Source organism: Leucoraja erinacea, chromosome 6 (assembly GCF_028641065.1).
Source record: "Leucoraja erinacea ecotype New England chromosome 6, Leri_hhj_1, whole genome shotgun sequence".
Taxonomy (NCBI): Eukaryota; Metazoa; Chordata; class Chondrichthyes; order Rajiformes; family Rajidae; genus Leucoraja; species Leucoraja erinaceus.
The window spans coordinates 55,959,534-56,247,891 of NC_073382.1; the positions used below are offsets into that span (position 1 = coordinate 55,959,534).

At 41.9% G+C, this 288,358-nt stretch overlaps 3 protein-coding genes, 1 long non-coding RNA gene and 1 pseudogene across 16 annotated transcripts; 1 reads left to right on the forward strand and 4 right to left on the reverse strand.

Moving 5' to 3' along the window:
- Positions 1-11,812: 11,812 nt before the first annotated feature.
- On the reverse strand, positions 11,813-42,558 carry gpr45 (G protein-coupled receptor 45). 6 transcript variants are annotated; one of them, XM_055637124.1, is made up of 5 exons: positions 42,206-42,558; positions 22,785-22,869; positions 19,120-19,205; positions 16,016-16,167; positions 11,813-13,389 (listed from the first exon to the last, which is right to left on the reverse strand). In XM_055637124.1, the coding sequence occupies exon 5, from the start codon at positions 13,177-13,179 to the stop codon at positions 12,037-12,039; it is 1,143 nt and encodes a 380-aa protein (XP_055493099.1). In that variant the 5' UTR covers positions 13,180-13,389; positions 16,016-16,167; positions 19,120-19,205; positions 22,785-22,869; positions 42,206-42,558; the 3' UTR covers positions 11,813-12,036. The 6 variants fall into 6 exon arrangements, with proteins under 6 accessions (XP_055493099.1, XP_055493097.1, XP_055493101.1 ...); XM_055637122.1 differs by lacking the exon at positions 22,785-22,869; XM_055637126.1 differs by lacking the exon at positions 16,016-16,167.
- Positions 42,559-56,274: 13,716 nt separating this feature from the next.
- On the reverse strand, positions 56,275-129,348 carry mrps9 (mitochondrial ribosomal protein S9). Its single transcript, XM_055637129.1, has 11 exons — positions 129,078-129,348; positions 123,824-124,003; positions 107,547-107,609; positions 107,424-107,454; positions 99,725-99,804; positions 83,500-83,585; positions 72,404-72,479; positions 66,463-66,631; positions 62,501-62,609; positions 58,133-58,302; positions 56,275-56,931 (listed from the first exon to the last, which is right to left on the reverse strand). Exons 1-11 carry the CDS (start codon positions 129,180-129,182, stop codon positions 56,840-56,842), a joined length of 1,161 nt encoding a protein of 386 aa, XP_055493104.1. The 5' UTR covers positions 129,183-129,348; the 3' UTR covers positions 56,275-56,839.
- Positions 129,349-225,131: 95,783 nt separating this feature from the next.
- LOC129698176 (uncharacterized) lies at positions 225,132-229,784 on the forward strand. 4 transcript variants are annotated; one of them, XR_008723634.1, is made up of 3 exons: positions 225,132-225,320; positions 226,531-226,630; positions 229,371-229,784. It is a non-coding gene; the product is annotated as an uncharacterized LOC129698176 (long non-coding RNA). The 4 variants fall into 4 exon arrangements; XR_008723631.1 differs by lacking the exon at positions 225,132-225,320 and adding an exon at positions 225,350-225,579; XR_008723633.1 differs by lacking the exon at positions 225,132-225,320 and adding an exon at positions 225,971-226,128.
- A 6,902-nt stretch (positions 229,785-236,686) lies between these two features.
- On the reverse strand, positions 236,687-256,627 carry LOC129698177 (POU domain, class 3, transcription factor 3-like). Of its 5 annotated transcripts, XR_008723636.1 has the most exons (5): positions 256,316-256,627; positions 255,605-255,723; positions 239,123-239,212; positions 238,639-238,736; positions 236,687-237,023 (listed from the first exon to the last, which is right to left on the reverse strand). XR_008723636.1 is itself a non-coding variant. In XM_055637130.1 (4 exons), exon 1 carries the CDS (start codon positions 252,852-252,854, stop codon positions 251,661-251,663), a length of 1,194 nt encoding a protein of 397 aa, XP_055493105.1. In that variant the 5' UTR covers positions 252,855-253,202; the 3' UTR covers positions 236,687-237,023; positions 238,639-238,736; positions 239,123-239,212; positions 250,629-251,660. The 5 variants fall into 5 exon arrangements, 1 of the variants encoding a protein (XP_055493105.1); XR_008723635.1 differs by lacking the exon at positions 256,316-256,627 and having other exon boundaries at positions 255,605-256,170; XR_008723637.1 differs by lacking the exons at positions 255,605-255,723; positions 256,316-256,627 and adding an exon at positions 243,458-244,073.
- A 23,292-nt stretch (positions 256,628-279,919) lies between these two features.
- Positions 279,920-280,025, reverse strand: LOC129698464 (U2 spliceosomal RNA; annotated as a pseudogene).
- Between the last annotated feature and the right edge of the window lie 8,333 nt (positions 280,026-288,358).

A 288,358-nucleotide genomic window follows, 5' to 3' on the forward strand; every position in this document is an offset into this window, starting at 1 on the left:
TTACTGTGTATACATTCGCAATTGATTTTTCTATGGTTGAACATACATGAACATGAAGTTGGTGCAGATGAGAGCCGCATTGTCTTTCAATACTGCAATACTGATCTAATACTGCAATACTGATCTAATGCTAACATCAATTCTACATTCCTTCTTTTGCCCACTTGCTTATCAAGATTTAATCTGCCCCTGCCTTAAAAATACACAAAGTTTGGCTCTAATATCCTTTCCAAAGTCTCATGATCCATTGAGTGAAAATATTTTACATCTGTCTTAAAAACCTCTCACGAGGAAAGATTTTCTTCCATGCGAGGAAACATTCTACATCGACCCTGTCAAAACCCCTCAGGAATTTGAATGATTCAATCCAATTCACTCGCATTCTTCAAACCCCAACAAATATAAGATTGTCTGATCTTGCCTTATAATACACCCAAGCATCGCAGGTAATAGTCTAGTAAACATCCCTTGAACTAATTACTGCGCATTAACACCATCCTTAAATAAAGAAGCCAAGGCTGTACACAGTACTCTAAATGTCCTAAGTAACTGAATCATAACCTTCATCTTTATAATAAATATTATCTCACCGTTTGCTTTGTTAATTACATGTAGTGCTTCCATTTTAACCTTTTACAAATCATCCATTAGGTCATTCGGATCCCTCTGCATCTCAGCTCTGCAGTCTCCCAACCATTGAGATAATTTTTAGAGTTACTATTTTGTTCTTGCCAAATGATAATGTTTACATGTCATCTCATTAAACTCAATTTGCCAGTTCTTTGTCAATTCACTTAATAAAACTACAAAAGGATATAGTTGGGTTATGTCCTTTTCACAGCTTAATTTCCTACCTATTTGTGGTGTCACCAACTCTTTTTAAGCCTTCATCCATATCATTTTTAGGAATTATTGATAAAGTTGAGGCTATAACACTGATCTCTGAAATGCACCACTCATTACAACTTGCCAACTGGGAAAGGACTGTTTTAATCCTAGATACAAGGAACTGCAGATGCTGGTTAATGCACACAAGGACACAAAGTGCTGGAGTAACTCAGCAGGTCAGGCATCGTCTCGAGAAACATGGATAAGTGATGTTTCGGGTCAAGACCCTTCTTCTGCAGGGTCGTGACCAGAAACGTCACCTATCTATGTTCTTCAAAGATGCTACCTGATCTGCTTGGTTATTCCAGCAATTTGTGTCCTTTAACCATTAAATCCTGTTCATTGAGCTGTTCAGTCTTCTATATGCCTTCATGTTACCTCCTGCACCGTAATCCTTGACTTGATGTGATGTCTTATAAAATGTCTTCTAAGCATGATGCATACTTCATCCATTGCAGTTGTAATTCCTTCAAATAAATTCCATTCAACTAGTCAAACAAGATTTCAAGTCAAGTCAAGTCAAGTTTATTTGTCACATACACATACGAGATGTGCAGTGAAATGAAAGTGGCAATGCTCGCGGGCTTTTGTGCAAAAGACAAACAACAAACCAACCAAACAAATTATAAACACAATCATAACACACATTTTTTACATAATAAATAATGGAAGGAAAAACGTGCAGTAGAGTTAGTCCCTGGTGAGATAGGCGTTTACAGTCCGAATTGCCTCTGGGAAGAAACTCCTTCTCAACCTCCCCGTTCTCACCGCATGGCAACGGAGGCGTTTGCCTGACCGTAGCAGCTGGAACAGTCCGTTGCAGGGGTGGAAGGGGTCTCCCATGATTTTATTTGCTCTGGAGTTGCACCTCCTGTTGTATAATGCATTTCGTTGTCTCTGTACTGTACACTGACAATGACAATTAAAATTGAATCTGAATCTGAATAGTTCCTGCAGGGGGGCGAGTGAAGTTCCCATGGTGCGTTCAGCCGAACGCACTACTTTCTGCAGAGCCTTCTTGTCCTCGGCAGAGCAATTCCCAAACCAGATGGTAATGTTCCCGGACAAGATGCTTTCCACCGCCGCTGCGTAGAAGCACTGGAGGATCCTCGGAGACACTCTGAATTTCCTCAATTGCCTGAGGTGGTAAAGGCGCTGCCTTGCCTTACTCACGAGTGCTGAGGCGTGTGATGCTCATGTCATATCCTCGGAGATGTGGACTCCCAGATATTTAAAACAGTTCACCCTATCCACAGGATCCCCATTTATCCTCAATGGAGTGTACGTCCTCGGATGATGTGCCCTCCTAAAGTCCATGATCAGCTCCTTCTTTTTTTTGATGTTCAAGAGGAGGCTGTTATCCTGGCACCAGAGTGCTAGATCAGCCACCTCCTCCCGGTAGGCCTTCTCGTCGTTGTCTGAGATCAGGCCCACCACCACAGTGTCATCAGCAAACTTAATTATTGAGTTGGAGCTGAACCTAGCCACACAGTCATGTGTGTACAGGGAGTACAATAGGGGGCTGAGGGCGCAACCCTTGGGCGATCCTGTGCTCAGGGTGAGGGACTTCGATGTATTCCCTCCCATCTTGACTACCTGGGGCCTGGCGGTGAGAAAGTCCAGGACCCAGGCACACAGGGAGGTGTTGAGCCCCAATTCCATTAGCTTCCCGGCCAGTCTGGTGGGGACTATCGTGTTGAAGGCTGAACTGTAGTCTATGAACAGCATCCTCACGTAGCCCCCCTTCTGGCTGTCCAGATGGGAGAGAGCGGTGTGCAAGACCTGGGAGACCGCATCGTCCGTGGACCTGTTCGGACGATATGCGAACTGCAACGGGTCCATGTTCCGAGGGAGGAAGGCGCAGATGTGATTCTTCATCAGCCTCTCAAAGCATTTCATGACTACCGAGGTAAGGGCCACCGGACGGTAGTCATTCAGACAGGCTGGGGAGGCATTTTTTGGTACCGGTACAATGATGGATTTTTTGAAGCAGGCAGGGACCACGGACTTGTCCAGGGAGAGGTTGAATAATGTAGTGAGCACTGGAAAGATTTCTCTTTCTCACAACCACATCAACTTTTCCTGATAACCTTGATGTTAATAAGTGTCCTGCTAAAATATCTTTAATAAACAATTAGTCTGAAGAAGGGTTTCGGCCCGAAACGTTGCCTATTTCCTTCGCTCCATAGATGCTGCTGCACCCACTGAGTTTCTCCAGGTTTTTTGTGTACCTTCGATTTTCCAGCATCTGCAGTTCCTTCTTAAACAAAATATCTTTAATAATAGCTTCTGACATGTTCTCAACGGTTTCATGCTCTTAGTATAGTTTCCTGATTTCTGGTTCCATTTTTGAATAAAGGAGTTACATTTGTTTTTTCTAATTTTGGAAATAATGAAACAAATGTGCTTACTATTCAACTTGCCACCTTTAAAAGGATAAAGGCCATCAGTACTTAGACTTGTTAGCCTGCTGCTCCAACAATTTGCTTCATATCACTTTCCTGCTGATGGTAATCAAAAATTATTTTGAGTTTCTTCCCCTTCTCCCCCTTTCACTTTACAATTTAGCGCAATATCTGTGATGTTGTCCTATATTGCAGACTGAGTATAGAAGTTCGGAGGTCATGTTATAGTTACGTAATACATTGGTGAGGTCACATTTAGGTATTGTATTAGGTTTTGGTCACAATGTTATAGGAAAGATGTTGTCAAGCTGGAAAGGGTTTAGAGACGATTTACCAAGATGTTGCCAGGAGTCGAGGGACTGAGCTATAGGGGATGGTTTAGCGGGCTAGGGCACTATTCCTTGGAGCACACGAGGATGGGGGGCAATCTTATAGAAGTGTACAACATCATGAGAGGAATAGATTGGGTAAACACACAGTCTTTTGCCTAGAATATGAGAGTCAGGAACCAGGAGACATAGGTTTAAGGTGATGGGGAAAGATTTAACGGGATCCTGAGGTGTAACATTATTGTACAAAGTGTGGTGGATGTATGGAACAAGCTGCTGGAGGGGGTAGTTGAGGCAGGTATTATCGCAATGTTTAAGAAACATTTAGACGGGTACATGGATAGGACAGGTTTGGAGGGATGTGGGCCAAACCGCAAGCAGCTGGGACTGGAGTAGGTGGGGATTTTTGGTCAGTGTGGGTGGTGGGTTGAAGAGTCTGTTTCCATGCTATATGACTGGCTATTTCAAAATGCCAGTTCAATTAATCGTCAATCTCCTTATTTCCCATTATTAATTCCCCATATTCACTTGCTATAAGATGAATATTCACTTTTTGAAATATTATTGAAATTTGTATTATTTATTTACTTGGCTTGCTTTAATTTGTACTCCATGTTTTCCCTCAATTGTTTTTGGTTATTCTTTTCTGCTTTTTATATTCTGCCTAATCTTTTGTGCAATAATAATTATTTTCTTTAAATTTGATATCTTTAAATTTTGTTGTTAACTGTGGAAGGGGATTCCTAACCTTGGAATTTTTCTATTCCATTCAAACATATCTGTTTTGTATATTTTGAAAGATCCTCTTAAATATTTACCACTTTATCTGGTATGAGCAATCCCTTGATCTAATTTGCAAATTAAACTTGGCTAGCTTTGTTTTCATGCCCTCAGAATTGTCCTTAATTTTAAAGCACCAGTATTGGACCGATTCTTTCCTCACTTGTAAAATGTGCTTTTTATTTTGCTGCTGCCTTAGAGATTTAGTTTAGTTTAGAGATACAGCGCGAAACAGGCCTTTCGGCCCACTGAATCTGCACCGACCAGCGATCCCCGCACGTTAACACTATCCTACATGCACGCCAAGCCAATTAACCTACATACCGGTACGTCTTTGGAGTTCAGGTTATTAATTAGTTTTGTCGCACAATAAAAAAATTAGTAAATTTTGCTGTGTGGTTGCCTTCAAAATATACTATACTAAAAACTACCCTGAAAACACCATGAATTATTCAGCTACGCTACCATTACCTATCTGATTTTTTTCACCATGTAGATAAAAACCTTGTGTAATCATAACTGTACCTTACCGACAAGCTCCCATTATTTCTTCCTTTGTACCCTATCGTACACTGTAATTGCAGATAGGGAGCCTGTACATCACAAGTGATTTCTTGCCTTTGTTTCTTATCTCCAACTAAGCCATTTCTTCATTATGGTTTCCTGAATTTGCATCACCCCTCTCTATTGTGCAAAGACCATCATTAGTTAACAGAGTCGCTCCTCCACCTTACTGCCTTTTTAAAATGTAACTAGACCAAGTGCAGACCCGTTGGGTCTGTTCCCCCAACGTGTGGTTGCGGGGGAGGGGGGGTTGGGCGGCATGTGGCGTCACACACACGAACTACCCCCCCGCACACACGCTAACTACCCCCCTTGATATTATATTAATATTATTAATTTGCTCCTTTTAACCCATAACCGCCCGATCCACTGACGCATAGCCCCCAGCTCGCAGGCGCGTCTAGAGAGGGAAGGGGGGTAGAGAGTGAGAGCAGAGAGAGAGTGGGGAGAGACAGAGAGAAAGGGGCTGGGACAGAAGGGCAAGAGACAGAGGGAGAGGGGGGAGGAGGAGAGGGAGGGTGGGGTAGGGTGGGTGAGAGAGATGGGAGGAGAGAGAGGGGAGGAGAGAGAGAGGGAGGAGAGCGGGGGGCTGAGAGGGAGGGGAGGGAGGGGAGGAGGGAGGGAAGGAAGGAGATGGGGTGGGGAGAGAGGCGGAAGAGTGTGGAGGAAGGGGGGAGGGAGGGGTAGAGGGGAGAGGGTGGAGAGGGGGGGGGGGAGATGGGGTAGGAAAGAGGGGAGGGGAAGGGGAGAGAGGGGGGGAGTGGGGAGGGGGAGGGGCAGTCCATCTATTCCCCACTCCCTATCACCCCCACTCCTCTCCCTCTATTCCCACACTCTCCCTCCTCACATCTCCCATTCCCCCCGCTCCCTCCCTACTCCCTCCTCTCCGTCAATCCCCCCACTCCCCCTCTTCACCTCCCCAGGATCTCGCCTGTCCTCCGGATCTGCAAAACTTGCTCGTTCACAGAGAGGAACACAGAACAGGGAGGAGTCAGAGAGCCAAATGCCAGTGAGCGTCGGTGGGGGGGGTGTTGACGTAACTTGGCCTTGTGACGCCCGCAGCTGTTGATAACTGCCAGCTGACTACAGCCCTTTAAAGCCGCTAAGGCAAGACGCGTTAGCCCAGGAGCGAGCGTTCACAGTAAAGCACCGGCTTCTGACTCTCTGGAAACCCACAGCTGGAATGAGCGCGCAGGGGATGGGAGGTGCGCGCAGGCGGGCGGGGCTTTGCGAGCTGCTCCGGCTGTGAGGAGAAAGTTCAGCGGAACTTATGAGGAGAAGTTCAGCGTGTGAGGAGTCGCTGCCCCGAGATCTGTAGAACAAAGAAGCTACAGCGGAACGCAGCTATAGCGGAACGCAGCTGTAGAATCTTTGTTCTGCAGAACCTTCTCGATATCTCTGCGCCTTTAATCCACAGCAGCGGGGGGCGGGGGCAGGACGCAGGTAGGCCTGGATTGATGGGCATTGTGACGTCAGCAGCTGGTGAGTGGCGTTTATATTTTAAAAATTAACTTTTGAGAACAATTTTATTCAAAATCTGGGGAAATAATTGACCAAGGAGTGGATTTCTGAACTCATGTTAAATCCCTACCATAATTGTAAAAATGTTTGTGTTTTTGCGTCTGGTTTTCGAGGAGATACGTTTCAAATGCAAAATACCTGCGAACTTTGGCCATCGATGCTCATGGAAAATGAATTATGTATTCACCACATAGTGAATATATCTTGAACTGCAGGTGATGATTTGATAATACAAGGAATCAATTTGTTTAATCAGATTCTTGAACAATAGCAGAACTATATTTCTATGTTATTCTGTTCTATGTTATTTCTATATTTCTTCTGTTCAAGATTACTCACCTCAACTAGACATTTCTGCATTTATTTAGTGAAATGGTTGCTGTCAATCTTGTTCACTTGGTCAAAAGAAAGCTGTGGACTCATTTTAATAGTGATCTGCGAGTGTAATAGAAAATGTTCTATCGCATGTAATAAAGTATTATCAAGAGTGTAATAACATTAATGCTGATAATATGAGTGTATTATATATAAAGTATTATGACATGAGTAATGTCTGGAATTACTGGATAGATCACTTCTGCCTGGGAGCCAGAACAATGATGGGTCTGAAGTTTGAAGGAGAGTCCCGGCCTGAAAGGCCAGCTCACCATGTTTCCAGGAATGCTGCCTCACCTGCTGAGTTACTCCAGCATTTTTTCGTTCTTTAGCAAGAAAGAAGAGTTTGTAATCGGGTAAGGTAACAATGGTTTAAACTGAACATGTGGGTCATTGGATTCAGATTGGGAAAGGAATAGAATAATGAATCTTGTTCAGAGGTGATTGAATTTAATTATCTAACTGTTTGCCGGTTTATTGCAAACTTTTGATTTTCACAGATGGTGACGAATGGTTCCAACCCGAAACATCACCTATTCCTTTCCTCTGGAAATGCTGCATGACCTGCTGAGTTACTACAGCGTTTTGTTTCTATCTTCGGTATAAACCAACGTCAGCAGTTCCTTACTACACATTGGGTTAGTCACAGATCTTGTGTAGCTCAGAGCTAGCTCAAAATACTTTGGTTGAAATGATGACATTTTTGCCCACCTATAAATCGGAAAGGTTCAAACCTCATGAAATAAATGCTGAGAGAACTCAGCAGATCAGGCAGCAGGTACACAAAATTGCTGGAGAAACTCAGCGGGTGCAGCAGCGTCTATGGAGCGAAGGAAAGCATCTGTGCAAAAAGATAATTTATTTTTAAAAGTACCTGTTTGCACCAGCTGGAACATTGGTCTTCAACATAAAATTCAACAATTGAGATAACCAGGCCGTCCAGCCTCGTGCCCCAGATTTTCAGCAGTCAGTATTGCTTTCCCCTCTCTTCTAGGTATTTAGATTTCATTCACCTCCTCCTTCTCCAGACACAACTTTACAGTAATCCTTCACCCAACATCATTCAATCTCTGTAATTCCACCCTGTCAGTAACACTGCAAATTAAAACTAGTTTCATTTATTACTTTAACCTGTTCTGATAAAAAAGATAATGGATCAGAAACGTTAATTCCATTCCTGTCTCTGAAACTGCTTCATTATCTGCTATTTCCTCATTTTCTGTCTTTATTTTAAAAATAACGAGAATTTCAGTTTATTCCACCCAAATCCTGTACCACCTGTTTCACCATTAAAATGTCTGATTTTAAACAACTATTTTAGGCACCATGGCGCAGCAGTAGAGTTGCTGCTTTACAGCGCTAGAGACACGGGTTCGATCCTGACCACAGTTTCCCGAGTTTCCTCCCACACTCCAAAGACGTACAGGTCTGCAGCTTAATTGGCTTTCATAAAACTTGTAAATTGTCCCTGGAGTGTAAGATAGTGCTGGTGTAAATGACGATCGCTGATTAGCATGATCTCGGTGGGCTGAAGGGCCTGTTTCTACGCTGTATCTCTAAAGTCTAAAATTGAAATGTTTACTGAAGTATACATGATTGTTGTAAAAACAGCAGTCCTATGGGGCAGTTCTTTGAATTCTGAACGGCACAGTAGAAAAATTCCCCTTGAAGACAAATGCATCCCATTCATCTAATCCACTTCCAATATATTTCCCCAGAGGACCTTTAAATTAAAACCATATCAGAAACCATTAAATTACCTGGAATTGTATCTGTTCTGTCGTCAATGCTTCTTAGTTTTAGCATCTGCTTCATTGTCTGTCTACTGTCACATCAATTTCCTGAGTTGTCATTCGACTCTATTATGTTCTCTAAAGGGCATGGGCTCAATTTTGTGCGTCATCACTTTATGTCGAAGGACTACCAATTCCCTGAGCTGTTTCTCTGCTATTTCTGATGTGTTTCGTCAATGCTTTGACCGACCATTCTTGGAGTTTTAGCATCTGCTTTAAAGAATGTCTGTCTACTGTCCCACATCAATTTTATACCTGAGTTTGTCATTCGACTCTCTTTGACAGTTTATCTCTTTAAAGGGCATGGGCTTTCAAGAATTTTGTGCAATCATCACTTTATTGTCGAAGAAAAGACTACCAATTCCCTGAGCTGTCACTCATCTTTTCCACCCAAAATACTTTGCTATCACTCACAACCTCCCTTCTCTGCTATTTCCCAATTGAAACATGTGGGTGCAGGAGTTTCGGCCCTTCGAGCCTGACTTTCATTTGATCATGGCTGACCATTCTTATCCCGTACCGCCTGCAGTTCTGATCCCCTTGGCCCATCACAAAACATCTAACTCCTCTTAAATATAAATATAGCAATGAATTGGCCTCAACTACACTCTGTGGCAGAGAGTTCCAGAGATTCACCACTCTCTGTGTGAAAAAAAAGTTCTCCTCCTCATTTAAAGATTTCCCCCTTATCCTTAACTTTGACCCCTTGTACCATGCACTAAAGCAATCTTCCTGCATCTATGTCAACCCCTTTTTTAAGTTTCTATAAGATCCCCTCTCAATCTCCTTTCAGAGAGTTGAACCAAGTTATCCAGGTCCTGATATCCCAGGAATCAGTCTGGTGAACCTTAACATCATCTTTGACAAAACTGCACTATTACTCCAGGTTTTCACCAAGACCCTGTAATCAGTAGAACTCCCTGCTCCTATACTCAAATCGTTATCAAAGCCAATACCATTCGCTTTCTTTACTGCCTGCTGCACCTGCATGCCTAACACCATCACCCAGGTGTCTCTCCCCCTTTCCCATGTACCAGTTAGATAATAATCTGCTTTCCCGTTTTTGACCAAAATGGATAACCTCAATTTATCCACATTTACTGCATCTGCCAAACATTGCCCACTCACCCAGCCTATCCAAGTCACCTTGCAGTCTCCTAGCATCCTCCTCACAGCTAACACTGCCCCCCAGCTTAGTGTCATCCGCAAACATGGAGATATTGCCTTAAATTCCCTCATCCAGATCATCCATATATTCAGTACAAAGCTGAACGAGGGGATAGTCACGACAAGAGGCTAAATGGTTTAAGTTTGTATTCCTCAAAGTTTCGAAGGATTGATCTTATTCAACTATACAGGATTGTAATGCCCCTGTCCCACTTAGGAAACCTGAACGGAAACCTTTGGAGACTTTGCGCCCCACCCAAGGTTTCCGTGCGTTTCCCAGAGGTTGCAGGTCGGAGGTTGCAGGTAGTGGAAGCAGGTAGGGAGACTGACAAAAACCTCCGGGAACCACACGGAAACCTTGGGTGGGGCACAAAGACTCCAGAGGTTTCCTAAGTGGGACAGGGGCATTATGGGGAGGGGTTGATAGGATAGCGGGAGAGTCATGGACATAGCTACAAAATAAGAGATAGTTTAAATCTGAGGTGCAAAGGAAATTTCTTCTCTCAGATAGCATTGGATATCTAGAATGATTAGGCCCTAAGGGTGATGAAGGCTAGATATATATTGTTTAGTTTATTGTCATGTGTACCAAGGTACAGTAAAAGTTTTTTTGTTGTGTGCTAACCAGTCAGCGGAAAGACTATTCATGATTACAATCGAGCAAACTACAGTGCACAGATATTGTAGATGACAAAGGAAATAACATTTAGTGCAAGATAAATTCCAGTAAAAGTCTGATTAAAGATAGTCTGAGAGTCTCCAGAGAGGTAGATAACAGCTCAGAACTGCTCTCTTCTAACATGTGTATATAATATTTGAATTAAAACATTGAGGGTCACGCGGAACTGCACAGAAGAGTTGAGGCCAGCATAAATCATCCCTGATCATATTGATTGGTAGGGCAGGCGTGAGGAGCCAGCGGTAGCCAACTCCTGTTCCTATTAGAAACAAGGAACTGCAGATGCTGGTTTACAAAAAATGACACAAATTGCTGGAGTAGCTCAGCGGGTCAGGCAGCATCTCAGTCTGAAGAAGGGTCCTGATCTGAGACGTCACTTGTATATGTTCTTCAGAAATGCTGCCTGACCCGCTGAGTCACTCCAGCACTGTGTGTTTTTTAAGAGGAACAATGCCGACAGGCTGATGAAGTCGAGTTAAATTGGGTAGAGCAAGGGAAATAAAAATGGAGTGTTTGGATTAGAAACTAAATTGTTTTGAATATTTTTTTTTAATTCTGTGAAATAAGATAGCATAGTTTCAATTCATGTCTCTCTGGGACGGAGTATTCAGGAGTCAGGGTAGGAATAAAAACTTGTCTTTAAAAAGATACCTCTCCACAGTGTGCAGCTTGATGACATATAACAGCTGCCCATTAAAAATAAATTGTTTGGCGATACATGAAAATGGTCCTTCTGTCTATTCTGACTCGTTCACATTATTTCTTACCTTATTCCACTTTCTCATCCACTACTGACAGGTTAGGGGGAATTTTACAGAGAACAATTAGCCTACAAACCAGAACAGAACAGCGCAGGAGCGGGATCTTCAGCTGACAATGCCTGTGCTGAACATGCTCCATTCCCTGTGTGTCTGTGTGTCTGCATGCCTGCATATCTACATGCAATAGTTTCAAACCATCATCTCACCAGCTGGAGAGTGGTCCTGACCTCCCATCTACCTCATTGGAGACATTTGAACCATCATTAATCAGACTTTATTAGACTTTATCTAGCACGTTGTGCCCTTTATCCTGTATCTGTGCACTGTGAAGGACTTTATTGTAATCATGTATATGCTTTTTGCTGACTGGACTGCATACAACAAAAAGCTTTTCACTGTACCTTGGTACACATGATAATAAATAACAAACTAGATAAACTAAGCAAGTTAAAATCACGTACATTCTGGAGGAGGAGCCTGATCCATAATGCTATTTTACATTATGAAAGATTCTGAAAACCTCAGTTCCATTTCATGAAAGTGCAGAGAATTGCTTTCAATGAGTCTTTGTAATGTAACTAGAAGAATAATTGTACAGGTAACACATTTATGTAAACACTGATAAAGAGTCCAGCAATATTAATAAATTGCAATAATGGTAGCAACTAGTCCTGAGAAGAGCAGATCAGTTTTGTACAATGAATGGCAAGTGCACATCACAGGAAAATATTCTACTTTCTAATGTTTTCTAAAGACATTGTACAAAAGTTTAATTTATACGGCTGACTGAAGATCATTACAAATATAATTTGTACTGGGACGGATTCTCCGTTTTGTCCTCCCAGGCAGCTTTGGTAGGATTTTGAACGTTTTCGGCATAAATTCCACACAAGACTCCCTGAATTTCTTGATCCGCCAACAGTAGATAATGGGGTTGAAGACCGACTTCAGGTAAGTCAGCCACAAGAACCAGGCGCTAATGGCGTAGAAGGATTGACTGTGGTAAAAGTTTTTGTTGAATACAGAAAGGAGACCGTACACCGTGTAGGGCATCCAGCAAAATGAAAAGCCGATGAAGAGGATTAAAATCGTCGAGAAGGCTCGGGTTTTGAAGCTCATGTCAACATTTATTCGATGAGGACGTTGCACGCCCATCAGTCCCAGCTTGCTGACTTGATTTAAGCAGAGGTTGTCCGTGTGGTTGTGGATCTGTACTGCGTTTCTTCGCACTGTGTTCAGAATGCAGAGGTAGGCGTACAGCATCACGCTGAAAGGAACAAAGAAAATGGTCACCAGCAAGAACACTGCGTAAACACGGTCGGCCCATGTCTCTGAATAGCCCAGGACACACTGGGGTGCCCGAGTAGGTACCTCCACCACAGTCCAGCCAACCACCGATGGAAAGGAGATACAGAAGGAGACTGCCCATGAAATGGCAATCATCACTTTGGTACGATGAGGGTTCAGCTTGTCTTGTCGCTGCACAATGATTAGGTAACGGTCAACACTGATGATCAGAAGTATCGCCACGCCTTCCAGGACAAAGAACCAGTAAAACATCGCAGATATCCGGCAAAAGTAACCTCCAAACATCCATTCGACTGTAATGATGGTGATTGTGGTGAAAGGCATGCACAGCAACGATAACATAATGTCAGAAAATGCAAGGGTGGCCAAGAGCAGGTTGATAGCTGAGCGCATTGCAGGTTTCTGGTACACAATTAAACACACTATTGCATTGCCAAAGAAACCAATTGCAATCATTGACATCATCACTACTGCTAATATTATCCTTATAAAGATGTGAAGATTTGTCTTGCTTGAATTCACAAGTGGATTGGTCGCATTTAAAATCTCTGGGATACATCTCTCTAAAAGAGTGCTATTACATCCAATCATTGTGAAAATGTCACTCATTCCCTTCTGGGCAAAAACTTAATGCTATTACATTCATACACTAACATTAAATTTACAGATGCAAAATATTCCATATTGTAAGGAAATAACTATTTTTTGCCATTGGATGTTACAGACTGCAGGGAAATCTTGATATGATTCGTCTTCTTTATATGTTGCTGTTCATATCATAATTGTTGCTTGTATCATATTTTCCAGAGTATTCTTTATCTAGGATCAATAAACAAAAATAGAATTAAGAAAGGTCTTAGTTTTATTTTTAGGTTTGCAATCTGGGGACGCACAGTGGTGCAGCAGAGAGCTGCTGCCTTACAGCGCCAGAGACCGGGGTTCATTCCTGACTATGGCTGCTGTCTATAAGGAGTCTGTACGTTCCAGTCAAGTCAATTCCAGTCAAGTTTATTCGTCACATACACATACGAGATGTGCAGTGATATGGAAAGTGGCAATGCTCGCGAACTTTGTGCAAAAAGACAAACAAACAAACAACCAAACAAACTACAAACAGAATCACATATTCTTTTACATATTAAATATTGTGGGCAGAAGGAAAAGGGTTCAGTAAAGTTAGTCCCTGGTGATATAGGCGTTTACAGTCCGAATGGCCTCTGGGAAGAAACTCCTTCTCAACCTCTCCGTTCTCACAACATGGCAACGGAGGCATTTGCCTGACTGTAACAGCCGGAACAGTTCGTTGCAGGGGTGGAAGGGGTCTCCCATGATTTTATTGGCTCTGGAGTTGCACCTCCTGACGTATAGTTCCTGCAGGGGGGCGAGTGAAGTTCCCATAGTGCGTTCTCCCTGTGACCGCGTGGATATACTCCAGGGTGCTCCGGTTTTATCCCACACTTCAAAGACGCACAGGTTTGTAGGTTAATTAGGTTCTGTAGATTGTCCCGAACGTGTAGGATAGAATTGGTGTGTGGGTGATTGGTGGTCGGTGCGGATTCCGTGTGCCGAAGAACCTGCTTCCACACTGTATCTCTAAACGAAACTAATTAGCAGTTAGAGACAATTTTTAGATTTACAATTAGCAGTTAGCGTCCATAATCTTTCAAAGTCTCCCCTACAACCAGGCTTCTTTCATCCCATTTCGACACTTCTAGACTACAATTTTCAGTACAAAGCCCAGAACTTGGATCAATTAGCAAACTGCACCTATCTGCAAACTGCAGACAATTTGGAAATAGGCACTTCGGCCCAACTTGCCCACACCGACCAACATGTCCCATCTACACTAGCCCTACCTCCCTGCGTTTTGGCCCATATCTCTCCAAACCTATCCTATCCATGTACCTGTCTAAATGTTTCTTAAACATTATGATAGTACCTGGCTCAACCACCTCCTACAACAGCTCATTGCATTTACCTACCACCCTCAGTATAAAAAATTTGCCCCTCAGATTCCTATTAAATCTCACCCCTCACCTTAACCCTATGTCCTCTGGTTTTTGATTGCCCTACTCTGGGTAAAAGCCTCTTTGCATTTACCCTGCCTATTTCTCATGTTCTGGAAAACCTCTATAAGATCACCCCTCAACCTCCTGCGCTGCAAGGAATAATGTCCTAGCCTGCTCAACCTCTCCCTATAGCTCAGGCGCTCAAGTCCTGGCAACATCCTCCTAAATCTTTTCTGCACCCTTTCTGGCACGACAGCATCCCGTGAACATACCTGACAAATGGCACATCTCTATGGTGGTCTTAAGCTTGTTGGCCCCTCTATCCTTTAGCTGCAGTGGTCTCCTCTACTGCATTCGGGAACTGCATCCAACTGTAGGTAGCCTCCCTCTTATTCCAAGCTGCCTTTGCATAAAAGGAGGAGATGTAGCCCTTTCATTATCGTCCCCTTTTAAAGCTCAACCTCTGGGTGGGCAGTGGAGGAGGAGGCAGAACAACTGTAGTTATGTGTGTGCATGCTTCATCCTGATACATCTAGTGAGGCTATGAGATTTATTGCAACACTAGGGAGTCTCAGTCTTGGCCACCACCACCACACCCCTGCTGAGCTCTTCAATTGGCAGTAGCTGATCCATGCTCTGCTCTAAAGGAGATACACTTCAAGTTTCCCCTTTTGAAGGTGTCTTTAACAAACAGCATCCATTAATGATAAATGAATGATCCAGGAATCCTGACTCATCTCTCTGTGGTTCAAACACATTTCTGGCTCAATTGGCTTTTGATGTGATAGTTCACACAGTTAGCAGCAAGAGGAATTCCTGCAGTGCTGATTAACCCTGCAAAGGGCTGAAATGAAACAAACAAGGGGAGGCTTTGCCTTTGGGAAGACTGATAGCAACATGCAAAATCAGTTTATATGTTTGCCTTGTAGCGCCAGAGACCCAAGTTCAATCCTGACTATCCTGGTGCTGATAATCCAGGTGCTGTCTGTGTGGAGTTTGCCTGCGACCGCATGGGTTTTCTCTGGGTGCTCCGGTTATATTACCACATCCCAAAAGCTTCGGTAAATTGTTCCTAGTGTGTAGGATAGAACTAGTGTAGGGGTGAGTGTTGGGCTGTGGGAACTTGGTGGGCCAAAGGGCCTGTTTCCACACTGTATCTCTAAAATGTATATGAAGGGATGGGAGCGAGCGAGGCTGTGGATACTTATTTTCCATAGTGCAAGAGGATACTGATCTCCTGTTTCGTGCATTTGGAAGCAGTAATTTTCCATTCCGGTGAAGAAATCACCACCAAGGTGTCAGAGAGAGAAAATGGAGTTCCAGCAATGCAGTGAAAAAGCCGAACAGTGGTGAAAACAAAGCCGGCAGATGCAGGTCCCTGATAGGGACAGGGTGGAAAATATTTAAGTATTTGTAAAGCCCCTGTCCAACTGTACCAGGTAATTCACGGGTTCTCCCGAATTTTCCCGATTCGACCTCGGAGAATGTCCGTAGCGGGTCCGTAGGAGTTCGTGGATGTCTCGTAGTGGCTCGTAATGCTAACAGTAGGTACTCGGGACATCCGGTAACTCATGACGTTTTTTCATCCCTGCAAAAAATGTCCACGAGTAAAAAAATAGTTGTGATGAAAAATATTGTTACTTTTTATACCTATCGTGAGCATTACGAACCGCTACGAGACATCCACGAACTCCTACAGACCCGCTATGGACATTCTCCGAGTTGAATTACCTCGTACAGTGGGACAGGGGCTTAAGGAAGTGCTGAAGACACGGAGACGTTGCGGGAAATGAATTGCATTGTCGCCTCTGATGAAATATGATCACTTCTTGTTTCCTTTTGCCAGAATGCAAGAGACACCAATAAAGAGATTTGAAGAGAATGATGAATGTGCATCATAAATTCTACGAAGGAGTTAGAATAATAATGGACTTATCTTGCCCGCAGCGTGGAATGTTTGATGTTTCCAGATGAAAGCAATATTTTATCCTCTGACCACGAGAAATAACAAAATAGCCCAGGGTGTCGTCATAGATTCAAGCAATTGCATTGCAATGGAGTTGTATCAGAATAGACTTGATGCATCCCATGACCGACTATCCCGATAAAATTAAGTGGTGCTTGTAGATGCAAAGCCTGGACCGAAGTGAGGGGGGGGGGGGGGGGGGGGGGGGGGGGGGGGATTTGCATTGGAGTTTTAAACAACTTTGAAGATAAACACAAAAAGTTGGAGAGTAACTCAGTGGGTCAGGCAGCATCTCTGGAGCAAAGGAATAGGTGATGTTTCGGGTCTTGACCCTTCTTTGGACTGTCAGAGGAGAGGGAAACTAAAGGTATGAAAAGGTACAGAGCAAAACAAATCAAGGACGGCTCAGGCAAGGTGGAGCCCACAATGGTCCATTGTTGGCTGTGGATGAGGTGGTAATGAAGGGATACGAACAGTGAAACCAGCAAAACAACTAGGGTGGGGAGGGATGGAGAGAGGGGGAATGCACGGTTACTTTGAAATTAGAGAAATCAATATCAATATTCATACTGCTGGGTTGTAAGCTGCCCAAGCAAAATATGCCCAAGTCATTTGGGGTATTGTACGCAGTTCCGGTCCATCCATTACAGGAAAGACGTGGAAGCTTTAGAGAGGATGCAGAAGAGTTTTATCAGGGTGCAGCCTGGATTAGAGTGTATTAGCCACAAGGAGAGCGAGGTTGGACAGACCGGGATTGTTTCTTCTGGAGCGTTGGAGGCTGAGGGGAGATCTGATGGAAGTTTCTAACATTCTGAGAGGCAAAGATAGTGTGGACAGTCAGAACCTTTTTTCCCCCCAGGGTGCAAACGATAAATACTAGAGAGCACAGTTTAAAGGTTAGAGGGATATCATTTAAAAGAGATGTGTGGGTGGTGGGTGTCTGGAAGAAGTTACGAAAGGGCCATTTATGAGTCTATGAGACAGACCGATGAATATGCAGGGCATGGAGGGGTACTGGTCACATGCAGGTAGAAGGGATTAGTTTAAATTAGGCTCCATGTTTGGCACAGTTATTGTGGGCAGAAGAGTCTGTACCTGTGCTCTATGGAAGAGCGAGAGAATGTGTACGAGAGGGTGAAGATTCATGACAACAGCCACAGAACAGCAGCAACACACTCTCATAACATTCTCTCTTCTTCGTAGGTTGGTAGAAGGGAAGATAATTAAAGCTGCAATTCTTCCCCTGTCCCCTCCCCCTCTCTCTTCATAACTCCCTTAGTTTTAATGTGAGCAAAGACAAATAATAAATGTTGAGCCCAATGAAGCTATTAAACTCCCAACTGACAGCAATGTGTGCTGCAATATCAAAATTCATTCCACACATAACATAGAACAGTACAGCACAGGGACAGCCCTTCGGCCCACAATGTTAGCAACATGATGCCTAGTTAAATGATCTCATTTGCCTGTACATGATCCATAGCCCTCTATTCCCTGCACTTCCGTGAGCCTATATAAAAATATCTTAAACACCACTATCGTATCTGCCTCCATCTGCAATGCATTCCAGCCCCCACCCCCCAATATTCTCAATGTAAAGAAGCTTGCCCCACATATCTCCATTAACTTTTCCCCTCTCACCTTATAACTCTGCCCGCTAGCATTGGACATTTCCACCCTGGGAAAAAGGTTCTGACTGTCTACCCTATCTATGTCTCTCATAATGTTACATACTTCTCTCAAGACTCTCCTGATGGTATAATCATACCTACATATCCAAAATTAACAGCTCTAAAGCTGCAATTGAAAGGTGGTTTCTGCAAAGTATTTGGATTCCATATGTAAAGACCCACTACATTTGTTGGGAGTGATGAACTACTAATGAATAATCAGAAACAACAGTGGCGAAGTGGTAGAGTTGCTGCCTTACAGCGCCAGAGACCCAGGCTCAGTCCTGACCTGGGGTGCTGTCTGTGCAGAGTTTGTACGTTCTTCCTGTGACCTGCGTGGATTTTCCCCGTTTGCTCCAGTTTCCTCCCACACTCCAAAGACATACAGGTTTTTAGGTTAATTGGCTTCTGTAAATTGTCCTTATGGCCTTATCGTTGGTCAGCGCGGGCTCAGTGGGCCGAACGGCTTGTCTCCACGCTGTATCTCTAAACTAAACTAAACTAAACAAATGTCCAGCTTCAGACTCTGCATATTTCTATCATGAACACAGAAATCAAAGTAGAGATGTACTGTAAAACATATCTGTGTATGAAATGCAAGTAACAGCTTGGAAAATGTCAACCTTGTAATTGCAGACAAACCCCATGCCAGACCTCTTAATCTGCTGATGGAAAGAAACAATAGAAGAGTGGCTGGCTCCTTGATAAAAGTGCAGAATGCATTTTAGATGTGCACCATAATCAGGTCAGTCCATTAGCAGCAGAATAGCAATTAAACTGCCACACTGGCAATTTACTATATTTAACTATGTGATCACCCAACCTCCAGCACTTTCCAACAGTCAGATAATTATCGATCCAACTGATTAAAAAGTGAATGACTAAGAACGAGATGATAACTTACCTTTCTTCATAAGTGTCCCATTTGTGCTGCACTTTAAAGTTGGACTGTGGTCTTGAATGTGTCAGTATCTATATCCTGAGTATAATCTAGGAATACAAAGTAATTCACTCATCAACCATTCACTTTCACACCCTTTCATTTCTAATATGAGGACAATTTTTTCTATCATTTTAAAATTAGCTATAAACCATAGAAGTTGGATCAAAAGAAGTTCCACACAAATCAAATAAATGAGATTCAATTAGTAGCTCACAATGATAGTTTGCGTAAAATTGTAGTACATCGCCTTTATAGATACATACTACTTCAGTAGCATTTTACCTCCAATGTAATAAATCAAGCAAGTGTATGCATTTGTGGGTTACTGTTATCCAGTTTTACTGATAATTATGCAGAGAAGGAGATATTAAGAAGAAATTATATGACAGCAGTGAGCTTAATTGCTTCAGAAAGTAGTCTTCACCTTGAGCAACTGGGTTATAGATTTAAAGTCAAAAATATAAATCTTTGCCCAATAAATAAAGTATGAGAAGAAGCACTATATTCTGAGGTTAACTAAATAATCAAAAGCAACACATTTTCTGGAAGTGGAGCCAAGTCACGTTGGCTGTATTACTGGAGTTATTAAATGATGTTCTTTCCTATGCTGTACTGTTCTCTGATCTATGGAAGTAACAAATGTTTTGGATAAAGGGGAAATGGTGGATGTACTGAGATTTGCGGGAGAGTTGAGAGCTGATGGTATTGGAAGTTATGTATTGGTGTGAATGGAAAATAAGGTGGCTAACGGGACATTAATAGGCATAAATTAGTATTTTACCAGTTGGTAAAATTTAACAAATGGTTTACAGTTTATATTAATGTCTTGAAAGAAGGTACTAAATTTGCTGATGACATCAAGATATGTTGTAATGTAATTGTGAAGGAAGAAACTGCAGATGCTGATTTATACCAAAGATAAACACAAAGTGTTGGAGTAACTCAACGGGTCAGGCAGCATCTCTGGGGAAAAGGAATAGGTGACGTTTCGGATCGGAACCCTTCTTCAGAATGGTAGGAAAGTAAGCTGTAAGGAGGACACAAAGAGATTATAAAGGGATATAGATAAGTTTAACAAGTGAGCAACAATCTAGCAAATGGAGTAGCTAGCGGGAAGTGTAAATTGTCCATTTAGTCAAGAACATTCAAACATAAATTCTAACTGGTAAGAGATTGCAGAGTTGTTTGATGCATAAGGTTTGAGAAACTCATTTGTATCTTTAAATAGATGAAGTGAAATATTCTGTAAGAACTAATATTTCTTTAATTACCAGCCCAAAATGTTCAGAAGGTCAGGAGAAATCTATGCTATGTAGTTCGTGTAGCTTCATAGGAAGCAGCCGATAGTAGGTTACAAGGCCAATACATTATTTAGCTAAGGTGAGAAGAGCAAAGTTTAAAGGAGATGTGCAGGATAAGTTTTTTTTTTTAACACAGTGTGGTGGGTGTGTGGAACATGCTGCCAAGGGTGGTGGTGGAGGCAGATATGATAGTGGTGTTTAAGAAACCTTTAGATTGCAAGGAAAGGAGGGACATGGATCATGTGCAAGCAGATGAGCTTAGTTTGTCTTGGCATTATGTTCAGCACATACACTGTGGGCTGAAGGGCCTGTTGCCATGCTGTACCTATTCTATGTTCTATATTTTATTATTCTATATTTCATTCTCTGGATATTCTTAGATGAAAGTAATCTCCCCTTCAGTTCCCCTGGTTAAGCAATCACATCTTTCTTAATTCTGCCATGTGACCTTAATGTTTATCTTAAGATTGTGCCAAATTCAGAATGTTAGTGCATGGTTTCCAGAATAAAATGCACTTCAATGTACAGAAGACATTAAAATGGGGACACAAATCTGGTACAATATCTCAAACCTCTCCTAAAGAACAATTAAGAAAGTTAAAGAACAGACTATTTAACTAATCCAGTGTGTTGAAACAGTTTTCGTTCACACAGCAACCTCCACAATCAATTCTGACACTTCAATTTGTTGAACCAAATCAATGAACATTTCAGTTTATGACCTGCTTTTAGTTTCCACGGTAACACAAATAGCCCAGTAGACAATTCAAGTGTGTGAGATTTGTGTGTGATTCAATGGGTACTTTAGAATAGTTCAATGGTGAAAAAGGTAATTCACCTTTCTCCACATTCAAAATGCACATTAAATATAAACTAGTAATAAAAACTAGTAAAAAGGTAGAAATGGCTGCTGCAAGTGTTGCACAAAAGCACACTGTCTTTAATGGGACTGGCAAGAATATGGGACTAAGCTAAATGCTCCACATTGAAGATGACACAGAGGGAGCACAGAAGGAAAATTGTGGCCAAAAAAGATAGTTCCTATGAAATTTTCTGTTGATCAATTTTATGTCTCCCTTTTTGTCATAAAGTCGAATGTATAGCACAGAAACAGGTCCTTCAGGTCTGAAGAAAGGTCTCAACCCAAAACGGCACCCATTCCTTCTCTCCAGAGATGCTGCTGAGTTACTCCAGCATTTTGTGTCCACCTTCAGGTACCTAGTGTGCACCAACTTGCACCAATCTAATATTGAGCCCATTATTCTTTTCACCTAACAATCTCATGAATCAAATCCCACCATCCAAAAAAACATGTAGACCATATATCATAGGAGCAGAAATGATCCAATCATGGCGGGAAGGCAGGAGAATGTGGTTGAAAGGGAAAAATGGATCAGCCATGATCGAATGATGGAGTAGACTCGATGGACCAAATGGCATCATTCTGCTCCTATATCAAGGTTCAAGTGCGTTTTTTGCACGGTGGAATCCGATTCATGAGGTTGTGGGCAGAAAGTAAACAAAGGGCACAATACAAGATTAGTGAATTGGGCCGGAGAAGCAATTTTAGAAAATGGAAGACTAAAGTAGAATCGAGTTGATTGGAAGCCTTCACAAGGATTTAGATGCATTGCTTATTTGCCTCATTGGAATCTGCATCCATTTATTTAGCTGTATGGAAAATAACCTGCTTTGTATGCTAACATTTTGTCTCAATTGTTAACTGACAATCCAAAATCAAAGTGAACATTTTCTTTGGGATGACTGATGTTACTTGTGCAGACACCTGATCTGTGTGCATTTGGATTTAATCATGTCGATATCAATACATCAAACACTACTAGATTGCTGTATTAAATCTGGCATTGAGCAGTTCAGATGTCCATTCTTCCGCTACACCCAACAACATCCAGATAATGCAGTCATTTCATGATCAGTATTCAGGAAATACTTGCATTGCATCTAAGGTGCTTATGTATAGTAATACGTACTGAACTGCGTGCAAAAATGAATTTCACTGCAGCTCAGTACATGTGACAATAAAGTACCATTGTTCACAACAGCTTGTGACTTTGCTGATGACATTTGTCTGAAGGTAATTGCACCATTTTTCTTCCTTCCAACCATACTCAATAGAAAATCAACTTTCTAAATGTTTGTAACAATTATTTTGAGGCTTTTTGCAGCACATTTGTTGCCCCACACATCTTCACGTTGACTCTCATTCGTGTTTCTCTCCCCCTCTATCTTCACCATGAGAGGCACAGTGGCACAGCAGGTAGAGCAACTGTCCCCCAGCATCAGACACCCAGGTTCGATTCTCACCTCAGGTGCTGTCCAGGTTGCTGGTTGCATGTTCTCCTTGGGATCACATAGGTATTCTCCCGGTGCTCCGGTTTCCCCCCACTTTCTGAAAACATGCAGTTTTGTAGGTTAATTGACCTCTGTAAATTACTCCCAGTGTTTCGACAATGGATTGGAAAGTAGAATAACATGGAACCAGTGTTAACTTTAGTTTAGAGATCCAGTGCAGATATAGCCCTTTGTCCCAATGAATCCACGCCGACCATTCATCATCTGTTCACATTAGTTCTATGTTATCTCACTCTCTTGTCCATTCCCCATACACGGGGTCATGTGAAGAAGCCAATTAACCTACAAACCCGCACATCTTTGGGATGTGGGAGGAAACCGGAGCACCTGGAGGCCACACACACACACACGCACACACACACACACACACACACACACACACACACACACACACACACACACACACACACACACACACACACACACACACACACACACACACACACACACACACACACACACACACACACACACACACACACACACACACACACACACACACACACACACACACACACACACACACACACACACACACACACACACACAGAACCCCTGCAAGCTCCCTACAGACACGACCTGAGGTCACGATCAAACCCAGGTCTCTGGCTCTGTAAGACAACAGCTCCACCAGCTATGCCACTGTGTCGCCCAGCTTTAGTGATCAATGGTCGGAGTGGACTTGGTTGGCTGAAGAACCTGTTTCCATACTGTATCTTTCAATCAAAATGTTCCTCTGGCTCCTGGTCACCTCACATCCACATGTCTTTGTGCAGTTTCTATCATCAATCTCATTCTCATGCACAGCCGCAGAATAAAAGGATGTACCATTAGAAAGGAGATGAGGAGGAATTTCTTTAGTCAGAGGATATTGAATCTGGCGAATTCATTGTCACAGTTGCGGAGGCCAAGTCAATGGGTATTTTTAAAGCAGAAATTGACAAATTCTTGATTACTAAGGTTAAGGGGAGAAGGCAGGAGATTGGGGTTGAGATGGAAAGATAGATCAGCCATGATCGAAAGGCAGAGTAGACTCAATGGGCTGAATGACTCCCTGCTGCTCCTATGAGTTATGAACCTATGAACAACAGGCATGCCTTCCTGAACACATCCACATCTCCACCAAGTGCTGGGCTCTGATGCCCTCTTTCCCCATCTGCCAGGGTGACTTCCTAAGCCACACCTAGAGATTTGAATACTGGGCAGAGCAATTCCAAATGCAAAAACGATGCAATGCACTCTGTGTTTAGTTTAGTGTACTTAGTTTAGAGACACAGCAGGAAAACAGGCCCTACGGCCCACCGAGTCACTGATCACCTCTAAGCTAGTTCTGTGTTACCCCAGTTTTGCATCCTACATGCTAGGGACAATTTACAGAGGCCAATTAACCTACAAACTTACACGTCTTTGGGATGTGGGAGGAAACCAGAACACCCGGAGAAAACTCGTGTTGTCACGGGGAGAAAGTTTAAAAACTCCACACAAACGGCACCCATAACCAGGATCGAACCCGGGCCATGGCACTGTGAGACAGCAACTCTACTGCTGCGACACTATGTCGCACCATAGTCACATGAGAATTTTATTATGGTGTAAAAAAGATGAAACATTGTCTATTGACACAAAATTTGCTTTGCAGTGGAACTTGAGGACAAATGTTAGGAATCGTGATGCAATGTGAGGTACCTTGAAAACTGTGGATGTGAAGGGAAAATAATGACAGAAGCTGCAAATCCAAGATAAGCAAATGTCAGCAACTGAATAAATTGGATGGATTTAAACAGTCCCTTTGTTTCCCTCCTGATTTTCATTTCAGGCGTTGGCCTACACTCTCTATACACCTCAAGGGATTCACAATCCCATCTGCCTTTGCCTGGCATATGACTCCTTCTTTTCAATAGCTCATGTTATCCAGGGTTCTCTGCTCTGTGTTCTCAATATCCTCTGCAACTCACATTTTTAATTAGCTTAGTGGATTCTCATGAATTGGATCTTTGAAATTGTGTTTTTTTTACAGATTTCTCCTGGAGTTCTTATCTGCATTATATAAAACCATGCACAATTACAAAGGTGAATATCCAAGACTTTGGCACCTCACCCACTTGCAGAAATTAAGCATGGATGGCCAGTGATTCATTCCTAACTAATGACTTTTGGATATGACAGACTGCTCTTAGCTCGAAATGAAGTTGAAAATAGAAATATCATTGATCAGGTATGCAATATTTTTTATCACTGTTATGTGTAAACCAATAACGCAACAAATCAAAGCAGGAATTGGAATAACATAGAAACATGAAATGAAAATTAAAAATAAGCAGAGGGAAAAAATTTCAAGCATGTGTTTCCTTTTTTATATTACTGCATTGGAATGTCATGCAACAGACAAGATGGTGTAGCATTATATTAACACTAATATATACATTGTTGAGAAAAATCAGCTTGAGGCAACGTGAAGCCTCTCTTGTTCACTCGTATGCTGTTGCTAGGCAGGATTTGACCACGGTGCTCTTCATTGTTAGTTTTAAATGTCAATAAAAGGCCATGTACTCTTCGCTCATGTTGCTAAGGCAGGGAATGTTAAACTGACCCTGCGGCGAGTTTCGTCATTAACTACATTAACCTATGTTTGCAGACACTTTCAAATGCTATTCCTTTCTCCATTTTCACATGCAGGCCGATTGTTGTGGACATTCAGTATTTTCTGACTTTGCCCTTCAGTGTAAGTGAGTACAATGTGCTTCACAAATAGAATACTGGTCACCAAAGTATTGTCATTTCTGATGTTCCTGATGTGGCCTCCTTTACATCTGCGAAACCAAGTAGAAACTAGGCGACCCTTCACCAAACACTTGCGCTTGGTCAGTCAAAGCCTGCCGGATCTCCCGATTGCTAGCTATTTTAACTCCCCTTCCCATTCCCATACTGACCTCTCTGTCCTTGGCCTCCTCCATTGCCAGAATGAAGCCACACACACAAACTGGAGGAACAGCACCTCATACTCCGATTGAGTAGCTTACATCCTAATTTTACTGAAGACGAGTCTGAAGAAGGGTTTCAACCCAAAATGTCACCTATCCCTTTTCCCCAGAGACGCTGCCTGACCCACTGAGTTACTCCAGCATTTTGCGCCTATCTTCAGTATGGAACACGGAATTCTCCAATTTTACAAACATCCCATTTCTCTTCCCCTTCTTTTACTCTGTGCCCCACCTGGATTTGCACCCATTTCTCAGGCTTTGTCCTGCCCCCACCTCCCTTCTAGCTTTCTCCCACCCAACTCGGGCAGCATGATGGCACAGCGGTAGAGTTGCTGCCTTACAGCGCCAGAGACCCAGGTTCGATCCCGACTACGGGTGCTGTCTGTACGGAATTTGTATGTTCTCCCTGTGAGTTTTCTCCTGGTGCTCCGGTTTCCTCTCACACTCCAAAGATGTTCAGGTTTGTAGATTAAATGGCTTGGGTGAATGTAATATTATCCCAAGTGTGTAGCATAGTGTTAGTGTACATGGTGGTCGTTGGTCGGCATCGACTCCGTGGGCCGAATGGCCTGTTTCCGCACTGTATCTCTAGTGTCTAAAGTGGTGAATGGAAGTCCACCAGAGGCTCGTCACTTCCTTCATTCCACTCCGTCTTTACGGCAACTGAAGTATCGTCAAATATACCTGTCACACTGGTAACTCTGTTTTCTCACTTCTATGTACTGGGGATGTCCAGACTTAAAAACGGCACTGCCATTCCCCACTGCCTCTGACTTGTGAACACATCACCTCTTTCACACTCCATTCCCAGAGTTGCTGCCTCATATTCTTACTCATTAATCTACTTCATTTCACTTAGGGTTTTTTGTAAGCGCCACAATCTTGGCACCATTCTGCTGGCTTGCACTCATCCCTGGGTTTATTGTTGCATTTATCACAGTTACAGTTTACTCTGAGCTTCACACAAACAAGTAATTTCAATGCACGCTTCTAATGACACCTTTTATCCTCTTTTGGCTCCTCCGTTTAATTTGCTCGCACTTCTCGCACTTCTTGGGAGTATTTGCAAAAGCTAAACGTGTAATAGAAGTGCAAGGTTTAGGTTTTATTTAGGCAGAACCAGTGCACCTACCTAAAGTAAATCCAAAAGGACTGATAGCGATTTGATAATGGATGTTCAAAATTGTTTCTTTAACTGCAACATATTGGGCCAATCAGCAAAATTGTAACAGATGGGATAAATGTATCAGTTACAGCACAAGTTCAAAGTTGGCTAACAAATAGAAAACAGAGCTGGAGGGAATTTTAGAGTGGCGTTGCCCCCGGATTCAGTACCAGCACCTTTGTTGGTGATTTGTGATTTGCACAGGAATGACTTGTACATGATATAACTTTGCAAGTGGAACAAACAACAAGAGCACTCTTTCGGGATGTCCTAATTCTTTAGGGCACGGGGGTTCCCCTCTTCCATTATAGATGAGGCTCTCATTAGGGTCTCCTCGATATCCCACAGCTCTGCTCCCCCCATTCACAAGGCCAGAGTCCCCCTTGTCCTCACCTTCAACCCCATCAGCCGTCGCATACAACATATAATCCTCCGACACTTTTGCCACGTCCAACGGGATCCCGCTACCGACCACATCTTCCCATCTCCACCCCTTTCTGCTTTCCGCAGAGACCATTCCCTACGCAACACCCTGGACAACTCGTCCCTTTCCATCTAAACCACCCCCTCCCCAGGTACTTTCCCTTGCAACTGTAGGAGATGCAACACCAAGGACATCCAAGGACCCAGACAGTCCTTTCAGGTGAGGCAGAGGTTCACTTGCACCTCCTCCAATCTCATACTGTATCCGCTGTTCCAGGTGTCAACTTCTGTACATCGGCGAAAACAAGCGCAGGCTTGGCCCAACCCACTCCCTTTATATCAGTCTGAAAAAGGGTCTCGACCTGAAACGTCACCCATTCCTTCTCAGATTCAGATTCAGATTCAATTTAATTGTCATTGTCAGTGTACTCTCCAGAGATGCTGCCTGTCACGCTGAGTTACTTCAGCATTTTGCGTCTACTTTCGATTTAAACCAGCATCTGCAGTTCTTTCCTTCACACCAAGAGCATTCTTATGGTCTGCGAGAACATAGAACACAGAACAGTTACAGTACTTCAGCCCACAATATCCGTGTCGCACATGATGCCAGTGTAGACTAATCTCCCCTGCCTGCATGTGGTCCATTTCTTTCCATCTCCTTCTTATGCATGTGTTTGCCTAAAAGACTCTTGAATGCCACTATCATATCTGCCTCCACCATCACCTTTGGTGAATGGCAGCACATTCCAGGCAACCACTACCTTCTGTGTAAACACAAATCTTGCCCCGCACATCTCCTTTAAATTTGTCCCCTCTCACCTTAAAGCCACTGTATGTACTCTAGTCTTTGCCATTTTCAGCTTGGGAAAAAAGGTTCTGACATTCTAATATATTTTTATGTCTCTCATAATTTTATATAATTGTATCAGGTCTCATCTCAGCTTCCAATGCTCCAGAGAAAACAATCCAAGTTTGTTCAATCTAATAGCTAGTACCCTGTAGTCCAGGCAGCACTCAAGTAAACTGCTTCTGCGTTCCTTTCAAAGCCTCCATATCCTTCCTGTAATGGGGGTGACCAGAACTGCACACAATACTCCAAACGTAGTCTAATCAAAATCCTACCAAGCTGCAATATGATGTCCTGACACTTATATTCAAAGCCCTGACCAATGAAGGCAATCATACCATATGCCTTCTTTACCCTCTATCTACTTGTGTTGCCACTTTCAGAGTCGACAGGTAGGCTGTTAAAAATGTGGACACATGACAGGTCATTTTTGATGCAGAGAAGTGTAAGGTATTTCAGTATCAAGCATTCTAGTACAATTCTTTTAGTCATAAAGTGTGGAAATAGGCTCTTCGACCCAACTTGCCCACAACAACCAACATGTGTCATCTACACTCATCCCACCTGCCCACAGGTTTGGCCCATGTCCCTCTAAACCCATCCTATCCATGTACCTGTCTAAATGTTTCTTAAACGTTGCGATAGTACCTGTCTCAACTACCTCCTCTGGCAGCACGTTCTGTACACCCACCACCCTTGGTGTAAAATAGTTATCCCTGAGATTCCTACTGGATCTTTTCCTCTCTCACCTTAAACCTATGTCCCCTGGTTCTTGATTCCCCTACTCTGGGCGTTTGCCTGATTTATGGAGCCAAAAGAGAAAGTGTGTACAAACCTTTTGAAGTGACAAGACAATTTATCAAAGCATAGAATCCTTGGCGTTATAATTAAAGGTTTATAGTACAAAAAACAGTAAGTTGTGCAGTATAAGTTACATAAATACTTCTGTCCTAGATGGCTGGAAGTCAGGAAGTCGGTATCACTTCCTGATAGGCCAATGGTTACAGGGTTAATGGTAGCTTTCATAAAGGAAATGGAATAACTACTTGAATATCTGTCAGGGCTGCTAGTTTAAATAAAACACGCAGTCCATAATGGGTCCTTCTATGCTACACTATTTTATGATTGTGACAGTTTACCTGTCTAATTCTGGGATTATTGGAAATAGCGATTACTGCCTGCGCCAACATAACTGCTTCCAATGGGCAGGAGGAGTAGGTGACTTGAGGGGGTTAATCTGGCAGAACCCGCAGAAACTGGGATTAGCATTCAGGAAGCATTCTTCACCGTGATGCAATTACGTAACATTGAAAAATGGAGAAGTGTCTGAAGAAGGGTATCGACGCGAAACGTCACCCATTCCTTGGGTGCTGCCTATCCCATTGAGTTACTCCAGCATTTTTTGTCTATCTTCGGTTTAAACCGGCATCTGCAGTTCCTACCTACACATTGAGAAATGGATGTCTACCTGAGCAAATTGGCAGTAAATGCCGATGGATATCCCATTCCAAATCAGCACGGCTGATCCCAACAGTCTGAAGAAGAGTCTCAACCAGGAACGTCACCTATCCCTTTTCTCCAGAGATGCTGCCTGACCCGCTGATTTACTCCAGCATTTTGTGTCTATCTTCGTGTAAACCGGCAACTGCAGTTCTAAACACAATGCGATAAATGCGATGGCTCTGCATTTTCCAGAGGAGCATGGAGGCACACCAAAAAAATGACTGGCGGATGCATTTTCCTGTCACTAACCTGCAAATACAAAAGCTGACATGTGTGGGCAGTCCTGTCCTTTTTGGAGAGTTGCGTGTTCAAAAATGAAACTGCAACTTGCCATTTACAAAAGAACTCAACATGTGAAAATTGTCTTGCCTTTATTAGAGAAATGGGGACAAAAAGTGACCAAAGAACAGGGTCGGATGCTGTAGGAAGGATTTGCTGATGCTGGTTTACCCCACCCCGTGGTCCATTATAACAAGGGTTTATGGTATACTGTCGGCTCTATTACGTTGCTTTTAACTCTAAAACATTCATCCAGCCCTCAGTAATACTTATACATAGTGATGACTTAAGACTCACATTCATCCAATGTACAGTGATCTTCCAGGGTCCCCCACGCTACAATGGACTGGTTTTCAAAATCTTCAGCTTTGACTGCAAATCTTTCCACACTCACCATTCACCTCACCAACTTCTACTGGTCTTGAAGCTCAACTAATGCATCAGATTCAGGCCTTTTGGTGGTGAGTCACCTTAGATCCCTCTTACCACTTCCCCATCCACATTTTAAAAAATCTGATTGTGCTTTTAATTACTTTATCTGTTGGCATGGCCTGTTGGGTGTTTTACTCTATTAGAGTAAAAGATGGAAATTGATATTGCCACATTGAGGACATTGGACTTTGTCTATGGAACATGCGCTGCAATGCTGAGAACTATATTCTGCACTCTGTCTCTTCCGCTTTGCTCTATCTCTTGCACATGAGTTTGCTGATCGTATTTATCTGATCTGATCTGCTTAGATAGCAAGCAAAACAAAGCTTTTCACTGTACCTCAGTACACATACACATGATAATAATACTTAAACCTAAAAAACTTCTTATCGAATCAGTCATACAGCGTGGAAACAGGCCTTTTGGCCCAACTTGCCCACACTGACCAACATGCCCCATCTACACTAGTCCCACCTGCCTATGCTTGGCCCATATCCCTCTAAACCTATCCTATCCATGTACCTGTCTAACCTTCCAGAGCAGCCTACCATGCCGAACCTGTTGAACCATTCTCAGAAAAGGACCATGACATTTTTATTACAGTAGTTTCCATTGAATAAAAATGGGATAAAAACAAGCCACTGTTTTTACAAAGTGTCGGGGGCTTTGGGGAGAAGGCAGGAGACTGGGGTGAGAGGGAAAGATAGAACAGCCATGATTGAATAGCGTAGTAGACTCTATGGGACGAATGGGTTAGTTCAAGCTCCTATAACATTAACTGGGGATGAAATGGAGAAAAAGAACATTTAATGTAAAGTAAAAATGTTTACCCTGACACCACAGAACCATCTGTGGTACAAAATCAATATTTATTACAAAAAGGTCTGACTCAGATTTTAACGCAAAGTGTAGGAAGTATGTTAATTGCTTAATCACACAGATTCACTGTCACTAGCTGTTCAACCTGTGTGTGGCTAATGTCTAACAACTGGATTCAGTGTGGGAGTCAGAGCCACTTACGTAGGTGATAATTTGTGCACTTAGGTCACTGCTGAAAACGGAAACACAGCCACCTTCTCCTAGCATCAGACAGTTTCAAATGGCCAAAAGAAAATCAAACAAAAATCATAAAAAATTTAAACAAAATGCTAGAAATGCCATTTGACCATGTGAAAGGTTCAATTAAAAAAAAAAACATCATCAACATTATCAGTTTGTCATAAACAAAAGATAAAACTGATCCTCTGGAACACTGCAATCCAGGAACCCCAACCATTACGAATTAAGTCATTTGATAACTCAAGTCATTCCAAAATGGACAACTTGCAATCGCCACTATTGTTTCATTAAATGACCTCCTATCTACAAACATCCCACTGGCTAACATCTCCATTGGTCTAAGCACATGGCCGTGACAAAATATGTTGTAAAAGTGGATGCTAAAAATCTGGTGATGGCTGGTGAAAGGATGCTAGTTGGAAGATAACATTGGGAAATATGACATTTTCCACTTTGGTTCAATGGTTTGATGGCTCAATGGTTCTTTATTTGTCCCAGGAAGGCAGAGCAGAAGTACAGTGTGGGAAGCACAGGGGACAACCAAGCACGGAGAAAGACCACGTCAACTACGGGATGACCAGTTGGAGCATCTCATTGTGTCCCTGGATGTTGAGTTCCGTGGCTCTAGTGTAATCGCTTCCCTGGTTTAACCACTTTCACCCACAGTATGGTGAATCTGTGGAGTTCCTTCCCACTGACGGTGGTGGAGGTCAAGTCATCGGCTATTTATAATGTGGAGATTGATAGGTTTTAGATTAGTAAGGGTGTCATAGGTTATGGGGAGAAGGCAGGAGAATGGGGTCAAGAAGGAAAGATAGATCAGCCATGATCGAACGGCAGAGCAGATTCGATGGGCTGAATTCTGCTCTTATGACTTATAGTCTATGGTTTTATGTAATGTGTAGCTCCACACTTCAACTCAACATTTACATCACCTTTCCTTCCCCTGCCACCCCCATCGCCACAGGGCTTGAGATGGGCGAAGCAACAAATAGCACAGTCTTTAAGTATATTTAATGTTGAAATGGAAGGTAGACACAAACTGCTGGAGTAACTCAGTGGGACAGGCAGCATCTCTGGAGAGTAGGAATGGGTGATGTTTTGGGTCGAGACCTTTCTTCAGACTGACCCAAAATGTCACCCATTCCTTCTCTCCAGTGATGCTGCCTGTCCCGCTGAGTTACTCAAGCTGTTGATGTCTACCTTTGATTTAAACCAGCATCTGCAGTTCTTTCCTACACATTTAATGTAGAAATACTTAATATTTTTGGAGTAAGGGAATTAAAGGTCACAGAACCTGATGTGAAAGCACTGAATCCAAACTTTGCTCAGCGATGTGTAGGAAAGAACTGCACTGAAGATAGACACAAAATGCTGGAGGAACTTTGCAGGACTGGCAGCATCTCTGGAGAGAAGAAATGGGTGACGTTTCAGGTCGAGACCCTTCATCAGACTGATCAATATGATCAGCTATGATCTTATTGAACGGTGGAGGCGGCTCAAGTGTCTGTACCACCTACTGATTCTGCTAAAAGACTCAAAGATATACATCAATAGAAGAGCCAGGTGATTCTTCATTAGTCAAAGTCCCTGCTTTGAGTTCTGTCTCCGAGGCTTAAATAAAAAAATGAGAAATAAATACAATTTTTTAATGTTTAATTGACATTTTGTCTAAGTTGTTTACTGCATAACCTTACTTAATTCCTGGAGACGTTAGTACATTCTCGAGCATAAATAATTAATAGCAGCTAACATTAAATCACACACAAAATACTGAGTCTAATGGAGAAACCAAGAAAGGGAAAACCATTAGAGAACCTACCATTGAGGCACGAGAGACTGCTAATGTTCATAAGTGCATATGTTATAGGAGCAGAATTAGGTCATTTGGCCCATCAAGTCTACACTGCCATTCAATCATGGCTGTTCTTTCACTCTCAACCCCATTTTCCTGCCATCTCCCGATAACCCCTGACACTCTTACCCAAGAATGCCGGGAAAAAAGGAAAAATCTGGAGGAACTCACGAAGATCAGGCATGATCTGTGGAGGGAAAAGGACAGCCGGGATGAAGGGGTGCCAACTGTAACATTAATTAATTATTTCCCTCCGCAGATGCTGTCTGGCCTGTCAAGTTCCTTCAGCTGCTCTCTTTTTTGCTCCAGTTTTCAGCATCTGCATTCTTTAGTGCCTCCATTTTATTGTTCCATCACAAAGGCTCTTCAAGGTATGATTTTATAAGCAGAAGATTTCCTCCACTGTTCGACAAGAGTTCCGTGAGACAACCCTTCCCACTGCTTCCCTGCTGTCACTTCCACTGCAAAGATGGGGACACAGATTGACATGTTTGTGGACTCCAACAATGTCCAATGTTCCAGCATGGGGCGTATTATAGGGGGAAAGAATTACACAGGCATCTCAAACCATGCGCAAACTGTTTAATTTTGTACGCTTTTTCATTTTTATAATGCTAGCTCAAATATTTTTTAATTGTTTTAAACATTTCTGATTATTTATTAATCTTAGAAAGATAGAAATGTATTTGACTGTTGGCCAAGCTGTTGTGCGGGTGTGCCTTGTTGTGCTTGCTCCCTCCTCAATGGAGGTTCAATGGTACTTTATTGTCACATGTACCTAGGTACAGTGAATTTTATTTTTTGCATACAGTCCAGTAAAAATCTATACATAGGCACAACCATACTTAAGTACGGGAATGCAAGGATTTATGTTCATAGATTCATAGGTTCTTGGAACAGAATTAAGCCATTTGGCCCATCAATTCTACTCCGCCATTCAATCATGGCTGATCTAGCTTCCCCTCTCAACCCCATTCCCCTGCCTTCTCCCCATAACCCCTGACACCCCTACTAATCAAATTGTAGATTACAATGAGACAGTACATAAGGTTTGAATGTAGTATATGAGACTACGTAAGTGCAAGTATTTACTTCACCTCACATCTCACTTCTATGCAAGGCCTGTCGGTGACTGATTGAGCCAGTTTCACTCTGCAAGTTCCCACTGGGGAAGAGAGCAAGATTAGTAGTGAACACGGGCAACTGGGTTTCAACAACTAAGTTACAGAAATAGGTTGAATAAGTTAGGTCTTTATTCTCCGGAGCGCAGAAGGTTGAGGGGGGACTTGATAGAGGTCTTTAAAATGATGAGAGGGATAGACAGAGTTGATGTGGACAAGCTTTTCCCTTTGAGAATAGGGAGGATTCAAACAAGAGGACATGACTTCAGAATTAAGGGACAGAAGTTTAGGGGTAATATGAGGGGGAACTTCTTTACTCAGAGAGTGGGAGCGGTGGGGAATGAGCTTCCAGTGGAAGTGGTGGAGGCAGGTTCATTGGTATCATTTAAAAATAAATTGGATAGGCATATGGATGAGAAGGGAATGGAGGGTTATGGTATGAGTGCAGGCAGGTGGGACTAAGGGGAAAAAAAATTTGTTCGGCACGGACTTGTAGGGCCGAGATGGCCTGTTTCCGTGCTGTAATTGTTATATGGTTATATTATAACTGTTCTCCAGTGGCAAATCCCATCCCAGGTTTCCAATTATCAGGGAATGTTAATATTTCTATATTTGAATTATTGCAAATGGAAAGAAAGACACATTTTAATGTGAGTACACGTACTGGGAGCTGTTCTTACAGGCAGGAAAGTTGGAGTGCGAGCCTTGCTATTTACACATATGGCAATATGATTTGAACTGATGGATGTGAAAATGCAACAGCTCAGGTTCCTGTCACTGGTGGAGATCACAATTAGCATCTGAATATTTGTGCAGTAGTTACGCAGGAAGAACAACCTAACCATATTTCCCCATGACATGTGGTTCAATCATTTAATTTATTACTTTCAAATCAGGAATGAGTGATGAATCTTCTCGACAGACCGGTGGTTGCGATGTCATGCCACTAAACAGAAATGAGTCTTTTTTAATTTAATGTGAAGTTATGACAAGTCCAAATGAGATTTCGTAAGCATAGGAGGCACAGTGATAGAGTTGCGGCCTTAAACCCCTGTCCCACGGTACGAGTTCATTCCAAGAGCTCTCCCGAGTTTGCCCTGATTCGAACTTGGAGGTTTACGGTAATGGCCGCCCGTTGGTACTCGGGGCTCTTGTGGACATTGTTCAACATGTTGAAAAATCGCCATGAGTCTTCCCTGCCATTACCTGCCATTAGCAAGTCTTCCTGAGTACCTGCCGTTAGTGTTACGAACCGCTAAGAGACGTCCCCAAGCTCTGACGTACCTGCTACGTTCATTCTCCATGCTTACCCCGAGTTTGATTTTTTTTTTTAAACTCGGGAGAGCTCTTGGAATGAACTCGTACCGTGGGACAGGGCAATAAGTGCCAGGGAACTGGGTTTGATCCTGACTACAGGTGCTGTCTGTACGGAGTTTGTACGTTCTCCCTGTGAGCATTGGGTTTTCTCTGGGTGCTCTGGTTTCCTCCGACACTCCAAAGATGTACAGGTTTATAGGCTGTGTAGCAAGGAACTGCAGATGCTGGTTTACACACATGCACAAGATAGACACAAAATGTTGGAGTAACTCAGCGGGTCAGGCGGCCTCTCTGGAGAAAAGGAATAGGTGACATTTTGGGTCTATCATCAGGTTTGTAGGTTAATTGGTTTAGGAAAAACGTAAATGGGCCTCGTATGTAGGATAGTGTTGATCTACGGGTTGGTTAGTGGTCAGGAAGGACCTGGTGAGCCGAAGGGCCTGTTTCTGAGCTGTTTCTATAAACTAAACTAAACTAAAATTACAAATATGGGTAGGATGTTTTGTCTTAAACCCTGTTGAAACCATATTGATCACACATCAGTCAATGCTGCAGTCACCACAATGAACTGTGGCTTTCTATTGCCTGCAACTTGCATCTTCCTCACAATATACGGTCTGAAAATAGACCAATTACATGGGTGCATAAATAAATCCGGATATATTTATTGATCATTAGACGTTTACTGTATATGATACATGTACATGAATAGTTGCTCTTTATGGAACCATTTATTTCCAAGTGATCAGCTTTAGCCTCAACAACCTCTCTCTGTTTCACTCTGCCAGATAAAACATCTGGAATAATATTCAGAGGATTATCAGAAATGCATTCAGAGGATTCAGAGGATTATCAGAAATGCACCACACTGCTCAGCCATCCATATTCAGAATACATTTGGGCACAGTGGCACAGTGGTGGCACAGCGATAGAGTTGCTGCCTTATGCCCCTGTCCCACTTAGGAAACCTGAACGGAAACCTCTGGAGACTTTGGACCCCATCCAAGGTTTCCGTGCGGTTCCCGGAGGTTTTTGTCAGTCACCCTACCTGCTTCCACTACCTGCAACCTCCGACAACCACCTGCAATCTCCGGGAACCGCACGGAAACCTTAGGTGGGGTGCAAAGTCTCCAGAGGTTTCCGTTCAGGTTTCCTAAGTGGGACAGGGGCATTATAGTGCCAGAGACCTGAGTTCGATCCTGTGTGTAGGGAGTTTTTATGTTCTCCCTGCAAACCACGTAGGTTTTCACCGGGTTGTCCGGTTTCCTCCCATGTTCCCCATCCAGGTAACCCCCAATAGATTATCAACAATGGCTATGAATGGTCAAAAGAGCTTGCTGTTGGAAGCCCTGCGATGTGTTGAGTTTCTACAGGGATAGCAAACAAATTCCGTTTAACAACCAGACCAAATGCCTGGGAATATCAAGGTAAAGCATTACCCTGATAACATATAATGTGATGTTCGGTTACAGTTACAGTTCAGCGGCACAATGGCGCAGCGGTAGAGTTGCTGCCTTACAGCGACAGAGACCCATTTTTGATTTTGACTATGGGTGCTGTCTGTATGGAGTTTGTATGTTTTCCCTGTGACCACATGGGTTTTAGTTTAGTCTAGTTTTGTTTATTATTATGTGTGCCGAGGTGCAGAAAAGCATTTTGTCGCGTGCTATCTAGTCAGTGGAACGTCTGTACTGTACATGATTACAATCAAGCTCCTCACTGTGTATAGATACAGGATAAAGAAAATAATATTTAGTGCAGTATAAAGTCCAGAGAAGTCTCTGAGTGCTTTGGTTTCCTCCCACATTCCAAAGACGTGCGGTTTGTAGGTTACTTGGCTTATACAAATTGTCCCTAGTGTGTAGGATAGAACTGGTCACATCGCTGGTCCAAAGAGCCTGTTTCCATGCTGTATCTCTAAACTAATCTAAACTAAATTAAACAAAACAAACAGATGTATAGTTCTGTCTCCAAACTAAATAGGAGACTGGATGGTGTAGGAGAGAAGGTGTAGAGGCAGGCAGTGAATGAAGTGTTATTGCTAATATCACCAGTGAATAACTGGAAGCTGCAGCGGAGGAGAACAGAAGCTGCTTTAATGAGTGATAGATAATAAAAAAAACAATTTTAACCCCAGTCATTTCCTCTACTATCTACCTCATCGGAGACCCTCAGACTATCTTTGATGGGACTTTACTAGACTTTATCATGTGTTAAATGTTATTGATGTTATTCCTTTTATCGTGTACCTGTACACTGTGGATGGCTCGATTGTAATCATGTATTGTCTTTCCACTGACTGGTAAAAGCTTTTCACTGTACCTCGGTACACATGACAATAAACTAAACTCAACTTCGCCATTCTCCTGTCAGGCACAAGACATTGAAAGCTTGAGAGCACAAAGCATTGAATTCAGGAACAAGAATTTGTGCAGGTATCATTGCACTATTAGTTTATTGCCAAAGTATCTCTTTGAAGGGCACAAAGTATTTCAAGATGCCAGTATATTCTTCATAAAGCATGTTGAGAGTAATTTACTACAAGAACAGCTTGCAATGCTTGCATCTCATCAAATGAATTAATCAATTTAAAGATGCCTTAAATACATGTGGTTAAAATAACTGAATGATTTTCATTTTGTCAATTTTTCCAAATACAGATGATTTTTATTTGTGGGTTGCATAAATATTCACCATATTACCATTTTACGGGCACTAGATTCAATTTAGTTTAGAGGTACAGCGTGGACACAAGCCCTTCGGCTCATCGAGTCCACACCGACCAATGTTCACCCGTACACTATTTCTATGCTACACAATTGTGACAATTTATAAAAGTCAAATAACCTACAAACCTGCATGTCTTTGGGATGCGGGAGAAAATTGGAGCATTCGGAGAAAACCCATGTAGTCACAGAGAGAACATACGAACTCTGCAGCACCTGTAGTCAGGATCTAATCCGGGTCTCAGTCAGCACCCATAGTTAGGATCTAATCCTGGTCTCTGGTACTCTAATATCCCTGTCCCACATAGGAAACCTGAATGGAAACCTCTGGAGACTTTGTGCCCCACCCAAGGTTTCCGAGCGGTTCCCGGAGGTTTTTGTCAGTCTCCCTACCTGCTTCCACTACCTGCAACCTCCGGCAACCACCTGCAACCTCTGGGAACCGCACGGAAACCTTGGGTGGGGCGCAAAGTCTCCAGAGGTCCGTTCAGGTTTCCTGAGTGGGTCAGGGGCATAACGCTGCTACTCTACTGCTGCGTCACTGTGCCACTTGGTTGTAACTTCCTTGTGGACTTTACACTTGATCAGTATGATCATTTGATTGAACAACAGTGGCACAGCTGGTAGGGCTGCTGTCTCACAGCACCAGAGAAACAGGTTTAATCCCGATTTCGGAAGCTCTTTGTGTGGAGTTTGCACTTTCTCTTTGTTACCATGTGCATTTCTTCCAGGTGTTCCAGTTTCCTCCCACATCCCAAAGATGTGCGTGTTGGTAGGTTCATTGGCCTATTTAAAAAAAAACTTTTCCTAATGTGCAGGGAGTGGATGAGAAGGTGGGATAACATTCAACTACCGTGAATATGTGATCGATAGTTGGACTCTATGGGCGAAAGGGTCTGTTTCTATGCTGCATCTCTAAACTAAACTAAACCAGCTAAAAATCAGTGGAACCTTCATTGTATGTCTTCCCAAGGAAATTATTATGGTGTGTAGGCTGGGCCAGAGTGATGGTTATTCTGAGTTGATTAATTTAATCACCTTGAAAGCATTTGATGGGTTGGCAGCTTATTTTTCATGCTGAAGAACATAGGTACAAATTAACTTAGATTTAAGTAATTGGTTAAATGATATATCAGTTTTGGCTTAGGAATGAGATTGGGTTGGAGATATATTTCATCTCAAGTTCAATACACAAAATGCCATACTACAATTACACATTTCCATGCTGCATTGACATGGTTAGCATTTGCCCAACTGTACCTTGAGAAGGTTCCGTTTAGCCATTTTTTTCCACCAAACTGTCCACCAATTTGAATCAAACCGCTGGTCTACTCCAAACATGTTTAGGCATTACACTCAAATGAGTCTGCTCCACCATTCAGTCATGGCTGATCTATTTTTCCCTCTCAACCCTATTCTCCTGTCTCCTCTCCATAACCTTTGATGCCCTTACTAATCAAGAACCTATCAATCTCCGCTTTAAAAATATCCAATGACGGTCTCCACAGCTGTATGCGGCAATGAATTCCCCAAATTCACCACCCTCTGACCAAAGAAATTCCTCCTTATCTCCTTTCTGAAGGTACATCCAAATAGTTCAAGAGTTTCATTTAAGTAAGAGTAAGTAAGAAGAGCAGATTTTCTTGTTTATAAAGACATGAGTGGAGAATTTATGCTTTAAAAAAAAAACTCTAATAGCTTTTCATATGTAGATTTTTCTTATTGCTTAACTAACATTTTCAAACTAATGTCATCTTGACATTGATGCCCAAATATTCTGTAATAATAGTCAAGACCATTGTGTTCCCATCCAATGTTTGTACCATTATTATTTGATAAGATAGGCACAGGCTGATCCTCTTCAGATAAGGTCTTTTATATCCACCACAGACTGTTCATGATTATTAGTCAAATATAATATAATTGAGTAAATATAATATAATTAAATAAGCATTTTACTTTAAATACAGCACCGATAACAGTCTATATTCCTTCGCAATCTACTAAATTAACCAGCCTCAAGTAATTCCCACACCATCTGATGTCATACTTCTGTCTCAGCTGAAAATGCTTCCACCAAGCGCCATTGAGAAAATTGAACAGAAAGACAAAATGTTGGAGTAACAATAAACAATAGGTGCAGGAGTAGGCCATTCGGTCCTTCGAGCCAGCACCGCCATTCAATGTGATCATGGCTGATCATCCCCAATCAGTACCCCGTTCCTGCCTTTTCCCCATATCCCCTGACTCCGCTATCTTTAAGAGCCCTATCGAGCTCCCTCTTGAAAGCATCCAGAGAACCTACCTCCACCGCCCTTTGAGGCCGAGAATTCCACACACTCACAGCTCTCTGTGAGAAAAAGTGTTTCCTCGTCGCCGTTCTAAATGGCTTACCCCTTATTCTTAAACTGTGGCCCCTGGTTCTGGACTCCCCCAACATCGGGAACATGTTTCCTGCCTCCAGCGTGTCCAAACCTTTAACAATCTTATATGTTTCAATAATATACCCTCTCACCTCCTAAACTCCAAAGTGTACAAGCCCAGCCGCTTTATTCTCTCAGTAACTCAGCGGGTCAAGCAACATCTCCGGAGGAAAGGGATTCTCTCCCTCCAGAGTTACTCCAGCACTTTGTGTCAATCTTTGGTATAAACCAGCATCTGCAGTTCTTTGTTTCGACTCATCCAGCTAGTTTGGATTCACTCCGAATGTACTTTCTCTTGAACAAATGTTGCTCAATATTTTTATTCCAAGTGGAGGCCTCTCTAAATAATCCAATTTGCTGCCCAATCTCTTTAATAGCTAACTTATCTAAAAAGTTTAGTTTGATTGGTGTTAGATTTCCAAATGTTAAGCTTTCATTAACAGGAAGAAGATTTTCCTCAAATATAAGCACTAAAGGTTACCGTGTAAAAATAAATCTGACGTTTAACAATCGTTTGATATATATTATAAACGACAAAGCTCTGAATTCCTTTCTGAAACTTGAGATCATTTTGGCCTGTTTTAAAAAATAATTCCAGATTTATACCCGAAGCAGTTAAAAACCGCTAGGAATGACCAGCACAATAGGAAGATGTACTATCTACCAATTCGTTTTGGTTTGAGAACGTTTCAAAGGAATCTTAACATACTCCATTTATGCAGATTATTGATAACGCAGATCTTGTTAATACCCAGATTGTTACAGCAAGAGTCGCAAATATTTCTCAGCACAGACAATACTGATAATCAGATAATCTTCAGTAGTGTAGGAAGGAACTGCAGATGCTGCTGTGTCTAGGTTTTGGGTAGAGACCCTTCTTCAGTGACTCAGACCCTCTCAGTCTGAAGAAGGATCTCGACCCGAAATGTTACCTATTCCTTTTCTCCAGAGTTGCTGCCCAATCTCAGCGCGGTATTGTTTTGATAAATGTTGCTCCGGGTAATAATTGTTCCGTTCGCTCTTGTTTTCCTGAAACGACTCCCCCACAATAGTACAGAATGTGTGAGGCAGGAACTGCAGATGCTGGTTTACACCGAAGATAGACACAAAATGCTGGAGTAACTCAGCAGGTCAGGCAGCATCCCTGGAGAAAGGGGCTATTCAGAGATGCTGCCTGACCTGCTGAGTTACTCCAGCATATTGTGCCTTCTTCCACAATAGTTCAGTGTTTTCAATGCTTACCCGTGCAAGCTGCAAGTGGGCGCCAGATATTATCAGCTTCAACTGTCTTTCATCTCATTTGGAAGCAGTGCCCATTCTCTCTCGGCCGCTGTGCAGTAATAACTCGGGAGAGCGCTGAGCTTTATACTGCGAGAAGGTCCAACGCGCCTGGCTTGTTAATCATCTGAAAATAAAACATTGCCATACCTTCCCCCTTCCCCCTTTCCCTGCCGCTCACCAGATCAAAGAGCTGCATCAGAGGGCTGGTGCGAAACAGAGAGAGTGGATGAAGCCCCCGAGGTGGCAGAGGCTGAGACGGACAAGTGTGGCTGCGGGGAAACGCTCTCAGCTGCCGGAGGGGGAGGAGGAGGGTGGGAGGGGGGAGAGAGTTGGAGGGAGAGGGAGTGAGAGAGTGGGTGGAAGAGGGAGTGAGAGAGGGGGGAGGGAGAGAGAGAGAGAGGGAGGGAGGTGGGAGGGAGGGAGGGCGGCCGCCGCATTCGTTTCGTCTGAATGAGAACAAGAGGCCGGGCTCTCCCTCCCGCCCACTCCCCACTCCCCACTCTAAGATCTTTACTCCCCACTCCCCACTCCCCACTCGGGGAGAGACAGGCGGTCGCTGCCGGAGAGCGGTCCGCATGGCCAAGAGGGGGAGAAAGGAAGGAGGGAGCGCAGCCCCAGGGAGAGTGAGGGAGCGCAGCCCGGGTGGGAGTGAGGGAGTGTAGGCTCGGGGTGTGGGGGTGTTGAGGTGAGGGAGCGCATCCAGGCCCGGGGGAGGTGGGGAAACGTGATGAAGCAATGTCTGCATCAGCCCAAAGGCAGCACCTGTGGACACGGTGTGGATTTTTCTAGGTAAACACTGGATTATTGTACATTTAGTGTACATTTCAAACTCCTGAATCTCTCATCAAAGATCACTCAGTTCACGGCGAGTAAAACACAGTTCCATTGCTTTAAGTTTAGCTTTTTATTGTCACGAGTTGGGAGATACAGTGAAAACCTTTGTATTACATGCTATCTAAACAGATCAGATATCCTACATAAATACTATAGTTCAAGTTCAAGTTCACATTTATTGTCACATGCACCAGTTTAGGTACAATTCAGGTATCGTCCAGTCACATTTATTTATATAGCACATTTTAAAAAACAACTCTCGTTGGCCAAAGTGCTTTACATTTCTAAAAGGATTGGACAGGCTAGATGCTGAAAAAATGTTCCCGATGTCGGGGGAGTCCAGAACCAGGGGTCGCAGTTTAAGAATAAGGGGTAGGCCATTTAGGACTGAGATGAAAAATCTGTTCACCCAGTGTGTTGTGAATCTGTGGAATTCTCTGCCACAGCATGGAAACAGGCCCTTCAGTCTACTGAGTTGGCACCAACTACTGATCACTCCATACACTAGCACTATCCTACACACTAGGGACAATTTACAGAAGCCAATTAACCTACAAACCTGCACGTATTTGGAGTGTGGGAGGAAACCGGAGCGCTCAGGGAAAACGCACGCCGTCGCAGGGAGAAGTCTATACAGACAGCACCCTTCACCAAGATTGAACCCAGGTCTCTGATGCTGTGAGGTAGCAATTCTATATCACTGTGGCACTGTGTCGCCCTCGTAGTGGAGAGATAAATATTGGCCGTGAACAGTTTGCTGCTTCCAGGAAATCCGGGTCAAAATCTTTAATATATGACAAATGCTTTCCATTTTTCTGCTGCCATTCATTCCTCACCCTTTAATTCTATCCCCTGTTATACATTACCCTTCATTCTATCTCACTATTATGGTCCTGCAACTACATCAGATGAGCTTCAGTTCAGGGCAACTTTCCCCTCATCTCACTGCTCATGCGAATGGAAAGGATTCTAATTCTGCACACCACAGGTTGGAATTCCTTCTCACTGCCAGCAAAGCCCAGGCATCTTTAATTTTGATTTGGGCAGCCAACCTGAAGAAGAGAGGTTCTGAGCTGGTGGCTATCGCAGCTGGATTAGATTAGACATTGATATTTTCCAGTTCCAAAAAAATTTACAATACCCTTGGTCAGCCTTCACCTGCAGAAATGGCTTTTATAGATCCCATTTTTTAAAATTCAATGTTTATCTTATAAAATTACTTCTGATTTATATAATTCAGCAGTGGTTTTGATCCTCAGTGCTCTAGCACTAAGGGGAAAATTTGGGTAATTCTTAATGTCATATAAAACTTTAGCACCGTCCACAATCCTGGGGGACCTGATCGATTCTCATAGCTTTTGCACCCTGCGCATGCTGCAGGAATCCATAGGTCCCGTGAATTACAAATCAAAAAAACGATGTGCTCTAACTTTGACCCAATAATAAAATCAAACAAAGGACACAAAGCGCTGGAGTAACTCAGCGGCTTGGGCAACATCTCTGGAGAAGATGGATAGGGGACGTCTTGGATTGGGACCTCTGAAGAAGAGTCCCAAACCGAAACATCATCTCCCCATATTCTCCAGTGATGCTGCTTGACCGCTGAGGTATTCTCGAACTTTGTGTTAACCATATAACATATAACAATTACAGCACGGAAACAGGCCATCTCTGGAGAAGATGGATAGGGGACTCGGTCCTACAAGTCCGTGCCGTGTCCGTGTCCGTGTTCATTTGTGCAATCCAACATCAGCAGTTCCTTGTTGTTACAATAAAATCAAACATTTTTCTTTAGACAATTTCAGTGACAATGAATAGGTGATTGGAAGTGGGGATTGTTGGAGGTTGATGCATTATGTTGGGATGTAAGTTCATCCTGGGATCATTTTATTGGAACATAGAAAAAACATTCCTTCTGCTGATGTTGAAAATAATTTCACGCTACTCAGGTGGATTTTGCCAAGTACTAATCCTCACTGTCATAATATCTAATAGAGTGGATTAGCAGCTATTATACTCCAACCAAAATTCTATTAATTCATATAACGACACAGAATTCTAATTTTAATAACAATATCTATTTGATGATGCAATGACTACATGGCTCATCATGTGTCCTTAACATATGGGCGGCACAGTGGTGCAGGGGTAGATTTGATCCTGACCACAGATGCTGTCTGAACAGAGTTTGTGCTTTCTCTGTCTGACTGTATGGGTTTTCTCCGGGTGCTCCAGTTTCCTCCCACATCCCAAAGAGATGCAGGTTTGTAGGTTAATTGGCTTCTGTAAATTGTCCCGAGTGTGTAGGATAGAACAAGTGTGAATGGGTGATCGCTGGTTGCGCAGTCTCAGTGGGCTATGGGGCCTGTTTGCACGCTGTATCTCTAAAGTCTAAAGTCAAAAACATACATTTCAGGATTATTCCAACTGATTACAAATTGGATAGGAAAAGGACAAACTAAATCAGTCAATGCTTAGGCATTAGTTAGGCATTAGTTTTTAATTCCTCCTGCTTTGGGAGAAAACATAGTTGCGGTGTGGCGTGTGAATAAATGCCATTCTCAATTTTGATTCTAATGAAGTTAGTTGAAAGACAAGTTGGCTCAGGAGTCTGAATCCATAACATTTGAAGGTGAAAATGAGCGAGTGTTATTTGCTGACAAACATTATGCCTTAACTATTGTGCTCAGTCAGGTTCAGAAACAACGTGAGGTTGAGGGGAAATGAGATATCTCCAGGAAGTCTGCTTCTGATGGAAGGGGGGTTTCTTTATAAGTAAAAAATATGATTTCCGTTGCACTTCTGGCAAACTAGGTCTTGTGCAGATGTCAGGTTGGTGTTTGGTGCAGGCAGCAACGGGAATTACACCGGGAAATCTGCAAAGCATAATGAATTATGATCCGCATTCGAGTAAGAACAGAGTAAGTTGTTATTTTTTTCAAACTTCTTTTATTGAATATTGATTTTTTAAATTATTTGTTAGAATTTTTAAATGTTTTGACAATAATTTGTACTTCATTAATTCCCATCATAGACAGAGTCCTCGTCTCCTTTCTAAAGGTAAGTCCTTTTATTCTGAGGCTGAGTCCTTCGGTCCTAGACTCTCCAACTACTGAAAAAATCCTCTCCTCATCCACTCTATCCGGGCCTTTCATTATGCAGTAGGTTTTAATGAGATCCCCCTCTTCCTAAACACCAGCGAGTAGAGGCCCAGCGCCGTCATATGCTCTTCATACATGAACTCAATCAAAAGCGAATGCTTGCAATTTACTCATACACAGAATTATCTGCAGCGACAATAAAGTCAGCAAACACATCGTGTAGTTGGCATCATTATAGAAATTGGCAAATATTTGTAGAATAGTGCCAAAATCTGGAAAATAAACAGCAAATAGGTTCCAGGTAATGTGCTAAGGAGGGATTCCCAATCTCCCAACCTAACTTGTTGTGGTTCATGTGTAGGAAGGAACTGCAGATGCAGGGTTATACTAAAGATAGATACAAAATGCTGGAGTAACTCAGTGGGTCAGGCAGCATCTCTGGAGAAAAGGAATAGGTGACGTTTCTGGTCAGTAAGTCTGAAGAAGGTTCCAACCTGGAGCGTCACCTATTCCTTTTCTCCAGAGATGCTGCCTGACCAGCTGAGTTACTCCACGACTATGTGCCTATCCTTGCTGTGGCTCTTGTTTTATTTATTGTATTTTATTTGCAGCCATAATACTATATCCTGTATTCTGTTTTTAGTTGCACTACCTGGTGGTATTTGCATGGATAGCAAGTAAAACAAAATGTATGTAGAAACAAAGAGTCTGAAGAAGGGTCTCGACCTGAAACATCACATAGAAACATAGAAATTAGGTGCAGGAGTAGGCCATTCGGCCCTTTGAGCCTGCACCGCCATTCAATATGATCATGGCTGATCATCCAACTCAGTCCCGTACCTGCCTTCTCTCCATACCCTATGATCCCCTTAGCCGCATCTAACTCCCTCTTAAATATAGCCAATGAACTGGCCTCAACTACCCTCTGTGGCAGAGAGTTCCAGAGATTCACCATTCTCTGTGTGAAAAAAGTTTTTCTCATCTCGGTTTTAAAGGATTTCCCCCTTATCCTTAAGCTGTGACCTCTTGTCCTGGACTTCCCCAACATCGGGAACACCTATCACCTTTTCCTTTTCTCCAGAGATGCTGTCTGACCCACTAAGTTACTCCAGTTTGTTGTGTTATTTTTGGTGTAAACTAGCACCTACAGTTCCTTCCTACACATGAAATGTTGCCTATCCATGTGCTGCAGTGATGCTGCCTGACCTGTTGAGTTACTCCAGCACATTGTGCCTTTTGAAGTATATCATGCATCTCGGAACACTTGAGAATGAAACGGTACAAATAATTTTATGATCCCTTTAACGGGCAATGGTGGTAGGGGCAATGAGGATGTATTTAAGAAGGAACTGCAGATGCTGGAAAATTGAAGGTAGACGAAAGCTGTCTCCTCCCCTTCTCAACTCTCCCTCAGCCCTCGGGCTCCTCTTTCTTTCTCCTTTCTTCTCCCCCGAAGGAAATAGGCAACGCTTCAGGCCGAAACTCTTGGGTTTCGGCCCGAAACTTTGCCTATTTCCTTCACTCCATAGATACTGCTGCACCCGCTGAGTTGCTCCAGCACTTTTGTCTACCAGGAACAATGAGGATAATTGGTGTGGCTTTTCATACAAGATTAATTGAGTGAGTTGGCTGGAATGTTAAGCTTCAAAATGCTGGTATGGTCCTCAGATTAGCATGATCCGCATATTCTGATGGGCATTTGCATTTACAAAACTCCATTGTAAAATTGAATCAGATACTTTGGTGCATGAATCATCTTTGAGATTGTCTTTTATGCTCTGATATTGGGGATGGAGAAGGTTCATTAAGGCCGAGACCTGCTGCCCATGACTCCAAGTGACAAAGACATGGCTGCTGTGACCTCTGTAAGTATCCAGTGCTGGGGACAGCAGAAGTCTCGTTCTATCACTCTTTATTTAAAAGGTAAATTTTTCCAATTGAGTTATTTTTTTATTCCATTGGTTGAGCTCAGTAGTGCTGATTGTAAGAACATTTGCACTAAAGAATTAAGGACATTTTTTTGAACAATAATGTATATAAAATGGGTAGGGGTAGGTCCAATTTCTTACTGGATATGTTGGAGTGGTGAGTATCCATGGGCTGAATAACCATTCCTTGTTCTTAGACTGTATTAGTCTCTCCCCTCTTCCATCGGGCTAAAGGTATAGAAGTGTGAAAATGTGCACCTCCAGATTCAGGGACAATTTCTTCCCAGCTGTTATCAGGCAACTGAACCATCTTACCACAACCAGAGAGAGGTCCTTGACTACTATATCTCATTGGAGACCCTCGGACTATCTTTGATCAGACTTTACTGGCTTTATCTTGTACTAAATGTTATTTAGTTATTTACATTACTCCCTCTAACATGTATCTGTATGCTGTGGATAGCTTGGTTGTAATCAGGTATTGTCCTTTCGTTGACTGGTTAGAACGCAACAAAACCTTTTCACTGTACCTCAATACACATGACAATAAGCAAAACTATTAATTAAATAATTCAAATAAATGTATTATTTCATTTACTTTGGACTTTAAAGATAGTTTTGAAACAGGCCCTTCAGCCCACCGAGTCTATACCGACCAGCGATTACCTCGTACACTAGCACTATCTTACAAATTAGGGACAATTTACAATTTTAACCTACAAACTTGCATGTCTTTAGAGTGTGGGAGGAAACTGGAGCACCTTATGAAACCCCATGTGGTGACAGGGAGAACATACAAACTGTAGACAGCACCCATACTCAGGATCGAACCCTGTTCTCTGGCACCGTGAGGCAGCAACGCTCCTGCTGAACCACCTTTTGTTGCACAGAGGCTCACAATTACCTGATGTACCTTCCAGATGGGATATTTGGTTGTATGCGCTGCCACCTAGTGGGAAACTATCAATGTAGCAGCCAACCATACAATTCAATGTTCCATTGTTTAAAAGTGTAATGTTGTTATTTAAAGGAGGCAAGCACACCAAAGGGATAATTTTGCTTTCTTTTGGGAAAAACTAGCTCTCCTGGTCATTAGAATAAATTATATAGAGTATAATTCTCCCTTAAATTGTGGATAAAAAGTTAAATCTTGAAGGTTTTTGAAAGGTCATTGAATGAGCTAAATTAGTGACAATTTGGGGACCTGTAGGTTATTCATCATAATTTTCAACTAATCTATCCTTATCTCACACTGTCTTTTCAGCTCCAGCCTTTGTTGAACCATCTGCCTCTCAAACCCACTCTCTTCCGTATCTACCCATTACTCACCAGGGTTGTTCCTGCCTCTCCTCTTTTCCAGCTTTCCCCCCCCCCCCCCCACCTACACCAGGATCCGTCTGAAGAGGGATCCCGATCCGAAATGTCACCTACCCATAGGTACACAAAATTGCTGGAGAAACTCAGCGGGTGCAGCAGCATCTATGGAGTGAAGAAAATAGGCGACGTTTCGGGCCGAAACCCTTCTTCAAACTGTTGTGGGTGGGAGAGGAGAAGGAAGGAAAAAGGGGAGGAGGAGGAGCCCCAGGGCGGGGGGATGGGAGGAGACAGCTCGAGGGTTAAGGAAGGGGAGGAGGAGACAGCAAGGGCTAGCAAAATTGGGAGAATTCAACATTCATGCCATCAGGATGCAAGCTGCCCAGGCGGAATATGAGGTGCTGTTCCTCCAATTTCCGGCATTTCGGCATTACGGCATTTCGTTTGGACCTCCAGGGGTCCAAATGACAATTAAATTGACTCTCTTGACTCTTCCGGTGTTGCTCACTCTGGCAATGGAGGAGACCCAGGACAGAGAGGTCGGATTGGGAATGAGAGGGGGAGTTGAAGTGCTGAGCCACCGGGAGTTCAGGTAGGTTATTGCGCACTGAGCGGAGGTGTTCAACCCAACCGCCGCTTAGTCTCCCCGATGTAAATCATCTGACATCTAGAGCAGCGGATGCAGTAGATGAGGTTGGAGGAGATACAGGTGAACCTTTGTCGCACCTGGAACGACTGCTTGGGACCTTGAATGGAGTCGAGGGGGGAGGTGAAGGGACAGGTGTTGCATTTCTTGCGGTTGCAACGGAAAGTGCCCAGGGAGGGGGTGGTACGGGAGGGAAGGGAAGAATTGACAAGGGAGTTGCGGAGGGAGCAGTCTTTGCGGAAGGCAGACATGGGGGGAGATGGGAAAATGTGGCAAGTGGTGGGGTCACGTTGGAGGTGGCGGAAATGGCGGAGGATTATGCGTTGTATTTGCCGGCTGGTGGGGTGAAAGGCAAGGACCAGGGGGACTCTGCCTTTGTTGCGAGTGCGGGGATGGGGAGAGAGAGCAGTGTTGCGGGGTATGGATGAGACCCTGGTGTGAGCCTCATCTATGGTGGCGGAGGGGAATCCCCGTTCCCCGAAGAACGAGGACATTTCCGATGTCCTGGTATGGAATGTCTCATCCTGGGAACAGATGCGGCGTAGGCGGAGGAATTGGGAGTAGGGGATGGAGTCTTTACAGGGGGCAGGGTGGGAAGACGTGTAGTCCAGATAGCCATGTGAGTCAGTTGGTTTGTAGTGTATGTCGGTCAGAAGTCTGTCCCCTGCGATGGAGATGGTGAGGTCAAGGAATGGTAGGGAAGTTCTCCTACCCATGTCACCTACCCATGTTCTCCAGAGTTGCTGCCTAACCTGCTGATTGACTCCAACACGATAGTCTTTTTTTGCTATGTAGTCCTAAACATTTTGAACTATTTCTCTTTTTTCATGCATAGAGCTGGGATAATGGAAGTACAATGTTTATTGTGGGAGGATAAATAAGGCAGGAAATGCTGTGACGGTGGAATTTTTTTTATTTGTGACAAAACGTCAGTTTTTCAATAAGGACAGGATTCTAAGTTTTTAATCAAACTAGTTCAAAATGAAAACATGTCTTTGGAGAAGGAAGGATCCAGAGACTAATCGTAAAAGTTTTGTACTAAATTAAAATACAATGGTTTGCTAATGTTACAGGCCTGTCCCACTTAGGCGATTTTTCGGGTGACCACTGGCGACTGTCAAGTTGCCGGCAGTCGCTTGAAAAACCGGCAACACGCACACACACACACACACACACACCGCTTTCTTCACCAGCTCGTTATGCAGACGGGGAACAGAGCAAAGGGGGATGGGAGCGCTGTCTGAGTGAAATTCACACGGTACAAAGCCAATGTCATACAGACACACACCACGATGAACAGGAAGGTTGCCGCTGTAATTAAGTTGGATGAAGCACAGTGTACGGTAAGTCCTTTAAAAAGAGGGGGTGTGAGGGGGGAGCGGAGGAGAGGGGGAAGAAGGGGGGAGAAGGAGGGGAGAAGGAGTGAAGATAACTTTTAAGAGGCCAGACAACTTTTAAGCAGCCAGAGATACACGGCTGTGAAGCTCGGCGGACATTTAACATTACTGGTCGGTTATCCTTGTTTCTGAAAACTACTGCTTATGTTTTTTTCCCAATGAGCCAATGAACTTCACCAGTCAGCACTGGCTACAACCTACAAGAACCTATAGACACTGTCAAGAGGGCTATCAAGAGCTACCCAGCTGGGGGCTGGCGAGAACAAAGCAGGGACCCATCTGTGGCCACGTGCATAGACAGGCCTGGATCACCACTGCGAGCAGAAGATAAAACTAGGCGGTCAACCTTTGAAACTATGTCAGTGCCAGAAGTATGGCGACTCTTGTGTACTGCCTAAGTGAGTTCTGCTGTATGATTTTTAACACTGTCCCTTGGTACACGTGCCAATAAAGTATATTTGAATCATTGAATATTGTCAGGAAATAGTAGCTGTACACCAAATTGACTTTAACAACATTTCCTAGCCCTATTATCTGTGCTACAAAGAAGAACTAAATCAGCAGCATCTTCCAAATAAGGGAGGGTACAGTGGTGTAGCTGCTGCCTCACATTGCCAGTTTGATCCTGACCTCGGGTGCTGCCTGGAGTTTGCACATTCTCCCTACGACCGTGTGGATTTCCTCCCACATCCGAAAGATGGACGAGTTTGTAGGTTGATTGGGTTCTGCAAATTGGCCTTAGTGTGTCGGGAATGGATGCCAGGGAGTGTAGGGATAACATAGAACCAGTGAATGGGTGTTTGATGGTCAGCATGGACAGTGGGCTGAAGGGCCCTTTCAATACTGCATTTCTAAACAAAACATCATTGTAATCTCAACAATCGTGCGAAATTAGTGAATTAAAGTCCTAGAGTAGCTTGCCTCACTTAATCATCAGATGGCAGATGCATAAGAACTGTAAGGAGGTCCACCATTCCTAGTCATATCTCAAGCCTACAAAATGTGACAATAGGAGCAGACAAGCCAACATCATGCACATAGTTGGTTCATTGAAAATTTATTTCAGACTGCACACAATAGGTTTTATTGTAAATCTTCTTCACCTGATTTAATTGCCTGTGAAATAAATTTTCAGACTTGCTCACAACTTAAAGTAAAAGAACGAAACTCAAGCGTATCTCTCTGATTTAATTTACTGTTTTTAAGAAGGTAAATAGGCCCTTCAGCTTAGCGAGTCAACAGCGACCATCGATCACCCATTCATATTAGTTCTTTGTTGCATCAACTCCCTACCCATTACAGGTAATTTAAAGGCCAATTGATATACAAACCCACAATTCTTAAGGATGCGAGGAAACCACAAACTCAGGCAGTCACAGGGAGTACGTGCAAACTCCACAAACACAGCAGCCGAGGTCAGGATCAAACGTGATCTCTGGTGCTGTGAGGCAGCAGCTGTACCAGCTCCAACACTGTGGTGCTACTGTTATTTGAACCATGTATTATTATTTATCCTGGTCCAGATGTTGAAGATAAGTTTGAAAATAAAGTTAATTAATCACATTGTTTGTCACCTGGAGCAGACATAAAGTGGACAGGATTGAAAAAGTGTAATATATCTCCCTGTGTTAAAGTTCTAACAAATACACATTCAGCTGTGGAATGAAATTACCTTTCCCTTTGGAATTCTGCTCAATTGCAGAAATTTCACTCACCTACTATTGCAAATCTTTGAGCTAAAACATGGGATTTCAAATGGTTGTAAAGCAGATCATTCTGAAATGTAGTAAAAGTAAGCGGCCATAAGAATGAATATTTGCAGGCTAATATAACAGATTATTAAAAACAATCAATAAACTGTTACCAATTATCCTGTCATACCAGGGAAAAGCATTACTTTACCATTTAAACGAGGGTGGCACAGCTGGTAGAGCTGCTGACTCACAACACCAGAGATCCTATCCGTATTTCCTCTGGGTCATCCGTTTTTTTTCTAACATCCCAAAGATATGTGGTGTTTGTAGGTTCTTTGTCTTCTGTAAATTGCCCCCCCCCCCCCACCCCGTGTATGCCGAGAGTGGATGTGAAAGTGAGATAATATAGAATTAGTGTGAACGGATGATCAGTATAAACTTGGTGGGCCGAAGAGCCTGTTTCCATGTATCTTTCCAGCAATTCCACCAAAGAGGAAATATTTGTGTAAACAGAATGACATAATGTTTAAACTAAGTGTGTAAAATATAGTAATAAAAATAAACTGCAGATGCTGGTTTATACCACAGATACAGAATGTTGGAGTTACTCAATGGGTCAGGCAGCATCTCTGGAGAAAATTGATAGGTGACATTTCAGGTCGGGACCCTTCTACTGAAGAAAGGATCCAACCCAAATTGTCACCTATTTTCTCCAGAGATGCTGCCTGACCCACTGAATTACTCCAGCATTTTGTGTAAAATATATAGATTTGAAAAAAGTTATATATCCCTTGGCTTCCAATGTATACTTTTGAAATTATAAAAATCCACAACCACACAGCATCAAAGGGAGAAATGAACAATGTGGCACAGTAGGGCAGCAAATAGTGCTGTTGTCACACAACTCAGTGACCCAGGTTCGACCCTGACCGTGGGACCTGTTTGTGTGGAGTTTGTACATTTTTCCATGGGATTCCCATGTGTTCAAGTTTCCTCCCATCTCTATCATATCATGTATCTATTAAAACTGTGTGTGTGTGTGTGTGTGTGTGTGTGTGTGTGTGTGTGTGTGTGTGTGTGTGTGTGTGTGTGTGTGTGTGTGAGTGTGTGGGGAGTGTGTGGGGATGTGTGGATGTGTGTGTCATTTTGCATGTGAAACGTACCTCCTCGAAAACCAGATGCAAAAATACGGAGATTCTTACAATTTCGGTAGGGATTTAACTTATGAGTTCACAAATCCACTCCCATCTAGATTTGGTCAATTATTTCCCCAGATTTTGAATAAAATCGTCAATTAAAAAAAAAATCAAACTGCTGCATGAGTCACAGTGCCACCTCACAGATCCAATCACAATGGATCTCATTTACATATATGACATCACAATGGGACAGGTGTGGGAGATCTCTCCCCCTTCCACCCCGTACCATTCCCCCACTCCCCCCTTCTCTCTCCCCTGCCCTCTCTACCCACCTCACCCACCCTTACCCCCCTACCCCCCTTCATCCCCCACACTCTTCTCCCCACCCCCCATCCCCTCTCCTCTCACTCTCTCCCCATCTTACCCTCCCCACTCTCTCCCCATCTCCCCCCCCCCCTCACCCACACATCCTCTCCTCCTGCCCTCCACCCCTTCTCCCTCTTGCCCTTCTGTCTTTGCCCCTCTCTCTCTGTCTCTCCCCATTCTCTCTCTGCCCTCTCTCTACCCCCCCCCCCTAGACGTGCCGCCGGTTTGGGGGTTTTCCGCCCGTGGATCGGGCGGTTTTGGGGTAAAAGGAGCAAATTAATGATATTAATATATCAAGGGGGGTAGTTAGCGTGTGTGCGGGGTGGTAGTTAGTGTGTATGACGGCACATGCCACCACCTCCCCTTCCCTCCCCCCGCAACTGCACGTTGGGGGAACAGACCCAACGGGTCTGCACTTGGTCTAGTAACCTATAAAAGTCTCATCCTGTGTGTATGTGTGTGTTTTTATATTTTCGCCAAAATGCTACGCAATTACGCTTACATTTTTCAATATTCTGACACATTTCCCCCCTACACAGTGATCAGGTTCACAAGATTTGATGCTATATTTCACAACTTATTGGTGATTAAAGTTTAAAAAAAGACAAAACTGCATTTTAAACCAACTTTCACAGATTCTTCAACCATCTTCGACTGATGACATCACAATGAGGTGGGCGGGCACAATGGCTCGGGTCGGCGCCCGTTGCACATAGAATATTCTACGTGCTTCAAGTGACGTCAGGGGAAGGGTCGCATTTCCAGAACATTCCTCAAACGCTTCACCACCTCCTCAACGGTCGAGTGAAGATCCAGTTTTGCACTGCTTGATTCTGACTTTGCGATCTTTAAAGATAAGATTTTGCAATTTTTGTACTAATTCTTTGAATAATACCGCCATTTTTTATTTACTTTCCCGGCCCCGCCCCGCTCGCTGGCCTCGGCTCCGCCCGCTGTCCTTGGCCCCGCCCGCTGTCCTTGGCCCCGCCCACTGGCCTCGGCCCCACTTGGGAAAGTGAAGAGTCTAAAAAAGTAACATTGCTTTTATTCCGTATGGGAGCAAGAGACACAACAAAAAAGAACTTAACTGAATAAATCTCATCTTTAACGTTTTAATTATTGTTAAATTTTTAGAATTATTCACATTAAGCTTTAATAAATCACTTTTCCACTTGCCGTGCCCGTCAGCCACGCCTGCGCAGTAATGCCTCCATCTTCTATGTCACAAAGGGAACCCATCAGCCACACCTGCGCATTTGGGAGCTATGGGTTAGTGGTGGAATATTGCGTTCGGGGACCAGCCCTCCCATGTGACGTCGCCCCCCCCCCCCCCCCCCCCCCACCCCCCCCCCCCCCCCCCCCCCCTATAAACCAGGGTTCAGCCTGATTTCAGTCACCCGCTTACAAATAGCTTTCCTGTTGCAGACACAAATGTAAATGTAGGTGTAAAATCATTTTTTTAAATTAAATACTTCAATTTATCAAATGTTATAGTGTAGCAACAGAAAAAAAATCTGAGATAAGCAGAAAGAAGACAGTGCCAGAACAAATACAAGCAAACCAAATTATGTAAAAGCAATGATGCAAATAATGGAATTAAAAAGAAACATGTTTCTTGTGTAAAACTTTATTGGATCTACTTGCAAAATGAGATCCAGGTTCTGGATGAAAACATTTCAGTATTAGATATCTTTGCGAATTTACTTAATCATTCCATTGGGTAGAAATGAGGAGAAAGAGGTAGTTTGAGAATAGTTTATGATGTTCATCAAATCATTATAATAGGATAATTTCCAATTGGCAGTGGCACTGTGAGTCCAGCACATAAATTTCTACCCACAGTGCATAGACCGATAGAGAAAATGCATTATAAAACACATATAGCTAACAACTTAAGATAGTGAATTAGTTGCAAGACTCCTCAGCACACATAGAAAAAAAATTCAGCCTAATAATAAAGATACACATTTTATTTTAAACAATGAAAATACTAATTTCTAGATAAATAAAACCACGATAGATTTGTTCTCAAAGGCAGGAAATTGAGATCTGAGACAATAACGATCTTGCAAGTCCTCAAAATCTGTTTGAGCAGGTGTTCAAACTACAGGTCTTGTTGAGGTTCTGCTTCTGATTTCAAACCACCTCAGGGTTGCTTCACAGGAAAAGCCACTGATTAACGTTTCTTCCAAGTGAACTTCCTGCGCGCTCCCTCCTGACCAGGCTTCTTCCGCTCTCTCACACGAGGATCAGGAGTCAACAAGCCAGCTGCAAAAGGTTGAAATGAAAGGGAATTCATGAGGTTACCTTTTTAGGCTTACAAAGTGCACTCATAAAACGATGGAGCTGGGAGTAAAACTAGAATGTGCATTGGTTTAATCACTACTGTACAAGCAGAATTGTATGATTAAATCAGTTGCAGATTTGAAATTGTTTTCTGGCAAAATAATTCTCTAAGAAATGAATACAATTATGAATTGATTAATACCTCTGCCAGGAATAAAACAGTCTCACATAAAATAAATTCATTACTTTGTTTAAAAAGTGTACAAGCCATACTGGTGGCAAATTATTTATCTCCAGGTGTGTATAAGGCAGGGATATGATTTTGTACTTTTGTTTAAATGGATCTTGCAACAATGCAGTTTATTAAGTGCTTACGATATAAATTAATTGGGCAGTTCAATAACAACGTTCTTGAAATGGGTAACCATTAGTTGCAATGTTAATGCCACATGGCTCCAAACGTTAAACTTTAACACTGATCTTAATGGCAAGGAGAAAATAGGATGCTGCCTGCGGTTATACATTACTTTTGAATTTAAACTGACATTCTAGTACCTTGTAGAAACAAGGAACTGTACGTGCTAGTTAATGCACAAAAAGACACATAGTGCTGGAGTAACTCAGCAGGTCACACTGCATCTCTGGAGGGACAAAATGCTGGAGTAACACAGCGATTCAAGCAGCATCCCTTGAGAAAAGTAATGTGACGTTTCAGGTTGAGGCCTTTCTTTAGACTGAGAGTCAGGTGAGAGGGAAACTAGAGGTATGAAATGGTACAGAACAAATCAGAGCCGGCACCGATGGCGAAAGAGCACACACTAGTCCATTGTTGGCTGTGGAGGAGGTGTCCCCTTATCACCTCCTCTACAGCCACCAATGGGCCATTGTGTGCTGTTTGGCCATCAGTTCTGACTCTGATTTGTTCTGTACCTTTTCATTCCAAGTTTGCCTCTCCCCTGACTCTCAATCTGAAGAAGGTTCTCGACCCGATACATCACCGATTCCTTTTCTCCAGTGATGCTGCCTGACCCGCTGAGTTACTCCAGCATTTTGCGTCTATCTTTGGTGTAAACCAGCATCTGCAGTTCCTTCCTAAGCATCTCTGGAGGACATGGATAGGTGACAATTCGGGTCCAGACCCTTCTTCAGGCTGATTGAACTGACAGATTGTTGAGACTAGTACCTTGTCTCATCGATTCCACTTCTCTTTCTGTGACGAAGCTAAGCAGAGCCCTCGATGTTGCCAAACGAATTGCTCCTGCTTGTGCAGATACCCCGCCTGCTTGTACAGTACAATCCAGATCATGCATTCCTAGTCGGTCCAGGAATTGGAAGGGGAACATCAGTTGCTCTCTGGAATTCAAAGAGGAAAAACTATTGTTTGTATTGATGCTGTAGCTTTCTTATAATGCTGCCCTTGTTGATTCAGAGGTAACAGTAAAGGTTGGAGAATCGCGAACCAGGGGACATGGGTTTAAGGTTAGAGGGGGAAAGATTTAATAGGAACTCGAGGTGTCATTTTGTTTTTACACAAAGGGTGGTAGGTATATGGAACGAGCTGCTGGAGGAGGTGGTTAAGCCAGGTACTATCATAGCATTCATACCATAGCATATCAAGAAACATTTGGACAAACACATGAATGGGATAGATTTAGTGGGTAAAGGCCAAACGCAGGCAGGCGGGACTAGTGTAGATGGGGCATGTTGGTCGGCACGTGCAAGTTGAGCCAAACGGTCTGTTTCCACGTTGTATGATTCTATGCTGATTTACACAACAGGACACAAAGTTCTGGACTAACTCAGCAGGTCAAGTAACATCTGTGGAGAACATGAATAGATGATGTTTCGGGTTGGGACCCTTCTTTAGATTAAAGAAGTGTCCTGACCCGAAACGTCACTAATCCAGGTTTTTCAGAGAAGCTGCCTGAACTGCTGAGTTACTCCAGCACTTTGTGTCTTTTGGTGGAAAAGGTTACTATTTGACATTTCATACAACTGTGTTCTTTTGATTGATTCATACAAAATATGAAAATATTTAGTGACACTTCATGTCTGAAAGATTGATGGCAATACTAAAGGAATAATAAGAAAATTATCTTCTGAAATGGAAATATATTGTTTTTTCCATCATCTTTAAGAAGAAAGCCAGAGAAATAAACTTGCTTTCTTCATATTCCGGTTACTAAAATAAATCTTTGTTGGTCAAATGCTTTAGGTTTAATTAAAAAACCAAAGATTATCTGGCTATGCCATTATCCTGTCAGTAGAAATTCTTCAAAGATTCATGTTAGCTATTAGACACTTCCAGAAAACGAAAAATAGCTTGTTATAGGATAGAAAGAATCCGTAGAAATGGCACAATGTGAATGGCCAGCCTGGTAGATGTATCAAGGAAAAATAATACATCTTAATGTATGATCAACAAAGTAGTGCTAATTTGATTGAGAAGGCCTTCATCCACGCTCTGAGATATACATACATATATATACATACATATACACACACACACATACACACAAATATATATTACTGAAACTCTCATCTTGTTTGTTATTATGTCTGTCTGTGTGTCTGTCCGAGCTGTGATCCTGAAATTACGCCAAAACGGTACACGATAGCACTACAATTTTTGGCCCACCTTACACACTATTGTCCTGGTGTGTGGTGAATCAAGTTTCGTTCAGATTGATGGTATATTTTACAAGTTATTCTGGTTTCAATGTTTTTATTGGAAGCATTTGTACAAAAAAAACTTGACAATTTTACAGCCTTGTGAACAGCTTCAATTTTAACACTTTCCAAAAAGGACATTAAATTAAAAAGAGAGAGAAAGAAGAGAGAGAGAAAAGAAAAAAGAGGGGAGATATACCCGTCGACCCACCCATACGCCTGCTCACCCAGCTCTACGAGTAATTTCGAATTTGGGTTTAAATATTGTGTTGTTTGAGAAAATCAATAAAAGGTGACATATTTTTAAAAATTGCTTCAGTCTATCATTCAAGATAAACCTAATTCTCTCTAGATGTAATGTGTCCGTCATTTCTGTAATCCACATCTTCACTGGAGGAACTTCAACATTTTTCCAGAATTTAAGTATTCGTTTTTTTGCTGATATTAGTCCATAGCCGACAAAGTCTCGCTGAAAAAACAGTCAATTTACTACATGCCTCTGATATTCCCAGTATCATCAGTTTTGAGTCTGGCTTTAATGGGATTTTCAGTATATTGGAGAGGATGCTGAATACTTCGGTCCTAAAAATTTCTATTTTTGTACAGAGTACAAAACTGTGGGTTAAAGTGGCTTCTTGGAACTGACACGTATTGCAAAGAGGGGAAACACTGGGGAAAATTTTGTTCAGTTTGTTTTTTGAGTGGTATAACCTGTGCAGCACTTTGAACTGTATCAGGAATGTCTGGCATTTATGGAGCAAGTATGGATATATTGTAAGCTTTCGTCCCATATATCATTTGAAAATTGTTGATCCATCTCAACTTCCCATGCATGCCTGTAAACCTCAGATGATGGGGTGTTGATGTTTTGAAGAACATTGTAAATGTAGGATATCAACTTATCTGTATCTACATGTCTATTCAAACATTCATTGAGTTTATCTGGACTTGCAGTGTTGTAGTCTTGCATGTATGTTTTCACATAGTCCCTAACCTGAAGATAACTGAAGAAAATTATTAGTATTCAAATTGTATTTCTCCCACAACTCTTGGAAGGAGGAAAAAGTTCCCTTCCAATATAGGTTTCTTCCATTGGGTGAAAACACCATCTAAAGTAGAGGGTTTAAAAGAGGGGTTGTTTGCAATAGGAAGGAGAGACCACATTTTAAACGTTACAAAATCCAGTTTGACAAAAATCACCTGAACTTGCACTGGCAGTTAGTAGCTATGATGTCACAATGGGATCTCATTTACATAAACTGCACGTCTGCAGTGTTCCACCCCACAATGACATCACAATGGGATCTGATTTACATTTTAAAAAGTCTGTTTTAAAAAACACAGCAGCTTTCCATTCAGATTGATTTTATATTTTACGATATTCACATTTTAAACTTAAAAAAATTTACTTTTCACTTTTCACTACAAATCAAAATGTTCACTTTAAAACTTGCCCTGCCTGTTAAGATTTTACCAAATGACAGAACGCCCAGTGTAATGAAAGATTTGTTACATTGTTGTAAGGAGAGAGAGGGAGTGGGGGAGGGGAGACAGGACTCCCAGTGCAATGAGAGATTTGTTACATTGTTGTAAGGAGAGTGAGGGAGTGGGGAGAGGAGGTGGAGAAATGTTATTTAAACGTGTTTAGTGGGGGAGTGGGGCGAGGTGAGGAGTGGGGGAGCAAGGAGATAGAGAGGAGGGGGTAGGGGTGTTATGGAGGGAAGGAGTGACTGAGGGTAGGAGAAAGGAGAGGGAGGGAGAGGTGAGGCAGGGAGTGGGGAGGGGAGGAGCAGAGGGGAAAGAAGAAGGAGGGTGAAGAGGAGGGGAAGGGAGTGCTGGGGATGAGGGGAAATGAGCCTTGCCTGCGCAATTGGGGGCTATGGGTGAGTGGTGGAATATTGCATTGGGGAAACGGGGCTCAACTGGTCCCATTTAGTCTAGTATGACAATAAAACACTCTTGACTCTCTTGTCTATAGTATGGAGAGATGATAGGTTCAGGACTGGCTTGCTTTTCAGATGAGCTTTCCAACGCAGCAGCTTCTAGGAAACACCAAACTTCTCCAGAGAAATAGACTATTGTAAGGATTTCCCACATATCCAAAGGGAAGAATTCACTAGGAAACCCTTTTTTTAAACCTTACAATGCCATTTTTATGTTTTAAGCCTTATTTTTTGTTAATAATCCTCAGCACTGTGGTGGTGAAGGATTCAAAATTATTCTGGTGTTATTTCTATGGTTGCCTTCTTTGGTTAAATTGATAGTTTGATGACTGGCAGTTTTTAATATAATTCGCATTTTTGCATTGGAGATATAGGATGGTAATTTCTAGAATGTCAGTGACTTGCAGATTAGATGTACAGAGAGTACGAGGTCTCTTGTAGCATCATAAGTGGTAAGTTGGTTAGTGCATTGCCTTGAGAATAATCAGAGTAGAGGGAGAGGACAGACAACGTCTTGATCTGGTGTACAGTTTTTGTGCGGTATTCTCCATGTGAACACATGAGTTTCTTTCAAGTGCTCTGGTTTCTTCTCACTTCACAAAGACTTGTGGGTTGGTGGGTTAATTGTTCCTCGTGTGGAGATGAGTGGGAGAACCTGCGGGGAATTGATGGGAATATTAGGAGAACAAAAAACATGAGATTGATAAATGGTTAACCAAAAAATAGGTGGTTGATTGTCAGTGTGAATAGGTCAAGAGCATATTGTTTCCGTGCTGTGTCTCTCTGGTTCTAAAACAGATGCTTTAAAAAAATTTCAAATTTAATTTCTCAATCTTATCCATTATAAAGAATACACAATTCTGAAACATGTTTTCTGAACTGCAAAGCTTTGCCGGAGGAAGTATTTGCACCATGCCATTTCAAATCAATAGGGTTACCTTTCCTGAAGTGATGGAAAGTACAGCAAATAGTCCACCCCATTCACTGTTATTTTGCCATTTCCTTGATCTCGAATTGTGACCGATGCTTTTGCTGTTTTTCTTCGACCTAGTGTTAAGAATAATAATGATTATTAAGAATTCTACCAATTTTCTTTTGTTTTAAAAATTAAAATGTCTTTGTTCTAAAGATGCTTCTGAAGCAGCTACAAAGTAATCACCAGATTTGGGAACAGCTTCATCTCCTTGTTATCTTGCTTCTGAACAACTAGGGTTCAGTCTAATTCCCTTCCATCTCATTGTGAACATTGCACTTTGTCTCTGAAACTATTGCGCCACATTGCTGAGAACTATATTCTGCACCCTGTATCATTACAAGTGACAATAATCAACATAAAAGTAAACATAAGTGGCTGAACTAACTGACATGCATCTGCTTACATCTTCTGAAAAAACAAAGATTTAGGGGCCTCAACATTATCTCAGAAAACAGTATGCAATATGCAATTACATTTTAAAAGGTACTATGATTTAATTGAGAGTTAATATTCAGGTCTCACTAATGTAACTACTTTAGCTGGTTTTTAACAACAATTTCTACTAGCTTCTTTCAGCTTCGGATGATAGCTAAAATAAAACAATTCCTCCACTTTGATGACCTCGAAAAGATCACCCACACATTTATCTCCTCCCGCCTAGATTACTGCAACTCTCTTTACACTGGCATCAGCCAATCTTCCCTGTCCCGCCTGCAACTGGTCCAAAACGCCGCAGCGAGACTCCTGACGGGCACCCGAAAAAGGGACCACATCACCCCGATCCTGGCCTCTCTCCACTGGCTCCCTGTGCGGTTCCGTATACATTTCAAGACCCTCTTCTATGTCTACAAAGCCCTCAATCGGCTTTCCCCCTCCTACATTAAAAGCCTTCTCACCCACCACTCCACCTCCAGGTCCCTCAGATCGGCCGACTTGGGGCTGCTGAATATCCCGCGGTCTAGGCATAAGCTTAGGGGCGACCGCACCTTTGCGGTTGCAGCTCCTAGACTGTGGAACAGCATCCCCCTTCCCATCAGAACTGCCCCCTCCATCGACTCCTTTAAGTCAAGACTAAAATCTTATCTATACTCCCAAGCCTTTCCTGACGTCCACTGAGCGAGGGCTATATGTATATATGTATGTAGTTTGTTTGTTTATACTATTCTTATAACAAATGTAAAGCACTTTGGCCAACGAGAGTTGTTTTTTTCAATGTGCTATATAAATAAATGTGACTTGTGACTTGAAGTGTCAGGTCTGGAGATAACATGAAGCCCGAATGAGAGTTTCAGCAGTAGATACGATGGGGCAGCTGTGAAGCCTTTATGGATGTGGCAAAATGAAATCTAATGGGAGATATGTACTGGCGGTAGAACGTCTTAAATTCAAACAGGACGTTAAGATTGTAAGTATTCTAGTTCAACCTCAGAGAGCTGCCAAAGATAAGGCTGAGATTGGCAATCAATTGCTTTAGTTTCCATAATATTCAGTTGGGAAAACTTTGTCATCATCTACTAATGCAGATTGGACAAACTGATGCTGGAGGATTAAGAGAGGCAATAAAGAGATAGAGTTGTGTGGCACAGGCATACATGTGGAAGGTGATGCTATGTTTTCAGATGCCACCAAGACTAAGATAGGTTCAAAAAAAAGATTTATAGGACAACATTATTCTGGGACAGTAATTGAATTTGGGGAGTGCAGACCCAAGGCCAGTCAGTTGGATGAAAATGGAAAGGCAATGGAAGAGAGTGGAGAAGAGAAAGGCAACCTCAGTCCCACTGACTCCATCTACATTTCACACGACCTCGGCAAGGCCACTAACAAAATCAAGACTTGACTCCATCTACATTTCACACGACCTCGGCAAGGCCACTAACAAAATCAAGGACTAGCCGCACCCCGGTCACTCTCTCTCCCATCAGGCAGGAGGTACAAAAGTTTGAAAACACCTACCTCCAGATACATGGACAGTTTTTTCCCAGCTGTTATCAGGCAACTGAACAGTCCTCTCACTAGCTAGAGTGCAATCCCAACCTCGCATCTACCTCATTGGAGATCTATGAACAATCTTTAATCTGACTTTATCTTGCACTTAATGTTGGGATAGGTCGGTGGGAGCGCTGCGAGTCGGCTGCCCTGCCAGCAGCATGTCCGTTATTTCGCCTTTTTTGGGTTTTTTTTTTAGTGTGTCCAAATGTCTCTTTTAGTGTCTCTCGGTGTGTCTTGTGTGGGGGTGGTGGGGAGGGGAAAGGGGGGAACCGCTTTTGGTCGTCTCCTCGAAGGAGAGGCGACTTTTTCCATGTCACCTCCCTCGCGGCCTAACACCATGGATTGGAGCGACTTTTCTCGGCGTCGGGGCGGAGCTTCAGCAGCGGGCGCAGTGCGAACTTTCCATCGCGGGGCCAGGCGATCCCTTGCCGGGAATCGCCAGAGAGGAGTGCTCCGATCGCTGGCCCGTGGACTGTTACATCCTGAAGCCGCGGTCTGCAGAGCTTCTAGCCGCGAGCTTGGCGTGGACTTTCCATCCGGAGCCTGGGATCCATCGCTGGGGAACGCCAGAGAAGAGCTCCGACCGCAGGCCTATAACATCCTGACGCCTCGGTCTGTGGTAAGAAAGCGCCGATTCGGGACCTCCAAGCCGCGGAGTGTGTTATGGCCCCGACCACGGGTGAACAAGGAGGAGGACTGGCTGAACTATGTGCCTTCCACCACAGTGAAGAATGCTGTGGTGGATGTTTGTGTTAAATCTTATGGGGTATTGTGTGTTCTTTTTAATTGTATCGCTGCTGGCAAATTCATTTCACTGCACCTTCGAGTGCATGTGACGAATAAAATTGACTTTGACTTTACCCGTACATTGTTGACGGCTTGATTGTAATCATGTAGTCTTTTATTTGACTCGATAGCATGCAACAAAAAGCTTTTCACTGTACCTTGATATACATGATATTAATAAACTAAACTATTCAACCATATTAAACCAAAAGATTGTGAAAGAACAGTTTACACCTATCACAGTTACATAATGTGTCTCCATTAAACAAAAGATATTCCCTGAGCATATGGAGCTGGGTAACGTACCTTCATGGTTAAAGCTACTGCTAAATTGGCTTCCGAGTGTGACACCCAGTGTGCTTCAAAGATAAAACCTACTGCAAACTAATTTACATTGTACATGTTGAACATATCAGCATGCCATACTCATGGTGATGCAGCTGTGACCTGAAACCAATAACCTCAGTTATCATTTATCCAGTTTTCATCACATTGCAAGGTTGTGAGATTTTAGACAGTATGATTTAATTTACATTACTGAGATGTCCAGAATCTGTGAACCATATGTACAACTGGAATATATAACATGGCAAACTCTATGTTTGAGATGAGGCATGTCATATAAATAGCTGGAATTCAGCCAACTCCTTTCTCACACAATCGTTCTTTCATTAGGTGCCGTCTGTTGACCAGAAAAATTCACATTCCTTAAGTATGTAACAATATAAGTAACACACATTTCAAATCTGTTTTCTGCTTAGCTGAAGAACATGATCCATAGTTTGATTGAAAAGTAGTTTTTCTGGTAAGGTGCCAGCAATTGAGAACACTAGAATGGCATTTACACCTAAATAATGATTTTAACAAAACAAAAATAAAAATTGCAGCATCAAGTTGGAAACTCATAAACACTACACAATGATCTAAAGAATAAAGAATTTATAAAATATTACACCCAAATGATTTTCTGTGAACAGAAAAAAAAAGATCTCTACTATGAACAAGTTAAAACAAAAAGATTGGACTTAATCATGTTCCAAGAAACAGATATTAATTAAACATGCAGCTCCATGCTAGTAAAAAGATCTTGAACACAAATCCGTAAACAGCTAAACGGTACAACTTTCATGGTAGGATATGTTTTACCTTCTCCTTTGCAGAAAGCTACTCCGTTCTCATCAAGTTGTAAAGGTTCAACTTTCTGTTTCTTGGACTGATCCTCCATCTTTCTACGAAATTTCAACACATATTCTTCCTTTATACTGCAGTAAGGTAAGGTCAACATACGCTCCAGTAACTGAAGAAAGTGCATGTACTGTTTAAAGCATAAAAGGAAAGACTAATGTTACTTAATGGAAGTCAGACATTTATTAAACTGGACAATTGACAATTAAACACATTATCTTCTGCACAGTCCAGCACTTAACATGTCATTTTAAAATTTGAAGTGGGTTGTGAATAGATTCTGCTTGGTTTGGGAGAATAATTGCAAATAAATGATTGAACAATTTACATTAATACCTGGTTGGACCCATTCTCTAGTAGGAGAATAATGAAGCATTCACTAGGCAAGCTTTGATTACCCACCATGGTTGGAATAAAACTGTTTCGTAGTTGAAAAACATCTCCTTCCATTGAGAGTTGAAAATCTCGTCTTAAATTGCATGGGAAGTAAATAAAAATTGGTCGTTTGGCACCAGCTATTGTACATCAACAACCCACTTGATAGGAATGTAATGGATCCCTGAACCAACAATTAGAGGGATAGTAATAGAATTGGGATTTTTACTGCATTGTACACTGGATTTAAAATGTCTTATGGGCCGTTCTCAAGAGTAAAATCTTAATGCTTAGAAAATATTTCCACTACTTAAGCAAGTCCTTCCAAGAATAGTTTAGTCTGTGGACAAATTTAAAGATATTGTACATGTTTGAATTCACCAATGGCAAAGTTTCCAAAAAAAACATATAAGATCTGCTGTTACCATCAAATTATTGATATATATATATATTTAATATAATAGAAAGAAACAGCATGGAAACAGACCCTTTGGTCCACAAAGTCCATGTCCTATTAAACCGATTCACAATATTTCTTTGCTTTCCCTGTTACATAATTATATTTTAAAGTAAGAGAGGTAAGGTACAATGAATGCAATTTGGTCAGGTAAGACCTTTGTAACAAAAACAATTCAAGCTTTAACATTGTCATTCATCAATAATTAAAATATTGTCAATTTTACAATCTAATAAATTCTGTGTCTATAGCTACCCAACAGAAAAAAGGAACACAAACACATGCAAACCATATAATCAGCTACACGGCAATAAACATGTATTTATTTTATAAAAAGCGGCCAGTTCGTCGAGTTCAACACTCCACTAGCAAACCCCTGAATGGTTGTAATGTGACAGCAAAGGAATGAAAAAGACTATGCTTAATTCTTTATTCAACATTTTGTGTATCAAGTGTAAAATGGAATTAATCTAATTACAGGCCAGAGTTCTATTTATGTGGAATTTTTAACATACTTGATTAACCAGTATACATGTATCTTGTAGACAGACACAAAAATATGCAGTAACTCAATGGGACGGGAGAGAAGGAATAGGAGATGTTTTCTTCAGACTCATGTATCTTGTAATGGCAAAGAACTGTGTGTAAACATTCCATTCAAGTATTGACAAATGTTACTCTTTCACTACAGTGAAATCTTTATATAAAAGCAGATTATTATTTCACAAAAAGCCATCTTCAGATTCTAGGTTTGATTTGTCTCTGAAAGGACAGAATTTTTGAAGAGCCTTTGCCATTATATAATATAATTTTAGTTCCATTTAATTCTTGTAAGTTTTGATGAGGCAAGTTGGAAATGCAACATTTATGAAATAAACACATTGCAACCAATTCATAATTTATCTTCTTATTGCACAATTTGATTTATTCAAAGGAAAATAAGTACATATATCATCCAAAAATCGATGATCACAACAGTTTAACCCAATAATTATTTTGAATAACATTCTTTACTTGAATTTAAATTATAACACTATTTTAAATGATACCACGCATAAATGAAAGTCAGTAAATTTTGTGAATGGCTATGCCAATAATCTCTTTTAATGTAAGTTGAAGGATGCGTGAAAGCATCAGTCTGCATACAAGTATGAATTTAGGGTTCTTCTCCAAGAAAATAATTTCTAACCATTATTTTACCCTACATACAGTGCCCTCCATAATGTTAGGGACAAAGACCCATCATTTATTTATTTGCCTCTGTACTCCACAATTTGAGATTTGTAATAGAAAGAATCATGTGGTTAAAGTGCACATTGTCAGAGTTTAATAAAGGCCATTATTATACATTGTGGTTTCACCATGTCTAAATTACAGCAGTGTTTATACATAGTCTGCCCATTTCAGAGCACCATAATGTTTGGGACACACCAATATCATGTAAATGAAAGTAGTCATGTTTAGTATTTTGTTGCATATCCTTTGCTTGCATTGACTGCTTGAAGTCTGCAATTCATGGACATCACCAGTTGCTGGGTGTCTTCTCTGGTGATGCTCTGCCAGGCCTGTTTTTCAGCCATCTTTAACTTATGCTTGTTTTGGGGGATAGCCCCCTTCAGTTTTCTCTTCAGCATGTAAAAGGCATGCTCAATTGGGTTTAGATCAGGTAATTGACGGCCACTTAAGAATTTACCATTTTTTAGTTTTGAAAAACTCCTTTGTTGCTTTAGCAGTAGGTTTCAGATTCAGATTCAATTTTAATTGTCATTGTCAGTGTACAGTACAGAGACAGCGAAATGCATTTAGCATCTCCCTGGAAGAGCGACATAGCAAACGATTTGAATAAATAATAATAAGTGTCCGGGGGGGGTGGTGGTGATTGGCAGTCACCGAGGTACGTTGTTGAGTAGAGTGACAGCCGCCGGAAAGAAGCTGTTCCTCGACCTGCTGGTTCGGCAACGGAGAGACCTGTAGCGCCTCGCGGATGGTAGGAGGGTAAACAGTCCATGGTTGGGGTGAGAGCAGTCCTTGGCGATGCTGAGCGCCCTCCGCAGACAGCGCTTGCTTTGGACAGACTCAATGGAGGGGAGCGAGGAACCGGTGATGCGTTGGGCAATTTTCACCACCCTCTGCAATGCCTTCCGGTCGGAGACAGAGCAGTTGCCATACCATACTGTGATGCAGTTGGTAAGGATGCTCTTGATGGTGCAGCGGTAGAAGTTCACCAGGATCTGATCCCAATGTTTGGGATCATTGCCCTGCTATAGAATGAACCGTCGGCCAATGCGTTTTGAGGCATTTGTTTCAACTTGAGCAGATAGGATGTGTCTATACACTTCAGAATACATTATGCTACTACCATCAGCAATTGTATCATCAATGAAGATAGGTGAGCCAGTATCTTCAGCAGCCATACATGCCCAGGCCATAACACCCCCACCACCGTATTTCACAGATGAGGTGGTATGCTTTGAATCTTGGGCAGTTCCTTCTCTCCTCCATACTTTGCCATCACTCTGATATAAGTAAATCTTCGTCTCATCTGTCCACAATAGCTTTTTTTCAGATCTGTGGTTGCTTTTAAGTAGTTGGCAAACTGTAACCTGGCCATCCTATTTTTGCGGCTAATTAGTAAGCTCACCAGTGCTCTCTTTCCTCTTAATGATGTTCCAAACAGTTGATTTTGGTAAGCCTGTTTGGCTAATGTCTCCAACAATTTTATTCTTGTTTCTCAGTCTCATAATGGCTTCTTTGACTTTCATTGGCACAACTTTGGTCCTCATGTTGATAAACAGCAATCAAAGTTTCCAAAAGTGATGGAAAGACTAGGTGCTGAGAGCTCTCTTATACCTGCATTAAGGAGGCAATTAAATGCATCTGAGCAATTACAAAAGCATGTGAAGCCATGTGTCCCAAACATTATGGTGCCCTGAAATGGGGAGACTATGTATAAACACAGCTGCAATTTCTACATGGTGAAACCAAAATGTTTGAAAATACCCTTTAATAAAATCTGACAATGTGCATTTTAACCACATGGGATTTTTTCTATTACAAATCACAAATTGTGGAGTACAGAGGCAAATAAATAAAGATGGGTCTTTGTCCCAAACATTATGGAGGGCACTGGAAGTAACTTAACATTTTAAATAAAGAATCTGTCAAAAAGTCTGAAATTTTGTATTAACTCTGATATGCTAACTTCTTGCTTTAGTTGTGGCTTATTCTGTCTCATCTGGAATCAAGGTTCACTCTTCTAAATTTGTAATTTTGTTAGCCTTTGTATCTCCAAACACTTTGCTGTCCTCCACTTCCACAGGTACAAACTTGAGCAGAATTCAGCTGAGCCTACCTGGCTTTGTTTACTCATTTGACTACAGTGCGCTGGATTTTAAGCTCCCAGACTTGCACTACAAATGCTGCTAAATCCACTTTCAACTTACTCTTTCTTTTCCTTCTACTCTTTATTTCTTCCTAGGTTATCGAAACATTCCATCCCTATATATTTGAATCACTGCCACCAAACCAATACACTTCTTTCCTTATTCTTGTTTAAAACCCAAACTAAATGGTAATCGAGATTTCTCAACACATTTTTGGATTTGTACTAAAAAGGACACAAAGTGCTGGGGTAACTCGGGAGGGTCTTGAGAACACGGACTGTTGACGTTTCAGATCAGGACCTTTCTTCAGATATTTACTTCTTGTCAACAGCTTATTTATCAGGTCTCTGCGAAACAACTTTAGTTTTTCTTTAGACTGAATTGTTCTACATCTACATCATATATCACACAATAGAGTATACCTGTCCCCAAAGTTACATCCCTGTGATGTGTCAGTAATTCTATGTTTAGCAGCACTTCATAATTCTTATCCTGATTATTTATCATGAAGGGGTTCTGCTGAATTTAATCAGTGGTTATTGGAGGAATAGAATATCTATGTAATTCACCATAAGGCCAGATGAGGAAGCAGTGATTTAGATGGATTAACTACTATAGGTATAGAGAAAACTAAAAAGCTTGTGAAAATGGAATGTGGAATACAGTAGGGAAGACCAATTTCAACTCGACGAGGCTCCACCTCAAACAAAAAAAGGATAATGCAACAGATTGAGCTTCGTTTACATCAAGTTTTAAAGTGAATCTAAATAATCCTATAAAAACAGATTAAAAACAGAGAAATCTGAATAATTAAATTAAATCAACAGAGTACTGTGATTTGTTCCGAGTGAATTTTCGGCATCATCCACTAAGAAAATTAACTAGGAGCAATCATTAAAAGTTAACACTTTCACACAGATAGAGTTCCCGAGAAGATTAATGTGCTATGTCACCACATTTTATAAATACACAATATTTCTTAGTATTTAAGAGAAATGATGCAAAAGTCTGGCTCGTATTCTGTTGTGAAGTTGTCAATTATGGACGGGCTCAATGAGGATAACTTTGTTTTGTTTTAACTACCCAAACTCGATCATTGCCTACACTTTGGAATCTGAAGCTTTGAATATTTTTAGCTGGAGGCAAAAGTGTTGTTTCAAGGTCTGATTCTAACAAAAGTTCAAGCAAATCTTCCAGTAAAGTTCACTGCAAAGTAAGAGAATTGTGGTTTTATGTAACAATGCCAAAACTCACTTTATTAGTTATATTGCTCTAAAATGCAGCCCTTGAAAAAGAAACTAAATAACCTCATTAAACCTTTGTGAATTAGATTATAGTAGGCATACAAGTCCTTAAATGTTTCAAGTAAACATTTGAAATGCTATGGATTGCTTCATCAGCTGTTAGCAATTAGGGATAACAGAAAGCTCAAGGCATGCACATAAATTCTGTAAATTTGTCTACACGAGATGGTTAGAAATCCTCCCAGGTTGTCTAAAGTGGATACATTCCATTTACTTTACTCAAACTGCTCACCTAAAACATAATTGATATTGGTTTGCAAGTTAACACCCTATCACACTTACAAAATTTGCACTTATTGCAAGCTCTAGTGCCAACCTTAAAAAATCTTTAGTTAAAAAAAATTCTGCTTAATGCTGGCAACACGTAAAATATTGTTACTTACATCATAGTCAGAAATTTGTTCAACCAACATCTCCGCCACTTCTTCCTTTGTCAACCATCTGCTTCCAACTAAGTTTCTACATGTAGGGAATAAAATGAAGTAACTCTGAAATCTGAAACCAATCTTGTTCAGGTTTGCTGTTACATTTCTCTATATATGAACATTGATATTAGTGAGTTGTTACATGATGATACTGCAAGATTTTAATCAGAAGGAATTACTCCAGTTCCACTGTTGATGAAAAGAAAATCATATATAGCTTAGTCAACTTAATGAAATGAGATAAACACAAAGCACTGCAAGCGCTCAGCAAAACAAGTGACATCCGAGGAGAGTGAAGCAGTTAATATTTCAGACTAATCACCAGTACTGGGAATTGTTACAGATAAAACGTGATCCAGGTTGCAGAAAAATGTTGAGGATGTAAGCTAGTGGGAAGCAGATTACAAAAAGGCAGGAGAGGTTAAACAGGTGAAAAGAGTGGGTGAAAGAGAACACAATCCTGGAGGAGATGCAAAATGTAGATTAATTATTTGAAATTACCAAAGTGAAAACTGAAAAAGAGAGAATTATTTAATACTGCCAAGTCCAATGTTGAAAAATATGTACTATGCCTTGCAATGGACTATGATTTAACTAAGTGTATACAATAACTTAAAAGGTAACTGAATTTTTAATTGCCTTTAATACATAATTGGTTAAAAATATACAACTTTAGTTATTATTTGCTTTTGTAGCGTTGGTTAAATCAGACCTCCATGGAGGTAAATATATAGTGAGGCACGTAACAATCTTGCAGATTTCAGCACAAAAATTTTTCAAACAAGTGAAATTAATTTGCAAATGTTGAGCAGCTTTGGATTGCCTACATTTCTTTTGTTACTTCTGAACACATAATTTTTATTGTAATTCCCATTTCCAGGAAAACAGCAGATGGCATTGTTGTGCAGTATAGAATCAATGTTGCAGCAAATTAAATTACAACGTCAGCGTCAATGATTCATTACTAGGCACAGCAGGCAAGACATTCGCCTGGATGGGATAAATAACAATAGAACCCTAACATTCATGGGAGGATAGGTACTTAGAAGTATGGTCAATTTCTCAGCAAACCTTTCTTTAACAGGCATCTTCAATTAAATGAAACACAAAAATCCACTGTTTGATTATAAACTGATAAAGCACTGTATTACAAACCAGATGTAGAAAGGTTTATATAAATTGCTTTTACAAGAAAATCATGAATCTGTTAAAATGGTGATTTAAAGCTTCCCAAATATAAAATAATGCAGATGCTAAAAATGTGAAATAAAAGTTTAAAAAAGTAGAAAACAGGTCAGGCAGCATGTGAGAAGAGAAAAAAAAACAGAATTAATGTGTTAATGAGTTAACAATTATATAGTTTCTGGAGAAAATCAAATTTGAAACTACAAAACTGCTAACATATGGTAGGACAAAGTCTTCACAGTTGCAAGGAAGAGTGCTTAAACAAATAGTCTGAATTATCAGGATTGGCAAAAATCCAAAAGGTTGTTTGAAAGTTACTGTAGTGATAAATATTTTTGTCCCTTAACAGCTATACGTGTAGGTGACTAACTAGCCCTGACTTACAAAAGGAGTCTGTACAAAGCAATTTAACAAATCTGGAGCCAATCTATCAGGGCAATAAATGTTCACGAAGATGCATCTAAACTTTCTCATGCAGCAAATCTATATTAAAAGACTAAGCAACCAGAAAGGTAAAGCTATGTGCTAGAAGATTAGAATATTTACAAAAATGCATAATTCAGTTCTTGCACAAGGATAACAGCACCGATTGAGGAAATGGGCAGGTAACCAGCTACATAATGTGAAGAATAGGATTATTTGCTGATATTTGCTACGTGGTGCAAAATAATTAGAAGAGGATTTAGGTGTGAATTAAAAGTTGCACCAATCACGAAACTTAAGACCCTTTCCTTCGTGCACCAGAGAAAGCAGTGAACTTTCTCCAATACAAAACTATTCCAGAATAGTTGAAAAGTCGAACTGGTTATTTTAATACAAGCTGATGAAAATCCATGGAAAATTATTCAAATTAAAGGGATGATTTGATCTGACATAATTAATGGCTATAAATCAGTAAAGCTTAAATTACATTAAGCATCATTAAGCATATGTTTCTCATAATGTCTTAGCCACCACATTATATTGTCATAAAAACAGTAGACGTTTCAGTTCTCAAGATGTACTTGCAGCCAAATAATTGCCATTCTAGTGGATGCCTGTTAATGAGAATACTGGATTGCAAAGTTTACTTATTGTTTTATATTATGGGACCCAGCTGTAGGGCTTGTTTCTGAAGGGACAGAATTCAAAGCAGAGAATTCTGCTGAATCTGTATCAAAGTTTGAGCCACTTTATTACCTATGTAAAGAAGAGAGTATAAAATAGATTTGCAAGGATGATATTAAAACTGCAAAGATATAATCACTAGTACGATAACATAAATTTGTTTTTTTTCCCCCGTTTGAAGAATATGGTCTAAGAACATGATCTAAGTGAGGTCTTTAACATTAAAAAATAACGAGTAAAGCTTCCATTCATGGGAAGATCGAAATTAGAAGCTGCCAATATAGGATAGCCATTGAGAAAACAAACAAGAAATTCACGAGCAAAAAAGTTCTAAACCTAAAGAATGGTGAAAATGGAGAGTTTTCTATCACAATAAATGGTTGGAATCAAATAACAAAGACATTATTAAGAGAAAGCTCATAAAAAATTAAAGCAAGATATGTTTAATCGTAAAGAGTGTGAAAAAAGAACAGGGAAACTTGGGGTTTATGTGCATAAATCTTAAAAGGTTGCAGAAAAGTAGTAAAAGTAGAAAAGTAGTGCAGGAGTAAGCCATTCGGCCCTTCGAGCCAGCACCACCTTTCAATGTGATCATGGCTGATCATCCCCAATCAGTACCCCGTTCTTGCCTTCTCGCCATATCCCCTGACTCCGCTATTTTTAAGAGCCCCATCTAGCTCTCTCTTGAAAGTATCCAGAGAACCGGCAGAGAATTCCAGACTCACAACTCTCTGTGAGAAAAAGTGTTTCCTCGTATCCGTTCTAAATGGCTTACCCCTTATTCTTAAACTGTGGCCCCTGGTTCTGGACTCCCCCAACATCACAAGGACGTTTCCTTGGTAGTAGTTTCCTGGTGTGTTCAAGGTGAAACTGCACCCAGTGGTAATTTGGAACAATTTAACCTCAATTTGCATAAGAACCAGAAACCTAAGGGGAACTTAAGCAATATGAAAATGGTCCAGTGATTTGGTAAGATCAGGAAAACATTACTAGAAAAGGTGAGAGTACATTAATAATGATCTCCAAAAGAGAATTGTGTACCTAAATACCTAAAAAAAAGCTTTAACTTTAGGTAAACAGGACTGGTGGGAAAGAGTAAACACACAAACATTTCTACCAAATAAATGCTGCAAATGACCTTCTAAGTAGAATATTTATTCTTTAACTTGATCATACACTATGCAATTGTTAATTGTAAAAACAACCTAATAATTCACACCCACTGGAAATATGATGTTTGTTCAACCAAATATAGGTCATTTTCTTTTGTTGATAAATTGCACGTCCTTGACGTCTCATATTGGATTCAAACTTGGTTGACAAGTTGATAACAAATCATATTACTTTACATCTGTTGGAATTATCCAATTAACATATGAAAACAAATTCACCAAGTAAAGTTTTATTTCAGTGCTCATCATCATATCTCCTGGAAGAGAAAAAGCAATGAAAAAATGTTCTGTGCGAAAAGGAACTAGTAAACCAACCAAAACAAAGACACAGAGTGCTGGAGTAACTCAGTAGGTCAGGCAGCACCTCTAGCGAACATGGACATGCGACATTTTGGGTTAGGAGAGGGGAAGGGTCTCGACCCAAATCGTTACCCATTCCTTCTCTCCAGAGATGCTGCCTGTCCCGCTAAATTACTCCAGATTATTGTGTCGATCTTCATTTTGGGTTAGGACCCTTGTTCAGATGTGAAGTGGGGGCAGGACGAAGCTAGGCAAGTGATAGGTGGATACAGGTGAAGGGGGAAGTTGATACGTAGATGGTTGGACAAAGGCCAGACATGAAGATACAAATAGAATGAGACAAGGATGGAAGTGTGAATTGTGAAGCCAGAGGAAGTAATATACGTGGAAGTGGACAGGGAGAGAGGGAAGGGGAGAAATGGGTGGGAATCCAGGTGGGCCACAGGGAAGGGGGTGAGGGGGGAACGGAGAAAAGCGAGTGGGTTGTTAGAAGGTTAGTTATCCAAAATTGAAGAATTCAATGTTCATACTGATGCTTCCAGGAGGCCGCGGCCCTTAAGAAGTTGAGCAGCGGGTCCCTGCAGCTGGACTCAGGGCTGTCGAGGACGGGTGGTCAATGATGAGGTCAGGCTCCGGCTGTTGAGACCGGGCGCTTGGGGTTGGGGTTGAGGAGGACACCGGCAGTCAAGGAAGGGCCAGAGGAGGGGGCTGGAGGTCGGACAGGACTGCAGTGGGTGCTGGAGGTCGGAAGAGGCCGCGATGGGTACCGGAGGTCAGAAGGGGCCGTGGCTTTGTGCCGGAGGCGCTGTCGGTAACAAAGGGGGACAATTGGGAACAAAATGGAATACTTTGTAACTTTGTCAGCGCCCTATATGCGCTGACTCTTTGTAGGTACTTGTGCATGTAAAACACAGAATCTCACTGTCATGTAACATGTCATGTAACATAATTCATTCCTCCAGCAGGGCTTTGTGTTCCGTGCCACCTAGTCTGTGTTTGGTCTTGCAGCTGTAAAGGTGGCCACTTTGCGAACATCAATGTCTCCAAACATCGTGTCTCCAAACCAACTAAACATTGAGGGTAGCAACAGGCATGGTCATAAAACTGACAATTGGCACTGTGCTACATCGTTGAAATATTATATTTATCTCCAGGGCATGTCCAAAGGTTTGAATATTGTCTATATCCTTCTGGGACAGGACTATTGAAGCTAAACCAAACTTCCAACAGCCCTTTCCAAATTGACTTTGTCAAATTGCAGTTAACTATCAGCAATTTAGCATGCCTTGTTTTCATTTTATTTGGTCATTTCCCATGAAAAGGATTTGGTGCTTGTGAGTGGGATGAGAATAAAAAGTAATTTTAAATGTTGGATGCTGATCTAATGGATGACAGGGGGGTAGCAGTTAAGATGCCAGTGAACTAGCTTTGATTTTGTTATCCTCAAAGCCTGCAAATGATCACTCTCAGCTTATGATGAGGAGTTGCTGTTTTAGATGTTTGCCATAAGCACTGGGTGGCTGAATGTTGCTTTTTGTCTGAACAGTGAAAAATGCATCAGGCAGCAAAAATACATGGACTGATGGAGCTTAGGAGATCACAATCAAAACATTTAAATCAGAAGAACCACCAATGCAGCTCAATTAGACTTTGGTTAGACCGCATTTGGCATATTATGTGCAGTTCTGGTCGCCTCATTACAGGAAGATTGTGGAAGCTTTGGAGAGGGCACAGAGGTGGTTTACTACTTCTTCTTCTTGCGAATGACGTGCACAGCCTAAAGTTGTAGGACAACTTGTTCTATTTGACCTTATTTGATTGTGCACACCAGGTTGATTACATTCGTCGAAACAGGGCGGACCACTTGAAGGTTGCAATCTCCCACCCCAGAGTTGGTTTACCATAATGCTGAAACTAAGAACTGCAGATGTTGGTTTATACCAAAGATAGACAAAGTGCTGGAGTAACTCAGTGGGTCAGGCAGCATTTCTGGAGAAAAAGGATGGGTGACGTTTTGGGTTGGGACCCTTCTTCAGACTGAAAGTAGGAGGTTGGGGGGAGGGAAAGGGGAGATGAAGAGCTGGAGGTGAGAAAAGACCAGGACCAATCAGGGGCAGACACAATTGACCTCAATGCTGCCTGGATTAGAGGGTTTCAGCAACAGGGAAAGGTTGGATAGACTTGCATTGTTTTTTTCTGGAATGTGAGGAGGTTGAGGGGAGACTTGATAGAAGTATATAAAATGATGAGAGGCATAGATAGGGTAGATAGTCAGAACATTTCTACCCGAGATGGAAATATCTGACACTAGAAGGCAGAGCAATAAAGTGGTAGGGGGAAAGTTTAATGGAGTTGTGCCGGGCAAGTTCGTTTATTTACACAGAGGGTGGTGGGAGCCTGGAACGCATTGCTAAGGGCAGTGGTGGAGGCAGATATGATAGAGGCGTTTAAGAGGCTTTTGGATAGGCACATAGACATGCAGGGATTGGAGGAATGCGAAACATGTTCAGGCAGAAGAGATCAGTTCAGTTATATTTCATGTTTGGCAAACACAGTGGGCTGAATGGCCCGTTCTTGTGTTGTACTGCTCTGTGTTCTATGTTCTAATACAGGGTAGATTGTAAATTGCATCTTATGCTACAGCATACATTTTATTGCAAATTAATAAATTATTAATCAACTTTTTTGTATTTTCAATGGTTGGGCTTTATTTCACTAATTCCACCTTTGGCGATACTGGAATAAAACAAATGACAGACACCTTTACTGCCTGAATTAGGGGTATTAACTACAAGGAGAAATTGGATAGATTTGGATGGCTTTCTCTAGAGTGCCAGGGGTTGAAGGGAGACCCGAGAGAAGTATATAAAATTATGAGAGGCATAGATAGAGTCAAAGGGCCCATCAGCGACTGCACTTCCTGACGAAACTCAAACAGGCCTCACTCCCCACCAACATCCTCAGGACTTTTTACAGGAGCACAGTGGAGTCTGTACTCATGTACTGCATGAACACGTGGTACTCCAACTGTAACTGCTCAGACAGGAAGGCTCTGCAGAGGGTAGTGAGGGGAGCAGAGAGGATCATTGGCATCTCCCTACCCTCGGTACAAGAACTGTTCCAGAGCCGCTGTCTGAAAAAGGCTCTGAGATTAGCTAAGGACAAACTGCACCCCCTCCACACACACCTGGATCTCCTGCCATCAGGCAAAAAATACCGTAGCATCAAAGCCCGGACTACCAGACTGCTAAACAGCTTCCTGCCACAGGCTGTGAGGCTGCTAAACAGTCACTCCACCTGATTCTGCGGCTTTGCACTGACATTTTAATAACTCTGGCACTGGCCACTCAAATCAGCTGCCCTGGACATTTTAATGACTGTTTTGACTGTATTTTAATGGTGCTGTTTTACCTGCTTTTAACTATTTATACTGTTTCATCAGGGACTGGATTGTTTTTACTGTTATTATGTGTGAAATGTTTTAAGTTTCATGTGCGATGCCCCGGTATTCCCTGGGAAACGTCTTCTCATTTTGCACTGTACAACTGTTGCTTTGCAAGATGACAATAAAGGTTGATTGATTGATTGAGCCAAGTCAGAATCTTTCTCCCCAGGGTGGAAAGGTCAAAAACTAAAGGCCAGAAATGTCAAAGACCAGTGGGCAAAGTTTAAAGGAGGTGTACGGGGCAAGTTTTCTTACACAGAAGATAGTGGGTTCCTGGAACCTGATGCCAGGGGTGGTGGAGGCATACAATAGTGACGTTTCAGAGGCTTTTAGAAAGGCACATGCATATGCAGGGAATTGTGGGATATGAATCATGTAAGGCAGATGAGATTAGATTATTTTGGCATCATGTTCGGCACAGACATCGTGCGCCGAAGGGCCTGTTCCTGTGCTGTATTGTGTGCTGTAAAGCTGGTTCAGGTCACAAGGATGTACGACTGTTGGAACCCAAATTATAGCCATCATCCAAACAACTATGGCAAAATACAAGTTTTAAATTGCATTAATTGTTGATAAAGATCATTTGCATAATCAAATAACTAAAGCAGACCAATGAGCAGCTTAACGGAACACTTTTATTCCCTTCTAGTAAAAACTAATTCTTTACGTATGCAATTTGCATTTAATAATGGGTGCAGTTTTATTCCTCAGTTTCTCCTCAAATTATCATTGCACGTGGCCAAACTCAAAATTTGCCACAAGTCTTCACAAATAGTGATTTCAAAGTAATAACAAGTTCACGTTAAAAATATTTTCTCAATTTAATTACTAAAATGATTTAAAAAATACTGCAATCAGATTTATCAACAAGAAGCATTTGGAAAAAGAAATAGCTGATCTGCTTCCGAGTAACAAGATTTTAAATGGTTGGAAATTGGTTAAATAAAATATATAAAAACAATTTTCAAGCTAGCCATTTCTAGCTTAACTTCTGGATTTCTTCAAACTGGTATCACCAGTAATGATTTATTCCTTCCTGATTGTGGCCAGGTCTTTCTTCTGGCACAGTGTTTTTAAAACCACGCAAGTTGTTGGTCATAAACCAGTGTGGATTGAGAGTTGATTAATGGGTTCTCCCCAGATTGACTGGCTGTGACTCATGTTGTACTAAGGGATTGGTGCCCGTGCCCCAATTAATTATAATCAGTATCAATGGCTGATGGGACCAAATGAGGAGGAATTTCTTTAGCCAGAGGGTGTTGAAATCTGTGGGATTCATTGCCACATCTGGCTGTGGAGGTATTCGGTATTTTTAAAGCAAAGTTTGAAATTGAGGGGATCTTATTGAAACATATAAGATTAAGGGATTGGACACGCTAACACGGGGAGGATATTTTCCTGGCTAAGGCAGGAAACATGTTCCCGATGTTGGGGGAGTCCAGAAACAGGGGCCACAGTTTAAGAATAAGGGGTAGGCCATTTAGAACGGAGATGAGGAAAAACTTTTTCACCCAGAGAGTTTTGAATCTATGGAATTCTCTGCCTCAGAAGGCAGTGGAGGCCAATTCTCTGGATGCTTTCAAGAGAGAATTAGATAGAGCTCTTAAAGATAGCGGAGTCAGAGGATATGGAGAGAAGGCTGGAACGGGGTACTGAATGTGGATGATCAGCCATGATCACATTGAATGGCTGGCTGGCTCGAAGGGCCGAATGGCTTACTCCTGCACCTATTGTCAATTATCTATTGATAGGTTCTTTATTAGTAAGGGCGTCAAAGGTTAAAGATTGAGAAGGACAAATAATCAATTTGTCCTTCAATAATCCTAATCAATAATCCTAATCGGCCATGATCAAATGGTGGAGCTGACCAGATGGGCCAAATGACCTAATTCTGTTCCTATGTTTTATGACGTTTGATGATGACATTGGGAATGAGAGGAGTGATGAGGATGCAAAAGGGATTATAGATGCGAGTGGGCAACAACAAGGCAGAATGTGAATAAAATTAAATTTTCCACCAGTAGAATCTGATTTTTTTTTTTTATGTCAAAGGTCTGGGGAATAATCTTGTTCAACAGGACCTGCGTGCACAAATCATTGTAAGTTAGCATGGCTGATTAGGAAAGCCAATGGTATGTTAGTCTTTGTTGCAACAGGAGTTGGAATGACAGGTCCATCACAGCTACAGGGATTGAGTAGACCAGGCTTCTGTTCTCTAAAGTGTAGAAGTAAATTAGTATGGGATCTACTGAAATGTACTAAGTTCTTCAGAAGTTTGACAGGGTAGACATGGGGAGGATATTTTCCTGGCTAATGAGTTTAGAATTAGTGGGGGGGGGGGGGGGGGGGGGGGGGGGTCTTAAAAAAAGGGTAAAGTCATATAGGACAAAATGGAGGAGAAATGTTTCATCTAGTGATTTATTTTTTGAATTCTCTACCCTGAAGAGCTGTGGAAGCTCACTCATTAATTGCATTCACAATAAATATCTGGATATTGAAGGAATGAAGGTTGAAGGTTGGGGGATACACCAGGAAAACGATGTTTCAGATAGAAACCATGCCCTGATCTTATTGGACAGCCAAGGGGGCTTAAGCGTGTGAATGGCTCACTTCTGCCCCTGCTTCTAATGTTCATATTTAATCACAAAATATAGATTTACAAAGATTTACACTTAAAATTCCATGAACATCATTGTGTTTTCAATTATATAGGGGAAATTGCAACAAAAGAAATAGAAAATTCAGCGGCTACTTCAAGCCCTTTTCAGAATCTCTAATTACTTTTATTTCCTCTCCAGAGACTAAAGGCTAAACCAGAGATTGATTATGGTACTTTATATTAGAGTTTGATATCTACTATGTCTATTGACACTGGTATTTCCCTCTCACATTGAAAAACATTATATCCACCAATGTTATTTGAACTAATCTGTGTGCATAATTTCCACAAATCACTGGTATTAAATTACCACAAAGGGAAATGTAATATAAATTTACCTCTACATTATGTGCTCTTTCACAAGGAACATTATACTCCACTGCAAGCTGGAGGGGTATATGTGCATCATCCTTATCATCCTGCTAACTCTCAGTCAAGTTTCAATTTAAAAAGGGAATATTAAAAGTTTCAAATCTTCAATTGTAAAGTTCAATAAACAATAATCACAAAGGAACAAGCAGGTGAAACATCTGATGAATATATAAGTGATTTAGATAGACGGAAAGATTTATATTTTTCATGGCAAATAGATCCAAATGACAATGTTTATAAAAAAACTATTTTAATACACAGGACTGCACATAATTCATTGCACCATTAAAAAGCTAAAATAATTTTTAACTTAAAAGTGTTGAAAAACAAAAAGTATATCAAAAATGCTTTCTAGGCTTTTAGATTGCTTGGTCTTTTAAAATTACTATGTTTACTGAATGTTCAATGAACTCAACTACAGTTATCAACAATCTATCAATACAAAATTGCTGCTGAAACCAGACTTCAGTTTAAGATTGTTGAGAAAGGATTTGAATTATATAGGCTCTTTCCCAATCTCAACAATTCTTAAAGGACAGGACAACAAATGTAATATCATAAATATGGACTTAAAAACACAGCAGCCAAATACCAAGAGTTAATTCTTACAGACAACATGGTAATGGCAACATTATTTGCTTTAGGCATTAACACAGCATGAATACCATATTTCTTCCCATTATTCTTCAAAATATTGTTTTAGAATCGATTTCCCATTCACTCAAGACAATGCGGCATTCCATCAGTTTACTGGAGTGTCAGCCAACATTTATTTAACATTCCTCTCCAGTTTACATTTACCCATGCAACTTACACTGGCTTGGTATCCAGGGAGAAGAGACCCTTTTCCCTTAGTTTGTCTTCATATATTTGTATATTTAGGAATTGATCATAGGTATCCTGGAAAAGATTAAATGAACATACTTTTATGAATTGCTGAATTTATATTCCAATAAAAAGGTAAAATTCTATTTCACGTGTTTAGTAGCAGGCATGAAGTAGCGCATTTATACAGCAAGGCATTATACCCGTCAGGAAGTAGAACTGCATGGAGTGGTATTACTTCAAACTTGGGTTTAGTACTTTAAGATCTAAACATTTAAGGATTTAATCAATGTATCAAAATGTAGAATGCACATATGCAAGACAAGAATACACAACAAAGCTTTAAAAAATATTTAGAATCAACACAACAGATACAAATGATGCAAGAATGCTGCAAAATTGCTGTTGCTCAGCACCCAATACATTTGTCTTCCTCAAAATTGCAGGTAGGAATAATGTGATGGAGCTCATTCAAGATGAAGTTTGTGATGGGAAAGGTGTCCCTCAGGACAGAATTTTGTAACATACCAATAGCTCTCAATTAGTTCTGTTCTCAGCTACTATGTTAGATTAAATTAAAATAATATTTTTAAGTTAGTGCCAGATTGAGTTATGCTATAGTGTCCCACACAACTATTTTCTGTTCTTATTCAGATTTGGTCGCCATAACTGCATCCATCTGCTAACTTATTGATGAATGTTACAATGGGTGTGCTTTTGAGAAACTACCATAAATAAACAATTTCTAAAACTGGTCAATGATTTCACAAAATTCTGTCCTTCATCTGTGTTGCCAATGACATTTCATCAGTTAATAGTGTAGAGTGACCCATGTGTCTAGAAGCAGGGAGAGGATAAAATCAAAATCAGTTGCAATCTACCTCTGCTAGACAATTTGATAGCACTCACTTAGGGATGCACTGTGGTAGAGTTGCAGCCTTACAGCACCAGACACCCGAATTCGATCATGACTATGGATGCTGTCTGTACAGAGTTTGTACGTTATACCTGTGACCGCGTGTTTCCTCTGGGTGTTCCGGTATCATCCCATATTCCAAAGATGTGCAGGTGTGTAGGTTAATTGGCTTTGGTAAAAAATTGTAGATTGTCCCTGGTGTGTAAGATTGGGCTAGTGATCGCTGGTCGGCATGGCCCCTTAATACTCCTACTGAATTGTGCCTCATCTAAGCCTCAAGAGTGTTTTATTATCATATGTCCAAGATAGAACAATGAAATTCTTACTTGCTGCAGCACAACAGGATATGCAAACATAGTATGATATGACAAACAAGAGAAAAGAAAAGCTCAGTGTGTATTTATACTGCTTATCCTACTTCTCAGGAAGTAGAGACGCTTATGTGCTTTCCTTATAATTGCACCAGCGTGCTGGGTCCAGGAACGATCTTTGGAAATATACACGCCCAGGAATGTGAAGTTTTTGACTCTCCAGCATCTTCCCTTTGATATAAACAGGATTGTGGGTCCTCATCCTGCCTCTTCGAAATTCCACAATCAGTTTTACTGATATTGAGAACCAGGTTAATGTGCTGGCACCATTTAGTCAATTGGTCGATCTCACTTCTATATTCTGATTCAGTGCCATCTGTAATTCATCCCATAACAGTGGTGTCATCGGCGAATGACGATGGAGTTTGCACTATGTCTGGCTACAGTCATGAGTATAGAGTGAGTATAGAACGGGTAGAGCAGGGGGCTGAGCACGCAGCCTTGAGCTGCTCCCGTACTGATTGTTAATGAGGGTGGTATTTCTGCCAATTCGAACAGATTGTGGTCTGTGGATGAGGAAGTTGAGGATCCAATTGCAGAGGGATGCGTAGAGACCCAGTTCCGTGAGCTTGGTAACTAGCTTGGGGGGGGAAGGGGTTATAGTGATGGTATTGAACGCCGAGCTGTAGTCAATAAACAACAGCCTGACGCAAGTGTATTTATTGTCCAAGTGGTCCGGTGCGGAGTGGATAGCCAGTGAGATCGCATCCTTCATTGACCTGTTGTGAAGGTAGGCAAACTGTAGTTGGTCAAGGTTCTTGTTGAGGTAGGAGTTGATATGTGCCATAATCAACCTCTCAAAGCACTTAATCACCTCAGATGTTAGTGTCTCTGGTCGATAGTCGTCGAGGCACATCACCTTACTCTTCTTGGGCACCGGTATTATTGATGCCCTCTTAAAGCAGGTAGGAACCGCAGACCTCAGTAGTGAGAGGTTGAAAATGTCTGCAAAAACTCCAGCCAGTTGGTCTGCACAGGTTTTGAGAACTCGACCGGGTATACCATCAGGTCCAAGCGCTTTCCGAGGGTTCACCCCCTTGAAGGATCTTCTGACATTAGACTCTGTGACTGTGATACCATCATTGGTATGGGGGCTCGGGAAGGCCCATCAGTGTTCTCCCTATCAAAGCGTGCGTAGAAAGCATTGAGCTCTTCAGGGAGTGATGCTTTGCTGTCGCTGAGCTGCCTGCTGATTTCGCTTTGTAGGTGATAGCATTCAAACCCTGCCACAGTTGCCGAACATCCGGCCCATCCACCAGCTTTGAGTGGAAGTCCCTTTTGGCCTTTTTGATGGCCTTGTCAAGGTCGTATCTGGACTTCTTACAGACCTTTGAGTCACCAGACCTGAATGCCTGGGATCTGGTCTTCAGAAGAATGCGGATCTCCTGATTCATCCAAGGCTTCTGGTTAGGAAACACTCGGAAGGTTTTTGTAGGACACAGTCCCACACACCTTTCATTTTGAAGTCTGTAACGACTGTGGCAAATTCATTTGGGTCTGTTGCCGAGTCCTTGAACATTGCCCAATCAATTGACTCCAAGCAGTCCTGTAGGGCTGCACTAAGGAAGTCCCAGTCAATACTGGGGAAGTTAAAAAGTCATCCTCAACAACAATCTGGTTGCTTTTACATCTACCCATACTCTGTCCACAAAGAAGGTTTCTTTATCTCCTCCTTCCATTTGGGAGGCATATAGTATTATCTCAGAGTGATTGCACCTTTCTTATAGAAACATAGACATAGAAACATAAACATTAGGTGCAGGAGTAGGCCATTCGGCCCTTCGAGCTTGCACCGCCATTCAATATGATCATTGCTGATCATCCAACTCAGTATCCTGTTCCTGCCTTCTCTCCATACCCCCTGATCCCTTTAGCCACAAGGGCCACATCTAACTCCCTCTTAAATATAGCCAATGAACTGGCCTCAACTACCTTCTGCGGCAGAGAATTCCAGAGATTCACCAGTCTCTGTGTGAAAAAAGTTTTCCTCATCTCGGTCCTAAAAGATTTTCCCCTTATCCTTAAACTATGACCCTTCTTGAGCTCTGCCCATATTGCCTCAGTGGATGAACAGTCCAGTATGTGCAAGTAGCAACAGCTGTGACATTCCCTCTGATTAGTAAATTAAATTCCTCTACGTCTTAACTCCTCCTCCATCATATCTGGGGCTTAAGATAATGAAAGAATAAGACAAAAAAAAATCCAAATCAGGATGATTCCCTTTTGGAGGGAAACCTGCTAGATAGTAGAGACTTTAAGATTGTAATATGTTGTCAAATAAGCTGTGATGAGTTGCTGCAGTGTATTTTGTAGATTGTACACTATACAGAATGGCAATAGACAATAGGTGCAGGAGCAGGCCATTTGGCCCTTCTAGCCAGCACCGCCATTCAATGTGATAATGGCTGATCATCCCCAATAAGTACCCCGTTCCTGCCTTCTCCCCATACCCCCCGACTCCGCCAATTTTAAGAGCCCTATCTAGCTCTCGCTTGAAAGCATCCAGAGAACCGGCCTCCACCTGTCCTTCATCTTCAGCAGAGAATTCCACAAACTCACCACTCTCTGCGTTTCCTTCCTCATCTCTGTTCTAAATGGCTTACTTCTTATTCTTAAACTGTGGCCCCTGGTTCCGGACTCCCCCAACATCAGGAACATGTTTCCTGCCTCTAGCGTGTCCAAGCCCTTAACAATCTTATACGTTTCAATGAGATCCCCTCTCATCATTCTAAACTCCATAGTGTACAAGCCCAGCTGCTCCATTCTCTCGGCATATGACAGTCCCGCCATCCTGGGAATTAACCTTGTAAACCTATGCTGCACTCCCTCAATAGCAAGAATGTCCTTCCTCAAATTAGGGAACGAAAACTGCACACAATACTCTAGGTGTGGCCTCACTAGGGCTCTGTACAACTGCAGAAGGACCTCTTTGCTCCCTATATTCGATTCCTCTTGTATAAAGGCCCCAACATGCCATTTGTTTTCTTCACTGCCTGCTGTACCTGCTTGCTTACTTTCATAGACTGATGTACAAGGACTCCCAGATCCTGTTGTACTTCCCCTTTTCCCAACTTGACGCCATTTAGATAGTAATCTGCCTTCCTGTTTTTGCTACCAAAGTGGATAACCTCACATTTTTCCACATTAAACTTCATCTGTCATGCATCTGCCTATTCCCCCAACCTGTCCAAGTCAACCTGCATTCTCATATCATCCTCCTCACAGTTCACACTGCCACACAGCTTTGTGTCATCTGCAAATTTGCTAATGTTACTTTGAATCCCTTCATCCAAATCATTGATGTATATTGTAAATAGCTGCGGTCCCAGCACCGAGCCTTGCGATACCCCACTAGTCACTGCCTGCCATTCTGAAAGGGACCCATTAATCCCTACTCTGTTTCCTGTCTGCCAACCACTTCCCTATCCATGTCAGCCCCCAATACCATGTGCCCTAATTTTTCCCACAAATCTCCTATGTGGGACCTTATCAAATGCTTTCTGAAAGTCCAGGTACACTACATCCATTGGCTTTCCCTTGTCCATTTTCCTAGTTACATCTTCAAAAAATTCCAGAAGATTAGTCAAGCATGATTTCCCCTTCGTAAATCCATGCTGACTCGAACCGATCCTGTTACTGTTATCCAAATGTTCGGCTATCTCATCTTTTATAATTGACTCCAGCATCTTCCCCACCACCGATGTCAGGCTAACTCGTTTATAGTTCCCCGTTTTCTCTCTCCCGCCTTTCTTAAAAAGTGGGATAACATTAGCTACCCTCCAATCCCCAGGAACTGATCCTGAGTCTATAGAACTTTGGAAAATTATCACCAATGCATCCACAATTTCTAGAGCCACTTCCTTAAGTACCCTGGGATGCAGACCATCAGGCCCTGGGGATTTATCAGCCTTCAGTCCCATCAGTCTATCCAACACCATTTCTTGCCTAAAGTGGATTTCCTTCAGTTCCTCTGTCACCCCAGATCCTGGCCACTACTATATCAGGAAGATTGTTTGTGTCCTCCTTAGTGACGACAGATCCAAAGTACCTGTTCAACTCATCTGCCATTTCCTTGTTCCCCATAATAAATTCACCTTTTTCGGTCTTCAAGGGTCCAACTTTGGTCTTAACTAATTTTTTCCTCTTCACATACCTAAAGAAGCTTTTACTATCCTGCTTTATATTCATGGCCAGCTTACCTTCGTACCTCATCTTTTCTCCCCGTATTGTCTTTTTGGTTATCTTCTGTTGTTCTTTAAACATTACCCAATCCTCTTGCTTCCCGCTCATCTTTGTTACGTTGTACTTCTTCCCTTTAATTTTTAAACTGTCCCTGACGTCCCTTGTCAGCCATGGTCATCCCTTTCTCCCCTTGGAATCTTTCTTCCTCCTAGGAATGAACTGATCCTGCACCTTCTGTTTTATTCCTAGAAACAGCTGCCATTTTTGTTCCACTGTCATCCCTGTTAGTATATCTTTCCAGTCAACTTTGGCTAGCTCCTCCCTCATGGCCCCATAGTCCCCTTTATTCAACTGCAACAATGACACCTCCGATCTACTCTTCTCCCTCTCCAATTGTAGATTAAACGTGACCATGTTATGGTCACTGCCTCCTAATGGCGCATTAACCTCGCGGTCCATTATCAAATCCGGTTCTTTACATAACACTAAATCCAGAAATGCCTTCTCCCTGATAGCCTCCAATCTGTTCAAAGAATCATCACAAGGGCACTCTACAAAGTCCCTTTCTTGGGGTCCAGTACATAGTGCTTAAGAAATAAGTATTATTTTTAAGATAGAAGATGGAGTGACAGCTTTGCTGCTCTGGCACAAAGATGATAACATTCTGAAACATTGGTGAAATTGCTTACATCCAAACGATAACAACTTTGGGGAGTCATATGCTGCAGATTATTTAGCCTCTGACTGACTACAATGCCACAGTCCGAGCCCACATGTCTCGTTAAATGTTATGTCAACAGTCACACACAAGAATTTATTTAAGGGTGTATAAATGTATAAATGCTATATAATAGTTCATGCCAGAATGCTATTTCTGTAGGGTTATACTGCATTGTCTAAGCAAATGTGAATGAAACAATCATTTGTAATAATCAAGCATCAGCATTTCTGAAATAAACATAGAAAAGATTGGAGGTACTAAGCATCTGTGAAAAGATGAACAGTTAATGTCTCAAAATTGCAAAATGTTAACTGTTTCCCTTTCCACAGATGCTGCCCAAGCTGCTGAATGTTGACATTGCTCTGGGAAACACAATGATCATCCTTTGTTGAGAAGTATGTTTTGTATTTGACTTAGAAACATAGAAAATAGGTGCAGGAGTAGGCCATTCGGCCCTTCGAGCCTGCACCACCATTCAATATGATCATGGCTGATCATCCAAATCAGTATCCTGCACCTGCCTTCTCTCCATACGCCCTGATCCCTTTAGCCACATCTAACTCCCTCTTAAATATAGCCAATGAACTGGCCTCAACTACCTTCTGTGGCAGAGAATTCCACAGATTCACCACTCTCTGTGTGAAAAATGTTTTTCTCATCTCGGTCCTAAAGGATTTCCCCTTTATCCTTAAACTGTGACCCCTTGTCCTGGACTTCCCCAACATCGGGAACAATCTTCCTGCATCTAGCCTGTCCAACCCCTTAAGAATTTTGTAAGTTTCTATAAGATCCCCCCTCAATCTTCTAAATTCTAGCGAGTACAAGCCGAGTCTATCCAGTCTTTCTTCATATGAAAGTCCTGACATCCCAGGAATCAGTCTGGTGAACCTTCTCTGTACTCCCTCTATGGCAAGAATATCTTTCCTCAGATTTGGAGACCAAAGCTGTACGCAATACTCCAGGTGTGGTCTCACCAAGACCCTGTACAACTGCAGTAGAACCTCCCTCCTCCTATACTCAAATCCTTTTGCTATGAAAGCTAACAAACCATTCGCTTTCTTCACTGCCTGCTGCACCTGCAGCCTACTTTCAATGAACCTCCCTCCGTCCTCTACCCTTTTCCTAATCGGCTTTTAGATAATAGTCTACTTGCTATTTTTGCCAATGGATAACTAACATATACTGCATTCGCTTTGTCCACTCACCCAGCCTATCCAAGTCACTGCATCCTCCTCACAGCTAACACCCCCCAGCTTAGTGACATCCGCAAACTTGGAAATGTTGCATTCAATCCCTTGTCCAAATCATTACTGGTAAATAGCTGGGGTCCATGAGCCTTGCGGTACCCCACTAGGTCACTGCCTGCCATTCTGAAAAGGACCCGTTTGCATCTCCCTGTTTTTCTCTATCCTCAATCGGCCACCCGTGTGCTTTAAGTTGTATACTAGTATTCTTGTATTCTTGTATTCAAATGCCGTTTTTTGAGACAACGAAATGAATTTCCGTACAGCAGTATCGTTAAGTATCGTTTAAAAAAAAAAATCACAAATCAATATTAAATAAATAATAAATAAATATAAAAAACATATTAAAAAATAAAAATTGAAATTGAATTAAAAATTTAACAAAAGCATCTGCCACAACACAACATGCATTTGGCACCCAGGTGAGGACGGCACCATAGTCCAGCCAGCCTATCCGTGTCCACCTTGTCGGGCCTTCTAGCATCCCGCAGTCGCCGCCACAGCCCTCAACAAGCTGGTGGAACCCGACGCCGAGCCCCGACGGTGAGCAGCATCAGCGCAAACTGGGAGATCAGTTCCCGCATTCGGAGTCTGCAGCTCCCGAGTCCGCAGGTCGAGCCGGGCATTCACAGGACCCCGCGTATTAGTCAGTAAATAGCGTGGGAGCTCTGCAAACCGCAGCTCCGTGCCTTGGTGCAGCAGGTCCAGCACTCCGGGCTCCAAAGGGCGACCCCCGGTAAGGCATCACCAGGCCCGCGATGTTTTCAGCGCTGTCCCGCCGCTGCTGGAGCTCCGGTCGATCCCGGCAGGAAAGGCCGCCCCAATCCAGGTAGCTAGGCCGCTGTGGGGGGGGGGGAGGACGCGACTCGAATAATAGTCGCGTCCTCACCAGGAAGCGGCTGAAGTACGGTATCCCCCGCACCGCGCCCTCTTCCCCCACATAAAAACACAAAAAAAACACAAAAAAATACACTTTTAACATAACAAAATAAACAAAAAAACAAAAAGATACCAGGCTGTAGGTGGAGGCTGCTGGCACCAGCGCCACCGGAAGTACAAGTACTAATCTCTAATGTGGGACATGTCGACTTGATAGATGAATTAACAATGAGGAGATGCATTTCGTATAAGAGTCTATAAACTTATCTTTTTACATTTGAGAAGGGAAGTGTATGCTGGGAATCTGAAAGACTCAATAACTGTGTGGTCAACTTCAAGAGAAAAGACAAGTCCAATTGCAGTAACTACACAGAGGGATCTCCCTCTGAAGGCCACAGGGAAAAAGTAATTGCAAGGATCCCCACCCTGTAGCTTCCTCCTGGAAGATGAAAAGCTTCTCGCTGAATTACAACATGAATTCCACCCATAAAGGAATGTAAATCGTAAACATTGAAAAAATAATTCTGCATCGAGGCACATTTCATTTAATTTACAAATACAGCATGGAAACAGGCCCTTTGGCCCACACCGACCAGCAATCATCTTATCACTAGTTCTATCCTACTCACTAGGGACATTTTACAGAAGCCAATTAACCTACAAACCTGTACATCTTTGGAATGTGGGAGGAAACTGGAGCACCCGGAGAAAAACCACATGGACACAGGGAGAACGTACAAACTCCGTATGGACAGCACCTGTAATCAGGATTGAAGTTGGGTCTCTAGTACTGTAATGCAGCAACTCTACTGCTGCACCACTGCGCTGCCATATGTAAATAAAATACAGTCAAACAATTAGTGATTAATCCGGAATGGTTTTCTTTTCCATTCGGAAATGAAGTGAGGGATTTAATGCAGAAGAATTGGGAGCCAGGAATTTAAATTAGTATAACTCAGTTTCTTTCAAGTATATTTGGTTTCAGATATTTCATTTTGCACACCGAGTACTTGTTTAATTTTTTTTTGAATGTATACATTTACAGAAAACTGTGAAAAAAGATCATTTAAGATGCTGTTTGAAAGTTTAAATGATGATTGAATGGAAAGTTAAGCATAATTTTCCAGATATGCACTGTGTTCTGCCTATCCATGCGAAGAGCTGACAGTGCCACATTTCAGCTACATCATCCTCTCCGACAGCTAAAATGTGGTGTTGCATCCTCTTCAGAGAAAATTTGTGTCTGCACTATGAAGCATTGTACATTATTTCTTGCCACTGCAGGGGTTCAAGTCCATATGGAACCTTCACAAATATTACCACAGATCAAATAGGCAGCATTTCAAGGCAGATTTGACATACCTATTTAAATGAACAGCAGGGGACCTTGAGCTGCCTCAGGCTGTAGAGGAATAAAACTCTGCAGAGAAGCCTTCACTGCAGTCCCATTACTCAGCAAAGGCACTTTCTGCATTTATCATTCATTTCATTTCAGCTAGGGCAATAAGCTCATTTGCCCAAGGTCAATGAAGAGTGAAAGGGTTTCAAGAAATTAATGCGCCTGACAAGCCAAGATTTTGTCTTGAAGCTCTCCTTGGAAACTACAGAAGACCCAAAGTGAATTCCTACTGTGCCTAAAGGTTCAAAACCTATGTTATAATACAATCTACAGACAGTTTCTGTAAGATTTTGAATGTTAATACGTTAAATGGAAATGTCATCAAACAATGTAATGCTGCAGATCATAACCACCAATGAACTTAAACTAATTTTTATTATACGCTTTCTAATGATGTAATTCAGAGTTACTAACCCTTACAAAAACATCTTAAAATAAATGTATGGATGGGATATAATTATTGTGGCTAAGGTTTACCAAACAAAAATAAAAGCTCCACAGGTTTACAGTCTACATTTGCAGCACAAGATAGCTTTGATTTTGAAGCAGCTCGAACAGCAAGAAATATGAAAATCATGTCAAATTTTTAAACACAGGGACTGAAATGATTTTTAGGATGTTGCAATCATGATCACACAAACCTTATGATATACATTAAAAATTGCAGAAGAATTATACAGTCTAGAGCTGTCTAACATTCTTGCTATATTCTGGCAAGCCATAATATTCTTGGTACTAATTCGGTAAGGATTATCTATAAAACAAGCAAATCAGTACTTGATCCTTTTCAGTCCTTGTGCAATATTAAAAATATCTTAGGCATTTATTTTCCCCCAAAGAACACTTCGTTGATTTGTATTAACCAATGATAAAATCATTCTTGTAACATGAAGCTAAGTGTGCATAATAACATTTAGAAATAAAATACAAGACAAAATAAAATAATCAATTCTGTGGTTCCTTATTTTGCAGTATATATATTTCTTGCCATCATATGTTAGATCATGAACAGTGCTGTGAGGAGGGGTGATGAATCAATAAATATTATGTAACATGATATATCATGGCACACGTCAGGTATGGTGAAATTAAAAGATATCTTACAAATAGTAAATGGCAGATGGAACGGATTTTTAACAGAATCATGAGAGGTAGCTCAAGTAGCTTATAAAAATCATCTTTACTTCGGTCCACAATAATATTCTTGGCAATAGACCATTATATTTGTTTAATAAATATCTGTTTTAGCTGAGGAGTAACTATCACATGCATGGAGAGAAAATTAGTTTAACTTGGCTTCATGTTCAGCATGGATATTGTGGGCTAAAGGGCCTTCTTCAGTTCTATATTCTATCTATGTATAAATTCATTTTAGTTTAGTTTATTGTCATGTGTACCGGGGCACAGTGAAAAACTTTTGTTGTGTGCTATCCAGTCAGCGGAAAGACAATACATGATTACAATTGAGCCATTTACAGTGTATAGATACATAAGGGAATAACGTTAAGGTAAAGCTAGCAAAATCTGAATAAGGATAGTCCAAGGGTCACCAATGAGGTAGATAGTAGTTCAGGACTGCTCTCTGGATGTGGTAGGATGATTCACTTGCCTGATAAATGCTGGGAACAAACAGTCCCCGATTCTGAAAACAGCACGGAAGAATGGAGAGCGAGCAAAGGCGTAACACATTAAGAATGGGATAGTAAAGGAACAAGGAAAAATGCTTCTATATATTGTATCAGTGTTGCTGTTGTAGGTAACAAAACCGAAGGGGGAAATTAGTTAGGTCGCAAGTTGATAGCTGTCTAATCACAACTGCGTGAAGGAGTATTAGTGATCACTGTATCATGACTTATTATTAAATAACTGAATGATTCATACCAATGTATTACATTTAACAGCTCTCAGTGAATTCTAAGCGGTTAACAACTTTGCGTTCACACTTTTAGACATCAGAAACTTTAAAAGAAAACAGATGTTAATCACTGCAGATTCTCTCATTTATACTTAAGACAAATGGAAATGTTTTGATGCAAAGCTAACAGTATTGCTACTTTGGTAATGTACCAGGATTATACTGTGATTCAGTTTGATATCCCCATGCAATAGCGTATCATGAATGTGGGGAATTTAATTTAGCCTATATTATTCATCATTAATAATGAATTTACACGTTAATTAAACATCTTTTTAAACTAAAGTAAAATATGTTTAAGTAGCCTGTAATTTTATTAATGATAAATAATATGACTAAACTAGTGATATAGTATGGAAACAGGCCCTTCGGCCCACCAATGCTGACCATTGATCTCCTGTTCACACTAATTAACTCCACTCGTCTTTGGGATGTGGGAGGAAACTGGAGCACCCGGTGGAAATCCATGTGGTTTCAGGGAAAATGTGCAAACTCACAGATAGCACCCGAGATCAGGATTAAATCCAGGTCTCTGGCACTATGGCGCAGCAGTTCCACCAGCAGCGCCACTGTGCCACCCAATTACTTGCATAATTTTATACCACTGAGCTGCAACTGAAAGGAAGTGAATGTGTAAAAGATGTACCGCGTTGAAGCCTGTCAATCTTCTTGGGAATAACAGATAAATGGTGCATAGTACATTAGATTGCACAATGGGGCGAGAGGGAGCGGGTATTTCGAGGAGGTGGTACAGTGGCAGGTGAAGGAAAAACAAGAATAGTAAGAATGCCACATGGGAATAATAAGCCAGCATGAAATGTTTTGACACATTACTGCCCTTGAGAGAAATGAGCTCCATCTTACAAAAGTAAATGCACAGACAATAACTACAGTGATCAACTCTTACAAATCTGGACATGGAAAGTTGTGGTAAAAGAGGTACTAACTTTGCGTTAAATATTAACTCATAACAAGCACATCAGCAGTACATATACCAAGGTGAATGGCAACAAACTGCATTCCTAATACAACAACAATCTACATACACTGCTTTATTCTCCGCCAAAAAATATAGGTTAAATTGTTATTATTTTATCATACCCTTCCAAGTTATAACCAACAAAAATGTTTATGTGAGCAAGAAATTTGAAGAAAAACAATCATTTTCACAAGGATCGAAAATGAATTAATATTTTACAATCAGCTTGTGTGATTTTAGTGAATCTAGGTGATTCCAAATATGCCACATACATCAGATTGGTTAGCATTTGGTTGCATAGTTAATCGAGTAAATGTATAACTCGAGTCTCCCCCTAAAAATACAGACATAGATCATTTCTGAAAGTATTGCTATGAAAATAACAGTAACAATAATGGAAGAAAAAAATGCTCCAAATCTTCACAGACAACCGATTAAGCTAGTCTCTCAAGCACAGAAATGCGCTGCAAAATGACATTGGGGTTTTCAGTGTACTTCATATTGCAGATTACTTCCCCAGTGGAGGATTTGAGGGGGGCTGTCTTGCTCTGGGCTGGTCCTAATGCCTTCTTAATGCCATCGTACATTCCCCTGATGTTCCCTGTTATGGCGGCCGTCTGGATGTCCTCGCTAAGCTGCGTCCAGTAGTGGGGAACTAATCACAGACGAATGGCAGCAGATGGAGAGATGGGTGGAACACTACTCCGACCTCTACTCGAGAGAGAACACTGTGTCCCCCTCAGCCCTTAATGCCATCGAGTGCCTGCCGACCATGAATGAGTTAGACGCAGAGCCGACGGTGGAAGAGCTCAGCAAGGCCGTTGACAGCCTGGCATTAGGCAAGGCCCCAGGCAGTGATGGGATTCCCCCTGACCTGATCAAGCATTGCAAGACTACCTTACTGCTTCCTTTGTATGAAGTCCCCTGCCAGTGCTGGCAAGGAGCTGTACCACAGGCCATGAGGGATGCCACGATCATTACCCTCTACAAGAACAAGGGCTAGAGAAGCGACTGCAACAACGACAGAGGCATCTCCCTCCTCAACATCATCAGCAAGGTCTTTGCTCGGGTCATCTTGATCCGCATGCAGAAGCTGGCAGAACGTGTCTACCCAGAGTCACAGTGCGGTTTCCGAGCTTGAAGATCAACAGTAGACATGGTCTTCTCCCTTCACCAGCTCCAGGAGAAGTGTAGAGAACAGCGGAAGCCACTGTATGTTGCTTTCATTGACCTCACCAAGGCGTTCAACCTCGTCAGCAGAGATGGCCTATTTAAGGCTCTGCCAAAGATTGGCTGCCCAACAAAACTGCAGAGCATGATAGAATCCTCCACATCAACACGAAGGGGACAGTGCAGTTCAATAGCAGCTTCTCCGAGCCCTTCGACATCCAGTGACATCAAACAAGGCTGCGTCCTCGCTCCCACACACTTTGGGATTTTCTTCGCTATGCTCCCGAAACATGCCTTCGGCACTGCAACAGAGGGGATCTACTGAGTACTAGATCAGATGGCAGGCTCTTCAACCTCACCCGCCTCAGAGCAAAGACAAAAGTTTGTGAAGCTCTCACCAGAGACATGTTGTTTGCCGATGACGCCATAGTTGTATCCCACACCCAGCAGGAACTACAGTCACTGATGGACCGCTTTTATCGGGCATGCAAGGACTTCGGGCTGACCATCAGCCTGAAGAAGACGAACGTCTTGGGGCAGGATACAGAGGCGCCGCCTGTCATCACTACCGACGACTACGAACTTGATGCCGTCCATCAGTTCACGTACCTCGGCTCCACCATCACCGACAACCTCTCCTTGGACACAGGGAATGATAAAAGGATCGGGAAGGCACCTACAACTCTCACTTGCCTCACAACTCGAGTGTGGACAAACCCAAATCTGACAGTGAAGACAAAGATAGCAGTCTACAACGCCTGTGTCATCAGCATGCTGCTGTACAGCAGTGAGACATGGACTACATATGCCAGGCAGGAGAGAAGACTCAACACCTTTCACCTGAGAACATCCGCCGTATCCTGGGCATATCCTGGCAAGACAGAGTGTCCAACATCGAGATCCTGTCTCGCGCTGGCTTTCCCAGTATGTACACTCTACTCAGGCAGCGCAGACTGCAGTGGTTGGGCCATGTCCATCGCATGGTGGATCGCCGTATTCCAAAAGACATCCTCTATGGAGCGCTGACATCTGGGAGGTTAGCCATCGGCTGCCCCCAGCTACATTACAAGGATGTCGGCAAGAGAGATATGAAGGAGCTCGACATCGATGTGGAGTCCTGGGAGAGCCTTGCAGCTGACCGCACGAGGTGGAGAGATACCCTGAACCAACATCTCAAACCGGGGGAAGAGAAACTGTTGAACGCAGCGGCAAACAAGCAGAAAGGAGCGCAGCAACTTCAACAAACCAGAGACCACACACAAATGTGACCTTTGACACAGAGACTGTCACTTCCGCATTGGTCTCTTCAACCACAAGCCACGCTGCTCCAGCCGAGGCTTGGAGCAAGCAGCCAACAACTAGGATGCATCACCCATGGTCAGTCATGACCGAGGGAGGCCTACTTTGCATATTGCAGATGCAGACAATGTATTTAGTGAAAAAAATGGTACGGTGATATTGTGTTTTCATTAGACAAGGGGAAATATCTTTAACCAAGTTTTGAAATAACAAGAAACCTTTGAAATAAACTAGAGAAAATTGAAGCAATGCCAGGTACGTTCATGTCATGCTGACATGATGCTACTGGTGCTGTCATTTGGGGGGAATGCAGTTGGGAAAAAAGGAGGAGACATGCGAGATGGAAAGAATTCGGAAGGAAAATGATGCCAATGACTCAGAAAAGTAAAATGCACGAATGATTAAAACTATAATTTTGCAACATAAAGGTGCACTGCCGATTTTCCGGCACCCTTGGTTCCAGAGCCTTGCCGGATTATCCATTTTGCTGAGCCAATGGAGGTCATGTAATAATGATTGAATAACACACCCCTGACCCACTAATTATACCCCTCCCATCTCTCTAAAGCACCATGGAGTGCTAGAAATGTACATAATTATAATAACAAATAGAATCAACTCTTTCGAGACGTAGGACACATCCCAAAAGAGCGTGCGCCATGCAATGGCATTTGTAGCTTCCCATTGACCTATTCAGGCAGTCGCAGGAATTCAAGTGCACTCTTGTAATTTTGTCTGGAACAAAGGTGGTTTCGGACCATTAGTTGTCGGAAAAATCAGTGTTGTGCCTGTATTATATTAAGATTTGCATTTTGTAGCTACACAAATGATAAATGCTTCTAAAGCCAGACCTTTGTCACACCAAGTGGGTCTTGATTCAGGGTACGAGTAGGTGAGTATTAAATCAATTCAAACTGTAGTGGAAGTGCTTTAGAATGGTCTTAATTAACTGATGACAAAGGTAAATCAGGTTCAAACGCTTTCAAAGTGGTCATTTTGTATATGCACCTGATTGTAAATTTCATTTAGTTTTGCCAATGGAAATTAAGCTTAGAAACATAAATTTCATTTAAACTTTAAAGTTAATTTTCACAGCAGCAGCAAGTTATTTCCTTTGCACATATTATTTAAACACTTACATGCATTAGTGAATAGTAGGATTGCTTTCCAGTGTAAAAAAGGAAATTGAAAGGACGGCCATCTTCTCCCCATTGGACAGCTGTAAAACAGGGGGAAAAAAGGAAAATCATATTTTGGTTTACCCAAGGCATAAGTAAATGCTCTAATGATGTTAGCACAGTAAACTTGTAAGTACCAAAATAAACGGAAGGTGAAATGCAAAACGCTGCAGCAACTAAAGATTTGAATTACATTTCCAGGGCATTGAACAGACGGACCATCTAATCGATTCTGGCCAATACACTAAAAGAGATATGGATTGCGCTAAAGATAAGCCTAAACAAGATCACTGCTCACTTCATGTTGCTTCTAAAATAGAAAGTGAAGATAATCAAACAAATTTGAACCTTGCCAATGCCAGCATTCAGTAATATTTTATGTTAGAATTTTGAGAGAGCTATGTGATCAAATGATTTATTCTGAAGAATTTCACAAGTTACTTGGCTATTCACTGTATACACTCTTAACAGTTCACTGCATGGTCCGTGCAACTTGCAAATCTATTTAACAATATTTTTAACCATTGAGATAAGCCCTGCTGCTTTCCAACTGGAAGATCATAAGCAATCAGCAGCAAACACAATGCAAACTATAGCTGCATTTTAACTGAGAAAGCCCCTTCACGGAAAGGCTCTTTTTTGAGTCAAGTGGACATTCACACCTGATGAGTCCAGCAAGGTTATATTCATGCAGCTGTTAGGAAATTCAATCCACAAATCAGGACTTAGCGTATTTAGTACTCCCAAAAGGGCAGTAATAAAGCCACAATAGATAACCTGTCATACAAATCATAAGTTCTCTCACAGATCTTCTGTTAAGCACATTGAGCATTTTCATTGCAGCCATCACATTAGGACCTTTAGAAAGATGTGCTACACATCCCTCCTCAAGTCTGTCTTGCCATTCAGTATGATCATAACTGATCTGCCCATAGCCTCATCTTTTCTGTGCTAGTTCCAAGTAGCCCTTCATTTACTAATCTTTCAAATATATATCTATTTCCTCTTTAAAACACAATGCATTAGCCATCACCACCATAAGGTGGTACAGAACTCCAGCGATTCACCTCCATATGAAACTTTACAATTTATAGTTTTTCAAATTTGAGACTTAGAATCTTAGAATCTCTGAGCAAGGGGAATGGGAGAAAAAAAACAACAGTTCGTCCAACTGACATGGTAACTAATGTCACTTTTGGAAATGGATGCACGATTAAAGAATCAGACTCCATGCTATATTCCATACTTATCATCAAACTCAAGGAAAGGTCTCTGTTCATCCCTAGGCAATTGGATCCTCTATTTCCTCACACGCAGACCTCCATCAGTAGGAATTGGCAACAAGACTTTCACCCTGGAGACCATCAGCACAGGAGCATCTCAAGGATGTGTGCCCAGTCCTCTTCTCTACTCCGTCTATACCCATGACTGTGTTGCCAGACACAATTGCAACTGTCTTTAAGGTCCCACACAAGGAATTAGTGGGCAAAATTAGAGCACATGGTGTTGGGGGTAGGGTATTGCCACGGATAGAGAATTGGTTGGCAGACAGGAAACAAAGAGTAGGAATAAACGGGGCCCTGGCAGAATGGCAGGCAGTAGCAAGTGGAGTGCCGCAAGACTCAGTGCTGGGGTCGCAACTATTTACAATATATATTAATGATTTAGATGATGGAATTAAAAGTAACACAAGCAATTTTGCAGATGACACAAAGCTGGGTGGCAGTGTGAACTGCGAAGAGGATGCTAGGAAGTTGCAGGGTGACTTGGACAGGTTGAGTGAGTGAGCAGATGCATGGCAGATGCTGTATAATGTAGATAAATGTGAGGTTATCCACTTTGGCGGCAAGAACAAGTAGGCAGATTATTATCTCAATGGTATCAGATTAGGAAAAAGGGAAGTGCAACGAGACCTGGGTGTCCTTGTACACCAGTCACTGAAAATAAACATGCACGTACAGCAGGCAGTGAAGAAAGCTAATTGCACGGTGGCCTTCATAACGAGAGGATTTGACTATAGGAGTAAAGAAGTCCTTCTGCAGTTGTACAGGGCCCTGGTGAGACCACATCTGGAGTATTGTGTGCAGTTTTGGTCTCCTAATTTGAGGAAGGACATCATTGCTATTGAGGGAGTGCAGCGTAGGTTCACGAGGTTAATTCCCGGAATGGCGCGACTGTCATACGAGGAAAGATTGGAAAGACTGGGCTTGTATTCACTGGAATTTAGAAGAATGAGAAGGAATCTTATAAAACATATAACATTTTAAAAGGACTGGACAAGCTAAATGGCAGGAAAAAATTTCCCAATGTTGGGGGAGTTCAGAACCAGGAGCCACAGTCTAAGAATAAAGGGGAGGCTATTTAAAACTGAGATGGGAAAAAACGTTTTCACCCAGAGAGTTGTGAATTTGTGGAATTCCCTCCCACAGAAGGCAGTGGAGGCTAATTTACTGGATGAATTTAAAAGATAGTTAAGATAGAGCTCTTGGGGCTGGCGGAATCAAGGGATATGGGGAGAAGGCAGGCACGGGTTACTGATTGTGGATGATCAGTCATGATCACAATGGCGGTGCTGGCTCGAAGGGCCGAATGGCCTCCACCTGCACCTATTTTCTATGTTTCTATGTAACACATGGACCAGACAGTTAGTGTTGGAGGCGAGAATGACTGATCCTGACAGTATAACAGCTTTTGACCAAATGTAGGATCAAGGAGCCCTTGTAAATTGAAGGTAATGTAAATCAGAAAGAAGTCACTCCACTAGCCAGAGCCATAACCCTGCACAGAGAAAGAGGATTGTAACCATAGCTGACGTAATGTATTTTTTTCGCTCCATTGTTTCATTAATGGCTTTGCTTCAAGCAAAAATGTCAGAAATGTGGTAAATTGCCAATAACATGAACATGTTTTGAGAAAGCAATCTGCACCCACACACTGCAAGACCTTAACTTGATCAGATGTTGGCAACTCATATTTCCAATATATAAACACTAACCAACAACAATTCCCAACGCGAGTTTAATTGCACCCTCGATAATTTGCAGCATTTCCACAACTAAATCCCAATGTTTCCAACCTGAATAAATCTATACTTCTATGATATTAATGGTGGGGATGGAAGCAGTCACCAATGGTCAGAAACTTAACATCAATTTATAAAGGCTGAAGCTTCACAGTATTTAGAATCTGAGGTCAATGGCTACGTTTTTGTAGTAAGCGACTCCTGAAAGTTGTCTACCACGTCATTTGTAAAATATGGAGACACTACTACCTAGAAGTCCAAAGGAGCACCACTACCTCCAATATCCCTTCCTAATTATTCTACGATTTATATTTATAAAAATTATCTTCTTTAATTCTGATTTTGTCATACTTCTAAATCTTCTTGTCTAGAAAATTCACGTAGACTACAACAGTCCAAAGTGATCAACTATGCAGCATCTTAATTAAGAAATTGCAGTGGATACTGATCTGTCAGCCACACCCGCATTGCACATTGGATTATTGGTAAGGCACAATCAGTAGGTTTGCAGATGACATTAAAATAACTGGTATCGTAGACAGTGAAGATGATAAGTGGGGACATTGCATTTTGGGGAGACAAATCAGGGTAGGGCCTTCACAGTGAACTGCAGAGCTCAAGGGAGTGTGATAGAGATCTCAAAGAACATAGTTCCCTGAAAGGGCATCACAGGTAGAGAGGGTTCAAGAGTCAGGGACTTGAGTATAGAAGTTGGAACTTTGTGTTACAGTTGTTCAAGGCGAGAGTGAGACCGCATTTGGAATAGTGTGATCAGTTTTGGTCACCCTCCATAGGAAAGATCCCATTAAGCTGTAAAGAATGCAGAGAGGCTATTGCCAGAACTAGAGCCTAAGCCACAGGGAGAGGTTGGGCAGATTAGCACTTTATTTCCTGGAGCACAGGAGACCGAAGGGTGATCTTATAGTCGTGTATAAAATCATTAGTAGAATAGAGTAAATCTTTTACACAGAGTAGAGGAATCAAGGACTAGAGGACATATGTTTAAGGTGAGGGGTAATGGAATCCAAGGGGCAACTTTTTCCACAGACGGTGGCGGGTATATGGAACAAGCTGCCCAAGGAAGTAGTTGATGCAGGTACAATAACACTTATTAGGAAACATTTGGACAGCTACATGAATAGAAAAGGTTTAGCGTGATATGGGCCGGGCATTGAAAAATGGGACTAGTTTGATTGGGGCATCTGGATTGGCATTGGCAAGTTGGGTCAAAGGGCCTGCTTCTGTGCTGCACGAGTCTATAATAAACAAAACATTCCCAACTCTGACCATGACAATGTAAACTGTGATCATCAAGCTCATCTCCTGTTGGAAGAACAAAAATTCAGTCAATTTGCCCCAATCCAGGTACCATATGGATGATCATAAATCGTTAATGATTTTGATAACTACACATCTTTTCCATTGTTTCCATTTTCTTTTAGAGCTGGCAACATAGGATTAACGCATTGCCTAATGGGCGCTGCTGCTTGGTAGTTATAGTGAATTTGTACAAAACATAGTTAGGTCACAACTTAAACAATTCTGGCTGCTACACTTTAGGAAGTGCTGGATGGAGATTTAATTTAAAGTAACTAACCCACAACAGTCTCCTTCCTCCTCCCTTTTCTCCCCACGAATCAGCCCACTTTCTTTCCAAACATCCCCCACCACCCCCCGAAAACTGGCTGAGCTCTTTACCTTTTGTTTCACTGTAGTACTGAGGATACAAAAACACTTGACATTTAAAATGGCAGTGAAAAAAACTTAAACAGTAAAGGGTCTCAGATGGCTTATTATGCAATATTTTTAATTCAATTAGTGTGTGAATTGAATTATTTTCTTCTAATAGATTCCTTCTGTGATCAAAAGAAGAGTTAAAGACTAGAAATTCTTACACCACCATTTACCTTGTGGAGACATTTATCTACTGCTACTCTGCCATGGTTTAAAATCAATTCCTTTCCTTAGGAGATGGGGAACTTTACAATTCCCTTTAAAAAAATTGAAATTATTGAGTAATTTGCAACTAGGCACTCATTATTTTGTATTAAATTAGATATACTTTATTTTGTGACCATAACTTTGGGTAATGTTATAGTTGTGCATGGGACTACAATGTACATACATGTCTGAAGAGGGCCACAATTAAAGGATTCAAAGGCCCCTCACGTGAACTAAACATTATGCATTCAAGGAACGTGACGTGCTTAAGCATTCTCAACAATAGTAAACCTTCTTTACCAACCTATCTACTTGGGGAAGTTCAAGAAGGAACTGCAGATGCTGGAAAATCGAAGGTAGACAAAAATGCTGGAGAAACTCAGCAGGCGAGGCAGCATCTAGGGAGCGAAGGAAATAGGCGACGTTTCGGGGTGAAGTCTTCTTCAGTATGAAGAAGTCTTGACCCGAAACGTTGCATATTTTCTTCGCTCCACAGATGCTGCCTCACCCGCTGAGTTTCTCCCCATTTTTGTCTATCTACTTGGGTAGCTACTTTCTGGGGTAAATGGGTTTAACTTCAAGATCTGCTGGACATCAGTGCCGATAAGGTATTAAATGTATACTTATGCAATACTGCATAGTTACTCATTTTAATACCACCAGGTATCTACTGCATATCCTACCATTGTGAGACAGGTAGCAAAATGGAAGTTAAATCTAAAAATGTCTTTAGGATTACCGATGAGAAGAAATTTGGAGACAGGAAGTTTGTAGATGGTTCTCCATATGCAACACCTGGAATTGGAAAGGCAGTCTGGAAATCATTTCCATTCTTGTAATGAAAAACAATATCAACAGTGATTGCTCAGAGGTTGTCTTTATCGGCAGAGATGGAGCAAAAGGACAACAACAACAAACAATAGATGCATGATAAATCTTGACTCTTGTTTACAATCTTGTTGAAAAATAGAAACATAGAAATTAGGTGCAGGAGTAGCCCATTCGGCCCCTGGAGCCTGCACCGCCATTCAATATGATCATGGCTGATCATCTTACTCAGTATCCCGTACCTGCCTTCTCTCCATACCCTCTGATCCCCTTAGCCACAAGGGTCACATCTAACTCCCTCTTAAATATAGCCAATGAACTGGCCTCGACTACCCTCTGTGGCAGAGTTCCAGAGATTCACCACTCTCTGTGTGAAAATCGGTTTTAAAGGATTTCCCCCTTATCCTTAAGCTGTGACCCCTTGTCCTGGACTTCCCCAACATCGGGAGCAATCTTCCTGCATCTAGCCTGTCCAACCCCTTAAGAATTTTGTAAGTTTCTATAAGATCCCCTCTCAATCTTCTAAATTCTAGAGAGTATAAACCAAGTCTATCCAGTCTTTCTTCATAAGACAGTCCTGACATCCCAGGAAGCAGTCTGGTGAACCTTCTCTGCACTCCCTCTATGGCAATAATGTCCTTCCTCAGATTTGGAGACCAAAACTGTACACAATACTCCAGGTGTGGTCTCACCAAGACCCTGTACAACTGCAGTAGAACCTCCCTGCTCCTATACTCAAATCCTTTTGCTATGAAAGCTAAAATACCATTCGCTTTCTTCACTGCCTGCTGCACCTGCATGCCTACTTTCAATGACTCGCTGCATCTCCCCTTTTCCCAATCGGCCACCATTTAGATAATAGTCTGTTTTCCTGTTTTTGCCACCAAAATGGATAACCTCACATTTATCCATATTATACTGCATCTGCCAAACATTTGCCCACTCACCCAGCCTATCCAAGTCACCTTGCAGTCTCCTAGCATCCTCCTCACAGCTAACACTGCCCCCCAGCTTCGTGTCATCCGCAAACTTGGGAGATATTGCCTTCAATTCCCTCATCCAGATCATTAATATATATTGTAAATAGCTGGGGTCCCAGCACTGAGCCTTGCGGTACCCCACTAGTCACTGCCTGCCATTGTGAAAAGGACCCGTTTACTCCTACTTCCTGTTTGTCAGCCAGTTCTCTATCCACATCAATACTGAACCCCCAATGCCGTGTACTTTAAGTTTGTATACTAATCTCTTATGTGGGACCTTGTCGAAAGCCTTCTGGAAGTCCAGATACACCACATCCACTGGTTCTCCCCTATCCACGCTACTAGTTACATCCTCAAAAAATTCTATAAGATTCGTCAGACATGATTTACCTTTCGTAAATCCATGCTGACTTTGTCCAATGATTTCACCACTTTCCAAATGTGCTGCTATCCCATCTTTAATAACTGACTCTATTAGTTTCCCCACTACCGATGTTAGACTAACTGGTCTGTAATTCCCCGTTTTCTCTCTCCCTCCCTTCTTAAAAAGTGGGGTTACGTTTGCTACCCGCCAATCCTCAGGAACTACTCCAGAATCTAAAGAGTTTTGAAAGATTATTACTAATGCATCCACTATTTCTGGAGCTACTTCCTTAAGTACTCTGGGGTGCAGCCTATCTGGCCCTGGGGATTTATCGGCCTTTAAGATTGTGGAATGATTCCGTGAAAACTATAGCACACAATTGATACAGCAGAGCACACCAATGAACAGATGATAACTGAGTTTCTAATTTAAAGCAATTGGCAAATACACTAAATGTATATATACTCATTATAAAGTGACCAAAAATGCTTCCACTTTTCACAACACTAGGAAATGGCATCTTACCTCTCTGTTTTGGAAAAACTTCCAAAGGATGCTGAAATAAATCAGACATACTAGAATCAGCAAAGATAAATGAATAAATAGTGAATTGAAGTAGAAACTTGAGATGCAAAACATTTTCAATACCTTCATGATAGGTCTAGCCTTCTTTTCAAATAAACCAGATGGAAAGAGGTACCTAATGGATCTCTGGAATAAAAATGATAAATAAGTCAATGCCTTTAACAACAAAATCTTTGTGAAATTATTAGTCATTTTTTGCTTGAACTGATAAATGAAGCACCTTTTCCCTGAGGGTAGAGATTTTTACTATTTAGCAGCTGATTGATGTGTTCAGGGTCAACATAACAGTATTACATGTTCAACAAATCTTAAGTTTTTACATCTTAAAGAAATAATAATGATACAAGGAGAATGGGTAATAACACTACAATAAAAATATTTTTGAAACAATCACTTGGCAATGCATCGGTAGCCACAAGTAATATTATATATATTCCAATATAACTTGCTTTCAGGAGAATAAAAATTAGCAGTTAAAAATTATAGTAAATATTGCTTATTTATACATAATATTTCTGCAACATGAGGCGCCCTAAAATGAATGGGACGTACACTGGAGCTGCACAGAATTTAGTAAGATGTGTAAAGAAACCATGGATTCTGAGATGCTGGACTATTTTCATTAATGCAAGAAAGATTAAGAGGAGATTTAATGGGCTTTTGTAATTAAGGAGTATCTTAGTTACACAAAATGAAATTTTATTTCCTGTGGTTGGAGAAACTGTGACAAGGACAACAGTTTAAAATTGACAGAGTCAGGAGTGGCGAGAGAAATTTCTTTCAACAGAATTGTCAGAGCATAAAATGCTTTTCCACAGATAATGGCCAAGGCAGACACCATAATGATTTGTAAGGGAAGTGCAGACAAAAAAAATTGAAGTAGACAATGATATTGTGCTAAGGAGAATGTAAAGCAGTGGATATTTTTGGTTACTTCAGCAAAGTTAGAGGGCCAAATGACAACCATCTGTTCAGTAAATGTGAATGTATGGTTCACTGATTAGTTATTAATGTAATGATTCATATGATATGGAACTGGTGTGTCATATACAATTTACAAACACAAGCTAGAGTCACAAATTAAAAAGATCCAAGATAGCTTCACATACAAGAAAATAAACTGGCATTGCTTTGGCACGGTGCTTCGCATTTTGACTGATCTGTTCAGATTCCATCGCTTCATTTAATTAAGCTTAGCATTGTGACAATTTACAAATGTTTGTGCATTTTTGAAAGGGACAAACGATAAAAGCATCAAAAAAGGTGGAAAAAAAAATCTAACCTTGTCTAGTCCCTTCACACCCACATCCGGGATGCCTTTCTGTATTCCATCACCTGGACAACTTCCGATTCCCTGGCCCCCCACTGCCTCATTTATTAGTGCATACTGGTAGCATCGGTGGCGAGGAGCAGGTATTGAGCGAGGTAGTTCTGAGATGCCAGAACTGTTGAGCCCTCCTGAGCTGTCATGGGCCTAACTCAATGAAGGGAGGTGCCCACTTGATAACTCCAAAATATACTGGCATCTACATAACTATTTTTTGTTGTCCCATAGTTTAACTGTGTAAAGGCATTTTAGATTCTCATGTGGCAATGGATTTCTTGGTTAAACATTTAGCTTGTGTATTTGTTAACATGTAGATAGCGTATTACTGAATATGAAACATAGAAACATAGAAAAATAGGTGCAGGAATAGCTTTCGAGCCTGCACCGCCATTCAATATGATCATGGCTGATCATCCAACTCAGTATCCTGTACCTGCCTTCTCCACATACACCCTGATCCCTTTAGCCACAAGGGCCACATCTAACTCCCTCTTAAATATAGCCAATGAACTGGCCTCAACTACCTTCTGTGGCAGAGAGTTCCAGAGATTCACCACTCTCTGCATGAAAAATGCTTTTCTCATCTCGGTCCCAAAGGATTTCCCCTTTATCCTTAAACTGTGACCCCTTGTCCTGGACTTCCTCAACATCAGGAACAATCTTCCTGCATTTAGCCTGTCCAACCCCTTAAGAATTTTGTAAGTTTCTATAAGATTCCCCCCTCAATCTCCTAAATTCTAGCGAGTACAAGCCGAGTCTATCCAGTCTTTCTTCATATGGAAGTCCTGACATCCCAGGAATCAGTCTGGTGAACCTTCTCTGTACTCCCTCTATGGCAAGAATGTCTTTCCTCAGATTTGAAGTTGGTTATTGTCCTACAACATGCGTGTAAAGATAGTTCAGACACTACTTTGGCATTGGTTTTCTTGGTTGAGCTCTTATCCTGGTGTTATAGCACAAGTACATTGTTTTAATAGTAATTTGACATCCAGTCTTTATACTACCCCCCCCCCCCCCCCCCCCCCCAACAACTGCCCCTTTAAGATCACCTTAATTACAAATTTACAAACGCAGGAAGCCATAGTCACAAATTAAATAGAAAAATGATCAGGTAGCTCCACGAAACAAGAAAAGAAATGAGCATAGCTTGGCAGGTAGACAAAAATGCTGGAGAAACTCAGCGGGTGAGGCAGCGTCTATGGAGCGAAGGAATAGGCGACGTTTCGGGTCGAGACCCTTCTTCAGATTGATGTGGGGCCGTGCGGGAAAAGAAAGGATGAGGCGGAGACAGTAGGCTGTGGGAGAGCTGGGAAGGGGAGGGGAAGGAGGGAGAAAGCAAGGACTACCTGAAATTGGAGAAGTCAATGTTCATACCGCTGGGGTGTAAACTACCCAAGCGAAATATGAGGTGCTGCTCCTCCAATTTGCGGTGGGACTCACTCTGGCCATGGAGGAGGCCCAGGACAGAAAGGTCGGACTCGGAATGTGAGGGGGAGTTGAAGTGCTGAGCGACCGGGAGATCATTTGGCTATTGCGAACTGAGCGGAGGTGTTGGGCGAAGCGATCGCCAAGCCTGCGCTTGGTTTCATGGATGTAGAGCAGTTGACACCTGGAACAGCGGATGCAAAAGATGAGGGTGGAGGTGGTGCAGGTGAACCTCTGCTACACCTGGAAAGACTGCTTGGGTCCTTGGATGGAGTTGAGGGGGGAGGTAAAGCAACACATGTAGCATTTCCTGCGGTTGCAAGGGAAGGTACCAGGGGAGGGGGTGGTTTGGGTGGGAAGGGATGAATTAACCAGGGAGTTACGGAGGGAACAGTCTCTGCGGAAAGCCGAAAGGGGAGGAAATGGGAAGATTTGGCCCGTGGTAGGATCCCGTTGGAGGTGGCGAAAAAGTCGGAGGATTATCTGTTGTGATGGCTGGTAGGGTGGAAGGTCCTAGACAATTTTCCATTCCCAGGCCGCCTCATTTTCACTATGGACGTCCACTCTTTATACATGTCCACCCTCCTCTTCAGGAGTTTCTTAAAGCCTTCTGCTTCTTACTGCAATTAAAATCTAACCAGTTTCCCTCCACCAACATACAGCTAGCAGAATTTGTTCTTATCCTGTACAACTTAATCAATTCCGCTCAACGCCTTTGTTAAGGTGTAGCTTTGAATATTCACATGGGCTCCAGCTGCATCTGAATTTTAATTGTCTCTCTGAAACAGTCTTTATTCTAAATCTTCTCTGATATCACTCCTCGTGTCTTTCTCCCCGAATCGATATCTGTAAATCCTTTGATACTGCTATCTGGACCTGTGCGTAACTTGTCAATTGTGTCATCTGTGTTACTAACTTAAATTCACGGACCATTTCTGACACTTCTCTTCTTTCTTTGGATTTTTCTCTATGATCTCAGGTGACAAATTACATACTGACATTTACTATAAACCCACCGCCTCACACAGCTATCCATATTTTACCTCTTCCCATCATCTTTAATTATTGCTATGATTAAGATTGTCTGTGTGTAGGCATACAAATTTAACAATTTAAACTATTTCTCCGTTCTCATTAACACAACATGAAATGTGGAAGAGTAAATTTATGTTGCAATACACTGCTGCACTATTCTACACTATTCTGATAATTACAAACAGAATTACTTCTATTAACTTGAGAAACATGTGATATGTACTATGAATAGGCCATCATGCAACTGATCTAATCATTCAGTTTTACACCAGCCACACAATACCTTTTATTTGGAATGGGTTCACCTACCTTCATTAGAAAGGTAAATGAAGGGAAGTGATTTTTTCCATTAAACTTTCTTGTCAATCAATTAATGATCAGAGACATGTAGTGACATATGAATAGGGCATAGGGCGTCATGGTGGAGCAGCGGTAGAGTTGCTGCCTTACAGCAAATGTAGCACTGGAGATCCGGGTTCGATCCCGACTACGGGTGCTGTCTGTATGGAGTTTGTACGTTCTCCCCATGACCTGTGTCGGTTTTCTCCAAAATCTTCAGTTTCCTCCCAAACTCCAAAGACGTACAGGTTTGTAGTTTAATTGGCTTGGTTAATGTAAAAAATGTCCTTAGTGTGTGTGCGCAGGAAAGCGTTAATGTGCGGGGATCGCTGGTTGGCAAGGACCTGGTGGGCCGAAGGGCCTGTTTCCGCGCTGTATCTTTAAAAACTCAAAAAAAATAGGCCTCTGTCAGCATAAGTAATTGCGGAATCACCAGGGCAGACTGTGGGAAAGGTCTTAAATTTGCACTGCCTAAGGATCTACTTGTCATTTCCAAATGATACGCTCTCAACTTCTAGAGAGATGCTGGGTCCAAGCTTGAATTCAAGTTTCAATTACATGTTAACACACTACAAAGGGACTTCTGAAACTCCAAATATGCTGCAAAAATAGCACTCAACAAGAAACATAATTTATATATTTGTTTTGCAAAATAAACAATGTTTTTTTTAATCTCAAATTTAATATTTTAAAGCAACAAATCTCAAAATCTTCTTGAAATGGCATTTTTTTTTCATGAATGCCATCTTGGAACTGATAGTCCACAACATTAATGTTTTTTGTATTAGACAACTTACAAATTGCGTCCTTGAGAACAATAGAAAATAAATAAATGGGGGGAAAAAACATTACTATTCAGCAATAATCTGATTTTGACCTAATTTCTAAACAGAATTTCTCAAGTTTATTTAGCTATCAATATCCTGGCATCCTGCCAGATCAATAATTCACAAGTAGGGTTTGTTTCACCTGTTCCAGTGACAGAGAATTGAATATGACTATACCACTGACATGGGAAAAGCACGTTGGCCGTTTCTATCAATTAGTTACCCTGCCTCGGCAGCGAAAATGAAGCTATTTACTTAATCAATGATTCTACCAAGTGTCATTTCTACTGATTCGCTTCTAAATTAATAGCAAGACCAGCTAATGTGCAGGTGCTAATTTATTTAAACTGTTCTCAGCAGATTCTTGGAGCTCCATAATCAACATCTGGCTCTTCATGTTAGTTGTCAATTTCACTTAGACACGCTTGTCTTAACAACTCTATTTATTATAAATGAGTAAAAATCATAATGCATCATGAATAATTGTATAATGGTGAAAATAGGCAAAGTAAATCAATTAGATAAAAGCAACACAAATATATTTAAAGTTCAATGGAGTGTTCTATTAAGCATCTTCAGATTCTTCTCATTTTGATATTGATTAGTAGGACTGGATGTTGCAATCTCTAAGGTTCTTCACCACAAATGACACCCGGTATTCTTGGGGGTGACCACTAGGTGATTTTGCTACCAATCAGGCACATCTTCAGTTGTGTACCGCAACATCACTGGGTGTTTCGGCCTTTTATCGCAAGACACCCTCAGTTGAGGCAGGCCCACCGCAGGGTGATCAGACCTGGGTGTGTGTCTTATGGTTAGCCTCTTGATGGTCACATGGCAGCCCAGACAGCATCTTTTCTCTTCAGCCACAGCCAGTGACTGCTCCATGCTGCTTTTTTCCTTCCATCTTCCTCTACCGCTGACTGTGGCTGGTCGGGCTCTGGACTCGTGTCCGTTGGTGGGGCAGTACTTGGTTGAGCTTCGCCTGGGGTGCTGATACCCTGTGGACTGTGGTGGTTAACCTGCCACTGGGCTTCACTCGACTGATTTGGCCTACCTCTTAGAAGGTAATGGTCAATGCGAGGCCCCACACCAAGGTCTCCCAGGCACTTTTCCCTGCCCTGGTGGATCTTGAGACCCTTCTCTGATGTTATCTTTGTTTAAAATATCTTCTTCTGCAGCACATCATATTTGAAGGTATCCCACATTAAAACAAGATTTCTAAATTTTACTTCGGAGTCACGTGAGTGACTACGTGAAGAAACCCGCCACATATCGCTTTCACGCTTGCGAAACGACAGGCTGGGTGGAGCGTTCCCCCGCAGCGGTAAGTTTGAAACCGCGACCTGCAGGTAAGTGATTTACTCTGCGGTAGTGTTTGTCCCCGCGCTGTTTTACACAGGGGGGGGGGGGGGGGGGGGAGCTGGACAAAATAGTGTCCACAAGTGCTGCTAGTGAAGCTGGCTGGGGAGGACTGCGAAGTTGCGGGAGCCAGCAGCAGCTGAAGGCACAAGCCCCGTAAGGGGATCAGCTGTGCCGATTTCTGATCCCGCGCCGGCCAGAACACCACGGCCGGGCGGGAGACTATTCAGAATGGGGCCGTCGACTTTTGACAAGTCGAAAACGGCAGGAGGCGGGGTGGAACGACGTTCCCCCGTAGCGACAATTTAAACCAGGAGCTGCAGGTAAGAACTGCAGTCTTTTTGTGTTTTCCCATGCTGATTACAGGTGGAGAAGACAAGGTCTGCGACAAAGCTGGTGAGGGAGGACCGCGGAGCAGCAGGCAGCCAGAAGCAGCCAGCGGCACTCGGATCACCGATAGTGGGATCAGCTGTGCCCGATGTCGCCTCCGCACCGGCCAGATCCACGCGGCCGGGCGGTAAGGCTAGACACAAAAACAAACAAGGTCGTGGACTCAGAGGAGTCCGACTTTGAACAACCGCGGGTGGCCAGCGACCGAGAGCGCTGGAGCCGGATGGAGCGGTGTATGGAGCATTTGCTCCAACGTGACAGACTCCGGGAGATGGAGTCGGGTCACTGTGGGCCCTATGATAAATCCACAGCAGTTCTGGGCTGACCTGGAAGAGGGGTCCGCAGAAGGAAAGACAAGTGTGCAAGGGGTGCAGGAACGAGAGAACCTACTGGACTAATAAAAGGGACTCCAACAAAAACCCACTACAGCCAAAAACAGCACCCCTACACACCCACCAGCAGAACTGGTGAAAGTACTCAAAACATGAGTCTTTTTTAGGCCATGGCCCAGGCCGGCCTTCTTGGAAGATGCGGGGACCTCCAATGCCAACCAAACCGAAAATCCAGACACCAGCGCAACAACAGCAAGGAAGAACCTACAAAAAGAAGTAAACCTGCCACTGGTAACTATGGAGGTAGGTGGGTCTGGTTCCCTACAAAATACAGGGAGCATGGAGGTTGGGGGGAGATTACACTCTTTTCTGAATGCATGGAGCATGTTAACAACCGATACTTACATCTTAAGCAGTATCCAGGGATATACAACAGAGTTTATACACAAGTACAGCCCTCCAGTTCAACATATACCTAACCGAATGTTCGTGCTTTGTGATAAAGAAAAATCAAAAGCGCAAGCTGAACTGGAGCGGCTTTACATAAAAGGTGTAATTGAGAAAACTCAACACGAACCATTAGAATTCGTGTCCAATATATTTACCAAAAACAAAAAAGATGGTGGTTGTCGCATCATCATAGATCTGACAAAATTGAATACATTTGTACAATATATTCACTTCAAAATGGAAACCTTTGTTACTGCTAAACAATTAATTTCCAAAGGTTACTTCATGGCCAGCATCGATTTAAAAGATGCTTACTATTCAGTGCCTATACGAGGTGACCACAGATGTTACTTAAAATTCAACTGGATGGGACAACTCTGGCAGTATAAAGCACTGCCAAATGGGTTATCATCAGCCCCAGGCTGTTCACAAAAATTTTGAAACCAGCCCTAGCGTTTCTACGGAAACGTAAACACATGGTCATGGCATATTTAGATGACATACTCATTGTGGGCAAAACTTTGGAATTGGCCAAACAAACTGTAACAGCCACAAAACAGTTATTTGAAAAACTGGGATTTATTATCCATCCAGTTAAATCTAAACTAACGCCTTCCACTACTATGGACTATTTGGGGTTCACCATTGACTCAGTTCACATGTCGGTGACTCTGCCCAAGAGAAAGGCTGGAGATTTAATTCCAATCCAATCATTGTCAGAAACCCTTCCATGGTACTACAAACTGATGCCAGTGCACTTGGGTGGGGAGCCACCAATACCATCACCAGCTGTGGAGGTAGATGGACTGCTCAGGAGGCATCATTATTACTCACACTGGGCATAAACTACCTGGAAATATTGGGTGCATTCCATGGCCTAAAGTCATATTGTACTGGGTCATATCACCAGCATGTTAGACTACAGATAGACAATACCACCGTGGTAGCATACATTAACCACATGGGTGGAAACAAATCGACATAATGTGACAATCGGGCTAATACAATTTGGCAATGGTGTATCCAGAGAGATATTTGGATATCAGCCACTTACCTAACAGGACGACAAAATTTAGTGGCAGACACCAGGTCACGCAAATTTAATGAAAACACCGAATGGATGTTGAATAAAAAAGTATTTGCTGTTATTACAGCAAAATATGGAACACCAGATATCGATCTATTCGCATCCAGACTTAACCACCAGTTATCAAATTATGTTTCATGGGAACCACACCCCGGGGCAGCAGCGACAGATGTATTTTCGCTGCATTGGGGGAAATTGTTTATTTACGCATTCCCTCCTTTCTGCCTCATCAGTCGGGTATTAAGGAAAATACAACAAGACTCTGCGTCTGGTATTTTGGTAGTACCCGATTGGCCTACTCAACCATGGTTCCCAGTGGTATTAAACATGGTATTAGAACCATGTATCACCATCCCACATAGACCAGATTTATTGCTACATCCCATAACAAGGGATAGCCACCCATGCCATAAACATTTGAATTTATTAATTTGTAGAGTTTAAAAACACCTCTACTACAACTGGGACTGACGGACCGAACAGTGAACATGATCTCGGCGGCCCAAAGACAGTCAACCAAAAAACAGTATCTGGTCTATAACAGGAAGTGGGAGATGTACTGCCATAAAAACAATATCACCTACAGACACATGAACATCCCGTCTGTTCTGGAATATCTGGCAGGCCTCCACTATGATGAGGGGCTCAGTTACAGTGCCATCAACTGCGCCAGAAGTGCCCTATCGACTTACCTATGGCAGGGGACAGAGCGTTACACTGTTTCAAGATTCAAGATTCAATTTATTTGTCATTTGGACCCCTTGAGGACCAAACGAAATGACGTTTCTGCAGCCATACATTAGAAACAGATAGACCCAAGACACAACATAATTTACATAAACATCCATCACATTGCTGTGATGGAAGGCCAAAAAGACTCTCCACTGCCCCCCCCCCCCCCCGATGTCAGAGTCAAAGTCAAAGCCCCCGGCTGGCGACGGCGATTGTCCTGCGGCCATTAAAGCCACGCAAGGTCGCACACCGGGTTCTTGATGTTAGAGCCCCCGGCGTGCGCTCGCAGAGTCCCGCGGCCATTCCAAGCCGCGCGGGGCGGTGCTGTAAGGCCCCGCTCCAGGAGCTCTTCAACCCCACAACTCGGGCGGGAGAAGTCGTCGTTGCGGGAGCCCTGAAAAGCGGTCTCCCTCCAGGGACCCGCGGGCTCCCGGTGCCGCCGTCCGCCAGACCCACAGTTGCAGCCTCCGAAGCTCCGGAGGTCGGGCCGCAGCAGCGCTCCACCACCGCTCCACCCGCTCTGGACTCGGCCAGCTCCGCGACGGTGAGGTGAATAGTTGGCACCAGAGCCCCCGGTCTTTCTGTTGGAGGCCGCTCCTCGTTGCAGCCCCAACGACAACGGAGACCCGACAAAGAAAAGGTCGGGTCTCCCGTGCAGGGAGAGATTTAAAAGTTACCCCCTCCCTCCCACACACATACCCCAACAAAAAATAACAAAAACTACATAAAAACATAGACAAAAAATAATAAAAACGCAGACGGGCTGCAGAGGCCGCTGCTGACGAGAGTCGCGCCGCCTACCGTTCAACCATCAAGCTATTAAACACTTTGGGACTCACCCACTGGTAACAAAACTTATGAGGGGAATTTTTAATACTAATCCCCCAAGAACCAGGTACTCCCAAATATGGGATGTAAGTATTGTCCTGAAGATGCTCAGGAATTGGTACCCAGCAACAGCTCTGTCCCTACACAGACTGACATTAAAAACAGTCATGCTAATGGCATTGTTCACGGCACAGAGGGTACAGTCACTGCATAAACTAAGACTGGACAACATGACTTCCTCAACCGAAAATATTACTTTTCATATCTATGAGTTAGTAAAGCAGAACAGACAGGGATCAGCAGGCCTCAATATACAATTTAGGTCATACCCAACAGATGACCGTCCGTGTATAATAAGACATCTGTCGTTATACATGGAGAAAACGAAAATCCTAAGAGGCAATGAGAAGGCACTTTTTGGTCAGCCACAAGCAACCACACAAAAGTGTGAAGGTCCAGACCATCTCAAGATGGCTGAAACAGGTGCTAACACAGGCTGGGGTGGATACTAATATTTTTAAATCTCATTCCACCAGGGCTTCAGCTACATCGGCAGCGATACAGTTGGGTGTACCAATGGACCAAATCCTCAAGGCAACAGGATGGTCTGGGGGAAAAAACATTCCAATTATTTTACAACAAACCAGTAATGAAACCTGGAACGTTTGCAGAAACAATTTTAAGTTCTGTAAATTAATTTAAACCCATAAAAAGGGGTTATAATTTTGTGTTAATAAATTTTATGATTTCAATGTTGAATTCATGTCCAAATTATGTTAACACAATTCCTCCTACAGTCATCAAGGCAGACGTGATGCATGGACTCGTTTCCACGGCATGAAATCACAGAGCTTTACAATCTTCACGTAGTCACTCACGTGACTCCGAAGTAAAATAGTAAGATTAAACAAGAACTTACCAGTTTGAAGTTTGATCTGTATTTTATGAGGAGTTACGATGAGGGATTACGTGCCCTCCGCTCCCACCCTTGATCATATACTTAACTGGTATCTCTTCTCTAATCTTACTATGTTTAGTCATTACAGTTATCTGTGATTTCACACCGCTGCTTTGAAGAATGACACGCATGCGTCGTGGCGGGCTTCTTCACGTAATCCCTCATCGTAACTCCTCATAAAATACAGATCAAACTTCAAACTGGTAAGTTCTCATTTAATCTTACTATTTATTGTTTCAAATTAAAGAGCAGCTATGGGCCAGAAGGAAGAAACTTACTTTAAATAGGAGCAGATTTGCTACATCAGTTAATAATGTGCTAAGGATTCTTAGGTATGCGATATACTACAGGAATCACGGAGGTAGCAGCTATTAAAACAAACGAGAATCATCCTTCATAAACTATTTCAAAATGTTAACAAGCAGGGATCAGTTTTGAGATTAAGAGGAAATAAACACTACAGTCTGCAGGAGGCAAGCTACTGGCCCAAAGAAGGAGGATGCTCAAGAGATATGATTTATTAAGCGACATGACTGTAAGATATTCTCATACATATAGGCTAAATGCAAGATCATAGGCACATTATTTTCCATTTGGGCAATATATATATATATATGGCTCATGGTCTTCTCAACCAGCCATCACATATTTTTCAACTAAGTTATTTTGCACCAAGGTGACACAGATCCATGTGTAGGAAATTCAATAAATGGGGGCATTAGTACAGCCTCCCACTCCATTCTAACATTAATTTTGAGTGTTGGGTTTTAGAAGCTTTATTGATCATTGATATTAATTACTTAGTCTCAAAAAAGGTGTTAGATGGTCTTCTCAATTAAGAATGCTCACAAATGGTTCCAACTATTGAAATTATATTTAATCACCTGCTGTTATTTTTGTTCTTAAGAGCATTCTGAGATCAGGGAGGTTCCACTGAAAGATTCTCCCAAGGTAGAGTCTGTCTGCTTGTTCTGAATAAAGATTCTTTACATCTAAAGCTCCAGTCTCCATGTGGCTCAGTCATAGGCATTGTGGAAGCTGGAGACTAGACTGGCACGCATGACATTTGAAACTTTCTGGTAGAAAGCACCCTTTACAAAAGTTACATGAGACTTATTTTCCTTCCCAAAAGCACTAGACCGGTAAATAAACTACTTGGTAGTTCATAAATGTGCAGGAATAACTGCAGATGCTGGTTTAAACCGAAGATAGACACAAAAAGCTGGAGTAACTCAGCAGGACAGGCAGCATCACTGGAGAGAAGGAATGAGTGACCATGAGGAATGGGAAACGTCACCTATTCCTTCTCTCCAGAGATGCTGCCTGTCCCACTGAGTTACTCCAGATTTTTGTGTCTATCGTTGATAGATCATAAATCTACATATGATTGTTGCAGATTTTAAGAGCAAATACAAACAATTATTACCATGAGATTAAATATTCTAAATCTAAATAATTCAGAGATTCTATCTTTGCTGGCATTTGAACAAATACATTTCATCTACCCAACACCAACCCCAATGTAGGCCATTTGTAATTGGGATTTAGCATGTTGTATTGACCCAAATTCATTCAGATGCTTGTTTTAAAGATGGAAGATTAAAATATATTCCATCTCTTCTTGCTAATTTCACATATGCTGTGGAGTGAACACTCCTTTATTGAGTTCAGTACTTGCTACTGAATTTCTAAAGCATTGATTAAACCGATGCTCCTTAGATGTGGCAAGTGTACACACCCAGGTTCAGCCATAGCATTATTGCACATATTGATACATAGACTCAAGAGTGTTTTATTGTTGTATGTGCCAAAATGGAACAATGAAATTCTTAGGATCCATTCCACCCTGGCCACACTACCAGTTCACCTCTGCAATCTGGAAGAAGGTATAGGAGACTGAAAACTGTAACACCAAAATTCAGGAGCAGCTTTTTTCCACTGACCAACAGGCGATTGAATGCTATGAACTCCAACTAAATTCCGAACATTAAACTGCCTTGATTGCACTTGGGATTTTGTTTAATTTTATTTGCACAATATTGAGCTTATTATTTATTGAACTTTTTTTACGTTTATTTATTATATTATGTATTGAGTACTGTTTACAAATCTGTTGTGCTGCTGCCAGTAATAATTTCATTGTTCGATTTTGGTACTTATGACAATAAAACACTCTTGACACTTGAATGATATTCCAGATCCTAGAAACTACTTGGGAAATTTAATGAGTCACAGAACAATATCTCAGGAAAGAAGAAATCAGTTAGTATGAATTTCTGTCAGTGCTCAGTTTTCTCCGTGATTAGTATTTCGTACAACTGACAAATACAATTCTGGGAAGAATTCTCAAATTGTATTTCTTGTATATTTCTTGCTGTAACTGAATAGTAATAACAGCTGCCTAAGAAATGCCTAGAATCAGTATTGCTCAATGTTTTTTCCCGATCAATCATTGCATAAATTTACATTATCAACACGAATGGAACAAAAAAAAGCAGCAATTTATCGGTGCCACTACTAGCTGTAGTCGCTTAAAACATCGTTCAATTGATTCTGTGGTTGCCAGTTTCCAAACTGACATTAACTGGATGCGTACGGACACCTGTACTGTTTAATTTTACTCATGGAATCACATTTTCTTTGTATGACTGATTTGCAGTCAATTATAAATCAACCTCAGGGTTAGTTAACCAAGCTAATGCTTGATAGAGCAAAGTATGACACTACAGTCAAGTTTAACTAAAGATCAGGGTGTTTGTGTGTGGTCCATAGTTTAGACAGTGATGTGCAGTCACATTCTGCAAAACTTCTAATGCTCAATGATGTATCAAGTAACCACAGAAGTTATGATTACTGAGCAAGGTATTATCATTATATGTAGTTAAAAACAAAGATCTGCAGATGATGGTTAATACACACAAAATGCAGGAATAACTCAACAGATCAAGCAGCATCCCTAGAGAACATGGATAGGTTACGTCAGGACCCTTCTTCAGATTCATTCAGTCTGTTGAGTTACTCCAGCACTTTGTGTTGTTTCACCTTAAAACTAGGCACCGATGCCACTGGTCTGCACCAGCGAGCCCATCTTCACCAGCTACTGCAGTTCACCTTGTAGCCCCTGTCGTCCAAGCTTTCATCGGACCCCAGACACCCAACAGGATGCGTTCAGTGGTCGCTTTGTCTGCTATCCCGCCACCTCCACCTCTTCCCCTACAGTCACCAGCATCTTCCAGGATGGAGTATTTTGGCGACTGGGGGAAAGAGGGAGGAGGAAGTGGAGAGTGGGCGAGGATGAATGAACAGAGTGATGGGAGGAGGAGGAGGGAGGGGGCAGTAATGGAGGGGATGAAAAGACGCCATGGACAGTGCAACAGGAGAAGAGGAGGCCACGGCAGTTGAGCAGAGAGCGGATAAAGCAATGGCCAACAGGAAGAAGCGGCAGCAGGTGAGAGGGGTGGGAGCCCGATGATGACCGATCCAGTCTTGTCGTTGGCAGTGGCCTGAAGAAAGCGCTGTCCCCAGGTTTACAGCGTGAGCTGCAACAACAGCCGTATCAACCGAATTGTTGGGTTGATGAAGAAGGGCTCGCTGGCACACCTAACGAGCCAGGGAGGCAGGGTGAGCCAGGACGGCGTTAACAGATCTGTCTACTATAACCAAAATCTGCTACCAAGGGATCTATTAAAACAAGGGTTTAATATAGGGCAGAAATTATCCAGATATCTACTCATTTGGTCTGAGTGTTTGCTGTCTAGTTGCTTCTAAAATAAAATCCAAAACCCCAGGCATGCAATACCATTTTTATCTCATTCTCAGACATTGCAATCTTCAATTACCTCTTGCCTACAAACAAATATTTTTATTCATAGCTAATCTTCTCTTCAAGTAAATGCTTCAAGATATAAATGCAGCCAATGTTTTGACCACATCATATTCCATGTCCTCAATTAATTGAATTGTCTTGCTGGAACAACTTTATCTTAAACTTCAGCACTCATACAGCTCAAGTCCTTCCAAATCCACCTTATTTACCCTGGTAAAGCTTGTTCCTCTAAATCAGGAGCCTCCAAACTTTTCAGTTTGAGGGCCACGTTAAATATTTGGCACATTTTTGCGGGCCGTAGGAAAAAGCAAAGAAATGTCAGTTTTATAAATTTAACATCTCTGTCTCTCTCTGTGTCTGTCTATCTCTGTCTCTCTGTCTGTCTCTGTCCTGTCTCTGTCTCTCTCTGTCTGTCTCCGTCTCTCTCCCTTTGTCTCTCTCCCCGTCTCTGCCTCTGCCTCTCTCTGCCTCGATGTAAACTACCTTGGGCCCCATCTTCTCCAGCAGGGTGACGATGATGCTGGGGTGGGGGGGGGGGGGACCAAACGTTCCTGGAGCCGAGGGAGCGGGAGGGAGAGGTCGAGGGTACCTGGCGCAGTGTCTCCCCCCCACCGGGTAGCAGCCGGTGCCGGGAAGGGCCGCGCCGGGTAGGTCCAGGAGCAGGGAGACACCACGCCGGGTACCCTGGGCCTATCCCTCCTGCTCACTCAGCGCCAGGGACACGCGGTGGAGTTATCGGGTCCCTGAGGGGGAAAAAAAAATTTTGACGGTGGGGGGGGGGGGGGCAGTTAGCTGCAAGTGGGGTGCAGTTTTCTCTCGCTAGCACAGAACCCGCTACCACTGAACCCGCTAAATAGCCCGCTGCACGGAATGTGGCAAGAGCTTGCTGCGGGCCGGATAAAATCTCGTGGCGGATGGATGTGGCCCACGGGTCATAGTTTGGAGACCCCTGCTCTACATCTCAATTATAATTATACTTCTGAACTTCTAATATATAGATTTTGGCCCACTTAACACCAGTAATTTTGTTTTATCCTAGCATCTCGACCCTTCATCCCATGCACCCAACAAAACCTCTATTCTTCCACCCAATTTATTTCCTGCAGTTTGGTCCATAATTTTGCCCTTTCCGACCAAAGATATGAGGGTATCCAGTGCACATTTAGCTTCCCATCCCCATGCTGCATGTACTATATCAGCTGCCATTAGACTTTAATCCCATCTTCCAAAATAATCCTTCAGGGCCGGAGAAGAAACAGATTATTTTAAAATACTAATTAATGCAGACACCTCAGCAGCTGTAGTGCTAAACAAGGTTAGAATCTGATCATTAGCTGCAAGTATTTAAGAGTCAGACATAGAGCTAGTAAATAATGAAAATGTATAATATTGATAACAAAAAGTGGAAGAGACCTAACTTACATCAATATCCCCTTGACTGATTGTTTCTGGATCTTCGCCCATCATGTTAGCTAGATGTCTCTTTCCAATATTGAACTCTTCAATTTGCTGCTTAATAAATTCTTCGGTATAATTCACATGGAATGTAGCAGCCATACTTTTCTTCTGCAAGGAGTTGCTGCTGCAGATGAATCGTACCAGCTGAAATAAAACAAGAAACGCCATTATCTTTTAACTTACTGATGCATTACCTTTTCATGCAAATTATTTTGAAATCCATCCAAATGCAGCCATAATACTTGACTCTAAGAAGAATTAACTTGTCAGCTCTCCTCTCATCACATATTGCCAAACTGCAAAGGGTGCACACAAAATGGCTGTAAACATTCTTAATAAAAAGCTGTAGAATAATACTTTTCATAATTTAACAAGGAAACTGTTATTATGATTGAATTTATTTCCTTATTAAATTGTGGAGTTGGTCTGAAGGGACCAGAACATTTTGTTATTCATTGGCACTTGTTGTTTTTAAGCACAACCATCTACAAAGGAATGATCCCACTGCTTATTTTTCACTATTTCCCAGCATCCAGAAGTTGTTTCCCAACTAGCCTATTATGAAATTGATTGTGTGATGTTAAAACATTTTTTGGATTCTTATTCTGAATGAACCCGGCATACCTTGGTATGAAAATTGTTTAAAACCAACTAATCTGTTAAATCCTTTACAACAAGCATTTCTACAAAATAAGGTAACTAAAAGAGCATGGTTTCTCACACAGACTTATAGAAATATAACACGTCTAAGACTAAACTTTCAATTAAAAAAATTCAAAACAAATTTAATTTAGAAAGCAAAGAAACTGTAGGTGTTAGAAATCAGAAATCAAACCATAAAATGTTGGATATATTCATCGTGAGATAACATATGTAGAAAGAGAAGCAGAATTAAATTTTGACAGAAATAAATGTTCACATTAATGATCTTTAACCTGAAAGTTATTGACGAGAATTTTCCTTCTCCAATATGTTGCCAGTATTTTTGGAACTTTTTACAAATTTTATTCATTAGTTTAAAACAATGTATCTTGACTTGTTTCACCCCACTCACATAATAGGTGAGTTAGATGAAAAGCGTGACAAAATTGGCTGAAAGTCTGAATGTCTTTGCCTATTGTTGACTACCAATTTTCTCCAGAGATGCAGCCTGACCTACTGAATTACTCCAGCATTTTGTGTGTTTTATGACAAACAGATTATTTGAATGGACTCAAGCAATTTTGCAACATTGTTGCATTTAGATATGATAGTTGCTTCGGTGTACCTGTACCTCATTCTGTGTTTAGTGTTACTGCTTCAGGTAAATGAATATAATTGGTAAACTGGTCACTCTCGGCCTCCCCACTGTCACATGTGCCTGGATAAAGGATTTCCTCACCAACCGGCCCCAGACTGTGAGACTCGGCCCCCACCTCTCCTCCACTCGCAGGTTGAGTACCGGTTCCCCACAGTGCTAAGCCCCCTCTTATACTGTCTCTACACCTACGACTGTAGTCCGGCCCACAACAACAACCGCATCGTCAAATTTGCTGACGACACTACTGTGGTCGGACTTATTTCGAAGGGAGACGAGGCAGCCTACAGAGAGGAAGTCCTGAAGTTGACAACCTGGTGCTCAGAAAACAATCTGGCTCTGAACACAAGGAAAACAAAAGATCTCATCGTCGACTTCAGGAGGCACAGCACCGACATAGTCCCCATACACATCAACGGCGAGTGTGTGGAGAGGGTCAACACCTTCCGGTTTCTCTGCGTCCATATCGCTGCTGACATCTCCTGGACGGACAACACGACAGCGGTCATCAAGAAGGCTCAGCAGCGGCTGCACTTCCTGAGGGTCCTCAGGAAGCACAACCTGGACTCTAACCTGCTGCTGACCTTCTACCGCTCGTCCATCGAGAGCCTGCTGACATACTGCATTACAGCATGGTATGGCAGCTGCACCATGGCAGACAGGGAGAGGCTTCAGAGGGTAACCAGGACAGCGCAGAGGATCATTGGCTGCCCTCTCCCCCCCCTGATGGACATCTACACCTCCCGCTGCCTTAGCAGGGCAAAGAAGATCATCAAAGACAGCTCCCATCCTACGTTTGGACTGTTCGACCTGCTGCCCTCTGGAAGGCGCTATAGGTGCATCAAATCCAGGACAAACAGACTCAGGAATAGTTGCTTTCCGAGAATTATAACTACTATAAATTCAAATTCACACATGCACTGACTACACCGCCCAACACGGACTTCCATCTGTATATATGTATATATGCATGTAGCGCCGCAGAATTTGTGCACCTATTCCCCCCCCCCCCCCCCCATCTCCCTTCTGTTTTTTGTTTTTTTTCTGTTTCTTGTTTTTTGTGCTAAATTGTATGTATGCACTGAGTACGAGCAGCATTCAGTTTCACTGTACATGTATAGTGACAATAAATGGCATATCTATATCTATCTATCTATCTATATCTATCTATATCTATCTATATCTATCTATCTATAACCTGAAATTACATATTCTACCATTATTTCAGAGTTTTATTTGATTGCCTTTTTTAAAAATAAATTTTTGGTATCTTTCTCCAAACACGCACTATTAATGTCATCACATTATAAGTATCATGCCATCTCCTAAACATTAATGTGGAGAAATTCAAGTTTTTCCCCCCCGGACAAATAGGTCAGCCAGGAAAATTTTCAAATGAATTATCAACACCTATTAACATTATCTGTCATTTAAAATTAATTCATTATTGGGGGTTGGGGATAAGTGAGAGATATCCAGAGTTGATAAAAAACACAAATAGTAGTTTCAAGGAAGATAAGGCAGGGATGGGGATTGGTTTTATGTCAGATGAAAATGATGTTGTTTGAAGATGAACTGAGGCTTTGACAAAAAACAAGTACAATGTGAAGGGCACACAATGAATTAAGAAGTGAAAGGTTGCCTAGTTCATTGATGACAATGTTGCGTTGAGTCACAATCATGTAATCATGAGGTAGTCGTGTCAAAGCTTTTGCAAAATATAAAAAATATATTAAACCTATTACTATATTGAACCCAAGAAGCTACATTTTGATGACAAATGGCAGAGTTGCCATTTAACTACACAATACTCAGATCGTAATTATTTTTTACTATTATGTTATGGTTGGCTTCTGGGGGTGGGGAGATGGGATCATGCGACATTTCTAGTAGTGTAATTTAGAAATGCACAGGAAATTGATTGAGAAGCACTTAAATGGGACATATTTAGGTGGTGGACAAGCACATGGTGATGATGCAGCATTCTAGAAATTTAGAGAAAGGGTAGGTTAGCTCTTGAGCAGTAGACAATGTAAACATGTGAAACATTTGTTATCTTTCAAAATAAATGGCAGCCCTATACATATGGAAGATCAGAGATGGAGTTGGCTTCACCATTCAACGTATTCAGCAGCTCATTGGGAATTGCACATGTTCATCATTCTCTGAGCGAAGACATTTCTTTCAATCTTAAAATGCGGAATCAAAAGAACTGCAGATGTTGGCTAATAAAAGGACACAAAGTACTGGAGTAACTCAGCAGTCGAGGCAGCATCTCTGGATAACATACATAGGTGACATTTTGGGACGAGACCCTTCTTCAGTGATCTGGATCTTAGTTCTGGATGTCCTACTTGATCACTTGAGAATGCAGCTAATTGCTCCAATCTCTCAAGTTAGGGAAAATATCCTCCTAGAATTGAAACTGTCGAACCCTGTCGTAATTTTGCACATTTCATTGAGATCCCTTTTCATTTTTCTAAACACCAATGAACACAGGTTCATTCAAGAAACAAGTAGGTTCAATTTATTCTACCACCTTTTATTCAAGTTTTCATATATTGGCTTCTGCTCATGCAGCTCAAATTGTACATTCACCCATCATTTTATATTCTTGAATTCAATTGCCAGAGTATGCATATAAGAAACCTTACACTTTTAGTTTTTCAAAAACAATAAAATACTACTTGGATGCGAAAATAATCTGCATATGGCAAAATCCATAAATAATAAATATATGCAATCATGATTAAACTTAGTAAAGTGGTCAAAAGACTTGGCAAATTCCAGTACTCTTTTTAGAAATGGCATGCAAGATATTTTGAGCTCAGATGGAACTTACTATAAAAAAAACCACAATTTAACAGTGGAGTCACAGTACAAAACTGCCAATGCTGGAATCTTGAGTAAACAACAAACAGCTGGTGAAACGGACAGGCATCACATGTGTGGGAATGGACAGACTGAAGAAGGATCCTGATGATATAAAACATCACCTGTCCATTCTCTCCACAGATGCTGGCCTGACCCACTGGGTTACTCCAGCACATTGTGTTTTTCATTGTAAACCAGCATCTGCAGTAACTTGTGTCTGCGGGCTACTCCAGTGATTTTGTGTTTGCACAACTTAACAGTGTACCATTTCTTGTCTGAAATAGGGTCAGTCTGAAGAAGGGTCTCGACCCGAAACATCACCCATTCCTTCTCTCCAGAGATGCTGCCTGTCCTACTGAGTTACTCCAGCATTTTGTGTCTCCCATTCCTTGTACGCTGTTCTAAAGTGTTAACGCCACGGCTTTAAGGCTTCTTAATTCATGTCATAAGAACAAAATTAGGCCACTCGGCTCATCAAGTCTACTCCACCGTTCAATCAAGGTAAATCTATATCTACCTCTCAACCACATTCTCCTACCTTCTCCCCATAACACCCTTATTAAATCAAGAATCTGTCAATCTCCAGTATAAAAATACCCAATTACTTGGCCTCCACAGCCATCTATGGCAACGAATTTAACATACACCACCCTCTGACTAAATAAATTCTTCCTCACCTCCGTTCTAAAGGTCAGAACACACAGGTCACCTTCTGTCATATATTACACTTAAATCAAGACTGCAGGGCCATGTGAGGCTGCTGCTGGAGCTGGGAGTGATTGGATGAATGAGATTAGGTAGAAGGTTTCATTAAAGGACGTAAATGTTGTAGTAACTCAGCGGGTCAGGCACGCATAGGTGACGTTTCGGGTCGGGACCCATCGTCAGACTCCGGCACTTTGTGAACCAGCACCTGCAGTTAGTTCCTTGTTTCTACAGAAGGCTCCAATGTCGGGCCTCAGCGTATATTTCTCTCCCTTAACGTCTAATCTGCGTCGACACGTCCACGAGAAGAAGCCGGATGATGCAGTAAAGACTGGCACTCACAGATGGCATCCAGCCCGCCGTGGGTGAAGTCTGCAGCGGCAGCAGCACCGCGCAGCGCCGACATCGCCGCAGCAACGCACTGAACGTCCCACCGCCCGCCGCCATGTCCCTGTCCGCCGCCGCCGCCGGCTCTGCGCAGGCCCGCTGGGTGACCTCTCACCCGCCGCTTCACACTGCGGCCGCAAACAGGTCGCAGAGCGCCGACGGTTCAATGCCGAGGTTGAACTTGGTCGGAGTGAGCTACTCGGTGACGGGAAGGACGATGACGGCAGGGGAAGGGACGAGGCCGTGTTTGGAGATGAGCGATGCAGGAGCCGGAGGAGGTGCGCACGCGTAATTGGGCCTGGAGAGTAACTATGGCGACGGGCGCTGGGCGACGCCAGGTGAGCATCCAGTCAAGAGTGGAAATCAAGTCAACCTTAAGTTAGCAATGTTACAAAATTTTGAGATTTTAAAAATCAAGTCTGCAATTTATCCCATCAGATAAAGCATAACAATAAGTTTAATTTGACACCAAATTCACTTTCATATCTCAAATATTAAAAAAGTTATGGCCATTTTCATACTCGGAAATTAGCATCTTGGTCCCTATTGATTTTCAATGGACATTACAAAAAAGCTGTAATCTTGGATAATCAAAGGCCTCATTTCTTAAGGAAAGATTAACATTTTTAAATAGCCTAAGTGTCCAAAGATTATTCACAAATAATCCACAATATAACCATGTTTTTTATATCTAATTTACATTAATTTATAGGCCAAATGGAAGGAATTTAGTGTTCAATTGCTGTAAATAAATGCCCATTTAAATCGGCTTTCTGGTGGGTTCATGTGGAACGCGCTGGTTTAGAATGTTGACAGCGCCCTGGATTAGTGCCCTCAAATGCCGAGAAAAATACTGCGGGATATAAAAAGCCCAAAATGAACTATTCGCTATAGATAACTTGATATATAGGGTTATATATATGCCCCATTTAATGTAAAAATAAGGTACATACCTTTAATTGTTTGCTTTATAAAACCCTGGGGCTGCGAGATGTTGCGGAATCAGAGAGTAATTTTAAACTATTATAACTATATTATCGAGGCCTATAAAACTAATAATACCTTTTGCGACCGGGTCTTGCAGCGATTTTTCGTTAATGATTTACTAGGCTGAACATCTGCGATTAGTACAGCCTAGTAAAAATCGCGTTTTAAACCCGCCCCCTCCAAACAGCGCCAAAATCGCCGACCTGGCTGTGGGCAGATTCCCAATGGTGATTCAGGTAGGTTTTGTAACATACCTACTTAAGTGATAAGAATATAATTAGGTCATTCGTCCCATCAAGTCCACTACAAGTTTTGAACAATGACCAAGGAAAAAAAAAATCTGATGAAACCTTAACTCTGTTTTTCTTTCCACAGATGCTGCCTGACCAAGCTGTGTGTTCCCAGCATTTCCTGTTTGTGTGCAAAAAATACTCAACCATCTGGTTGATTACTGCGCAAACACCTCATCAGTGGTTATCAAGGCAAAACTGTCCTCCATTGTAATAAGAAGGGATTGCAGATGCTGGTTTATAGCAAAGATAGGCACAAAATGCTGGAGTAACTCAGTGGTAACAGGCAGCATCTCTGGAGAGAAGGAATTACCTATTACCTAAACCTACAATCAGCAGATGGATTGGATATTCATTAGATGTATACATCTAAAGCAATTAATTCTATGCTTGGTAGATTTGCAGGTTTTGACTACCTTTGCATACCGTGTGTATTGAAACATGTATCCAGGCTCTATCACTAAGGAGGATATCATAGTCAAAAATTGAAAACACCATTTTCAAATCCCTCTGTGGGTTCAGGCTACCACGCTGCCTTTCAACTCGCAGACTAAATCCATTTCCCGTGCTACCTTTAAAATGACCAGGGTCATGTTATGATAAAATAGGCCAATGTCAGGATGGCTTTGTGAAGGGTAGGTCTTGCTTGACAAATTTGCTGGAATTATTTGAAGAAGCAAATAGCAGGATAGACAAAGGAGAGTCAGTGGACGTTGTATATTAATGATTTGGACAAGGGGATTGAAGGCTTTGTGGCAAAGTTTGCGGATGATACGAAAATAGGTGTGAGTGTAGAGAAAGCAGGGACTCTGCAAAAGGACTTGGGCAGGTTGGGAGAGTGGGCTGAGAAGTGGCAGATGGAATATAATGTAGCAAAGTGTGGAGTCATGCATTTTGGTAGTAGGAGTAAAGGATAGACTATTTTCTAAATGGGGTGAGAATCCAGAAATCAGAGGTGCAAAGGGACTTGGGAGTGCTGGTGCAGGATTCCCCAAAAGTTAATCTGCAAGTCTAATCGGTAGTAAAGAAAGCAAACTCAATGCTAGCATTTATTTCAAGAGGGCTTGTATATAAAACCAGGGATGTAATGTTGAGGCTCTGGAAGGTGCTGGTAAGGCCGCATTTGGAATATTGTGAGCAATTTTGGGCACCATATCTAAGGAAGGATGTGCTGGCTCTGGTGAGGATCCAGAGGAGGTTTACAAGAATGATCCCAGGAATTAGCAGGTTAACCTATGATGAGCGTCTGTCGGCACGGGGTTCGTACTCGCTGGAGTTTAGAAGAATGAGGGGGACCCTCATTGAAACATACAGAGCAGTGAAAGGCTTGGGTAGAGTGGATGTGGAGAGGATGTTTCCTGGATACTTTCAAAAAAGAGCTAGACAGGGCTCTTAAAGAGAGCGGAGTCAGGGGATATGGGGAGAAGGCAGGAACGGGGTACTGATTGGGGATGATCAGCCATGATCGCATTGAATGGCGGTGCTGGCTCGAAGGGCCGAATGGCCTACTCCTGCACCTATTGTACGGGTGTCCGAGGTTATGGGGCGAATGCAGGAGAATGGGGTTAGGAGGCAGAGATAGATCAGCCATGATTGAATGGCGGAGTAGAGCTGATGGGCCGAATGGCCTAATTCTTCTCCTATTCCTTGTGACCTTATGTTTCCTGTGCACCCTTTAAGTTTTGCTGTTTATTTTGAAATGTTATAATAATTATAGTAACATGTAAATAAAAGTGAATTAAAATGTACTTTAGCATTGATAGATCCATGCCAAAATATAACAAAGTCCTGAGTAGTACGGGATCATCGAAGCTATACTGCTGACATGCTACTGCCTCTAATGCTGATATTAACATACCAATCGCAAATAATGCATGATAACCCATTACTCATACAACTATTGAATATACTAGACTAAGTGGGACCCGTTGGGTCCCAGCATCACACGGGAGGGCTGGTCCCCCAGCGCAATATTCCACCTATTCCCCAATTCCACCACGTTACCTCGCCCTCCTCAATCTTGCAGAGACTGAGCCACTACCACACTTCTAGGTTTTATAGTCCCTCCCCACCCACCAGAAGGGGCGTGGCCTTCACGGTGTGATTGACAGGGAAGAGAATCTCAACATTTTTTAAACACTAATAACTCTTTTATTTTTCATCGATGGGAAAAATCCTCGGCACCTGATGAGCGGAGGAGGACTCTGAGTAAGATGGCCAAAAATCACAGCCGTACGTGGTAGCGTTTTTTCTAAAATCAATATAAAACGCAAACAGGAAGTGGTCAAGATTAGACATAATTATATAGAAGGCAAGGCAACTTTAATTAGGCAAGGCAACTTTAATTAGGCAAGGCAACTTTCATTAGACAAGGCAACTTTCATTAGGCAACATAGCTTTAGCATTTCCAAACCAAAGGCAACACAGGTTTAGCATTTCCAAACCAAAGGCAACACAGCGTTATCATTTCCAAACCAAAGGCAACACAGCTTTAGCATTTCCAAACTATACTTTCAAACCGCATTAAGGGCACTGACAGGTCAGTAAAACCACTCACAGAACAATATACAGAACAACAGGAAGTGGTCAAGATCAGACTTTTAATAATATAGATTGTGTTATAAATATACGCTAGTTTTCAGATGAGCTAATCAGCTGCTGAATCTCAGTTGTTAAGTTGGAAATTTTAACAACTGTTCCAATAAGGAGCTTTGCCCACCAACTGAAATGTTACACGTACTCAGTGTTTATGGTCTTTCAAAATTATGTGATCCCTACAAACCAGGTTATCAATGGTCAGCGGGTACTTGGTGGGCTGAAAGGCCTGTTTCCATGCTATATCTCTAAAGGGAACTAAACTCAACTCTGTATTGTGTCCATATTGTGTGGTCAAATGTTACCATCACCGATAATTAAATTTGGCCCAAAAGTCTACGTATGTAGAGTAGAAGAATTTAAGCAATTTAAATGTACCAATGTGACATACATCACAATGAGAAAACTCCCTCTTCTTCCCTCTCCCATCAGGCAAAACGTATAGAAGTGTGAAAACGCACACCAACAGATTTGGGGCAGTTTCTTCCCAGCTGTTCTCAGGCAACTGAATAATCCTACCACAACCAGAGAGCAGTGCTCTTTGATGACCCTCGGACTACCCTTGATCTGACTTTGCTGGCTTTACTTTGCACTAAACGTTATTCCTTTATCATGTATCTATACACTGTCACCCAAAGCCAGCTATATAATTCTGTTTTGCCCTTGGCTTGGAAGAGAAATACATTTTAGTTTAACAAATTCATCCTTAACATTCACAATATAGTGTATATCATGAATCCATACTTTTTGAATTTCCGTCATTCCTCCACTGACATATATTTGTAGCACACAAAAATTGACACCATGGAAGGCCCTTTGTCAATGTTACATTTTTCTAGAGAGACCCTGCACTGTTACATAGGGTATCCAGTTCTTTCCTAACAGATTCCTAGGCTTTTATCTCCATGGCATTTTATTTCATGTATTGATTATTCTCTGATTTATTATTTACTAATTAGGATCTATATTTCCTTCACTAATTAAAAAAACCAGAGACCCTAGTTCAATCCTGACCTTGGGTGCTGACTGTCAAATTTGAACATTCTTCCTGTAACAGCGTAGGCTTCCTCCGAATCCTCTTTCCCTGCATCTTTGCAAAGTTGTGTGGGTTGGTAGGTTAGTTTTCCTATGTTAGTTGTCCCTGGCATGTAGGTGAGTGGTAGAATCTGGTGGGGGTGTTGATTAAAAGGAGGGGGGAATAAAAAAATAGTTCAATGTAGTTTTAGCGTAAAAGTGTATTAACAAGGAACTGTAGATGCTGAAAAATACCAAAGATAGGCACAAAATGCTGTAGTAACACAGCGGGTCAGGCAGCATCCCTGGAGAACAGGGATAGGTGACGTTTCAGGTTGGAACCCTTCTTCAGACTGATTGAAGGGGGACAGAAAAGAAAGCTGGCTGATCTCACAACGGTCCCCCCACCCCCCCGCCCCCACTCCTCTCCACTTGTCTTGCTCACAATGGGTACACAATTCGCAACTTTTCTATCCTGGAGCTTAATGGGCCTGTCCCACTTACCCAACTTTTTTGGCGACTGGGTCGTTACAGATCGCCGAAAATTTTCAACATGTTGAAAATCCAGCGGCGACCAGAACAAGGTACGACTCTTTGGGCGACTACTCACGACCATACAGGCTTCACACCATGACATGTCGCCAGGATGTCGCCTGTATGGTCGTGAGAAGTCTCCTCAGTCGCCCAAAGAGTCGTACCTTGTTCTGGTCGTCACTGAATTTTCAACATGTTGAAAATTTTCGCCGACCTGCAAAGACCTATGACGGGTGCCGAAAAAGTTGTGTAAGTGGGATAGGCCCATAACAATTCGCAACTCTTTATCCTCTCTGGCCCACACTTATTTCCTCATCTCACACCATTGTCCAACAATCTGCCTATCAAATAACCCTCTCGCTTGTGTTCTATTTCTGGCCATGTTCTGTCCTGTTCCTTCTCTATCCCAACTTTCTTTCCTAACCCCCCCCCCCTCCATCCGATCAGTATGAAGAACGGTTCCGACCCGAAACACCACCTATCAATGTTCTCCACGGATTCTGCCTCACTAAGTTACACCGACATTTTGTGTTTATCATTAGCGTAAAATGGTGGTTGATGATTGATCGGCTGAATGGCCTAATTCTGCTCCAATAGGCAAATGATCCACTTTCTTTTTGGCGTGGTATTAACTAAACCCTCTTGGACCTCAGTAGACGTGCATGATCCCATGGCATTATTTTAAAGAAGAACAAGAGAGTACTCCTCTGTATTCTAACTTTCTAGTGGAACTAATTTTCATTGAGTTTCTAAATTACATTTTTTAATGTAAATTAAAACACCACTGATCCCTGACATAATTTATCTATCTTGTACCTTGTGTGATTCCCCTTATACTTTCCAGACCTCGCCTTAAATCCTTACCACCTTAAGTGAAATAAACAACCATTTTGTGGAAATTCATCAAATGTGTTTTTCAGAAGTCTTTGTATCTTTATGTAGAGCTCTTGACAGTACATATACATTGCAGGTGGATAAAACTCAAGTATATTGCTTAAAACTATAGAATCATGAAAGTTTACAGGACAGAAGAAAGCTATTTGTGTCTGTGATACATTTCACAGTGGCAAACCAAAACTAATCTTGCTGCTTGTTCTGTCCTTATGGTCTTATATCCTTTTCGGCCACAAATATTTATACAGTTTTCATTGAAAACTTCCATTTGTATTTCTTTTCACTACTCCCTGTGGCAAACTATTTCATGCTTCAACAATCATCCCTGTAAAGGAATTTCATCTAACTTCCCTCTTCATTTTCTTAAGCATTAATTTCAAATTGATGATACCTTGTCACCCATTCGGCATCCAGAAGAAATATGCCCAGAAATTCCTCCAAAAGGTATTGCTAAAGTTGCCACGTAGCAACAACTGCTCATTTTAGAACTTCCAAAACTCAATTCCTTTGAAGTTAGTGCAATACATCTTGGGAGTCGAGAAGAATGTACAGCCACTGCTATGTAGTGCATTTAGAGCTACTGACCAGGGTGATTTTCCAGGTAATAATGTTTCCCTATTTATTCTCGAGTAATTCATCAGAAATTTAACAACCTCGATTATTTCTTCTTCTGTGCTCTAGCTGAAAATATGCTTTACCCACTTGTTCATTTTTTCAGAGGATTATTTATTACATGCCACAAAGATTTTGTTCTTCCACAGCCTTTGCATCTTTCCCCTCAGAAGTACATTGCCTTGACATTATTCACTTTATGCCCAAGACTAAATCATCAATATGGAATCACATGGCAGAGGAAGGTATTGAACTCATTCACTTCTGCCCTTCCTTCGAAATAACTACCAAAAACATTTTTAGTTTAGTTTTAGTTTAGTTTAGAGATAGTGCGGAAACAGGCCCTTTGGCCCACTGAGTCTGCACTGACCGTGATTCCCACACATTAACGCTATCATATACGCACTAGGGACAATTTACACGTATACCAAGCCAATTTACCTACATACCTGTACGTCTTTGGAGTGTGGAAGGAAACCGAAGATCGCGGAGAAAACCCACGCAGGTCACGGGGAGAATGTAGAACTCCATACAGATAGCACCCATGGTCAGGATCGAACGCGGGTCTCCTGCGCTGCAAACTCAATAAGGCAGGAACTCTACCACTGTGCCATCATGTTGCCTATCTCTTTTTCTATCCCTTTTTTTGCCAGTTATTTTTCATTTCTGTTCTCTGCCCATTAACGCTCATACTAATGGAAATTGTCACGGTGAGAATGACAGTGCACCTAGTTCTGACCCAGCCTTACTCAGTCCAAACAATAATTTTATTCCGCTATTTCCATTTTATATCCATCAACCATCTTCCAAGACATGCTGTTACATTTTCCCTTCAGCAGATACTGGAATTACTGGATCCTTTTTCAGACTGCCAGCCTGAACAAGGAGCCTGACCTGAAACATCACCTGTCCTTTTTCTTCAGATATACTACCTGACCTGCTTAGTTACTCCAGCACTTTATGTCTATCTTTGGTATGAACCAGCATATGCAGTTCTTTGTGTCTTCCTCTAGCGACTGTCATTGTCATTCAACCAATGACTATATTAAATGTATTTTAGGACATGACATGGGCTGCTCAGAAAGCAATTGGAACTTTGCTTGTGAACAGCTTTTGAAAATGACTCACTGGAATGGGCTCCATTGTGGATGGAGATTTAGCCGATCACAAGGAAAGATTCAACACAACATTGTAGGTCGCAGTGTGGCTCGGGACTTCCTTGACCCATCTCTCAACATTGCCAGAAAACTGGATAAAAGTGGGAGAAATATTCATCCTGGGGCTAAGTTCTTTCCACTTCATATAAAACATTTTGTTTTCCAAGTCTAAACATAAAAGACACAAGAGAGAAAATTTAATAGGTAATAATGGATTGCAATAGTATATTTGATTTTGACATTTTTTTGGTGGTACACCAATGTGTCAAGTTCAGAACTAGCACAAGTTTTCTTAAACTTTTCTAATGCATTCCAATGCCATCTGTTATTTTCACTTGCTTAAAAATCTGACATTATACATTGGAACACGGTGTTGATAAATAACAATGGACATACAACAGTGAAAGTGCAAAAATAGAAAATAAATGTGGCATTGGAGAGAATAATATATCAAAAAATGTACATTACAATACCAGAAGTGCAAAATACATATTCTAATTTATAAAAGATAATAAAGTAATTGATACCCAAGCCGAGAGTCGACATCTGTACATGATCACTCGGTCATGCCAGGTTCTAGATTAATTCTCCCTTTTCAAAACACTCTGTACTAATTGAGAAGGAATTAATATTGATTAATATCTGCATTATTTCCATTCTTCAGATGAACAAGTATCATACAGTATTTATTTTCCTCCGTTCTTGTCCCTGTAATGAAGTAACTTTGATACATGTGGAATATGACTTGGAGATGGCGGTGTTCCCATTTACCTGCTTCCCTTTTTCTTCTATTTTGTGGACATACTGAGTTTGGCCAATGGCATTAAAGAAATCTTGGTGAGTTGCTTAAGGGGCACCCAAAATGGTCCACCAAGTGGTGAATATATAAGGTTGTAGACAGGCTACCAAAGTTGTTACTGAATTGGAAGCTATAGAGCTGCATTCATCCAGTTAAGTGAGTTAATCATCTGCTCTGATCTGCCATTTTCACACCTTACATTCTCTTTCTACCCATCCATATCTCCAGTTTCCCTCTCCTGACTCTCAGTCAGAAGAAGGGTCTCAACCCGAAACGTCACCCATTTCTTCTCACCAGAGATGCTGCCTGTTCCACAAAGTTACTCCAGCCTTTTGTGTCTCTCTATTCTATCTCAATTCACTTGTACCTTTGCAAATGGAAGAGACAATCGCACGTCGCATGATATCCGGTCGCTGACTGATTATTTTACCCACAATATTTACATTGTAGTTTATGACTTTAATGATATGGCAAACAGTAAACCCTCGAACCATGAGGGGGTGTATGGTGTCCACTATTGTCGATTGTCCGATGTACAGTGGCTTGCAAAAGTTTTCATACCCCTTGAACTTTTCCACATTTTGTCACGTTACAACCACAAACGTAAATGTATTTTATTGGGATTTTATGTGATAGACCAACACAAAGTGGTGCATAATTGTGAAGTGGAAGGAAAATGATACATGGTTTTCAAATTTTTTTACAAATAAAAAACTGAAAAGTGTGGCGTGCAAAAGTATTCAGCCCTCCTGAGTCAATACTTTGTAGAACCACCTTTCGCTGCAATTACAGCTGCAAGTCTTTTGGGATATGTCTCTACCAGCTTTTCACATCTAGAGACTGAAATTTTTGCCCATTCTTCTTTGCAAAATAGCTCAAGCTCAGTCAGATTGGATGGAGAGCGTCTGTGAACAGCAATTTTCAAGTCTTGCCAGAGATTCTCAATTGGATTTAGGTCTGGACTTTGACTGGGCCATTCTAACACATGAATATGCTTTGATCTAAACCATTCCATTGTAGCTCTGGCTGTATGTTTAGGGTCGTTGTCCTGCTGGAAGGTGAACCTCCACCCCAGTCTCAAGTCTTTTGCAGACTAACAGGTTTTCTTCCAAGATTGCCCTGTATTTGGCTCCATCCATCTTCCCATCAACTCTGACCAGCTTCCCTGTCCCTGCTGAAGAAAAGCATCCCCACAGCATGATGCTGCTACCACCACGTTTCACAGTGGGGATGGTGTGTTTAGGGTGATGTGCAGTGTTAGTTTTCCGCCACACATAGCGTTTTGCATTTAGGCCAAAAACTTCAATTTTGGTCTCATCTGACCAGAGCACCTTGCTCCACATGTTTGCTGTGTCCCCCACATGTTTGCTGTGTCCCCCACATGGCTTGTGGCAAACTGCAAACGGGACTTCTTATGGCTTTTTTTCAACAATGGCTTTCTTCTTGCCACTCTTCCATAAAGGCCCGATTTGTGGAGTGCACGACTAATAGTTGTCCTGTGGACAGATTCTCCCACCTGAGCTGTGGATCTCTGCAGCTCTTCCAGAGTTACCATGGGCCTCTTGGCTGCTTCTCTGATCAATGCTCTCCTTCCTCGACCTGTCAGTTTAGGTGGACGCCCATGTATTGGTAGGTTTGCAGTTGCGCCATACTCTTTCCATTTTCGGATGATGGATTGAACAGTGCTCCGTGAGATGTTCAAAGCTTGGGATATTTTTTTATAACCTAACCCTGCTTTAAACTTCTCCACAACTTTATCCTTGACCTGCCTGGTGTGTTCCTTGGGCTTCATAATGCTGTTTGTTCACTAATGTTCTCTAACAAACCTCTGAGGCCTTCACAGAACAGCTGTATTTATACTGAGATTAGATTACACACAAGTGGACTCTATTTACTAATTAGGTGTCTTCTGAAGGCAATCGGTTGCACTGGATTTTATTTAGGGGTATCTGAGTAAAGGGGACTGAATACTTTTGCACGCCACACTTTTCAGTTTTTTATTTGTAAAAAAATTTGAAAACCATGTATCATTTTCCTTCCACTTCACAATTATGCGCCACTTTGTGTTGGTCTATCACATAAAATCCCAATAAAATACATTTACGTTTGTGGTTGTAATGTGACAAAATGTGGAAAAGTTCAAAGGGTATGAATACTTTTGCAAACCACTGTAAGCGAGTGAGGGGGTAAAAAATTAACTAGGTGGCAAGAAACGTGGCGTCGGTAGGGGGAAGAAGTTAAATCAGCGGGAATTCACAGGCCGAGTCACGGAGCCCCTTGCCCCACGCGCAGTGAGTCAGAGACGGGCCCGGTTCTCACGCCGCCTTCATGCTGCTCGCTCTCTCCGTTCCCGCAACCAGAAGCTTTCGCCACATGACGCCAGCTCATTGGGTAACTGCCGAATGTGGGAGAGGTTCAACGTTACCAGGCGACCGAGGCACATGTTTCCAGGACAGAGCAAGTGCAATGGCGTGCACTGCGACTACATCCATCACCTCGGAACCGCGCTTTGTGGTAGTTGCCACAAACCCATGCCCAATGCCCATCTTCAAGAGTGTTTTACTGCTCGCTGTCTCCTCCCACCACCTTTCTGCTGCTCAACGTTGCTCTGCACGCCACCCACCAACCACCATTACGAACAGACGCCTAGATCTGCTATAACCAAAATCTGTTTTATAGAGGTCCATAATAGCGAGGGTTTATAGTATGATTACGTCAATGCCAGTAAACATCATGTGGAAATGGTTTGTCTTTATGGAAATGATTGCTGTCTATATTTGTATGTGAATAATACATGCCAATTATCCAGCTTGTACCAGCATATGGTCTTGGTCTTGCTACAAGGAGGCATTGCTGCTTCATTTTCTGAGCAGTTAACCATGATGATAATACAAACTGAAGCCGATACATAACAGGGAAAAATTAATCTTGGCACTCTTTTCTGAAGAAAGAGTCCTGAAGGATAACATGATGGAGGCTTACAAGATAGAGAAATTATTAAATAGATTTAGATAAGAATTCTATTTTGAGGGTAACAATTAGGCATATGAACAGTAAAATATGGTCAAAAAACTGAATGGGGAATTTAAGAAGTTATGATAATGTAGAACTGATACCACTTTGACAGTTGAGCTGATTTATCATTAATGTATTTAATTTAAACTTAGAAAAACATCCACAGGAAGAAAAAAAAGAATATTTAAATGTGTTGTATGAAGAAGGATGGAAGAGGTCCATACTATGCACAAACAGCAGCTGAACAACCCAGGCAGAGTGAATATTTTCTGTGTTCTAAATGTTATGTAATACCTGTATAATTATTATTCCTAAACAAAATATTACATTTGGTGCAAATATTACTATCCTGTTTTGTTTCACTTGCGTCAAAACTCAAATTGTTTTGTCATGATATTTCTTTCCTTTTCTTTGTATTTTAAAATGGTTTTCATAGCATGTAGAACCAAAGTAATGGTGCGAAACTCATTATATTTGTTCATGTTTGAGTATTCTTTCAACGATAAAATGATTTTCACAAACACATCTGACCATTTCGCTCTACAGTACAAGTACAATAAGCCAAATGTGGACCATCTGAGCTGTAATATTCTAAGAATCCTTAGGTGTGGTTTTATAGAAACCAGCAGTGCCTCATATTTGAAACAATAGACAATGGGTGCAGGAGTAGACCATTTGGCCCTTCGAGCCATTCAATGTGATCATGGCTGATCATCCCCAATCAGTACCCCGTTCCTGCCTTCTCCCCATATCCCCTGACTCCGCTATTTTTAAGAGCCCTATCTAGATCTCTCTTGAAAGCATCCAGAGAACCCGCCTCCACCGCCCCCTGAGGCAGAGAATTCCACAGACTCACCACTCTCTGTGAGAAAAAGGGTTTCCTCGTCTACGTTTTAAATAATGTTTTGGTGAACTTCTTTAATGCCTCCAGTCTTTATTCAGCCCATTTATTGCAATCCTTATCCAGATAGTTCAGCACCCAAATATTAAACTTATCACTTATACAAATAAAACTCAAATAAAGTCAAACAAATAAATGGTCAAAAGGTGAGAGGAGAAAGATTTAATAGGAACCCAAGGGGCTACATTTTCACACAGATGGTGGTGGGCATATAGAACAAGCTGCCAGAGGTGGTAGTTGAGGCAGATATTATAACAATGTTTAAAATACATTTGATGAGAACATGGATAGGAAAGGTTTAGGGGAATATGGGCCAAACCAGGGCAGGTGGGACGTGTGGATGGGGCATCTTAGTCGGCATGGGCATGTTTCAGTGCTGTTTGACTCCATGAGTCTATAACTTCCAGCCGTGCTTCGTAGCTTATTTCAATGTCAATTTGCTTTCATCTTGATAGATTTGCACATAAATTTGTTCCAATTGTAATTATGATTTTGTTTAAAAATTGAGCTACCATCAGTCCATTGATCCCCCAGTTACTCTTTGTGTTGCCAATAAATGTGTCTACTTACATTGAATTACAACTATAACAGTTTGGCTCACCTCTATTTTAATATACTCGCTCTTAAAAAAAAAAATGTGCTGAATGTTTAAGCAAATTTTTAAATGGCATTATCAGCAAACCAAAACAATAAAGCAGTCCTAGCATTGAAAGGGAAGCATTTTTAATCAGTAAATTATAGCCATGGGGTCAAAGTGTACAACCAACCCTTCGCTGTCTTCTGACCATTGAAGAAAGGAAGAAATGCGTGCCACTGAGTGAACTGTTAAGCTTGATATTCTCTTCCTTGGGCGAATCCCAGGCCATGCCCATCGATATGTGCAAGAAGGACCTGTCAATCAGACACCTAATGATGGCAGCATTAGTAAACCCTGGCTTGCTTTTTAAATTATCCAAAGTCTGACAGTGGTCATTGCACATGCCATAATTCCATGCAACAACTTCCAGGATGTAAGAATACAACTATTGTGCAGTACTTCAGATCAATTGTTTGCATTTTTTAATAAATTTACTCAAAAATATAATATATATATATTTAAAAAATCAGACCTTTTACATATTCAGACGTCACAGAATCAATTTTGCTCAATATCGTGTAATTTTTCACCATAGATAGACACAAAGTGCTGGAATAACTCAATGGGTCAGGCAGCATCTCTGGAAAAAAGGATGGGTGACTATTTGAGTCGGAACCCTTCTTCGTTTCCTGACCCGAAACGTCACCCATCCTTTTTCTCCAGAGATGCCGCCTGACCCGCTGAGTTACTCTAGAACTTTGTGTCTATCTTCGGTATAAACCAGCATCTGCAGTGCCTTTCGACATAATTTTTCACCATATCTTGGTAGACATAACAATAATAAACTAATGCTGATTGATGTTGTTTGACCCACGAAGTTACTCCAGCATTTTGTCGTCTATCTTTGGCATAAATCAGCATCTGCTGTTCCTTTTTAGTAAATAATAAACCTATACCCTTTTATTTGGAGACTCTTGTGCTCATTTTTAACTAAGCTTTATTTGTATTTTATTTTTTTTAATATATTATTGAACTGTTATTTGTTGGCAAAGGCAATATTCTTTATATTTGTAATATTTGAGTGTACATACCTCATTCCACAGAAGGATTTGATCTTTGGGAATATCTATCTATATTACTAAAAGTCTGATCTTGACCACTTCCTGTTGTTATGTATATTGATTTTAGAAAAAACGCTGCCACTTACGGCTGTGATTTTTGGCCATCTTACTCGGAGTCCCCCTCTGTTGCGCAGGACAAGAGGTGTGGGCATGGCTCAGTCTCTTGCAGGATGGAGGAGGGAGAGGGCACGACTCGCTGTCGTTAGTGGACTTGCACCCTGCTTGAAATTGTATGAAACTGCATTTGAATTTGGTGGCCTTGCACCCTGCTTGAAGTGGTAAGAAACTGCACTTGAATTTGGTGACCTTGCACACTGCTTGAAATGGAATTTCAAGGAATAGCCATGAGTCAACTGCCAGCCCACCAGCCGTTAGTGAGTGAGCTGCCAGCTCAACAGGCTTGAGTGACTGAGCCGCAAGCCCAAGATTCCATTTGGCCCACAATGTCCATACTAGCTCTCTGGAAACCAGTCCCTTCAGTCCACAACACCCATATTAGCGCTGCATGAAAGCACCCCCCCCCCCCCCCCCCACTGGCCACGAATATTGGAAAGGTGGAATATTGCGTTGGGGGACCAGCCCTCCTGTGTGATGCTGGGACCCAACGGGTCCCACTCGGTCTAGTATTTGTTATAAATCAAGAACTGAATTACCATTTGGCAGATATAAAAGTCACTTTAATTTATAGATTCAATTTTGCATTTGCTGGCTTTTGTTTGATCATTTTTAATAAATTTGGCACAATTTTCAATTGCTTGATTTTTAGAACATACTAGGCCCTTTAAGCCTGCTCAACCATTCAAAAAGATCATGACCATTCCAATGGAAAACAAATAATAACATGACAACTAATCCTCGCTTGCTAATGCATGTTATTACATTAACCACTGGAATAACCATCCATTTTTTGAGAAATGTTTACATACATTCACCATATTATTGGCCCCAGTCTCTGTCTGGCTGTTCGAGGCAAATCAAGTTACGTTCATTACCATTTGCCCAAGTACGGTGAGGTACAATTCCAATGAAAATCTGGTTTGTAGCAACATCGCATGCACAGAGACTCAAACACATAAAAACATATATCCTCCAAAAATTTCACATGAATTACACATAGCATCTGCAAGACAGTTGAAAGAAAAGTTACTACAACAAAAAAATACAATACACAAAACACCTAGAAAAATAAATCAGTGCAAAAGGTGATCTGTGGTGCTCCATTGTTGAGGTTGGGTAGGGTTGTGAGTGTGTTTCCAGTCTGGAAGTATATAATATTTGATGTGGTCAATGGAAAACTGAGGTTATCTATTTTGATGGGAAGAATAAAAAAAAAAAAAAGATTTTTAATTGGGGTTGGGGGGGGGAGGTGTGGGGGGTGTGTGGGGTGGGGGGTGTGTGTGGGGGGGAGGGTGTGGATGGGGGGAGGGAGGGTGTGGGGAGGAGGGTGTGTGGATGGGGGGGGGGGGTGGGGGTGGGGGGGGGGGGGGGGGGGGAGGGTGTGGGGGGGATGGATGTGGGGGGGGGGGGGGGGGTGTGAGGACTGGGGGCTAAGTTACCTAAAATTAGAGAATTCAACATTCATACTGCTGGGTTGTAAACTACCCAAACAAGGGGAAAAAAAGGAACACCATGAGCTGGAGCGCAGACTTAAGGGAATGAATAGCCACTCCTGCTTCAACCTTGTATCTTTTATTATTTTTACTTGAATCTCCTTAATCTGGAAATATTGGTTTGTAGCCAAAGTTGTGTTGCATCATATTTCTCACCTCACGTACAAGATCCATACCAATATCAGTTACTGTATGCACTTTATTTGCGCTATATATCTACTTAATCAAATTACAGCAGTTACAAAGTTTATCATATACAACGCACTATATTGTCATTTTCATTGCCATTCAACACATTTGAATGTAAATCTTGTTGAACATAAGGATTTCATTAGAGGGAAGCAGCAGCAGAATTTCACTGTCTGTTCTCACTCAAATCGCCAGTAACTCACTAGGAAATTTTAATGAATTAGCCCAGATTTAAGAAAAATGTGTCATTTATGGATCGTCCATATGGTGCCTCCTGCTGTCTTTCACGTTAACTTTCTCAAATCTCCTACTTTAGATCTTAATGTGGCTATGGTGCTGCATGTTGATGCTCTAATCCACTGCAGCACAAAATGGTAGGGCATGGGTTGGGTCCACTAGCCCCAGTCTGCCGCAATCTGAAACACAACCAGATGTTGCGTGGATGGCAGTTGATTCCTGATGAGGAAGAAAATAATAAGCAGTGCACTCATGTTGCTAGCATCTCGCTATGGACTGATAATGGCAGAAATGTTTAGGGACATAACTTGACTTCCCATTTTTGCCCAGTTGGAATGGAAATGGTACATAATATTGGATAAATAACTGAGATTTCTGGGCAGTGGGCAGGTGCTATAGACCTGCACGGGAAGGTAGACACTCCCGACCCCATGAGTCTCGGGCAGATGGGGCTCGTCAGCTTGGGAGGGTAGGCCATCTAGGAGAGGGAAAACTCTGATTTAAAACCTCCACTGCCTTGTGGCCATATCCAGTCATGGAAAAGGCTCCTGGAGTAAACCTCAGGAAAATCCGGAGTTGGAGCTCCTAAGGCAGTTTGTCGTTGTCTACAACCTCGCTCTGGCAGCTCCTGCGACGGTGCTGGTGCCAAACTGTAACAGCCCTGCTGTTCCTTTAGAATATTCATTGACTTGGAGAGGGGGGACGTGCTGCATGGGCAACAGCCTGTCCTCCATATGACATCGCCCAGGCTTGCATCCGACCACACATCACCTGCAAACTGGGATGTATCACCCATGGTCAGTCATGACCGAAGGGAGCCTGCTACTAGTACAAGTAAATGGGATGTATAAATGAGATTTTCAACTAAAGGGGGCCCGACCTGAAACATCACGTATCCTTGTGTTCCCGAGATGCTGCCTGACCGGCAGAGTTACACCTGCCCTTTGGTGTATTAACCAACAATTGCAGTCGTTTGTTTCTACTACTTGTACAATGATAATACCTTACTCGGTTAAAGCAGACAATCGACATCAGATTATTGCATCCACAATTCTTTATGCCTACCTAACAAACAAGAATAGATTGTCTGGTGGTTTAATAGGTTAACGTGGTCAGATATTCATTCCGGAAACATCTGAAGGTTCCACATGCATTGCATTTTCTCTGGAGGGCCAGAAGTTGCAGGGAAACCTGACAAGAGGTATATAAAATTATGAGAGGCATAGATAGGGTAGACAATCAGAACCTTTCTCCCAGGATGGAAATACCAAATAGCCAAGGCCATAGTCTTTAGTTTAGAGGGCAAGGTTTGAAGGAGTTGTGCGGGATAAGTTATTTTACACAGAGGGTAGCAAGTGTCTGGAAACTTGTACAATTCTAACAGGACAGAACAAACCAGATGCTGAGAGACGTGGACCCTGCAGATGTTGGAATCTAGTGCAAAAAAAATGGCTGTTGGAAGAATTCAACAGGTATAGATGAAGGGAATGTTGCAAGAAGCATGTTTCCAATGACTGGTGAATCCACATCCAGGGAACACAGCACAGCCCCAGTATATAGTATGCCATTCAGAACTGAGGTCAACTGGAAGTTTGTGAACTTGTGGAATGGTCTACCACAGAAGGCAGTGGAAGCCAAGTCAAATAAATATATATATAAAATAATGCTGTAGATATATTTCTGAAAGGCAAAAGAATCAAAGTCTTAAGGGGAAAGTGGGAATGTAGTACTTGCAATCATATTGGTGGAGATGAACTACGTTGGATTTTTTGTATGTCTGTGTATTTTTATGAAATTACCTATCTTGGGTCACACAGGTATGATAGCTTCATTGACGAGGAAAAGAAGATTTGGTACCTGGACATTCATATTTCAGTGACATTAGTTCAGGAAGACAAAGATGAAGGGAAAGAAAATAGCGAAAAGGAAGACATTTAAACAACAAAATAAAAAAATTGTGTAAAAAACTAATGCTCCTTGTCCAAGCATTTTCTCCTGCACAATGTGCTAAAATCACAGCAAAATAGTTGCTGTCATGAAATGTTCTTATGAAAGTGTGGAGATATTACTCATAATGTACTTAATGTGATAAAGAACAAAATGTGATGATTCCCTGCAGCTGAAATAGCAAGTATAGTTAATGATGATATGAATCACAGTCTGAGAATATTTCACAGCAGTTACGTTGTTTCTACATAGAAAGCAAAGTTTTGGAGGGAAAAAATTATGTAATGCTCCACATGTGAAAGACTGTCTATAGCAAGCAAAAGGGAGAGATTCCAAAAAGAAAGTAACTGGAGGAGGACCAAGAACCAAATCCGTTAAGTTTTTAGATTGTTGAAGGGAAAAAGAGAAATGACAAAGAATGATTCAGATTTCACAGCTATACCAAGTGGAAAAAAAATCGAATAGTGAAGCTGAGGTAACAAAGGACAAATAACAACCTGGAATCAGAGTTACAAAGGTTGGTGAGAAAAGAGTTGCTGGCTGGAAAGGCCAAGGCAAGGACATAGAACATGAGAAAAGCATTCAATCAATAAGAATGTAAATCCAAGCTGAATCTGGCCAGATGTTTAATTCCAAAATTCCAAAGACCAGAGGGTGTCATTAATTAGAGTGTGGTGAATCTGTGGAATTCTTTGCCACAGAAGGCTGTGGAAGCTGTCAATGAATATTTTTAAGGCAGTGATAAATAGATTATTGATTAGTACGGGTGTCAGGGGTTATGGGGAGCTGAAGCTAGAGCATGGGGTTAGGAGGGAGAGATATATAATGGCAGAGTAGACTTGATGGGCCAAATAGCCGAATTCTGCTCCTATCACTTTATAACATGACTATTTGAGGGCCCTTTAGTACAATAGGAAGTTCTTTGAAAGTATGCAGTCAAATGCCTGGATTTTAGTCATAAAGTAATTCAGCGTGGAAATAGGCACTTTGGCCCAACTTCCCCATGCCGACCAAAATGCCCCATCTACATTAGTCCCACTTGCCTGTGTTTGGGCCATATCCCTCTAAACATATCCTATCCATGCACCTGTCTAAATGTTTCTTAAACGTTATGATAGTACCTGCCTCAACTACCTCCACTGGCAGCTCGTTTCTTACACACACCACTGTTTGTGTAGAAAAGTTACTCCTCAGGTTTCTATTAAATCTCCCCTCCCTCACCTTAAACCTATTCCTCTGGTTCTCCATTCCCCTTCTCTGGGCTAAAGACTCTGTGCGTTTACCCGACCATTTCCTCTCATAATTTTGTACACCGCTATAAGATCACCCCTCATGCTCCTGCGCTCCAAGGAATAAAGTCCTAGCCTGCTCAAACTCTCCCTATAGATCTGGCCCTCGAGTCCAGGTAACATCCTCATAAATCTTCTCTTCCTTTCCAGCTTGTCAACATCTTTCCTGTAACATTGAATTTGCAAATATTTCCTTTAAAGTTAGGAAAGGATCAATGTGAAGTAATCCTAACTGAATTGAGAGCCAAACAGAAGAGCTAAATTATACAGCAAAAAAGTCATAATTATCCAGTTAATTCTGGAATAGATTGTTGCATACATTGATGGCATCATGTAGTGCACTCATGACTTAAAATAAATGAAAGGTGCATTAGAATGAGTAGCTCCTGGAAATAATAAGTATGGCTTCTCCAAGAGTGGGTCCTACATGAGAAATGTTTGCAAACACTTCAAAACATGTCTAGAATAACACCTTATGCATGATTTATGCATTTATATCTAATCTGATTTCAAAGCTGTTATGTGCACTGATGTCATATTTGAATAGCATGAATATGATTCTCATTCACTTTGACATTATTCATATAGCAGAATCAAATTACCTGACAATTCGTTTGATTATGACATCAAGTGAAATTTTAAAGGCATCCTACAATTGCTTTAAATATTCAATGTAGATGCAAATACATTATTAATAATACACAACACAAAGAAAAATATCATTAACTGTTTTGTAAAATGTCTAATTAGGGTCTTGGCACAATTATAGGAACATCATAAAATATGTTTATAAAAGCAAGGAAACTGCAGATGCTAGAAATCAGAAATAAAAACAGAAAATGCTGGAGATACTCGGTTGCTCAGCGTCTGTGGAGAAGGAAACTGAAAAAAACGGTATGTACAGCATTTTTTTATTGAATAATAGATGCTAGTAGGACATCATGGTAAATTTAGCTTTTCAAGCATTATCAATAAAGCGAATAATTGTACAATTAAGAGTCATAGAGCAATGGACTAACACAGCACAGAAACCGGCCCTTCAGCCTAACTCGTCTATGCTGACCAAGATGTCCATCTATGCTCTTTTTATATTTATGTCAGTTTTTATTTTCAAGCAGATTTAGGTTGGTGACATATGCCTCATTGATTTCAAAATGGCATTTTGTGGCGCGGTGATAAACCCGAAATGAAGGCGAGGAGCCGGGGATTTCAGGAGGAATTTTATTAGTTATTGTTCTCTTGACCAGTCGGGTCTGCAACAGAGCGATTGCGCCTAAACCCCTGCCCTTTATCCCTGTAGCTAAGGGCCACCCCCGGATTAGTCCATTCCCGTGCCAAGGGGTTCAATAGTGGAATGGCCCGACCCTTGGGAGCCGCCACAGGACCACCACCCCCCCCCCAGAACAGGAGGCACGAAATGTACCCGCGGGCTTACAACCTGACCGGACAGCGTATGGAAGTCGGCCAACAGACGGGCCGGTGGAGGCACAGATGGAGGGAGCCGTGAAGGGGGGCGACCTCACGGCCGAGGCTGGGCAATGTTCAATGTAAACGAGCTCAGCTGAGGATGAGGCCAAGTCCTCCTTAGGCGCAGTTCGGATGCCCAGCAAGACCAACGGCAGTGCGTCCATCCAGTCCACTATGCTACATTCCCTCAACAGCAAAAATGTCCTTCCTCAAATTAGGGCACCAAAACTGCACACAATACTCCAGGTGTGGTCCCACTAGGGCTCTGTACAACTGCAGAAGGACCTCTTTGCTCCTATATTCGATTCCTCTTGTTATAAAGGCCAACATGCCATTCGCTTTCTTCACTGCCTGCTGTATCTGCATGCTTACTTTCATAGACTGATGTACAAGGACCTCCAGATCCCATTGTACTTCCCCTTTTCCCAACTTGGCGCCATTTAGATAGTAATCTGCCTTCCTGTTTTTGCTACCAAAGTGGATAATCTCACACTTATCTGCATTAAACTTCATCTGCCATACTGCCTTCATCTGCCCACTCCCCCAACCTGTCCAAGTCACCTTTCATTCTCATAGCATCCTCTCACAGTTCACACTGCCACCCAGCTTTGTGTCATCTGCAAATTTGCAAATGTTATTTTGAATCCCTTCATCCAAATCATTGATGTATATTGTAAATAGCTGCGGTAAATAGCACCAAGCCTTGCGGTACCCCTCTAGTCACTGCCTGCCATTCTGAAAAGGAACCGTTAATCCCTACTCTTTGTTTCCTGTCTGCCAACCACTTCACTATCCATGTCAGCACTCTACCCCCAATACCATGTGCTCTAATTTTGCCCACTAATCTCCTATGTGGGACCTTATCAAATGCTTTCTGAAAGTCCAGGTACACTACATCCACTGGCTCTCCCTTGTCCATTTTCCTAGAAAATTCCAGAAGATTAGTCAAGCATGATTTCCCCTTCATAAATCCATGCTGACTCGGACTTTACTGCTATCCAAATGTGCGGCTATCTCATCTTTTATAATTGACTCCAGCATCTTCCCCACCATCTATGTCAGGTCTATAATTCCCCGTTTTCTCTCTCCCGCCTTTCTTAAAAAGTGGGATAACATTAGTTACCCTCCAATCCACAGGAACTGATCCTGTGTCTATAGAACATTGGAAAATTATCACCAATGCTTCCACAATTTCTAGAGCCACTTCTTTAAGTACCCTGGGATGCAGACCATCAGGCCCTGGGGATTTATCAGCTTCAGTCCCATCAGTCTATCCAACACCATTTCCTGCCTACTGTGGATTTCCTTCAGTTCCTCTGTCACCCCAGATCCTCTGGCCACTACTATATCAGGAAGATTGTTTGTGTCCTCCTTAGTGACGACAGATCCAAAGTACCTGTTCAACTCATCTGCCATTTCCTTGTTCCCCATAATAAATTCACCTTTTTTCGGTCTTCAAAGGTTCAGCTTTGGTCTTAACTATTTTTTTCCTCTTCACATACCTAACGAAGCTTTTACTATCCTGCATTATATTCTTGGCTAGCTTACCTTCATACCTCATCTATTCTTCCCGTCTGTCTCCGCCTCTTCCTTTCTTCTTCCCGCCCTTCCCCACCCCCCACATCAGTCTGAAGAAGGGTCTCGACCCGAAATGTCACCTATTCCTTCGCTCCATCGACACTGCCTCACCCTCTGAGTTTCTCCAGCATTTTTGTCTACCTTCCATTAACTAGCTTGATGGTTTGAATGCTCTACCAACTGGGGTTACCATACTGCATCTCCCAACAGTCTAGCGAGGACATCTGTGGTTGATCAGACTGGTGTAATGCCTACCAATCTGATGCTAAGTAGGAGCCCTCCACTATTCTCATGTAATTGGTTCATACGTTGTAGGAGCAGAATTAGGCCATTCGGCCCATCAAGTCTACTCCGCCAGTCAATCATGGCTGATCTATCTTTCCCTCTCAACCCCATTCCCCCGCCTTCTCCCCATAAATCCTGTCACCAGTATTAATCAAGGATCTATCAATTTCCACCTTAAAAATATCAATTGACAGCCTCCACAGTCTTCTGTGGCAGTGAGCCTAAGTAGAAAGTACAGCTCTATTTGCAAGTCAAATGAAAGTGGGCTCTGTGGCAGAGGGAGAGAGGCATTCAAAGGTGAAAGCAATACTCACATATATGGAAACCCTCATGGGTAAGGGAAATATTACCCCTTTGTTAAAATTGCATATGTGGAAGGCACAGTACATTGTGCATCTCGATTTAATGCTGGAATACAGCATTTGCTAAGAGTCTTTTATTCTCCCATCTGTGTCTTTGGCAAATCATACATGAATCGTGACTCTTCTGTTTATTAAAATTCAGAATCGCTAATCCACATCCAGTACTGTGTGACACCGTAAGTTAGAATATTTACACGATTAAATGTACAAATTCTATCAGTTTGTAATTTTGGAGAAGATATAACTTTTTGTTTAAATTCTGGTGAATACAAAATGTTTTCCTTCTGTGACATTTAATAATTTTAGATAACGGTAAAGTTGCTGCCTTCCAATGCCAGAGATATGACTTTGATCCTGACTCGGGGTGCTGTCTGTATGGAGTTTGTCTGTTCTCCTGTTTTCCACATGGGTTGCACTAGGTGCTCCATTTCCTCCCACATTCCAAAGATGTGCAGGTTTTTAGGCTAATTGGCTTCTATAAATTGTCCCTAGTGTGTAGGATAGAACTAGTGTGAATGGGTGATCTTTGGACTCGGTGAGCCAAAGGGCTTGTTTCCACGCTATATCTCTAAACTAAAACAACACAGCTCAGGAACAGACCCTTCGGTTCACAATATTTGTGCCAAACATGGTCAAGTTTGCCTCCAGATCTCCTCTGCCTGCGCATGATCCATATCCCTCCATTCTCTGCATATCTACGCGTCTACCTAAAAGTCTTTTAAATGCTGCTATCATAGCTGCTTCCACAATCGCCTCTGGTAGCACCTTCCAGGCATTTACTACTCTCAGTATAAAAAAAGATTGTCTGCACATTTCCACCTTATAGCTATGCCCTCCAGTAATTGAGATCTCCACCTTGGGAGGACAATTCCATCTGTATTTATGCCTATCATATTTTATAAACATCTATCATGTCTCCACAAATCCTATGACGATCCGGAGAAAACAATCCAATTTGTCCAACCTCTCCTTACAGTTGACTACAGTTAGTTCAGGTGTCATCTGAGTAGACCTCTTCTGCATCTTCTCCAAAGCCTCCACATCTGTCCTGTCTTGGAGCGTCCTGAACAACGCACAATACTCCAAATGCAGCCTAACCAAAGCTGCCGGATTTACAATTTCCTGAATTGTAAATTCAGAATGCAACTTCCTGACTTTTATATTCAATGCCCTGACTGATGAAGGCAAGCATACCATAAGCTTTCTTTACCATTATGAAATTGGGAATTCTACTTTTAAGGAATTAAAGTTCTGACGAGATAATTGACCTGAAAAATTCACCCGGTGTTTCTCGCTTTTGAGGTGTGCACTAAAAGTTATTCCCTTTATCCTGCATCTGTAATCTGTGGGCAGCTTGATTGTAATCATGTGGTCTTTTTGCAGACTGGATAGCACGCAACAAAAAGCTTTTCATTGTATCTCGGTTTTTGTGACAATAATAAATTAAACTAAACATAATATTTTCTGTTTCCATTATGTTTCTTGAGCTTTATGTTTCTTGAGTTTTGGACCCCCCCCCCATAGTTTAATTCAGTGAGCTATGTCAGGCTATCTGATGGCTGAAGATAGACACAAAAAGCTGGAGTAACTCAGTATTGCCAATTTTGGCTCTAATTCAGAAGCAAAGAATGGCAAATGCTGGTTAAATCACAAATGCTTATGTCTGAGGAAGGATCTCGAACTGAAATGTCACCTATCCACATTCTCCAGAGATGCTGCCTGACCTGCTGTACTCCAGCACACTGTGTCCTTTCAGCTCAAATGCCATCTACATGTTTGCAGATGACAACATTTTGGTGGGTCGGATCGCGAACAAAGACGAGACGGAATACAGGAAGAAGATGGAGAACTTAGTAAAATGGTATCGAGACAATGTCAGCAAGACGAAGGAGCTATTTATTGACTTCAGGAAGTGTGTCGGAGTATATGCCCCAATCAGCATCAATGGTGCCGAAGTAGAAATGGTTGAGAGCTTCAAATTCCTTGGCGCAAATATTACCAATAATCTGTCATGGATTAACCTCTGAAGGAACACCAACAACTCTTATTTCCTCAGGAGACTGAGGAATTTGGCATGTTTTCAATTACCCTTACAAACCTCTGTAGATGCACCATAGAAAGCATATTGTTGGGTTGCATCACAGCTTGGTTTGAGAACAGCTCAGCCCAAGATCGCAAGAAATCATAGAGTTGTGGATGTGGCCCACTCTATCACACAGACCAGATTCTCCACTTTGCCTCTGGAACTGGTGCGCTATAATGCTGGGCACCATATTCTGCACTCTGTATCTTTGCCTTTGCTCTGTCTATTGTACTTGCGTTTGGCTTGATTGCATTTATGTGTAGTAATATCTAATTTTACTTCGGAGTCACGTGAGAGACTACGTGAAGAACCCGCTCAGTGCGCAGGCGCGGCATTACGCCCAGCAGTTGCAACAGCGGCGGCAGCTGGAGTCAGGCTCTCCAGCTGCACTTTAAAACGGACCGTCAGGTAAGTAGACGGTGCGTTGGGACTTAACGGAGGAGAGTGGCGTTAGTGTTTTGCAGAGTGCAAGGATGTCTCAACGCAGAAAGCTCTCACACAGAACTGCCCGCGCTCTAACTCCACCAGAGGAGCGTCCAATTCCAGCGGGGCAGCAACCGGCGGCAGCGGCGCTCGCTGAGCGGTTTGCTATCCCTGAGACCGAGCCTGACCCAGTCACGCCAGAGCCTGCACGGCGGACTGGGAAAGCGTCCAGGAAGACGAATCGGCCGGTCGACTCCGACTCGTCGGAGGGGGAAATGTCCTCCCCAAAACGGAGGAGAGACAGCCGCCTGAGCTGCATTCAGCAGCTCCTGGAGGAGATGGTCTACCGGGAACAGCAGCGCTCCCGGGGAGACAGGACAGGTACCTCCTCCTAGTGTCGAGTCAGGCACTACCCTTTGCTACCTCAGATCAAGAGCAGGAGGCTAGCATTGGTGACCAGGGCAGGGCTGGTCTGGAAAAGGGGCAGGCGGAAGGAATCGGGAGTATGCATGGGGTGCAGGAACAGGAACAGCTGCTGGGTGTGGTGGACCGCTTTGTAGCAACCCCACGGGCTGGAGCACCTCTGGAGCCAAGGATGGCGGCCAGTATCAATCACCTGTCTAACAAGCCTCTACAGGAAAAGGTGCTCGCCCAGGTGCTGGAAGAACACACAGCACCAGAGAATTGTGAGGCCCTTAAGGTTAAAAGCCTCAACAGCCAAATCTGGGGAAATGTGGGGGCCCCTATTCGGGCACAAGAACTAAAGCTACAGCGGATCCTAAGGCTCCTGACGTCAGCTATCACAGCCTTTGCTCGTTCTGTGGAGACAACGGAGATGAGTACACACCAGCAGGATGTGCTGGCTTTGATGTGTACCACTCAATTCGAATTGAACAACCTCCGGAGGGAAAATATAAGACCTGCCCTCAATCCCAAATTTGCTGGCTTGTGCAAAGCCCCAGCTGCGGAGGCAGATCCATTACTGTTTGGGAAAGACCTAAATAAACAGCTGAAGGACATGGAAGAGGCATCCAAAACCTTCGGCCTCATGAGGGCAGGCCCCGGGACGAGCAAACCACGAACTCTGATACCCAAGCGGCAGCACCCCACGGCATCCACCAGTCGACGTCTGGAATATGGGACTGGTGAACGCTTGGGGCCGCATTATCCCCAAAGATCTTTTTTAGATCAGGGCCCGCCGCGGACCCCCTGGAAAATGTGCCTCCCCCCAACATCGCCAGCACGTCGACAGAACAAGACTCAAAGAAAACAGAAAAGACAAAATCGTCAATAACCATGGAGGTAGGTGGATTTGGTTCCTACCAGCATATAGAGAATAAGGGTGCCTTACTAACAGGGGGAAGGTTACACTTGTTTAAGAAAGCATGGGGAATGCTCACCAATGATAAATATATACTCAACAGCATTGGAGGATATAAAATTCAGTTTATATCAAAAACACCGCCAGTTCAACATTGGCCCGAAAGGGTATTTTCTCCCTCCAAAAAAGAGCAACGGGAGGGACAAGCTGAACTGGTGAGACTTATAAATAAAGGGGTCCTAGAAAAGACCAAACATGAACCCTTGGAATTTGTATCCAATATATTTACAAAAACCAAAAAAGATGGTGGATGTCGCATGATCATTGACTTAACATCCCTAAACAAGTTTGTTAAGTATATACATTTCAAAATGGAAACATTTGTGACTGCTAGACAACTGATTTCCAAAGGTTACTATATGGCAAGCATTGACCTTAAGGATGCTTACTATCTGGTACCCATACATAAGGATTATAGCAGATACCTTAAATTTATCTGGATGGGGCAGCTGTGGCAGTACAAAGCACTGCCTAATGGGCTCACGTCAGCCCCAAGATTATTCACAAAAATATTAAAACCAGCCATGGCAATATTAAGGAAACAAAAACATATAGTCATGGCATATTTGGATGACATCCTCATAGTGGGGAAAACTATGGTATTGGCTGTAGCAGCAGTATCAGCTACAAAACAGCTCCTAGAAACTCTGGGATTCGTCCTACATCCAGATAAATCCAAGTTAAATCCATCCTCTATCATGGACTACCTGGGTTTCACAATTAACTCAGTCCAAATGACTATTACCCTGCCAAGGGAAAAGATGATTGCATTAGCACAATCATGCAATAATTTAAAAGTTAACAAAAGACCAACTATTCGACAAGTAGCAGCAGTAATTGGTAAAATGGTAGCAGCATTTCCGGCTATACAATTTGGACCTTTGCATTATCAAAATTAACAAAGAGCAAAGGTGCGGGCACTAAAACAACATAAAGGTCACTATGATCGTGTCATGATGTTACCCACTGAAGCAATATCAGAGCTACAGTGGTGGACACAAAATATTTGGCATAGTTGTAGTCCTATTATCATTACTAATCCTACTTTAGTTCTTCAAACAGATGCCAGTGTTCAAGGCTGGGGAGCAACTGACTCCATATCCAGCACAGGTGGTAGATGGACTAACTTAGAATCATCATTACTATCTACACTGGGCATTAACTATTTAGAAATGTTGGGCGCCTTTTATGGTTTAAAAGCATATGCATCAAATATGCAGCACTTGCATGTTCGATTACAAATAGATAATACTACGGTGGTGGCTTATATTAACCATATGGGCGGCATAAAATCTTTATCGTGCGACAAATTGGTCAATATGATTTGGCAATGGTGTGTCGAAAGACATATTTGGCTTTCAGCTACCTATCTACCAGGTAAGCTAAACACAGTGGCAGACACCAGGTCACGCAAATTCAATGACAACATCGAATGGATGTTAAATCCTAAAGCATTTGCTAAAATTGTCAAGCAATATGGAAAGCCAGATATCGATTTATTTGCATCAAGACTAAATCACCAATTAACTATGTATGTCGCTTGGGAACCAGATCCAGAGGCAGCAGCGGTAGATGCCTTCACGCTGGATTGGGGAAAGTTCTTTTTCTATGCCTTTCCTCCCTTCTGCCTCATCAGTCGGGTACTTCGCAAAATCCAGATGGACTCGGCTTCTGGTATTTTGGTGGTACCCGACTGGCCTACACAGCCATGGTTCCCAGTACTACATGACATGGTGGTGGAATCACCAATGGCGTTTCCCAGTCATCCAGGACTATTGATTCACCCAGTGTCAGGCATAAGCCACCCATGCCATCAAGACATTAAACTCCTGGGTTGCAGATTCTGAACAGACCCTACCTGGACCTGGGATTATCGCAACAAACCATCACCACCATGTCAGCATCCCTGCGAACATCTACCAAGAGGCAGTACTTAACCAACATCAAGAAATGGGAGAAGTACTGCCAAGAAACAGGGACTTCATATGAAACAGCCACAGTAGCCAACGTTCTGGAGTTCCTGGCCTACCTACACCATCATGAGGGGATCAGCTACAGTGCCATCAACACGGCACGTAGTGCCCTCTCCACTTACCTCAAACCTGCAGGACATCAGCCTATGGGATCCCATCCACTGGTGGTTAAACTGATGAGGGGCATTTATAACATCAAGCCCCCCAAGCCCAGGTATACTCATATTTGGGACATCAGTGTCGTACTGACATACCTCCGGGAATGGCCACCAGCTAGATCCCTCAGCCTCGAGCAATTAACACTGAAGACGCTCATGCTGATGGCACTGGTTTCTGCACAGAGGGTCCAGTCGCTACACAAATTGAGACTGGACAACATGGAAACAACGCCAGACCAGGTAACATTCATTCTACAAGGTCTGGTAAAACAAAGCAGGCCAGGAACATCTAATGCACTAGTGGTATTCCGGGCCTACCCACCAGAGCCACGGTTGTGTGTGGTGACCCACCTCAAACAGTACATCGACATAACCCATAACATCCGAGGGAGTGAACAAGCCTTATGGGTCAGCCACAAAAAACCACATGGCCGGGTAACAAGCCAGACCATCTCAAGATGGCTAAAACAGGTATTGGAAGCTGCTGGGATAGACATTAACATTTTTAAATCTCATTCCACCAGGGCAGCCTCCACATCAACGGCAGCTAGGATGGATGTGCCTATTGACCTCATCCTGAACACAGCAGGATGGTCGAGAGAATCCACATTTCGAACATTCTATAATAAGCCATTGATGAAGCCTGATTTGTTTGCAGCGAAAATATTAGAAGCTGCAAATATTTAATTTAAGCCCGGGGGAGCAATTTTGTTTTTTGTTATTGTTAATAAATACCGTTTTGTTTTCTTGAAAACAGATTCATTGGTTAATTACGATAACACTTCCTTCCTCAAGAGCTTTCGGCAGTGAGTGAGTAAAACTGTTACACGGTTTGAAATCACAGAGCTTTGAAATCTTCACGTAGTCACTCACGTGACTCCGAAGTAAAATAGTAAGATTAAACGAGAACTTACCAGTTTGAGGTTTGATCTGTATTTTATGAGGAGTTACGATGAGGGATTACGTGCCCTCCGCTCCCACCCTCATTATAGGGATCAAACTGATAAATTGATGTCTCTTTTTCTTTACTATGTTACTTCAAATACTTGTGTCTATCTGTGATTCCACACCGCTGCTTGGAAGTATGCTGCGCACTGAGCGGGTTCTTCACGTAATCCTTCATCGTAACTCCTCATAAAATACAGATCAAACCTCAAACTGGTAAGTTCTCGTTTAATCTTAATATTTGCTTGGATAGCATGCAAAACAAATAATTGCACTGTACCTCAGTACATGTGCCAATAATAAATCTAAATCCAAACTATTTAAAATAGCTCGAAAGTGAGCATGTGGCCATGGACATCAGGTCTTTCCAGGAGAGGGATGACCGTAGAACCATCTCAAACCTGCTCTTCATTTGAAATGTACTATATCTTCTGGGATGTGTCTCAGGTAGTTCAGTCCTCTGCATACTCTAGGCATACAATTAATAGATGTGCAGCATGGTGGGTTTGTGAAGCCTACTGGGTGCAGTACAATCACGCCCAATCCTATATTCATTATGAATTATTTATTAAAGGGTTTCAAATAGTCTTTGAACCACTCACTTTATTGGCAGATGTTTTCAATCTAGCCCAAGCTACATTAACTACTGGGCCTCCTTCAAATGAGTTGGTGAAAATGATCCAAACATCATTCCTAATGAGGGCTGTAAGATCAAGCTGTTGGAGTGCATGACCGTATCTCTAGGCTTTTACAACTATTTCTGACGGCAGTTTATTAACAATGATTAAAATTGTATGATTAGTGATATAAATAATAGTATTTAGGAGAAATTAACCAGTAGCTGTTAAAGCAATCTTAAAACATTTTTTGCACAATTATATATCCTGAACATTTTCGCATACCAGATGTAATTTGGTGAAGTTAAAGAGGAAGCTTTCTGGACTGATGTTTATGAGCAGGGATGTTGAATGATGACACCTTCTAACCAGCAGCCAGAATGCAGAATATGAAAAAATAAAAGCAAACACAGTAGTTTGTAGAAAGGAACTGCTGTTGCTGGTATATACCAAAGATAGACACAAAGTGTCTATGAGTGCAGGCAGGTGGGACTTAGGGGAAAAAAAGTTGTTCAGCACGGACTTGTAGGGCCGAGATGGCCTGTTTCCGTGCTGTAATTGTTATATGGTTATATGGTTAAAGTGCTGGAGTAACTCAGCAGGTTAGGCAGCATCTCTGGAGAAAAAGGATGGATGAGGTTTCGGTCAGGGCCCTTCATCAGACAGAAAGTAGAGGGGAGGGAACTGGAGGTAAGAAAAGGCCAGAACAAAGCTGTGCCGGCAACAGAAGACCAAGGAAGGGTAGACCCCATAAAGGCCCATTGTTAGCTGGGAAAACACAGTCATTTCTTGGATGGTAAGACTACTTTCTTGGTTTACGAGAAACAGAATCCAAAAACTATCCGCAACTCCATCAATATTTACGTCATCTGTAAACGTAATAACCAACCCATCTATATTTATGTCCAAATCATTTATAAATATCACACACAACTAAAGTCCAAGCATAAACCCCTGTGGAACACCTCTGGTCACAGACCTCCAGCCAGAATAACACATTCCACCTCTATCCTCTGTCTTCTATGGCAAAAGCACTTCTGAATCCAAACTGCTAAATTGCCATGGACCTCATGCCACTTAATCTTCTAGATTAACCTATCATGAGGAACTTTATCAAATGCCTCACTGAAATCCATGCAGCCAACATCCACCGTGTTAACACTCACCAATCACCTTTGCCACTTCCACAAAAAACTCAATCAGGTTAGTAATACATTCTTGCTGCGGACAAAGTCATGCCGACTGTCCCTGATCATCCCATTCTCTTCCAAATGTGAGTAAATCCAATTCCTAAGAATCTACACCAGTAGCTTCTCTCCCACTGATGCGAAGATCACCAGCCTATAATTTCCTCAATTACCTCTATTTCTCTTCCCAAACATACTAACAACCTTGGCTACTCTCCCGACCTTGCTGGAGAGGATCCAACAATTGTTAGTCATTTTTTTGCCTCCAATCTCCTCTCTTGCTTTTCTCAATAACCTGAGATAGATCCCATCAGGCCCTGGGGTTTAGAAACATAGAAAGTAGATGCAGGAGTAGGCCATTCGGCCCTTTGAGCCTGCACCGCCATTCAATATGATCATGGCTGATCATCTAACTCAGTATCCTGTACCTGCCTTCTCTCCATACCCCCTGATCCCTTTAGCCACAAGGGCCACATCTAACTCCCTCTTAAATATAGCCAATGAACTGGCCTCAACTACCTTCTGTGGCAGAGAATTCCAGAGATTCATCACTCTCTGTGTGAAAAATGTTTTTCTCATCTCGGTCCTAAAAGATTTCCCACTTATCCTTAAACTGTGACCCCTTGTTCTGGACTTCCCCAACATCGGGACCAATCTTCCTGCATCTAGCCTGTCCAACCCCTTAAGAATTTTGTAAGTTTCTATAAGATCCCCCTTCAATCTTCTAAATTCTAGCGAGTACAAGCCAAGTCTATCCAGTCTTTCTTCATATGAAAGTCCTGACATTCCAGGAATCAGTCTGGTGAACCTTCTCTGTACTCCCTCTATGGCAAGAATGTCTTTCCTCAGAATTTTATCAGGGTTTCCTCAGGGTTTTATCGTCACAACCTCCTTCTTGATCTTAAAAAGCCCAAGCATATTAGTGTCCCCCATACTGATCACACAATCACCCATGTCCTTCTCCTTAGTGAATATTGATACAAAGTACTTGTTTACTACTGCACACACATTCTCTGACCCCAGGCACAAATCCCCTCCTCTGTGCTTGAGTGGTCCTACTTTCCTAAACCTTACATCTGCTTCCTTTTATGACCAAATTTAGAACGTCTGTGGTCATTCAAGTTTCCCCTACCTTGCCATCCTTATACCTCCGCCTTACTGAAGCCAGTCCAGAACTCAGATTGGCTCCACTTTAAACTTATGTGGACTTACTTGATACCAGCAGCTCCCAATTTAGTCTCCGTAATGCCTGCTAAATAATCTTGTAAACATCCTTCCCCCAATTTAGTCCTGTCCCCAGACTTATCCTTATTCATAACTATCATAACTTAATGAGTTGAAATCCCTGTTCCCCAAAAACACCTCCACTGAAACACCAGGCTCGTTTCCCAACACAAGGTCCTGTCTAGCCCTTCTTCAAATCACTCACTACAACCACCCTGTTGCTTTTGCATCTTCCCATAAACTGTTGACATATCTTTAGTACCCTGCATCTTTTGACACCTAGATATTGGGTTTTGAAGAAGAAGTAAAGGTAATAAACATAGAAATAAAATATTATAAATCAATATTATGTAGAATAAGATTACTTTTTTGTAAGTAAATCTTACATTACGGATTATCTGGCTGTTGTTCCTATATAAATGATCTTCATTACAAATTTGTGAAAGAAGTGTGTGTGTGTGTGTGCATACGTGCATGCATGTGTAGGGGTTGGTGTTAGCGAGTTTGTAAATCCCATCGTATGATCAGTTTGCCTTCAAGTCGGCTGCTTCTGCAGGTGCATACCAGAAGCCTAGGGCCATAAATCTATCTGTGTTCTCCTGTTTTCCCTAACACAGCCCGCGGATTTTTTGTAGTCCAGATGGCTCTAATTTGAGGTCCAAGTACAATGCAGTTGGTGTATTGAGTTTCTACCCTGAAACCAACAGCACTTGCTCTTGCATTTGCTTGGATTAAAAAAGTTCTGCTCGGTTTTGGGCATAACAGGGAGGCCTGTAGCAAGCAAAGGAAGGAAATCATTACAAAGTCACCCCGAACAAGCAATGTGCTACAGCTGCTCATCGTTTAAGAGGCAGAAATATGGGGCCTCAAAGATGAAACAAGATTCCTTACAAATGCTTGAGAGCGATCCTAGAAAAAACATCCTTAGAGACTTGTTTAATAAACATTATGTGTAATAGTCTCAATGTGTGCACATATTTTCTGCCATGTTTTCACTAACATCCCTCAGCTAACAAGGTCCCAATCTAGAACATTAAATAATTTAATATAGAGCTTTACCAATTCGTGTTCAGACTAATCTGCTCGATTAGTATCTGTCATTTTCAGAAACAATGAAGAGCAATGCTCAAAACTATGCATTAGCTCATTACTTTCAACATTACTAACGACTGTCATGTTGTCAAGGCCATGTGCACATATAGGCAGGAACTACCTTTCAAGCAGTGATTCCAATCATCAGTTTTAATTGGCAGAGCTTGCAGAATAACTAAAAAAGCACTTTGCCTTTGCAGATAGAGATGCCATCTATTGCAACATGAACAAACAATCTTATTAAAACAATCCTCAAAATATGAAGGATAAAATATCATTAGGTCTGGGAAATGTATTATTAGAGTTTTGCATTTTAGCAAAAAGTGAATGTTTTCTAAACATAAAAGTTTTGTTTGTTTAAAATGTAAAATATGACATCTATGAATTCCTTTGGGAATGGTAATATAATATTCTTTGATAAGTTACAGTAATTATATCACAATACCATGATCACATCATTATTAACCAATCCCATATCTTACTAATGAACTTCTAGAGTAACAATCACCACTGAGTAAATAAAAGATTAGAAAAATAATGTTGTAGCATTTCAAGTGATGTAAAATGGTTGCTTTGCAATATTTTCAAAACAAGATTATATTTTAGTTTATGTGTTTTTTTAAAACCATTTTGGTTTAAGAATTTCAAATGAAAAACAGCTGAAGCTGAAATATAATAAACAGGAAAAATAAGTAAAGCAGATAACATACATTGACCAACAATCCATCATTATTAGTCCTTGGAAGTGATCAAAAGAACAGGGTATGTATGAGAAATCAACGTCAAATATACAGCCGGGTTTCAGTCTGTCTGTCTTCAGAGTTTTAGGTATTTAGTACAGAAAATAGTGACTGTCACATGGTTGAAGGAGGATTCTCATTGTCTGGCACTATCTATAGCACTATAGCATTGTGAAATGTATTCAGGGTAACAGGAGAAAGAATGAAGGCTAAACAAAACCATACACATTAAATAGAATAACATCAAATATCATTGTAAGTATTATAGACCAGACCATCATTTCAATACATTGGATAAAATAATTCTTGAAATAATTAATCCAGTAAAGAAGACAGATCTATATGAATTTACACTTAGATTTAACTCGTGTTTTATTTGGTATGGCATCCTAGCACCTCTAAAATGTTTTTTAAAAAAAACTGATTTTCAGATGTTTTAATATTTATGCTGTTCTATTTTAAACTATCAGTTTTATTACAAAAAGATTAAAAACATTTATTAAATTGGAAGTTGTTTGGTCACAAAATTAAAACAAAATGGGGTATTTTGATGAAAAAACAATTGTTGATAAATGTAGCTTAATTTTGAATTTTCCTCCTACATTCCAAAGACGTACAGGTTTGTAGGTTAATTGGCTTGGTAAAAGCCCCTGTCCCACTTGGGCGACCTCCACCGCGACCTCTGGCGGCAGGGTCGCCACGAGGTTGTAGGAGGTCGTTGTCACTCTCCTTCATGGTCGAGAGTGGTCTCCACGTAGTCGAGGCTTCAGCTAGGTCGCGGCATATTATTCAAAATGTTAAAAATTGACCGCGACTAAAAATAGGTCGCCGTGGGAAAAATCAATATTTTTTTAGTCGTAGGTCTAGTCGAAGCCGGTCGTAGTAGGTCGTGATGCTAGTCGTAGGTAGTCGAAGGTGTTTGAAGATAGTCGAAAGTAATAGCTCCGGGGTGAAAAATGTCAGTAGAAAATAAAGTTAAATTAAACTGCAGAATGTCACCTCTTTCACTCCAAGGCATGTTCATTCATAGCTGGAGAGTATTTTGGAGAGGAGACATGTTTTAGAGATGGCACCAAAAAGGCAGCAGCGCAGGGGGAGGGCACAACCCTCAAAAATACCTGCCATGCAGGTGTTGCCCACCCAGGAGGAGGAGTGGCAGGAGGTGATGGCACAGGAGTTGATAGTGCAGGAGGAGGAGACCAGGGTGGTAGTATATGTCCCCACCACCACCCCATCCTTCACTGCCTCATTTCAAGGCGGTAAAGCAGTCCTTTCTCCTGTGACACAGCATCAGAGACAGATGCCCCATTGGTGGTGAGGGAGGGCTGGAGGAAGGTTATGCCCTACACCTTCACCAGCCAGAAGGAGGGGGACCATGAGGAATGGTTCCAGCAGAATGCCCTCCTGTACGAAAAGGAAAATGAAGGGTACAGGGACAGGGACAAGAATGACATGCTTGCCATCCATTGCCCCACATGTGTGCTTAAAGTTCCATCTTTTGTCAAAGCCCAGCGCCACTCTCTTCCAGTCATCTGGTGTACTGGGACAGTCCATCACATCATCTCCATTCACCCATTGTGACCTCTTCTTGTACTTCCTCTTCACCCTTGCTCTTCCCCTTCAGCCTTTCTTAAAAGGCATATAGTCGTTTTCAAAAGGACTATATGCAAGAACATTTAAAATCATCAATGAAGTTGCTAAAAAGTTTTTTTTTTAAAGGAAACAATAATTTTCACTTAAAGTGAAATTCCTTTTACATTAAAAAAAAAAGCCAGTTATTTTTGGTTCTTCAATGGTGAGCATGATTTCAAATAAAATCAAACGATCTTAAAGGAAAAATAATGTCCTGTAGATAACTAAACATCTAAAGAAGGATCCCGACCAGAATCATCATCTATCCATGTTCTCCAGACTTGCTGAGTTACTCCAGCACTTTGTGTCCTTTTGAGTAAAGTAACATCTACAGTTCCATGTTTCTACAACAAAAATGATTGTTGACTTCCTATTTAATTAGAAGTGACTTTGGAGGAGAGCAAGTTTGAGGACCTATCAGGAAAAATAAGCATTTATTTTGTTCAAGTTTACTCTATTACAGTGAGATTATGCTGTGTTTTTTATTCTTTCCCAATGTTTCAGTATTGCTGGCAGAAGGCTAAGTTCAAATATACAGAGGAGATAGCGAGGAGGAGAACTTCTTCAAAGTAGGCATACCTTGAGAAGATATATTTCCTTTGCTCCATAGATGCTGCTGCACCCGCTGAGTTTCTCCATCATTTTTGTGTACCTTCAAATATACAGTGCTGGATTATGTTAATCTTCCATTCCTCAGGAAAATGTGGACCTTAGGAAAATGACTCATTTTGATACGGTATTTCATCTAACCACGTGGCTAAGAATTGATTGAGCCACAAATATTCCAGGAAGAAATCAGTAATAACTTGCAAAAACCTATAACTTTTTGTACCTGTGCATTAGACTACTACTATTCAGCAGCGCGAAAGAGCTGCTTTGAGATTGGGAACAGAGATGGAGATAAGGATCAATACAATTTCTGCTTCATAATACAGTACACAAAACTTTTCTGCAAATGTAAAAAGCGCATCTTATGAACCATGTGGTCTCGAACAAATTTCGATAAGGTTTGGCAATATCCAACACTCTTTTACAACACGTGTGTGCCATTTAAGGACTTCTTTAAGGTTCATCAGAATTTTTAGTGTTTAAATTGCTACACATGATTATCTTGCAATCGTTGCATGTAGCATCATAGTCTTGATTCTAACCGGGAGCAGGAATCAGCTCCTACTCACAAAGTGCTGGAGCAACGCTGCGGGCCAGACTGCATCTCTGAAGGACGTGGGTAGACAATGTTTCAGGGAGGGACCCTTCCTCAGTCACAACTCATGAATCAGCAAGCCTGCTAACATGAGATTTGAACAATTTCAGCAAAGTACTTTCACTGCCCTGATCTCCATTCACAGAGGCAATCCCTGACTCATCCTTTCTCATTGTAGAGTAGGGGTAAACTCTAGAATCACTCCAGTCAGTGAAGAGATGAATGCCACTAGATTTGCCATTTGTGTTGTTCTAATTCAAATGGTGATGGTGCAGGTCTTCACATCATCTTTGTACAACAGGTGCTTCAGTTGAACTGAATAGATCGGCTCACCAGAAAAATTAAAATGATGAGCCCTAACTCATAGGCAATGGAACCAAAGCACACCATGATCTTCCGGGACGTTGGCCCGTCTAACGATACTGCAAAGGCATGATGATCGATGAGTCGTATTGCGAAAGTGAACAATCTCACATTGCTGTATTGTAAAGGCCAATCAGACCATGTTAGCTAAAATTGAGTTGTCAGCTAAATTAGCAGTACAGCATTCCAAACCCTTCTAAACGACTAGAGATGTTTTTGAATATATTTCCAAACAAGTAGAAGATGTTCCCAAAAAAGTCTGGGAATGTCTGTGTTTGGTGAGCAAAACACTGCAATAGTTGGGCGGTCCACCTTACAGATGCTGGAATCTTGCATGGGACACAAAGTACTGGGGTAACAACAGGTCAGGCAGCATCATTGAAGTACGTGGATAGGCACCATTTCGGGATTCTAGTGACTAACGTAACCTCCCGAAAATACCTGAACACAAGAAACAGTTATACCGCAGTTACATCCACATCTTAATAAGGACTAGAAAATTTCATGGACAAAGGTAAAAATGTATTCCTAAACCTGGAATCCTGGTCAGAGGATAAATGTGGAGTGATCCCCTGCCCAACTCATAATTTATGTCATATTTCTGCAGGGGAGAAACAAATGAGGGTCACAGGACAAAATCTTTATGGTGATTGCCAAGGAACCTTGCGCAAACTTGTAATATCTTGTTTTTTTGCTCCAGATTCCAGCATCTGCAGTCTCTTGTGTATCCATGTTTTGTTACAAGCAACTATTTCCACCCTAATGCCAACTGACTTTTAAAGCAAAAATGTTTTGCTTTTCTTAGAGATACAGCATGGAAACAGGCTCTTCAGCGCACTGAGTCCATGGCCACCATCGATCAACTATTCATGCTGGTTCTATGTTATCCAACTCACTCATCCACTCCCCACACACTAAGGGCAATTTACAGAGGCCAATTCACCTACATACCCCACATTTGGGATGTGGGAGGTAACTGAAGCACCTGGAGGAAACTAATAAAGTCACAGAGAGACCGTGCAAACTTCACACAGACAACAGCTGAGGTCAGGATCGAGCCTGGGAACCTGGCAGCAGCACTACCAGATCTGCTGCTGTGCTGCCCATGACACAAAGTACTGGAGTAACTCAGGCCCTAAAAAAGGGTCCCAACCCGAAACATCACACAGCCATGTCCTCCAGAGATGCTGGCTCATCCACTGAGTTACTCCAGAACTTTGTCTTTTATTGCAAATCAGCATCTGCAATTCCTTGAGGGTAAGCAGGGCAATCAAATGTCAGAAGGTAACAATCTGGACATTGTAAACCTTTCCAGGAATCCAAATAACTTGAAGGGATACAACATCCACTGGCACACAAATCATAGGATCCAATAATCTACATGTGAGTAACACTTTCCATAATACTTTGAGAGACTCATTCTATGAGCTTTTAAAACAAACTTGTGTCCTGGCAGTTCCTCTAGATTTTGCTTAAGCTTGCAATTCAAGGTTTTAGCCAACTAACACATTTTCATGGTTAAAATAGAAGCTGATGGTAACAGGAATAGTAGATATTGTTTATTCACTTACAAGATGATAGTTTCATTGATAAGGTCTGCTTTTAATGCCCATCACTAATTGCCCTTAAGATGATGATGGTGAATCTTCTACAGTCTCTCTTGTGGATGCTGTGGAACTTGATATAAAAACATAACAGATAAAAATAGGAATATCACTGTATCGCTATACTTTGACTGAACCAGCACCGCACTCCCACCACTGTATGACAATCCCAAATTTCAGTAAACTTCGCCACCAGACTGTGAATCCACTATCTCACCATCAGCAAACCACAATCCTTGCCTAATATCCTGACCGGATCCTCAAGGTCTTGATTCTGCCACCTCAGCTGCTCTACATACCAGAGCCTCTCTTTACCGTAAATTATTATGACTTCCCCACCTTCTCTCTATCTGCCTGACTTTGTCCACTTTCTCCTTAATGACCTAGCAGGTGGAGGAAATCCCTGTAAGTAGTAGCCTTGGGCCTCATCTATAACATATAGCAATTACAGCACGGAAACAGGCCATCTCGGCCCTTCTAGTCCGTGCCGAACACTTACTCTCAAATAGTCCCATTTACCTGCACTCAGACCATAACCCTCCATTCCTTTCCCGTCCATATACCTATCCAATTTATTTTTAAACGATAAAATCGAACCTGCCTTCACCATTTCCACTGGAAGCTCATTCCACACAGCTACCACTCTCTGAGTAAAGAAGTTCCCCCTCATGTAACCCCTAAATTTTTGTCCCTTAATTCTCAAATCATGTCTTCTTGTTTGAATTTTAATGGATACTCTCAATGGAAAAAGCTTATCCACGTCAATTCTGTCTATCCCTCTCATAATTTTAAAGACCTCTATCAAGTCCCCCCTTAACCTTCTACGCTCCAAAGAATAAAGACATAACTTGTTCAACCTTTCGCTGTAACTTAGGTGCTGAAACCCAGGCAACATTGTAGTAAATCTCCTCTCTCTTTATTTTGTTGACATCTTTCCTATAATTTGGCGACCAGAATTGTACACCATATTCCAGAATTGGCCTCACCAATGCCCTGTACAATTTTAACATTACATCCCAACTTCTATACTCAATGCTCTGATTTATAAAGGCCAGCACACCAAAAGCTTTCTTTACCACCCTATCCACATGAGATTCCACCTTCAGGGAACTATGCACACTTATTCCTAGATCCCTCTGTTCTACTGCATTCCTCAATTCGCTACCATTTACCATGTACGTCCTATTTTGATTTGTCCTACTAAGATGTAGCACCTCACACTTATCAGAATTAAACTCCATCTGCCATCTTTCAGCCCACTCTTCCAAATGGTCTAAATCTCTCTGTAGACTTTGAAAATCTACTTCATTATCCACAACACCACCTATCTTAGTATCATCTGCATACTTACTAATCCAATTTACGACACCATCATCCAGATCATTGATGTATATGACAAACAACAGTGGACCCAACACAGATCCCTGAGGCACCCCACTAGTCACCGGCCTCCAACCTGACAAACAGTTATTCACCATTACTCTCTGGTATCTCCCATTCAGCCACTGTTGAATCCATCTTGCTACTCCACTATTAATACCCAACAATTGAACCTTCTTAACCAACCTTCCATGTGGAACCTTGTCAAAGGCCTTACTGAAGTCCATATAGACTACATCCACCACTCCACCCTAGTAACCTCTTCAAAAAATTCAAGAAGATTAGTCAAACATGACCTTCCAGGCACAAATCCATGTTGACTGTTCCTAATCAGACCCTGTTTATCCAGATGATTATATATATTATCTCTAAGCATCCATTCCATTAATTTGCCTACCACTGACGTCCAACTAACAGGTCTATAATTGCTAGGTTTACTCTTAGAACCCTTTTTAAACAATGGAACAACATGCGCAGTATGCCAATCCTCCGGCACCATTCCCATCTACAAAGGGATTTTCTTCATTGATTTGAACCTGGGTCTCAGGGAGAAATGGGAATGAAATTGAAGGATCAGGTGTTGCCTCGGGCATGAATCTTGGAAAACTCATAGGGAGATTGGGTGATGAAGATGGTTAGTGCTATGTGGGTATGGGAGATGGGAAGGAAGAGGTGACCTAAACAATCAAAGTATGGTACCTTTATGAGCCCCAGAACAATATTTGTCTTTGGAGTGTCCTATGATTTTTGCTTCTGGGGATCCTCGTCTATAATTAGTTTCACTTGGTTTGGAGACAAAGCGCGGAAACAGGCCCTTCGGTCCATCGTGTCTGTGCCGACCAGTGATTCTTGTACACCAACACTATCCTACACACTAGGGACAATCTACAATTCACACTGAAGCCAATTAACCTCCAAACCTGTACGTCTTTGGAGTGTGGGAGGAAACCGAGCATCTGGAGAATCCCATGCCGTCATGGGGTACAGATTCGTACGTACAGATTCCATGCAGACAGCTCCTGTAGCGGTTAAAACCACGTCTTTGGCACTGAGGCAGCAACTCTACCACTGCACCACCATGCCGCCCCTGGGTTAAACAATGGATGATCCCCTTCTGTGCTCGCCTGATGCATGAATTGTATCAGGAGTGTAAGGGTGAATTGAGACAACCCAGGAACAATCGTTATTGCATTCTAGATCGGAACGAAACATTTTATATTACACAATCAAATTTTCCAGACCCATATGCCACATGCGTTCTGGATATTATGTACATTTGTGTAGGAAGGAACTGCAGATGCTGGTTTAAACCGAAGAGAGACAATTGAAATGTAATATTGTGAACCAATTAGCTTTTCTAACAAATAATATAAGCAGTGTATTCTGTTTATGTTAAGATATGATATTGTAATTTTTGTGTTGAAATGTGGTCTGTTTCATGTGTTTGGGAGTGAGCCATCTTTCCTGTGGTCATCTGTTGCTGGTCCTGATTTTTTTCTGACCTTTTCTCTCCTCCAGTAACCCCCCCCCCCCCCCCCGTCCCCCCACCTCTTTCTTTCAGATTAAGAAGGATTCTGACCCCAAAACATCACCTATTTCCTTTCTTCAGATATGCTGCCTGACCCGCTGAATTAATCCAGCATTTTGTGTCTATCTAAGGCATATTCAAATTTGATAATAATTTTGGTATGGTTATGCGCAAGACAAATTTTAAAATTGGATATTTGCAATAATTTCAGTCTAATTTACGACCATGTACAAACTAAAATGTTCCAATTTTATTTTAAATTTGCATAAATATTAAGCATAGTTGAACTGGTAGTGGTGAACTAATGCAAAATATCATCTTCAAACTGAGAAATTCACACATCTCTTCAAATCGCAATTTCATCTTGTTCCAGTGACATGTCTTAACCATAGTCATGGTTGCACTTTGCTTGTGGCTTGCGTAATGGTTTAGAAGCTATGTAAATAGCTCCAGCATTTCAAAAATAAGACATCCATATTGGTTCAACTGCAGATATGGTGAGACAATTTATAGTGGAATCTATCTGTTTTTTTAATATTTATCTATTTAGATACTGTTAGATTAGGTTTAGGTTTATTGTCATGTGTACCGAGGTACAGTGAAAAGCTTTGTTTTGTGTGCCCTCCAAGCACATCAGCTAATGTTTTACATAAATACAATCATGTCAAATGTAACTACAATAGATAGAGCAAAGGGGAACATGCAGAGTGCAGAATATAGATCTCAGCATTGAAGCACATTAGTTCCATTGACAAAGTCCAATGTCCACAATGGGGTAGAGGTGAATTGGGCAGTACCCTGGCTGACGGAAGGCAGAAGCCTGATAACAGAGGGGGAGATACTGTTCCTGAGTCGGGTGGTGAGGTCAAGCTTCTGGACCTTCAAATTTCAAGAAATGTGATGTTTGACCACAGAATTTAATAAGCTGCATACAAACAAAATTGTGATTCACATCCCACTTAACCTTAAATTAACTGACTCAAGCCAAAAGTAATTCAAAGCCAACACTCAACATCAACATAAGTGAGTTTATGTCTCATTCATAAGACATTAGTAATGGATAGAACATTGGAAAATGAGGTATTAGGTGTATAAATCTAAAGGATATACACAAAATGTAAGTACACGGTAAAGGAATGCTAAACATTGCAGTAATTAAATATAACAGATTGTTTAATTTAAATAAAAGCAAAATGTCATAAATACTTAGCAGATCGTGCAGCATTTGTGGAAAAAGGAATAGTTGAAAGACAAGCAGAATAAGATAAAATTTAATTGTACGTAAACATGAACTAATTCTCTCAACACAGATGTCATTTGCTTTGCTACGTATTTATAGCTTTTGTTTTTATGTCCAACATTTTTTTACCATTCCTGTTAATTTTGATATAATTTGTGATTAGGATTATATTTTTGCATGCTATGTTTGGATAGTATTTTCTATGATAATAGAATGAAAAGTTATTTGTAATGTTGTCATGTACAGGTAGTTCTGCTAAAACATGTGTTTTCGAAGCGCTAATTGTCCTGACCTCTCAGCCTACCTCATTATGACTCTTGCACTTTTTTTTAATTTTTGCACTTTCTCTGGAACTGTAATGCTGTAGCACTGTAAAGGTATATTCTGCTCTCTGGTATTTTCTCTCGAATGTCTGTTCCACTTGTGAATGACTTGATTGTACTCATGCATAGTATGATTGGACTGAAAAGCACACAACACATTTTTTCACTGTGTCCATACACTTGACAATAATAAAGTAAAATAAATTAATAAATAAAAAGTAGCTTTCCCTTCATTTTGCCTACTTCTCTCCCTTTGAAATCAGTGTGGTCTCAGATGCTGGACTCTGGTACAAGACCTGGGGGACAAATGGCCTAGTGCAATTATCATTTGGATTGCCGAGGCATGCTTTGGGATTCCATATTAAATTCGTGGAAACCAGGGACTTAATATGATTTTAAGCAACTAAACACTGGCAGTCCTAGTATTTATCTCAATCTCATTCTTCATAGGTGCAGCCTGGCCTTTTGATTGTTTCTGGTATTTTTTTCATTCCAATTCCAAGTATGTGTGGGATTTTGTATCAGTTCAAATTCCTGTTATTAATTCCACAGGACAATCTGAACATTTGAAATTAATTATTTTCTTTTGATGCATTAGTTAAATCCAAAGTAAAACTTAGAAGGAAGATAATTAATTTATTTGTGTAATTCATTGGTGTTTAATGTACCTTTCGGTGTCAGTTACTAATTGCTTATTTATTTATGATCAGTTGCAGGCATAATCCAAAACATCTATTTACTGACATGGTTTTTTCATAATTTAAGTGACAATTAATTCATAAATATAGTTCATGACATTCTGATCCATTATCATATTATTTATCATAAAAATTCTGATATATATTCAGAGCTTGAGTTCCATATAGCCATTCAGTTGATTTTATTTCTCTCCACTGAGAAGAATTTCTAGTGACACCTATTCAAAATGAATATTCTGAAAATGTCTTTAAATTCCATACCTTTGTGAAAGTTAAATTACCATCTACTATTGTGTTGAACATTGAATCGGTCTTCTTTGCCTTCCCCACAAGTAATCCCAACCATTTTAGAAGTGCATGCTCTATAAATAATTAACCATGTTTCATTAGTGTTATCATCAAGATCTTTTTGTTGAACTTCCGATACCTTTAATAAATTTATAATTTTGGCTTTCCTTCGTTCATAGGCTAGGTAAATTACATGATCAAACAGACTGGCACATTGTGCTACAATTTTCACTTCCACTGTTTTTCATTGTTGAAGTACAAGGTTAGTTATCAACAATTAATCTCATATTAAACAAAATCAGAAAAGGTGTGCTGGTTATCATCAGACTATGCAGAAAGGTTGGGGTTTGGGCTGCAGGGAGTAGGGTATTAATATGGTCAAAGTATATCTAAACTACCTTAAATATAAAACTAATATTGGGTTATGATTTAGGTTTAGGTTTAGCATAGAAGATAGAACATAGACCATAGACAGTACAGCACAAGAGCAGGCCCTTTGGCCCACAATGTCTGTGTGCTATCCAGTCAGCAGAAAATTATACATGAATACAATCAAGCTGTCCATAGTGTACAGATGCACGATAAAGGGAATAATGTTTAGTGCATAAAGTCCAGTGTAGTCTGATTAAATATAGTCCAAGGCTCTCCAATGAGAGAGAGATGGTAGATCGGGACTGCTGTCCGGGTGGTGATGGATGGTTCAATTGACTGGTAATAGCTTTAAAGTAACTGCCCCTGAAACCAACATCCTTGTTTCTACAAATAATATGGATTATTTCCTTAAATGACCTCAGTCTTGAAGATCATAAATATTATACTTGCAAAAAGAGATGACAAAACTAATCTGGTGGGTAAAGTTAATTTTCAATTGTTCAATTTAACCTTGTTTTGGACACCCTCAAATCGGGTTTCTCTCTTTGCTTTTTTGTTAACATTGGTTTGAGTCCAGACTAAATATTGAAAAGTGACCTGTAACATTAGATCTTGCTTTATAATAGACGATAATGGTACATAATCATTTTATAATTGATGTTGCTAGAATATATAGCATTCCATTAAATTATTTCTGAGATGCTGCTTGTGGTGAATTGAATGGTTTATTTTTGTTAGGATTATAATTTGGATGTTATAATTTCATATTCAAAAATTATAACATCTGTAAATTGTATCCATATACCAAATTAATAATTCTATACAATTATCATTGGGTTTAGTTAAGTTTAATATATTTTATTTTATTATTATCACATGTACCGAGGGACAGTGAAAAGCTTTTGTTTGCATGCCATCCAATCAGGGAAAAGACTATACATAAATACATTCAAGCTGTCCACAGTGAACAGATAAACAAAGATACAACATTGAAGTCTGATTAAAGATAGTTCAAAAGTCTCCAATGAGGTAGATGGGGGGTGAAGACCGTACTCTAGCTGATGAGAAGATTGTTCAGTTGCCTGATTACAGCTGGGAAGAAACTGTCCCATAATCTGGAAGTATGTGTTTTCAAACTTCTGTACCTCTTGTCTGATGAGAGAGTGGAGAAAAGGGGGTGATCGGGGTGAGACTGGTGCTTGATTATGCTGGTGACCTTGCCGAGGCAACGTGAGTGTAAATGGAGTCAATGGAAGGGACGTTGGTTTGTGAGATGGTCTGACCTATGTCCACAACTCTCTGCATTTTCTTGTGGTCTTAGATGGAGCTGTTCCCAAACCAGGCTGTGATGCAGCCTTATAAGATGCTTTCTACGGCACATACTTTCTGATGTCTATAATGAGCTCCTTCATCTTGCTGACATTGAGGAAAAGGTTATTGTCCTGATACCATGTTACTAAGTTCTCTAGAGTTCATCTCATCATTGTTTGGGATCTAGCCCAGCATAGTATTGTCACCTGCAAACGTGGATGGAGTTGGATCTGAATTTGGCCGCAAGTGTAAGTAGATAGGGAACATAGTTGAGGACTGATAATGCATTCTTGTGGACTACTGGTGATGAGAATTATTATAGAAGAGGTGTTGTCACCTATCTATTCTGATAGTGGTCCGTAGGTCAGAAAGTTGAGGATACAATGGCAGATGGCGGTGCTAATTTCTAGATCCATGAGCTTGGAGATGTGTATGAATCTCATCACAAAATTCATTCAAGTAAATAAATTAGTCTCTTCATGCAACAACAAGGCTTGCATTCATAGCTGCCATTAAAAAATGACCTCCGTTATTCCATGTACCCATTTTTCACGTGTAACTTTTCCATCAGCAGAGAATATGACTGCAAGGTGTGCCTTCATTTCCCCATTCACAGTGAACACCAAACCGCAGAGAAGAGGTGTAGGAAGGAACTGCAGATGCTGATCTAAACCGGAGATAGACACAAAAAGCTGACGTTTTGACCCCAAACATCACTCATTCCTTCACTCCAAAGATGCTGCCTATCCCACTGAGTTACTCCAGCTTTTTGTGTCTATCTCCAGCCCCCAGCCAGTTTGCATCTGATGTGGGAGGTGTTGCACTGGAGATAAGATGAGCTTCTAATTGCCTGGGCTTCAGAAATGGGATCTTGATGCGGGTGGTCTAACAGCCACTTGGTTAGCAGAATCTCAAACTTACCTCATCAAATTGCCTCCAACATTCACCTGCTTCAACTGAGTGAAAAGGTGAACGTGCACGTTATGAAAACCTTCAATGTTCTTGACTTGAACGTTTGAATTCATGTCATTAATTTCTCACAAGGCCTTCACCCATCATAAAATGTGCAGCAACAGGATGACAGTGACTCATTCTTAAGAAGGCACCATCACATACCTTGTAACATTCATCAATCACATATAAATGCTGGGGTGGATTCAGTGAGACAGTTACATCTTGACATAATGTCTCATATATCACAACAAGCAAATACAAACAGTACTAACTCTCTACCGAAAGCAGCAGGATCCTCCGTATCAAAAGGATCAGACCCTCCAACCTCTGTGCTACTGCATGTCACAATTTTGTTAACCTTTTTAAAACCACATTAGGGAGGCATGCAGCAATGCTCTAACATTGAAAAATGGTGCTTTATCATGTTTATGCCTTTCTTCTTTCTGGCATGTGCATCCCACCTGACACTGCAAGGTTTTATGGCTTTATGGAGCACACAGTAAACCATCATTAGTGGAATGGCACAGTGACACAGCTGGGACAGCTGCTGCCTCGAGTCACAGCACCAGAGACCCAGGTTTAATGCTGATCTCAGGTGCTGTCTGTGTGGAATTTGCATGTTCTCCCTATGATGATGTGAGTTTCTTCCTGATGCTCCAGTTTCTTCTCACATCCCAATAATGTGCAGATTTGTAGGTTAATTGGTCTCTGCAGAAGAAAACAATTTCCCATAGGGAAATGGATGAGAAAGTGAGATCCCATAAAGTAGTGTGAATGGGTGATCGATGGTCAGCATGGACTCGATGTGCTGAAAGGCCTGTTGCAATGCAGCATCACTAAACTAAATAAAATTAATTGCCACATATTCTTTCTAAGTGGTTAAATCCCACTTTCAATGTTGTGAGACGTATGACAATACTTCTGGTGAAAAGAGGGTATTGATTGTAGCTCGCTTTAGATTTTAGAGATATAGCGCTGAAACAGGCCCTTCGGCCCATTGAGTCCTCACCCACCAGCGATCACCCCAAACACTAACACTATCCTATACACAAGGGCCAATTTACAATTTTACCAAAACCAATTTACTTACAAATCTGTATGTTTTTGGAGTGTGTGAGGAAACCAGAGCACTTGGACTAAACCCATGCAGTCACAGGGAGAACGTACAAACTTTGCACATACAGCATCCATAGTCAGGATCGAATCCGGGTCTCTGGTGCTGCAAGGCAGCATTGGAGACTCGGGGATAGTAGGATGCCATGGGTTGATGGAGTTATGACAGTTGCCGAGGTCTCTTCCCCATACTTCGTGGAAGATCTTTTAATTCCAGACCTGCTCAGAGTTTACAAAATGGACCATGTTATGAGCTACGTCCAACTGTTGACCATGAACTAGCTATGATAGGACAGTCTGAGATTCATACCCAAGTATCTGCTTGTTCTGACTGAATTCATTAGTCAGGCCCGTACAAAGCTTTTCAATTGGGGTGGCATGACACGATTACAAAAAATTTATGTGAAGTAATGTGCGCACAGCACACATCACATCAGCGAGCGTGAAGCCAAAGTTATGACCAATATTTCAGAACTAATTTTGGTGGAGTCAAGATTAATGAGTGGGTGGAATGGGATGATTGGGATGATTGGGATCATTGTTGTATACATTTTTTTTAAATCAAGAATTGTTGGCCTTGTTTTAATAATCAAGTTGTACTGTTGTAAAATGTTATGTAAAATGTTATAAAGAAGCATGCAAAAAATGCAAATAAAATACTGTAAGTTGTTGCAGTAAAGAAAACCTTTTTATAGAAAATATTTTGTGTTGATTTGATTGCCTGTTACTGTTAGACTGTGTTAGTGTGTGCTGTGCACCTTTAATGGTCCTCCTGACCTAACAACGTCACATCACATCAATTTCAACATAGAATAGTGATTTGAATACAACATTTAGTTTGACTTCAATTTCCAACATGAAAATTGAAGTCAAACTAAATGGTGCATTACATTACTATGGGCTTCAAACTAACCTATGTTGTCCTATTATTATAACAAATTCTTTCCATGATGACTAAATCACAAGGGGGGGGGGGCGAATTGGCGTGGACCCGGCCAAAGTTGTGTCGGGTAATCAAGTTCAATCAGTCCTTCCGTTCCCTCCCGTAAAATGGTATCCCCGGACCGCCTGCCCGCAGCAGACCCATTCCATGGCCGCCAGGTTGACCGGCGGGGAGGCTCCAACGCCGCGGATGGAGGCGATGCACCGTGCAGGGAGATACCGCAGCCCCGGGCACGGAGAAGCGGGCACTCCTTTTTTCCCCAAATCATCCCGTGGGTCGGATTGGACCATTCGCGGGTAGTTTAACACCCCCGATTAAAAAAAACAAACAGATTCCCCCTCCCGCAAAGCAACGCAATATTTCACGGTCCCACTCACCCAAACTAGGCCCGGGGCGTCGAGGCGATGCATTGAAAATGGCGGCGTTTATTCCCGCCCACTGCGCACGCGCGGAGAGACGGATTCATTTTACGTCGCTATCGCATAACCAGCTTTCCCCAACTGCGCAGGTCACAAATATTTATTTTTTCAAATCATCCCGCGGGCCAGAAGCAGAATTTCTCGAGTTTCCAGTAAATTCCTTCAAAGTGGAAACACTGATTGCGCTCCAATTTTTTTTTTTTTTTTTTTGGGATTTGTTTTTATTCTGGAAAAAAGGGGGGGGCGTCTGCACCCAATGCACCCCCCCCCCCCCCCCCCCTTCAGATAGCCATGTTAGTTAGCCATGAGAGCACCAGTGAACAAGACATTTATTACCAAGTGCATTTGTGAGCATTTGGTTGAGAGATCCTACAATTATCTCTGGAAGGATATTGAAGTGTAGTGGTTCCACAGCCTTTGACTGTGAAGGCCTATCAGAGGAGGTTGCAAAGATCAGCAACCATCTTATATTATTCTTTGAGGCTCCTGGGCCCCTTATGTTCCAACGTGCCAGAAAAAAAGAACCTATGTACAGTCCATGCCTTTTGTGAAGTGCATCTCTGTCTTGCTCACTTCAACTTCAAATTTTTAATGTAATGTTGCCCCTTGCCCGGACCTTGAGTCCGTAATAAAGTTTATTATTATTATTATTAACTCATGGCGTGGGAGGTAATATTTCTGCTTGGATAGTGGATTGCATAACGGCAGGGAGCAGCGAGTGGGGATAAGGGGGGTTATTTTCAGTGCTGGCACCACAGCTATTTACAATGTATATTAATGAAATGGAGAGTGGAAGCTAATGTACTGCAGCCAGACTAGTGGATGATTCCAAAGTAAATCGGAAGGCAAACTGTGGGGAGAATTAAATACTTTATAGAACATATAAAGGGGGTGGTACAGTAGCGCAGCAATAGTTGCTGCCTTAGAGTTTCTCCCTGGAGCGTGGGAAAAAAACGGAATACCATGAGGAAACCCACGCAATCACAGAGAGAACGTACAAACTCCGTATAGACAGCACCTGCATTCAGAATCAAACCTGGGTCTCCGGCACTGTACGGCAGCAACTCTATTACAGCACCACTGCTGCACCACTGTGCCACCCTTTTACAATTTCATCTTCTTCTTTTAATTTTTGTTTCTAGAGGAAATCACAGATAGCATCCAACCTGTGAAGGCTGATTTTTAATCATTAGAGGATCAAGCGTTCTGGAAATAAGTAGGAAAGTAAGCAGGATTCAATGGATTGTGAGACTAGGGGCGCTGCATTGAAGGCGCGTCTGCCTACAGTCTGTCCGTTTTTTCCTCTCTTTTATTTTGGTTTGTTTATCTTTAGTTTTTCTATGTAGGGGAGGGGGGTACGGTAAGGAGGAAACTGTTTCCCAGTTTCTTCCTGGCGAGGATGCGACTATTTCTCCGTGTCGCATCCTCGCCCCCCCCCCCCCCCCCCCCCCTCTTCGCGGCCTACCAACTGGATCGGAGTGGCCTTTCCTACCGGAGACCGGGGACCGGACCAAAGCTTCGGCAGCGGCGGTGCGGCACTGGATTCACCGCGGAGCGGGCGATATCTATCTGGATCGCCGTTTGGAGGTCCGGAGTGTTGGGCCTGCTGCATCGACATCGCGGAGCTGTGGTTCGCGGAGCTCCCAGTGCAGGCGGCGCTGATCGATGTCGCGGAGTCCCTGGGACCCTTTGCCGAGGACCGCCAGCATGAGTCTCCGCCCGGCGCGACCTGGGGACATCGGGAGCTGCGGACTCTGGTGGGAAGTGGCCGTTTTGGAGGTCCAAGCCGCTGAGGTTGGCCTCCCGTTCCGACGTCGGAGTTCCAACATTCTGGCGAGCAGGCCTGAGCGGCGGGCTGCCCGTAGTGGCGACTGCGGAGGGCTCCGGAGGCCCCGACGGCGGGTGAACATCAAGAACATCAGAGGAAGAGGACTGACTTTGGTGCCTTCCCTCACAGTGGGAAACTTTGATTCTGCTGTGTGGGGATGTTTTATGTTGAACTCTATCGTGTGTTGTGTTCTTTATTTTATTGTATGGCTGCATGGTGATCGCATTTCACTGTGCCAACTGGCACATGTGACAAATAAATGCATCTTGTATCTTGACGGGCTTGAGGGGTCAAATAGCTTGTTCCCAGTTCACATGTTGTCATAGCAGTCATAAGGTCATGTGTTAGAAGTAGAATTAGTCCATTTGGCCCATCATCTACTCTGCCATTCAATCATGGCAGATCTATCTCTCCCTCCAAACACCATTCTCCTGCCTTCTCCCCATATCCTCTGACACCTCTACTAATCAAGAATCTATCTAGCTCTGCTTTAAAATTATCCACTGATTTGGCCTCCACAATCTTCTGTGATAAAGAATTCCACAGATTTACCACCCTCTGACTGAAGAAATTTCCCAACATTTCCATCCTAAAAGAATGTCCTTTAATTCTGAGGCTATGACCTCTTGTCCTAGACTCTCCCACTAGTGGAAACATCCTCTCCACATCCACTCTATCCAAGCTTTTCACTAATCTGTATGTTTCAATGAGGTCCCCCCTCATTCTTCTAAACTCCAGCAAGTGCAGGCCCAGTGCCGACAAACACTCATATAGGTTAACCTACTCATTCCTGGGATCATTCTTGTAAACCTCTTCTGGACCCTCTCCAGAGCCCGCGCATATTTCTTTAGATATGGTGCCCAGAATTGCTCACTATATTCCAAATGCGGCCTTACCAGCGACTTATAGAGACTCAGCTGCAGTAAAATACGATGCAATAAACAGCGTCAGATTTAATTGTCTATACCTCCGTTCAGGGATGAGTTTCAAGAAGTTTGAGAACTAATGCATCCAGAAATAAGTTCAAAGTTCAAACTAAATCTTCATGAACAATTAATGTAGCTAAATTGCCAATCTGTCTCTCTTAAGTGGATATCCCAATCTCACCTGACGTGTTCACATTAAATCCAGACCTCAGCAGGTGTAGATCTGATGCAGTGGCTTTTAATGAGTAAACAAATGGCCATTGGAAAATACACTCAGACATTAAACAGCCCTCCTCCCTGCACCCCGCAAACTCACAGACTATAAAAGAAGAAATATAAAGAAGGAAACATAAATCATAATTGAATCATATTTGTCATTCACTTATTCATGAATATGCCCAGCCCTGACTTCTTCTGGCATCTTTAATGAAGTTGGTGAGGGGTTGGAGCAGGTGCCTATTTATGACATTGCTTCATTTCTGTGTTGAGTCCATTTCAAAATGTTGCTGCAGTGCATATTGTGGACAACCGATGTATCTTGTTCTGCATTTACAGGATAAATAGAATATATAGAAGTATATAGAACAGAGAACATAGAATAGTACAACACAGGATCAGGCTCTTCGGCCCACAATGTCTGTGCCGAACATTATGCCAAGACCAACTCGTATGTGCCTGCATATAATTCATATCTCGCCATTCCCTGCTTATCCGTATCGCTGTATTAAAATATCTTAAATGCCACTATTGTATCTGCCTCCACCACTGCTCCTGGCATTGCATTCCAGGTACCTCATCACCTTCTGAGTAAAAACACATGGCTTTCACATCTCCTTTAAACCTTAACCTTCTCCGAACTATAACTTCTAAAGTTACAGTTTGGGTAGCACAGTGGCACTGTGGTAGAGTTGCTGCTTCACAGCACCAGAGACTCGGGTTCAATCCTGACCATGGGTGCTGCCTGTGCAGAGTTTGTACGTTCCCCCTGTGACCACATGGGATTTTTTATGGTCCTCTGGTTTTCTCCCACATTTCAAAGACATGTAGGTTTGTAGGTTAATTGGTTCTGTAAATTGCCCCCAGTGTGTAGGATGTAAAAGTGGGATAACATGGAGCTAGCATGTGGGTGATCAATGGTCAGTGGGGACCCTCGGCCGAAGGGCCTTTTCCCCTGCTGTACCTCTGAACTAAACTAAAAATTGTCTATCTATAGAATTCTAAATGTTACAAAGTGCTAGGGATATAAGTATTCTCCGCAGTGTTCAGATGGTCTTCATACTATTGTAATAGTTAAGAATGAATGAATGAATGAATAAGTTTATTGGCCAAGTAATTACACATACAAGGAATTTGCTTTGGTGCTTCGTTCGCAAGTGACAACGACATACAGTAACCACTTAAGAATAAAACATAAAACATTAAAACATTAAGAATATTTTATGTTTAAACATTTACAGTTTAAACATGTGAATGAAATAAAATATCAGAGCAAAAGGAGGCTACAGACTTTTCGTTATTGAGTAGAGCTACTACTCGTGGAAAAAAAGCTGTTTTTATGTCTGGCTGTGGCGGCTTTTGACAGTCTGGAGTCTCCTTCCAGAGGGAAATGCTTCAAAGGGTTTGTAGCCAGGGTGAGAGGGGTCAGGGATGATCTTACCTGCTCGCTTCCTGACCCTTAAAGTGTACAGTTCGTCAATGGGGGGAAGGTTGCAGCCAACATCCTTCTCAGCTGATCGAACGATTCGCTGCAGCCTCCGGATGTCGTGCTTGGTGGTTGAGCCAAACCAGACCATGATGGAGAAGGTGAGGACAGACGCTACGATGGCAGTATAGAATTGGACCATCATTGCCTGTGGCAGATTGTGTTTCCTCAGCTTCCGCAGGAAGTACATCCTCTGTTGGGCCTTTTTGACTGGTCGATGGTAGCCCCCCATTTAAGGTCCTTGGAGATGATGATTCCAAGGAACTTAAAAGACTCCACAGATGTGACTGTGGTGTTGTTGATGGTGAGTAGGGGGAGGGGAGGGGGAGATCTCCTAAAGTCTACTATCAATTCCACTGCATTGAGCTCCAGGTTGTTACAAAGACGCCAGGTCGCCAGCCGTGACACTCCCTGTCTGTAGGCAGATTTCTCCCCATCTTGGATCAGTCCAATCAGGGTTTTGTCGTCCACAAACTTGAGAAGCTTGACAGAGTGACTTGATATCCCACAAAAATGCAATTCCGTTTCCTCTAGAAAATGAATTTCCAGACTCAGACTCACTTCCGTTTGGCAGTTAGATTATGGCTATCGAAAGAATTTTCAGCAATGACTCAGAAAATACATTTGGCTACCTGCTCTCAATGCTCATTTTACAGCCAAGACTGTAAGAGATTGGCTTTTAGCCAATATCCCACCAAAGCAAATTTTAAATTTAATTTGCACCCAGACAGTTGAAAAAAACAACATTAAACATAAGAATATTATTAAGTACATGGAAATTGTATTAAGCACTGTAGACTCTGATTATCCAAGCTACTCTAGGGACAGCAATTCAGTTCAAGTAATTGAGTTGGCTAACCGGAAGTCAATAATTAAATACTGTAGTTAAATTGTTTGATTGACATAAAAGTGATTCTCAGAATGCTCCTCTCAGATAATTGGAAACCTGATAATTGGAATTGTACTGAATATTTGTTACACCCTTGGGCTAAGATTTCAGTTGAATTGCGTTAAATGTTGTATGTGAGATTAAATCTAGAGTTTCGGTTTGTAGCGAAAAATGCTAGGCACACTGAAAAACGTCTTATTTTGCTTAGTATAGAAATTTGAGCTATTGGCCAAGCAGGATGTTGCCAGGACTCGAGGGCCTGGGCTATAGGGGGAGGATGAACAGGCTAGGACTTTATTCCTTGAAGCACAGGAGGATGAGGGGTGATCTCATGCAGGTGTATAAGATCATGCAAGGAATAGATAGGGTAAATACATAGCGTCTCTTACCCAGAGTTGGGAACTCAAGAACCAGAGGACATAGGTTTAAGGTGAGAGGGGAACAAATTAATAGGAATATGCGGGACAACTTTTTCATACAAATGGTGGTGGGTGTATGGATTGAGCTGCCAGAGGAGGTAGTTGAGACAGGTAACAGCATTTAAAAGACATTTGGAAAGGTACGTGGATAGCAGTTTTAGAGGGATATGGGCCAAATACAGTTGTGTGGGACTAGTGCAGGGGGGGCATCTTGGTTGTCATGGGCAACTTGGGCTGAAGGGCGTTTCCTTATTGCATGACTCTATGATTCTATGACAAAATTATGAATACATTTGGATTTGACAAAATCCACCATAATTTTAACACATTCATTATTTTTGGTTTAAAATAGATTTCATGGAATTCTGAAAACATTCACTTTTGCTAATCTTTTATATACAGCTACTCCGTAATCTAACTTTAAAGGGACCTTTAAAAATGTTGGACTTGGAAAATTAAATCTGGATTTCCCATTGTGTCCATAGCAATGGAAGAAAGTTAGACACAAAATGGTGGAGGAACTCGGAAGAAGGGTTCCGACCTGATGCATCACATATCCATTTTCTCCAGAGATGCTGGCTGACCCGCTGTCACTCCAGCATTTTGTGTCTATCTTTGGTTTAAACCAATATCTTTGGTCCATTTTTATTACAAGGAAGAAAGTGTTGTCTTTCTGATGGTTGAGTATTTCTTGAACACAAACACAAAATGCTGGATGCACTCAGCTGGGTCAGGCAGCATCTGTGGAAAGAGAAACAGTTAATGTTTCAGGTCAGAGACCTTTCATCAGAGTTGTTTTCTTTGGTCCTTGGTCAAAATATTCTAAATAGCTCCAATTTTTTTGGCAGTCGCTCCGATTAAAAAATGTACTTCATTTCCACTCTGGTTTTGTGGGCTCTGAGGTGACTGATGGGGTCAGTGTGGGAACAGCAGACTTTTCTGTAGGTGGGGCAGGACTTGCCTGATGGGATGGCCACGGAGGTGGTGATCCCAAGAGGTGATGCGCTCTTTCCACCACTTACAGAGTGTTCCTGTGTGATTCTGATGCAGGATCTCAAGGTTCCCAATACTATTCCGAATGTTGCTCTCTTCTCTCAGACATCAAGGGCCAGAGTGGTGAGATGTTACTTTATTTCCAATGTAGCTTTGAACAGTTTATTTGTTTAGCGATACAGCATGGAAACAGGCCCTTTGGCCTGTTTCTTCGATCACTCATTTACACTAGTTCTATGTTAACCCACTTTCTCATCCCCTCCCTACACACTAGACGCAACTTACAGAGGCCAATTAACCTACAAACCCACACGTCTTTGGGATGTGGGAGGAAACCGGAGCACATGGAGGAAACCTCCGGTGGCCACCGGGAGAATGAGCAAACTTCACACAGACAGCACCTGGGGTCAAGCTTGAACTTGAGTCACTGGTGCTGTGAGGCAGCAGCTCTATCAGCTGTGCCACTGTCTTGAATCATTTCCTTTGTGCACTTGGTAATCTATTCAGCGACAAAGTTCGGACCAGTGTGGTTGTTTTGGAAGTCTAATGCTGAGAATGCAAATGATGTGACCAAACTGAGCCAACTTAGTGCAATTAGGACCTCACAATTAGGTGATTGTTTGATAGATACAGGCCCTTCGGCCCACCAAGTCCACGCCGACCCATCGATCACCCATTCACACTAGTTCTATGTAATCCCACATTTGCATGCATTCTCTACACGTTAGGGACAATTTACAAAGGCCAATTAACCTACAAATCTGCACATCTTTTGAACATGGGAGGAAACCCGAGCACCCGGAGAAAATTCATGCTAATAGCATGGAAAAGGACTGTTGAGGGGAATGTTGATTCCCATTCATTTTTCTAGGGAATTTGGAGGGGTTTGCAGAGATAACATTCATGGAATCTTTCCAGTGGCCATTGTTGGTAGTCCAGATCTAGAAGCATGGAATGGACCAAAGGCTGTGCTGGTGCATTGAAGCTGATTGTGCTGAGGGGTGCTTCTGAGAAGGGGAAGTGTCCACATTAACTTATAATATTGGTTCATCGGTGGTGGGTTGCCAGAAGACCTTTGCCTTGTGGATACTGAGCATAAGATCCGCACCCTCATTTGCATGCGTCAATGTTCGATAACTTACAGTAAATGGAGGTTCAGGTTAAATTGATTTGGCATTTTTATTGCAAAGCAAAACCAAAAGTTAAAGTTTAACTATACTTGTGTCAAAATAAACCATACTAAATTTACATTGAATCAGAGTACATCGGACACAGTCATCTCTGAAGAAGGGTTTCGGCCCAAAACGTTGCCTATTTCCTTCCCTCCATAGATGCTGCTGCACCCGCTGAGTTTCTCCAGCTTTTTTGTGTACCATCTCAAAGTGGAGATGATTGCTTAAATTTTCAGGTATCATCATTTTATTTTGCTTGGAACCTGATCCCTGAGGGTGTCATAATGTCTCATCCAACATCACTACTGAGGTTCAGGTGATCTGGATACTGGAGAGCACTGTTCTCAGATCTGAATATCTACTCTTTCACACAAATAACGAATCTCCAAAGCATAACCACTTTATTTGTGATCCATTGCTGGGTAAAGAAATTCATGCAAAGGATAAAGCTGTTCTCTTCACTCCCATTTCACTTCCCTGAGGTTTACTAAACTCTGCTAATTGCCAGTAATCCATAAGCAATCAGTTCTTCAGTGCAAGTTACAGAAAATGGTGGGTGGCTGAGTTAAATAAGAACATCAAGCTTAAGTAGCTATTACTGTCAAACCAACAGGGCACATTTGGGAACACCAAAGCTGGGATAATTGAAATAGAGAAAAGCAATGCAAAAAGTAGAAAGGACAAGGGAAGAGAACAAAAAAAAACTTTTAAACTATGGTCCTTCCTGCCTTATTAGATAATATTTCATTGTGCTGGTAAATTATCAATGCAAGTATGGGCTGTATTTGCGACTTGTTATCGTAATGGATATTTATCTCTAACCCAAATTAATATAATTTATTTTATATTTTGTTGTTGTTGGCAGCCATCATATTGATTATTTGTTGCTACCATTGCTAACCTAACAGCAGTAAATATTTGTATATGAAATATACAATAATGATATGTGTTAAATGCTTATGCCTTCCATGAATGCATTATAATTACGCTATCAGATTAACCATAAATGTTACAAATTATTTTTTTCAAGATATTATTTCACGATATAAGATATTATTTTTGCCCAGAATATAAACTTCAGTTGGACTAGATTGATGACCATCAATTTAAAACCATTTTAATTGCAATTATGCTTATTGATTTGGTTAATACAATGAAAAAATAACACTCAAAAGAGTAACATTATGTGACATTAACATATCCACTACTATACAGTCTAACCATAAAACATCTGTGTTAAACCCTCTGATTAAATAAGGCTTTATTACAATATATAAGTCTATAATGCCTTATAACAGACTGAATCTGTACATACTTTTATAATACTATTTATAATTTACAGTAGAGTACCAGGTTAGCATTGCTAGCATTTAACATAATGTATGAAATGTACAGATCAAGATGGCTGGTTTTGGGCTTTGCATCAGAATAGAAATTCCATATTTGTATTTGTATTCTGATGTGGTATTGGTATATATATGATATTTGGTATGATATGGTATTTTTGATATGGTATTTTTATGATATGGTACTTTTATTCTGATGCCTAATACCAAACATCTTGACCTGCAAGTTTGATACATTATGTTAAATGCTAACAATTCCTGTGCCAAATAAAGCGTACTTTAAAATTAAATTTGAAAGCTCTGCCTTGGATAAAAGCATAAAACAATGACCTACAAGCAGAGAACACTGCCTGAATTTTTAAATATTATAACATTTTTTTCATAATTTCTTCTTAAATTCTTAACTGCAAATCAATATATCTCAAATCAAAATTATCCAGTTTAATGCATTCAAGTTACATGAACTGCTCTCAAAAAGAATGCAATGGTTAATTTCCTTCTTAATGTCCTGTATCTGAAGAACGCAAGTGGTAGATTTGAGATGTTAAACGCAGCCGAGAAATTCATTATTCAATATTTAAAATACAGTATCCTTCAGGTGTCAATGAAACTAAGGTTTCTGACATCATGTTTAATGTGATGCTGATAGTTCAAGCACAGGGTTAAAGGTTAAGTCGTAGGGAAGCTCCACTCATCCTGCATGTGTCAGCATCTCTGTTTACTTGCTGTGTCCTGAGGCAGACAGTGACAGTGTTTGCTTTGACAGGCCTGGCATCGCATCCTCATTTTAATCAGGTGGCAACAGAACCAATTTCACCTGGGATGGGCAAATGCTGGTTCTGCAATTGTAGCATTTATTTAAATATTCTTCAATGACATTTTGCTCATATTTGATTACAGCACACGAATACACACAGACACACACACGCACACGCACGCACACACACGCACGATCGCTCACACACACACACAAACACACACGCACACACACACACACACACACACACACACACACACACACACACACACACACACACACACACACACACACACACACACACACACACGCACACACACACACACGATCGCACACACACACACACACACACACACACGTACAACAACAACACATACCCACACACAAACACACACACACACACGAGCACACACACACACACACACAACACACACACACACACACACACATACACACACACACACACACAGTATATACAGACACAAACATACATATGTGTTTGTGTGTGTGTTCATATGTAACTTATGAGATATATATGTTAACATGATGCATATATTAACATAATATATATATATGTGTGTGTTCTATATATGTTGTGCTTTATAATACACTACACACACACACACACACACACACACAGATATATATATATATATATATATATTTATTGAAAATGTTTGTGATAGTTCCAAACAATTGAATATTGAACAACCAGAGGGAACAGCCTCAGAATGAAAGGAAGTACCTTTAGAATGGAGATGAGGAGAAATTTATTTTGCCAGAGGGTGGTAAATCTGCGGAATTCATTGCCACAGACTCCTGTAGCACGTAACAAAAGCTTTTCACTGTGCCTTGGTACACAAATGAATAAACTAAAACTGTGGAGGCCATGTGGTCGGGCATTTTTAAAGCAGAGATTGCTAGATTCTTGATTAGTAAAGATAATAATAATAATAATAATCTTTATTTATATAGCACTTTTCAACAAAACCAGTATTTGAACCAAAGTGCTTTACAGAGATTGATTAAATTAATTGAACAGATCAAATGTCAATAAATCCATAAAAACAAAAAAGAGAAAAAAGAAAAAAGACACAGAACAGTACACTATAGAAATCAACATGAACCGTCCCCCCACAGCAGAATTCACTGTGAGGGAAGGCACTAAAAATATCCAGTTCTCCCCCTCATAGTCCACCCGAGGTCGGGGTCTATATGTGGCCTCCTCAGCCAACTCGATGTTCTCAGGCCCTCTGCCGCGAAGCTGGATCATCGGCGTCGGGTGAACATTCTTCAGCGGCCTGAACTGAAGCGGCCGCTTCCTCCCTGAAGACTGCAATGTCCAAAGTTCTCAGGCCGCGCTGGCCGGACCTCTGACACTGGCGAACTCGGACACCAGGCCCCGCTGTGTTGAAATCCAGTGCCGTCCGCCCGCGGCTGGACGCTCTGCAGCCGCAGCTCAGCGATGGTGCAGTCGGCGTTCCCAGTGCCCCGGAGCTTACCCGAAGGCGACCCGGTAAGGCATCGCCCGCTCCGTGTTGGTATTGGTGTCCCAGCATCTGCACCGCCGGCGAAGCTGCAGTCCCGGCAGGAAACGCCGCTCCAGCGCTGCTCCAGCTCGAAGGTAGGCCACACAGAGAGGACGAAGAAGCGGTTCGGAAGAAAACCGCATCTCCGACCAGGTAGGACTGGGATTTAAACAGTTTCCCCCACACCCCCCCCCACACCACCACATAAAAGAAGACTTCCAATTAAAATTTTCCACGGACAGGACTAAAAATAAAAACACAAAAAAGGGGCACAAAGGACAGACTGCAGGAGGAGCAGCCATACACAACGGCGCATCACCCCCGCAGTCCGCCAACAAGGAGTACAGGAGAGGACTGAGTACACAGCCCTGCGGTGCGCCTGTGTTAAGGATCAGTGAGGAAGAAGTGTGGCTGCCAATTCTCACCACCTGGAGCCCGCCTGTCTGGAAGTCGAATGTCTAGCCGCAGATGGAGGTCCCCATCCAAGATCACTGAGCTTGGGGACGAGTTTTTGAGGGAATGATAGTGTTGAATGCCGAGCTGTATCAATGAAGAGCATTCTCACATATGTATTCCCTTTGTCCAGGAGGGTGAGCGCAGTGTGAGTTGCCATGGCGATGGCATCGTCCATGACCCTGTTTGGTCTATAGGCAAACTGAAGAGGGTCCAAGGTGTCAGGGAGAGAGGAGCAGATGTGAGTTTTGACTATCCGCTCGAAGCACTTCATTGATGACTGATGTCAGTGCAACAGGACGGTAATCATTTAAACAGGAGATTAATGGTTTCTTTGGAACAGGAACAGTGATGGATGCTTTGAAGGGAGTGGGAACCACAGACTGACTCAGGGAGAGGTTGAAGATGTTGGTGAACACCTCTGCCAGTTGATCAGCGCACGCCCTGAGAGCCCACCCTGGAATACCATCCGGCCCTGGAGCTTTGCGGTCATTGACCTTTTTGAAGGACCACCTCATGTCTGGTAGCTCAGCTAGTTCGGTTTCGAGGGCTTCTGCTCGTTTGGGAGTCAAGGCTGAATTAGGAGCGCTCTCAATAGAAGTGGATGCTATGAAGAAAAAACATGAGATGGCAAAGGTTACAGGGAGAAGGCAGAAGAATGGGGTTGAGAGGGGAAAATAGATAAGCCATGATTTAATGGCAGAGTAGACTAGACGGATTGAATGGCCTAACTCTGCTCACATGTGTTATGCTCTTATGGCCTTAACAACAGAAACTATTGCTAATGAAAGGATCAATAATATAACATGTCTCTTCCTTTGACCACAGATCATTCATCGCATAATTTTCCCCAAAAAAGATTTTTATTTTGACAAGTTAGATCATATGTTAAAACTGAGTATACTTTCTCCTCCCAATGAAAAGGTGAACATTTCAACTTGAACCAAACAATTTAATCTATTTGCTCAAATGGCAGGGCTGTGAACACACTGTGAATAAAGGACATACATCTCACATATCCCAAAGCATCGCGGAAGCACCAAATGTACAGAGAAAGCAAAAGTAACAAAAACTGCGGTTTGCAAAAAGATAAATGACCTTATTGCTTATTGCATGGATTTTTTTAACACATTGCTCGACCTTGTGGCAGTAATCAAATTGACTTTGTCTTGGCCAAATACGCTATATGGCAATGATTTTCACCTTTCTAGGATACCCTTTCTTAAATATTATCTTGACAGCATACATTTCTTGTATGCAATAATTCAAATAATTGCTCTTGATGGAAAATAACAAAAAATGCCATTGTTTCCGGGCATAGCTGCTGATGCAAAGTGATCTGTAAATTAATGGGTCATTCCCTTGATAATTTCCCTTCCTTCTGAACTTTGACTAAATGCTGGCAGCCAGCATAATGAAGGACGGACAAAGTTTTGCTGGCTGTTCGATATAAAAATGCTGACATTTAACCTTGTGAATGGCGATATCTTCGATTCACTTTGAATGCAGGACTCACCAATGTACTGTCTGCGTTCCACAGCTGATTTTTTTTGTTGTTCCTTCTCCTTGAACAATCCAGCTATGGAGCAACAAATTCGCTGCCTTTTTACGCTGGGAAATCTGTTCTTGAATCTTGCACCAGACGTGTCCTGATATGGTTGTGAGCAAGTAAAATTAAAAACAAGGTAAATTATAGATTTTTTGAATTTTTTGTATTTATGGTATGTTTTAATTATTTAAAATGTTTTAGATTAAACTTATTTTAAATTCATTATTGCTTATTACATTGTAAATGCTTATTAAACCTTGACAGTTGATCACTTGAAATCATGAGGTTTCTTCCTTCAGATGACTTTCAACAGAGAAAATGATCAGTTTCCGTATTGTGCATACCTACTGCAGATCTGGGAAGAGATAGAATCATTGAGTTATGCGGCATGGAAGCAGGCCCTTAAGCCCAATTTGGCCACACCGACCAAAATGCCCACCTGTCTACGTTTGGTCCATATCCCTCTAAACCTTTCCTATCCATGTCCCTGTCCAAATGTCTTTTAAATGCTGTTTTAGTACCTGCCTCAATTACTTCCTCTCATTCCCAATAGCCGTTACGCTGTGTGTGAAAAGGTTGGCTCTCAGGTTTCTATTAAATCTTTCCCATCTCACCTTAAACCTACATCATCTGGTTCTTGATTCCCCTACTCTGGGTAAAACACTCTATGCATCTACCCAATCTATTCCCCTCATGGCCTTATAAACCTCAATATAATCATCCCTCATCTTTATGCGCTCCAAGGAATAAAGTCCTAGCCTGCCCAATCTCTCTCTGTAACTCAGGCCCTCAAATCCTGGCAATATCCTTGTGAAAGGATAAAACGATGACACTGAGGGAAAATCCATCAGTGTCAAACTCTCTGCTTGAACTAGTTAGTTAGTTTAGTTTATTGTCACATGTACCGAGGTACAGTAAAAAGCTATTGTTGCATGCTAACCAGTCAGTGGACAGACAATACATGATCACAGTCGAGCCATGCACTATGCGGATGCATGATAAGGGAATAACGTGTAGTGCAAGATAAAGCCAATAAATTTCGATCAAAGATAGTCCGAAGGTCTCCAATGAGGTAGATAGTAGTTCAGGACTGCTCTCTAGTTGTGATATGATAGTTCAGTTGCCTGATAATAACTGGGAAGAAACAGGTCCTGAATCTGGAAGTGTACGTTTTCACACTTCCATACCTTTTGCCTGATAATAGAGGGGAGAACAGGATGCAACTCGTCCTTGATTATGCTGCTGGCCTTGCCGAGGCAGCGTGAGGTATAAATAAAGTCAATGCAAGGGAGATTGGTTTGTGTGATAGTCTGGGCTGGATGGAGCTGTTCCCAAACCAAGCTGTGGTGCATCCCAATAAAATGCTTTCTACGGCGCATCTGTAAAAGTTGGTGAGAATAGTTGGGGAGCTGCTGAACTTCCTAAGCCTTCTGCGGAAGTAGAGGCATTGGTGTACTTTAGCTGTTGTTCCAAATGGGTGGTTCAGGAGAAGTTGTTGGTGATATTTACTCGTAGGAATTTGAAGTTTTCAATCTTCTCTACTTCGGTGCCGTCAATGCAAACTGGGGTACATGAAGTAGATCACCAGGGTGGCCACGTTGATGCAGTGGTAGAGCTGTTGCCTTACAGCACTTGCATCGCCGGAGACCCAGGTTCGATCACGACTACGAGTGCTGCCTGTACGGAGTTTGTACGTTCTCCCCATGACCGCGTGGGTTTTCTCCGAGATCTTCGATTTCCTCCCACACTCCAAAGACATTCAGATATGTAGGTTAATTGGCTTGATGTTTGTGTAAATTGTCCCTAGTGTGTGTAGGATAGTGTTAATGTGCGGGAATCGCTGGTCGGTACGGACTCGATGGGCCATAGGACCTGTTTCCGCACTGTATCTCTAAACTAAACTAAACTAAACTAAACTAAACTAAACTAAACTAAACTAAACTTATAAGCTCCCTATAAATAGAGCACTTGCATACATTAGATGCAGACCATGGAGTATGCAACACTCTTCTACACCAATCTGCCACCTCTGTGAATTCCATCTCGGCCTTGCAGAAAAAATGTCTGAAGAAGGGTTCTGTCCCAAAAAGTCACCTACGGTATCCATGTTCTCCAGGGATGCTGCCTGACCCACTGAGTTACTCTAGCACTTTGTGCCTTTTTTTGGCATAACAGAACATTGCCAAGGAATGTCCTTTGTGCAAACTTCTTCATGCAAATTGATTCCACCACATATGATGGCTTCTGCCTCAGCGATAGAATATGGGTAGTTGGAGCCAGTACCAAACTGCTACATGTCCTCTTTTTAATTAAGGAGCCATATATATAGCAAAACACAGCAAATGAAAAATTGCAGAAGATTGTATCAGATTTAGAGGAGCCTGGTTGGCTCGGAGGCCAAGAACTCCTGCAGCTTTTTCAGAGGCAACATTAAACTTAATGACTTCAGACAGTCACTACTGCAACATTTACCTCATAATCACCAATAGACAATTGTGACTGTCCGCAAGGTGTCAATGAAGAGATGAATGAGATGGTTATCATTGAATCATTGAAACCCTGCCTGACCTAAGTAGTTCCAACAATTTGTGTTTATTTATATCCAATTTCTAGTTATGGCAACATCTCTGGAGAACGAATAGGCGACGTTTTGGGTCAGGATCTTTCTTGAGACTGTCGCCTTTCCATGTTCTCCAGAGATACTGCCTGACCCACTGAGTTGCTCAGCACTTTGTGTCTTTTGCGGTAAACCAGCACCTGCAGTCCCATGTGTCGGCATCTTCCAGATACGGCAAAGTTTTCCTTGAGTTGAATTACTGCACAGCCAGCAGCCAAATCTGAAGCAATTTGTCCAAAGCAAGAAAGAGCTTTAATTTACATAGAGCCTTTTTGCAACCTTGGCTATTGAAGAATGATTGAAGTGTACTAATTGTGGTAAATTAGGCAACAGCCTTGCGACACACTGCAAAGTCCCACAAACAACAACAAGATAAATGAGAAAATAACCAATTCTTGTTCAGGGAAAACTGGAAAGTGACAATGCTCATTATTCTTTGAATAATGCTTCAGGATATTTTACCTGAGAGAAGAGACTTCAGTTGTTTTGAAATATGGTCCCTCTGTTAATTCATGAGGTTTTTTGCTATGTTTAAGTCTCTGGAGTAAAGGCAAGTGTACAATGTTGAGATGTAATGCTGAAGCTCTATAAGGCACAGGAGAGGCCACATTTGGAATATTGTGAGTAATTATGGGCACCATATCTGGGGAAGAATGTGCAGGCTCTGGAGAGTGCCCAGAAGAGGTTTACAATAATGATCCCAGGAATTAGTAGGTTAACCTTTGATGCGCGTTTGCCTGCCTATACTCGCCAGATTTTAGAAGAATGAGGGGGGACCTCATTGGAACATACAGAATAGTGAAAATCTTGGATAGAGTGGATGTAGAGAGGATGTTTCCATGAGTGGGAGAGTCTGGAACTAGAGGACATAGCCTCAGAATTAAAGGACGTTCTTTTAGGTAGGAGATGAGAAGAAATTTCTTTAGTCAGAGGGTGGAGAATCTGTGGAATTCTTTGCCACAAAAAGCTGTGGAGACTGTCGGTGATATTTCTAATGCAGAGATAGATAGATTCTTGATTAGTACAGGTGTCAGAGGTTATGGGGAGAAGGCAGGAGAATGGGGTTAGGAGGGGGAGATTGATCAGCCATGATTGAATGGCGGAGTACTTGATGGGCCAAATGGCCTAATTCTACTATCCCTTATGAACTGAGGAGTGAATTGGCCTCTCAGCTCAGGAAGAGATGGTATTGTATCTGGGATGAGCAGTGAGTCCCGGGGTGGATAAGTGGCCACATGCACCAGCATCTAATCGCCAGTATGTCCCAGACTTCTATATTCAGTGGCACAGTGGTGTACTGGTAGAGTTGCTGCCATACACTGCCAGAGACCCGAGTTCAATGCTGACTATGGGTGCTGTCTGAACAGAGTTTGTGCATTCACCTTGTGACCGCGTGAGTTTTCTCCGGGTGCTCCAGTATAGGTTTGTATGTCAAGTCAAGTCAAGTCAAGTCAAGTCAAGTCAAGTCAAGTCAAGTCAAGTCAAGTCAAGTCAAGTCAACTTTATTTGTTACAGACGCATACAAATGAAAGTGGCAATGCTTGCAGGATTGTGCAAAACAACAGGACAAAACAGAACAGAACCAGTCATTACATTAAAAAAAAGAAGACACAACAGTATTTACGCCCTGGTGAGATCAGAGTTTACAGTCCTGATGGCCTGCGGAAAGAAACTCTGTCTCAGCCCCTCTGCTTTCGCTGTGTGACAGCGGAGACGCTTGCCTGACCGCAGCAGCTGGAACAGTCCGTTGGGTCCTTCATGATCTTGCTGGCTCTGGATCTGCACCTCCTGGTGTATAGGTCCTGCAGGTGGGGAGTGTAGTTCCTGTGGTGCGTTCGGCTGAACGCACTACTCTCTGCAGAGCCTTCCTGTCCTGGGCAGAGCTGTTGCCAAACCAGATCGAGATGTTTCCGGTCAGGATACTTTCTACAGCACCACAGTAGAAGAATTGAAGGATCCTCAGAGAGACTCGGAATTTCCTCAGATGCCTGAGGTGGTAAGGGCACTGCTTTGCTTTTCTCACCAGTGTGGAAGTGTGCGTTGTCCATGTCAGATCCTCAGTGATGAGGACTCCCAGGTATTTAAAGCCGCTCACCCTATCCACAGTAGTCCCATTTATCTCCAGTGTCGTGTACGTCCATGGTTGTTGTGCCCTTCTAAATCCACAATCAGCTCCTTAGTTTTTGTTGCATTCAAGAGAAGGCTGTTATCCTGACACCAGAGTGCCAGGTCAGCCACCTCCTCCAATAGGCCTTCTCATCGTTATCGGAGATCAGTCCCACCACCACTGTGTCATCAGCAAACTCAATGATGGAGTTGGAGCTGAACCTGGCCACACAGTCATGTGTGTACAGGGAGTACAGTAGGGGGCTGAGACCACAACCCTGGGGGAGGGATCCTGTGTTCAGGGTGAGGGGGTTGGAGGTATGTCTCCCCATCTTGACCACCTGGGGCCTGGCGGTCAGAAAGTCCAGGACCCAGGCACACAGGGGGGTGTTGAGCCCCAGTTCCAGCAGCTTCTCAGCAAGTCTGGTGGGGACTATGGTGTTGAAAGATGAACTGAAATCAATGAACAGCATCCTCACATAACCCCCCCCCCTTCTGGCTGCCAAGGTGAGAGTGGTGTGCAAAACCTGGGAGACCACATCATCTGTGGATCTGTTTGGACGGTATGCAAACTGCAGTGAGTCGGTGGTGCGAAGAAGGCGACGATGTGGTTCTTGATCAGCCTCTCGAAGCATTTCATGACCACTGAGGTGAGGGCCACTGGTCGGTAGTCATTCAAGCAGGCTGGAGAGGCATTCCTAGGCACTGGGCCAATAGTGGCTCTTGAAGCAGGTAGGGACCTTGGACTTGGCCAGGGCGAGGTTGAATATTGTGGTGAACACTGGAGCTAGCTGATGAGCACAACTTTAGTACTTGCCCAGATATACCATCTGACCCTACAGCTTTCCTTGTATTCACACGCGTCAGAGCCCTCCTCACGTCGTGCTTGGACACCGAGAATGTGTGCTCATCCCCACCGGTGTGCCTCACTCCAGCCTCGCTAGCCAGCGCGCTGACAATGTTGTTGTTAGCCAGCGAGCTAGGGTGTTATTGCCCCTCTCAAATTTGCACAGAAAGATTGTTGTGAATTGTAAATTGTAAATTCTCCCTAGCGTGTAGCATAGTGGTGGTGTACGGGGTGATTGCTGGTTGGTGCGGACTCGGTGGGCTGAAGGCCCTATTTCCGCACTGTATCAGTGAAATCTGTATCAATGAAAATTGAAGTCAGAAGTTGTAAGTTGCAGGTGGGATAACCATGAACACATGGATCCACACTAAATCTGGCCTTTGGTGCTCTAAGGAGCCATTGGTAAGCCTTTAGCCAACTAGGACTGTAACTGATATGACTCAAACACATGTATACAACATATTTTATTAAACACTTACAGCTCAGGATCTGCAGTACGTTACATTTCCAGCTGCTACATCTACTGCCTGACATAGACGAGTTCTGATATTATAAAGCATGTATAAGGCGGGGCTTCTACTAACATGCACTAAGATTGGCTAACATGCAATAACCGATCTACAAGGACCATTATAGAATCAGCGTTTTTAACCCTCAATTTAACAGTTGATAAGCAGAACATTTTTCCGCCTGTTATTCAACTGCTTACACATATTTCAGCACAGTCATTGTGGGACAAAGGGCCTGTTCTTGTGCCGTACTGTTCTATGTTTATATGTCACTGATAGTGAATCCTAGACCATGTATGCCCCTCCAGGCATTTGGAGCATGCATGAGCAGAACCGGTTGCTAACTTCTAAGAGCATTGGATACATTTCCTCATTTTTATCCTCAGACAGTGAGAGTCCTGTTGCAAGTGCGCTCTTCAGAAATCGTAGGATAGGTTTTGCATCATTTTCCAATGGTTTGAATATTAGCAGGGTGTGCATTTTAGACAATAGGCAATAGGTGCAGGAGTAGGCCATTCGGCCCTTCATGCCAGCACTGCCATTCAATGTGATCATGGCTATCGCACCTGCAAATTAAATTTATGTTATTCAGTTGCCAACTGAAAGTAAGAGGAAAATTAAATGTCATGTCTTTTAGTGCACTAAGCCCTTTCATTCTGAGATATCCTGGTTTGTGGGATCAGTTTCTATGGACAATATGGTTCCATTTCAATGATTTAAAGTATTTATAATATGCCCATTTTGAAATGGGAGGATTGCATTTACATGAAAGGAAATGCGAAGGGATTGAACACATTTTTCTGTATATTATCAAATAGTTTAGCTTTGATATAGGACAAGATAGTTTAAGACAAAATGCTCTTTAGACTTTAGAGATACATACTGCGGAAACACGTCCTCAGGCCCACTGATTCCACACTGACCAGCAATCACTCTGTACACCAGCACTATCCTACACTCTAGGAACAATTTTACTATTTCATTGAATCCAATTAACCTACAAACCTGTATGTCTATGGACTGTGGGATGAAACAGGTGCACCCAGAGAAAATTCACACAGTCACAGGGAGAACGTACAAACTCTGTACAGACGGCAACTGTAGTCAGGATCTAACTCGGGTGTCTGGCGCTATAAGGCAGCAACTCTACCACTGTGTCACCGTGCCACCCACAGTTTCTGGGATTTAGTCCCAGCGACCCAGCAGAGGGGGATTTAAAAAAAATGCATAATGGTTTTTACGTCGGAGGGGAAAGTAATGTTGGTGGGTTAGAGTCATCAAGACATACTGTGTGGAAACAAGCCATTCGGCCCATCTTGCCCACACCAAAGAACATGTTCCATCTACACTAGTCCTACCTGTCTGTGTTTGGCCCATATCCCTCTATACCTATGTGTAGGAAGGAACAGCAGATGCTGGTTTAAACTGAAGATTGACACAAAAAGCTGGAGTAACTCAGTGGGACAGACAGCATCCCTGGAGAGAAGCTGTCTCCAGAGATGTTGCCTGTCCCGCTGAGTTACTCCAGCTTTTTGTGTCCCTCTAAACCTATGCTATCCATGTATCTGTTCAAATGTATCTTTAACGTTGGGTTTCCTAATGTTCTCTTTTGTGTCTCACCATATTTGGACCGCAGAAGATTACCACCCTATAGTGATAGTGAATCAGGTCCGCCTGATAGAGCCCATTTTATACTTGTATTTGTCATTTTCCTGCATAGATCAGGGGCTGCAGAGAATTTAAGTCCAAGTGCTACCGTGTGTGTCTCATGACACATCTATTTACAAACTTTAATAATGCACTTACAAATAAAAATGACAGTTAATTAAAATGTTGATTGCATTGATTTTCAATTCTATTCTATAATTTCATATTTTCTTTAAACCCTGTCTTTGCAAAACAAGGGGAAAAAATGGTTCAGGAACTCTCTTGCTTTCGAGATTCCTTCTGCCACCACTATTGGGAAATTAATGATCGACTGACATCCATTTAAATGCAAAACCAATATAAGTAACTTATTAATTTTTATCCTTTAAAACTGATGTACAATGTCGGCATAAGCATGATTACTATAGTTTCATATTTTGTCAATGAATGGGATAATTAACCATTGGGTGTTGCTTTTGTTCATTTTCATTGGGTTTTTTTTTTTTAACCCACAGCGATTTCAGATGAAAACCTCATGCTTTTGTGCACATTATTTAATCCTTGTATGTATGCAGGCTCACACGTCCCTGCAAACAATTAAATCACTCTGACCCACTCTGGGACAGCAGACCTGCAAGTGTTATGTGAGCAGTTCTCCTCCCCAGCTAAGTATTATTGACAAATCCATCAAAGCCTGTGATGCATTGGCTTCCACCTTACCCCAGCGGGACACCAGGGCAACTGTGACATGCTGTCACCGTGGTAACTATTGCTGAAGTGAGCAGCCTGTTGGGGAGCTGACCTCTGTTGGCAACATGCCTGGAGGTGTTTTATTCGTGTGGCCACCATGTCACCAGAGCCCAAAGGAGTGTCCGGGCGCCCCGCAATTGATCTCCTCTGCTTCAAAGATATTGATCTCCCCAATTTGCAAGAATTTATTATATTGATATTGAGCTGATTAACATTTCATGCCAGAATTGTTCAATGTGCGCTTGTAACAGCTTTTAATGATTAATTGACTTTTATGATTCCATCTCGGTGCTGTCAGCTGTAAACTGTGGGCAGATTCATTCCCAAACTGCCTGTCCCGTGACATGCAGAGAATGATTGAATGCCTCGGAACCTATTGGTTTTACTGTCTATTTATTTATGAAAGATAAACAGTAACAAGGAATTGATGTTTGGCTCAGAGTTTAATCTAGAACAATGCTTCAAATTTGTATCATAGCAGGATTTAATAAATGGGTTACCGTATTCTCAGACAGTATAAACAAGTTTAATCAGGGTTCCGCTCGCAGAGTAGAATAAAATGCAAGCTGAAAATAATTTATTGAAAAAGGTATGTAATTCACAAAAAATGGCATCAGTACAACAAGGTTTAGTCCAAACCTTAAGGTCAAAATAAATCCTCAAATACCCATCTGAAGAAGGGTTTCGGCCCGAAACGTTGCCTATTTCCTTCGCTCCATAGATGCTGCTGCACCCGCTGAGTTTCTCCAGCTTTTTTGTGTACCCTCAAATACACTGATGTTTTCTGCAGTAAGATGCTAAATAGCTTCCTCTATTGCCAAAGTGAGGCCACTTGCAAATTGGAGGATTGCACCTCATCACTTGCCATATTTATGATCTTGGACAGTGTATATGCACCTATTTCTCCCCTCCCCTCCCCTTCTGCCTACATTCCTTCCTCTAGCTTCACAATTTGCAACTCCTCAATCTTTTTGTCTCATACCTTCTGTCTGTTCATCTCTTGCCTTTGTCTGACCATCTGCTTATTACGAAACCACCTCATCTGCATCAATCTATCACTTGCTCTACCCTTCCTCTCTTCCAGTTTTCTCCCCACACCCCACACCCCACAATCAGTCTGAAAAAGGAACCAGACCCAAAACATTGCCTTTCCATGTTCTCCGGAGATACTGCCTGACACGTTGAATTACTCCAGCACTTTGTGTCTTTTTTTACACTTTCTCAATCACTGTTTTAAATTGAACTTTGAAGGAGACATTTGTAAGAGCTAAGACTATGGCCTGTTGTTTGTTTAAATTGCCTTCTGTGGATTTAGCAATAAACTTGTATTCTTTGACACTCATTGAATCAGGTGACAGAAAGCATCCCTACAGAAATGTTCCAATCCGAGAATGATCCCAGGAATGATTGGGCTAACATGTGATGAGCGTCTGATGGTACTAATACTGTACTCACTGGAGGATGAGGGGGAAACTCATTGAAACTCACTGACTAGTGGAAGACCTGGATAGCGTGGATGTGGAAAAGATGTATCCACTGGTGGAAGAGTCTAGGACCAGAGGCCATAGCCTCAGAATAAAAGGACGTACCTTTAGGAAGGAGATGAGGAGGAATTTATTTTATCAGAGGGTGGTGAATCTGTGGAATTCATTGCCACAGAGGCTGTGCAGGCCAAATCAATGGAGATTGATAGATTCTCGATTAGCACAGTTGTCAGGGGTTGGGGGGAGAAGACAGGAGAGAGGGAAAGATAGATCAGCCATGATTGAAATGCGGAGTAGATTAGATGGGCCGAATGACCTAATTCTGCTCCTATCACTTATGAATTTATGAACATATTATATGTACACACAAAACCTATAGCCTTGAACCCACATTTATGGATTACTATATTGTGGCATTTCAGCTCGTATCTCCACATGAAGGTCTTTTAGATCTGTACAATAAAATACTTCCATCAACCTGCATTAAAATAATGGCAGATGATAGACACAGAGTGTTGGAATAATTCAGTTGGTCAGGCAGCATCTCTGGAGAAAAAGGATGGGTGACGTTTCTGGTCAGCACCCTCCCTAAGACTGTAACACAGCATTTCACGCACCTGTATTCTGCAAGAATTCCAGATTCGTCCCACATTCCAGATGTGCAAGTTTGTAGGTTGTTTGGCTTCTGTAAATTGTCCCTAGTGTGTAGAATGTGAAAGTGAGATGACATAGAACTAGTGGACGAGTGATTGATAGTCGGTGGGCCGAAGAGCCTGTTCACATGCTGTATCTCTAAACTGATCAAAACCATGCCTACCTATTGCATTAAGGGCTCATGAGCCAAGCTGGAAATATACAAGGCAGATACAAGGAAGTCCCTGATACCATCTAAGTGATTGTGCAGCACAACTTGGGCTGCTAAAGCAACAATGCTGCTGCTGAATGGGGTACAGGTGCACAAGGTGATATGATTTATTGCCTCCAAACTCAATCAATTTAATAGCCACTGCCATTTTAGCCGTCCTTCTGTCCCTATCTCATTAAATGGTGTGAACTGCTTCCACATCTGCTGTTATTGACATACAAAACGTTGGTCTGCAATCAAGGAACATTAAAGAATATCAGAAATGCTCATGCAACATCCTAAATTGTATTGATGGTGATAGAACAATGCGAGGGGTTCATTAGTTTAGTTTAATATAGTTTTGTTTAAAGATACAGTGGAAACAGACACTTTGGCTCATAGAGTCCTCACCAATCAGCGATCACCAGTCTGAAGAAGGGTTTCGGCCCGAAACGTCGCCTATTTCCTTCGCTCCATAGATGCTGCTGCACCCGCTGAGTTTCTCCAGCAATTTTGTGTACCACACGATCCTACACACTGGGGACAATTTACAATTAGGCGGCTTGACTCATTGATACCAAAGAAATGCACCAAGGTACACGAATGGACAAAAGATCATGGCAAATAGTTACACAATGTTTCTGACTGTTTTGATCTTGATCTCTAAATATCTATTTTGAGGTCACTTGGAAAATTAAACCAAAGGAGCTTCTAACACCGAGGATGGTCACAAACTGCTTGAGTAACTCTGTGGGTTGGGCAACATCTTTGAGGGGTTACTGCTGCATTTTCTGAGTATCTTCGTTGTATACCAACATGTGCAGTTCCTTGCTATACATTTTGTCGAGCGTTTAACAACCATTGGTTAGACATTATTATGGGCTTTAATTGCTGGCTATTTTCTAATATAAATGGAACAGGAAGAATGAATAATATATATCTATCTATACACTATTAAAAGTCTTGACTTGTTTGTCTGTCTGTCTGTGATCTCAGCAGCTACGCCAAAACGGAAAATGGTAGCGGAAATTTTTTGGAGGGTTGGAAGAGGTGACTGAGGGTAGGGGAAAGGTGAGGGAGGGAGAGGTGAGGGAGGGAATGGGGGAGGGGAGGAGTAGAGGGGAAAGAAGAGGGAGGGTGAGGAGGAGGGGAGGGAGTGCTGGGGGATGAGGGGGAATGGAGGAGGGTGGAGTAGGAAGAGGATGGTGAGGCGCAGTTGATGGAGGGTTACCATGACTCGTGTCACAACGGGGATCTCTGGCATCACAACAGGAATCCCTCAGCTGCTTCTGCGCAGTTGGGGGCTATGGGTCAGTGGTGGAATGTTGCCTTGGGAGATGGCCCCAACGGGTCCGCACCTGGTCTAGTTAGCTCTTAAATGTCAGACCATTTCAGACTATTTCTTTGTGTTTTTTGTTTCAAGTTGCATCATTTTCTTTCAGTAATTGTGCACGGTCATTTGAATCTTTGGATCCAAATATTACATTTACAATGACAAGTGGCTGGCGTCTTCCTACACACATCCTGGCACTCATGTTTCTTTTTAGCAAAAATTATTTTGACTATAATGAATAAAACACCTTTTCTTATCTTGCCTTTATACCTTTTTAGTTTGGAAATAACTTTACACTTATGCCGATTTAGTGAGTTTGAACATTTAAAGTCATGATTGCCGGCATATCACAAAAAGGTTGTAAGAGGTTATTTCTGATGGCAATTTTTATAGGAATTATATTGGGAAACTATTTACTGACAAAATGCATTACTTAGTTCAAATTGCAATAAAAAATGTTTTTTAAATTCCGATTTTTAGTGGCAGCATGTATGGCTTTTGATCTTTCACTCGTTAGCATCTAAAAATGACGTTCATCCAATTTTTTTTAACTCTACAGGTATCTCTTACTTGATGTCATATTGAACTTAACAAAGATAGTTACCAGATGTGTCCCAATATATATCTAATGTTATAAAGATTTTGCACTGCCATCTGTAAAGAATAGGAGTCTTTATGGGCTGTAAATTGATATCTTCATGGCTATATTAATGAACAACAATATTTCATTATTCTGCCTGCATTTTTACCTACAACTGTGGACTTAAGATGCACATTTATAATGGTGAAGAGTTAGCAATAAACTTGGCATGTTACGCTCCTTAATCCATAATCCCTGAATCCGAAGAAGTCTGAAAGAGAGTCTGAGGAAGGGTCATGACCTGAAACATAATTTGTCCATGTCCTCCAGAGATGCTGCCTGACCTGCTGACTTTGCACTTTGCATTTTCTTCATAATCTCTGAAGGCAGCTATGCTCCAACTGATTATAGATTTTCCCTCCTATAATGCCTAGACTGGGATTATATGCAATATACTGTAGATTAGATTTGGCTTTGAATGTACTTTCCACTCTGTTGTCTCTGATTTTTTTTCATAAGAATAGAATTAGACCATTTGGCCCATCAAGTCTTTATGCCATTTAATCATGGCTGATCTACATTTCCCTCTCAACCCCCATTCTCCTGTCTTCTCCTCATAACCCCTGACATCCATACTAATCAAGAATCTATCTATATCTGCCTTAAAAATATCCATTGACATGGCCCCTACTGTTTTCTGTGGCAATGAATTACACAGATTTGACACCCTCTGACTGAAGAAATTCCTCCTTAGATACAGAGACACAGCGTGGAAACAGGCCCTTTGGCCCACCGAGTCTACGCCAGCCAGCGACACCTGTGCACTCGTTCTATCTAACACAAGGGACAATTTACAGAAGTCAGTAACCTTCAAACCCACACATCTTTGGAGTATGGGAGGAAATCGATGCACCCAGAGAAAACCCATGTGGTCACAGGGAGAACGTACAAACTCCGTACATACAGCACTTGAGCTCAGGATCAAACCCTGGTCTCTGGTGCTGTAAGTCAGCAACTCTACCACCATGCCACCGCCTATGAGGTTGTTAAAGCCATGTCACGTTTGCCTCTTTGCTTCAGAACCACAGTGCGCTTGCACCTGATAACTCTTACTTGCCAGTTGAATGGTACAGGTATCAACCACTAATGCTGTATGATTTTTCCAAAACCGGCAGCCCCGATATCTAATCCATCTCCTGTCCTTCAAGTCTGTCGACAGATTGCCTACAGGGATTTGATATCAAATGCAAGTCCAGTCTTGTTCTTGACATTCACATCCGAGCAGCAATCATTTTCGAGTGATCAGGATTAGGAACCGCAGGATATTATTTTTTTCTCTCATATATGGTGCTGAAGCCAATGCTAATGGCTCCAGCTCCCATTTCAGCTGAGGTGCAACTAGCTCAGACAAGAGATCAAATATGAGTTTATCTCAGGTTCTATGAGTAACAAAGAGAACAAAGATAGGCAAAGATAGACTTAAAATACTGGAGTAACTCAATGGGTCAGGCAGCATCTCTGGAGAACATAGATAGGTGGTATTTCAGGTTGGGACCCTACTTCTGATGTAAGAATTTATAAGACATAAATATGGTTCTGTTTCCTTAGGTTCAGAGGGTTGAGGGATGATCTTTAGAGCTACAGTGTGGAAACAGGTCCTTCGGCCCACCGAGTCTGTGCCGAGCAGTGATCACTCCGTGCATTAGCACTACCCCACTCATTAGGGACAATATTTTTACAGAAGCCAATTAATCTACAAACCTGTCTGTTTGTAGTGTGGGAGGAAACCAGGGCACCTGGAGAAAACCTACACGGTCACCAGGAGAATGTACAAACTCCATATAGATAGCACCCAGAGTCAGGATCGAACATGGGTCTCTGGCGCTGTAAGGCAGCAACTCTACCACTGTGCCACCATGCTGCCCTTGGTGAGATCATTGGAATCTGTCTAATTGAAGTCATTAAAATTGTAAAAGGATTGACGTGCCAGATACAGAAAAACTACTTGCTTCGGACATGGTATTCAAACAAGGAGGCATAATGTTATTTTAGAGGGAGGCAACTTAAGGGTGAAATTGAGACAGATTTCTTTAAATAAAATGTGTGGTGGAAAGCTGCAATTATTCCTCCAAATGTTGTGGATGCTGGATCAATGAAAACATCAAGATTTGAATAGAATGCTATTAGTAGCATGGGATTTAGAGCAAACACACATAAATTGGATTACTGATCAGATTAAATGGTTTCATTGATGGGAGGGGTAGAATGGCCTAAGTTCCCATGTGTGATATTATTGTTATGAATATTTATCACTATTTTCTCAGAGAACGTTGACATATACCACATTTTATGGGATTTTATAGGAATGTGAGGTGTAATTTTTTCACACAAAGGGTGTGTGGAACGAGCTGCCACGGTATTTGAGGCAGGGACTATCGCAACATTTACAGTAATAAGCAATTAGACAGGTACATGGATAGGACAAGTTTAGAGAGATGTGGGCAAAATCGTGTAGATGGGACATGTTGTTCAGTGTGAGCAAGTTGGGCCGAAGGGCTTGTTTCCACGCTGTATCACTCTATGACTCTATGACACAATCCCACGACTTAATTTCATGAACAAGACTTTGTTTATTAACAATAATGGTTACAGACACTGGACATGGAGTTTCCCATTAATTGTTGGTGCATTATTTTGAATTAACCTGTAACAATAATTTGTTTCTTATGTGAATAGCATCATGCGGCAGTGATCTACAGCACAGGACCGCTGCTGCTGCAATGACAGCTGCTGCAACACAGAAAATGAACCAAAATAGAAGGCTCACCACCACAGCCCACCCCCTACTCTGCCACCCACCTGGCAACACACTCACGCATGAGAATAAACCATTATATATATAATATATATATATAATATATAAATTTAAAAATGTACCGATGATAGATTTTACAGTTATAATCAAATCATTTGATAATTATAAAGTACTGGGTTTTGGTCTACATGGATTATGATATCATCTGAACCCCGCAATTAGATTACGGCTTTATAATCACTTCCAGGTATCCATTATTTTTGAAACAAAGTTTAGCTTTGGAACAGTTTGAAAAATGCCTGAAACCAGATTTGCTGAAATATGTGACCTTGACTTCTGACCCAAATCTTTGACCAACCATGCCCAAACTTTAATGGGTTCAAGAGCTCTGTGCTGAGTGATTGGCCTGTAATTACAGGCTATGACTCAAAAAGTTGTTTTGTAAATATGCAAGCACTTCATTCAAGTCCTTCGAGTACTGAATTACAAGTTAAAAGTATCGGTGTTTGTGTTGCATCAACATTTTTCAGTGTTAAATGTGAAATGGAATACTATGTTGAATATATGGAATCATGTCTTTTAAAATTACATTAATTGCTGTTTTTCTTTTTTTTTTACGTAGAAATTTATCTAGAATCCTGAGAAGCATCACTTTAGATGATTGCAACTTTTCAGTTTGCCTTTAAATAAGGGTGTAGTTTAATCTCTACTTTTATGTCAGACTAATAAAAGAAGGGCCGTTTGAAACCATTGGTGTCACCCGTGCATTATTTAAAAAAAGGTGCAGCAAAGTGAACAGCTCTGTCGATCACCTTGAATCCCACTCACATACTCCCTTTAATTAAGTGCAATAACATTTATTAACAAGCCTAAAATTACAACACCAGCAACGTAAATTTATTTATAATAGAATTTGTAATAGAATTGCAATGAATCACCCTGAGAACAATTTCTTACATTCAGGTGAGTCAATTAAAAAATACTTAAGCATTTAGGTTGTTTTATTACATGCTATTACATTTTTATTGCCCATGTATATTTATATATATTATATATATATATATATATATATATATATATATATATATATATATATATATATATATATCATATATATTATTATATATATATGTACATATATTTATATATATATATATATATATATATATATATGTATATATATATATATATATATAATATGTATGTGATGTATGTGTATATATATACATATATATTCTTATATACATATTATACACATATTCATAAGAATACATATTCTTAATACACACACACACACACACACACACATATAAATGGCTGAATGGCAATTCTGGCAGTTCAATGGTCTCAGATAATGTAAGAGATTCAGAAGGTGTAAATGTGGTTTAAGATATTATCTGATGATTGTGTGACATTCTTATCGTATCTGCTTTGTGTTCAATCTAGAATTTCATTGCTAATGACCAAACAAAAATTAAGCTGGTTATGACCGGTAATTACCACTGTTCCCAGGCGATTAAAAAGAAAGCAATTGCAACACTACAAAGCAGAATGAAAAATGAGATCTTAATTACGGTAATACAGAATATAGTTCAAAATACTGAACCAAATCATGTCCATTGATACGTGTAAGAAGAAATGCATTTCGTAAAATGCATTTCGTTGTCTCTGTACTGTACACTGACAATGACAATTAAAATTGAATCTGAATCTGAAACTGCAGATGCTGGTTTGGACCGAAGATAGACACAAAAAGCTAGAGTACCTCAGCGGGACAGGCAGCATCTCTGGAGAGAAGGAATAGGTGACGTTTCGGGTCGAGACCCTTCTTCAGACTGGTTAGGGATAAGGGAAATGAGAGATATAGACGGTGATGTGGAGAGATAAAGAACAATGAATAAAAGATATGCCAAACAGTATCAATGTTAAAAGGAAACAGGCCATTGTTAGATGTTTGTAGGGTGAAATCGAGAAGCTATCTTTATGTCCATTGATACAATTGCTTGTATATTGTGGAGTGTAGCAGTGTAGTGGCTCCCTTGTTGGGCTAGTAGTTTATTCTAAAGAATACTTTAATGCTGAGTGAGATAGTTTTAGAATTTTTGTGAGGTGTTGTGAGCCAATAATGGAGCTCCATTGTATTTCTACATAACCTGTAATATTATGTCATTGTACATTGTTCAGTTTACCATTATCAGTAGCAGTAGTATATCTAAAAATTTGGGTGCCAATCCGAAAATTCCCAAACATCCATTTACATTGTGGCACCGTGGATGCTGCCTCACAGAGCCAGAGACCCTGATTCAATCCTGACCTCGGATACCGTATGCGTGGAGATTGCACGTTCTTCCCGTGACCCCATGTGTTTTCTCCGGGTACTCTCATTTCATCCCACGTCTCAAAGACGTGATGGTTTGTGAGTTAATCAGCATCTATAAATTGCTTCTAGTGTGTGAGGAGTGGACACAAAGGTGAGGTGATATAGAACTAGTGAATGTGTGATCGATGGTTGGCATGAACAAAAATTCTAAAACTATCTCACTCAGCATTAAAGCATTCTTTAGAATAAACTACTAGCCCAACAAGGGAGCCTAAGGGCCTGTTTCCAAGCTGTACGTCTAAACTAAACTATAGTTATTCCAAACAGGTGAACACCATAGGCAGAGTTCATCCTTATAGGAAGAGGTAGAGCAGGTTAGGACTTTATTCCTTGGAGCGCGGAATGATGACTTAGACTTAATTCCTTCCACATTGTTGAGTGCATTGGGCAGCAAGCTTTCGGCATTCTGTTTGGTTATGTGCGACGTCTTCCACCCTCTATAGTTTTGCGTCCCAGGCTTCCAAATCCTTCTGGAATGTTTATCTCCATATGAGTTTTGGTCGGCCTCTTTTCCTTCTTCCATGAGGTTGCCATGTCATTGCTATCTTAGGTGCACGTTCTGGTGACATTCTGAGTACATGTCCTGCAAATTTCATCCTGCGTACCTCTATGTCCTGGCTGAGAGGCGTTGTTGCAGTTTCATGATGAGGGGTGATCTTATAGAGATATAAGATAATGAGAGGAATAGATAGGGTTCATGCACAGTCTTTTGCCCAGAGTAAGGGAATCAAAAACCAGGTTTAAGGTGTGGGGGGAAAAGATTTAATAGGAACCTGAGGGGCAATCATTTTACACATAGGGATATGGAATGAGCTGTCAGAGGAGGTAGTTGAGGCAGGTACTGTCACAATGTTTAATACACAATTGGACAGGTACATGGATAGGATAAGTTTAGAGGGATATGGGCCAAACACAGGCTTGTGGGACTAGTGTAGATGGGGTATCTTGGTCATCATGTGACATTTGGGCCTAAGGGCCTGTCTCCACAGTGTATGACTCTATCCTATTGTTAATGGTAGTGAACAATTAAGCCACAATTACATTCCAAGCATGAGTACAGAACATGAAATGTTAGTAGCCAGCTTTATCCAAATATCTTAAATGGAACTTCCATTATGGCTTTCTTCTGAAGTTCCGACTGTCTCAGAGGTCAGTCTTCCCCAGCAATATCTGAAGTGGAAATGGAGAGGAGATAATCAGCTTATTCCATTTGTGGTAGACAGGGGTACAATAACATGGAGGTTAAAATATTGAATTAATGTCCAGATGACCATTAACCCAGGAAAATGCATTTCAATCCCACATGATCGCCGGCAAATTTAAATTTGAGCAATTAATGGAAGTGAACAATAATGTAATGTTAAGTAAATAAACTAGTAATGAAAATCCGAAAACCACTGGATTGCTGTATAAACCCACTCCATAGGTCATGTTATAGTAGTAGAATTAGGCCATTTTGACTTTCATGTGTACTATGCCATTCAATATTGGCTGATCTATCTTTCCTTCTCAACCCCACCTGCAACCTCCGGCAACCACCTGCAACCTCCGGCAACCACCTTCAACTAGCATCGCAACCGGCTTCGACTAAAAAATGACCGATTTTTAAAACGGCAACCTATTTTTAGTCGCGGCCGGTTTTGAATTTTTTGAAATAATCGCCGGAACATAGAAGAAGCAGAAACCACTTTCGACCATTAGGGAGACTGACAAAAACCTCCGGGAACCGCACGGAAAACCTTAGGTGGGGCGCAAAGTCTCCAGAGGTTTCCATTCAGGTTTCCTAAGTGGGACAGGAATTACTAATCAAGAATCTGTCAATTTCTGCCTTAAAATATCCATTGATTTTGCTTCTATAGCCATCCGTGGCAATGAATTCCATAGATCACCAACCTCTGACTAAAGAATTTCTTCCTCATCTCCTTTCTAAAGGTGTGTTCTTATATTTTGAAGCTCTGCCCTCTGGTCCTGGACTCTCCCGCTAGTGGAAACATCCTCTCCTCATCCACTTTATCGAGGCCTTTCATATTTCATCCACAAATGTGCTCAGAGAAAACCCACCATCCTTGTTTGGCATATATGTGTCTCCACGCACACAATGAGTCTCCTCATTTCAGAAACAATTAGGAGTACAGAATATATTTTTCTCAAAAGGAATAGTGGTGGTCGTGATTATTTTTGTGCAAATGCTACTCTAAGTGTGGCAGAGGCGCAATTGATATTGGAGGTTAGCATTAGTGACCCAACATTAGTTTCAGAAAACCAATATCTTGGTCACAAACTCCTTGTTCAAAAACATAGATTATGCAAAATTTCATTTACTTGCACAGTTGATCTGAATGAAGTCAGCTCGGAAAGGATAATAAGTCACTTTATTTCATATCACTCTTTCAGTGATGTGATAAGTGTGCATTACTGGCGGACACTTCACAGGCATTGAAGACTATCATCAATTCCCCCAAATTTTAATTGAGGTTGCCAATTTAATTTTTCTTCCTCTCTCTTAGACCTATAATAGTGCTTTGGTCTGGGTGCTTATGGAGATCTCTATCTGGTTGCCCTGTCAACTCAGATCCCAGATGCCCAAATTGCATTGCATCATTTTTAACAATATACAGTTCATACTTAGAATGCTAAAGCACACAAACAGACTCTTGAGCCCACAATGTCTGTTCTCACCGTGATGCCAATTAAACTAATCTCCTCTGCCTGCATGTGATCAATATCCCTTCATTCCTCGAATATCCATGTGTCTATCTAAAAGCCTCTTAAACAGCAATATCACATCTGCCTCCACCACTACTTCTGGCAACACATTACAGGCACCTACCACTTTCTGTGTAAAAAAACTTGTCCCACACATCTTTACATTTTGCCCCTCTAATCTTAAAGCCATCCCTCTTGACTTTGCCATTTCCACCCTGGAAAATGGTTCTGACTGTCTACTCTGTCCATGCCTTTTATAATTTTATATACTTCTATCAGGCCTACCCCTCTGTCTGCGATGCTCCAGAGAAAACAATTTAAGTTTTTCCAACCTCTCGTAATTAATACCTTCTAATTCAGGCAGAATTCTGGTAAATCTCTTCTGCACCTTCTCCAAATCCTCCACATCTTTCCTGTAAAGGAGGTGACCAAAACTGCACATAATACTCCAAATGGGCCTAACCAAAGTTTTAGAAGCCTGCAACATGACTTACTGACTCTTATATCCCGGCAGATCAAGAGAAAGATATTCATATCCTTCTTCACAACACCATCTACTGGTGTTCTTGCTTTCAATGAGCTAAGGACACCATGACCCTCTGCATTAATGCTGTTCACGGTGTTGCCATGAACTGTATGCTTTTCCCTTCCATTCGATCTCCAAAATTGCAACACCTCACACTTGCTCAGATTAATCTCAGAATACTGTTAACATTACCTGAAGAGGAGAATATCAATCAGAGGGTAGTGCTTATTAACCTAACATTGAAATGCACCCCAAACATCCCTACCCAACGTAAATATTTATTTGCCTAGCTATTTAAATCAAAACATTGCCTCAACTGGAAGAGCTCAATTGGAAATATGTTTAGCACCAATTCAGTGGACAAGTGTCGATTGCGTTTTTGAGTTCTCATGTTGCCTTCTCATACCTTTTTGATATTTTCAGTGCATTCAAACATGGGAAATAATTTAAGCCAGAAATGTGGATGTTTTTAGTTTAGAGATACAGCATGGAAACAGGCCTTTTGCCCCACCTAGTCCATGCCAACATTGATCACCTGTTTACACTAGTTCTATGTTATTCCATGTTTGCATCCACTCCCTACACATCAGGGACGATGTGCAGAGGCCAATTAACCTATAAACACACATCTTTGGGATGGAGAGGAAACCGGAGCACCTGGAAGAAATTCACATGGTCACAGTGAGATCGTGCAGACTCCACATAGGCAGCACCCGAGGTCTGGATTGAACGTGGGTCTCTGGTGCTGTAAGGCAACAGCTCTATCAGCTGCGCCACAGTGCCGCCCTTGTTTCTATTTTGTTTATGAAGCATCATACATTCCATAGGACATGGATATGATAAAGGTGCAGAGAGAGCAAATTCCTTTCCACTCAAGAATAAATGAAGTAAATGAAATATTATGACAAGTGCAGATATAATTATTCATACTATAAGTAGGATTAAAAGATAATTTATGCATCAGAAGGACTAATATTTTAATTGAGACGCAAAGAACTGCAGATGTTTGAATCATGCATAGAACACAAAATAACTCGAAGGATCAGGCAGCCTGACCCATTAAGTCACTCGAGTACTTTGCGTTCTACCGCTGTTTTAGTTGCTTTGTGTGAGAGATATGTGTAAACTTTTTTAAGTTGCAAAAAATCTCATCATTAGTGAGATGCACTGGGCTTGCTTTAAATGTAATCCCCACTGCCGTGATTCAAGATGGCTCGTGTTTCACATAGACTCATATAGCTGTAATGTACCTCAATTAACTGCAAAAATAGGTAGAACATATTGAAAAGTACCGTTGATGGAATTGTGATGAAAATGATCTGAAAGTTTTGTGCCCACTTTTTGTTCAAAGCATCCACAATTGTTTTAATGTGAATTGGACAGATCTGCAGGAAGCTCCTTTTCTTAAATTATGTAAGGATTGAGGGAAAAAATACACACTACTGGAGGTACTCAACGGGTCAGGCAGCATATCTGGGAGGCATGGATAGGTGACATTTTGGGCTGGGACCCTTCTTCAGATGGAAGAAGATCTGCCTGACCTGTTGATTTACTCCAGCACATTGTGTTTCGTTTTTTGTTTTTTTCAAAATGTGCATTGCAGTTTGTTGTGTCCAATGATTGAGGAAGGTGAGTTTGTTCAGTAAACACAGAATTCTTCATTTTTGTTTTCATAAAAAGTGGCAGATCGATCCGTAATGTAAAATATCACTTGATCTATCACTATTCCTCCCATCTGTAAAAATTGGCAATACTACTTTCTGATATTTTATCACAAAAGGTAATGGTACTGGTACTGGTACTTTCATTCAGCAACCTAAAATATTTCATATTGACCATTATGAATGGAAATGTCTTTGTTAAATCTTCGTGTGCATTACAAGGTAATTGGAGGCTGACTTTAAAAGAGTTGTGAATGCCATTACATAAATACTATACTGAAAACCAATACATAAATTAACTTGAACACAATATGCCAATTAAAGGTACATTACACCGTAGTTTCTATTTCCATTACTAGGAACTTAAAGGATCCCAGGAGCAACAAATATTGAAATACAATTCAGTTCCAATATACTGTGCCCTAGAATGTTAAGACATGGGATTTCATCCCTGATCTAAACCATCTTACTGTGCTGAACAGATGTCAGGCCACCCCCAGTTAAGAGAAAGGATAACTCGAAGATCAATCACCTCACACAAGCCAGTTACTGGGTCCCACTGAAAGAGGAAGGTAGTGAGCTGATCTCTCAATCTATGCTTATCATTGAAACCATGGCAAATATAGTAGGAAAATGAATAAAGAAAATACTTGTCCAAAGCAGGAAAGAAAATAATGAGCTGCAAAGATAAAACTGTTTGATGCTATCTTGTGGATTCGAATACTGCAAACTGAATATTTTGGCTGCTGTGTTTAACTTTATTTAGTACATTGATTTTGGCATTAGTTTTGTTCAATTGATCTATTTTCACCTCAGATCAGAAGGGTTCACCTCAGTTCAAACTCCACTCCCGTATTTAAATTCAGTCTGAAGAAGGGTCCTGACCCGAAACATCGTCTGCCCATTCCCTCCCCAGATGTTGCCTGACCCGCTGAGCTCCTCCAGCACTTTGGCTTCTGCTGATATTTAAATGTGTGGTCCAGAATTAAACCTCTATTCAGAAAGAGGAAATGCTTTATTGTGAAAAATAGTGTCCTTTAACTTGAGGCTTTTAGTTTAGTTCAGTTTAGTAATAAAGCATGGAAATGGGGCTTTTGACCCACCAAGTCCATGCCCACCTGTAAGGCCTGTTCAGAAGAAAGAGTTCAAAGTCAAAAGCTTCGCTGCTGCATTGGCCACTAAACTTATCAATTTCCTTTCTTCAACATTTACCATCCATGTCCATTTTTTGGAACGTTAATGTCTGAAAACAGTTGTAACAATAGCCTGCAGCCTAGATCATCACAACCAACCTCCCTTCTGTTAGCTACATCTACACTTCACAGTGCCTCAGCAAGATCCTAATGATAGGATATTGAGCTATAACATTAATCCTCTTCTCCTTTTTCCACATATACTTCCTGACTGGAAGTTTTGCAATATATATTGGTTTCATCTATTGCCATGGTTGTGTCAGTCTGTTGTGTCTGCTGCTTTTTACACCAACCTCCGTTCCATTGACTCAATTTACACCTCACGCTGCCTCGGCGAGGCCACCAGCAAAATCAAAGATGGGTCTCACCCTGGGCACTCCCTCTTCTCCCCATCTCCTATCAGTTAAGTGATACCGAAGTGTGAAAACGCACAACTCCAGATTCAGAGACAGTTTCTTCCCAGTTATTATCAGGTAACTGAACCATTCTATCACCAGAGCTACTCTCTACCTCATTGAAGACCTTCAGACTATCTATAATTGGACTTTATCATGCACCAAACATTATTTCCTTTATCATGTATATGCTATACGCAATGGATGGCTCGATAGTCTTTCCACTGACTGTTAGCACACAACAAAATGCTTTTCACTGTACCTTATCACACTTATCAAGCTCATCACACGTAATAATAAACTAAACTAAACTAAACATTTCAAACAACTTTGCTTTAAGATTTACTAAGGGACCTTACTTGGATTCAGCGCATGAACAGATGTAAACATCTGAAAATGCGCCTCAGCAAACAATTTATACCTGAACAAATATTACTTCATATATTGGTGATTATGTCGGTTAATTATATAGATACATAGACAATAGGTGCAGGAGTAGGCCATTCGGCCCTTCGAGCCAGCACTGCCATTCAATGTGATCATGGCTGATCATCCACAAGCAGTACCCCATTCCTGTCTTCTCCCCATACCCCTTGATTCCGCTAGCCCTAAGAGCTCTATCTAACTCTCTTTTGAATGCATCCAGGCCTCCACGGCCTTCTGAGGCAGAGATTTCCACAAATTCACAACTCTCTGTGCCAAAACGTTTTTCCTCATCTCAGTTCTAAATGGCCTACCCCTTATTCTTAAACTGTGGCCCCTGGTTCTGGACTCCCCCAACATCGGGAACATGTTTCCTGCATCTAGCGTGTCCAATCCCTTGATAATTTTAATGTTTCTATAAGATCCCTTCTCATCCTTCTAAATTCCAGTGAATAGAAGCCCAGTCGCTCCATTCTTTCATCATACAACACCTCCGGGCTGCGGGTCTGCGGAGCGGAGTGGGCGGCGCCGATTTCAACATCGGGAGCCTGGGCGCTCCAAACCGGCGCGGCCTTGTCGGCTTCGGAAGCCGCGGTCTCCAGCTAGATAGCGGCCGTTCCAGGTGGCCCAGCCGCTGAGAGGACTCTCCCGACGCCGAGGCAGTGGTGTCCATTGTGGGGGGATGATTTTTTGTCTGTAAGGTAATTCTGTTAGTCTTTGTCCAAGATGGCTGTCGTGAAGGGAGAGTGGACGCTGGCGCGCTTTAGCTGCCGCTGCTCTCTCTTCACATTGTGTTTTTGATTTTTGTTTTTGGACTGAATTCTGTTTTTAATTTGTGTTTCTGTGATGTCTTTATTATTTATTTTATTCTGATTATATGTTTATATTTCCTGTTAACCTATGTAAGGTGTCCTTGAGATGTCTGAAAGGCGCCCAAAAATAAAATTTATTATTATTATTATTATATGACAGTCTCGCCATCCCGGGAATTAACCTCGTGAAGCTACATTGCACTCCCTCTTGGTTATTGGTTTCTTGGTCCTCCAAAATATTCCAAATGGAATTTAAACTGGAGGTGGTGAAGGGAGGGCTTAAGCCAGAAAGGGTTATTGGGAAGAAAGAGCTACTTTAAATTTAGTTGCACCTGGTTGGGTAACTATACTAGGGTGGAGATTATTCTATGCTTTAATTGTGCGGGGGAAGAACAAATTGCTGTATACACCTGTCTTTGTAGCTGTGATCACAAATTGGGTCGAATGCTCTCGTCTGCTCCTAATTGGTTTGGGTTTGGTGTAGGTCTTGTAGTCTATGTCGAGCTGACCATTTAACATTTTGTAAAAACAGGTCAAACAGTGGGCTTCTCGTCTGTCTTGGAGAGGGTTCCACCCCAGAGAATTCCGAAGTTTGGTAACACTCGCTTCTCTCTCATAGGTGTTAGTAACAAATCGAGCTGCCTGTCTTTGGACACGTTCGATGGAAGAAATGTTTTTATTTGTGTATGGGTCCCATGCTGCAACTGCGTAGTCCAAATGAGGTCTAACGAGGGTGAAGTATAGCTTCTCCTTGACAGAAGTTGAACAATGATGAAAGTTGAGCCTCAGAAAGTTTAGGACACCTGTTGTTTCACCGTTGTATGATGAGTCTGACCATTCCAACACAGAACATTCTGCAATTTGATGCCAAGATACTTGGTTTGTTTGGATTCTTCAAGGGTGGCTCCAAGTATATTGTAAGATGTTCGCCTGGATTTCTCTTTCTGGTGACACGCATAGTTTCACATTTGGAAGGGTAGAACTGCATGCCCCATTGTTGTGACCACTCAACCATAGTATCGAGATCCTTTTGGAGAGCATCTTCATCGTCAGCTGACTCAATTGGACGGTACAGCAAACAATCATCAGCAAAAAGTCTGGTCGTACTTGGACTTTTTCATGGATGTCATTTATTTAAAGCAAAAATAGGTGTGGGCCAAGTACTGTGCCCTGAGGTGTAGCACTCAACACTGGATGCCAATTGGAGCTCTTTCCATTCACACACACACGCTGAAGACGTTTTGTCAGGAAACTGGAAATCCATCATTTCGTGTTGGAACTAATACCATAGAAGTCAAGCTTCCGAAGCAGTCTCTGGTGTGGGATGTGGGAGACCAAAACTGCACACAATACTCTGGGTGTGATCTCACTAGGGCCCTGTACAACTGCAGAAGGACCTCTTTGCTGCTATACTCAACTTCTCTCGTTATGAAGGCAAACATGCCATTAGCTGTCTTCACTGCCCACTGTACCTGTATGCTTACTTTCAGTGATTGATGTACTAGGACACGCAGGTCTCATTGTACTTCCCCTTTTCCTAACCTGACACCATTCAGATAATAATCTGCCTCTTGCCTCCATGTTCTTGCCTCCAAAGTGGATAACCTCACATTTATCCACATTATACTGCATCTGTCATGCATCTGCCTACTCACCTAACCTGCCAAAGTCACTCTGCATCCTCATAGCATCCTCTTCACAGTTCACACTGCCACCCAGCTTTGTGTCATCTGCAAATTTGCTAATGTTACTTTTAATTCCTTCATCTAAATCATTAATTTATACTGCAAATAGCTGCGGTCCCAGCACCAAGCCTTGAGGCACATCACTAGTCACTGCCTGCCATTCTGAAAGGGACCCGTTAATCCTTACTCTTTGTTTCCTGTCTGCAAACCAATTTTCTATCCATGTCAATATCGTACCCCCAATACCATGTGCTCTAATTTTGCCCACTAATCTCCTGTGTGGGACATCATCAAAGGCTTTCTGAAAGTCCAGGTACACTACATCCACTGGCTCTCCTTTGTCCATTTTACTTGTTACATCCTCAAAAAATTCCAGAAGATTTGTCAAGCATGTTTTCCCCTTCGTAAATCCATGCTGACTTGGACCGATCCTGTTACTGCTATCCAAATTCGTCGTTATTACATCTTTGACAATCAACTCCAGCATTTTCCCCACCGCTGATGTCAGGCTAACTGGTCTATAATTCCCTGCTTTCTCGAAAAGTGGGATAACATTAGCTACCCTCCAATCCACAGGAACTGATCCAAAATCTATAGAGAATTAATGTGCAATGTGACGAATAAAACTGATTATTGATTGTATTGATTGTTGTAGAGCATTCGAAAATGATGACCAATGCATCCATTTCCCGAGCCACCTCCTTGTGTACCCTGGGATGCAGACCATCAGGCCCTGGGGACTTATCAGCCTTCAGTCCCATCAGTCTACCCAACACCGTTTCCTGACTAATGTGAATTTCCTTCAGTTCCTCCGTCACCCTAGTTCATCTGGGAGATTGTTTGTGTCTTCCTTAGTGAAGACAGAACCAAAGTACCTGTTCAACTCATCTGCCATCTCCTTGTTCCCTATAATAAATTCACCTGTTTCTGTCTTCACATTTGTCTTAACTGTTTTTCCCTCTTCACATACCTAAATAAGCTTATACTATATATTCTTGGCTAGCTTACCTTCATTCTTCATCTTTTCTCCCGTATTGCCATTTTAGTTACCTTCAGTTGATAGAATTAATGTCTACTCCAGTTATCTGTGTCCCAATTCTTCTAATCACTGATTGCTAATAGATTGTTTATTCTTCGTGTTTCTAATTACTTTATCCAAGTAGTAGTTTTCTGCTTATTTTTCTTTCGATCTGAATTGGCAATTTTTCAGCGTGGCTTTTGAGCAAGCCAATTTACAGCTGCTAATATACTTTTTGCGGGATTGTCGATGAAACTACAGGTATGAAAGAAAATATATCTTATGGAGAAATTATATGCATGCTGCAAATTCCCTGGGTACAATTTATAATGCAGCTATAATGCTATATTTGCTATAATGAAGTTGTAGATATTTGCAAGACAACATGTTTGCAGAATGATTCTTTTAATAACTACACTAGACCAAGTGGGACCCGTTGGGTCCCGTCCCCCAACGTGGGGGGATGGCGCAGCATCACACGGGAGGCTGGTCCCCGAACACAATATTCCACCACTCATCCAGAGAGGGAGAGAGGGAGAGAGGGAGGAAGGTAGAGAGAGGGAGGGTACAGTTGGGGGGAGGGAGGGTAGAGAGGGTGAGGGCGAGGGAGGAAGAGGGAGTGCAGTCGAGAGGGAGGGGGGTAGAGTAGAGTGGGGGGGGGGGGAGGAGACTAGAGAGGGGAGAGGGAGAGGGCAATGGAGGGAGAGGGAGGAGGGTAGAGAGGTTGGGAGTGAGGGTAGATATTGAGGGGCATCTCCCTCCTCCACCCTTCCCCATCTCCCTCCTCCACACCCCCCCAACCCCCATCTCCCTCTCCCACCCCACTCCCCACCCCCACCCCATCTCTCCCTCCTCCTCATTCCCTGCCCCAGGACCTACCCAGGTCGTAGAGCAGCGCCACAGCCTGGAACTCAGCCTGGTTCTTGTACTTGGCCCGGCCCTGACTTGGTTCCAGCGGCAGCTTTTTTTGTGGGCCCCAGGCTCGGCTCTCACTCCAGCTCGAGCACCAGGCTTGGCTCCAGCCAGGGCCCACGTCACCACCCTCGCCACCAGATGTCGGGTGTTAGCGGTCACGGCCCCATCCCAAGTCCCGGGCTCGGACTCGGCTCTCACTCCAGCTCCAGCACCATCCTCCCCATCAGGCAGCGGGTGTGGCCGCCATGCATGTCCCGTCCTGCCTTGCAAGTGCATTGTGATGTCATTCGGGTGCGTTGGAGTGCCCTTCCCTCCCGGCGTGTCCCGTCCTGCCTTGCAAGTGCATTGTGACGTCACTTGGGATTTTTTCAGAAAATGGGTGAGTTTTCTGGGTTTTTTTCAAACTTTAAATGATTAAAAAGTGCGGAAATGTAGGTGGGAATGTGACAGGAAGATGTTTATCGCCTCGACGGGAAAAATGTGAGTAGAATGTGTGAAAATGGGAAGGCTGTGACCTAGCGTTTGGAAGAAAATAGGAAAATAGAAATTGGCACACACACATACACACAGACAGCCACAAAAAGAGTTTTAGTGATAGCATAGATTATTGATATGAACATAAGCTTGCATATTTTTACAATACATCTCTTACATGGTATGGCTCATTCTGAAACTTGTTAGAAAAAATTCATTAACAAAATTGGTCTGATTTCTTTGACATGGTAGTTTTAAGTAGATTAACAAGAGATTGTATGGTTTATTTGATAAATGAATACATTTCCATTAACAGCAGTGTGACATATGTCAAATGTTAGTGGTTCAACATGTGTTTGTACTTATCTTGAACAAAATTATTTTCTTAGGTTCTCATACCTCAAATGAAACAATATCCCCTTCTGCAAGCTGTATATCAAAAGAAACTAAATTAGGGCTGCAATTATGCTGACCTGCAACTGGTAGCTGTAACACTGTACCTGTCTGTGATTTGAAGTCTATCTATTACCAAGGCCTGCAGTGCATATCTGTGTACAAATATAGGGAGGACTGTTATTTTTTTTCCTGTGGATTATCTGCATTTTGGAGGAAATTGTGATCATCAGTAAAGAATGGGTTCAGGTTGGAATTTATAGAAAGGATTAAGTATATTTTTGGAAGTTTTTGTTAAATTTAAATAGAATTGAATATCCAGTTGATGGGCTAAGAGTTGGTATTTCTCAACCAAATTCCCAAATATTTATTTATGGATGATCTGCTGTTCTGGGCCAAGAGATAAATCCTGCCAGGGGGCTTGGAGTCATAGAATTATAGTCTTACAGCTTGGAAACAGGTCCTTAGGCCCAACTTGCCCAAACTTCCCATCTACACTAGTCCCACCTGCCTGCATTTGCCCCATCTCCCTTTAATCCTGGAAGTAATATTATGTGTTCAAGAAGGAACTGCAGATGCTGGAAGATCGAAGGTACACAAAATTGCTGGAGAAACTCAGCGGGTGCAGCAGCATCTATGGAGCGAAGGGAATAAGCGACGTTTCGGGCCGAAACCCTTCTTCAGAGTGATCACTAATATTATGTGAACTGAATCAACCTCGGGATACTTCACAGGTTTCCTTAACTTGCTCAGCAGAAATGTATGAGGTAATTTCTAGCAACATTAAGGATTAAATAAAGGCGTAGCACCGAAAAAAAAAGCATTGATTGACATTTTAAGTTTAGTTTAGTTTATTGTCACGTGAAACCTCGCGTGGTGCAGTGAAAAGCTTTTTTGTTGCATGCTATCCAGTCAGCGAAAAACGATACATAATTCATTCCTTTACGACGTAAAATTATGTCACAATTATCTGTAATTAAGTTGGAACTATATAGATCATTGTACGGGAGGTATTAATCGGCCATTAATTTTGAACGTGGGCTCCAAATATTTCAGTGGGTTTTGACTGTGGCCTAAATAAACGGGACACTTGATTGTAGCATTACCGCTGCCTCTGTTAACACTAGATGGCAGTAAAGACTTAAACAATTAGTCTTTGAGGATCGTTTATTCCCTCTCCAGTCAGATACATGTGGATTGGATATCTTTGGGGAAATATTACATTTAATAATCAAATTTTGCATGTGTGAGATAGTCATAATTTCTTAAGGTTTTTTTAAAGAAAGTCCTGGCAGATTATTATTATCTGAGGCAATAATGTTAATATTCTAATAAAGGTTAATTGACCATTAGCATTTTTATCATCGCTTTCTATTTAAAAAAAATCAAAAATACTGCGTATGCTAAGATAAGAAAGAGAAACGGGAAACTTTGTCAATACTCAATTAATCAGGCAGCGACTGGGAGGGAAGAAACACTCTTACCGTTACAACTGGAGAATGTTAAGAGATATACCAAATATGAGTCGGGGGAGAAGGGACAAAAGGGAAAGTCTGTGATAAAGTGGGAGGCAGGAGAGATTGAACGACGAAATGTAAGATGGTGCTAAACAAGAGACAAATAAATCAACTAAGGTTGGATCCTGAGAGGATGTAAATGGAAACTGTATATTCATTAATTGACATTGTCGTTACGTGAGCAGCCAGAAGACGAGGCACTGTTGCTTGAGCTTTCACCGAGCTTCAGTGGAACAGTGGCCGGGACTGGGGAAAGAGAGGTCGGAGTACCTTTGGGATAAAGACTTGCCGTGGCAGGTGGCCAAAACTCGGGGGTTGCGCCGGTGAATTGAACAGAGGCGATCTGTAAAGTAGGCGTCCAATGTATTTCCAGTGTAAAAAAGAATGTTGCATAGTGGTTTTGGAAATGGAGGGGGGTAAAGGGGGCTGCATTGATCTGGGTTGCCGAAGAGTTACTATAATGGTGGAAAAGTGTGCCGTGGGACTATGGAGGGAAACGCTGAAAGGGAAAGGGAGGGAATATAGTGTTTGGTGGTCGGAGCATCATGCCAGCGATGTCTGATATGGTGCAAGATGATTCGTTGAATGTGAAGACCGGCAGAGAGTGAGGTGAAATAATTATTTATCGCATATAAGTTAATTCAAAAATGTTAAACTCCAGTTTTAAAAATAAAGATAAATCTGGGAATAAATTGTTATATTTCAAAGCCTGATATAACATTTTTAAATTCCAATTAAGATCAAACGTTAAGAATAAAACGTAAACATATTATTTATAATACACATAATCACTTAATTTATGATTAAATTGTTTAAATGTCGAACATTTGTCGAATATTTCTATAATCTGTTATATTTATCTTTCGAATTAACATTTCCTTTTTAGTCTTATTTTTGTGGTTTGTCTTTTTTGTAAGCGGTTTATTCTAAACACGACAACTCTTCCCCGAGTCCCTAGGGACTGGTTTAGTAAGTGAGACTAGACTAGATCGTTAAGGATGATTGATGGGTCTGAATTTACATTCGTATGTATGGGATCAGAGCAAACAAGAAGGGATTGATATGATGAAGAAAAATGCAGTGAAAAACACTCATATCTCCACTTTCCAAGATATCACGATTGTCAAAACATAAACACGTACCTTTAAGGGTAAATCGGTAAATCTAGCGCGTTCCCCTTTAATAATGTATTCTTTTCGTATGATTATTTAAAGCTGTACTCGCGGCATGAATGACGTTTGCAAAAATAAAGGAAACACGGCTGGCGTAATATCGAAATATAGAGTTTCACGGGAAAATGGGATCTAACCTTGTTTTTTATTGTCATAAATTTAGACTTCATCCTGCGTAATATTAATTAGTAGCTTCTGTCCGATGTCTCAGCTCCATTCTCGTTTAAACAGATTTGTCGTTTCCATAACAAAGCAGAATCCTTTCATTATGTCCGATCTCCAAAGACCTGTTGGATACTTTTGAGTGCCAGTTCAAATAAAGCACGCGAATTTTCAGCCCGACTTCGTTATGTGCGAGTGTGGTGACTCTCCCTTTTTAATTTCTTAGAACGTTTGTTGGGAAAGCCTATCTGATTTGAAAATCTGCTAAAATATTACAAAGTCGTGGACCGATGTAACTGAGCACGGAGCAAGCACTCCACCGATCGGTGAGTCACCAGAGGCCAAGTACATGTTTTGGCCTGTTTCATTTATATTTAAGATGTTTTTTGTTTGGGGAGGGGGGGTGTTCACACAATTTAACACGGGTTTGTAACTACCCGAAAAGGAAGTGAAATAAATATTTGTCGTGACTGGGTTGTTTAAAAAATACCTTTCCTGCAAAACTATCGTTTGCAGAATCTCCGCCAAGCCAATGCCCTTCAGTGGAGCGAATGGGATAACTGCAAGGCGCGGGTTTTACACAGATGCAGCCCGTCTGTATAATAGATTTTTAACCCTGTGAAGATAAAGATTCTGTGTCTATTTCACCGACACTGTCTTGGGCTTTGTAATGTTCATTTATTAAAATTAATAAACCTTTAGTTAAAACCATTTTCGCATCGCTGAACTGATTTTTATCACTATGGAACTCTCTTCCAACTTTGGGACTTGATTTATTTTATATGGAAATCTAAGGTGAAATATCCAAATCAGTCACACGAAACTATTTGATCGCAGAGGGACGAAAGGAACATCCGTACCACCAGCGGCAACCCCCCCCCCCCCCCCCCCCCCCCCCCGTCCCCCCTATGTAGGTTAAATAACACCTCTTTGCAGTTAATATGGACTGTTATAAGAACGTTTAAAATTGGTGCATGTCTAAAGTGCACTCTAGTTGACATTAGTAAGCAGCAGGATAGGACTGGACAATGATAGTAGTAACTCAGTGTAATTCCCCTATACCGGCCGTGTATCTTATGTTCATAGAGTACTAAATGAAAGGCCTATAAAGACTTCAGAACAGAAAAAGCTGCCATGTTATTGGCCGGACGGCACTCTATGTATAATATTGCTCAGCCATCTCAAGGAAATAGTTAGAGGAACGTAGGGAAGATATGTGTTACTATATAAAAAACAACTTTGGCACTAAAACTGATTGAGAATCCGCGCGTAATCTGCTCCAAACTGCTTCCTTCTAATGAAAAGAATGCGGTGTTTCGATTTGGCAGAATATTGTTTCCATACTTCATACATTTGATTTTTTTCTGATGACCTATGAAATGCCAGGATAGGTAAGCGAAAAAAAAAAGCAATGGAAGATTCAGGGGGGTCCTGTTGTTAGTTGCCCCCCTTCCCCCGTTATTGAATGGAATATAAACGAAACAAAAATGTTACCACGTCCACCCGTGCGAAGTGAGTTTACAAGCTTTAACGTGGTTGGTAAAGAAACCTTCCAAATCGTAGATCGTGTTTTTTTTTTAGAAGCCCTGCATTTTGAATGACAGTATCGTTTCCTTTTCTAATTTATTATCAACTTATTTGTCTTAAAATAAGTTTTAAACAATGCAAGTGGTCGTTTCCGGCACAATAAAACATAATTTGTGCAAAGGATTTAGGCTGATTCTCAGTTTTAATACAGGAGGTAACACCACAAAGCTTGCTACTGAAAGGCAGAACATTGCTGACGAGCAAGAGTGGACAGATGTGACCTCGAAGCATTTTAACGGGCTCAGCGTTAAGTTCCGACTGAAGGGGACAAATGCAGAAAGCCGGTCACCATGGCATCAGATAAAGGTTGAATCCACAATCTCTGGTTTTCACTTGACAAGGAACAGTCGCGGAAACTCCACCAAGTTACAAAGATCTGCAAGCGGATCTTTAAAAACATCTAGTGGACAATAATATAATCACATTGTAATAGGGTTGCTTTCAGCAATTCTCTCCTTTCGACGTATCAAATCTCACTAGTTGGTGACTTTTTGAATTGCGCTTCTCGAGTTTCTCAAAACATTCACTTTTCCAGAATGAAGTTTTATTTCTTAGCTTTGAAGTGCCGTAGTTCGTAATTTACGTCACCAAAAATGGGTAACTTAAAAATAAAGATGCAAGATAAAAATGTACCAACGATTTGTACACCCAATAGCTACATTAGCGTTATGTTTTAGACCGACTGGAAGAAGTTTTATGGTTTGGTGATCTTACAGGGTTTTTTTTTTGACACTTGGTAATTTCCGATTTGTCTTGGTGCGTTTCATCCGGACAAAGAACCACTGGGAGGTCATGTGACATTCTGACAGGTCACAGTGAACGCTAATAAATATAGGCCGGCCCAAACCCCTGAGCAGCCACATTGAAACTGCAGAGGGTTTCGGGACTTGTAGTTATCAAATGAAGATGCACATAATTGTCATGAAAACGAATAGTGAAAGGCCTGGATTGAGTGGATGTGAAGAGAATGTTTCCACTAGTGGGATTGTCTAGGACCAGTGGCCATAGCCTCAGAATAAAAGGGACCCACCTTTAGAAAGGAGACGAGACGATTGCATCTGTGGAATTCATTGCTGCAGACGTCTGTGGAGGACAAGTTATTGGATATTTTTAAGACGGGTTTCAGGGTTTCAGGGTTTCAGGGGTTAAGGGGAGAAGGTAGGAGTAACGGATTGAGAGGAAAAGTTAGATCAGCCATGATTGAATGACGGAGTCGAATGGCCTAAATCTGCTCCTAGAACATATGCACTTTTAAGGACCAATAAACTGAAAGTGACCTTGTTAGTGCAGTGACATCGATGGAATGTAGATACAGAATAAATAGCAGTTTTGGCAGTATTTTAAAGAGGTATTTTAATTGTAAAACATTATTTTTAAAAGTAGAAAGATTGCAACGAGAGTGCAGCTCACGGGCGTTACTAGTAAAGCATATGGTATCACTTAACATGCTCGATTTCACCTTCCTTGTTGTTCCCACAGACACCTTAAAACTCTGCGACGAGTCCCCGGGGATTGGCATGGATGGGTGCGAATCTAGAGCATGGGGAATGTCAGAGATCCAGTGGTAACGACCAGCTGCTATTCGTCAGAACCGCGCTCTCTCAGAAGATCCATTATAATCTCCACTCATCGATCTGCACTTTCGTCTCATTTTACACCGAATCCCTTCAGTCAATCAGCCTCCAACAGCACCCGAAAGCTCACAGCAGATAATCTGAAAATCGTGACCAACGCTAATCTTCTGACACGTTTTGTGGCGTTTAAATGTTTAATTTATGTTTTTCTGTCGTGGATAATTGGGGTATTTATTTTTAGACTCCTCGTCTTTGGATTTAATGTTGAACAAGGGTACCGTTGCTGTCACTTATTCATTCAAATAAATGACACGTTAAACATTTTTAAAAAGTGTTTATCTATATATCTATCTATCTATCTATCTATCTATCTATCTATCTATCTATCTATCTATCTATCTATCTATCTATCTATCTATCTATCTATCTATCTATCTATCTATCTCTATTTCTATCTGTGTTTATCAATCTGTTTTCACTGGAAAACTGGGTGTCAATTTGGAAATGTACTTGTGTTTACTTTGCTCACTTTCTTTAGCTGTCTGCTATCCTTCTTGAAGGCCGTTCTTAATTTTGGTAAAGAGCAGAACCCAGATTTTCCGGTTTCAGCGATCTGTTTTACGCACTTGCCGAAGTTGCTTCTCGGAATAATAATTTCTCACAATAACTCGGGATATTTCGATCACAACAAATCCTTTCTAACCTGCAGTGGGTGCATATAACAATCGGGAAGCTATAACCTTTAATGCGGCCAGTACAAATCCCGCGGCCTGCTGGATAGTGTACGATTTCAAAGAGAGATATTTAATGTGTGTGTTTCTTTACTAAACGCCTGCCCTAAAGCCATCTGAGACAGAGGTAAACTGTGCACCTGTTTGAGATATAGAGGCGCCTGTTTGGCTTATCAATGGGGAGTTTTACCTTGGTACGTCATTGCTGTGGGCATGTGACGTGTTGTGAAGGGTGCAATAATAAGCGTGATGTTACCAATAAACCCTGTCGCTTATTCCCCGCTCCACGTTCAGTTCAGCTGCCGCAGTGTCAGGCACAAGGCGCCGATCATTTTGCCACATTGCGGGTGCTCGCGCCTCCGTTTGAGAGCTTTATCGGAAGAAAGCTCTCAGGCTGGGAATGTAAACCAGGAACGGGATGCTTCTGCAGAATTGTGGGGGGGGGGGGGGGGGGGGGGGGGGGGGGGGGTACCATTGTACGTTGGAACTATAATCCTACGCAGTCTATCATGTGTATTCAATGCTAGCCTTTCTGTTACAGTGTAGGCTCGGGGCTCCTGACAACACGTATCCTGAATGATGGACAGGGCGCTCCCTGAGGCCAGCGATGTGCGCCTAGGCAGTTTGCACTTGCACACATCTCCCCCCCCCCCCCCCCCCCATGTCTTGTCACCATATTTGCAATTCTTTGCATTGCCGATTTTTAAAAATAAAAATCTGCCGAGTCCCTAACAAACACATATGGGGAATAAACATCCCTTCTTCGTTTGTTTGTATCTGACATTGATTGCAACTGTTTATTTGCCAGCTGCATTTGCCTTACCAGGGCAAACCTCAGAATATGCAGCATGTTATTATAAAACGAGGTGTATTTATCTCCACATTCACGCGCGCCACAACAATCAGTCTTCTTTGACCTTTGACCAGGTTTAAAGACTCGGGAGGAATATCCTCGTGACATCCCATCCACACCGACATCATCCATATGCTCAAATTGAAAGTAGTGTGCGGCGGGCGAGACGGGATGAACGCCAGCTACGGACCATGGCAAGCGCCTGAAGAGAGCAAGCGCTCGCTTTTTATCAGCCCCCCTACCAATCAATCACCCCGCTGGTCCGAAAGACATGTTTCGGAAACGATGCCACAGTTGGCACATGAGTTGGCTTATTTTAAACTAAACCAGGCTGTGACGAAAAGTGGGAGAGGATAAATGGGAGGGTGGAGGGGGGAAGGGGTGAATGTGTTGTTGGGGGAGAGGGCGGGAGATTTAAACCAAGGCATGCCGGGGGACGCAATCGCCCGGTCCGCGTTTAACTAGGAGCTTTGCAAACCAGTCAGGGCACAAAGCTCTGGGGTAACTCAGCGGCTCAGGCAACATGGATAGGCGACGTTTGTGGTCGGGACTCACCATCAGACTGATTGTAGGGGAGTTGTGTGTGTGTGTGTGTGTGGGGGGGGGGGGGGGGGGGGGGGGGGCTGTGTGAGCGGAGAGGCAGGCCAACGCGTGGCAGGTAATAGGTAGATGCAGGCGAGGGAGGGCGGTGATGGAGGGGGTTGCAAACCCCTGGCCGGTGATGAAGGTGGGCAAAATGAAGGCAGAATTGAAGCTGCAAATTGTCTTCTGGTTTAGGTTTACGTAGTGCAATACATTGTTGTGTGTGCTATTCAATTAAATTAGGGAATGTTAGATAAATCCAATCATGCCAACTTCAAGTGTAAGAAATGGAGCGAAGGGAAAGATGCAGATGACACAGGACGGAGACTGACGTAAACACTGACTAAGCTGAGAGTAGGGATGGGATGAGGATACATAATGTAATACATGAGTTTATAGAGTTGGAAACAGTGCAGGGACTGTACTGTTTATAGATAGGAAACAGTACAGGGACTACAGCATGGTCTCCTCCACAATCAGGCGACCATTATAGACCAAAGGCTAGGTTTACTTTTTACACCTTATTTCACTCCCCTTGTCTTTTGGCACAACCTAGTCGCCGATGGTCTGCTGGGGAGTATTTTGAGTTGGTTGTTGGACGAGCATCTGAACGGCGCCGGTTGCAAAATTCGGCGCAATTTAAATGATAATCATTATCAAATCTAACAGCTTTTAACCGGAGATTTCATCGGCCTGGCTTGTAGTTAAAGTCTTCAAATACCCATTGAGCAGGGGGGACCTCATCACCAAGTCCTCGCTTTGGCGCCAGTGATTGAATGGGCCATCGACTAAATGAATGAACATGATCTGGTTGCCGGGCGGAAATGAAGGAGGTCGCCGTTTAAATGAACAGCGAACATAAGCGCAGCTGGTGATGGTCGGCCCGCGCCTGCCATTGATAGGAAATGAGTCTGGTTGAGATAACAGTGGTAGTAGACGCGGCAACATTTCGATATCATGCTTACTCAATGCATCCGCAAACTCAGGCCCCTGTTAAGTTCGGAAGTTTGGTGTTTTATAAAACACATCTAATTCAAGTTCCAAAACATATTTGGCTGCTCGTGTTTCATCACATGTGAATTATTTTTTCCATGCAAGCTACTAAAGACACAAAACAAAATGCAGCAGTAACTCGGCGGGGTAGGCAGCATCTCCAGAGAACATGGCGTTTGCGTCTTTATTTGATATAAACCAGTTTCTGCGATTCCTCGTTATTGCATCTTGATTCTACGAACCGCTTTACGCACACAGTTTCTACATTCATGATGACGCCGGTACCATCCAGTCCCTTGAAGTATCCCAAGAATTACAAACTTGGTGTCTAATGTAGTAATGACACCGCCCTGAATATTACACTGCCAGAATGAATATGAAAAAATAACAGTTGCTGCAAATCTTAAATACAACCAGAGAATACTGGAAACATTCAGCTCGTCAGGCTGTAAGGAGCAACAAAGTATAAATTTCAAAAACAAGACCATTCATCAACAAGGCAAACTCTGTTCCTCGTTCTACAAATGCTGCTCTATTGCTGCGTGTACCCTATATTTTATTTTACATTTTACACCTACTCTACACCGACTCAGCCTCTTTGGTGGCATAATCGCTATTATAATGAATGTATTTATGAGTGTTAACGATAAAAATACAACATTTAACTTGAAAAGCAGAAAGTTGGAGTAATTCAGCGGGTCAGTTGACCGACCGCTGAGTTACTCCAGCGCATTGTGTTTTATTCAGGGTTCCCACATCCGCGGTTCCTTGTGCCTCAGTCTTTCATTTAAAATGGCCTTTCTCCGATTTTAACATACTGAATTCCATTGATTCCCAGTATCTCTGGAGAATAAGTCCTTCTTTGATATACCAGCATCTACAATTCTACAGAAGGGCCTCGACCCGAAACGTCACCCATTCCCCCTCTCCAAAGATGCTGCCTGTCCCGCCGAATTATCAGCATTTTTTTGTCTATCCTCGTTATTACATTCTGATTCAACGAACCGCTTTCAACTCACACTTTCTACATTTATGATGACTCAGGTGCCACCCACTTTGAGTATCTCGTGTATTTTTCATCATGGTCCTTGAACAATGGCAACAGGGTGAAAAGGGGGAGACAAGGAACTGCAGATGCTGGTTTACAAACAAAGACACAAAGTGCTGGAGTAACGCGGCAGGCCAGGCAGCATCTCTGGAGGACGTTTCGGGTCGAGAGGTGAAACGCCACCTATCCATGTTCTCCAGAGCTACTGCCCATAGTCCATAAATACAATTCGTGTATATGGCACCAGTGTGGACGTGGCACACATCCAGACTACGTGTCCAAGGAATCCTTTATTCCGAGAACTTCGCCGTTTCCCCCCGCATGGTTGGTTAATCGTTCTTTCGTGACCATCATTGTTCCAAAGTAATTTCCAATAAAATTTAAATAAATTATTTCTAACGTGAAAAAAAGTATCTGAATTATTTAACGATATTTTATGAACGCACTGAATACCGTGTTCATAACTTGTTTGAAGAACAGGCTTAAGCCATATCTGATTGCTAATCCATTGACTGCCAACTAAGTTATAATAACGTTGACATTTTAGATTTAGGCGCAGATCCTGTCAGTTGGTAAGAATAGCTCTGATGATGTCTCCAACGTTATTGGAACCACTGAAGACAAAAGTAAGGCGAGCGCGGTTCAGTGAGGTCTTCACATTCCATCTGAGGCATGTACCGACTGATGAGATGGATGTTGGCCTCCGGTAAGTGAGGAAATCCTTTCTGAGCAGATCTGAGTAGTGACTTCAAATCCCAACAAATCCATCCACAATTTATCCCAGGTTACTCCGCAGATCCCAATCCCTCTCCTCATCTCCCGCAAACCCCCACCCTCTCCTCATATCCTCTAACCAACCTCACCTGCCCCGCCAGGACTTACTCCAAGAAGGTTGCGAGGTGGCTTTGAAGGCTGGCCACCAAGCTCTGTTTAAACAGGAGCATGCATTGTACTTAACAAATGGTCAAGCAGCCCAACTTTGAATTATGTGGACAGGTTGTGTGCAAATTAAGCTTTGCTAATTAGATAGACATCGGACGAACAATAAATATATCTGATTCGTACACTCACGGAGCTTTGTTGCGTGGAATCAGGCCTTTAGGCCCACTCGTCCATGCCGACCAAGTTACTTAACCGAACCAGTCTTCCTTGCCCCAGCCTTTACCCATATCCATCCAAATCTTTATCCACGTACCTGTCTGTGTGTCATTCAAATTTTGTAATTGTATTCTCCCCTACGACTTCCTATGGCAGTTTGTTTCATGTAGGCACCATAACCTGTGTGACAAAACGTTGCTCCCTTATGTCACTTTTAAAACATTCACTTTCACCTTAAACCAATGCGCTCTGGTTTTAATTCCTCTATCGTGAAGGAAAAACAAGTCTGATCACCTCATCAAGGCCCCATGTGATTTAATGTCATAATATCACCCCTCGGTCTCCTCTGCTCCAGAGAGACAAAACATTATATCCAACCTCTCCTTATAGCTAAACCCTTCAGATCAGGTAACATTCTCGTATATTTTTTCTTGGTGGACATTTTTAAAATGTAATGACTTCCTTTCGACAACAGTGCGTAGTGCTCCAAATATGTCATTATCAACAACGTGTACGGCTGTAAAATGACGAACCAAGCTAGACCTGTGCACAATGCCGTGACTGACGAAGGCTCGCATGCTAAACGCCTTCTGATCCGGTCTACCATGGAACTATGTACCTGCACCCCAAGGGCTCTCTTTTCTACCACACCCTCCACGCCCAATCATTTACCGAGTAAGTCATGTTCTGCTTTGTCCTGCAGGATGCAACATATCTTAATTAAACCCCGCCCTACCATATCTCGGCCCATTGGCCCAGTTGATCAAATCCTGGTGGAAACATTGAATATTATCACTGCCCTATATACCACCAATTTTAGTGCGATCCCCGAACATACTATCCATGACACACGTTTACATCCAAATTGTTAATATACACAATGGACAACAGTTGACGCAGCGCTGATCCCTGCAGTACACCACTTGTTACGCGCCAGCAGTCTGGAAAATAAAACAACCTTCTACCATCACTCGTTGTTTCCTACTTTCCCATCTAATTGGCTTGCTCGCCCTATAACCCACGTGATCTAACCTTCTGAACCAACCTACCCGCGAGGTACGTTGTCAACGGCTTCGCCAGTCTTCCGGCACATTATCCGCTGGTATCCACGATACACATCTCTTTCAGGGACTCTGGAATTTCTTCCCTAGCTTCCCAGAATGTCCTCGAATACACTTGACCAAGTCACGAGTATTTATCGACCTTGCTGCATTTTAAGACCTCCAGCACCTCCATCTCTGTAATGTGGACTATCTTGAAGCATCATTGGTATTTCACCCCGAGCTCCTTTGCACCCATGCCCGGTAAATGCAGACTTGACATTCTCATTTAACATCTTACCCATCACACGTGCTTCCACATGAAGACCACCTTGTTGATCTTTAAATGGCATTTTCTCTCCGCAGATACTCCTTTTGACAAAACGGGTCTATATATTGTACCTCCTGCCATCGGGAAGAAGGTACGGGAGCCTGAAAACTGTAATGTCCAGGTTCGGGAACAGATTCCTCCCTACAGCCATTAGGCTATTAAACACTACAACCTCAATTAAGCTCTGAACAACATAGACTATTATTGTTATTATTGCACTATTATTGTTTGTTTGTTTTTGAGTACGTTTATGTGTGTGTGTGTGTGTGTGTGTGTGTGTGTGTGTGTGTGTGTGTGTGTGTGTGTGTGTGTGTGTGGGTGGGGGGGGGGGGATGATATGTACATATGTGTATATGTACACACACTGAACTTTTTTCTAATTTATTATATTGTTTAGAGTGTACTATGTTTGCATATTATATTGTGCTGCTGTAAGTAAGAATTTCATTGTTCTATCTGGGACATGACAATAAACAATCTTGACTCGACTCTAATTATCCTTGGTAACTAAAATGTCGGTATATCAATGAATAGAGAGCTTTACCTTTTCCAGAACACACAGTTTCACTTTATTTTGTTGTTTGGAGATTCACAGACATGCGCCGCTGACAAATTTGCAAAGTTTTCCGCGCAATAACGCTTAGGCAAGTAAGCGCCACTTTCCTCATAATAACTGCTCAATGGTTAAAAGTCCATTGAAACTAAAGAAAACTTTAAGGATAGATTTAAATTGACGGACAATACCAGGCCTTTGTGCGTTTCTGAAATGGTTGTTGTCTAGTGGCACAGACATGGATAGTTCACCAACTGTATTTGGCGGCGCAGTTCTGACACAACCGATGCCGCCATACTTGTTCATCTCAGACATCCATTCCGGGGTTACTAGAAAAATAATAGAGCGTTATTATTAAGGCATTCTGAACTGCATGGAAATATACAAGTCAATATGATACAGTTTATTTTAGTCTATAATGAAACTATCTCCCATTGTCTTTGCTGTATGGTTGTGGGTTGTATGGTTTAAATTTCATTGTTCACGTTATGCAATGCAAGTTCCAACTCTGTACTACTCCGTCATTGGAAAATCCTGACTGCGAATACACGTTCTTATAATGTGTGTACCGCACTTTGCATAATGCAAAGGTAACTCTGCACAATAGCTCTTCAGGTTCGAATGGAACATGGTCCGGACATACCACAAAACGATATATTCTATGTTACCGCCACATAGGTGCCACCTATTCTTATTAAATAACATTGTCATTTTAATTTAGTTTAATTTAGCGTGAAAACAGGCCCTTCGGCCCACCGAGTCCGCGCCGCCCAACGGCCACCCGTACACCAATTCTATCCTGCACATTAGGGACAATGAACAGAGACCAATTAACCAAGGCCCTGGGATGTTGGAGGAAACCGGAGAACCCGGAGGACACCCACGCAGTCACAGGGAGAACTTGCAAACTCCATACAGGCATCATCCATACTCAGGATGGAACCCGGGTCTCTGGCGCTGTTAAAAGGCAGCAACTCTACCGCGGCGCCAATGTACCGCCAAAGTGTGTCGTCATAATGTGTGCACCTGACTTTCCGCAATGCAAAAACAGCTCCCTGCTTTTTCGGGTACGTATTTATATCCGATTCCTCATAGAGTGTAGATAATTCTTCACACTATAATGTTTTAACATTACATGTATACATCTGTACATATCCCATATCATATGAATCCATTCGGTGTGCAGTACATAAACAACTCCCACATACTAACACAGTCATATAATATATAAATTAGAACTTGTCCGAGAGGACATAAACAATGCGGGGAATTTTGCACATGATAGACAATACGCTTCCCTCATTATACATATCGTCCCTATGCCATGTATAATACTCGGGGTAAATATCTCTGGGAGGATTGTTTGGAATTTGTTGTTCAACACTTTATGGTTTGTGAAGACTAGATTAGTCGATTGTCGTGAAACTGCTATACTTACTGCTGGGAGCTATAGTAGCATAGAAGAGGGCGCAGAAAACCTGAGAGATTGGTCAAAACTGGCGACGAGCATAGTGAAGTAATGTTCCAAAAAAACCCATCAGAATATATCTCACTGAATCTCCACCCAAATCCACAGCCCTCTCCAGCTTGAAGAGGGAGAGTAGCATAGGAAACCCACCGATACTACTCTCCCCTCTGACCTAAATACCATTTGGAATTTAAAAAGACCCCTGCTGGGACCCTGCCTTACAAGCGCCAGAGACCCGGGTTAAATCCTGACCTAGGGTGCTGTCTGTACGGGGGTTTGTACGCTCTTCCTGTGACCGCGTGGGGTTTCTCCGGGTCTTCTGGCTTCATTCTACAGTCCAAAGACGTACACGCTTGCGCGACAATTGGTTTTGTAAATTGTCTAGTGCTAGTGTAAGAGTGATCGCTGCTCGGCGAGGACTCGGTGGGCCGAAGGACCTGTTTCTTACTAAACTAAACCAGCCTAACCAAGTGTACCGTTTAAGTGGCTCCGTTGCCATCATCTGCTCTCAAGGGGGTGAAACTATGGATGTACGATAAGTGTTCTGTTTGCCTGCGACGCCCTCATTCAGCACCTGAAGAAAGAAAACGCAGCCACGTGATTTAAGGCAAGCAGTTTCAGAATCCTTTATCACGACTCTGCCATGTCCCGGTGATTACGGCCGCTAGGTGCTGCACGCCAGACGGGTCAGTACAGTGGTGTGCTGCAGAAACACGGATGGCCGGGCCTTTATCTGCCTTTATGTAGCATGTGTACAAAGGGAGATGAATAAACACGACAGCAAGCATCGGATGGGGACCCGATTGAAATTCTAAACATGACAGTCATGGAATTTAAAATCCGATCATCATATGGAATTTAAAACTAAAATACCGGAAGTCTGAGTAATGTGTCCATGAAGCTATCGATCCAGTTGAATTCCTTTAATGTCCGCTCGGGAGGGAAATCTGCAATCCTTACCTGGTCTGGTCGATATTGTTGACTGTGAAATTGTCCCGCCAGCCATTAGGGAAGCCAATAGATGCTGGTCTTCCCTCTGACGCCTATATCCTGTAATATATAGATGGACACAAAATAAGAATAACTCAGCGGGCCAGGCAGCATCTCCGGGTAAAAGGGATAGGTGACGCCTCGGATCGAGACCCTTCTTCAAACTGAGAGTCGGGGGAGAGAATTCTAGTGGGAAACGTCCCCTGACCCGCTGAGTTATTCCAGCATTCTGTGTCTATCTTCGATGTAAACCAGCATCTGGAGTTCCTTCCTACAAATCCTGTAATAAATAAATGCACACTTCTAGATAACACACGGAATATGATACAGAGTAAATCAAGGCGCTCTAGCGTGACAACCCTGGTCAAACACATTCTTTTGGCGAGTTATCTAAAGAATAAACACCATAGGTATCGCTAATACACATGTAAAGCAGTTTAGTAAAGGTATTCTTGAAAGGGTCAGGGTGTGGGGTATGGTTCGATAGAGGTGTTCTACCCAATGGTTCAATTGTACTTTATCGTCATTACCGGTACGGTGAGATTCATTTTTGCATACAGTTCAGTACACGTATTATGGTACATAAGGACATCTTAGATACAGTACACGTGTCTAGAAATAGTACACCGAGATAGTGTACAATGTGACTGCTCCAATTTACTCGCTTGTTGCAAGTGATTTTAGTATCATGGTCTCTCCACATGCACGTTTTAAAAAAAAATATTCGCAGCCAGTGCAGCACAGCTACCAGTACAACCCCATCTCTCAAACCACGAGATCATCTTGAATCCAAACACACACAACTAAGGCCTTTCGTCCTACGCAGGCGCTTTGTAACAACTATTGACCAAGCATCCTCACTCCTCCCTGCCCCTTGTTATGCTTCCCATTTCTCGTGGCCTTGCACGTATTCGCTGCCCAATGAATATGGCGAGAACCGAAGCCAAAATGAAAATAATTAAAAATAGGGTTAGTCTAGAACAAAAAGCAAATTATGTCGGAGCACGTATTCGACTCCATTGCTATATAGAAATAGCATGTCAAACAGAATTAGTTAAAGGCAAATAACCAACGATGGCGCCCTTCTTAATACTTGAGCTTAGAACTTGATTTAATTTAAAACTAGGAGTATCTACAATGGCAAGTCACCTGCTAACAGAAGATTCCAGACTCTAGACGTTGCCTGTCCATTCTCTCCACGGATGGCCCGCAGAGTTCCTCCAGCGCTTTGTGTTTTGCTCATGACTCCGGCATCTGCAGTGCCCTGCGTCTCCATTTCACCTGCGATCCTTTTTCACACTCAAGTGTTTCATGGTTTCATATTTAAACAGAAGTTGGACTTATTTTATATACACTGAAACATGTGCAATTTTCGTGACACAATAGTCCATTCGATTAATTGAGCAATCTATTTCGCATTACCATTTCTCCAGCTAATATAATTTTTGTTACTTCAATTGTATTCAATATTTGTAGCACAGTAAAATCAAGAAATTAGATGGTAATTTTTACATATGAATTCACAATTTGAATCATACAATATGGGGAAGAGAATGCATGGATATAATTTTAGATGTATATTAGTTCCAGCAGGAATGACCAAGCAGAATGCTAATGCAATAGATTGTTTACAACATAATTTCAAGTATTTACCTCCGCATTGACTGTGATAACGTATTTGCATTTCAGAATAAGTTGTTAATTTAGTGAGTTTGATACTGAGTTAATCCAATTCGTGTGTGTTAGATAAAATGTGTAAGAAGGAACTGCAGGTGCTGATTTACACCGAAGAGAGACACAAAATGCTGGGACGTCGATAGTCTATCTCCTGTGATGGAGGCGATGAGATCACGAACGGAGAGGGAGGTGGCGGAGGCGTCTGAAGAAGGGTCTCGACCCGAAACATCACCTATTCCTTTTCTCCAGAGATGCTGTCTGACCCGTTGAGTTACTTCAGCATTTTGTGTCTTTCTTTGTGTGTTAGACACGGGTTGTTGGTTGTGTGTGCGCGTGTATACACGCATACACGTGCTTATGTGTGCACCCACCCAGGCTTCAGTCTATATTTGGCTTTCTTTCGTGAGTTTTGTGGTCACAAGGCTGTCATTTGATATGGTTCAAGGAGGCTAACAAATTACACTTGCAATCCATTGGTCTCCAATATCATCAATTATTGCCCACCAGCTGCTATTCTCTGAGGCTGTATCCACAAAAGACCTGTGTAAATTTACTCAGGCACAATCCATTCTCATTACACGTTATGTGATAATGTTCTAGACTAGCACGAACATTATAACAACATCTTTACGCGCAAAAACAAAGTCTCAATCTGAGCACGGGTTGGAGCAACGCGGTTATTTATTTCAGTAGGAAGTTGCAGTGTGCTGCCCTACGACAAATATGACTTCGGAATGTTTTAGGGCCACAGTCATATTGTGGTCTGCTGGGAAACAAAAGAAAACTTTTGTTTGTAACTCAGTCAGAATAAAATATCTGTTTAAGGGACGTATGTTTCAAAATCCCACTGCTTCTGAACGGCGTGGTCAGCTCTCTAACGATGGTACTCAACTATTATACTTCAGGAAACAGGGGTGGCCGAGGTTGATGCCATTATATGCTTAACATGTGCTTGGCAGGATTGCAAAGAACTATCAGCAAGGCCTTTAACTTTTGAGTGTGAGCTCTGTTTTCATTTAAAGCACCACCTGATAACTTGTGGCTCGCACAAACATCGTTCGCTTAGGAAGAATAATTTGAAGCATTTTTTTCCCCTCATTTTACCATTCTTACAATGCATAAAGACACTGGATAAAAGTAAGATGTCTGGGTAAAAATTGATCTATTGCACCCTGCCCCCTAATCATCTGTCAATGCTACAAGAGTTTGCAAGGGACCTGACTGACATAACTGGGATTTGAAGAGAATACATCCGGCTCGGGTGTGTAGTGTTCAGTCAGTCGCATTCAGCATAAATTCTTCAACTGTAATGTTAAACTAGTTATTTTTTCTAAAATCCTTGGTAGATTTACTGCCACTATGTTGTTTCCTAGTTTCGAAAAGCGATGTAGTGCATTGTGAATTGGTACCAGAATGCTAGAAGATTTGAACGAACAGTTTGCACTACCTTTCCATCTGCACTGTGCAGCTTGCCTCCAAACCTAAGTCTCCCAGTTAACGCACAGCCACAAATAGAAGCCGATTACGGACTGAACTTTGTTCAGTTTTATTGTATTCCGCATTCGAATGTGGATAGTGCTTGAGCGATTTTGTATGAAAACTAATTGTGTTTAAAATGCAAAACGAGAGGACTGGTGGGCTCATGCCCGCCCGGTAGACGATGGCCAATGATATGCTCTGCCTTAAATACAAAAGGTTTTCTCTTTGGGCTGATTTCTCAGAATACTTTTCATTCAATAGAACTATGTGTACAACATCTCGATTCTAGAATGCTGACTATTATTAGTGACGAAAATGAGAGGGGAATAAGTGTAATGATACACATTGCAACATTAGTAGAATATTTTTGGGAAGCGATTTTGTGATTGACGTCGATAAGTACATGTGCTGATCTCGATAAATTGCTTCTTTATGTAGTTTAAATACATGTAGCGAGAATTAAAGCATAGAACACAAGACCTGGTGATAACGTTAAAATAGGTATGAAGATGGTCAAACGCTGCATTTTGCTATCGCTGACAGAAGCTTCACAGGCTGAAAGGTTCAGGCAGATCGAAAATATTCCTGACTCAAACACAGGTGACTCGCAATGGCCACGATTGTATCTCTTCTTCTAAATCTCTTGTGCAATAAAACCCCCCACAATTTTCGCTTACAGTTGTGCGATATTCAAGAACGACCAAGTTTGATCAACTCAGCTCTACTGTGGGTGGTTCATGGTTTACTGAGCGGCTTTAGCAATCCCTGCAACCTGGCTCGCCATCGTTCGTGTGATTTCGAAATGGATCTCAGAATCCCACATACCTGTTTAGTTTAGACTTGAACTGCCCTTTGTACCCATCGGAGTGTCTGCACCAGGACATAAATGGAGATATAACAAGGGGAGTGTGCTGAGTAAATAGTGCACCGTTAAGTCTCAGCCCAAGCACTTCACACCGTCGTGCTCAATGTCACAATCAAGCCAAGGTCTAGGACTCCCTGTTAACGTGAATGCTGTCCAGTATTCCAACTATATCTTAAAAAAAAACGTAATGCCCCATCGCGTCTGTTTTCAAGGTGCGTGCACAATCTGCTAATTAGGTAATGTACACCAAACTATATGCTTTTGTTTTTAGCAAGGTCGCATACCTGATAGTTAGTTCCAAGTCCACATGTTGTCCCATATCAACATATACTTTTGCATGCTCTCGAATACTGCATGCCAATTATACCAAAAGGCACACAACTGAAGGACTCGTCCATTTTGATTGGAACTTGCGTTGACCCATTTGACCTGGGAGTCAATCCGTATTACTCAGGGACTACATTTCCCATGTGCTGATAAAGATTAACGTCATAACCGCTCATGTGTATATACAAAACACAAATCCTGCCAACAGTTAACAACCACACAGCCGATCAATTTCACGACAGCATTTTACTGGCCTATGGGTCCCTCAAAGACAACCGCGATTGCTATGATCGTGTTTTAATGATCTCCGAAAGGTATATTCATATTATCGTAAAATGTGACATTAAGATAATAAAGGGAAGGGTATTTAACAAAATCTGATTATGTGCATATTGAATAGGAAACACGAGAATATTGTGCCATTACCTTCCTCCTGCGAATAATTTCCTACAGAGGTGATTCTTGCAATCCTAGATATATGCAAACCTAGGTATTGGTAAGTCGATAAAAAGCTGGAGCGAGTAATGCTCTATATGTTAAGAAAATACTTTGTATGAAGAATCTGACTACACATTGGGAGATACCTGGAAACACATAAATAGCAATATTTATTGTGAAAGAGTTCTGGAGCTTGATAATCAAATATTATCCCCCCCTCCCCCAACCACTACCCTATCAAGTTTGCCATTCTCGCCAGAATTCTTCTGACTTTGACAACCAAGTTCTCCACGTAGTGCATCTACATTGACCTGCAATGGAGCCATCCTCGACAATAAAATAATGGAACATTTGGAAGTATCACAACGATAATTAAACTGACTATCTAATACATCACAGAATATTTAAGAAAACGATTCAAATTTCATGGTATCTGTTCGAATCCATTATTCCAAATCTCCATATAGATTTAGGCAAGGCTGCGATTACAGTGGCGGGAATTTTTATACTTTTTGGGGACGGAGAGTAAGAAAATAGTAAAAACCTTTTCATAATGTGGATTTGCCGCTCTTTTTAAATTCGACTTTTACGGTAAGAATATACAAGGTGAACTTAATTGTTCAGCGGTGGCAATGTTCGCAATTAAGGAAGCATTGAGGTTTGGTTATAGATATTTAGTACTTTGTTATTGGGAACCACACCAAGGAAAAAAAAAACAAGGCTGTGGTTATATTAATTTGCCAGTCAGATTTGCCAGTAAGCTGGGCAAATTCAGCAGCACACTCCAGAACACATCTTTAAGGTCCGCAATAAAGTCTGTACAAAGTCAATTTGTCTCCCCACTGGATGCGACAGAGCAGTTTGAACAAAAGAGCTCTCTACCTTTGTGGAGCTGTGCGGGAATCTTTTCAGAGGCGGCTGATCCCGCACGGGTCAGCGGATTCATTTGCTAAAATATTCTATATTTTTCTCTAATGGTTTTTTTTTAGTATAATTGTACTGTATCACTCTAGACTCAGATCCATCACGCCGCTCCATCTAACAAGTACTTTAGATCGGTAAAGATCCATGAATGATCTGACTGTATTTTAATTATTGGACTATTAGAAGCAACGAGTAGTCCTGGCTATAAAACGGGCAGTCCGAACAATTGTGTCATTTTAGCCGCATCTTTTAATAATAATATGTAAGATGGAATATGTTGATCTATTAAGACAGTATATACTGCCGGGAGGCAATAATTTAACTACCACCTCTAAGCATATGCATATCTAAGTTCTTACATATTCAAGTCTTCAACAACACGTATTATGTTATTTTATGGATTGTTATTTGAATACAATCCAACTTGAATGTGACAAATTAAATACACACGTTTAAAGGGGATACAATGTGGAAGGCGTTGCGGATACTTGGCATTGGTTTCTGCAATAAGTCGCAGCCAATTAAAGGAACGCATGAGGTAAATAAGAACTAAGTATGATTAGGAAGTTTAAATCAGCCTGCATAACATGCAGCCATATACAAAAAAAACTGTCACTTTTAAATGCCCCAGTTAGAAATCTCGCGGGGTTTGATGCAGGTTTAGCACAGCATTCCGATTCAGGCCCGAAGTGTAAATGTTTCCCCACCAGATGGAGTGACCTGCTCAATTACTACCAAGTCTGGGCAAGCACACAATACTTTCTCACTAGTCAATCTGCAACACTGTGTGGGAGAAGCCATCTAAGGATCACCTCACATCGACAGCGAGAAGAACCAAGGAGGGCCACACTCTGCCAATTCAAGTTTCTTTGCAATCAACTTCACAGCTCAGTTTTTAAATACACCCAATGGTGAACAACATTGATCAATCACCAATCGGCGTTAGTACTGAATAATACGTTGTAATCTTTTATATTTTTCTCGATATCTTCTTCATTAATAATGTAAAATATATTGAGTTTCGAAGTTTTAAACTCATTTCCGGATTTCAATTTACACTTGTAACAACCAAGCGAAGTTGTAGCTCCATTCTTATTCTTCACCCCAAACAAAGTATTAAAAAAATCACTTTATTTCAACTCAACTAGAATTTAGTTGCCAAGCAACCAGTGCTAGCTAATCGATCGGAGAAATGAGATTTTATTTTAAAAGGCTGCTACGTTTTAATGAATTATTGAAACCTGGAAAACAATGCAGGTTGGGGCAGAATCTGTCCCAACGTGAAGGCAGTGGAAACTCTCATCAAGACCCTTTGCAATTCGCCAGCACATTTTGAGACAGATTCCCCAAATCTTAGGGGTTTTCTGTGCAGCAAGGATGCAGGCCACTTTAGGCTGAAACGATTGGAACATTTTTGTCAGATACATTCCTTTTTTATCCGTAACTGGGAGTGGGTATCGATTAAATTATAGCAAACTGCACGTGCAACCTGTACATTACTCTGTTATTTTTTTTTTACCGAGGAGGAGGGAGTGGGTGGGTGAGTGGGAGGTTGGAGCAGCTAAAATTGTAGCATTTATTGCAATGGGAACTGAGGCAGGCTTAAGCAGATTGGGCGCACTTTAACTTGAGTCCAGATGGGCATCCGTGGCGATTCGCAATTAAAATGAAGATCAGTTTAACAAGACACAAATATACACCTGCGCTTAAATGTGACGGCTGTATATGGGTTTCAATGTAGCCCTAATTGGAAAAGTTAAAATTTCCTTATATAAAACCTCGGTGTTTTGTCATTTCACCTTTCCGTGTTCAACAATAAAAATAAATCCAACTTGATCTCGATCCTAGTTTGGAAGATGGCTCACACTATTTGGCGTGCATACCATGCATTATTTTTTAAAAGAACTGAAATTATCCAGGACAAGACTAACTAACCAATGTCGCTTGCCGAAACATAAGACATATCCTTCAATAGCACCTTCCACAACGGGCAGTGTAACATGTTGTCAAACTGTTGATTAAATTAACTTCCGACACACCTTACGAGAGAATTAACTAGAAACTAATATGCTCATTCCATCCCTAAACGGGAAGATCAAGCCGCAGAATGTGATAAGCTGACCGCTATTATTTGTTTCCTGGCGCCTTTTCTGAATCATTTATAAAGTCCTCGAGGCAGCCCAAGTCAAGCATGTCAATCGGAAGCTTGCAATTAGTTAAAAGGATGAGCCGAACATATTACAAATATTGCAACTTTGTCTTTTTCCTCGTGATACCAATGGAGTCACAACACCGATTAATTCCCACCAAGCGCTTTGGGAAACTTGCATGAGAATACAAACTCAGTTGAACAGGTTCGGTTCAAAATACACCTGTTGCTGCACCTTGTGGGATTTCATTAATTAGAAACACAGCTTCAACATAAAGTAAGCGCTCATGTGGTAAATCCAGACCGTTCATCCAACTTTTTAATAAAGATTAATCACGTCAAACGTCACCCAGAAACTGATAAGTAAAGTATTTTGGAATATCGCCTGATTTATAACAATCGCCAATTACTTTGAAATCGACCACACCCGTCCAAGCACTTATCAACAGTTTACTTCCCTCTCAATCTGCCAATGTGCCATAAAGGCGAATGAATTTGAACGGGTGAAAGCGACAGCAATGACTGCCCCAAAATAACGCATACTTGTGAATATTGGGTCTATAACCTGGCACTCCCTTCCCCACTGCGCGGTGGGATCGTTTAACCACAAGAACCCTATGATGTGTTGAAAGCAATCCCGCTTCAAGAAAGCGGTTCAACGCCACCTTCCCAAGGACAGTGCTGGGTGAACAATAAATGCTTGTATTCTGGCGACACAAACACATCATAAGTGAATATATATAACTACAGCCGTTCGCAGAATAAATAGAAGATGACATAAACAAAGGCAGAATGAGATAATATTGTAATGCAATCACCCTGTGTTTTGTATTTCAATAACCCTACAATTTCTGCACAAGAACGCGAATATATTAAAAACTAGCGAATAATTGACAAGTAAGTGTTTTGAAGATTGGGGAGAAAAGGCGGAAGTAGTGGCTTGCAGGAGAAGAATGTAGGCGACACTGTATTCGTCAGCCGCTGGTAAATCGGCGTTAACATCCTAATAACAGGGATCTTTCTGCAAACATAATTTTAGTACATCCCATGTTGTGGAAATGTTAAATGGAAACATATTGTTAAGAAAATGCGTTGAGAAAGGGAATTCGAAATATATGATAAGCAATATATATATATATGAGAAGAAACAAACTGATGGAGTGGTATCAAACGGTTTAAAGTTTACCACCAAGAAAATATATTGTATTATTTATTATGCTTTATCTTTGACTTCACCTTGCCTTACAGGCTTCAATTACTTTTCAATGGGTCAATCCGATTTTTTTTTCCACACTGGGCCTTAAATAAAACTTCTCTGGAATAAATTGAACCAATACGGGGGAAAATTGAACAATTTCTTATTTCACGCAGTTCACCAATGACCCTTCTGACATCTAATGGGACACTTCTAAGTATTCCAACGTCAACGCTTGGTTTCCTTTAACACATCAAACTTACAACATCAGATGTTGGCCTAAGTTTCCGAGGCTGAAATACCCCGGGAATGCCACACACATCATTTGGGATGGCGCTCCTTCTTGAGCACAGGAATCAACATCATCGGGGAGAGTTTATACAGTTCTGACCTTTTCCTAATATGCAGCCCACTTCATGTGTAAAACCAAAATGTATTTTCGGAATGATTATTATTTGCTAACACTAGTCTATCTTACTGTCAAGACTGATGTTCCCACAAATCCCACGATTCATTAGTATCACTTGGCCAGTGATCAGAACGATTCGCAGTGACGAGAAACGTTCCTATTTGGGATTGCTGCTATTGTCATCTAGAATTCCCAGCGCAACGCTGCGTGGACCTACAACATCCTATTGGCACACACATCGCAAGCACGGGTCTTCTAAAACAACGGCTGAAAAATATAATGGCAAAATGATCGTACATTCCCAGATCTAACTGTACTATAGCACTTCACTGACGTCACACGCCGAGCAGTTCAAAGAATAGAATATAATCCCGAGCATGCCAACAACCTAACATGTGTTGTCGCCTCTTGCGAATATTTAGTATTTTAAAACAATAACGGACCTCTGTACCAAGCAGCTCGCTACATCAATCTCCTCTCCACTTCACACCATCAACAACGTTTTGACAGTCAAAAATATCTAGGCTGGCTCATAAGTATCGTTTCAGAAAAGCAGATTTATAATAGCATCGCACATCAATGTCAGGCACACATTTGTAAAAAAATAATGTTAAACTATCAAATAGTAGGGAAACGGACATTCTGAATTATTGCATAGCGGTTATTTTTCATTATTGCTATACAAATTTCTCATGCATGAGGCAAATACTGGAGAACTGTAATTGTAATGTATTTTTGGTGGGATGTCAATGGTATAAAGCTTAATATGATGCTTGTGGGGGGGGGGGGGGGGGGGGGGGGGTGGGGGGGGGGGGGGGCTGAAATAATAGGGAACTCTGCTACAAATCAAAACGGCTTACGACCTTTGTCCACAGGTAAGTAAAATATTAAATACCAGTCAACGCTTTCATGATGGCCTGTAATTTTATTTTAACATATACCCTGCATGTGGTCCATGGTTTACCTAAAAGCTGTGTTGGGAGTTTTTAGATGTAACGCCTTTAATTAAATTTATTCAGACGCCCTTATTCTATTGGGTCTCGCCTTTGAAACACAAGAGTAAACCAGTCTAAACTCTCTGAGCTCCAACATTCAGTGTAACTGTGACCTGCTGGTGAACTTATTTTTGAAATAGCATTTACCACGCCACCAAAACAGTTTTTCTATGTTTCTTTTAAATAAATAACTGCATATTTAATCGGCCTGATTAATGTCCAATATTGTTGTCAATGTTGTTTTTCGTTTTTGTAATAGATATATTTATATATAAAGAAAGCAACCACTGGCGTAGAAAAAAACATTCAAACTCGATAGAACAGAAGCTGAGGCTTGTGCTATCCGTTTCTGGAAACTCCACAAAGGGAAGAGAACAGATACAAGGCAATCATCCAAAGCCAACAGAGGACTTAAGCGTGATTAAAAGCCAATCTGGGTATTTTAACATAGAAAGTAGACTCTAATTAAATTCATTTCGAAAATCATAACTTTTTGTTTTACATAACCCGTTCTTTCAGAATAAAAACGTGTACTATTTAAAACAAAACTATATTAAATATTAGATCCTAATTGAATAGTGCACCATTAAATTTATGGTTCATAAATACATTCTCTATTTACCCTAGACTCGCACTTTTCTTTAGCAAAGTCCCACTTTTAATGTACACCAGACACATGAGCCATAAAATCGTTTGACTCTAACAAATTTATTTCTTGAATCATCTCTTACGGAATCACTACTCAAATTAAATTACAATCAAATTATCACATCAAAAGATACCCTTATTACCTAACAACTGTCCATTTTCATCGCATTTATTTGTGCTCGTTTTGAAAACATCTAATACAAGATCTGGGGAAAAATAAATTACCGTTTTGCAGCAGTTCATAGGTATTCTGAATAAAATATTAAAAGAAGTCAATTTTGATGAAAATATAAAGTAAATATTTTTTAGATCAGTAACTGATCTACTGACTCTATATTGCCGTCTTTGTAAAGTCTATATTGAAACCTACCAAGAACACTGCTTGGAAATGGCAGTTTTACACAGTCGCATCCACAGCACCCATTCATTCAACTTGGCAATGGTTTGAGAAGAGGATAAGTTCAGTAAGTGCAGCTGCAGATGGTAGAGTGGTTTTTTTTCTCTCTGTTTTTTTCTTTTTTAATAAAAAATGTTTCTACTCCATTCGGCTGGAGGTGAAATTAGAAAACATTGGGGCGAAGGTTTTTTTTGGGGGGGGATGGTGTTGGGAAGGGGGGTGGGGATGAGGTCGAACACAACATAATGAACCAATCATCAAAGCCACATCTGGGACGATTTCTCGCCCAAATCCCCCAGTCCTTTGTCTTGTCTTTTCCAACAAGCCTCGACGCCGAAAGTTCCATCTGTCATTATTTTTGGATCAACCCATTGAATTATTTTCTCTTGAAATTTCCCCTGCCTTGCAGGTTTAACGTTGTTCGGGAGGTTTGCGTTTTAAAGGCCCTCTTTTGCCGGTTTTCCTTTCTAGTTAGTGAGTACAGATTATCACCTTTCCTTACGCCATGATTTACATTAGGAACAGTTTCTCTATTTCAAAATAACACAATGAAAGGATTTTCGTTGTTTCCATGTTGTATGTGCACTTGATAGAACCAAGGGAAAAAACCCGCCGCTGGAAGTATACCAGGTAGGTACCTCAGTCAACCAACGTCCACGGCCAATCTGAACTGGACCAAACCTGTAATCATTTATAAACCAGTCCTTCTGTAACAACAGAGAAATGAATTCACACTTATCTGGAAGTATCTGGGGATGCGAGGGTGGGGGTGGGTCCACCTGTCGATCACCACAAGCCAAAGAGGGTTCAGATTTTTCATGTTTAAAAAAAAAGAAAAGACACCTGCAGTTTTAATGCACTCGTTCTATTCAATCGGCAGCCTCACAATCACAGTAGAAAACCTGCTATCATTGCGATAGTCCTGATCTTGTTGATTTCGTTCAGTCCCATATTTTTTTGTGTTTAAAAATCCAGTCTAAACAGTCTATGTTTAGTGTTTTTCTTTCACTGCACGGCGGTTTGTAGTCCATGGTGAGAGGGCGGTGTATCGGCGTTTACATTGCCGACCTGTGAGTAAACATCGTCCGTTTGCTGCACTCCTCCCGGCGGAGTCATGCGTTTCTCCTTCTGCCTCCGATTGCAGAACCAAACCCGGACAACTTCTTTTTCCAACTGCAGGCTGTCTGCCAGGGCTGTGATCTCCTGCGCCGAGGGCTTGGGGCATTTGAGGAAGTGGCTCTCCAAAGCCCCCTTGACACTGACCTCGATGGAGGTGCGCTTCTTTCTCTTCCTGCCCTGTGCCGCGATCTTATCGATACTGGTAGGGCTGCCGGTCGACGAGTCGGCCTCTTCCAGCCACTTGTTCAGCAGCGGCTTGAGTTTGCACATGTTCTTGAAGCTCAGCTGCAGCGCTTCGAACCGGCAGATGGTGGTCTGCGAGAAGACGTTGCCGTACAGGGTGCCCAGCGCCAAGCCCACGTCGGCCTGGGTGAAGCCCAGCTTGATCCTCCTCTGCTTGAACTGCTTGGCGAACTGCTCCAGGTCGTCCGAGGTCGGCGTGTCCTCGTCGGAGTGGTCGTGACTGTGGTGCGGCTGCCCGTGGTCCACCAGCTCCGGAGTGTCTCTCAGCCCCGGGTGCAGGCTCTGCCCTCCCGCTTGACTCAGCATCCCGTTGACGGTGAAGCCCCCGGGCTGCGAGTAGATGAGCGGCTGGACGGCCGAGCCCATGGAAGGCAGGTGAGCTGTGGTGGTCGCCCCCCAGGCGGTGGGGTGGCCGCCGTGAGACGGCTGGTGCGGCGGCAAGTGCGGCGGGCGGTGGTGATGCAACGGAGCGGCTCCCGTGTGCAGTTCGTCCCGACCCACGACTTGCACCGACGGCTTCACATCCTGTTGCTGCTGTTGCTGCTGCTGCTGCTGCTGCTGCTGCTGTTGCTGCTGACCCAGGGGGCTGCCGGACATGGCCGTGGACCAGGGAGAGCCGGCATCGGTGTGCGGCAGCGCCGTCACCCACTGGTGTGCATGGCTGAGCATGTGGCCGTTGCTGGCGAGAGCTCCCTGCATGAAATCGCTTTGCACCATTTTGGAGGGATCTCGGTATGTAGTCGCTTGCTGCATGCCGCCTGAATCGCTGTGCACGATAGAGTTGGCCGATAGGATGCTATTGCTCGGCATGTACGGATTGGACGTCGCTGTCGCCATGGCTTTCCCCCTTTCGCTTGTCTCTCTCTCTCTCTCTCTCTCCTCTTTCTTGTTTTGCAGCAGTTGTTTAAGATTGCCAGAAATAAATAGAAATAAAGTGTGTTTTCCTTTTTCAAAAATTCTCTCTTTATCTTTGGTTGCGTTTCCTTCTCCTTTTTGTTGTTGTTGTTGTTGCTGCTGCTGCTGCAGAGAGTTTTTGGTTGTTGTGTGAGTGGGGTTGGTGGTGGTGGTGGGAGTTGGTGGAGCTGCTGTTTGACAGCTCTCTGCTCGCACGGCCAGTGTTTACCTCGGCCGCCGCGCCGCGCTCTCTCGGCGCCACCACAAGGAAAGGGGCGGGCGCTTGGCCAGCACCCCCCCCCCCCCCCCCCCCGCCGATTGGCTACCCGCTGGGTGACTGACGCGTCCCGGCCGGGAGGCTGGGGCACAAGGCTTCCTTCCGGCGGTTCCAATTGGCCGCTTTTTAATTAGGGGCCTGTCGCCGTCTTGGTGCTTGGGGAGGGGAGGGGAGAGGGGAGGGTGGGATGGATGGAGGCTGGTGGCGGTGATTTGGGAGGGGGTGTGTGGGGGTGTGAGGAATGCAACCAAGCAGAAAAGCTGCAAACAGACCCCCCCCTCCAGCCCTCCCACCTCTTCCTTAAATCAAGAAAATAGATTTCTTTTTTTTCCTGAAGTGGTGGTCAAAAAAAATAAGGGGGCAAGTTGACCATTTCTGAATGAATGAATGGGAAACAAAATAATGCAAACTTCGTCCTAGCTGATGCAAACGAAGAAGACTTGTGTCCCCGAAAGTAATAGAAAGAAATGCATCCGACTCATCTTGCATTGTAAACAGAACCCTGTGAATGCACCAGTTTCATCTTATCACTTCATTCAGATCTGCTGGGAAATAATCTACATTTTGCAAACGATTTCAGTCCTAAGTAAGATCTTATATGTTTTATGGGGAGCTAATCTGGATAATTTAAGCGTAGGATTTTCAGGGCTGCGAAAGAGTTTACAGATGTAACACAGATCTCATTTAAATCTCTGATCTCCAGGTGCAGACGCTGAATAGTCTGTGCCAGAGCCCCAACAGCATGTTTTCCTTTCCAGCAGATTTTCCTTGGACCAGTCTCAAACCGAGTCTCGTGGTTTTGTTTACACTGAATGGAGAGTATAGCGGCGGTGCCATGGGGCCGTCTTTCATTAATATACAGTGAGGATTTTGTCTAAATTGCAGCCACGAATTTCACAGTGCACGCATTTAAAGATGTCTCAGGTGGACTGATGAAACGCGTACGCGCCGCCGAAAAGAGCTGCCTTAAAACAACTTAAAGGTCAACGACAATGATGGGAAAGACTTAAAATGTATTTTGTCTTTTTCTTTAAAAAAAAATCCATAAATTGTTTCCCCACCAAGAAAAAAAAAGTAAAACATCAGAGAGCAATTTGTACTGATTTACATTTGCATAAATTTTCATATATTTTGGTGAAAATAATAGACTAGCGAGAGACGGGCTCAGTGAAGCCAGTATAAGGGCACATCCATGCGAGGATCGACCAGGAACAATGTGGATCGAAGGTAAAAAGCAAAGTCTGTATTCCAAATGTGCGAAACTTTTCTACACTATTTACGAGTTGCCAGCGACTGACTATCCCATTGGTAAGTCTGCATTCTTAACGCAAAACGTTGGTTAGCAGCGTCAGGTCGGCTTTTTTTTATAGCAAATTGTGAGTTTAGAGACGCTCGGCGGTGTTGGGCTCGGTTTTTACTATAGTATATTTTGTCAGGATCGATCTGCTTTCACGAAATGGACAAGTGCAGAGCGCGGCTCAAGCATTAACGCCGCGGTGAAAACACGATTCGAGTGCGATCTCACGGAAATAAACGTGAACTCTGGAGATGCAGATCGTGCAACCGATACCGCCGACTATATCGAGCCCTGTGGTTCTGAGAGGTCCGTCCGCGGCTATGCGCTATCAATCACTACCAAGGAGAACTTGGCAGAGTTCGCCGGAGAGGTGGGTGCGAATACCCTGCTCAGACATGGACGCCATCTCGCAACATTTAAAATCGTCTTTAACTTTCCTCCCATCGAATGCAAAGAAAAAGGTAAAACTCAATGCACACCGGAAGCGATTCGATTGTCAAGGTCAAGTGTAAAATAAATCTTCCAAAATATGGCATTTCAAACAGTGCTGTCTTCCTCCGCAGCTCCGTCTTTGCATCGAGGCACTTCATATTACTGATTCCAAAAAAAAGATTCGCGTGGTGACGAATGGAATTAATTTGAATGTCAAGCTTACTTAAAACACCACACACACACACACACACACACACACACACACACACACACATTTGTGTGTATGCACACACAAACGTGTGACTATGATTATATACGATATAACGGGCCACCGTTTTGCACACTTTTCAACTTTTTTAATCCATTTTCATTGCGCGACTGATTTGTATAAACATCAATGTTTGTTACTGGTGAAGAGTTTGTGCCTGCAGAGGTCCATGAGAGATTTTAGTTTATCCTGGTGTTTCATCCAAATCCATAAATTATAACATTAAGATCAAAGTGAAGGATCAATAACAAAATGTATCAACATTTTAAAGATTTTTTTTGTTCATTGTTCGGGTTTTCATTCACAGGCCGATTCTTTCTTTCAGAGGCATATAATTATTTCCCCTTCAAGCTTATATATAGTTCTCTCTGTATCACACGCACACTTTCCCTCACACGCATATATTTTTTCACTCTTACCTTGATGCATCCCTCTGTGCCCCTTTGGAACAGATGCCACGTAGAGCTGTTCCCCGAAGATCATTTGTTTTCTTGACGGGGTGCATTTCTGCCCACAGCGTTTTCGTTGCCATAGAGAACTAAATAAAAGGGAAGAACAGTAGTCACATTAACCTATATGTTTGTGCACTGGGGTTGAGATAAAGGACTCCATTTCAGCGAGAAAGAAAGCTCGAGACCCGAGTCAGTGTATAGAGTTCTCTATATAGTCTCAATAAAGGTAGCTGTCTCCCGTTCCAAATTCTGACATTTTAAAACATTTAGCTGATTTTTTATTTTATTTGGATGGCGTTAATTTTATTAGACACGGGGTCTAGAGCCCAGATGCAAAATCGAGGAGTTTGAAAGACGTTGCCTTTTCAGGGTTGGGGCGGCAGGGGGCACTGTCGTGCGGGGAAAGGTGCAGCAGAGCGAAGAGTAATAACGAGAGCTTGGGATGAAGTAATGAAAAGACACAAGAGAGAAAGGCAAGGGCAACGAGTTTATAAACAAGGAGAAATATAATGCGATCAAATATTTAAAGAAAACACAAATCAAAATAACAATATATAACATTGAAATGTTGAATTTCTAACACCTTACGCGGAGCTCCCAACATTTTAAATTATTTCTAATTTCTGCTGGAAGTTTTAATGATTACAAAAAAGTAAACACATGAATTACTTTTCGTACCACGAGTTAAAAAAAAAGTTATGGATTTAGCGCAATTGGAATTACACCGGGCAGAGAGAGACTTTTAAGTTTGACATTAGATCAGTTGCTGACGACTGAATCACTAAAGTGAAGGGCAGGCGGAAGAAAGCGATAAATGCGTATCGTCAGTCTAAAATTCAAAGTGCTTCACTAAAGCACCTCAACACAGCAGCTTGTGACGGATACCCGGCAGAAAGTGCAGGCCAAAAGTTCAGCATCACTCTGCTTAATTGTTTTTTGCTGCTGAAATTGTTAAATATATATACTAGTCCGTGCTGTTACTAATTGCGTAGTTTTTGTCATGGGCGAAAGTTTTAAAATGAGAAGTAGCAGATTTTTGTTTGTGCGCGACTTCGATTCCCCAGCTTATTTTAAGAACTTTGAATTAACTTTGCTACGGTTGACTTGAATATTAAATAAACTTAGACCGTCTCCCTGGAGGGAAGGTGCATGTCGAAGAGTGCTTTCCGATGTTCTGCTCGTTAGCCGATTATGGCGATGATTTGGGGGAGAAGAAAAATCTGATTTAAAAGCCTAGTTCTGATGTGACCCACTAGAAACTTTTTTTTTGCTTTAGGGGATAACAAACTAAGTTAAACCTCTGTAGTTCCGGGAGGGGTCTACTGAGAACGTGATTTCCCACTGAGTGGATGTTTCCAAATCAAATCAAAGGAAAAGTAAAGAGGCGAATTAGCAGGCGATATGTCACTGTGAAAAAAAATGATGAAAATCACCATGCCATATAAACTATGTAAAAGTCCGGGAGTTTGTAAAGGATTCTGCTGTCTGAAGGTCGACTATATTTTTTTTTTTTTGGGGGGGGGGGGGGGGGGGGGGGGGGGGGGGGGGGGGGGGGGGGGGGGGGGGGGGGGGGGGGGGGGGGGGGCATCACTGTTTTCACGGTCACCCCACTATTTATACCGCAACAAAGTAACATTTGATGAGAATGTCCATAGCGCCAGATGCCAGAGTAAAGATTTTCTTCCATCTTGTAGATATTGCATAGTTTTACAAATGGCAATTAGTTTTCTGCATTACAAGTCTCAACTTTAAAAGTTTTTAATTAACGTGCACAATTCGCAGCGCAGATAACGCAGAAACAAACCGCTTATCCGAAACTGTGCGTAAGCCGGTTGGAGTTTCCCACGGATATTTGACTGTGCATCATTAACTGCTGGAGATGAAAAATACTCTCCCCATAAACATTTCCACGGTATAATTCCTATTGTTTCCGGGCCGGTTTATCATCGCTACTGTTCTCATTTAACACATTACAATTCCAATGGTATGACCTTCACAAGCGTTGTCTATAATGGGGTGGGTTCGCAATCTATATTGACATCGCTAATTATTACATTTTTGTTGGAGAGAAAAGTTATAGAAGGTCTCGGCTCCCGCAGTGTGTTTGGACGACTCGAAATGCGATGTTACAAAGATAAGGAGTGCCCTTCATTACACTGTTTGTTTACAATTAAGTAACATTTAGCAATTGTTAGTACAAGGTGTAAATTTACCACGGAAGTTCCAGATTGCTGATCGAATGAGCATTTAAATTAATCAATTACTTAATAGTGAACAACATTTGCCGATTAATTTTCTATTTTTGGGTTGAAATCGAAAAGGCATGGAGCGGGGGCTTTTTAACAGATATTGAATTTGCAATTAGTTGGTTTAATATTGAAGGACATGTGTAAATATATTTCGCAGTCATCGCGGGCCAAGAAGGGATAAGTGTAACCATTTTGACAACATTTATTGAAACCGCTACTTGGTACATCTTTAATTGATTGGCGGTAACGTAACACTTGACAAATTATGTTTTGCGAATCCCCATCTCCAGAGAAAGCCGCATTTTAGTTAAGCAATTGTTGGAAGATAAACATACAAAACTCTTCCGCTCAACTAAGTAAAAAGTTGCTACACAGGTGGACTTGTTGATTCTCTCACGGGTTACCTAATCTAGGTTGTAATGTACGTTGATAATGGGTGGGATTCTAACATTAAAACCCATTAATATCGCACTTTTGTTTAGAGGTCATGGGGAAAAAAAAAAATCGTACAAGATCTTTTAAAATAGGAAATACAACGTGGCACACAGACAAAATTTTGATGTGAATTATTTTCGAACTTTGTAAGTAATAATTGAAATATTTTTAATGGTAAGCATGGAATCTCATCACATTGAATCAACGTGGCTGTGTGCCGTGCCCGTTTTAAGATATAGTTGCAATATTCAAGTACTAAATAACCTTTCCAGGCGCAATCCTTTCGCCCCCTTCACGAGTTACCATCTGTACCACCCATTAGTGGACATCCAGATTTCTCATGAAGAATAAAATGTATTATTTTATTAATCACGGCTGCGAATTCCGCATGGTTCATCGACTGAAGAGAGGTAGATAGAGATCCCTATTTTGTTGAGGCTACACATAGGAGGCCCCCTCTCTCCCTCCCCCTCCCCCAACCATTCCAAACCTTCTTAATCTTAACTAAGATTAATACAAAAACCGAAGCACAAGAATGGACGATATAACCGCAAATACGTATTGAAAGGTTGTTTTGGTGTTAAATGATAAATAATTGGGTCTGTAAATGATCGGTGTACATTTGGATTTTAGTATCGTTCGATATTCTGTTGGATTGCAACCGTTTTAATTCGTTATTGTCTCGTTTTATGATTTGGTAATATTCAGTCTGCATCTATCAAATGGAATCAACATGGATTTCAAAAGGGGAGTGAAATTATTTTTGTTCTTTAATGCCATAGAAAACAAGAATGTTATTTTGTAGAATTTGGCTGCAAAGAGGAATAGCTACTTCACGGTGTGACTTATTCTATGTGCTTTGTTATGCACGGGCTCCGTGAATAAAATATGCTTATTATTCATCCTGTTTCTCGGATGTGTTTATGGCTGTTTTTATATTAGGGGCTAAAGAGGGTGTTGGTGGAACCCGGATAGCATCCATCCCGGGACATTTTTCAATTGTTTCATGATCAGGATGTGGATGCCACCTATTCTGTATCAAGTCTCCCAGATGACCAGTGCATTTTATATAGTTTGAATTACATGTGCGTGTACGGTGTCTATCTCCGGGGCGGTTTATCTTCGCGACTGTTCTCATTTAACATTTTCTGTGCCAGTGAGGGCGTGTAAATAGGTCTCTCTCAATTGCAATGCCTTTTTCCCAGCATTGTTTATACAGTTGTTAGATTTTGCGGGCAGGTGACAGTATTTGCAACCCATGCCCGGTTAATGTTTTGTTTCTGTTTAATCTTCAGATCAATTTCATATGGGAATGTGCATTTTGTCTACCAGGAGACTGCAATTTGTCACGTTTTCTGTTCTGCAGGCATGACATTGGAATATGCATTATATTCTTGTATGAGTCAAAGCGCTCGTCTTTTTTTAAATATAGCGGTCGCAAAGGTTTATTTGATACGCAATATTGCTGCAAATGTTGGAATGTAACTGTTTTGCTTTCAACGTAGCCGGGGAGAGGGGTGGGGGGGGTTCTTGCACGTATCGAGTGTATTTCTTGCTGTTTGCCGTTAGTTGACATTGGGTTATGTTGTGGGAGCGTGATTAGAGGGTACATGTAACCCCGTTGTCGGATTCCGGGTGCAGAGTGCACCCCTCGCAGTTCCAGTAGCTGCTCTTTTGCTTATTGTTAATGTTAGAACGCATTTTCGCGAGAGGGTGCGGATTGTAATAGTTGCACTCGGCGTGGTCGCTATGTTTTTGTTTGTCAAACAGGGCTCTTCCCCTGGGAGCTGGGCATGTGGCGTATCCCTGCCTAGGATTACATTAATCAAAGCATTATTTCCCGAGGGATCCTCGCGCACAAATGATAGTATATCCTAATAAAATTGGATTGCAGAGAATTGGAAAGCCAAAGTAGCCTGTTCTCTTAAGATAAACACGAAAGCCAAATTATCCCACTCTTGGACCTCCCCGAATTTCACAGCATCTGCACCGAGCTGCAATTTTATCCACGTTACGGGAATTCTGTTTTAAAACATATCCCAAGTCTAATGCTGCAAACATCTAGATCGTGTCAGGGCAACGTGGAGCGATCAGTATCGATCGACTTCAAACACTGGGTCAGGATGAGTACTAGGAACAGGAGCTGCCTGCCGTACATCGGGCAGGGTGACAGAATAATATAGCCTTCCAACAGAGGCAGGGCGGAAGGCGTACTGAGTCGCAATTATTGTGATGCAGAGCGAGATAAACGCTTCCAAAACGCTGCGGAAAATCTAAGTCCCCGCAATAAAGGTCAGACCATCCTGACTACGTTGCAAAGGATGTAAGCTGCACGCAGCCCTCTGACTTCAACCAGACGAATCTACATAAAATCAATGGGGAGCTGTCTCAATATTAAACCGATGCAAGTGCGACCTAGACCAATGGCACACTGAGTCTGATACATCGAAGAGGATCCCTTGTTCGTAACCTCTCTGGGGGTGGGGAGATTGGTCCGCAATGTGTGGTATTTAAAAGCAAAATCAGCTGCTCGCCGAAAGAGGAGGTCGGAATAGAAATGAACCAAATCAAATGGCAGTGAGGATGAGAAGTATTTGGACTTCTAAAGAAATACAATCAGCAAATGATTAAAGCAAACGTCAGAAGGCCATTCGACATTTGTCGAGACAGATATAGAGTTTACCATTTAGGGTAGATACAAAATGCTGGAGAAACTCAGCGGGTGAGGCAGCATCTATGGAGAAAATAAATAACTAAAGATTTTGATGTCAGACGTCAGCAAGTTTAGAAAAAGAAGAGATGAAATATAATACGAGTTAAATAAACAGATTATCTTTTACTAAACCTGGGGCTTGGACGTTTAACGTCGGGGTAGAACGAACGCTTTGAAGGAGCTAAAGAGGTATGGAGTATAAACAACGAGGGCGCGTAGGACACCGGTTTGGGGGGGGGGGGGGGGGGGGGGGGGGGGGGGCATATCGAGTGGTAGGTAATCCAAACCTCCTGACAAAGTTAAGAGCAACATTTCCATTTTCCTTTATTTGGACAGGGTGGAGTTATATAGCCACAGAGAGTCATAGAGACATACAGAGTGGAAACCAATATGCGCACACCGACCAACATGTCCCAATTACACTAGTCCCACACCTGTACCCATAGGACCCATATCCCTCTAAACCTGTCCTATCCATTTACCTGTCTAATAGTATATTAAACGTTGCGATAGTACCTGCCTCAACTACCACCTCCGGTAGCACGTTCCATACACCCATCACCCTTGTGTGAAAAAGTTATCCTTCAGGTTCCTGTTAAATCGCCGCTCCCCCTTCACCGTAAACCTAAATCCGTTGGTTATGGGGCGAGTTTGTAAAATATTATTAATTTAACGTCAATGAACACCAGGAAAGTTCTGTGGCCATTGGAGTATCTTGGACATGGCGGAAGACTAGAAATCTGGTTATCGGAGAGGGATTAGGGATGTTGGTTCTGGAGGTTATAGTGGGAAGGAGTCAGAAGGCAGATAAGATTGAGATGGAGAGGTCTGTAGCATTCACGGATGAGAGGTTACTCCATGTTTAGAACATAATCTCTCTGAGGACCATTTTGAGATGTTGATTTGCAATAGTTCATTGTCTGAATTTGCCAACATATTTATAAATAGAACGGGATATGGCGACATAGTGGTTTAAATGTTGGTCTGGTAATACACAAAAAGTGTGCTGGTATCTGACCCTAACAGTGTTGGAATTTGACATTTTCGTAAGTCTGGAAATAAAGAGCGGGTAGGAATAAAAGTGACTTGCAGGCATGAGCTCAAATAGGTTCACTGTTGCCTTTAGGAGAGAAAGTGGTTATCTTAACCTCGTCTAACCTACATGTTATACCAATCTGACTGACTCTTAAATGTCCTCTGAAGTGGGCCTTAGGAAGCTGCTCAGTTTCCAGGGATGGGAAATAAATGATAGACTTAAAAGCATCCCAAATTTCACAAGAAAATAAACCACACCCAGGCATGTACAAACGTATACAAATATCCTAGGCATAAACTACAGAAACACACACATTAACATTTCTGACAATGTCAGTACACACATCTGTCAAAATAGCTCATGTTTAAACATTACTAGACACATGCACATATTCACAATGATATACATGTAATAGCTAGTACTTACTTTAGAGGTATAAATTCTTCAAAGTCCCAGTCACTTATACACAACAACAAATATTAGTATTCACACAAAATGAATAAATAGATCCACTCAAAAATGCGAACACAATACATGTATGCAGTAATCAAGAAATAATAACATTTCTTTCATAGAAACATATACTCTATCCATTTACCTTAACCAACCACTTTCTAACTTGTGCAAGATCCACACCCGAAAACACCCCCTCCTAAATATTATAATCTTCAATTGAAAAAAAACTATGAATTTCCAGTTCATGTATCTAAAGTAACTGGCACTCTCCCTGCACTTAGATGTATAAACATTCATAGAAAAGCAACCATCTTGCCTATGTTTACCTTTTCATGTACATATAAAACCCAAATGATAGATACATATTCAGGATATCGATGCAGTCACAGGCAGAGATATCCATTTGCAAATCCAGGTGATATAGACTGCTCGTCTCCCAGAATTCTAATCAAAATGGTATACTTATTAAATGATCCATTATTAAACAGTTTCATATGCAATCGTATACACATTCTTCCACACATCCTCTACACCAGCATGAAACATCTATTGTCAGATGCACATGCCTGGATAAATGCCTTTTTAAAATTCTGTAATACCATAACATTCTTATTAGCCACAAATGCACTAACACAAATGCTATCATGCACAATGCAACACACATGTACTGCATGCAGTCAAATACACATAAGAAATGCATAGAGAGGCTTAGAGATATATTCATAGAATGTTCAATAACATGGAGACACTGCACACAAACTCCAATATAAAAACATTCTCTCTTACGTCAAAATATTCATGCAAAACTATACTGTCACAACCAAAATATGTCCATGCTATTTTTCTTTATAGATCAATAGTTCTTTCAATCCCTCTCAGATTTTTTTTTTCTAACACATGCACGAATACTATTAGACAATAGCACAGTGTACAAAATCCCTTCACGAACGAGAATAATTTCAGCAAAAGCACAATACAAGATCTATTTCACACAGAGACACTTAGGTTATGCACTCACGTGGCAACATGCTTGTGCTTAAACATGCCTCTACATCCAACACATGCGATGGCTCCCATCTGAGTGTATTTTCCAAAAGCCGGGGTGATATGTTAGGTGAAGATTAAGTAAAATCAGTCGGCTTATATCCTTCCATTCTATTTTTACATATAAACTATCTATTTAGATCACACAGGCACTAACAGTGAGCAATAGAAATGTTTGTATGTGAACTTCCCCAACAGGAATTTGTGTCATACAGGCTGCTTTAGATGTACAGCTTTAATGTTTCCCATACTTTTGCTAAAATTATAATATTTCATTTATGTATTTCAGTTATAAAATAAATCAACATAATGAATAACAGCAATCAAAGTGAACCAGACGTAGGCAGGGAGCCCAATTGCTTATTTCCTGGTATAAACACATATTTTTTAACTGGTGTATTTAAAACTGGATCATGTAACCTTATTACATGGACCACGATTAACATTACATTCAAGAATTTGTTGCAACTTGCCAGTTCTCAAACTACTTTTTAACGTAAAATTTCAAATGTACTGTTTCGGAATAATCAGGAAAGAAAGAACGCAATTTAAAAATATGGTATATGATATTATTGACGTTTATTATTGCATGCTTGTCACATCCTAACATAGGTGCATAGACATAATTTTGGTGATTAGCATTCCTGCATTGTAGCATTCCTTGAGCATTAATGCTGCTGGCATATGCTCTATGACAATAGCTATAATTCTATATTTCATGTAACTGCCATCAGTTAGTATTCACGACTATTATAGGAGTGTGCGTGCACCAGTGAGAGGCAGATTTCTCTCTGATTTATGCAATAAACTCATGTACGAGTAAAATATTTGTACATGCATCCTGGCCTGATATTTTCTCTTTTGGTATTTCCAATCTTAGACTGCGCACTGTATGAAAATGCGTTCTTTGCCTTTCCAACATTGATGGAAGTCTTGATGGAACTTTGCTAGAATTGTATCAGAGCCTGTTCACTTGATCTCTTTAGAATCGATGGTTTACCATTGTGATGTTGTTTTGCGCATATCCATAAAGCATCTTCACGAACGTCCATTTGTCCAGAATTCCTTCAATATATTCTTTGCATTTATTATTACATTATCTGTACTGTTTTGTATGCCAGTCTTGCTAATGTCCATTTATGTTGAAATTCCTTGAGAATTAACTGAAAAAGATACGAGTGTGAAACAAATAGAAGTTAGCAAAAACAGCAAAACCCAAGGGAAGCATGAACAATCCATTTTCTTTAGAACTTTCTTTTTCTTATGAAAAGTTTAAACAAATTAAAAATTGAAGCCATCAAACTCTCACTTTGATATCATAATATAATTAAGAATGTCCAATAATAGAAAGTTTACTTTTTCAGATTTAGAGACAATAAATAAAAGATTCAGATATTAGAAAATACTTTCCAGGTCTCATTTATAAAATTACTATAACAAAGATTTGGCAATAATAAAAACAGAAACACCATAGTAACTTGAAGTTCTGTTGAATGTAACATTTGGATTTTGAGTTACAGTTGATCAGTACTGGACTTGCACATTGAAACTCACATTCCCAGTTGTTACACATGTCACTGAGGAGCTATGATAATAAGTCATGTTACACAAATAATTGAGGCAGCGTAGGTGTTGAGATGTTACAGGGTGATACCGGAATAAGTCACCGTGCACACATTTTGCAGAGAACATTGCACAACTGCTCTCGAACTGTCATTCTGCCATTTCCCATATAATCCAAGCAGATGTGCTTATTTAAGTATGCAGGTATTGATACGAGTGTGAGATGTGACTTGCGTAGTAATGTCAATCTGTAAAAGAAAATATAATGAGTCATAGAAATGTTAAATTATGCACCTGGATTTTAGCAGCGAATTTAACAATTAATAATCATCTTAGGCAAATTATACATGTAATAATGCTCATTGTGATATCCATGTGTGTGTATGTATATGTGTGTGTGTGCACTTGTGTGCACTTGTGTGTGTGTATATGTGCGTGTGCACACATGTGTATGTGTACACGATTATCGCATTGACAATGATGCATATTTATCCTGAATGTTTCTTTATACGTGTAGTATTTTCACTAATTTATTTCTCAAAATCTAGACTTCCATCGCCATACATAAATAATTTCTTCCATTGTATACGTAGATAGATTCAAATTGTGATTTGTGTAACTGAGCTGTGACTCAATATAAATAATAATTGTTCATACTTTGTTCATACTTTGTCTTTTATGTTGATTTTTACTTTCCAATTTTATTCAAAACTTGCCTGAAATACTTCTCTCAGTTTTCAGTTTTAGGCGGTGCTTTCTCTTTAAAACTTTTACCGGTTTGAATTTGAGTGTGACTTGTTGTTGTATGTGCAAAAACTTTTCCCACCTCTGAAAATCCATATATAGATTGATTTAAAATTCACTTTATGCCAGGTATGGATGCTGATTGGTAAAGGGTTAAAACAAACAGCATCTGCTTATTAGCCCTTCCTGCTTGGTCTTCTTTTTGCCGACTCTGCAAAAGCTCAACTTCAGTGAAACGGGGCCCTAACTCAAATGCAAAAACTTAAAAGGTTCTCGTTACATTTCAAATCCCGGGGAGAATCATGGTGGGTGGGTGAACATGTTTCTGCTCAGTGAAAAGATTTTATTTCTGTGTGGAGCAGTCCTGCAGGTGCAGAAGGAGTTTGGAACAGCGGATCTACTAAACTCCAACCTTGCCTCTCCTTCCTCCATCCACCATTAATTCAGCAACTGGCTTCTGCCTCTTTTCAAATGGCTTATTTTCCCATTGGATGCAGAAGTGATTTTAAATATATATTAAATGTGACCTAGCGTTCCTCCTTCACGTATGCCACCTGCTTCAGGACCAGCCTTAGGCTGATGCCACCTTGAGTAAAAATTCATCCCTGTTGCTTGACAAAGCGATTTATTTTTCTATGGAAGGGGCTTGGTGCTGGTGTGGGCTGCAGAGTGTGTACAACACTGGTTTCCATGGAGATTATTGAAAATATATTGGCTGTAATCTTATTTGAGAGCTGGTTGTTTTGTTAAAGGGCGAGCTCTATCTTTCAGCAGCATGCACAATGGATCACCATTGAATGGCAACTTTAACATTGTTATATAAATATTCAGGTATGCTGTTACACCTACACGGAGGGTTGCAGGGATGCAAACGGTGGAAATGGTAGGATGACTGGGGTGGGGGGGGGGGGGGGAGGGGGGCGGGGGGGAGAGAGGGAATGTAGGGGTTACTTGACATTAGAGAAATCAACGTTCATACTGCTGGGTTGGAAGCTGCCCTTTATCCCTTCGTTATCACCTCTTCCCCAGCTAACAATGGGCCAATATTCCTATGTTTGTTTTGGCCTTTTCCTACCTCCAATCCCCTCCCCACTACTTTCAGTCTGAAGAAGAGTTCGAACCTAAAACATCACCTATCCTTTTTCTCCTGAGATACTTCCGAACCCGCTGAGTTACTCCAGCATCTGCAATTCCTTCCTACACCTCTTGAGAGGGATTCACGATTGACCAAAAAAAACGGAATTATTTTGAGCTTTAACTGATGGCATAAATGAGGGGGAACCAATTAATGTAGCGTATTTTGAATTTAAGAAGGCCTCCTCAAGGGGGCATACAAGAGGTTGTTGGTGTTTAGCAGGACTAAATACCCTTGCACATGATTTATTAAAAAATAACCTGTAAGTTCAGCAAGCAATAATGAGGGGAAATGTTCTATTTATTGCAAATAGATTCAACTGCAAGAGTAAACCATATTGCTTCATTTTTACAGGAGCCCATCTCGAATCATAGGCTGTAGGGCAGAACAATGGTGCAGACAGCATCTGTACTTTGTGTTTAGAGAAATAAGGTTTGATTTCAAGTGCACAAAATGCTTAAGGGATGGGTGTGGAGTTGATGTTTCCCCTGTCTGGGATGACTAGAATGAGGAGTCAAAGTCCCAAAATAAGGGAGATACAAGGAACTGCAAATGGTGAAATCTTGCTTAGAACACAAAGTGCTGGAGTAACTCAATGGGTCAGGGAGCATCTATGGAAGGAATGGATAGAAGACATTGCGGGGTTGGATCCTCTTCAGTCCCAACCTGAAATGTTGCCTATCCATTCCTTCTATAGGTGCTGCTTGACATGCTGATTGACTCCAGCACTTTGCCTTTCCCCCAAAATAAGAGCACAGCCATTTACAAAGAGCTGAGAAGTACTTTCTTCGTCAGGAGTATAGCAAATCTTCAGAATTCTCTACTCAAGGGGGCTGTGCAGATCAATTTCTGAGTACATTCAAAAAAGGGATCAATGGATTTTTAGATATGAAGGGAATCAAGGGAATTAATGGATATTGGGTTCGGTAAGAAAGTAGTGCTGAGCTAAAAGATTAGCTATGATTTTATTGAATATTGAAGCAGGCAAAAAAGGCCTAATGACATACTCCTTGCACTCATGTTCAATAAATTTAACATGGGTTTCCTTAGATTGCAGATGGCTCCGATCCAAGGCCTATCCTATGCCTCTTCTTCAGTTATACTTTGTCATCCAAAAATATCCCGTCCATCACTATTCACTGTTTTCTGTCCATTAATCAGTCCACAATCTAACTGCGCTAATATATTAATCCAATACCAAGAGTCCTAACGGTGCACCTTATTATATGCCTTCCAAAATCCAAGCATGTTATGGTCTCCTTGTTCTCACTTACATCTAGATTGGTTACATCTTCAAAAAACTCTGGCAAATCCATCGATCACTATTTCTCTTCAATAAAACCATGTTCATTCCCCCTGATCGTATTGTAACTTTTCCAATGCTTAACATCATATTTTAGCATTTTCCTACTAGTTAGAAACATACTGTAGAAAATAAGTGCAGCAGTAGGCCATTCGGCCCTCCGAGTCAAAACCGGCATTCAATATGATCATGGCTGACAATCCAGAATCAGTACCCCGTTCCTGCTCTCTCCCCATATCCCTCGATTCTGTTAGCCATAAGAGCTATATCCAACTCTCTCTTGAAAACATCCAGTGAATTGGCCTCTACTGCCTTCTGTGGCAGAGAATTCCACAGTCACAAATCTCTGAGTGTAAAACCTTTTCCTGATCTCAGTCCAAAAGCCTTAACCCTTATTCTTAATTTCTGACCTTTGGCTGTGCACTCCCGCAACATCAGTAATCATTTTCCTTCATCTAGCCTGTCCAATCCCTTAATAATCTCAGATATGTCTATAAGATCCACTCTCATACTTCTAAATTCCAGTGAATACAAGACCAGTCGATCCATTCTTTCATCATATGTCAGTCCCGCCATACCAGGAATTAACCTGGTGAACCTACTCTGCACTCCCTCAATAGCAAGAATGTCCTTCCTAAAATTTGGAGACCAAAACTGCACACAATACTCCAGGTGTGGTCTCACCAGGGCCCTGTAAACTGCAGTAGGACCTCCTTGCTCCTACATTCAGATCCACTCACTATGAAGGCCAACATGCCATTTGCTTTCTTCACTGTCATGCTTACTTTCAGTGACTTCTTCTTTTTCTTCTTCTTTTCGTGTCTTTGAAGCTGGTTGGTTATATGACAGTTTCCCATTCCTTTACACAGTCCTTTGCGTTTTTATTGAACACTGCAAGATCCTTTTGGCTGCACTGGTTGGGTAGTAGGGGGCAGACAAGGCAATGCTGCATTGTATGATCCTCTTCTCCACATTCACAGGTGGTTTGGCCAGTTTCATAGCCCCATCTGGCCATGGCAGCTTTTGATCGCCCTGTTCCTGTTCTCAGGCGGTTGAGCGTCTTCCACTGGACCCATGGTGCTGCTGAGCCCGGAGGGAGGGCTGCAGAAGGAGGGATACCCATGTCAGTAGGAGGGGGGTTGTCCTCAAGCCTTTTTGTCCATAGTTGGAGTCTGGTTTCTTCCCGTGATGCTATTAGGGGTTGGACATGGCCGAGAAAGCTTCTCCTGGACTTCAGCCGTTGGGCCGGGGGTACACGTCCGTAGAGGAGGTGGCGTTCATCACTGGTGGCCTTAGTCATCTCTACTCAGCTGGCGACTTCCCGTCTCACATCGGCAGGGGCAATGCCAGCGAGGAGGTGCAGGTTGTTTATGTTGGTGGGCTTCAAGCAGCCAGTGATTGAGCGGCAGGTGTTATTCAACGCTGGGTCTAGTTTCTTGGCATGGGATGATCTCTCCCAAACAGGACACGTATACTCCGCAGAGGAGTAGCACAGGGCCAGAGCAGTAGATCTTAATGTGTGTGCTGTGGCTCCCCATTTGTAGTTGGTCAGCTTCCGGAGGATGTTATTTCGGGAGTTAACTTTCAGTTTGGTGTTTTTGACGTTTTCCTTATAGGAGAGAGTGCGATCCAGTGTTACACCGAGGTAGACAGGGTTGGTGCAGTGCTCAAGAGGTGTTCCAGACCATGTGATGTTAAGGGGTCTGTTTGCTTCCTGGTTCCTGAGATGGAACGAGCAGACTTGGGTCTTCGCAGGGTTTGCGTGTAGGTGGTTGCGCTCGTAGTAGAGGTGTAGCTCATCTAGGGCTGAGGTGAGATTCGCTTCTACAGCTTCAAACGTACTTCTCTTGGGATGTTACACAGAGGTCGCGGCGTAGATGAACCGCTCAGTGTTCTGGTTCATTAGCTTTCAGTGACTGATGTTCAAGGACACCCAGGTCTTGTTGCATCTCCCCTTTTCCTAACCTGATACCATTCAGATAATAATCTACCTTCTTGTTCTTGCCACCAAAGTGGATAACCTCACATTTATCCACATTATACTGCATCTGCCATGCATCTGCCCACTCACTCAACCTATCTCTTAGCTCTTAGGACTAAATGAATTAAGGGATATGGGGAAAAAAAGTAGGAACGGGGCACTGATTTTTAGATGATCAGCCATGATCATATTGAACGGGCTTGAAGGGCCAAATAGCCTACTCATGCACCTATTTTTCTATGTTTTCTATATTCTATGTTTTCTATCCAAATCACCCTGCAGCCTCATAAAATCCTTCTCACAACTCACACTGCCACCCAGCTTTATGTCATCCGCAAACTTGGAGATGTTACATTTAATTCCTTCATCTAGATTGTTAATATATATTGTAAATAACTGGAGTCCCAGCAGTTGCGCACCCCACTAGTCACTGCCAAGCTTCCTGAAAGGGACCAGTTAATCCCTACTTTTTGCTTTCTGTCTGCCAACCAGTTCTCTATCCATGTCAATACCTTACCCCCAATACCCACAACAGATGGAATTAGAAAAGATTGGGAACAAGAATTAGCTATAAAAATCTCAAAAGAGACCTGGGATAATCATTTACTACAGGTGCATAAATGTTCGATCAACGTACGACATACGCTCATCCAATTTAAAACATTACATAGATTATATTATTCAAAAACTAAATTAAATAAAATCTTCCCTAATGTTTCACCAATCTGTGATAAATGCCTGTGTCAAGAAGCTACCATAGCGCACTCTTTTGTTTTTTGTACAAAAATCCAAAAATTCTGGTATGAAATATTTGATATTTTTTCAAAATTGATCAAAATAAAACTGGTACCAAAACCAGAATGGATTATCTTCGGAATATCGGAAGATAACCCTGAATTAAACGTGTTTCAGAAGAATTTATTTAATTACGGGCTAATAATGGGAAAAAAGCTTATACTTAAATTCTGGAAAAATGCGCCCACACCAACAATAAAAATGTGGATATCAAATATGTTTGAAACATTACATCTGGAAGAGATGAGATTCCTCTTAGCAGGTAAAGCAGACCAATTCCAAAAGACGTGGTCTATGTTTCTGGACCTATTACAAGTATGAGGTGCAATAGTAATTAAAAAAAACAAATATATAAATAAGTGGTATCAGGACCTGGTAACGGGAGGTAAAACAACAAAAACAGACTTGGTTGGTAGTCCCCTTTCTGCGGAGTTTAATGTTATAATAGAGCGATTGTTTCTATTTTCTCTTTCTTTCTTTTCTAGGGTCTATTTTCTCACTTTACTTCCTTCTCTAACTTCTTTTCTAAGGGGCTTTCTTTTCCCAACACTCTTGCACTTCACGACTCTCACGCACTTTCTTTACTTTCCTTACTTCTACCTTTTTCTTAAAGCTCAAAAAAAATGAAGCGGTACAAAAAATGTATTAAGATATATGTGTTGTGTAGTATTGTAATTTACCGTACTTCTAATAAAAAAAATTAAAAAAAAACCTTACCCCCAATACCATGTGCTCTAATTTTGAACACTAATCTCTTGCGTGGGATCTTGTCAAAGGCTTTTTGAAAGTCCAGGTACACCACATCCACTGGCTCTCCCTTATCCATTCTGCTTGTTACATCCTCAAAAAATTCCAGAAGATTAGTCAAGCATGATTTCCCCTTCATAAATCGATGCTTACTTTGACCGATCTCGTCACTGCCATCTAAATGCGCTGCTATTACATCTTTAATAATTGACTCGAGCATCTTCCCCACTACCGATGTCAGGCTAACTGGTCTATAACTCTGTTTTCATTCTCCCTCCTTTCTTAAAAAGTGGGGTTACATCAGCTACCCTCCAGTCCACACGAACTGATCCAGAGTCTATAGAACATTAGAAAATGACCGACAACGCATCCACGATTTCTAGGGCCACCTCCTTGAGTGCTCTGGGATGTAGATCACCAGGCCCTGGGGATTTATCTGCCGTCAGTCCCAACAGTTTACCTAACACCATTTCCTGACTAATGTGAATTTTCTTCAGTTCCTCCCCTCGTGCTAGATCCACGGCCCCTAGTATTTCTGACAGATTGTTTTTGTCTTCCTTAGTGAAGATAGAACCAAAGTACTTGTTTAACTGTTCTGCCATTTCCTTGTTTCCCATTATAAATTCACCTGTTTCTGACTGTAAGGGATCTACATTTGGCTTCACTAATCTTCTCCTCTTCACATATCAAAAGAAGCTTTAAAGAAACTGGTAAGTTCCCAAGCAAAATGAAAATTATACCTTTATATAAAACTGGGGTAGACATAACTTCTCACAAATTATAGGCCTGGTTCCTTACTTCCTCAATTCTCTAAGATACTGGAAAAACTCTTTACTGAAAGACCAAACAAATTCATTGAGAAGCACAAATTGCTGACTGACTGTCAGTCTGTATTCAGATCTAAAAACAGATCAACAATGCATGGTGCTAATCAAATTAAAAGAAGAAATTACTAATTGTATAGACAAAAGAAATGCAGTGGGAGTATTTATAGATCTACAAAAAGCTTTTGATACCATTGATCATAATATATTACGATAAATTGGAAAGGCACGGTATGGGGGGGGGGGGGGGGGGGGGGGGGGGGGAATTAAGTTAGTTGAGAAGCTATTTAAGTAACAGCAACTGTTTGTGAAGAGAGGTGAGCATAAATCAACATGCTTGGATATTACTTGTGGAGTACCTCAGGGGTCAGTATTAGGACCAAAATTATTAATTCTTTATTAAAATTATATATGTAGAGTATCAAAAATATTGATATGCGTTTTAATTGTGAAGGATACTCATATATTTTGATCAGGGGAGAATTTACAGCAGCTTTTGGAGGAGATCACATCAGAATATTAAAAAGGTGGTTTGACATAAACAAATTATCATTAAATTTGAACACAACAAGGATGATGTTGTTTGGAAATTATAAAAATAAGCACTCAGGTACAAGTGAGGATAGATGGTATTGATATAGAAAGAATATATGAAAATACTTTTCTTGGTGTAATATTAAATTACAAAATCTGCTGGAAACATAGAAACAGAAAATAGGTGCAGGAGTAGGCCATTTGGCCCTTCGAGCCTGCATCGCCATTCAATATGATCATGGCTGAGCATCCAACTCAGTATCCTGTACCTGCCTTCTCTCCATACCCCCTGATCCCTTTAGCCACAAGGGCCACTTCTAACTCCCTCTTAAATATAGCCAATGAACTGGCCTCAACTACATTCTGTGGCAGAGAATTCCAGAGATTCACCACTCTCTGTGTGAAAAATGTTTTTCTCATCTCGGTCCTAAAAGACTTCCCCTTATCCTTAAACTGTGACCCCTTGTTCTGAACTTCCCCAACATCGGGAACAATCTTCCTGCATCTAGCCTGTGCAACCCCTTAAGAATTTTGTAAGTTTCTATAAGATCACCCCTCAATCTTCTAAATTCTAGCGAGTACAAGCCGAGCCTATCCAGTCTTTCTTCATATGAAAGTCCTGACATCCCAGGAATCAGTCTGGTGAACCTTCTCTGTACTCCCTCTATGGGAAGAATGTCTTTCCTCAGATTAGGAGACCAAAACTGTATGCAATACTCCAGGTGTGGTCTCACCAAGGCCCTGTACAACTGCAGTAGAACCTCCCTGCTCCTATACTCAAATCCTTTTGCTATGAATGCTAACATACCATTCGCTTTCTTCACTGCCTGCTGCACCTGCATGCCTACTTTCAATGTCTGGTGTACCATGACACCCAGGTCTCGTTGCATCTCCCCTTTTCCTAATCGGCCACCATTCAGATAATAGTCTACTTTCCTGTTCTTGCCACCAAAGTGGATAACCTCACATTTATCCACATTATTCTGCATCTGCCATGCATTTGCCCACTCACCATGCATTTGCCCACTCACCCAACCTATCCAAGTCACCTTGCAGCCTCCTAGCATCCTCCTTACAGCTAACACTGCCCCCCAACTTCGTGTCATCCGTAAACTTGGAGATGTTGCATTCAATTCCCTCGTCCAAATCATTAATAAATATTGTAAATAGCTGGGGTCCCAGCACTGAGCCTTGCGGTACCCCACTAGTCACTGCCTGCCATTCTGAAAAGAACCCCTTTACTCCTACTCTTTGCTTCCTGACTGCCAGTCATTCTCTATCTACATCAATACTGAAACCACAATACCATGTGCTTTAAGTTTGTATACTAATCTCTTATGTGGGACCTTGTCGAAAGCCTTCTGAAAGTCCAGATATAACACATCCACTGGTTCTCCCTTATCCACTCTACTAGTTACATCCTCGAAAAATTCTATAAGATTCGTCAGACATGATTTACCTTTCATAAATCCATGCTGACTTTGTCCAATGAATTCACCACTTTCCAAATGTGCTGCTATCCCATCTTTAATAACTGACTCTAGCATTTTCCCCACTACGGATGTTAGAGAAACTGGTCTGTAATTCACCGTTTTCTCTCTCCCTCCCTTTTTAAAAAGTGGAGTTACATTAGCTACCCTATTAGAAACCTCATATAAAACATGCGCAAGCAAAGCTGGCAAGGAGCATTGCAGTCCTGGGAAGAACATTCTGAATCACAAAGCGCTGTACATTGTTTATTGTTCACTTGTCCTGCCATATCTAAATTACTGTGTGGATGTATGGGGTAACTAAAGCACCCTACATCCATTATGCATACTGCAAAAAAGGGCCATAAGGATAGTTAATAATGTAGGATTTCATGAACACACCAACTCTCTGTTTTTAAAGTAAAATGCCTCGAAGTTTATGGATCCAGTAGAATTTAATACAGCACAAATAATGTATAAGATAGAAATAATTTACTACCAGGTAATAGACAAAAAATGTTCTTTAACAGGGAGGGTGGTTATAATTTAAGAGGAAAGTTTAATTAAAAGAAACTTTGTGTTCGTACAACTATGAAGAGTATGTGTATTTCAATCTGTGGGGTGAAATTGTGGAATGATTTGGATGTAGAACTCAAGCAAAGTACGAACATTACTCAGTTTAAGAAGAAGAGCAAAAACATTTTTTTCCAGAGGTATAAGAATGAGGAACGGCTGTGATGACAGTTAATTTTTTGTATATTGACACAGTGTGATATTCGCGTTGTACATAGAATTTGGATAATTGTTTATGAATGAATGAATGTTGTATAAACTGTATATATGTATGTTTGCGTGCATGCATATGTGTGTATATATGTATGTATGTGGCTTATGTAAGTATGTATGTATGTATATGTTTGTGTATATATATGTAGATGTTTTTTCTTTTATGCTCTATTTTCACCTTCTTAATTAACCCCTTTGTGCTCCTCAGTTGAATTCTAAATTTCTCCCAGTCCTTCGGTTTGCTGCTTCCTCTGGCCAATTTATGTGCCTCTACCTTGGATTTAAAACTATCCCTAATTTCCCTCGTTAGCCACAGTTGAGCCGCCATCCCCGTTTTATTTTTATGCCAGACAGGGATGAACAATTGTAATTTATCCATGCGGTCTTTAAATCTTTGCCTTTGCATATCCACCGTCAACCCTTTAAGTATCATTTGCCAATCTATCCCAGCCAATAGTTTAGTTTAGTTTAGCTTAGAGATATAGCGCGGAAACAGGCCATTCGGACCACTGAGTCCACGCCGACCAGTGATCCCCACAAACTAACACTGTCCTACACACACTAGGGACAATTTACAATTACACCAAACCTATTAACCTACAAATCTTTTTTTTTTTTTTGAGTGTGGGAGGAAACCAGATCTTCCCAAAGCCAACCCACTCAGGTCACAGGGAGAATGTACAAACTCCGTACTGACAGCACCCATAGTCAGGATCGAATCTTGGTCTCTGGCATGGCAAGGCAGCAATTCTACCGCTGTGCCATCGTGCCGCCCATAGTGTCTTACAGTCATACAGTGTGGAAATAGGCCCTTTGACCCAACTGGCCCACATCGACCTACATATCCCATCTACACTAGCCCCACTTGCCTGCATTTGGCCTATATTCTGCTGAACTTGTCTTATCCATGTAACTGTCCAATTGCTTCTAAGATGTTGCGATAGTTCCTACCTCAACTACTTCCTCCGGCAGCTCGTTCCATACATCCACCACCCTTTGTTTGAGAAAGTTACGCTTCTGATTCCTATAATATCCACTCGATCTATTCCTTTCATGATATAAGATCGCCCATCAGGTGCCTGCATTCAAGAGAATAGAATCCCAGCCTGCTCAACCTCTCTTCATAGCTCAGACCCTCGAGTCCTGGCAACATAATTGTAAATCTTCTCTGCACCCTTTCTAACTTAACAACACCTTTCCTATAACATGGTGCCCAGAACTGAAAACAATATTCTAAATGTTGCCTCACCAACATATAAAAAAACTGCTACAAAACTTCCCAACTTCCATACCCAGTTATGCTCCCACTTTCCTGAACTTCAAGGTGATATTTACTTTCAAACTCCATTGTTACATCTAAAATGGCAGTATCCTGGACTCATCCTGGAGTGCAGACATGCCATGTTAACAATGCACCCTTACTCCAGTCTTACAAGAAGGTATAGTTACAATAGGCTCCCTGATATACCATGGATTTAGACCAAGCAATCACCTGGGGGTACCTTGTCTCTTGGGCCACTCAACATCTGGTGGCTGGAGGTGGGAGTGGGTTGGTAAATTAAAATAGTAAGATTAAACGAGAACTTACCAGTTTGAAGTTTGATCTGTATTTTATGAGGAGTTACGATGAGGGATTACGTGAAGAAGCCCGCTTCCACGCATGCGTGTCATACTTCAAAGCAGCGGTGTGAGGTCACAGGAACCTATAATGATCTAACATAGTAAGATTACCAAAGAGATACCAGTTTTTGATATGATCATAAGAGGGTGGGAGCGGAGGGCACGTAATCCCTCATCGTAACTCCTCATAAAATACAGATCAAACTTCAAACTGGTAAGTTCTCGTTTAATCTTACTATTTTACTTCGGAGTCACGTGAGTGACTACGTGAAGATTTCAAAGCTCTGTGACCTCATGCCGTGGAACGAGTCCATGCTTCACAAACTGCCTTGGGTATTGGGAGAGAGCATCATTAGTAATTTTAAACACAATTATACAAAGAGTTGTGTGGTATAACGAAAAAATATATAACATTTTTTAAAAATTTGAGAATCATAGCCCTGTAACCTTTCGGGCAAATTATTTTGTTGAACATAAAATGTTTTCTTAATACAATGATGGCTCCAAAAAATAACTGGTTTATTATAAAACCTGTGGAAAACCCTTTTTTAATGACCATCCTGCCATTCTGAGGATTTGGTCTGTGGGTACCTGTACAATTTTTGCTGCGGATGTTGCTGCAGCCCTGGTGGAATGAGAGTTAAAACATTAGTGTCTATTTCTGCCATTTTTAGGACCTATTTGAGCCACCTTGATATAGTTTGAGTCATGACCCTTTCATGCGGTTTCTTGTAAGAGATAAACAACTCCATTCTCTGACCTCGAATGTTCTTAGTATATTCTATGTATTGTTAGATGTGTCTTGCTATACAGTCGTTTGCCATATGGGTGTACCATAAATTCAAACACTTGACCCGAGGAACCCGATCTGTTTCCTTTTATTAAATCCTGTATGACAACACCAGTTTCTCGGTGAGATGATCAGGGAGTCCAGGCTCAGTTTGCTTAATGGCTGGACTTGTTGTGCGGTAAATAACACCATGAGCATAACCATCTTCCTGGACTGTTACTGAAGTGACAACGCTGTTATGAGCTACAGGCTCCTCAGCATGTTGAGAAACGACACCCACGTCCCAGATTTCGGAGTACCTGGTTTTCTTACCAGGGGTGCGTTTCCACCGCGTGCCGCTCCGTTCCTTGTGATAGGTAATTGGAGAGTGCACTTGTGGCACTATTGAAGGCACTGTAGCTCCATCGATTATCCTAATGGAGGCTTGTAAAAATTCCAATACGGCCAGAATGTTCTTGGCCTTTTGGTCGAGATTGTTGTCCAAGCAGTATATGCCCCATTTCTTGATGTGTCCAAGGTACTGCTTCCGTGTTGACAGTCTTAGTGCAGATGAGATGAGATTCATCGTCCTGTCTGACAGTGTAGTGGGTCTGTTAGACTCTACAAATCAATAAATCCATAGTGTTATGGCATGGATGACTGCCTCCAGTCACTGGATAAATCAATAATTTTTGGCAATGTTCATAGGGAACATGGTTCTAACACCATCCCCTGTAAGACTGAAATACCATGATTGAGAAGGTCAGTCGGGTACTCTGAAAATTCCAGATGCCGAGTGTGGTTGAATTATCCCTAGTACCCCAATGATGGGTCCGAACGGGGGAAAACCTCACCCTATGGCTTATTTACATAACAATGCCAAGCTGGTTTACGAATTTTAGTACATAATAATGGGGCTAATGATTGCCCCTTATGTAAGCTCTATATTGCCAAAGTTCCTCTATTGAGTCAATGCCTGCCATATAGAAACCCACAACTGACACCAAGTCTATATCAATAATAAGAGCATCCATCTTAAAATGAATATCTAAAACAAATGTGTTTAGGGTTAAAATCAATGATAATCCTGCAACCCTACTCTATCTTATATTTAATAAATATGTTCAATCCCATCTTTTGTGTACAATTCTTGTAGCACCATGTGGGTTTTAGATTGTTTGGTTTATGTAAGGACAAAATGCCCTTCTGGTGTATGATGTACTGTGGTTAATGGGATGAGAAAAACCCTATCAGATAACCCTGAATACTGCTGAGATTATATGAATCTGTAGTGATTATATACCATACATAACTGTAGTGTTGCAACCTCCCCTACCCTCGTAGGTCCCTATTTTAACAGAAGAAAACCCCACCCACCTACCTCCCTGGTTACCGGTGGTTTTGTTATTTCCTTGGTTTTTTGAAAATAAGGTTCTGGTTTAATATTTCTTGTTCGGGGTTGTGTGGGAGGTTGAGGCTTCCGCATCTTCCAGGGTGGCCGCCCTGGCCATACCCTAAAACGGATCCTGCAGGTTATATTGATTTCTGACCCTGCTACTGGTATGAGCAAGGCTCCATACACCGCTTCTTCCCGCTCCAGCCCTCTCGGGCACTGGTTGCCGGCGGTTTTATGCAAAGTCGGACCCTTCCGAGTCCACTACCTTGTTTGATTTGTGTCTAGCCTACCGCTCGGTCACATGGATCTGGCCGGTGCGGGGCCGACATCGGGCACAGCTGATCCCACTACGGTTGATCCAAGTGCCGCTGGCTGCCCGCTGTTCCATGGTCCTCCTTCTCCAGTTTTGTCCTTCCTTCCGTGAAGTGGATATGGCCGGTGTGGAGGATAACTGGCACAGCTGCTTCCATCTATTCCTTTAACCTGACTTCAACGCTCTCAGCACTCCTGGCTGCTCCTTTATCTTAGACCCCTGGGACCCACCCCCGTACTGACGGTACTGGTCCCTTATGGTCGTTGCAGCCGGTCAACCCCACTCTAATGCCCTCAATTCTGGGCACTCCTACTTATATGGTCCTTAGATAAGGGACATATAAGACATTAAAACTGATGATAACAGCTACTATAGTTTTTATATAATATATAGTCCCTAGATAAGGGGTGTATCAGATATTAAACTGATAAGAACAGATACTACACTTGATCTTAGCCAAAAAGCCGAGAAGCGATTATTGTAACTAAAACCCCGCTGGGACCGATCCTGGTACTCACATACTGGTCCCTTGTAGTAGATTGCAGCCAGTCAACTGCAAAGTCCTTTGCTGCCGAGAAATGAACTTTCTCACCATGCTGGAGCGAAGTTGGGCACAGGTGTTTTTCCCCCTCCGGGAATCGATGTGCCCATGCTGCTCCTGCCGTTGCCAGCTCCTCACGAAGTGCCAGCTGCCACTGCTGCTGTCTGTGCTACTGCAACTGCCGGCTGCCACTGCTGCTGCCGCTGCCGCTGCTGCTGCTACTGCCGCTCCTCCGCGGTTCTCCCGCCGGCCTTCTGCACCTTACATGGACCTGGTCCATGTCTGCACCTAGAAAGGTAAGTTGAAGGAAACGCAGGGTCTCTTACCTGCTGTTCCCGACTTTCCTTCTCCCGCCGGTGACCGTCGTTCCCTGTGTCGGGTTCGAGCCGCTTGGACCGACCCCGGTGTTCACGGGCCTGGTCCTTCGCGGCAGTTCCGCAGCCGGTAACCCCGGCTGTTCCTATAGATCCCCTGGACCCTGGTGCTTACCTTGTGAACAAGGTTTTCAGCCCGAACGTCCCGTTCCGACTCCATAAGTGCCGCTGCACTCGCTGAGCGTTTCGAGCCCCGGTACCGCTGGTCCGTGCTGTCTGTCCCGCAGCCTCTGTGCTGGCTGCTAGCGACTGGTCCCAAGCCAGTCTCGTTTGAGACTGGCATAGGGACCTTTTTTACTTTGCTTCCCGCCCGGCCGAGAGGTGAATTTTGCCGGTGCGGGAGCAAAGTCGGGCTCAGGTTGTTCCCCTCCAGGGAAACTCGTGCTGTTGCTGCTGCTGGCTGCTCGCCCTCCACGGGTCTCCCCGCCAGCTTTCCGCAGCCTCCTAAAAGTAAGTAGTAAAAAGGAACGCAGAGTCTCTTACCTGCTGTTCCCGACTTTCAAATCTCCCGCTTGGGGAACGCCGTTCCCCCTGTGTGACTCGTTGCAATGCGTGTAGCGATATGACACGCATGCGTGGAAGCGGGCTTCTTCACGTAGTCACTCACGTGACTCCGAAGTAAAATCCCTCCTTTTTCACTGCACACAATATTATGGAAGTTGTAACAGGAGGGCACTGTTTTCTGCACACATTTTATAAAGGCTATTGGACAGCTAGAGCATATGCAACAGAGAGAATATCTGTCACAATGTTGAAATTGGAGAATTCAGAGAGTGCAGACAGCAAGTGTTGCCATGACTGTTAAATTTGAACAAAACTATGATTAAGCAGTTGAATAATCTTAATGTACTGGCATCAACCCCGAAGGCCATGGTGTAGGCAAGGGGTGAAGGTGAGAATCAGTGACAAGTTTGGGGCAGCACAGTGGTGCAGCAGTAGAGTTACTGCCTTACAGCGCCAGAGGCCCGGGTTCAATCCTGACTCTGGGTACTGTCTGTGTGGAGTTTGTAGGTTCTTCCTGTGTCCACGTGGGTTTTCTCTGCGTGGTTTTCACCCACACTCCAAAGACATACAGGTTTGTAGGTTAATTGGCTTCAATAAAAATTGTAAATTGGCCCTATTGTGTAGGATAGTGCTAGGAGCGCTGTTCGGCATGGACTCAGTAGGCCGGGGACTGTTTCCACGCTGTATCTCTAAATTAAACTAAACTAAAGTTGTAGTCGTCAGACAGTATAATTCTAGTGAGCTGGATTTAGAAGTGGTCCTGAGGTATGTTCCTTCAGATCCCTTGAGGAAACTCAATGGAACTCTGATTTCACAGTAAAAAGTTAACTAAAATTAGATTGAAGAGTGCATGATAGGTAAAATAGGAAAGGAGCATTTGAAATGGTCCCAAGTAAGTATCAAGAAGGAAGGCATTAATAAAGAGCAGGCACCAAAATGGAATGCAAAAGCAGAGGACATTAAACATTTTCAATAGATTAGGTTGAAACTGTAGAGACGGAAATAGATTCAACATTTCAGGTCCATAATGTTACGATAGCACTTACAAAATTAAGAGGAGACCTCCCTTCCATAGACTCAATCTATGCTTAACACTGACTCGGCAAGGCCCTCAGCATAATCAAGGATGAGTCTCACCCCAGTCACTCCCTCTTCTCTCCTCTCCCATCAGGCAAGGGGTGCAGATGTTTTAAAATGCATACCTCCAGATTCAGGGACAACTCAGCTAGACCTCCCATCTGCCTCATTAGAGACTTTCGAACTATCTTTAATCAGACTTTATCGGACTTATCTTGCACAAAATGTCGTGACTTTTATCCTTTATCTGTACACTGTGGATGGCTCGATTGTAATCACATATAGTTGTTTTTTTCGTCGACTGGATAGTACACAAACAAAAGCTTTTCACTGTAACTCGGCACACATGACAATAAAAAAATAAACTAAACTAAAGCAAAGGAGGCACAAGGAACTGCAGATGCCAGAATCTTGTGCACTGAAGAATAGTCCTCACCCAAAATATTACCTATCAATGTCCTCTAGTGATGCTGCCTGACCGGCTGAATCACTCCAGCACTTTGTGTTCTAACCATATGAATACGATGTTAGCATCTCCAAGATGCATATGGTCACAGAATCTAAAATCTTGGATGTATTTCCACTGGGTTATCAAAGAGTGGAGAAACTAGAACTTGAAGTGAACTTTATCGTAACATTTGATGAATGGAGATTTGGAAGTGTGAAATATATAAGGATGTATATAGGACCATAGGAACTAGTATTATAGAACCAGGAATGAGTAATAGTATAGAAAGAGGCAGTTTGGTTCTTTAATCCAATGCCGACACTCTGCAAGAACAATTTATCTTCACACCTTCTCTTGGGGTCTTTGTTTCATATGCTCACCGTATTCACTTTTGAAAGCCAAATTGCATTTGCCTCCAACACTCATCAGGCAACACATCCAGAAATGTGTGCCTTCATTCTCTCAGTATTCACATTAAATTTGTGTCCCCCTCGTTCTCAATCCATTCACCAATGGGAACAGTTTCTTTCAATCTATTCTGTGCTAAACGTCATTATTTTGAACATCGTTTTCACATCTCTTCTCCACATTCACAGTAATAAGAAGAACAATCCCAGCCTCTCCTGTCATGTGGACTCTTCAATTCATTTCTTTGTAACTTTGTCGGTGACAGAAACATGGCGACTCTGTGTATTGCCTAGGTGAGGCTGCTGTATGATTTTACTGGATTATGTGTAAAAATAAATAATTTTATTATATCTAGGTACACGTGACAATAAAGTATCATTGAATCATTGAATCGTTCCCTGAAACATTTCCCACTTTCCTGGAATCATTCCATAAATCTATTCTTCACTGTATCCATGGCCTTCATGAACTTCCATAACATCCTTTATTTTATTTAGTTTTAGTTTTAAGGATACAATGTGGAAACTGACCCATTGGCCCACCGAGTTGACACCAACCAGCGATCAGCCGTACACCTGTTCTATCCTACACACTAGGGACATTTTACAGAAGGCAATTATCCTACAAAGGTGCACGTCTTTGAGATCCGCATTCATCTGAAGACCAGATCCTGGGCATTCCGGTCTGGAGACACAGAGATCTACAAGAAGTCCAGATGCGACCTTGGAAAGGCCATCAAAAAGGCCAAAAGGGACTTCTGCTCCAAGCTGGAGGATGAGACGGATGTTCGGCAACTGTGGCGGGACTTGAATGCCATCACCTCCTACAAGGTGAAATCAGGAGGCAGCTCAAATGTCAGCGAAACATCACTCCCTGATGAACTCAATGTGGTTTATGCACGCTTTGATAGGGAGAATACTGATGTGCCTTCCCGAGCCCCCATTCACTGTGATGGTATTTCGGTCACAGTCACTGAGGCCGATGTCAGATGATCCTTCAGAGGGGTGAACCCTTGGAAAGCGCCTGGACCTGATGGTATACCCGGGCGTGTTTTAAAAACCTGTGTGGACCAACTGGCTGGAGTTTTTATGAACATTTTCAACCTCTCACCTCTGAGGTCTGAGATTCCCACCTAATTTAAAAGGGCATCAATAATAATCAATCAATGCCCAAGAAGAGTAAGGTGACGTGCCTCAATGACTATCGACCAGTGGCACTAATGTCTGTGGTGATTAAGTGCTTTAGGAGGCTGATCATGGCGCAAATCAACTCCTACCTCGACAAAAACCTGGACCCACTGCAGTTCGCTTACTGCCACAATGCTGGATGCGATCTCACTGGCTCTCCACTGCGCTCTGGACCACTTAGACACCAAAAACTCATATGTCAGGCTGTAATTAATTGACTACAGCTCGGCATTTGATACCATCATCCCCTCCAAGCTGGTTACCAAGCTCTCAGATCAAGGTCTCTGTGCATCCCTCTGCAATTGTATCCTCGACTTCCTCATTCACAGACCACAGCCTGTCTGTATTGGTGGAAATGTGTCATCCTCGATAACAATCAGCACGGGAGCACCTCAAGGCTGTGTGCTCAGTCCCCTGCTGTACTCACTCTATACTCATGACTGTGTAGCCGGACATAGTGTGAACTCCATCAACAAGTTCGCTGATGACACCACTGTTGTGGGACGTATCACTGATGGTGATGAGTCAGAGTATAGAAGTGAGATCGACCGATTGACCAAATGGTGCCAGCACAATAACCTGGCCCTCAACACCAGCAAAACCGAGGAACTGATTGTGGACTTCGGAAAGGGTAGGATGGGGACCCACAGTCCTGTTTATATCAATGGGTCGATGGTGGAAAGGGACAAGAACTTCAAATTCCTGGGCTTGCATATTTCCAAAGATCTCTCCTGGTCCCAGAACATTGATGCAATCATAAAGAAAGCACATCAGCGCCTCTACTTCCTGAGAAGATTACGGGGAGTCAGTATGTCAAGGAGGACTCTCTCGAACGTCTACAGGTACACAGTAGAGAGCGTGCTGACTGGTTGCATCGTGGCTTGGTACGGCAACCTGAGCGTCCAGGAGCGGAAAAGGCTGCAAAAAGTCGTAAACACTGCCCAGTCCATCATCGGCTCTGACCTCCCTACCATCGATAGGATCTATCGCAGGCACTGCCTCAAAAAGGCTGCCAGCAGCATCAAGGACCCACACCATCCTGGCCACACACTCATCTCTCCGCTGCCATCAGGTAGAAGGTACAGGAGCTTGAAATCTGCAACATCCAGGTTCAGGAACAGCTTCTTCCCCACAGCCATCTTCAAACAAACTCTGAACTATAACAGCCTATTGCAATTTATCTGTTTATTTATGTGTGTATATATATATTTTACTTTGGAGTCACGCGAGTGACTACGTGAAGAACCCCGCCAGAACGCATGCGTGTCATATCGCTTTCACGCTTGCGATACGACAGGCGGGGTGGAGCGTTCCCCCGCAGCGGTAAGTTTGAAACCGCGACCTGCAGGTAAGTGATTTACTCTGCGGTAGTTTTTGTCCCCGCGCTGTTGTTACACGGGGGGGGGGGGGGGGGGGGGGGGGGGGGGGGGGCTGGACAAAATAGTGTCCACAAGTGCTGCTGCGAGTAAAGCTGGCTGGGGAGGACCGCGAAGTTGCGGGAGCCAGCAGCAGCTGAAGGCACAAGCCCCGTAAGTGGGATCAGCTGTGCCGACTTTTAGTCCCGCGCCGGCCAGAACACCACGGCCGGGCGGGAGACTATTCAGAATGGGGCCGTCGACTTTGACAAGTCGCAAACAGCAGGAGGCGGGGTGGAATAACGTTCCCCCGTAGCGACAATTTAAACCAGGACCTGCAGGTAAGAGTACTCTGCGGCCTTTTTGTGTTTTCCCATGCTGATTACAGGTAGGGAGCATGGACAAGTCGAAGAAACCAACGAGGGCTGCGACAAAGCTGGTGGGCCAGCAGCGGCCAGCGGCACTTGAATCACCTATAATGGGATCAGCTGTGCCCGATGTCGCCTCCGCACCGGCCAGATCCACTCCGCGGCCGGGCGGTAAGGCAAAACAAAAAACCATCAAAGTCTTGGACTCAGATGAGTCCGACTTTGAGCAGCCGCGGGCGGCCAGCGACCGTGAGCGCTGGAGCCGGATGGAGCGGTGTGTGGAGCATTTGTTCCAACGTGACAGGCTCTGGGAGATGGAGTCGAGTCACTGTGGGCTCTATGTAAAACCCACAGCGGCACCTCTGGTAGGGCTGCACAGTGCTTCTCCCTCGTCAGAGGGGAGTACTGGGGGTCAGTTCTGGGCTGATCCTGAAGAGGGGTTTGCAGAACAGAAATCAAGTGTGCAGGGGGTGCAGGAACATGAAAATCTACTGGACATGGTGTCCAACTTCATACAGCCAGACCAGACTGGCCAAAACCTGGAGGACACCTGACACCGGGTAACTTTATATCCCTGTAATAAATAATTGTATATGGAAACTCCTAAACAGCGGGGATAACAGCTTTCACCCGCACAATGGATGAGAAGGACATGTTGCAGGACCAACAGAATGCACTGGCACTGCTTTGCAACACACGGCCATAGACAGCACCCTTACCCACTCACCAGCAGAACAAGACCGACTGGTGAAAGCTCGAAGGTCCGGTACACCAAACATGAGTCTTTCTTAGGCCATGGCCCAGACCAGCCTTCTTGGAAGATACGCAAACCTCCAACATCAACCAAACCACAAACCCAGACACCGACGCCTCAACATCAACGAAGGATTTACAAAAAGAAGAAAACTGCCACTGCGAAATATGGGATGCGAGTATTGTCCTAAAGATGCTCAGGAATTGGTCTCCAGCAACAGCTCTGTCCCTACATAGTCTGACATTAAAAACAGTCATGCTAATGGCATTGGTCACGGCACAAAGTGTACAAAGTTACATAAATTAAGACTGGACACATGACTTCTTCATCTGAAAATATTACGTTTCATATTTATGAATTAGTAAAGCAGAACAGACAGGGATCAGCAGGCCTCAATATAGAATTTAGGTCTTACCCAACAGATGATCGTCTCTGTATAGTAAGACATTTGTCGTTATACATGGAGAACACGAAAATCATCAGAGGCAATGAGAAGGCACTTTTAGTCAGCCATAAGCAGCCACACAAAAGAGTGACGGTCCAGACCATCTCAAGATGGCTGAAACAGGTTCTAATACAGGCTGGGATGGATACTAATATTTTAAAATCTCATTCCACTAGGGCTGCAGCTACATCGGCAGCTATGCAGTTGGATGTACCAATGGACCAAATCTTCAAGGCAGCAGGATGGTCAGGGGAAAAACATTCCAACTATTTTATCATAAACCAGTCATTAAACCTGGAACATTTGCAGAAACAATTTAAGTTCTGTCATTTAATTACCCCATAAATAGGGGCTATAATTTGTGTTAATCAATTCATGGATTTCAATGTCGGATTCATGTCTAAAATATGTTGACACAATTCCTCCTACAGTCATTAAGGCAGATGTGATGCATGGACTCGTTTCCACGGCATGAAATCACAGAGCTTTGAAATCTTCACGTAGTCACTCACGTGACTCCGAAGTAAAATAGTAAGATTAAACGAGAACTTACCAGTTCGAAGTTTGATCGTTATTTTATGAGGAGTACGTTGAGGGAATACGTGCCCTCCGCTCCCACCCTTGATCATATACTCAACTGGTATTTCTTCTCTAATCTTACTATGTTTAAGTCATTACAGTTATCTGTGATTTCACACCGCTGCTTTGAAGAATGACACGCATGTGTCCTGGCGGGGTTCTTCACGTATTCCCTCAACGTACTCCTCATAAAATAACGATCAAACTTCGAACTGGTAAGTTCTCGTTTAATCTTACTATTCTATGGCATATGGTCACACTGATCTGATGCGATCTGTATTGATGCCTTCTGTTGTGCTGCAGCAAACAGGACTTTCATTGTCCTATCTGGGACACATGACAATAAACTCTCTTGACTTGACTTGATGTGTGAGGAAACTGGAGCACCTGGAGGAAACCTACACAGGGAGAATGTATAAACTCTGTACAGACAACACCCGTAGTCAGGATCGAACTTGGGCCTCTGGCGCTGTAAGGAACAACTGTACTGCTGCGCTACTGTGCGGCGCCCTAAATATTTGTTTTAAATATTCCACTTGTGACTGAAACAATCCTATATGAAGGGTTGTCATAACTTCCACGCCACTTTAAACACACCACTTCTCTATCTTAGGCACCAGTAAGCTTTTCAGCTGCTTTAACAACCTTCCCTGCTACCTTTGATGATTTATGCACAGGTGCACTGTTTTCCCCTTCCCCAATGAGTTGTATCCTTTATATTCTACAGCCTCTCCTCTGCCTTTCTGCAAATATGTGTCACTTTTCACTT

Coding starts and splice junctions, on each gene's coding strand:
- gpr45 (XM_055637123.1), bottom strand. CDS start 13,179: ATGAGTGACATTTTCACAATGATTGGATGTAATAGCACTCTTTTAGAG.
- mrps9 (XM_055637129.1), bottom strand. CDS start 129,182: ATGGCGGCGGGCGGTGGGACGTTCAGTGCGTTGCTGCGGCGATGTCGG. Junction 83,586..99,724: donor CCTACTATTCACTAATGCAT/GTAAGTGTTTAA, acceptor AATCTTTTCCAG/GATACCTATGATCAATTCCT. Junction 56,932..58,132: donor AGTGGAATCGATGAGACAAG/GTACTAGTCTCA, acceptor AACCTTTTGCAG/CTGGCTTGTTGACTCCTGAT.
- LOC129698177 (XM_055637130.1), bottom strand. CDS start 252,854: ATGGCGACAGCGACGTCCAATCCGTACATGCCGAGCAATAGCATCCTA.